The sequence below is a fragment of the Salmo trutta genome, chromosome 32 (assembly GCF_901001165.1).
Source record: "Salmo trutta chromosome 32, fSalTru1.1, whole genome shotgun sequence".
Lineage (NCBI taxonomy): Eukaryota > Metazoa > Chordata > Actinopteri > Salmoniformes > Salmonidae > Salmo > Salmo trutta.
This window is the reverse complement of record NC_042988.1, coordinates 928,253-1,216,610: the sequence shown is the minus strand read 5'-3', so window position 1 is coordinate 1,216,610 and position 288,358 is coordinate 928,253. Positions and strand designations below refer to the sequence as shown.

Here is a 288,358-nt window from a genome sequence, read left to right as displayed (position 1 = left end):
GAAACAATAAAGCATGTCAACCTTCCACTGACCTAATCAAGCTTCACACCACTACCAAGTCACAACAAGCTTAGCAATAAATACAGCCGTACCAATTGAAATATCAATAGGTTAGCCAATGTTAGTTTGGTATAAAATAAACTATAGTTTAAAGTCCTGTATCTCCGAGCAAAGAGATGTCTTTAACACAATGTCTCATGTTCTGAAAATGTCAATGCGTGACATCTGCATTAAGTACTGAGAATTTCTTGAGTTTATTTATCAACAGAAAGCAGCCCCATTAAAATAACCATTGCTATGTAATGGTGTGCTCTTATTACTACCGGACACGGTGATGCGTTGTGAGGTCTGCACAACGCATCACGGGGGAAAACTACCTGCCCTCCAGGACACCTACAGCACCCGATGTCACAGGAAAGCCAAAAAGATCATCAAGGACAACAACCACCCGAGCCACTGCCTGTTCACCCCGCTACCATCCAGTAGGCGAGGTCAGTACCGGTGCATCAAAGCTGGGACCGAGAGACTGAAAAACAGCTTCTATCTCAAGGCCATCAAGCTGCTAAACAGCCATCACTAACACTGAGAGGCTGCTGCCTACCTACAGATTAGAAATCATGGCCACTTTAATAAATGGATCACTAGTGACTTAAAAAAATGCCCCTTTAATAAAGTCTACATATCTTACATTACTCATCTCATATGTATATACTGTATTTTATACCATCTATTGCATCTTGCCTATGCCGCTCGGCCTTCACTCATCCATATATGTATATGTACATATTCTTATTCCATCCCTTTACATTTTGGTGCATTAGCTAGTTGTGAAATTGCTAGATATTACTGCACTGTCGGAACTAGAAGCCTAAGCAATTCGCTACACTCGCATTAACATCTGCTAACCATGTGTATGTGACCAATAAAATTTTATTTTGACTATTCATAACGTTCACCAAATTAACTTACCTCAAACACTGTGAGACTGTACATCATCACATACTCGTTACGAGTGTTGGAGAGGAAGTACAAGCAGTGGCGCCAAGCTCCCATCTGCTGAGCAAAGTTATTCAGCAGCTCTTCTGCAGAAAGGGCAGAAATAAAGGAAGCACATGATAAACATTTTTGAGTCATTTCAAGTCATTGCTTACATAAAAAAAATAATTATGACAACTTATCACAAATATAATAACATTTCTATAGTGCTTTTCATAAGAATGTCAAAGCGCTTAAAATGCAAAAAACAAACAAGCAATACATCATGAGTAGCTTAGCTAGTTAGGTCAACCAATAGAGGCCAAGTCTGAGTGCATGCATGCTCTAATGATGAAGAGAGAGAGTTCATGACATGACCAGAGGAAGATGGTCAGGGCGATGGTTGATGAGTCTAGTGCAGGACTACTTTGGGAACCAGTCTGTCGTGTAGCTACTGGACCTCTCCTCCTTCACAATGTGCAGCACCCACTTGGGTGATGCCTCAGCAGCTCTGGGCGCCAGAAAGCTCACCAAACACAGTTCAGAGTAGTAGCCCTTCGTCCTCACTACGAGCCTTTTGCCTCAGCACTGAATTATTTTACTTTACAAATATGAGGATATATCTGTAATTAAAAATGCATCCACACTCTATAGTCCATAGCAAATCAATATAAAAAGTTCCGCAAACTGGCCACCATTTCGCCACCAAATGTTCCATGACAATAGAGTTGAATGAATGCAATTATCATGGAACTTTGAGCCAACATAGCAGCACCCATTACAATTTTAAGATCACATATCAAGTGCACCACAGTACATGGCTCTGGTCCACCCTACTATAATGCCAAATTACATAAGTGTGACCAGACTTGCTCAGAAGGTTGCACAACAATACTTTTGAATATTCAGGTTTCTGCACCCATATCAAATTTAGGCACGGTACTACCACCAGTGCCACACTCACCAATCTCTCTCTTGCGCTCGTTGGTTGTACAGCTGTGGAAGAACTCTGTCATGAGACTCTCCAGAGCGCGCAGTGAGCTCTCCTCTGATGCCTGCCGGATCAAAGGAAGAAGGGAGCGAGGAATGATAGAAAGGCGGGGAATAGGAATTGGAAAATATGAGCGATAGATAGAGAGCTTTAAGAAAATATTGTTAGTTTATCAAAGTTAAGAATGTGACCTAAACTCATTCCACAGCTAGCTTACAATTTTGCCAATGGAGCTAGCGAATTGGATTTTCTTTAGCTCATTTGGTTGGTACGTTGTCAAGGGCGGTCCGAGTGTTTGCAATCAGAGGATCACTAGTTCGAGCCCGGTATGGGGACAGGGACAGTAGAGGAAAGTACCCTGTTAGCAGCACACCGACGACAGTTTCATTAATGCACTACACGATTTTGGCCACGATTTAGTTTGAGATCAGAGAATAAATCCCTATGTTGTTGCCTACTCGGGGCGTGCGGCTGTCACCGACGCTCATCGAATGCGAGTGGGTCAGAGAGACAATCTACGGGCTACGGATCCAGTCTTCGAGCTGTACGGATATTTTGAAACATGTTTGATTTTATCGGCACAAAATCCGCAATGCTGTTGTAGTGTAAGATATGCAACGAAAGATTTTGAACAGTGATCAGCAATAGCCAATGAGATGATGTTGTTTCGCATCACCCAGAATATGTAGACTCTCGAGCATGGGCGATGACTACTACTAGTATGCGTTTGTAGCCTTTAACCAAAGCATCAAATCGTTACAGCTCTGAAGTTCACAAGCAATGTTATTGAACTCAAAATATATAGGCTACACACACTACATCAAATCAAATGTATTTATATAGCCCTTCTTACGTCAGCTGATATCTCAAAGTGCTGTACAGAAACCCAGCCTAAAACCCCAAACAGCAAGCAATGCAGGTGTAGAAGCACGGTGGCTAGGAAAAACTCCCTAGAAAGGCCAAAACCTAGGAAGAAACCTAGAGAGGAACCAGGCTATGAGGGGTGGCCAGTCCTCTTCTGGCTGTGCCGGGTGGAGATTATAACAGCACATGGCCAAGATGTTCAAATGTTCATAAATGACCAGCATGGTCAAATAATAATAATCATAGTAGTTGTCGAGGGTGCAACAAGTCAGTAACACAAGAGTAAGTGTCAGTTGGCTTTTTCATAGCCGATCTTTGAGAGTATCTCTACCGCTCCTGCTGTCTCTAGAGAGTTGAAAACAGCAGGTCTGGGACAGGTAGCACATGACGAAAAGTATGTGGACACCTGCTCATCGAACATCTCATTCCAAAATCAGGGTCATTACTATGGAGTTGGTCCCCCCTTTGCTGCTATAACAGCCTCCACTCTTCTGGGAAGACTTTCCAGTCGATGATGGAACATTGCTGCAGGGACTTGTTTCCATTCAGCCACACAAGCATTAGTGAGGTTGGGCACTGATGTTGGGTGATTAGGCCTGGCTCGCAGTCATCCCAAAGGTGTTCATTAGGGATGATGTCAGAGCTCCGTGCAGGCCATTCAAGTTCTTCCACACTGATCTCGACAAACCATTTCTGTATGGACCTTGCTTTGTGCAAGTGGGCATTGTCATGCTGAAAAAGGAAAGGGCCTTCCCCTTTCCTAGTTGGAAGCACAAAATTGTAGAATGTCATTGTATGCTGTAGCATTAAGATTTCCCTTCACTAGAACCAAGGGGCCTAGCTCGAACCATGAAAAACAACCGCAGACCATTATCCTTCCTCCATTCAACTTTACAGTTGGCACTATGCATTGGGGCAGGTAGCGTTCTCCTGACATCCTCCAATCCCAGATTTGTCTGTCAGAATGCGTGATTCAGAGTGATTCATTACTCCAGAGACGGTGTTTCCATTGCTCCGGAGTCCAATAGCAGCAAGCGTTACACCACTCCAGCCGCAGCTTGGCATTGCGCTTGGTGATCTGGGGCTGCTCGGCCATGGAAACCCATTTCATGAAGCTGCTTCCAGAGGCAGTTTGAAACTCAGTAGTGAGTGTTGCAACCGAGGACAGACGGTTTTTACGCACTTCAGAACTCAGCCGTCCCATTCTGTGAGCTTGTGTGGCCTACCACTTTGCGGCTAAGCCGTTGTTGCTCCTAGACGTTTCCACTTCACAATAACTGGACTTACAGTTGACCGGGGCAGCTCTATTTAACCTTAATTTAACCTTAATTTAACTAGGCAATTTCTAGCAGGGCGAACTGACTTGTTGGAAAGGTGGCATCCTATGACAGTGCCATGTTGAAAGTCACTAAACTCTTCAGTAAGACCATTCTACTCCCAATGTTGGTCTATGGCGATTGCATGGCTGTGTGCTCGATTTTATACACCTGTCAGCAACAGGTGTGGCTGAAATAGTAGAATCCACTAATTTGAAGGGCTGTCCACATACTTCTGTATATATAGTGCATTTCAACTCTTTATGGCAGGTGTGAATGTCTGACTGAAAACATTTACGAGGCTGCTTTGAGCCACAGCTCATTCTAACTATGTTAAAATGTAATCTTATCAATGTTTTCGCAAGACAGCGTGGTATCGAGAATCCTCACGACCAAGTGAAAAATCTTGTGTGACCCCCGTCTGTGTCACATTGTTTAGTCTGCACACCACTACGTTGGGGGGGTGAAAAAAAGGACAGGAATGACAATGGTTTAATGTGAGAGGCGCAACAATGTTAGGATTTTTAAAGTCATGTAGTGTACACACAGCTTTAGGGGCAGTAAGGTCAAATGGGTGTCACAAATGTATCCAAATTGCATAGGGCCCTGGACAGATGTTTCACTGTGATGCATATGGAAAAAACTCACAAACTTCATCGCATTGGTAATTTCCACTCAACTGCCATTCATAATCATAGTATAATGGTATGCACTAAACTAGCAGCAAAGGGGTCTGTGATGACAACTAAAATGTCTATTCACTATTTAAGAGAGAATTGTGTTAAATTATTAGCATTTGAGTCAGGAAGGACAGTATAGCAAAAAGGAATATAGCGATTCCTCTGCATATCGTATAGCAAAAAGGAATATAGTGATTTCTCTGCATATCTGAAGCATCGTGCAGATCAAAAGGCCCGAATTCTTCAAATGGGCCGCAACATGCAAGGATTACTCAATGCAAATACTTGGTCTTGCAAGATGGGCGTCTTGTGTCGCAGACAGACGAATTCGACACACATCCCGGAAACCAGGTAGCCTAATCATGTGTGGAGCACAAACAAGAACCGTTATCTTGTGCGACAGGGTTTGAATGCTCTTTAAAATGTATCTTCTTCCAGAATTCTGGAATTATATACTGGGAAAATATCGTTGAATAGATCAGTTAGAAAGCTTTAAAGCTATGATACGCCACATTTGACTATACCGGTAACTAACACATACATGCAAATGATCAGCGCAATAAATGGATATGACTCAATACTAAGGGTTTCACATTTTCATAAAAATATTATACTCAGTAAAGGATAGACAATTTCTGTTCAGTTATCGCTTTGCTGAAGTCTACAGCATCTATTCTACATTGTCCGCTATGTATTGGATTTTTAATAGTATCCATTTCCTGACATGTTAGTTAATTAGCTAATTAACTGTAATAATGTGGCAAACTAAAACACATACTCACCATGTTCGGAGTTAATTTTGATAGCTCTCCTGGCGTCCAATAAATATTTGTAGCAAGCAGGCTACTTGAGGTGTTGGCTACACCGGCAGAGGCTCATGTTGTGGCAATGGGCCCACTCGCGACTACAAGACATTGCATCATAAAAATGCAGGTAAAGTCATTTATTAATCTAGATGTCGATACAATGTATGGCTTTTAAGAGACGACCCTTGCTATTGTTGATAATGTTGCTACACAGGGTTTAGTGGAAGTGAACCAGACATGTAGCTAACTCTGCCTAGCTGTTGCAGTGGGAACCCCGGTTAAAAATAAAGCACGCATTAAAGATTGTCTGTTTGAGGGGTTTCGTCGTAAGTCCTCCGGAAAATCGAATACAAACTGAATTTACAGCAGCGTGCTTTGTTCCTGTTTTCTGTGTTATTCTCCTCAAGCGGCTCTGCCCAGACCCAGTGTTAGCTTTGGCTAAGCTAACTGGTTGCTTTGGAGCTGCTGTACTGAGCCTGAGGCCTTGCAGTCGCAACTTCCTCCCTGCGAATCAGCCCCTCCCCACAGGAAGTAACATTATAATCTTGAGCCGGATGAGTCCGCCGGCCACAAACAAAATATAGCGTATTACATTAAATATTTTCACAAGTCTATCTATATTTGCAAATGCCCCACCAAGGGTGTCACATTTAGAATAGGAATTCTGTGTTATCAATTTACAGCACACACACATCAAGATCAACCCCACATGCTTCCCTCCACCCCATCAGAACCTTGGCCCCGTGCACTTTTTTCTTTCTTTGAAGATACTCAGCAATATAAGGCGTGTTAAATGCCCATTACCCACAGAAATGTCTGATTGATGCATCAGAGCAGTGACACCGGTGTACCAAAAATTAGATCTGAGATGCTGAGAGACACTAGTCTGAATCTCAGCCACCATCTGGCTCTGACTGCCATTGTCTGGAGTGGCCCGAGTGGGCTTTATAAACCCACATTAATCTTGCCAGTTAGATGCTGTTTCTGCCTGCAGAGGGCTAAATAAACACACGCCAATCTTAACTCAGAATCAGGCACACAAGGAGCCCCTGGGGAATGATGGCCTCACCATGATCATTTGTGCCTGATCAGGTGTGTTTCACCCTTAATCATCCTATGTCCTTTGCCTAGTGCTAAAAATGGTCTTCATGTTTTTGTGAAACTCACTCCAGATCTATATATTTTTGTATGTCACATACAACACCAAAACATTTTCTGAAAGGGAAAACAAAGGTTGACTTTTGATGATCTGGTGAAAACTCAATCTTATTAGTCTTAAAACTGTTGAAGCTACAATCTAGCTCTTAACTGAGGGCTAGAACGGTAGCGATGCGTGGGTTAAATCACTGTGGAAGCCATAAAAAAAAAACACGTTTTAGTATTTATTAGCGATCCCCATTAGCTATTGCCAAGGCAGCAGCTACTCTTTCTGAGGTCCAAACACATTAAGGAAATTTCATTACACATAAAACAAAATATAAAACAGTACATCATAACATTATTACACCAATACATATCTACAATACAAAATGGATAATACCGCCATACAACAATATTACAATGTACATGTGTGTAGAGTGCTTGTGCTAGCGCCTGTGTGCATACATATCACAACCTACGTATATTACATCCTATGTGTTTGCTCCATAACTTGTTACTTCATACGCCTTTATGACCGTGATATACAGTGCATTCGGAAAGTATTCAGACCCCTTGACTTTTTACATTTTTTGTTACATTAGCCTTCTAACATTTATTAATTTTTTTTTCTCCTCAATCTACACACAATACACTACACACAATACCCTACAAAGCAAAAACAGGTTTAGAATGTTTTGTAATAGTATTAAAAATAAATTGAAATATGACATTTACATAAGTATTCAGACCCTTTACTCAGTACTTTGTTGAAGCACCTTTGGCAGAGATTACAGCCTTGAGTCTTCTTGGGTATGACGCTACAAGCTTGGCACACCTGTATTTGGGGAGTTTCTCCCATTCTTCTCTGCAGATCCTCTCAAGCTGTCAGGTTGGATGGGGAGCGTCGCTGCACAGCTATTTTCAGGTCTCTCCAGAAATGTTCAAATCGGATTCAAGTCCGGGCTCCGGATGGGCCATTCATGGACATTCAGAGACTTGTCCCAAAGCCACTCCTGCGTTGTCTTGGCTGGTCGTTGTCCTTTTGGAAGGAAAACCTTCGGCCCAGTCTGAGGTCCTGAGCGCTCTGGAGCAGATTTTCATCAAGGATTTCTGTACTTTGCTCCGTTCATCTTTCCCCTTGGTCCAGACTAGTCTCACAGTCGCTGAAAAACATCCCAACAGCATGATTCTGCATTCACCATGCTTCACCATAGGGATGGTGCCAGGTTTCCTCCAGACATGACGCTTGGCATTCAGGTCAAAGAGTTAAATCTTAGTTTCATCAGACCAGATAATCTTGTTTCTCATGGTCTGAGAGTCTTTAGATGGCTTTTTGTAAACTCCAAGCAGGCTGTCGTGCCTTTTAATGAGGAGTGGCTCCTGTCTGACTACTCTACCATAAAGGCCTGATTGGTGGAGTGCTGCAGGGGTTGTCCTTCTGGAAGGTTCTCCCATCTCCACAGACGAACTCTGGACTTCTGTCAGCGTGACCATCGGGTTCTTGGTCACCTCCCTGACCAAGGCCCTTCTCCCCCGATGGCTCAGTTTGGCCGGGTGGCCAGCTCTAGGAAGAGTCTCGGTGGTTCCAAACTTCTTCTATTTAAGAATGATGGAGGCCACTGTGTTCTACGGGACTTTCAATGCTGCAGAAATGTTTTGGTACCCTTCCCCAGATCTGTACCTCGACACAATCCTGTCTCGGAGCACTACGGATAAGACATTAACAGCTTACAGACGGTAGTCAATTAAGGTCACAGTTACGAAAACTTAGGACACTAAAGAAGCCTTTCTACTGACTCTGAAAAACACCAAAAGAAAGATGCCCAGGGTCCCTGCTCATCTGCGTGAACGTGCCTAAGGCATGCTGCAAGGAGGCATGAGGACTGCAGATGTGGCCAAGGCAATAAATTGCAGACCACGTGTAACACCTGCACAGGATCGGTACATCCGAACATCACACCTGCGGGCAGGTACAGGATGGCAACGACAACTGCCCGAGTCACACCAGGAACGCACAATCCCTCCATCAGTGCTCAGACTGTCCGCAATATGGACTGAGGACTTGTAGGCCTGTTGTAAGACAGGTCCTCACCAGACATCACCGGCAACAACGTCCCCTATGGGCATAAACCCACTGCCGCTGGACCAGACAGGACTGGCAAAAAGTGCTATTTTTTGACATTTTATTTTACTAGGCAAGTCAGTTAAGAACAAATTCTTATTTTCAATGACGGTCTACGAACAGTGGGTTAACTGCCTTGTTCAGGGGCAAAACAACAGATTTTTACCTTGTCAGCTCGGGGATTCGATCTTGCAACCTTTCGGTTACTAGTCCAACGCTCTAACCACTAGGCTACCTGCCGCCCTCTTTGCTGACGAGTCATGGTTTTGTCTCACTAGGGGTGATGGTCGGATTTGCGTTTATCGTCGAAGGAATGAGCGTTACACCGAGGCCTATACTCTGGAGTGGGATCGATTTGGAGGTGGAGGGTCCGTCATGGTCTGGGGCGGTGTGTCACAGCATCGTCGGATTGAGCTTGTTGTCATTGCAGGCAATCTCCACGCTGTGCGTTACAGGGATGACATCCTCCTTCCTCATGTGGTACCCTTCCTGCAGGCTCATCCTGACATGACCCTCCAGCATGACAATGCCACCAGCCATACTGCTCGTTCTGTGCGTGATTTCCTGCAAGACAGGAATGTCAGTGTTCTGCCATGGCCAGCTAAGAGCCCGGATCTCAATCCCATTGAGCACGTCTGGGACCTGTTGGATCGGAGGGTGAGGGCTAGGGCCATTCCCCCCAGAAATGTCCGGGAACTTGCAGGTGCCTTAGTGTAAGAGTGGGGTAACATCTCACAGCAAGAACAGGCAAATCTGGTGCAGTCCATGAAGATGAGATGCACTGCAGTACTTAATGCAGTGCATTAAGTACTGGTGTGGACACAGTCAGTATCTGTGTCCACACCAGAAACTGACTGTTACTTTTGATTTTGACCCCCTTTGTTCAGGGACACATTATTCAATTTCTGTTAGTCACATGTCTGTGGAACTTGTTCAGTTTATGTCTCAGTTGTTGAATATTATGTTCATACAAATATTTTCACATACACATGTTAAGTTTGCTGAAAATAAACAGTTGACAGTGAGAGGATGTTTATTTTTTTGCTGAGTTCATTGACAGGTGTGTACCTTTACAAATCATGTCCAATCAATTGAATTTACCACAGGTAGACTCCAATCAAGATGTAGAAACATCTCAAGGATGATCAATGGACACAAGATGCACCTGAGCTCAATTTCAAGTTTCCTAGCAAAGGGACAGAATACTTATGTTAATAAGGTATCTGGTTTTTATTTTGAATAAATTTGCTAAAATGTCTAAAAACCTGTTTTTGCTTTGTCTTTATGGGGTATTGTGTGTAGATTGATGAGGACATGTTTTTATTTAATCAATTTTAGAATAAGGCTGTAACGTAACAATGTGGAAAAGGTATGGTTTTTAAAGATGTCTGGATTGTACTATGTGCTTGGTAGTTTCTGTTGACAGGTTCATATACTTAGACGGCATCTTCACTCCCTGGTCTTTTCTCAATTCCTACCACGGAGAGTTTTGAAATCAACCACACCCCCTTTGAAACAGCTGATGTTTTCAAAAGGCGAGGAGAGGACGGAGGCAAGGAATTGAGAAAATCCAATTGAGAAAAGGCCCCTAACTACCAACTCAACACTGTGAGGAGTGGGTCTCAGTCAGCTACTTGTGTCAACCCATGGAGATGAAAATGGTTTGTCCCTCCTCCTCAGACTACCAATGGTTTCTTCCATCAGACAAACGCTCATGCTCATGTCTTCCTGGTCCAGACAGTTCTCTTACTTTCAGTTCAAACTGGTGATTTCAACTCTTTTAGGTACAGGTAGCACAGCACTTCCTGCTGGCAGTCTTTGGGCCTGCATGGTATAGGCCCAAGCTCTGTCTACACCATCTCCTTCAATCCTGCAAGGAGTCCACTCAGTGAAGGGAAATCTACCGGCTACTACCAGGGCGTCATCTGGAAGCTCAGCCTCCATCTTCTCCTGCAGTAAAGAGAGCTAGGAAAACACATACACACATTCATCGAGCTGTCTGTTTTTCTAATCAGTTGACTAGCAGCTGTCTATTAATTTATTGCTAGCGAACAGGTGTTTTTGTTCCGGCAGTGAGAAGCCAGATGATATGGGAATTGAACCCTCAACCTCGTCACCAGTGGCACCATGCTCCAACTTATTGAGCAAATGGTTTGACCGCTATAGCTGAGTATCCATATCGTCTGCACACATTAATTAATAATGTGTGCCAATGCAAAAAAAGACTTACCACGCTGGGGGCCAAAAACACAGTAACATTCTTACACTCAGTAAGGTCCACCTGGAATGAGAAATGCAAATATCATAATCCAAAAATAAACCTATTAGCCACATTTTATTTTTATCATAATTGTATTTTTACAGTGTAAACATGTACTCTTTGAATGTAACTGAACAAAGCAATACAAACAGTGACCAAAAACAAATAAGAGTAACCAAGAAACTACAGTATGTAGGGTCCTGTGTTTTTCCTGAACTAATCTGGAAAACTCTGGGCCCTAACAATAAGGCTTGGTAAAACAACTAGTAGTAACTCTTTGTAGAACTAGTAATAGTGAAAAAGGTATAAAATATGTGGATGAGTTTTACCAACAACCAAACATGTGAACTCAACTCAAAACTTAATCAACCCCTAGCCCCTGCCCCCAGGACATGTATGTCGTTTTTAAATAATTGGATAGGTGTAAGCAATATGCTGAAAATTCCAACAAGCCTATCAGAGTGCAAGATTAAGCTATTGGCCATATTGTTTAACTATCCAATCCTCTTAGATCTGAAGAAGCTAGCAGTTGGTTTGGGGTTGAGAAAAAGACATAACATCTGCCCGTTTCACACCTTCCAGAGGTCTTCCTGCCGATACGACACCTTCCCATAATGGCCTGCTCTCCATGCGTGGAAGTTAGCTAGACGAACTAACCAGGGGTTGAGTTCGTATCCTACTGTGGGACCAAAGCCGTGTTTGTGTGCTTCCAGCACCTGAAAAGATAAAAACATGAACTTGGTTCTCAAAGGTACCGTTTCTCTCTCTTTCACACATGCACACACACACACCTTGTGGACACCAAAGTGCTGTTGCAGTTTACACCTTCAGCATACACTGATACCCATTCCATTTCTGCAGGAGCACGCCCAAACTTAAAATTAGAGCTGAACGATATATTAAATGAATTCGAATGTACAGTTGAAGTCAGAAGTTTACATACACCTCAGCCAAATACATTTAAACTCAGTGACCATTTGAAATATCAAAACCAGTGCAGCAGCACACCGCACAAAATGTCCCTCTGAGCCACCATAAATCACAACATTCTTCAACTGGTTGTTCAGTACAGCTTTATTTCCAATAAATTGAATGATGCACACCGTTATGTCCTGCTGAACACAGCCCAGTGTTTCCAATCCGTTCCTTTGGCTCCCATAGGACTACATGTTTTCTTCCAACATTAGCCAACCTGATTCGCAACCTTGGTGACCATTAGTTGACTAGTTGTATCAAGTGTGGTAGTGCTGGAAAGGAACAAAAACGTGCAAGCCTGCGTGATCCTAGAATAAAATATTGAGAAACACTGGCATCCATAAATACACATACAGTTGAAGTCAGAAGTTAACATACACCTCAGCCAAATTTAAACTCAGTTTTTCACAATTCCTGACATTTAATCCTAGTATAAATTCCCTGTCTTAGGTCAGTTAGGATCACCACTTTATTTTAAGAATGTGAAATGTCAGAATAATAGTAGAGAGAATTATTTATTTCAGCTTTTATTTATTTCATCACATTCCCAGTGGGTCAGAAGTTTACATACACTCAATTAGTATTTGGTAACATTGCCTTTAAATTGTGTAACTTGGGTCAAATGTTTTGGGTAGCCTTCCGCAAGCTTCCCACAATAAGTTGGGTGAATTCTGGCCCATTCCTCCTGACAGAGATGGTGTAACTGAGTAAGGTTTGTAGACCTCCTTGCATGCAAACGCTTTTTCAGTTCTGCCCACACATTTTCTATGGGATTGAGGTCAGGGCTTTGTGATAGCCACTCCAATACCTTGACTTTGTTGTCCTTAAGCCATTTTGCCACAACTTTGGAAGTATGCTTGGGGTCATTGTCCATTTGGAAGACCCATTTGCGACCAAGCTTTAACTTCCTGACTGACGTCTTGAGATGTTGCTTCAATATATCCACATAATGTTCCTTCCTCATGATACTGTCTATTTTGTGAAGTGCACCAGTCCCTCCTGCAGCAAAGCACCCCCACAACATGATGCTGCCACCCCCGTGCTTCACGGTTGGGATGGTGTTCTTCGGCTTGCAAGGCTCCCCCTTTTTGCCTCCAAACATAACGATGGTCATTATGGCCAAACAGTTCTATTTTTGTTTCACCAGACCAGAGGACATTTCTCCAAAAAGTACAATCTTTGTCCCCATGTGCAGTTGCAAACCGTAATCTGGCTTTTTCATGCTTCTTACTTGCTGAGCGGCCTTTCAGGTTATATCGATATAGGACTCGTTTTACTGTGGATATAGATACTTTTGTACCTGTTTCCTCCAGCATCTTCACAAGGTCCTTTGCTGTTGTTCTGGGATTGATTTGCACAAAGTACGTTCATCTCTAGGAGACAGAACGCGTCTCCTTCCTGAGCAGTATGACGGCTGCGTGGTCCCATGGTGTTTATACTTGCGTACTATTGTTTGTACAGATGAACGTGGTACCTTCAGGCGTTTGGAAATTGCTCCCAATGATGAACCAGACTTGTGGAGGTCTACAATTTTTTTTCTGAGGTCTTGGCTGATTTCTCAAATGATGCCAATTAGCCTATCAGAAGCTTTTAAAGCCATGACATAATTTTCTGGAATTTTCCAAGCTGTTTAAAGGCACATTCAACTTAGTGTATGTACACTTCTGACCCACTGGAATTGTGATACAGTTAATTGTAAGTGAAATAATCTGTCTAAACAATTGTTGGAAAAATTACTTGTGTCATGCACAAAGTAGATGTCCTAACCGACTTGCCAAAACTATAGTTTGTTAACAAGAAATTTGTGGAGTGGTTGAAAAATGAGTTTTAATGACTACAACCTAAGTGTATGTAAACTTCCGACTTCAACTGTATGTTTCTCAATTATCATGTTTTTATGAGCGTTTATGTCTGCTTGTTCTCATTTTGGTCTCGTCTCCTTCGCTCCTTCAGTGCTGCGTGAAGCTTACTATTTACACACACACACACACACACACACACACACACACACACACACACACACACACACACACACACACACACACACACACACACACACACACACACACACAGCCCTGTTAGGCACTGTTTTCCCACAGTTCTGTTAAAGATGGTAGGTGTTCAGCAGGCGTTAGCGAAGGACACTGGGTGCTAACTAGCTAGCTAGGAGGGCTCCGGTACATAGCAGGCGGGAGCGACACCAGTAGCTAGCTAGCTAGCCAGCCTTCACCCCCGAAAAACTGAGATAATACTTATATTTCCCTTTTGACCTACATAGACAATCAGGGGAAATCCAGAATATCAAAAGTGTCACACAAGCATGAAGACAGGGTACTTGAGGGGGGGGGGCATAGAACGCTCTGAATTACGGGCCACAATCACACACTATTGTTTCTACTTGCATTTCAGGTTTGGTCCAACAGAATCAGTCATATGGACACCGAAACACATTGAGACATTATTTTACTGTAATAAAGGAGAAGTGAACCTTTATAACGATATCCTATTTATTTCTCCACTCCACAGAGCAAACACTACTAAAACAAGAGTATAAATGAACATTCTGGAAAATATATTCTCAGTTTGTAGCGGGAGGCATAACATACCGCTAGTAGCATTTTTTGCCAAAGACTGTTATACTAGCGGTCTAGTCTGTGTTTTATAAGTGTACAATAAGCATAAAACACAATTATATAAGGAATTGTCAACTCGTTCTCATTCTGAGAAATAAGGTAGGCCACTTAATTCCACATCTGAACAAAGTGGACAGGCTAGCATTCTGTTCAAACAGTTGGAGACAGAACACTTGAATTGTATGCCCTTCTGTCTAACTTGTTAGCTAGCAAATAGATCCAAGTTGGCTAAACTTGAAATATAAAGATTAGCCGTCTACTCACTAGCATGTGGGCTTGTGCTTGAGAGATTGTTTATGAGACCTGTGTTCATTTTCTATAATGCCTGCTACAATAAGTTAGTCATTAGTGAATGTGCATTATGCATGGTTCTGGTTAAATTTGTAACAAAAAGGGCATTTTCATAGACAAACTTGAAAGCCAGATCAGTGATTATTGCAAAAAAGCAGGTTAAACTATTTTAATAAACAGTCGCACACTCCATATTTCAACTCCCAGTAATTTATTGGGTATTTACCAACATTTTGGCATCACTGTGCTTTCTTGGTAATGTCATGAATACTTGAACCAAGTTATGTAGACAAACAGTGTAATTAGTGCAACCAATGACAATAGTGAGGGGTGTGTCATAATGATTAAGTTAGTGAAACTTAAAAACAATAGTTTATGCCATATTAAATATATTAGGCTATTGTTATCATATAGAAACAATTGAATATTGCACATAATATTAGCATCAACATACATTATTGTTTAATTCAATTTCACATGACTATCCAGCAGCGTCTCACTTTGTTGAAGCTAACCATCCAATCTCCTCCCTCAAATACACAGGCATTGAGTCTGTTGCTCTACCAAGTAGAGGAGGTAACATCGAGATCCTACTACTACTACTACTACTACAAAGGGAGGCTTACTGGATATCCTATCTAAAACATTGATCCCTAGTGGTTTGAATATTGACTTTGATCTCAGGCCCTTCTTATGAACAATTTTTATTTTATGAACAAGTCTTATAAATTTATATATTCTTTCTACAGCCTATTAGCGTACACCTAATATGTTCCCCGGTTGATGATGCTTATTATGCATTAATAAGGTTGAACCAAAAGATTACATGTAACAAATATGAAATGAAATATGAAACAATTAAATATGTGAAATTGAATTAAACAATAATGCATGTTGATGCCAGTATTATGTACAATATTCAATTATGTTTCTATATGATAACAATAGCCTAATATATTTAATATGCCATAAACTATTGTTTTTTTAACAGTTTCACTAATTATCTTAATAATTATGACACTCCCCTCACTATTGTCATTGGTTGCACTATTTACAATGTTTGTCTACATAACCTGGTTCAAGTGTTCATGACATTACCCTGAAGAAGGCACAGTGGTGCCGAAACATTGGTAAATACCCAATAAATTACTGGGAGTTTATATAATGGAGTGTGCGACTCGCTTTATTTTGATAGTTTATAGTCAGCACCTCCACACAAACATATTTTTCAGGGTGTGCGCCAGCTCATGTTTTTTATTAAACTATTTTAAGAAAATAATAAAATTATTAGCGGGTCTTATGGTTGTGGAAGGCTTATATTTAGCGTACGTATAATTTTACTGTTTGAAATTAAGTGTATTTTACCTTTAATTGTACAACAAATCTTATTTAGAGTTGATATATTGTGAATCGGCCGTAAGTTTGAAAACAAAATCGAGATTTGATTTTTAAGCCACATCGCTCAGCCCTACTTACAATCCTGCCATCACCGGAGCCCAAGTCCACAAGGTTACCATGTCGACCACTCAGCAGTGCCATCACATTCCGCACTTGTTTCTTGCTGGCGGGGAGATAGGGCACCTGCAGAAAATAAAAAACACTTTACTTAAAAGCCTACAGATGCAATGTACTACGATGTGGTTATAATGCATTCTAAGAGTTGTCATGAGCATGTATAACGCCCTTGTCTTATAAAGGCGTCAGCATGCTTCTGTTCGGCTGGCGACTAGCTGACCTCAGCTAGTCGAACCCAACGAAGGTGCTCGCATACTCCCTTAAAATACCTTCACTTGAAAAACAAGAAAAAAGCATAAATGGTACCGCGTGGCTCAGTTGGTAGAGCATGGCGTTTCCAACGCCAGGGTTGTGGGTTTGATTCCCACGGGAGACGAGTACGAAAATGTATGCCCTCATTACTGTAAATTGGCCTGGATAAGAGTGTCTGCTAAATTAGTCCAGTCCTTGGGGCCTAATTGGTCTCACATTTTTCCCCCAGCCCCAGCGAACACACCTGACTCCAATAATCAACTAATGATGATCTTCAGTTTAGAATGCAATCAGTTTGACACCACTCCGGTACCCCAAGGACTGGAGTTGCTCATACCCGTCTTATAATCATCTCATAATGATTCTGATTTAATAAAAAAATGGCAATCCGTGAATAGTACACCCATTTTGGGACTTTTACATTTAATGATAAACCCATAGATTCTCAAAGAATATGACTTATAAAAGCCTCATGAGCTCAGTTCAACTGTTGTGCGTACCCCAGCAGAATCCAAAATATAAGCTTATTTTACTCCAGTGTTTGTAAACAATGTCATTGTAAACAAACACTGTATAGCGTCATGGTTAAAACTATCATTTTGGTATCATGGATGGTCAGGCCTTGCATCCATAGCTCTGCCTATGAATTTGAGAGTGGTTACTGATTACATTTCTCCAGCCCCATCCCACAGCTGTTAACCAAAACAGTGGCGGGTAGCCCTCTTTGTTATTGAACGGAGCTTGCCCATTTAGAAATGTGATATAAAGACAGGAATAGCATATTATAAGCCTTATTAAAAGACATTATAAAGGCTCATATTATAAAGCATTATTCCTGGATGCTTTAAAGTGAAGTGTAAACTACAGAGCCGACACAATTCCCCAATCCTCATGACAGAAAGACAAGACTGATCTACATAATATACACTGAACAAACATATAAAACGCAACATGTAAAGTGTTGGTCCCATGTTTCATGAGCTGAAATAAAATATAGCAGAAATGTTCCATATGCACAAAAAGCAAATTTCTCTCAAATTGTGCACAAATTTGTTCACATCCCTGTTAGTGAGCAGCTCTCCTTTGAGAAGATAATCCATCACTTGACAGGTGTGGCATATCAAGAAGCTGATTAAAACAGCATGATCATTACACAGGCGCACCTTGTGCTGGGGACAATAAAAGGCCACTAAAATGTGCAGTTTTGTCACACAACACAATGCCACAGATGTCTCAAGTTGAGGGAGCATGCAATTGGCATGCTGACTGCAGGAATGTCCACCAGAGCTGTTGCCAGATAATTTTAATGTTCATGTATCATAAGCCGACCTATAGCATTGTTTTAGAGAATTTGGCAGTATGTCCAACCAGCCTCAACCGCAGACCACGTGTATGCCATTGTGTGGGCGAGCGGTTTGCTGATATAAACGTTGTGAACAGAGTGCCACATGGTGGCTGTGGGGTTATGGTATAGGCAGGCATAAGCTACAGACAACGAACACAATTGCTTTTATCAAATGGCAATTTGAATACACAGAGATAACGTGATGAGATCCTGAGGCCCATTGTCATGCCATTCATCTGCTGCCATCACATGTAGACATGATAATGCACGGTCTCATGTCGCAAGGATCTGTACACAATTCCTGGAAGCTAAAATGTCCCAGTTCTTCCATGGCCTTCATACTCACCAGACATGTCACCCATTGAGCAGTCCACCTGGTCATGCTGCTGCTCCAGTTTCAACTGTTCTGCCTGCGGCTATGGAACCCTGACCTGTTCACCGGACGTGCTACCTTGTCCCGGACCTGCTGTTTTCAACTCTCTAGAGATAGCAGGAGCAGTAGAGATACTCTGATTGATCGGCTATGGAAAGCCAACTGACATTTACTCCTGAGGTGCTGACTTGTTGCACCCTCTACAACCACTGTGATTATTATTTATAATCTCCACCCGGCACAACCAGAAGAGGACTGGCCACCCATCATAGCCTGGTTTCTCTCTAGGTTTCCACCTAGTTTCCGGCCTTTCTAGGGAGTTTTCCCTAGCCACCATGCTTCTACACCTGCATTGCTTGCTGTTTTGGGGTTTTAGGCTGGGTTTCTGTACATCACTTTGTGACATCAGCTGATGTAAGAAGGGATTTATAAATACATTTGATTGATTGAGCAAGTTTGGGATGCTCTGGATATCCAGCAACTTCGCACAGCTATTGAAGATTAGTGGGACAACATTCCACAGCCCACAATCAACCGCCTGATCAACTCTACGCAAAAGAAATGAGGTATGAGGCAAATGGTGGTCATACCAGATACAGACTGGTTTTCTGATCCACGCCCCTGCATTTCTTTTTAAGGTATCTGTCACCAACAGATGCATGTCTGTATTCCCAGTCATGTTAAATCCATAGATTAGGGCCTAATGAATTTATTTATTGTGACTAATTTCCTTATATGAATAGTAACTCAGTAAAATCTTTGAAATTGTTATATGTTACATTTATATTTTTGTTCAGTATATTTATATCTGATGATTCTGTAATTTAATTGCACCCCAGTGAATACGACCCAGGTCTTACCTGTAACTTCAGAGGGACTTTTCGAAATCCCGGCATGAGAACCCCTGCCCACATGCCATAGACAGCTAGCCCTGTGCCAGCAGTTATCTGGACAATTCCCCAAGCACCTAGATGTTTCTCCTTGAACTCTGCAAGAAACTCTTCAGGACTGTCCTCTTCCATACTTGAAATAAAAAAATATATATTTTGGCAATAAAGAAATGTGTTATATTTAAGCAATAAGAAACGAGGGGGTGTGGTATATGAACAAAATACAATGGCTAAGGGCTGTTCATAAGCACGAAGCAGCGCATTATGCCTGGACACAGCCCTTAGCCGTAGTATATTGGCCAAATACCACAAACCCCCCGAGGTAACTTAATGCTATTATAAACTGGTTACCAACGTAATTTGAACAGTAAAATCATTGGTTTGTCATACCCGTGGTATACAGTCTGATATGCCACGGCTTTCAGCATCCAGGAGCCAAATTACCCAGTTTATAATATGCAGTTAGTATAGCCTAGTAGTCTCTAGTCCTGTTGCATCACATAATCTAATAAGTCTTTATCAGGGCTATCAATAAACCTGGAATATTGAAAGATGATAGCTAACGACACATTTCTGTTCTGGAAAAAAATAATTGAATGGTGTTTCATCTTTGTATGACTCAGTTTTTACTACGATATAGGCTAGTTTATTACAAATGACATTCATAAACTTTCAACATACAGTGCATTCGGAAAGTATTCAGACCCTTTGACTTTTTCCACATTTGGTTACGTTACCGCCTTATTTTAAAATTGATTGTAAAAATGTTTTTCCCTCATCAATCTACACACAATAACCCATAATGACAAAGCAAAAACAGGTTTAGAAATTTTAGCTAACTTATATAAAAAAAACAACAGAAATATGACATTTACATAACTATTCAGACCCTTTAACTCAGTACTTTGTTGAAGCACCTTTGGCAGTGATTACAGCTTTGACGCTACAATCTTGGCACACCTGTATTTGGGGAGTTTCTCCTATTCTTCTCTGCAGATCATCTCAAGCTCTGTCAGGTTGGATGGGGAGCGTCGCTGCACAGCTATTTTCAGGTCTCCAGAGATGTTCGATAGGGTCCAAGTCCGGACTCTGGCTGGGCCACTCTTGGACATTCAGAGTGTTGTCCTGAAGCCACTTCTGCGGTGTCTTGGCTGTGTGCTTAGGGTCGTTGTCCTGTTGGAAGGTGAACCTGAGCGCTCTGGAGCAGGTTTCATCAAGGATCTCTGTACTTTGCTCCGTTCATCTTCCCCCTTGATCCTGACTAGTCTCCCAGTCCCTGACGCTGAAAAACATCCCCACAGCATGATGCTGCCACCATTATGCTTCACCATAGGGATGGAATTGGCCAGGTGATGAGCGGAGCCTGGGTTCCTCCAGACGTGACGCTTGGCATTCAGGCCAAAGAGTTCATTCTTGGCTTCATTAGAAAAGAGAATCTTGTTTCAAATGGTCAGTGTCCTTTAGGTGCCTTTTGGCAAAGTTTTAGTCACCTCCCCGACCAAGGCCCTTCTCCCCTGATTGCTCAGTTTGGCCGGGCGGCCAGCTCTAAGAAGAGTCTTGGTGGTTTCAAACTTCTTTCAATTAAGAATGATGGAGGCCACTGTGTTCTTGGGGACCTTCAATGCTGCAGAAATGTTTTGGTAGCCTTCCTCAGATCTGTGTCTCGAAACAATCCTGTCTCAAAGCTCTACGGCAATTCCGTTGACCTCATGGCTTGTTTTTTTCTCTGAGATGCACCGTCAACTCTCTGACCTTATATAGACAGGTGTGTGCCTTTCCAAATCATGAGGGCTGAGGGGCTTACGTTGGCTAATCATTAGGACCAAAGAAAAATATGGCTGCAAGGATTCCCCCAAGTGCATAAGGCGATGGTAAGTGGACAAGGGCGTGTCTTTTATGAGTTTGAAATGCAGCCTATAATGCTCAGAGTAAATCATTGAATTTAGGGGGAAATACCCAACCTATATGCAATAAGGAAAATCAGGCAGACATTTCCTAAATTGCGTTATCGGAAGCCCCCATCTCCATACAGTTTTCGGTTTCCAAAACTAGAATCTGTAATGCTACGAACACACCGACAGCAAAATTGCATTTTTGTACACCAGAATTACATTCATTTCCAATGAAACACTGCGTTTGCCTTGCAGCATTGTTGCAGAGCGTTCGGTGTGGTGCATATGTTGGATTTATCAAACGTATGCATAGACGGCTTGACAGAAATGGTAGGTTAATGTTGAACTTTTGTTGCATTACATATCCAGATGATGCTGCGTACTATTTTGCGCAACAAAAATGTTTTATGATATAGCCAATTGTGACTTTGTGGCTATGGAATCTAGTTTAAACCGTTTATCATCTGCACACGGGCAGATCAAAATCAAGCCTTCGCCCAATCTTTGTCCAAATAATCAATAACAAAAACCAGGAACTACTGCTGCTCATAATCTGGTCATCGCTAGAAGGGATCCAGTTTTTGTCAAATTAACGTCAGATTTGACTTTTCGTAGCAGATAAGTAGAATTGTGTTCAGGTTAATTAAAGGTTTAGCTAAAATGCGCGTTAATTTGACAAAATCTGGATCCCTTCTAGCCATGACCCATACTATAATTAAACGTGAGCCTTCAGATTCTCGCGGTTTCATCTCCACGAGAGATGACCGACTGAGCTGATCCATTGTTTTGATGAGATCTTGCATTTCTGAGCTAACCTTTTATTACTTGTTATAACGAACAAGCAATGTGACATAACTCGCTTGAGGATTTACGAGGACATAAGTTATGCATTCATTTGTTCTAATACGTGATAAAATGTAGTTAAGAGAAAATAAAATAACCGTGTAGCAAATACAGACCTGTCAAATTGCAACCTTGGACGGATCTTACTCGTGACGGACCGGACGAATGAGTCCGTCTGCTAATGCGTTGTACCAGCATATAATCTATTGCGTTTCTGCGTTCCACTGCACTCCAGGTGGTTTCTGTATTTTGTTTAAATATTAACTAAACATATACAGTTAGCCTCAATGTTAAGCCTCTTAAAAATGTGTTATTTGGTTCTCTTAATCTTACACATTATCTCCATTCTCCAGTTTTTCAAAACTTTTAGGCTTGGTTTAAAGGGTTAGGCCACCCAAATAAAAATACATTTTGATTTCTTTACCCTGTAAGCAGGGGTAATGTCAATCTGCCAAGTCTGTTGCAAAACGTTTCTTGGACAAAAGCAAACGGTAACATGGTGGGACATAAATAAATCCAAGCAGAATCAGTGGAATCTAAACACCCCAGGTGTGAAAAATGCTAATATCGGTATGACATGAATGGTATTCTTGCCACAAATGCTAAAACATTAGCATTTGGAAACGGTGCCAGGGTATTGAAACCAAAGCATCAATTGCTGTCCAACCTTGCTTTGATGCTTTGGTTTCATTTCCCTGGCACCGTTTCCAAATGCTAATGTTTTAGCATTTGTGGCAAGAATACCATTCATGTCATACCGATATTAGCATTTTTCGCACATGTCCAAATAATAATCCAAAAGTATCTAAAATTGATTGTGAAGCAAAGTCACTGATTTGATTAAGGGATTTGAATATGGGAATTTAAGGGCAGGGTGGTGCTAGTGTCCTAAAATCTGAGAATGTTCAAATTGAAATGCAACCGGTGTCAACCTTATTTGATCAATGAAAAGGACAACACACTTACCATTTATACAAATTCAAAGCTTTATTGAATCTTGACTTAAATGGAACAGAACACAGCACTAATAGTAATAAATCACACACTTGACTCAACAGCTAACCTAACATGTCTCAAACTGTAAGGCAATAGAAGGAAAGTAGTCATATTTGCGTACCTATATACAAGAATATGCCTCTTTTCTTTGTACATGGCAACACTGAAGTAGTTAAGGCAAAAGCTTATATCGCAAAGGTTTGTTTAGCCTACATCTAAGTGTTTTAATGAGGGAAGAAACTGATTTAGGGCTCTATTCAATCAGATCTGCTTTAGCAAACAAGTGGTGTCAGAGGTCCAACTGTTTTAGAGCTGTCAAATCCACAAGTGGCTCCAAGCATTACACCTAATGCGGACTTTGCCATTGACTGCACGGAGTCGCTCATAACATTCAGCCTTGTTTACAAGTTCGAACACTGGAATGTGAGATGTAATCTACACCTCGATTAGGATGATAAAAATCGTAATTATTTTGTTAATGATTTTTCAATTTGAGTGTAATTATTTCTATATAGCCGACACTTCGTCATTGTGAACTTTAATACCAGTGGGGCAGGTGTGGCTTTGTGACAATGACCGCAACAGCAGCTGCTCACAGATTTGACGGCGCTAACACAGTTCCACCTCTGACACCACCAAAACATCTGCTATGCAAGTGTTTGCCATCGCTGGTCTGATTGAATCTAGGCCTTAGTCATGTGCATCAGAGAACCATACAGACAACATTAAGCTAAAATGGGCGGTAAACAACGTGCAACAAAACTTCCATAGTGTAGAGGAAAATGCAAAAGGTCTTCACAGACCCACCTGTACCCGGTCGGGTTCGTTTCCAGAATTAATAAAGTAGCTTAAAAAAAATACTTTTGTTGCTTTTCTCATTCGGATTGGGTGTGGAGCCGACCAGGAACGGGTCTAGAATGTTTTATGCATAACGGGTCCGGGTGGGACAGCCCCAGGTCCATTTCAGAACTGGTCCAACTTTTTGGACCTGTGAAGACCTCTAGTCTGGAGGCAACTTGATCCTCCTGACCAGAAGAGCAAAGCCTGTCAGTTGCTACTTGAGTCATCACTGATGATCCCCTGCAGATTACTCCAGTCTGTGGCTCTCTTGCACCCCCTGCCTGCGTGACTGTCCTCTTCACTGTCTGAGCTTGAGTTTACTACACGCTTATAAGCAGAGGATGGAGGGGAGGACTGTTGCTGCCATATGGACACCCCTCTCCGCTTTGGACGACCTGAGAGAGGGAGAACATTAGTAGTTTATTTATCAGTTAGTACATCCATCAATGTGAACATTCTTTGTTTTACCCTACCACTTTGTCTTCATAGGTCTTTATTAATAGACAAAGTGACACATTGATTTATGTTGAGTGAGTAGTTAGCAGCAGTGTCATTATAGCAGAGGTAATTTACCCTGTCTGGTAAGAGAGGCAGATACCACTGAGGTTTTTAAATCCTGTTTAGAGACCCATTTTTGCATGGCCTATAGCATCTGATTTTATTCGGGGCATCTGCAGGTTCCATGAAGTTGAATTTAAGAGACTTAAGATCTTTAATGCCATTTTGAATACAATTTAATAAAAATTGGCCTGCGTGCCACACCTGCTAATAGTGCCATATGTTTAGGGATGGCTCTTGCGTCAAAGGCTATAGCCTCAGGCAGGTGTGCTATTTTAGCAATGAGCATTCTCCTGTAGCCTAACGGATGTAATAGCATAGTGGCTAGGCTATAGATGGCTGAAGTATGAGGTTGACCATCTGCATTTGTTTAGGCTACTCCAATTGGCTAAATCATTAGCTAGATCATAAACTAAGAATTTTGGCTTCAATACCAATACCAGCTATAATGATAGTCAATACCATAACGATACCACTGAAAACAAAGCCTTAAAGTCAAATATACAGCACTGTTATAGTATAAAACAAGTGGTCAACTCTTCATCTGGAGAGCTAGGCTACTGGGTGTGCAGGCTTTTGATCCAGCACTGCTCAAACACACCCAAGTCAGCTTAACAAGGTCCGGTTGAGCAGTTGATTTGTAGAATCTGGTGTTTAGAGTAGGGCTGGAACAAAAGTCTACACGCCCAGTAGCTCTCCTGGAGGTATTATGCTATAACATTAACCTACAACCAAAAAGTACAATAAAATAATTCCCTTATTCAGTGAGCAAAGAACTAGGTATAGTCTGGGCTTTTCCTATTTTTATGGAATGGTCTGCCTATCCATGTGAAAGATGCAGATGACTCGGTCTTGACCATTAAGTCTTTACTGAAGACTCGTCTCTTCAGTAGGTCTTATGATTGTGAGCCGTCTGGCCCAGGGGTGCGAAGGTGAACAGCAAGGCACTGGAGTGACGAATCGCCTTTGCTGTCTCTGCCTGGCCGGCTCCCTTCTCTCCACTGGGATTCTCTGAACCTAATAAGAGGGACACGTCACTGGCTTACGAGTGCTCTCCCATGCCGTCTCTAGGAGGGGGTGTAACGTCAGGCTTTTTTCGTTATACTCGACTTGAGTGGATTAAGTTATTGGCGTGATCTTCCTGTCCTGTTTTAAGCCTCCTCATGCGGTGGGGAGATCTTCGTGGGCTGAACTCAGCCTTGTCTCAGGGTAGTAACTTGGTGGTCTTGATATCACTCTAGTGGTGTGGGGGCTGTACTTTGGCAAAGTTAAGGTGGGGTTATATCCTGCGTTGTTGGCCCAGGGGGCTAGGGTCATTCTGTCCTATCTGGTGTAATTGTCCTGTCTTATCCTGTGTGTATTTAAGTATTTTTTTTTATTTAACCAGGAAAAGCCCATTGATACCCAGAGTCACTTTTTCAAGGGAGACCTGGCCAAGAAGACAGCAACATTCATTACATAATTAAAACATGATACACTACTCTAACAGAGTCTCCCATCAATATTTTCAATTCATTCAGTGGCACTAACATATCTAGATGAAGCATGGATTGTAGATTATTCCATGCGATTGGTGCACAAGAAGAGAAGGCAGTCTTGCCTTATACTGTGAATATCCTGGGGACTTTAAGTAGCAACCACCTAGCAGACCGGGTATGGTAACTGCTGGTGGTGAAGGAGACCAGACTACAGAGGTAAAGAGGGAGTTTACCCAAAAGGGCTTTGTAAATGAACACAAATGTATCTTTCTGCAAATATAAAGTGAGGTCCAACCTACCATTTGGTACAATGGTGGGTGAGTGACTTGGCATTTGTAATAAAGCGCAAGGATGCATGAGAAACAGAGTCCAGTCTCTGTAAGACGGAGGTTGCATGCATATACAAGTCACCATAATCAATTACAGAGAGAAAAGTGTCCAGAACAAGCTTCTTTCTAGCCATAAGCAGGAAGCAAGCCTTATTACAAAAATAAAAACCCAATTTCAATTTAAGCTCTGTCACAAGACTATCCACATGAACTTTGAAGGACAACTTGTCATCCAACCAAATGCCTAGGTATTTGTAGGATGCCACTTTTTCAATGGATAAGTCACCAGATGTGACAATGCTAACGTTCTCTGGCAGAGTTCTAGCTCTGGTAAAGGTACATTTGTACATTCAACACCATAAAGGGAGGCCTGCAGTGACTGAAAAGCAGTCTGGAGCTTGTCAACAGCCTGAACCAGAGAAGGAGCACATTAATATATGACTGTATATAGATGTAACTTTGCTGGTTGCATCCCATTTCCCAAACCATTAATAAAAATCGATAACACAGAAGCTAAAATGGAACCCTGGGGCAGACCTCTATTAATCTCAAGAAAGCTAGACTTGTGATTGTCAGTATATACACATTGTTTTGTCAGAAAGATAGTTCCTAAACCAATTTACTGCCCCTTCACTGAGACCAATGTTTCCGAGTCTAGCTAACAACAATTCATGGTCAACTGAATCAAAGGCCTTTGATAAATCCAAACACAATGCACAATGTTGCTTTTTATCAAGTGCATTAATGATGTCATTTGCCACTGCCATAGCTGCAGTTGTGGTGCTGTGCCCCGATCTAAAGCCAGACTGAACCCCGCTCGGTATGTTCTTTTCAATTAAGAAGTTTAACTGAGTTCACTAGGGATTCATAGACTTTGGGCAGGATAGGGAGTTTAGAGATAGGACGATAGTTATTAGTATCTGAGGGATCTCCACCCTATAGCAGTGGGAGGACATAAGCTGATTTCCAAATGCTGGGTATGGAATTGGTTACATTAGAACCCTACACTGATTTGATAATCTTCCAGAACTTGGTAGGGTTGTTTAGGTTCTCTGTGACTGCACTTAAATAGTAATCTGATTTAGACTTCCTGATCAATCCTGTGCATTTGTTTCTTAGTGCTTTGAAGGAGGCCCAGTCAACAGGAGCATTTGTATGTCTAGCTTGAGCCCAAGAGATCTCTAATTAATTCTGCCAAGTAATCTGAAAACAAGGGATTGTCCCTTCCATTGATTCTAAATTTCTTCACAGGGGCATGCTTATCACAAATTTGATATAAAACTAGTCCCAGGCAGTGTCAACATCGGGAATCAGACTGAGGGGTATTCGTTAGAATGTCCAATAAGTGTTGATTTGTTAGATGCTCTGGGATTCGGTCTTGTAGGAGCATTAATTAATTGAGCAAGATTCAGAGTCACACAGTTCTTGAATTAAAAGAGTCCGATACAGATGTAAGCATGTCCCAGCTCAAATCTCCTAAAAGAATACATTCAGAGTCATTTAGCTTGTGCAGGACATCGTGATTTAAGTGTGTCTCCCGAAGCTAGTCTGTAGCAGCCGACTACAGTGATGTTGGAGTCATTATATTATGTTTTCTATAACCGCAAGCAATTCAAAATGTTTTGCTTTGGTAAATCGAGAGAATTTCAGAGGTGTTGCACTCACATTTCACAAATTGCAACCCCTCCACCTTTACTCATCCGATCCGTAGCTCTCAAAACTGTGTACCCATCAACAGGGGCGGCAGCGTAGCCTAGTGGTTAGAGCGTTAGGCTAGTAACCGAAAGGTTGCAAGTTCGAATCCCCGAGCTGACATGGTACAAATCTGTCGTTCTGCCCCTGAACAAGGCAGTTAACCCACTGTTCCTAGGCCGTCATTGAAATTAAGAATTTGTTCTTAACTGACTTGCCTAGTTAAATAAAGGTTAAAAAAATAAATAAATAGAAATCAAGTTATTTGACAGATTTCTTTAGATAAGTTTCTGATAAAATCATTACGTCTGCATTTGTTGTTTTGGCCCATATTCTAATCATGTCTATTTTTGGAAATAGACTTGACATTAACATGCAAGTGGTCAAAAAAAACCTACTCTGTATTAAAAATCGAAGGTGACTCAGTAGAGATTGCATGGTATCTCCCGCCCAGGGTTTGGTTGCACATTACCGAAGATCAACAATAAAAGCATAACAATATATCTCAGTTGCCCAATGTGTGCGGACTGGTGGAGCCAGCACCCTTGTCAATAAAACAAACTGCTCCCTGACCCGTTCACAGGATCTCTCCCTCCCGCACCTGCTGTCTCCACCTCTGAATGCTCAGCTATGAAAAGCCAACTGACATTTACTCCTGAGGTGTTGACATGTAGGGGCTCCCGAGTGGCGCAGCAGTCTAAGGCACTGCACCTCATTGCTAGAGGCATCACTACAGACCCTGGTTCGAATCCAGGCTATATCACAACCGGCCGTGATTGGGAGTCCTATAGGGCGGTGCACAATTGGCCCAGCGTCGTCCGGGTTAGGCCATCATTGTCAATAAGAATTTGTTCTTAACTGACTTGGCTAGTTAAATAAATTGCACCCTGGTAATCAATAAATAATTATTTATTGATTATTATTTGACCCTGCTGGTCATCTACACTGAACAAAAATATAACACGCAACATGCAAGGTGTCGGTCCCATGTTTCATTACGCACAAAACACTTCTCTCAATTTGTGCACAAATTTGTTTACATCCCTGTTTGTGAGCATTTCTCCTTTGCCAAGATAATCCATCGACTTGACAGGTGTGGCATATCAAGAAGCTGATTAAACAGCATGACATATAATAGCGCTGTAGGGGATGGCTGCCGTTTTACGGGCTCGTAACCAACTGTGCTATTGTGTGTGTTTTTCGCATTGTTTCTAACTTATTTTGTACATAATGTTGTTACTATTACGGTCTCTTACGACCGAAAATAGCTTCTGGACATCAGTACAGCGATTACTCACGTCAAACTGGACAAAGATTTTTTTCTTTAATGAGTCCGATGCAAAGTATATACTGCTTCTCCGAGACCCCGGCCCAAATCTGACCATAATTCTATCCTCCCGATTCCTGCTTACAAGTAAAAACCAAAGCAGGAAGCACCAGTGACTCGCTCAATACGGAAGTAGTCAGATGATGCGGACGCTACAGGACTGTTTTGCTAGCACAGTCTGGAATATGTCCCGGGATTCATCAAATATCATTGAGTATACCACCTCAGTCACCAACAATTGCGTCGACAACATTGTCCCCACAGTGGCTGTACATGCATATCCCTACCAGAAGCCATGGATTACGGGCAACATCCACACAGAGCAAAAAGGCTAGAGCTGCTGCTATCATTGAGCGGGACACTAATCCGGACGCTTATAAGAAATCCCGGTAAGCCCTCAAACGAACAATCAAACAGGCAAAGTGTCAATACAGGACTAGATTAAATCCTACTACACCGGCTCTGACACTCGTCAGATGTGGCAGGGCTTGCAAACTTTTACAGACTACAAAGGGAAAACCAGCCACGAGCTGCCCAGACCAGCTAAATGCCTTTTACCCTCGCTTCAAGGCAAGCAACACTGAAGCATGCACGAGAGCACCAGCTGTTCCGGATGACAGGGTGATCACGCCTTCCGTAGCCAATGTGAGCAAGACCTTTAAACAGGTCAACATTCACAAGGCCGCGGGGCCAGACGGATAACCAGGACGTGAACTCCTAGCATGTGTGGACCAACTGGCAAGTGTCTTCACTGACATTTCTTAACCTCTCCCTGACCGAGTCTGTAATACCTATTGTAAATGTTTTAAGCAGACCACCATAGTCCCTGTGCCCAAGAAGGCGAAGAACCTGCCTAAATGACTCCCGCCAGTAGCCATGAAGTGTTTTGAAAGGCTGGTCATGGCTCACATCAATACCATCCTCCCGGACACCCTAGACCCACTCCAATTCCAAACAGATCCACAGATGACGCAATCTCAATCGCACTCCACACCGCCCTTTCACACCTGGACAAAAGGAACACGTATGTGAGAATGCTGTTCATTGGCTACAGCTCAGCATTCAACACCATAGTGCCCACAAAGCTCATCACTAAGCTACGGACCCTGGGACTAAACACCTGCCTCTGCAACTGGATCCTGGACTTCCTGACAGGACACCCCCAGGTGTTAAGGGTATGCAACATCTGCCACGCTGATCCTCAACACGGGGGCCCCTTAGGGTTGTGTGCTTAGTCCCCTCCTGTACGCCGTTCACCCACAACTGCATGGGTAAGCATGACTACAACACTATCATCATTAAGTTTGCTGATGACAACGGTGGTAGGCCTGATGGGTGTGGTGCCAGGACAACAACCTCTCCCTCAACGTGAGCAAGACAAAGAAGCTGATCGTGAACTACAAGAAAAGGAGGGATGAACACGACCCTATTCACATCGAGGGGCTGTAGTGGAACGGGTCGAGAGTTAAGTTCCTTGGTGTCCACATCAACAAACTATCATGGTCCAAACACACCAAGACAGTCGTGAAGAGGGCATGACAACACCTTTCCCCCTCAGGAAACAGAAGATTTGGCATGGGTCCCCAGATCCTCAAAAGGTTGCACAGCTGCACCATCGAGAGCATATATATATTTTTTTTAAATTAAACCTTTATTTAAATTAGGCAAGTCAGTTAACAAATTCGTATTTACAATGACGGCCTACCCCGGCCAACGCTGGGCCAATTGTACGCCACCCTATGGGACTCCCAATCACGGCCGTATGTGATACAGGAATCAAACCAGGGACTGTAGTGATGACTCTTGCACTGAGATGCAGTGCCTTAGACTGCTGCACTACTCGGGAACCCTGACCGGTTGCATCACCGCCTGGTATGGCAACTGCTCGGCATCAGACTGCAAGGCACTAAAGAGGGTAGTGCATACGGCCCAGTACATCACTGGGGCCAAGCTTCTTGCCATCCAGTACCTATATACTAGGCTGTGTCCGAGGGAGGCCCAAAAAAAATTGTCGAAGACTCCAGCCACCCAGTCATAAACTGTTCTCTCTGCTTCCGCACAGCAAGCGGTACCGGAGCGCCAAGTCCAGTTCCAAAAAGCTCCTTAATAGCTTCTACCCCTAAGCCATGAGACTGCTGAACAATTAATCAAATGGCCAACCAGACTATTTACATTGACACCCCCCCCAACCCCTTGGTTTTTACACTGCTGCTACTCAGCGTTTATCATCTATGCATAGTCACTTCACCCCTACCTACATGTACAAATTACCTCAACTAACCTGTACCCACGTATATAGCCTTGTTACGGTGTTACTTTAATTTAGAAAAACATTTCTGAACTCTATTTCTTGAACTGCATTGTTGGTTAAGGACTTGTAAGTAAGCATTTCACAGTAAGGTCTACACCTGCTGTATTTAGCGCATGTGACAAAATTTGATAATTACACAGGTGCACCTCGTGCTGGGGACCCTAAGGCCACTAAAATATGCAGTTTTGACAATGCCACAGATGTCTCAAGTTTAGGGAGAACGCAATTAGCATGCTGACAGCAGAAATGTCCACCAAAGTTGTCAGAGAATTGAATGTTCATTTCTCTACCATAATCCGCCTCCAACGTAATTTTAGAGAATTTGGCGGTATGTCCAACCGGACACAAAACCGCATACCATGTGTATGGCATCATGCGAGCGAGAAGTTTGCAGATGTCAATGTTGTGAACAGAGTGCCCCATGGTGACCGTGGGGTTATGGTATGGGCAGGGATAAGCTACAGACAACGAACATTATTGCATTTTATCAATGGCAATTTGAATGCACAAAAATACCGTGACCAGATCCTGAAGCCCGTTGTGAGGCCCAATTTTTCACAAGGTGTTTGACCAACAGATGCATATCTGCATTCCCTGTCATGTAAAATCCATAGATTACGGCCTCATTTATTTACTTCAATTGACTGATTTTCTCATATGTAACTAAGCACAGTACATTCGGAAAGTATTCAAAGCCCTTGGCTTTTTACCAGTTACATTACAGCCTTATTCTAAAATGATCCAAAAAAAAAGTAAAAAATGTTTTAATCAATCTACACACAATATCCCATAACGACAAAATGAACAGTTTCTTAAATTTGGGGGCAAACAAAATACAGAAATACCTTATTTACATAAGTATTCATACCCTTTGCTATTAGACTCAAAATTGAGCTCAGGTGCATCCTGTTTCCATTGATCATCCTTGAGATGTTTTTACAACAACTTGGAGTCGACCTGTGGTAAACTCAAATAATTGGACATGATTTGGAAAGGCACACACCTGTCTATATAAAAAAGGTCCCATACTTGACAGTGCATGTCAGAGGAAAACACAGCCATGAGGTCGAAGGAATTGTCCGTACAGCTCCGAGACAGGATTGTATCGAAGCACAGATCTGGTGAAGGATACCAAAAACATGTATGCAGCATTGAAGGTCCCCAAGAACACAGTGTCCTCCATTCTTAAATGGAAGAAGTTTGGAACCGCCTAGACTCTTCCTAGAGCTGGCCGCCTGGCCAAACTGAGCAATCGGGGGAGAAGGGCCTTGGAGGTGACCAAGAACCTGATGGTCACTGACAGAGCTGCAGAGTTCCTCTGTGGAGATGGGAGACCCATCTCTGCAGCACTCCAATCAGACCTTTATGGTAGAGTGGCCAGACGGAAGCCACTCCTCAGTAAAAGGCACATGACAGCCCGCTTGGAGTTTACCAAAAGAATCTCAGACCATGAGAAACAAGATTCTCTGGTCTGATGAATCCAAGATGGAACTCTTTGGCCTGAATGCCAAGTGTCACGTCTGGAGGAAACATGGCACCATCTCTACGGTGAAGCATGTTAGTGGCAGCATCATGCCGTGATGTTTTTCAGCGGCAGGGAGACTAGTCAGTATCGAGGAAAAGATGAACGGAGAGATCCTTGATGAAAACCTGCTCCAGATTGCTCAGGACCTGACTGGGGCGAAGGTTCACCTTCCAACAGGACAACGACCCTAAGCACACAGCCAAGACAACGCAGGAGTGGCTTCGAGACAAGTCTCTGAGTGGCCCAGCCAGAGCTTGGACCCGATCTCTGGAGAGACCTGAAAATAGCTGTGCAGCGACACTCCCCATCCAACCGGACATAGCTTTAGAGGATCTGCAGAGAAGAATGGGAGAAACTCCCCAAATATGATATTGTTGCTAGATAGCTATGCAATAGATCGAACAGTAAATGCAATGTCCTAGAAAAACTTTCCATTGGTATGCCTATATAGGCTACTTGATGTAGTCATGGCAAATGTCGTGCTCCACTCCGTTGGCGCATCTTCTCAATTTAGGGCTTTCCCCCACCCCAAACAATATTTCAACCAATCGATTGGACTACATTTTCCCATGTATATTTTCTCATATACTGACACGTCCTATGCGTTCCAATCAAATCAACTATATCACTGAGCATGTCTGATGCTTTCAGCACATGGTTTGATTAAATAATTAAGTCATACAAATGACGAGCGAGTCCAACCAGCAATTGATTTGATTGTGCCGGGCTGACTTGATGCGCTTTCTTAAAAAAAAAGTAAAATAAAAAAGACAACGAGTGACTGACTAGCACCCGTTTCCTCTCTCCTCACCACAACAGAGCAAAGTGTTTATCGCTCTGTCCATGTTGCTGAAGCTGCAACATAAAGCCATTTGAAAAGTGTTAACAAAAAACATTCCCTATTCCCTCAACCTGTTCTCTTCACGTCACACATGTGTGCGTCGCATGCACGTGACCAAAGACCTATTTGCACAGGATTAGTTATTCCAGAGGACGAATCAGACGGGATTAGGTTTTTTCCTCAAACTGCCCCCTGTAATTGTACATGTATTTCCAATAAATTGACAATTATGACAGAAGCCTGAAGGTTTCTATTCTGTGTGAAGATACATTATTTCAACATGTCCAGGTGAAAGGGCCACACTGATAACTCGAGCTTGGTTGAGAAGTTTCTAAACCATCTTTCCTATAGTGTCACTATATTCATGTATAGCTTATGCGCAGGAATTAGTTCAATTTATCGAATTACGTATTGTTTTCCTTGCGCAAAATGCGAGCAACACCTGTCAAAGAATAAGTCTGAGCACTCACAGACTTACATGGTGACACTAAATAGGCCATAACCCAACTCAAAAATAATGCAAACAAAAATGATCACTGATGAAACACTATACCGGTCACAAAGACAACACACAATTGTATATTTAGGCACGCTCACTCCATTATTTGTTCGACTGAACTCAGAATTACATGGTGACACTAAATAGGCCAATTGGGGCCCATTAGTCAGTCTTTCTTACGGTCATGTGCACCGGGTGTAAATGCTGGTACGTTAACAGTTATGGTGGTAGTATTTACAACATTAACAAGAGTTGCAACTCTCCTTTTACTCTGTGTGCAATGGGGGAGCGGGAGTGCAAGAGAAGCGAAATAGGGGCAAATACTTTCATTACAGGAAGCAGGTTACTGCACCATACTGTTGACAAAATAATGGTTTAAAGAACCCCAAAAAAATCTGCAGGAACGTTGTGTAGCCTTATCACCGACGTAAGAAAAATATATTTGGTAAGAGGACAACTCGTTAATGTTGTGGTCTATCAAATTGTATAGGCTACCTTGATCTCTTCTCTCTCCCCCCTCTGGCAATGGCCAGACTCGCTAGATTGGCTAGCTTTTTGTCTTAATTTAAGGTTAGGCATAAGGTTAGCAGTGTGTAAATTTCAGGTCAGTGCTTGACTTGGACTGAAATAGTTGCAGGTACTCATTTTGGATGACGGTACTGTTTACATTCAGGTGAAGGAGCTCCATAATACTTTTGCTGAGATTCTATAATAGGAACAGAAGCTCAAGCAGTAGAAATGTTATGGTTCGAAAACTCTGCTCCTATGAGCTTCTGCCTAAATCATGCACTGGGTTAAGTTTAAAATAACATTTTAAGAAGATAAATTGTAGAGAGGTGGGGTTTAGCCATTCTTGTGGCTGTTAACTAGTGACGAAACTAACATAGCAGGCGTAAAAGAAAGACTTCCAACTTCAGTGCGTTAAAGACGACAGAACTTGCGAAAAATCTTTTGAACGGTCATCCAACTCGGAATTCCAGAGCTCCAACCTGGAGATCACTGACGTCACGATTTGCCCTCATTTTGTTTTTGCGAGTGTCCTAGACCTTTTGCAACGCCCACTTCCGCTCAACTTCCTACCCGATACATAGCTTCATTCCTGTACGCTTGATTGTAGCCATACTAGCCTCTAAGTCTTGTATCATTATTTCAGTATATTAATATTTCATTTCTATAGCTTTTTTTAAAAATCATTCTTATAAAAAAATTCTGCTTATCGGTTCAGTTAGAGATTTTTGTAATTCGGTTGTGTTCTTTGTCTCTTAGCTAGCCTCTCTTGGGTAGGGGGCAGTATTTTGACGTCCGGATGAAAAGCGTGCCTGTAGTAAACTGCCTGCTACTCAGGCCCAGAAGGTAGGATATGCATATTATTAGTAGATTTGGATAGAAAACACTGAAGTTTCTAAAACTGTTTGAAGGATGTCTGTGAGTATAACAACTCATATGGCAGGCAGAAACTTCAGAAAAAAAAGAACCAGGAAGTGTGGAAATCTGAGGTTTGTAGTTTTTCCAAGTGATTGCCTATACAGTGACTTAGGGTTCATTTTGCACTTCCTAAGGCTTCCACTAGATGTCAACAGTCTTTAGGACGTTGTTTCATGCTTCTACTGTGAATGGGAAAAGAATAAGAGGTCCTGGAGTCAGATGACAATGACATGAGCGCAGAGGCGCGCACTCACGTCAGAGTTAGCTGTGTTCCTTTTCATTTTTGAAGACCATGGAATTGTCCAGTTGGAATATTACTGAAGATTTATGATAAAAACATCCTAAAGATTGATGCTATACATCGTTTGACATGTTTCTACGAACGTAAATATAACTTTGACTTTTTGTCGTGACATTTTGCGTGCGCTTCCTGCATTTGGAGTAGTGGACTAAACGCACAAACATAAAGGAGGTATTTGGACATAAATTATGGACTTTATTGAACATAAAACATTTATTGTGTAACTGGGATTTCTGGGAGTGCATTCTGATGAAGATCAAAGGTAAGTGAATATTTATAATTCTATTTCTGATTTTAGTTGACTCAAATGGCGGGTATCTGTATTGCTTGTTGTTGGTGTCTGAGCGCTGTACTCAGATTATTGCAAAATTTGCTTTTGCCGTAAAGCTTTTTTGAAATCTGACACAGCAGTTGCATTAAGGAGAAGTGTAGCTATAATTCTTTGAATAACAGTTGTATATTTTATCAACGTTTATGATGAGTATTTCTGTAAATTGATGTGCTCATTCACCGGAAGTTTTGGGAGGCAAAACATTTCTGAACATTACACGCCAATGTAAAATGGGGGTTTTGGATATAAATATGAACTTTATCGAGCAACACATACATGTATTGTGTAACATGAAGTCCTATGAGTGCCATCTGATGAAGATCAAAGGTTAGTGATTCATTTTAGCTATATTTCTGGTTTTTGTGATGCCTCTCCTTGCTTGGAAAATGCCTGTAATTTTTCTTGCCTCGGTGCCGTCCTAACATAATCTAATGTTATGCTTTCGCCGTAAAGCCTTTTTGAAATCGGACAATGTGGTTGGATTAACGAGAAGTGTATCTTTAAAATGGGATATAATAGTTGTATGTTTGAGAAATTTGAATGATAAGATTTGTTGTTTTGAATTTGCCGCCCTGATATTTCACTGGCTGTTGAATAGTGTGTCCCACAGGTGGGACGCTAGCGTCCCACATACCCCAGAGAGGTTAAGGAGTGGGCGAAAATGTCACCTTGTGTTGTTATGATGTTGCCGACATCTAGGTCTGCCAACTCCTGAGCCTCCTCTCTCTTAAGTCTGGCTTTCTTACACTTCTCTATAGAAGGCTGGCCTGAGGGGGAGAGGGAGAGAAGCCATTAGACCCCAGCAAGTTTTCCACTGTCCAGCAATGCCACCATGGCTCACTCCACCTCACAGATATCAGCCCCGTTTATACCAGGGGCTAATGTGTCCTTTGTACTAATCTTGTCCACCTTCTGATTGTCCCCAATTTTTATATAGGTGTAGACGATTAAAAGACGCATTGTGATCTGATCACATTGAGGTAGTCAGGCACGCATCATGTCTGGATATACTTACAAGTGTAGACGCATCTGGACAGTGAAACCATTTAAATCATCGTCATCTCACCCTCAAATCATTGACAGGTGGCACCATTGACTTATGACATCAATAAGAGTCTTTAAATACATTTAACATTATTAAAACAATTACGCATACAGGCAGGGTTCTGGAAATCTGGTAACAATGTGGACGGATAGACATTTTTATACCATGTGTATGTCAAAATGTGTGCACAATCAGAATGTTGACAAGATCAGGCCAAAGGACACATATTAGCGCTAGGTATAAACATGACTTTAAGAGCATCACATAGGTGTAAACAATCAAGTGGATTCGCCCTTTAACCAATTGAAAGGCTACATGGAGCTGTTGCGTACAACCTATCCAGCTCATTGAAATATTTTCAATTTGGTGGAGTGAGCGAGGGCATACGGACCAAATTAGAGAATTCTAATTCATTTCCCCTGCCTCCCCAATTACCTTCGACACCCAGTTCTTCAAGCTCCCTCTTCAGCACAGCCACCTTTGACTTGATGGAGTGGCAGCCATCCAGGAGCTTCTTGTAGTTCCGTCTCACACCACAGAGGGCAATGTAACGCTTCAGCCTGGCTACCGCCTCGTTGTCCTTCATGTTACATGGATGGAGCACATTTTTCCAGGATTAGCCTAGGCTAATACCATGACTACACCGCTCACGTTGCATGCGTGAGCGTTGCAAAATAAATGTAGGAAAATATGTTATTCAATTATTGCGCACCCAATGAGCGTCTGTCTGCGTTGCCAAGGGCTAAAATAGAAGTAAATTCTATTTCTGATGCAGATCGTGCTGCAAGTCCTGCCTCTCCCATCTCCTCATTGGTTTATAGAAGCAGGTACCCACGTGCCTTCTCCTCATTGGTTATACCCACGTGGGTGATTGAAAGACGAACCGTTTTGCCGGTTGTCGTGGTAATACTATGAAAGTGTAGATGCCAATCACCATATAAGTTCAAAGATGAAAAAGCCTGGAAGGAGGAGAGATGACTAGAAACGATTCGGTTGACCGTTTTATGTGTGGATTAATTGTCGGAGTAGAGGACCTTGTGAATTTCAGGTAAAATAACTTAATGTTTATATCCCAGGACAAATTAGCTAGCAACAGCAAGCTAGCTAAATAGGACAAATTAGCTAGCAAGTGCAAGCTAACTAGCTAAATTGCCATACATGTTTAATGCTTTTCGACCTGTTCCCAAATTAATGCCATTGGTTCAGAGTTTGTTTTGTTATTTTAACCTGTGTGTCGTGATCGCGTTTGGTGTAGGGGGACAAAATAAATGTATGCACGATAGCGCACAATGGCACGTGCGCAGCCAGTTTGGGTTCGGTGTAAGGCCGACTCCAGAAAGAGCCCCTTGCCTCTACACTTTATAATGCCTAGAAACCAGACATAAAATTGTACAGAATTCTACGTAAGGTAGAAATTAGCGTTTGAGTCAGGAAAGTTTCCTCTTACAACCAGAATGTTGAATAAAATTATATTTTAACATACTTTACCGGTTGTCCATGCAGTAGGTCCTTTTGGTGGTAGGGAATGCGAGACAATATATCCACAGGAAAGTATAATTACATCAACGTTAAAATTCAATTTTATTAAACATTATGGCTTGTAGAGGTCAGGATGGGAAACTTTCCTGATTCAAAACGCTAACTTCTGCCCAACCTAGAATTATATGCAATTCAACGTTGGGTTTCCAGACAACACTTTGTATAGATCAGAAGGGATTTGGGGATGCATGGGCAATATAGCAGTAGCTCCACCTTGCCTTTGGCTTGTAATTTCACCATACTGCATATTATATTGATCCAATACCTTCAGAACTACTTCAGTATTTGAACCAGGTCTGAACCAGGTACATTGCGAATGTGAAAATGTGTTGGCAACTACCTGTGCCGGCAACTACCTGTGCCTACTGTGTGCTTGAGTTGGCATAGAAGCCGCTGGCCTCACCTTTCCACCTTTGGATCCACTCTCACTGCCCTTGCCCTTTATTGGCCGCTTCGCCACAGACTTCCTCTTTTTCACCTGTTCTGGCCTGACCTCACTTTCCTGTTCGTCCTCCAATGATGGGAGGGATGAGCCAGAGTCAGAGTATTGGGCTGGCTCATCCTTCGTCTTAGCCATCACTTCTTCGGTTTCATCTGAGAAAGAAGAATAATTACTTTAGGGAGGGGGAAATTGTACATTACTTGAACGCTTGTCATTAGGGCTACATAATGATATCCTATCCCTGGATTTTTCACTATGTTTGGGCCTTTACTAGGACACGTTATGCATGCTCATGAACACACCCACTTCATAACTCACCCGCTCCCCCGCTGGCTTCCTCTGAAGACGCACCGTCATTCTTTTCTCCCTCACTCTCTGACCTGGAGTCGTTGTCATTTCTTTGTATTTTTACCCTTTTCTGCTCCATTACTTCAGCCTCTCCAATGTGCTCCGAGTCACTCTCAACCTGCACACTCTCTCTTCTCTGCAATGGTTTTCCCCTTTCCTCATTTTCACTCTCCCTCCCTCTGTTCCTTTTCAAACACTTGCTCTGCACTTTCACATCCACGTTTTCTTTTCCTCCCGTTCTTTTCCTTTTTTTATCCTCTTCAGAGTCACTTTCTGAATTGAATTTGTCCTTTTCCTGTTTGTGGGTTTCATCTCGTTTCTTCTTTTTGTTCTCCTCAAAATCTTCTTCGACTTCAGAGTCTTGTTTTGTCTTCCTCCGATTCACCGTTTTGATCTCAACATCACTTTCTGAGCCAATTTCTGTCTTCCCACCATTTGGTACTCCTTTGTTTTTCTTGGTGTCGATTTGGGAAACTTGCTCATCATTTCCAATGTCCTTCCCCTCTTCTTCTGCTCTCTGCCTTTCTCCATTTCCCACTCTCTCGATTCCAGAATCTGGGGAATCTTAAAATAGTTAAAGGAAATAAAATGGCCAAATTAGATTGAGAAAGTATTGCTTCAAATACAGTGGCTATCACAGATATGGTAAGTCTTAATTCATTAAAACAAATCATGGGATGAGTCTCAAAACTACATAATAGGCATGGTTCACACAAATCTGAATAAATGTGTCTCTCAAGTTAATATTTGACCAGCAATATGAACCGCAGCACATACTGTGGGCTTTCACTATGACAAAGGGCAGCATTTTCATTGCACCGCTATAATTAAAAACTTAAATAGATGGGACTGCACATAATATAAGTTGAGCTGTGGACAAGTTGAAACACATTTTAACTCAAGTTATTGGATAATATACCCTTTCAGACATTTTAAACAAAAAGTTTAATATAAATAAATAGTACGGCAGACAGTATTTTTTTTTTAACAGTTCTGTGCCGTTTTAAGTGAGGAGAACTTCAATGAGCCACTACTATTGACAATGACCTGATTGGGCCGACTGACGCCGAGATCTCTTTGCCTTGGATCCATCTGCTTTGGTCCTGCCTGCTTTCTCTGTTTTGTCCTCCTCCTCACCCCTCTTCCGTTTGTTGTGGAGAGGCGTCGGGGTAACGACAATAATGGCTTCATTGTCACTGCCCTGAGAGAGGGGCAGAGGTCCCAGGTCAGATTATAATTGAAACCAGCTAAAATCGAGATAAATGCAACAGCTCGGGACTGTCGTGACAGCATGCACCTACCAGGAGCAATAACATGAATGTAATTGGGACTGGAAAACTGTAGTGAGTTCTCATCCGAAATAAAAATATAAAAACAACAATTAAAGATTTTACTGAGTTAGTTCATAAGGAAATCAGTCAATTGAAATGCAGAGCATTCAGAAAGTCAGACCCCTTGACATTTCACATTGTTACGTTAGTCTTGTTCAAAAATGGATTCAAAAAAATGTTCCCTCAATCTACACACAATACCGCATAATGGTAAAGGCAAAAACAGGTTGACAATTTTGCACATTTATAAAAAAATATATAACAGAAATAGCTTATTTACATAAGTATTCAGACCCTTTGCTATGAGACTAGAAATTGAGCTCAGATGCATCCTGTTTTCATTGATCATCCTTGATGTTTCTACAACTTGGAGTCGACATGTGGTAAATTCAATTGATTAGATATGATTTGGAAAGGCACACACCCGTCTATATAAAGGTCCCATAGTTGACAGTGTACAAACCAAGCCTCGAGGTCGAAGGAATTGTCCGTAGAGCTCCAAGACAGCATTGTGTCGAGGCACAGATCTGAGGAAGGGTACAAAAAAATGTCTGCTGCATTGAAGGTCTCCAAGAACACAGTGGCCTCCATCATTCTTAAAATGGAAGAAGTTTTGAACCACCAAGACTCTTCCTAGAGCTGGCTGCCCAGCCAAACTGAGCAATTGGGGGAGAAGGGCCTTGGTCAGGGAAGTGACCGAGAACCCAAATGGTCACTATGACAAAGCGCCAGAGTTGCTCTGTGGAGATGGGAGAACATTCCAGAAGGACAACCATCTCTGCAGCACTCCACCAATCAGGCCTTTATGGTAGGTAGAGTGGCCAGACGGAAACCACTCCTCAGTAAAAAGCACATGACAGCCCGCTTGGAGTTTGCTAAAAGGCACCCAAAGACTCTCAGACCATGAGAAACAAGGTTCTCTGGTCTGAAGAAACCAAGATGGAACTCTTAGGCCTGAATGCCAAGTGTCACATCTGGAGGAAACCTGGCACCATCCCTACGGTGAAGCATGGTGGGGGTAGTATCATGCTGTGGGGATTTTTTCAGTGGCAGCGAGTCTAGTCAGGATCGAGGGAAAGATGAACGTAGCAAAGTACAGAGATCCTTGATGAAAACATGCTCCAGAACGCTCAGAACAAGACTGGGGCGAAGGTTCACCTTCCAACGACCCTAAGCACACAGCCAAGACAAGTCTCTGAATGGCCATGAGTGGCCCATCCAGAGCCCGGACTTGAACATAATCGGGAGAGACCTGAAAATAGCTGTGGAGCGATGCTCCTCATCCAAACTGACAGGGCTTGAGAAGATCTGCAGAGAAGGGAAGAAACTCCACAAATACAAGTGTGCCAAGCTTGTACTGTCATACCCAAGAAGACTTGACGCTGTAATTGCTGCCAAAGGCATTTCAAAGTACTGAGTAAAGGGTTTGAATGCTAAAATGTGAGTTTATTTTTATAAATGTGCAAATATTTCTAAAAACCAGTTTTTGCTTTGTCAATATGGGGTATTGTGTGTAGATTGAGGGGGAAAAAAATGCAATCCCTTTTAGAATAAGGCTGTAACGTAACAAATTGTGGAACAAGTCAAGGGGAATACTTTCCGAATGCACTGTAAATTCTTTAGGCCCTAATCTATGGATTTCACATGGCTGGGAATAAAGATATGCATCTGTTGGTCACAGATACACTACAAATTTTAAAAATACAAATAGTTAGGTGCATGGATCAGAAAACCAGTCAGTATCTGGTGTGATCACCATTTGCCTCATGCAGCTCGACATCTTTGCATAGAGTTGATAAGGCTGTCGATTGTGGCCTGTGGAACGTCGTCCCACTCATCTTCATTGGCTGAGTGAAGTTGCTAGATATTGGCGGGAACTGGAACACGCTGTCGTACACGTCAATCCAGAGCATCCCAAACATGCTCAATGGGTGACATGTCTGGTGAGTATGCAGGCCATGGAAGAACTGGGACATTTTCAGCATCCAGAAATTGTGTACAGATCCTTGCGACATGGGGTTGCGTATTATCATGCTGAAACATGAAGTGATGAGGCGGATGAATGGCACGACAATGCATTAAAATTGCAATTCTGTTTGTTGTCCATAGTTTATGTCTGCCCATACCATAACACCACCATGGAGCACTCGGTTCACAACATTGACATCAGCAAACCGTCGCCCAAGCAACACTATAAAAATGCTGTCTGCCATCTGCCCGGTACAGTTGAAACCGGTATTCATCCGTGAAGAGCACACTTCGCCAGAGTGCCAATGGCCATCGAAGGTGAGCATTTGCCCACTGAAGTCGGTTACGACAACAAACTGCATGGTCTGCGGCTGTGAGGCCGGATGGACGTACTGCCAAATTCTCCAAAACGACTTGAGGCAGCTTATGACAGAGAAATTAATATTACATTCTCTGGCAACAGCTCTGGTGGACCTTCCTGCAGTCAGCATGCCAATTACACTCTCCCTCAAAACAGACATTTGTGGCGTTGTGTGACAAAACCACATATTTTAGAAGGCCCTTTTATTGTCCCCAGCACAAGGTGCACATGTGTAATGATCATACTGTTTAATGAGCTTCTTGATATGCCACACCTGTCAGGTGGAAGGATTATCTTGGAAAATGAGGAACGCTCACTAACAGGAATGTAAACAAATTTGTGCACAAAATTTAAGAGAAATACGCTTTTTGTGCGTCTGGAAAATTTCAGGGATCTTTTATTTCAGCTCATGAAACATGGGACCAACACTTTACATGTTGCGTTTATATTTTTGTTCAGTGCATTTAAGAACGAAATGTACTTAAAAAATATTCCTTCCACACAAGATATGTAGCGGTCATCTTTTCACTTCAGATCTGTGTGTACTCAACGGAGAAAGAAAATATTTTATCAAAGGTTATGGGGCATCAAACTGTGAAAGATTGTAGGACAGCAGCTCTGGGTCAAATACATGTCAAAATCTTTATTTACAAATACATACAGACATAGGCTACATGTGAAAGTAACTGCAATCAGCTTGATTTAGGTTGAGGGTTTGCACCTTTGAGACTGTTCCATAGTACTGGGCAAACTAAATTGAGTTTAATTCAAGTACTTACCTATTTGATCCAGGTCTGAGGGAGATATATTGATTGACAAAAATCGTATCTACTCACGAATGTCCTTACCTGCATCCTCATCAGTTCCTCCTCTACCACTCTCTTCATCAACTGTCTGTCCTCCTGGTTTAGTGAGTCCCGACCAACACATGTCAAATATCGCCCTCTTAAGATGCCAAGAGTCAATGTGCTAGGAGACAGAGTAAGGGGGGGGGGGGGGGGGGGGGGGGGGAGAGAATGAAATACATACATTTTCAATGAAACAGAGAATGGAAACTGACAGTATGACGAGAGGGTATATTCTTTGGAATGTTTCAAGAATCTTCCCCAAAACGAATATGACGTAGTGCTGAGGAAATCTTCTGGGGATGTAGTATTATATATTTAATTTCCTTAGAGAGACAAGATTATTGGGTAGGGTTTAGACCGGGGTAGGCCATCATTGTAAATAACAATTTGTTCTTAACTGACTTACCCAGTTAAATAAAAAAAATGCACCTTATTAACCTTAAAGTTGGTTGCCAACCACCATATAAAATCCACTGAAGGACAACTTTCTCCACAAGAGCTCTGCTCCGCAAAGTATGAATGCTCTGACTTCTGCAAAATGATTTTTTTTTTATTTAACTTGGCAAGTCAGTTAAGAACACATTCTTATTTACAATGAGGGCCTACCGCCGCCAAACCCAGACATCGCTGGGCCAATTGTGCGCAGCCCTATGGGACTCCCAATCACGGCCGGATGTGATACAGCCTGGATTCGAACCAGGGACTGCCTCTGGCACTGAGATGAGGTGCTTAGACCACAGCGCCCTTCGGGGGGCCTCAATACAGACATCTGAATGACCATGCATCGCCTTTTATGAACGAGTCATTAAGAAAAAATAACGACTTTCCAGTCAGTAAAAAGAGTCGTTCAAAAATAACGAATAGTTCGCGAACTGCATCACTAAACGAAGTGCTTATGTGTATTGTGAACGAGGCATTCGAGTGGTCTGAGGCAATCGGTAATTAATACGCGTTTATGGTTTAGGGAAACAGTTTGAGATTTAACTATGGTTCTAATGAGGAACTTAGCTTTTGGGAAACCGGGCACTGGGCGTTAGAGAGCAGACACGGCATACAGGGGAACATGCAAGCTTACCACGCAAGACCGGTTATGGTAAGTTAAACCTTTGCCACAAGCTAGCAGGAATTTCCATGCATGATTTGACTTCGTCTAAAGAAACTGCAAAAGGGAGTTTACCTTAGGTCAGGACAATCACGGAGTTGTCCAGAAACGAACCTCCGAATCTGTGTTTCCTCCGCTGACACCATTTCTTAGCTAGTTAAAACGTTTCTGCTTGCTTTTTTCCCTCCAGATTTGGCACATTGCGTAGCGTAATGACGCAACTAGCTACGTGTTACTTGCTGTTTGTGTCGTCATGTGGATTTCAAGACAACATAACTTTTGCACAACGTAGCAACGCCCACTTCCGTTCAACTTCCTACCCTATACATAGTTTCCTGTCAGCCTGATTATACCATACTAGCCTCGAAGTCGCTAGTTTTATCATTACCTCAGTATATAAATATAATCATATTTCTATAGCTTTTATTTTTTATATCATTCATGTTTTAAATTCTGTTTATCCGTTCAGGCCTCTTGTGAAGGCATGGGCCAAGGAGCAATCAGCTACTACTGCAATGCATCTTTACTTTTTTTGCTGTGATCATCCATTGTCTTACACCCTGTAGTCCATTTGTTATTTAACACCTCTGCTTATACTCTGAACAAAATGTTATAAAGAGTTTTTATTTACACAGACAAGAGGACAGAAACATGTAACTGAATTATTAAATTAATTTCAGAGATTGGTTTGTTTGTTTCTCTTTCATTAATTGAAAGATAAAGGAGCCTCTCCCTTGTTTAGTCTTTCCTGCCTAAGAACTTTTGCATGTACACATTAGTACCAGTCACCCTTCTCTCTAATTAGTGAGAACACCACTAGGTCTCTGTATTCTCTCACCTGAAGAGACTATGTGAAGCTGGTCTTCTTCACTGAGCACAAATGTGCAGCCTTGAAAGTTGCCATCCAGGGGCAGTGACGGGAATGGTGGTGTCTCCTTATGGTGAACTATGTCGCGTTGTGATTGGAGGCTGCTGGTAAGACAGGAGGCTCCCCACCTGTACCTTTCCAAACTGGGAGTCGACTAAATGCTTTTCAGCAGACATCCCCATGCTGCAGATCAATGGCTTGGATAGAGGGTCAAAGCTCTTGTATGCCTCTTCTATCTGGAAAACTGAGAGGTCAGGGAGTGTTCCAAGAAGGGCGCTGTAGTGTACAGCAGCCGCTGTGGTTAGCCAATCTAGACAATGTACTTAAAACCACCTGAAATTAAATAATTTTATATAGTCAAAGTGTGATAGGATATGACTATACTATATACTACTATATACTATACTGACTATTAGGTAATACTCACCTAATCCCCCCCCTCCTGCCATGCGCTTTTTGGTGATGGTCATTTTTCCTATGGGCCCAGGTTGCAGACCCTGTAAAAAGACAGTACAGGGGCACTATTCTAAATCTAATCACGAGACGATTTACGTTTTCATTAAATAATTTATTAGCATTATGACATTATTATAACCATATGTTATTTGGTATAGCTATTAAAACATGCCATAGTTATTGGCTTATGCCACTGCTGCTAGGACTGGTGTTCCCATCTCAGAATAGTGTGCAGACTGGAATAGTAATGCAACTGTGTGGTTGCATAATGCAGTGCCAGCAACATATGAACACTGATGTGTCATTGTTACTGGCTCTTAGGGCTTAAGTACAACCTACGTGGGGATATAAAAATACAATTTGACTATAAAAATCACTCAACATGTGTCACGACCAGCAAACAGAAGTGACTGGCGTAACATGCAACAGCCACTAAATTCATTACAGCAATACGGGTTTAAACTTTTCTATTAAGGGTAAATGCCCTTGTTTAAATTGAATCTAATGCGTCCAACATAAGAGCTTACATAAACAGCAAGGAAGACAACTTAACAATTACTACACTAAGAACGGTTGGGTTAAGCCTAGTCCTAGACTAAGCAATGCCTCTTAATGCAGATCTCCATTGACAGGAACTTCTTAGTCTAAGACTAGGCTTCATCTCTTGACTGTGTAACCGGCATGTAGTCTGTCACAAACAGCTGACTTTTCACCCTACACTCAAACTGTGGTTTCTCATGGACCTGTAGCAGCAAGCCCCTATGCTGACCTCTGTCACTTTGTCCCTGTTCGACAATTGTTTGGAATAAAAAGAATGAGCAATCATGTTACCTAGCTACTGTAAAATGCATGTCTTAAACTACGTTACAGCTTTGAGTAAACGTCCTTGTCTGGTCTGATAGGCAAATTGGCTATACTTACCTTCATAGTTGAAAAGGTAACTGGAGACTGTTTGAATCCTTGGTGCTTTGCTACTTGTCTTGGCGAGACGATGTACATCCGTCACTGTTATCTTTGGCAGCTCTTGCAAGCTCCTTGAGTAAAACAGTACCATGGTTGGTAAGGGACAGGGGCGTTGGCTAATTGCTAGCCACCTTACTAGTTAGCGCGATAATAAACTCAGCAAAAAAAAGAAACGTCCCTTTTTCAGGACCCTGTCTTTCAAAGATAACTTCACAGATCTTCATTGTAAAGGGTTTAAACACTGTTTCCCATGCTTGTTCAATGAACCACAAACAATTAATGAACATGCACCTGTGGAATGGTCGTTAAGACATTAACAGCTTACAGACGGTAGGCAATTAAGGTCACAGTTATGAAAACTTAGTAGAAAGGCCTCTTCAGTGTCCCGACTCTGAAAAACACCAAAAGAAAGATGCCCAGGGTCCCTGCTCATCTGCGTGAACGTGCCTTAGGCATGCTGCAAGGAGGCATGAGGACTGCAGACGTGGCCAGGGCAATAAATTGCAGTGTCCGTACTGTGAGACGCCTGAGACAGCGCTACAGGGAGACAGGACGGACAGCTAATCATCCTCGTAGTGGCAGACCATGTATAACAACACCTACACAGGATCGGTAAAATCGAACATCACACCTGCGGGACAAGTACAGGATGGCAACAACAGGAATGCACAATCCCTCCATCAGTGCTCAGACTGTCCGCAATAGGCTGAGAGAGGCTGGACTGAGGGCTTGTAGGCCTGTTGTAAGGCAGGTCCTCACCAGACATCACCGGCAACATTGTCGCCTATGGGCACAAACCCACCGTCACTGGACCAGACAGGACTGGCAAAAAGTGGTCTTCACTGACGAGTTGCGGTTTTGTCTCACCAGGGGTGATGGTCGGATTCGCGTTTATAGTCGAAGGAATGAGCGTCACACCGAGGCCTGTACTCTGGAGTGGGATCGATTTGGAGGTGGATGGTCCGTCATGGTCTGGGGCGGTGTGTCACAGCATCATCGGACTGCCTGCAATGACAACAAGCTCAATCTCAATGCTGTACGTTAACAGGGAAGACATCCTCCTCCCTCTTGTGGTACCCTTCCTGCAGGCTCATCCTGACATGACCCTCCAGCATGACAATGCCACCAGCCATACTGCTCGTTCTGTGTGTGATTTCCTGCAAGACAGGAATGTCAGTGTTCTGCCGTGGCCAGCAAAGAGCACGGATCTCAATCCCATTGAGCACGTCTGGGACCTGTTGGATCGGAGGGTGAGGGCTAGGGCCATTCCCCCCAGAAATGTCTGGGAACTTGCAGGTGCTTTGGTGGAAGAGTGGGGTTACACCTCACAGCAAGAACTGGCAAATCTGGTGCAGTCCATGAGGAGGAGATGCACTGCAGTACTTAATGCAGCTGGTGGCCACACCAGATACTGACTGTTTATTTTGACCGCCCCCCCCAGTTTATATCTCAGTTGTTGAATCTTATGTTCATACAAATATTTACACATGTTAAGTTTGGTGAGTTTAGCTAGCTTCTGTAGGGTGTGGGACGGTAGCGTCCCACCTCGCCAACAGCCAGTGAAATAGCAGAGCGCCAAATTCAAAACAACAAATCTCATAAATTTACATTTCTCACACATACAAGTATTATACACCATTTTAAAGATAATCTTATCGTTAATCCAACCACACTGTCCAATTTCAAAAAGGCTTTACGGCGAAAGCATAGCATTAGATTATGTTAGGACAGCACCTAGACAAGAAAAACCACACAGCCATTTTCCAAGCAAGGAGAGGCGTCACAAAAACCAGAAATATAGCTAAAATGAATCACTAACCTTTGATCTTCATCAGATGGCACTCATAGGACTTCATGTTACACAATACATGTATGTGTTGCTCGATAAAGTTCATATTTATATCCAAAACCCCCATTTTACATTGGCGTGTAATGTTCAGAAATGTTTTGCCTCCCAAAACTTCCGGTGAATGAGCACATCAATTTACAGAAATACTCATCATAAACGTTAATAAAATATACAACTGTTATTCAAAGAATTATAGATTATAGATCTCCTTAATGCAACCGCTGTGTCAGATTTCAAAAAAGCTTTACAGCGAAAGCACACTTTGCAATAATCTGAGTACAGCGCTCAGTCACAAAACCAAACCCGCCATTTTGTGGAGTCAACAAAACTCAGAAATAGCATAAATATTAACTTACCTTTGATCTTCATTGGAATGCACTCCCAGGAATCCCAGTTCCACAATAAATGTTCATTTGTTTCGATAAAGTCCATATTTATGTCCAAATACCTCCTTTTTGTTCGCGCGTTCAGTTGAATAACCCAAATGCACTGTGCTCGCGCAGTAAGTTCAGACAAAAGTCAAAAAAGTTATATTACAGTTCGTAGAAACATGTCACACAATGTATAGAATCAATCTTTAGGTTGTTTTTTATCATAAATCTTCCATAATATTCCAACTGGACAATTCCATGGTCTTCAAAAATGAAAAGGAACACAGCTAACTCTCACGAAAGTGCGTGCCACTGAGCTCATGTCATTTTCTGTCATCTGATTCCAAGACCTCTTATTCTTTTCCCATTCACAGTAGAAGCATGAAACAACGTCCTAAAGACTGTTGACATCTAGTGGAAGCCTTAGGAAGTGCAAAATGAACCCTAAGTCACTGTATAGGCAATCACTTGGAAAAACTACAAACCTCAGATTTCCACACTTCCTGGTTCTTTTTTTCCTGAAGTTTCTGCCTGCCATATGAGTTGTTATACTCACAGACATCCTTCAAACAGTTTTAGAAACTTCAGTGTTTTCTATCCAAATCTACTAATAATATGCATATCCTACCTTCTGGGCCTGAGTAGCAGGCAGTTTACTACAGGCACGCTTTTCATCCGGACGTCAAAATACTGCCCCCTACCCAAGAGAGGCTAGCTAAGAGACAAAGAACACAACCGAATTACAAAAATATCTAACTGAACCGATAAGCAGAATTTTTAATAAGAATGATTAAAAAAAAGCTATAGAAATATTAATATACTGAAATAATGATACGAGACTTAGAGGCTAGTATGGCTACAATCAAGCGTACAGGACATGAAGCTATGTATCGGGTAGGAAGTTGAGCGGAAGTGGGCGTTGCAAAAGGTCTAGGACACTCGCAAAAACAAAATGAGGGCAAATCTTGACGTCAGTGATCTCCAGGTTGGAGCTCTGGAATTCCGAGTTGGATGACCCGTTCAAAAGATTTTTCTCAAGTTCTGTCGTCTTTAACGCACTGAAGTTGGAAGTCTTTCTTTTACACCTGCTATGTTAGTTTCGTCACTAGTTAACAGCCACAAGAATAGCTAAACCCCGCCTCTCTACAATTTATCTTCTTAAAATGTTATTTTAAACTTAACCCAGTGCATGATTTAGGCAGAAGCTCATAGGAGCAGAGTATTCGAACAATAACATTTCTACTGCTTGAGCTTCTGTTCCTATTATAGAATCTCAGCAAAAGTATTATGGAGCTCCTTCACCTGAATGTAAACAGTACCGTCATCCAAAATGAGTACCTGCAACTATTTCAGTCCAAGTCAAGCACTGACCTGAAATTTACACATTGCTAACCTTATGCCTAACCTTAATTAAGACAAAAAGCTAGCCAATCTAGTGTAAACCGTATGTTTGGCTCTACCAGATACCTAGAGGGGCATCTTTTTAAATGTAACCTTTATTTAAACTAGGCAAGTCAGTTAAGAACAAATTCTTATTTACAATGACGGCCTACACCGGCCAAACCCGGACAACGCTGGGCCAAGTGTGTGCCGCCCTACGGGACTCCCAATCACAGCTGGTTGTGATACAGCCTGGATCTCAATAGTATAACGCGGCCTTCTCGTCATTCACCTGCATTAATGGAAAGGTGAATGCAAATTCCTCTGTCCATTCGAGAAGATTAAGAGGACAGGAAGAGTGGGATTTTCCACTCGATCCAACACACAAAACACCAAGATGCAGGTTTTAGACTTTTATTGAGAATGTTGATGGTCCATAAAATGTCTAAAACCCCAGATAGTTACAATATCATAAAGAACATTTGACGGGAAAAAATGGTTTCCGCATCTTGGCAGACATTATGGGACGGTTGACCCAGATTAAGCCCCTAGTCCTGTATTAAAAAACATTCTTTGCAAATGCGTTTTATTCCAGGACTGCCCCAAACATTTTTTTATAGGATTAGGATGTGAGATTTACCTGCCAGATTACATGCTTCAATGGGTTAACAAGTGTCCAATAACCACTGGGACATAAAAACACTTCCCAGGTTCAGATCACTTCCGACATTTCACCTGTTAAAAAAAATAAAATAAAAATCTTCGCTTTTTGTGATCAGACTTCAGTGTGAGGAAGGAATATGTACCAAATTGAATACAAAGACTTAAACATGATTTTTAGAGAGCCAAATAAAGCCTGATTTCACCATCAGACACAACATGAAATCCTGTTTCAACTGGGCACGGTAGCATCTTGGACCAAAAAATATTAAAACATGATTTAGCAAGTCAATGTGTAAACATGAACTCACATGGCAGTTAAACATGACATGGCCATACGTGACATTGCCTCAACATATTGGATGAGCATGGCATCAAGTCTCGGTTAGGAAAGTGATCAGTGCGTAAACTGGTCAAAACATCAAATCAGATCAGCACCCTCAACACACAATTCCCACCTCATCTATACAGAATAAATAATAAATAATGTATTTAAAGTTATATAAAAGGACAAATTAACAAAATAATAAATAGACAAATACATACAACAGTAATCAATTCAAAAGGAATAAACATCCAGCAATGCTCAGCAGTCTCATTTCCTCTAACCTACTACCACCACCCCACTCCACCATCCCGGTTCCCTTTAAGTGCAGTTAAAGTACCTTAGTTGAACCAGCGAACCCATCCATCTTCCAGTCACATAACCACCACCCAAACCTGGTCGGGATAGCCCAAACTAGCCCCTAGGTATTTGCAGACCTATGCTGTGGTCCAATTCTCTCTACCCTTCTCCCATAAGTGTGCACATTCATTAGTGTATTAGTACCACCTTTGGGTTAGGGGTTGTTTTCCCCAATCGGGCACCAAAAAATAATATCTATCCTTGATAATAAGCATCTTGAAGTCCCACATCTGCTTCCTTACATAAGAACCTGTCCCACCCCCCCCACTAAACAGCCGCCCTAACCTCTCCATGCAAACACCCCGCCGCCAAACAACCTGTATCTTTACCCTGCCGCTAACTCCCTCTCTTAATCCTCTCCTTATCCCCACAGTTCATTCCTTTTTCTCAGTCCTTATACACAGTCTGTTGGCCGTGTCCTCTCTCGTCGTGCATGATGTGCCTCCTCACGTGGATCCTCCTCACCCTTCGGTCCCCTGCGCTGGCCCCCTCCTCCTCTGATTGGCTGGCCCCAGGCGATGATGACTCCAAAAGGGCCACGCCTCCCGGACCAGAACCACGCCCATTCTCATAGATGAGGATGTTGAGGGTCTCCTCAAAGATACGGGCTTCAGGAAACTCCACCTGAAAAGGAAAAGGAAGAGCAGGACACAGCGAGGCAAAGAATGGGTAGCATACAGAATTCTATATTAAAGTGCCTTCGGAAAGTACTCAGAACCCTTGACTTTTTCCAACAATTTGTTACATTACAGCCTTATTCTAAAATGTCCTAAATTGTATTTTTTTACCTCAATCTACACACAATACACCATAATGACAAAGCAAAAACAGGTTTAGAAACTTTTGCTAATTAAAAAAAAAAAAAAAAAACGGAAAATATTTACATAGGTATTCAGACCCTTTACTCAGTACTTTGTTCAAGCACCTTTGGCAGTGATTAAAGCCTCGAGTCTTCTTGGGTATTACGCTACAAGCTTGGCACACCTGTATTTGGGGAGTTTCTCCCATTCTTCTCTGCAGATCCTCTTAAGCTCTGTCAGGTTGGATGGGGAGTGTCGCTGCACAGCTATTTTCAGGCCTCTCCAGAAATTGTTCGATCGGGTTCAAGTCCGGGCTCTGGCTGGGCCACTCATGGACATTCAGAGACATGTCCACTCCTGCGTTGTCTTGGCTCCGTGCTTAGGGTTGTTGTCCTGTTGGAAGGTGAACCTTCGCCCCAGTCTGAGGTACTGGGCGCTCTGGAGCAGGTTTTCGTCATGGATCTCTCAGTACTTTGCTCCGTTCATCTTTCCCTCGATCCTGACTAGTCTTCCAGTCCCTGCCGCTGAAAAACATCTCATCATGATGCTGCCACCGCCGTGCTTCACCGTAGGGATGGTGCCAGGTTTCCTCCAGACGTGACGCTTGGCATTCAGGCCAAATAGTTCCATCTTGGTTTCATCAGACCAGAGAATCTTGTTTCTCATGGTCTGAGAGTCTTTAGATGCCTTTTGGCAAACTCCAAGAGAGCTGGCATGTGCCTTTTACTGAGGAGTGGGTTGCTCAGTTTGGCCGGGCGGCCAGCTCTTGGAAGAGTCTTGGTGGTTCCAAACTTCTTCCAATTAAGAATGGTCTTGGGGACCTTCAATGCTACAGAAATGTTATGATAACCTTCCCCAGATCTGTGCCTTGACACATTGCTGTCTCACATTGCTGAGCTCAGCGGGCGATTCTGCCGAACTCATGGTTTGGTTTTTGCTCTGACATGCACTGTCAACTATAGGACCTTAAATAGACAGGTGTGTGCCTTTCCAAATCATATCCTATCAATTGAATTTACCACAAGTGGACTCCAATCAAGTTATAGAAACATCAAGGATGATCAATATAAACCGTATGCACCTGAGCTCAATTTCAAATCTCATAGCAAAGGGTCTGAATACTTATGTAAATAAGGTATCAGTTTACATTTTTAATACATTTACAACGTTTTCGCTTTGTCATTATGGGGTATTGTGTGTAGATCCATTTTGGAATAAAGCTGTAACATAACAAATCTGGAATAAAATTCAAGGGGTCTGAATACTTTCCGAAGGCACTGTACCAATTAAGTATTGAATACCATTATACAGTGTCTTCAAAAAGTGTTCACACCACTTTACTTTTTAGACATTAAATTGAGATGTTTTGGTCACTGGCATATATACAATGCTCCATAATGTGAAGTGGAATAGTTTTTTGGAAATTTTGAAGAATGAAAAAAAATAAAGCGTAAATGTCTTGAGTCAATAAGTGTTCAACCCCTTTGTTATGGCAAGCCTAAATAAGTTCAGGAGTAAAAATGTTCATAACAAGTCACATAATAAGTTGCATGGACTCACTGTGTGCAATAAGTGTTTAACATGATTTTTGAATGACTACCCCACACATCCGATTATCTGTAAGGTCCCTGAGTCGAGCACTGACTTTCCAATGCCTTGCAAAGAAGGGCACCTATTGGTAGATGGGGGGGAAGCAGACATTGAATATCCCTTTCAACATGGTGAAGTTAGTCATTTTATCAATACACCCAGTCACTACAAAGATACAGGCGTCCTTCCTAAATCAGTTGCCGGAGAGGAAGGAAACCGCTTAGGGATTTTGCCATGAGTCCAAAGATTACTTTAAAACAGTTAGAGTTTACTGGCTGTGATAGGAGAAAACTGAAGATGAATCAACATTGGAGTTACTCCACAATACTAACCTAATTGACAGAATAAAAATATTCCAAAACATGCATCCTGTTTGCAACAAGGCACTAAAGTGATACATCAAAACAATTGGTAAAACACTTTACTTTGTGTCCTGAATACAATACGTTTGGGGCAAATCCAATACAACACATTACAGACTACCACTCTCCATATTTTCAAGCATAGTGCTGTCTACATCATTTTATAAGTATTAGGGCTGGGCGATATGGCATAAAAATCATATCTACATTTTTTCGAACTTATGGCGAATTCACGATATAAACTACATGACCAAAAGTATGTGGACACCTGCTTGTCGAACATTCATTCCAAAATCATGGGCATTAATATGGAGTTGGTCCCCCTTCGCTGCTATAACAGCCTCCACTTTTGGGAAGGCTTTCCACTAGATGTTGGAACATTGCTGCAGGGACTTGCTTCCATTCAATCACAAAAGCATTAGTGAGGTCAGGCACTGATGTTGGGCAATTCGGCCTGGCTCGCAGTCAGCGTTCCAATTCATCCCATACGTGTTCGATGGGGTTGAAGTCAGAGCTCTGTGCAGGCCAGGAAAGATCTTTCAAAACGATCGACAAACCATTTCTGTATGGAGCTCGCTTTGTGCACGGGGGCATTGGGATGCTGAAACAGGAAAGGGCTATCCGCAAACTGTTGCCAAAAAGATGGAAGCACAGAATCATCTAGAATGTATGCTGTAGCATTAAGATTTCCCTTCACCGTAACTAAGGGGCCTTGCCTGAACCACGAAACACCCCCCCCCAGACCATTATACCTCCTCCACCAAGCTTTAAAGTTAGCACTATGCATCCAGGCAGGTAGCGTTCTCCTGGCATCCGCAAAACCCAGATTTCTCCGTCGGACAGGTAGCGTGATTCATCACTCCAGAGAACGGGTTTCCACTGCCCCAGAGTCCAATGGTGGCGAGCTTTACACCACTCCAGCCGACACTTGGCATTGCACATGGTGATCTTGGGCTTGTGTGCGGCTGCTTGGCCATGGAAATCTATTTCATGAAGCTCCCGACGAACAGTGCTGACGCTGCTTCCAGAGGCAGTATGGAACTCGGTAGTGAGTCTTGCATTAGATGACAGACAATTTTTACTCGCTGCATGCTTCAGCACTCGCCGGTCCCGTTCTGTGAGCTTGTGTGGCCTACCACTTCGTGTCTGAGCCGTTATTGTAAAGTGGTAACATCTAGGAGCAACATCACTTACAGTTGACTGGGGCAGCTCTAGCAGGGCCGATATTTGACGAATTGACTTGGTAAGGTGGCATCCTATGACGGTGCCACTTTCAAAGTCGCTGAGCTCTTCAGTAAGGCCATTCTACTGCCAATGTTTGTCTATGGCGATGTGCTCGATTGTATACACGTAAACGCAGCAAAAAAATGAACGTCCTGTCACCTGCGTTTATTTTCAGCAACTTAACATGTGTAAATATTTGTATGAAGATAGCAAGATTCAGACAAACTGAACAAGTTCCACAGACATGTGACTAACAAAAATTAAATAAATGTGTCCCTGAACAAAAGGGAAGGGGGTTCAAAATCCAAAGTCAGTCAGTATCTGGTGTGGCCACCAGATGCATTAAGTACCGCAGTGCATTTCCTGGGGGGAATGGCCCTAGCCCTCACCCGCCGATCCAACAGGTCTCAGACGTGCTCAATGGGATTGAGATCCGGGCTCGTCGCTGGCCATGGCAGAACACTGATATTCCGGTCTTGCAGGAAATCACTCACAGAACGAGCAGTATAGCTGGTGGCATTGTCATGCTGGAGGGTCATGTCAGGATGAGCCTGCAGGAAGGGTACCACATGAGTGAGGAGGATGTCTTCCCTGTAATGCACAGCGTTGAGATTGCCTGCAATGACAACAAGCTCAGTCCGATGATGCTGTGACACACCGCCCCAGACCATGACGGACCATCCACCTCCAGAGTACAGGCCTCGGTGCTCATTCCTTCGACGATAAACGCGAATCCGACCATCACCCCTGGTGAGACAAAACCACAACTCATCAGTGAAGACCACTTTTTGCCAGTCCTGTCTGGTCCAGCGGCGGTGGGTTTGTGCCCATAGGCGACGTTATTGCCGGTGATGTCTGGTGAGGACCTGCCTTTACAACAGGCCTACAAGCCCTCAGTCCAGCCTCTCTCAGCCTATTGCGGACAGTCTGAGCATTGGAGGGATTGTGCGTTCCTGGTGTAACTCGGGCAGTTGTTGTTGCCATCATGTACCTGTCCTGCAGGTGTGATGTTCGGATGTACTGATCCTTTGCAGGTGTTGTTACACGTGGTCTGCCACTGCGAGAACGATCAGCTGTCCATCCTGTCTCCCTGTAGCGCTGTCTTAGGCGTCTCACAGTATGGACATTGCAATTTATTGCCCTGGCCACATCTGCAGTCCCCATGCCTCCTTGCAGCATGCCTAAGGCACGTTCACGCAGATGAGCAGGGGCATCTTTCTTTTGGTGTTTTTCAGAGTCAGGACACTGAAGAGGCCTTTCTACTAAGTTTTCATAACTGTGACCTTAATTGGCTACCTTCTGTAAGCTGTTAGTGTCTTAACGACCATTCCACAGGTGTATGTTCATTAATTGTTCATGGTTCATTGAACAAATATGGGAAACAGTGTTTAAACCTTTTACAATGAAGATCTGTGAAGTTATTTGGATTTTTACAAATTATCTTTGAAAGACAGGGTCCTGAAAAAGGGACATTTCTTTTTTTGCTGAGTTTATTTGTGGCTGAAATAGCCAAAGCCACTAATTTGAAGGGGTGTCCACATGCTTTTGTATATATAGTGTATCTAGATTTTTTTTCATGTTTTTGTCTAATGCTTTGTTGTACAAATAATTGTCAAATACACTGCATTTCAAACAGTCAGCAATAGTCTGATGAATTCAGGGTTTGTGAAATTATACCTAGGCTAAATATAAGCCAGCAGCATTCCACCCTGCATCCCACTGCTGGCTTGCCTCTGAAGCAGGGTTGGTCCTGGTCAGTCCCTGGATGGGAGACCAGACGCTGCTGGAAGTGATGTTGGAGGGCCAGGAGGAGGCACTCTTTCCTCTTGTCCAAAACAATATATCCTAATGCCCCAGGGCAGTGAATGGGGACATTGCCCTGTGTAGGGTGCAGTCTTTCAGATTGGATGTTAAATGGGTGTCCTGACTTTCTGTGGTCACTAGAGATCCCATGGCATTTACCATAAGAGTAGGTGTGTTAACCCCGGTGTCCTGGCAAAATTCCCAAATCTGGCCCTCATACCATTATGGCCACCTAATCATCCCCAGCTTCCAATTGACTCATTCATACCCCCTCCTCTACCCTGTAACTATTCCCCAGGTTATTCCTGTATATGAGAATGTGTTCATTCAACTTACCTGCTAAAATAAGGGTAAAATAAAATAAGACCAACTAATAAATACAATTATTTTACCAAAATAATCACTGATCTGGCTTTCAAGTCTATGAAAATGCCCATTTTGTTACAAATTTAACCAGAACCATGCACATTCACTTCTTGTAGCAGGCATTATAGGAAATTAACACAAGTCTAATAATTAAACAATCTCATAAGCACAAGCCCATGTGCTAGTGAGTAGCCAGCTAATCTATATAGGAATCGTTATATTTCAAGTTTTGCGAACTTGGCTCTATTAGCTAGCTAACAGGGCATAACAGTTGAATTGTTATGAATACACCATTCTGTCCGCCTCCAACTGTTTGAACAGCATGCTAGCCTGTCCACTTTGTTCAGATGTTGAAATCACATAGCCTACCTTATTTCGCAGAATGAGAACGAGTTGCCAATTTCCTTATATATACACACACACACACACACACACACACACCAAACAAAAATATAAAAACGCAACATGAAGTGTTGGTCCTATGTTTCATGAGCTGAAATAAAAGATCCGAAATTTTCCAGACTGTCAAAAAGCTTTTCTCAAACAAGGTGTTCCAGTTCCTGCCAATATCCAGCACCTTCACACAGCCATTGAAGACGAGTGGGACAACATTCCACAGGTCTGATCAACTCTATGCGAAGGAGATCGTGCTGCATGAGGCAAATGGTGACTGGTTGAGGCAAACCCTGACTGGTTTTCTGATCCACGCATCTACTTTTTTTTTTAAAGGTATCTGTGACCAACAGATGCATATCTGTATTCCCAGTAATGTGAAATCCATAGATTAGGGCCTAATCAATTGACACATTTCCTTACTGGAACTGGAACTCAGTAAAATCTTTGAAATTGTTGTGTTTATATTTTTGTTCAGTATAATTTTGTTTAAAACAGTTTCGATTGCTCCTACAGTTTTGCGTCGGTGCTGCAGTGTAACTGACGCCCTGCCCAGAAAGACAATTTCCATAGACAGCCACAGAGGTCAGACTAATAAGAGACTTCAGTCATCACTTTTGTGCACAAAAGATACATGGAATTATTCAAATAATTGTCGCTGAAACAGATTTTTCTTCATCACTCACAGATATTAACATTTTATGTTCATCCAATGTCTGCCATTCTTCGTTGTTGCTGTTCACGCTGCTCCCTGTGTGCACCGAGTGCTAGTGCGCATGTGTATTATAGATATGTAGTGGTGTAATATGATGTACTGCTGTATCTTTTGTTTTATATGTAAGTGTTTTAATATGTTTGGGGATCCCTAATAAATACAAAAGTTGGTCCGAATGCAACCTGGATATAGAGGGTCCATGAGTCGGCGTATGCGAACATGAATAGATTACCAAGACAGTGAATGAGTGGCTGAGTTACAGTTTTGACTTAAATAGCTTGAAAATACAAGGCAAGACCTGAAAATGGTTGTCTAGCAATGACTGACAACCAACTTGCCAGAGCTTGAAGAATTTTGAAAATAATAATAAATGGGCAAATGTTGTACAATCCAGGTGTGGAAAGCTCTTATCCAGAAATACTCACAGCTGTAATAACTTCCAAAGGTGATTTTAACATGTATTGACTCATCTAGTCAAGATAATGTTCTTAAAAAAAAAGTATGAATTTTTGATCTACTTTGAAACAAGAGTACTTCACGTCGTTACAAAAATTGAAATGAAATCAATTTTAATCCCACTATGTAACAGCAAAATGTGGAAAAAGTCAAGGGGTGTAAATACTTTGAAGGCACTGTATACCCTAGCATTTACCTAAACCCTGATGTTGCTAGCCTGAATGTTAGTGTTTAAGCTGTGGAAGCTCAGAGTGAAATTGGTTTAATTGGGCTTACTTTGGTCTGTTTTTTCTCAGTGGCGTAGACAATGGATGTGCAGCACACCTCAGCGATCTTGCGGCCCTCACCGTAGAAGGACCAGCAGCAGATCTCGTCCCCGAGCACATCCTTGACAAACAGGACACGCCCGTTGAAGCGCAGCCCCAGTTTATCAAACAGCTCAATGTTTTTCAGCAGGTTGTCGTCCGAGTTACTGAAGGAGAGGGAAAAGCAAGGAGTTGGGTCAATCCCTAAGACAGCACCATTGTCAACATACACATGCAGAGAGCATGAGATCCTGACTTGCGATGCATCACCCCTTGGCAACAATGACTGACATACATGAAACACTGAAATCTCAAAGTGAAATATTTGGTTTTACATTTCTAAGAGTAGGCAGTAACTAATAACTTTTTTGTTGCTTAGCTTAATTGTGGCAGTGCTTGCTAAAATAGAGACTTTGGGCATGGAACCACCTATAAAGTCAACAGCAGCTATAACATGACTACCTATTGGATATACCTAAACTCCTGGGCAATGTTCCCTTTAAGTTGCGCGCACACAGCCACGCAACTCCCTCAGGACTTCTGCGCAGAAAAAAATGCTGGCCCGTGCGAGATTGAACTTTACTAGAGTTGCCCCTTTAGTTTACACATTTCCTTAAACAGATTGTTTCCTTCTAATGTGGGAATTGTGATCAAATCAACATAGTATCAGCCACTTTCAATGCAACAAACCTCAAGATTGATTCAGTGATTTTGATGTAGTAGGCGGTCTTTCAATCATCTGCTGTCGAATATGTGCTTTTGAGATCAAAGAGCAGATTTTGCGGCCCTCACCTTGCACATTTGTTGATATTCTTTGCTATTTAGCAAGTTATTTGCCCAGTTATAGCATTTTTTGGTCAGCAATGGGAGAGTGATTGCGTCCAATAAAAGCACAAAACCTGAACATTTCTTGCCATCTTTCAAAAGAGTCAGGTAAGAGCTTTGATTTTGTCTTAAAAAAACAGTTTGTATTTTGAGACGGGCTTGAATATGCAAAAGAAAAGCCAATAGGCAAAAGGTAGCCTACATTGTCTGATTATTGTATTAATAAATGAATTTAATTTTGTAAAATTAGTTTCTTGCATCATACATAAACGCAATAGCCTACAACACAATTTTCAGTCACCTATTACGCCCTGCATAATGTTTTTTAAACGTCTCATGGAATGTAGGCCTACGTTGAACACATAGGTTAAAATAGGCTACATATCTACCCCCCCAAATAAATGCTTCAGAGTAACAGTAACATCAACCGTTCAGAGGAGACTGCGTGAATCAGGCCTTCATGGTCAAAATGTTGCAAAGAAATCACTACCAAAGGACACCAATAAGAAGAAACTTGCTTGGGCCAAGAAACACGAGCAATGGACATTAGACCGGTGGAAATTTGTTCTTTGGTCTGATGAGTCCAAATGTGAGGTTTTGGTTCCAACCGCCGTGCCTTTGTGAAATGCAGAGTAGACGAACGGATGCTCTCTGCATGTGTGGTTCCCACCGTGAAGCGTGGCGGTGGTGTGATGGTGTGGGGAATTCAAGGCACACTTAGCCAGAATGGCTACCATAGCATTCTGCAGCTACACACCAGCACATCTGGTTTGTGCTTAGCGGGATTATCATATGTTTTTCAACAGGACAATGACCCAACACGCCTCCAGGCTGTGATGGAGTGCTGCATCAGATGACCTGGCCTCTACAATCACCCAACCTCAACACAATTGAGATGGTTTGGGATGAGTTGGACCGCAGAGTGAAGGAAAAGCAGCCAACAAGTGATCAGCATATGGGTGTACTCCTTCAAGACTGTTGGAAAAGTATTCCAGCTGAAGCTGGTTGAGAGAATGCCAAGAGTGTGCAAAGCTGTCATCAAGGCAAAGGGTGGCTACTTTGACCGGCAGTGTATGTATACTGTAGCTAAGAAAGAAATACTAAGTGTATGTTGTTTAGCTGTTAGTAGCCCATGTGCCTCACCCTAATAATTTGGTCAATTTCCCCCTCATAATTTAGCCTACTGTTCTGACTTGGTGGTGCACATGTAGCCTATAGCCTGTTTTGGCAAAATGTCATCATCGAATATTGTAATGGGTTTCATTGTCTGCTTATATGCCCCCTTTATTTATCCTATGGTTCTGACTTGGTGTACAGGGTGAAAATTGTAAGAACGGCCTGTGTTCTGAACTCTGTCGCAGTACATATAAAAAGCTGTGTTTTTTTGAAAGGCAGTAAATGAGGCTGAATGAACCATTTCACTGCCAGACAAGCCTCCGCTGATAGCCAGGTGTAGCGGTAAGGTGTTGGGACAGCTTTATGTAGGTCCTAACAGTTTGTTGGCACTGTAATAGTGCAATTAATGTATTGTTTAGTGTTGTATAGTGGCTTTGCTGGCATGTATCCCCATAAAATTTGTGGGGAGTTTGCCCTACCAATATTTACATGCTAAAATCACTACTGTGTTTGGCAGTGTGATAGACTTTTGTCAACATAAGAGAGGAAGATGGTATTTGTATTTATTATGGATCCCCATTAGCTGCTGCCAATACAAGTAGTGATGAAGTCAATCTCTCCTCCACTTTGAGCCAGGAGAAATTGACATGCATATTATTAATAGTAGCTCTCTGTGTATATCCAAGGGCCAACCGTGCTGCCCTGCCCTGTTCTGAGCCAATTGCAATTTTCCTAAGTGTAGGACATGCCTTGTTGATAGTGTTTTTAAGACACTCCTTCCGTGGCCTCCAACTGCTCTTACATGCTAGTAAAACGAAATGCATGCTCTTCAACCGATCGCTACCCGCACCCACCCGCCCGACTAGAATCACTACCCTGGACGATTCTGACCTAGAATATGTGGACAACTATAAATAATTAGGTGTCTGGCTAGACTGTAAACTCTCCTTCCAGACTCACATTAAGCATCTCCAATCCAAAATTAAATCTAGAATCGGCTTCCGATTTCGCAACAAAGCCTCCTTCACTCATGCTGCTAACATACCCTCGTATCCTACCGATCCTCGACTTTGGCGATGTCATTTACAAAATAGCCTCCAAAACTCTGCTCAGCTAATTGGATGTAGTCTATCACAGTGCCATCCGTTTTGTCACCAAATCCCCATATACTACTCACCACCGCGACCTGTATGCTCTCGTTGGCTGGTCCTCGCTACATATTCGTCGCCAAACCCACTGGCTCCAGGTCATCTATAAGTCTTTGCTATGTAAAGCTCCTCCTTATTTCAGCTCACTGGTCACCAGAGCAGCACCCACCCCTAGCTCCAGCAGGAATATTTCACTGGTCATCCCCAAAGCCAACACCCCCTTTGGCCGCCTTTCCATCCAGTTCTCTGCTGCCAATGACTGGAACGAATTGCAAAAAAAAAAAAAATCACTGAAGTTGGAGACACATCCCCCTCACTAACTTTAAGCTTCAGCTGTCAGAGCAGCTTACCGATCGCTGCAGCTGTAAATAGCCCATCCAACCAACTACCTACCTCATCCCAATATTTGTTTGTTTTGCACACCAGTATTTCTACTTGCACATCCTCATCTGGACATCCATCACTCCAGTGTAAATTGCTAAATTGTAAATTACTTCGCCACTATTGGCCTATTTATTGCCTTACCTCAATTTATTTTGTACACACTGTACACCGTTTTTTCTATTGTGTTATTGACTGTACAATTGTTTATCCCATCAGTAATTGTGTTGTTTTTGTCGCATTGCTTTGCTTTATCTTGGCCAGGTCACAGTTGTAAATGAGAACTTGTTCTCACCCGGCCTACCTGGTTAAATAAAGGTGAAATAAAATGTAAAAAAATTAAAGAACGCAGAGCAGCGGTTTATTATGGACATCCTTCTCCCCATCTTAGCTAATGTTGTATCAACATGTTTTGACCATGACATTTTACAATCCAGGGTAACTCCAAGCAGTTTAATCATCAACTTGCTCAATTTCCACATTATTTATTACAAGATTTAGTTGAGGTTTAAGGTTTAGTGAATGATTTGTCCCAAATACAATGCTTTAAGTTATAGAAATATTTAAGGCTAACTTATTCCTTGCCACCCACTAAAACTAACTGCAGTTCTTTGTTAAGAGTTGCAGTCATTTCAGTTGCTGTGGTAGCTGACTGGTGTAGTGGTGAAGCATCAGCATACATAGACACTGTGGCTTTACTCAAAGTTAGCTTCCCTCCAGGCCTGAGGGCACACACTTTCTAGTAGGCTTAAATTGAAGATGTGGCAAATCATTTTCTCACCTCATCCACACTGACTCTAAATCAATCGTTTAGTGGTGTTAGATTCTGGGTGAAACTTGGAACATTGTTAGATGCAGAAGCATAGTATATAAAGGAGTGAAAGAGGCAGGTTTTTACATCAGAAGTTAATCGTTATCGTTATCTGTAGAAGACAGATGGCTTTGGAATGTGTTGGGTGGATGGGAGGAAGTCACAAGACTGCTATAGGGGAAGCGGATGGACATCTACGGATTTGGTGAAGGAGGGGTTGAGATCAGGTCAGATCCCCTGAAGGGAGAAATTATGGTTTATTACCCTATTACCCTGTTCCAGTCGAACCAGAACATGTAAGGATTGGAGACAAGGAGGAGGTCCTAAATTGGAGTATATATACAGTTGAAGTCGGAAGTCTACATACACTTAGATTGGAGTCATTAAAACTCATTTTTCAATCACTCCACAAATTGCTTGTTAAACTATAGTTTTGGCAAGTCGGTTAGGACATCTACTTTGTGCATGACAAGTCATTTTTTCAACAATTGTTTACAGACAGATTATTTCACTTATAATTCACTGTATGACAATTTCAGTAAGTCAGAAGTTTACATACACTAAATTGACTGCCTTTAAAGCTTGGAAAATTCGAGAAAATTGTGTCATGGCTTTAGAAGCTTCTGATAGGTGAATTGACATCATCTGAGTCAATTGGAGGTGTACCTGTGGATGTATTTCAAGGCCTACCTTCAAACTCAGTGCCTCTTTGCTTGACATCATGGGAAAATCAAAAGAATTCAGCCAAGACCTCAGAAAAAAAGTGTAGACCTCCACAAGTCTGGTTCATCCTTGGGAGCAATTTCCAAACGGCTGAAGGTACCACGTTCATCTGTACAAACAATAGTACGCAAGTATAAACACCATGGGAGCACGCAGCCGTCATACTGCTCAGGAAGGAGATGTGTGTTGTCTCCTAGAGATGAACGTACTTTGGTGCGAGAAGTACAAAATCAACCTTGTGAAGATGCTGGAGGATAAAAGGTACAAAAGTATCTATATAGACAGTAAAACGAGTCCTATATCGACATAACCTGAAAGGCCGCTCAGCAAGGAAGAAGCCACTGCTCCAAAACCACCATAAAAAAGCCAGACTACGGTTTTCAACTGCACATGGGGACAAAGATCGTACTTTTTGGAGAAATGTCCTCTGGTCTGATGAAACAAAAATAGAACTGTTTGGCCATAATGACCATCGTTATGTTTGGAGGAAAAAGGGGGAGGCTTGCAAGCCGAAGAACACCATCCCAACCGTGAAGCATGGGGGTGGCAGCATCATGTTGTGCGGGTGCTTTGCTGCAGGAGGGACTGGTGCACTTCACAAAATAGATGGCATCACGAGGACAGAACATTATGTGGATATATTGAAGCAACATCTCAAGACATCAGTCAGGAAGTTAAAGCTTGGTCGCAAATGGGTCTTCCAAATGGACAATGACCCCAAGCATACTTCCAAAGTTGTGGCAAAATGGCTTAAGGACAACAAAGGCAAGGTATTGGAGTGGCCATCACAAAGCCCTGACCTCAGTCCTACAGAAGATTTGTGGGCAGAACTGAAAAAGCGTGTGCGAGCAAGGTCTACAAACCTGACTCAGTTACATCAGCGCTGTCAGGAGGAATGGGACAAAATTTGGGAAGCTTGTGGAAGGCTACCCGAAACGTTTGACCCAAGTTAAACAATTTAAAGGCAATGCTACCAAATACTAATTGAATGTATGTAAACTTCTGACCCACTGGGAATGTGATGAAAGAAAAAAAAAAAGCTGAAATAAATCATTCTACTATTATTCTGATATTTCACATTCTTAAAATAAAGTGGTGATTCTAACTGACCTAAGACAGAGAATTTTTACTAGGATTAAATGTTCAGGAATTGTGAAAAACTGAGTTTAAATGTGTTTATGTAAACTTCTGACTTCAACTGTACTTGTGGTGGTGGAAACATGTTTTTGTCTGAATACAGCTGTGTCGACCCTTTGGGAAGAATTCATCTTGTTTAAGCTTCTCTAGTGTCCATGAGTTATTTACTCTGAAAACTAGAACCAAACAGTGGACGTAAAATTTCTGAAACGTGAACCTGCTTTCCCAGTGATTTTACCCATGCACCACTACTGCGTATATGTAACATTGGGCTTAAAAGGGGTAAAACTGAAATTCTCAACCCCATGACAAAATGTGTAGAATTGCAGGAAACAAGAACTGTAAAAATGTCCACCCATGGCAAAATTAGTAGAATTGCAGGAAATATGCTTTAAACTGTTGGGGCTAGGGGGCAGTATTTGCACGGCCGGATAAAAAACGTACCCGATTTAAACTGGTTACTACTCTTTCCCAGAAATGAGAATATGCATATAATTAGTAGGTTTGGATAGAAAACACCCTAAAGTTTCTAAAACTGTTTGAATGGTGTCTAAGTATAACAGAACTCATATGGCAGGCCAAAACCTGAGAATATTCCATACAGGAAGTGCCCTGTCTGACAATTTGTTCTCCTTCTGTGGCATCTCTATCAAAAATACAGCATCTCTGCTGTAACGTGACATTTTCTAAGGCTTCCATTGGCTCTCAGAAGGCGCCAGAAAGTGTAATGGGGTGTCTGCAGTATCTGGGGTAAGTAAAGCAGCTCTGTTTGTTACTGGTCAGGCTGAGGACAGTGACACTGGAGATGCGCGTTCATGAGAATTCTCCATGTTTTTCTTTCAGCCTTTGAATGAATACGTCGTCGCCCGGTTGGAATATTATCGCTATTTTACGAGAAAAATAGCATAAAAATGTATTTTAAATAGCGTTTGACATGCTTCGAAGTACAGTAATGGAATATTTTGACATTTTTTGTCATGAAATGCGCTCGCGCGTCACCCTTCGGATAGTTACCTGAACGCATGAACAAAACAGCGGTATTTGGATATAACTATAGATTATTTGGAACCAAAACAACATTTGTTGTAGAAGTCCTGGGAGTGCATTCTGACGAAGAACAGCAAAGGTAATCTAATTTTTGTTATAGTAAATCAGTTTGGTGAGGGCCAAACTTGGTGGGTGTCAAATTAGCTAGCCGTGATGGCCGGGCTATCTACTCAGAATATTGCAAAATGTGCTTTCGCCGAAAAGCTATTTTAAAATATGACACCGCGATTGCGTAAAGGAGTTCTGTATCTATAATTCTTAAAATAATGTATGTATTTTGTGAACGTTAATCGTGAGTAATTTAGTAAATTCACCGGAAGTTTTCGGTGGGTATGCTAGTTCTGAACATCACATGCTAATGTAAAAAGCTGTTTTTTGATATAAATATGAACTTGATTGAACAAAACATGCATGTATTGTATAACATAATGTCCTAGGAGTGTCATCTGATGAAGATCAAAGGTTAGTGCTGCATTTAGCTGTGGTTTTGGTTTTTGTGACATATATGCTTGCTTTGAAAATGGCTGTGTGATTATTTTTGGCAGGGTACTCTCCTGACATAAACTAATGTTTTGCTTTCGCTGTAAAGCCTTTTTGAAATCGGACAATGTGGTTAGATTAACGAGAGTCTTGTCTTTAAAATGTTGTAAAATAGTCATATGTTTGAGAAATTGAAGTTGTAGCATTTATGAGGTATTTGTATTTCAACAGCCACGCGATTCCACTGGCTGTTGACTAGGGTGGGAGGTTAAAACAGCAACATTGTCTCTTCGGTCAAGAGTACAGCCTCTACAATTTTAGATCAGAGGCTTGGCCATTGGCCCCGCCCACCCTCCCCTTAACTTTGCCACTGCTGCTGAACAAAAATCCTAGGGGAGACAATGGACTCTGTAGTGGAATGGTAATTTTTCAGAAAACTGAGAAACAGATATATCACTTCGATTAAGAGAGCTAAATCAAGTTTAAAGCTCCATCTCTGACTGCTGGTGATCCTTCAAAATGTTGGAAAACAGTAAATGCACTGAAGAGTACAAATTCCTCTTATTTGCCTAACAAGTTCTGTCTGACTCTGGTATCATAACTGAGAATGGGATAAGTGATGATTTTAATCATAATTTTATCTCAGCAGGCTTTTTATTTGACTTTTTATTTGAGAGAAAGTGGTTTTATTGACCCTGGTCAGTCAATCGACTGCTCTACCCTCTACCAGCCTCTAGCCGAATGACCATTTAACACGTCTACTTCTAGTGAATTGGTTTTCATTTCAACAATTTACTAACTGGGGCTGATACGCTTGATCCATTTTTGCTGCAGCTCTACAACCAATTGTGGAATCATTAACCATGTGGTGACCCTTGTGACCTAAATAATTATTGTCCTCTTTTTAACCACTTACATCTGCTCCAATATCCAATGATGGGCGTGGCGCGAAATACAAATTCCTCTAAAATCCGAAAACTTCAATTTTTCAAACATATGACTATTTTACAGCATTTTAAAGACAAGACTCTCGTTAATCTAACCACACTGTCCGATTTCAAAAAGGCTTTACAGCGAAAGCAAAACATTAGATTATGTCAGCAGAGTACCCAGCCAGAAATAATCAGACACCCATTTTTCAAGCTAGCATATGTCACAAAAACCCAGAAGACAGCTAAATGCAGCACTAACCTTTGATGATCTTCATCAGATGACACACCTAGGACATTATGTTATACAATACATGCATGTTTTGTTCAATCAAGTTCATATTTATATAAAAAAACAGCTTTTTACATTAGCATGTGACGTTCAGAACTAGCATACCCCCCCGCAAACTTCCGGGGAATTTACTAACAATTTACTAAATTACTCACGATAAACGTTCACAAAAAGCATAACAATTATTTTAAGAATTATAGATACAGAACTCCTCTATGCACTCGATATGTCCGATTTTAAAATAGCTTTTTGGTGAAAGCACATTTTGCAATATTCTAAGTACATAGCCCAGCCATCACGGGCTAGCTATTTAGACACCCGGCAAGTTTAGCCTTCACCAAAATCAGATTTACTATAAGAAAAATGGTCTTACCTTTCCTGTTCTTCGTCAGAATGCACTCCCAGGACTTCTACTTCAATAACAAATGTAGGTTTGGTCCCAAATAATCCATCGTTATATCCAAACAGCGGCGTTTTGTTCGTGCGTTCTAGACACTATCCGAATGGTAAAGAAGGGTCGCGCGCATGGCGCATTTCGTGACAAAAAAATTCTAAATATTCCATTACCATTCTTCGAAGCATGTCAACCGCTGTTTAAAATCAATTTTTATGCAATTTATCTCGTAACAAAGCGATAATATTCCGACCGGGAATATGCGTTTCGCTAAAAAGAGGGAAAAACAGAAAGATGGGGGCGGCCAGTGCACGCTCCTAAGCCTTTTGTCTGCTGATAGACCACTTAGCAAAAGCGCTCGTGTGTTTCAGCCAGGGCTTTGAATTACGTCATTCAGGTTTTTCCCGGGCTCTGAGAGCCCATTGGAGCCGTAGGAAGTGTCACGTAACAGCAGAGATCCGTTGTAATGAATAGAGATGACAAAGAAGGGCAAGAAATGGTCAGACAGGGTACTTCCTGTACAGAATCTTCTCACGTTTTGGCCTGCCAAATGAGTTCTGTTATACTCAGACACCATTCAAACAGTTTCAGAAACTTTGGAGTGTTTTCTATCCAAAGCTAATAATTATATGCATATTCTAGTTTCTGGGCAGGACTAATAATCAGATTAAATCGGGTACGTTTTTTATCCAGCCGTGAAAATACTGCCCCCTAGCCATAAGAGGTTAAACTTTATTGCCTAGCTAAAAGATTAGAATCATTGATTCATTCTCAACTAAGATCTTTCTTATCTTTGAAATGTATTCTAAATGTACATCAGTCAGGTTTTAGACCAGGTCATAGCACTATCTCTGCTGCATCCCTAGTTACATGTATAAATGATGTGGGTAAAGGTATGGATAAAAGGCAACATTGTGCGGGCTCTTCATTGACCTGTCAAAGGCCTTCGATACTGTTGATCACTCACTGCTAATTGCAAAGCTTTCCTCAAATTGGCCTAGACAAGGCTGCATGTAACTGGTTTAAAAATTACTTGAAAGACAAGGGTCGATTCTGGGTCTGTACTTTGTAATATGTTTACATTAAGAATATCGACTTTTCTGTAAAAAAATAAAATGTACCTGCACTTGTATGCCGCACCAATGATACTGTCATGTATGCCATTGCCCCCACGGTTGACCAGGCGCTATCGGAACTACAGTATGCTTTCATTGTACTACAGAAAAACTGTCCTGAAATTAGTATTGAATACAGGTAAAACTAAGTACCGGTTGATCTCTAGAGTACTTAAAAATTATGATTTAAGCATATGTACTTTGGATGGTGCTTATATTGATCGTGTCCCTGCTTACAAATATCTGGGCATCTGGATAGGTGAAAAGCTGTCTTAAAAAGCATATTGATGACTTAGTTAAGAAGCTGAGAATACAAATGGGCTTCTTCAATAGAAAGCGGATTATTCAGTCGACGTTCCTATCGATCCTAGACTATGGCGACATCTATATGAATGCAGCTGCCACTTTACTAAAGCAGCTTATAATAGAGCACTGCACTTTGTTACCGGCGACAGTTTTAGTACTCATCACTGCCTTCTCTACCAGACAGTTGTTTGGCCCTCTGATGTGACGTAGTTTGAATCATTGCTATGTTTTCATCTATAAAGCTCTTTTACGAAAACTCCCTTGTACCAAACCTTAGACATGAGTTACCACACCTCGGTCTCAGGGATGCTTAACTCTGGAAATTCCTTTGGTCTCTACTGAGTTAGGTATATCAGCTTTTAATTTTCCTCCACCTTATTTGTGGAACAATTTTCAAAATGTTCTTAAATTTGAGGTTTTGGTGCCTCTAGGGGAATTAAGAAAGCTGATTGATGACCTTATTAATGAGTTTGTTTTTATGACCGTGTTTTCTTTCTGCTTGCATTTTGATGTGTGTATTTTCTATCATTTTTGTAATTCAAGGCCCATCTGTAAAAGACACATTGGTCTCAGAAAATGTTTAAAAAAAATACCTGGTGTACGAATACTTGTTGTTCCCTCTGTTGTTTTGTAGTTTTACTACAGGCTGTGGGAAACAGGAAACATTAGAACTAATTTAACAGAAGCAAACAGAGCATTTTTTATTACATTTATTTTGAAAAGTTCAGCTGCTGAAAAATGTTGGGGGTCCAATCTAATAATAACTTTTGTTTGTATAGTGCTTTTTGGACACAGACACTTTACAAAAGGCAATAAAAAAATCAAAACTCACATGGACTTAAAACTCAGTATGAGAGCTAAAGCTAAGCAATGATACCAGAGCTAAGGTCTGAGAATAAAGTAAGCATTTCAAGTCAAACCAGTATGCCATCTGTAATGAACAGCCTTCCTACCTATGCCCGTCTTTCCTCCCATCCACCCACCCTCTTTCTATCCCTCTCACCTTCCTGCAGGTGTTTATCATTCTCTGTTCTTCTTTGGTTGAGGTAATCATGGGAATGCGGCAAACCCCCTCATAGACGTCCCTTTGCTTCTGTGGGACATCAAAGGCATTTGATTCACATGAACATCTGACTCACACTATGGGAGGCTTCTGACACTTTGGGCTGGGTATTCAACACACAAACATTGGGATCCAATGTAAGCATTAGAGATTGTATGTGCATAATAGTTGTTTGACTAACATACAGTATATTGCACTTTGAAAGCCTTTTGATAAGACTTACAGATTTAGCTCAAAGACAAAAAGAGTGAAGGACATTTAATTTTACTGACACTCAGCTCAGTGCTTTACACTCAATGATAATTTGCTTTTGGTCAGTCTGGGTCTTACCTGCATGGCAGACGTGCAGTGCTGGACTAGTCCCTGGACCCTGTAGTACTGAGCTTCCTTCAGAACTTCCTCCAGCTCTCGGTGGGACTCCGGAAGCGGTACCGAGCCGTCCCTCATAAAGTTCAGTACCAAGCCAAAATGGCGACCACACCTGTCCAACACTACCCAGCCTAAGAAAAAGGAAAAATATTGAGGAGTGAGCACTGATAGGCAAGAATCAATCTCATCTAAATTTCACATTTTTCCATGTGTCGATTTCTTTAGGAATTCCTGAGGATATGGAGAAAACAAAAAGGTCAATAAGTCACATCCCGTCACACGCTGCAAACAGGAGTAAATGGTGAGCAACGTTATTCAGTCGTCGATATGGGTGTGACCATTTGAAATATCAAAACCAGTGCAGCAGCACACCACACAAAATTTCCCTCTGAGCCACCATAAATCACAACATTCTTCAACTGGTTGTTCAGTACAGCATTATTTCCAATAAATTGAATGATGCACACCGTTATGTCCTGCTGAACACAGCCCAGTGTTTCCAATCCGTTCCTTTGGCTCCCATAGGACTACATGTTTTCTTCCAGCATTAGCAAACCTGATTCGCAACCTTGGTGACCATTAGTTGACTAGTTGTATCAAGTGTGGTAGTGCTGGAAAGGAACAAAAACGTGCAAGCCTGCGTGATCCTAGAATAAAATATTGGGAAACACTGGCATCCATAAATACACATACAGTTGAAGTCAGAAGTTAACATACACCTCAGCCAAATTTAAACTCAGTTTTTCACAATTCCTGACATTTAATCCTAGTAAAAATGCCCTGTCTAAGGTCAGTTAAGATCACCACTTTATTTTAAGAATGTGAAATGTCAGAATAATAGTAGAGAGAATGATTTATTTCAGCTTTTATTTATTTCATCACATTCCCAGTGGGTCAGAAGTTTACATACACTCAATTAGTATTTGGTAGCATTGCCTTTAAATTGTTTAACTTGGGTCAAACGTTTTGGGTAGCCTTCCACAAGCTTCCCACAATAAGTTGGGTGAATTTTGGCCCATTCCTCCTGACAGAGCTGGTGTAACTGAGTCAGGTTTGTAGGCCTCCTTGCTCACACACGCTTTTTCAGTTCTGCCCACAAAGTTTCTATTAGATTGAGGTCAGGGCTTTGTGATGGCCACTCCAATACCTTGACTTTGTTGTCCTTAAGCCATTTTGCCACAACTTCGGAAGTATGCTTGGGGTCAATGTCCATTTGGAAGACCCATTTGCGACCAAGCTTTAACTTCCTGACTGATCTTGAGATGTTGCTTCAATATATCCACATAATGTTCTGTCCTCATGATGACATCTAGTTTGTGAAGTGCACCAGTCCCTCCTGCAGCAAAGCACCCCCACAACATGATGCTGCCACCCCCGTGCTTCACGGTTGGGATGGGGTTCTTCGGCTTGCAAGCCCCCCCCTTTTTCCTCCAAACATAACGATGGTCATTATGGCCAAACAGTTATATTTTTGTTTCTTCAGACCAGAGGACATTTCTCCAAAAAGTACGATCTTTGTCCCCATGTGCAGTTGCAAACCGTAGTCTGGCTTTTTTATGGCGGTTTGGAGCTGTGGCTTCTTCCTTGCTGAGCGGCCTTTCAGGTTATGTCGATATAGGACTCGTTTTACTGTGGATATAGATACTTTTGTACCTGTTTCTTGCAGCATCTTCACAAAGTCCTTTGCTGTTGTTCTGGGACTGATTTGCACTTTTCATACCAAAGTATTTTCTGGAATTTTCTAAGTTGACTGTGCCTTTAAACAACTTGGTGTATGTGGGGGGTTCTTGGGGGTGGGGAATGGAATTAATTGAATTTTTCTTCCTGGGGGGGACTGTGGGAGGGGTCTCGAATGGTTGAGGGACAGCTATTGGCGAACTGTGGGGGGGGATCTTGGAGGGTTTGGGTTCACATTTTTTGGCCTGGTGGTAGATCGGTCAACATGCCCACGAGCAGGGCATCGACCCTGGATGCTTCTGTGTGTCGCTCTGAATGGGAATCTGTTGGATGACTGGTATGATGTAGTTATTGAGCGGCTTCACTGCAAGTATATTGTATGTTTCAAATATTCAATAAAACACTTAAAACATTTAAAAAAATAAACTTCTGACCTACTGGAATTGTGATACAGTGAATTATAAGTGAAATAATCTGTCTGTAAACAATTGTTGGAAAAATTACTTGTGTCAGGCACAAACTAGATGTCCTAATCGACTTGCCAAAACTATAGTTTGTTAACAAGAAATTTGTGGAGTGGTTGAAAAACGACTTTTAATGACCCCAACCTAAGTGTATGTAACCTTCCAACTTCAACTGTAGGTCCATACTTACCCTCCGAATCTATGGTGACCTCTGCTCCTCCATTGCACATGCTCCTTAGTAAGCTGTCCTCTTTGCTCAGGGTCTGTACTGTGGTGTAATGCAGGGAGCCCCCAACATTCAGCTTCACATATTTACTCCCCGCCAGACCACCTCCAACCCCCTTCTCCTCGCTGCCCTGGCCAGAGGACTGGGTGGCGAGGATGGAGGCAGCTGCCACACTCCCTGCGGAAGCCTCGGCAGACATCAAGCGTGCTTGCAGTTACAGAAGTTTCTGATTTAAAAACAGGAGACCTCAGTTGGGGGATGTGATTTCAATTGAATTATCAAAAACAAATATCAGACAACAAACAAAAATTACGTGTATGTTAGGGGTGTAATGGTACACGGGGACCTCTGTTCAGACAGCACTGTGAAGCCGAATGAATACATAAATAGTTTTAATTCAAAATGAAAACACTAGGCCTACACTGCATTGTAGGCATATTGCCTCCTGAGTAAATCTAAGAAAAACATTTTTCGGACTATTCAGTTAAAACTAGAGCCTATGCGCACGTTGTAATCAAAATTCTAATCTTAATTGGTGCATTTCAAACTGTCCTTTTGTGAGGCGCAGCTGGGAACTAGCTCTGTATGGTGGCGAGTGGAATAGTTGATAAACCAGAATTGGAGGATCCTCCATCATTGTTTAAATCTCCAGTTTAGGAAAATGTTGGCTTCCCAGTAGATTAGATTGCAATGGCGGTGGACAATTGTGGATAAAACGTTAACAGTAATTCACCACACACAACGAGAACTGTCTATACAGCTGCCAACACCTGAAATATGTTGACAGATTTATGCTGACATCACCCCAGTAAACCAGAGCAAGACAGAAACTCAAAAAAACATCGTCATTCAAGCAGCGCTAGGCAGCTGATTCTGACCGGGCCAAAGAAATTGCAAGAGCGATAGGTAGGCTGTGTTTACATTTTTTACAGTCTTTGGTTTATAGCTGTTGATATGCGCCCATTCTCTGTGGTTGAGAATAGGTGGTTTCAGTATGGAGCAAGATATCTGCCAAAAGGTTGAAAGTACAGTCGTGGCCAAAAGTTGAGAATGACACAAATATTAATTTCCACAAAGTTTGCTGCTTCAGTGTCTTTAGATATTTTGGTCAGATGTTACTATGGAATACTGAAGTATAATTACAAGCATTTCATATGTTTCAAAGGCTTTTATTGACAATTACATGAAGTTGATGCAAAGAGTCAATGTTTGCAGTGTTGACCCTTCTTTTTCAAGACCTCTGCAATCCGCCCTGGCATGCTGTCAATTAACTTCTGGGCCACATCCTGACTGATGGCAGACCATTCTTGCATAATCAATGCTTGGAGTTTGTCAGAATTTGTGGGGTTTTGTTTGTCCACCCGCCTCTTTAGGATTGACCACAAGTTCTCAATGGGATTAAGATCTGGGGAGTTTCCTGACCATGGACCCAAAATATCGATGTTTTGTTCCCCAAGGCACTTAGTTCACTTTTGCCTTATGGCAAGGTGCTCCATCATGCTGGAAAAGGCATTATTCGTCACCAAACTGTTCGTGGATGGTTGGGAGAAGTTGCTCTTGGAGGATGTGTTGGTACCATTCTTTGTTCATGGCTGTGATCTTAGGCAAAATTGTGAGTGAGCCACTCCCTTGGCTGAGAAGCAACCCCACACATGAATGGTCTCAGGATGCTTTACTGTTGGCATGACACGGGACCGATGGTAGTGCTGACCTTGTCTTCTCCGGACAAGCTTTTTTCCAGATGCCCCAAACAATTAGAAAGGGGATTCAGCAGAGAAAATGACTTTACCCCAGTCATCAGCAGTCCAATCCCTGTACCTTTTGCAGAATATCAGTCTGTCCCTGATGTTTTTCCTGGAGAGAAGTGGCTTCGTTGCTGCCCTTCTTGACACCAGGCCATCCTCCAAAAGTCTATGCCTCATTGTGCGTGCAGATGCATTCACACCTGCCTACTGCCATTCCTGAGCAAGCTCTGTACTGGTGGTGCCCCGATCCCGAACTTTAGGAGACGGTCCTGGCGCTTGCTGGACTTTCTTGGGCACCCTGAAGCCTTCTTCACAACAATTGAACCACTCTCCTTGAACTTCTTGATTATCCGATTTAGGTGCAATCTAACTGGCAGCAATATCCTTGCCTTTGAAGCCCTTTTTGTGCAAAGCAATGACGACAGCACACGTTTCCTTGCAGGTAACCATGTTTGACAGAGGAACAATGACTCCAAGCACCACCCTCCTTTTGAAGCTTCCAGTCTGTTATTCAAACTCAATCAGCATGACAGAGTGATCTCCAGCCTTGTCCTCGTCAACACTCACACCCGTGTTAACGAGAGAGTCACTGACATGATGTCAGCTGGTCCTTTTGTGGCAGGGCTGAAATGCAGTGGAAATGTTTTTGGGGGATTCAGTTCATTTGCATGGCAAAGAGGGATTTTACAATTAATTGCAATTCATCTGATCACTCTTCATAACATTCTGGAGTATATGCAAATTGCCATCATACAAACTGAGGCAGCAGACTTTGTGAAAATGTAGATTTGTGTCATTCTCAAAACTTTTGGCCACGACTGTACGTATCGTTAGGATCGTAAGAAAAAAAACATACATAAATTGTATCGTAAGAAAAGCCAATGCTGAAACATGAAATGTAAACGTTAAATTAGATCTCTCCGTTATGACTATGAATTAATATTTACACATTCAATTACCTTGTGTCTCTCTTGACTGGGTTAGAGATCTTTTTTTATACGTACAAACTTTTGTCAGTTGTGGCATCTGCAAAAGACGAACGTAGCTAGTCAAATCAAGCAACTCTAGCCCAGACCAGTTAACGTTGCTTTAGAGCATCCAGTTTCATTTCCAAAATAAAAGTCTAAAGCTTGTTTTAGAACTTCATTCAATAATAACGTTATACCAGTAGATGGCGAAGTATAGGCTTGGGCCTTCAGCAAATTACTTGTGTGACACAGAAGAGCCTTGCCTAGAATAACTGCTTGAGCTGCAAGAGATAAAGTAGACAGTTCGCGCAAAACTGAAAGCGCAAACCATTGCATTTAACCATGGCAAGGTGCCTGGGAATATGGCCGAACACAAACAGTGTAGTTATACCCTCCGTAAGGCAATCAAAACAGGCAAAACGTCAGTATAAAGACAAAGTGGAGTCGCAATTCAACGGCTCAGACACGAGACGTATGTGGCAGTGTCTACAGACAATCACGGACTACAAATGGAAAACCAGCCACGACACGGATACCGACGTCTTGCTTCCGCACCAGCTAAACACCTTCGCCCGCATTGAGGATAACAGTGCCACAGACGTGGCCCGTTACCAAGGACTGTGGGCTCTCCTCTGCGGCCGACGGGAGTAAAACATTTAAGTGTGTTAACCCTCGCAAGGCTGCCGGCCCAGACGGCACCCCTAGCCGCTTCCTCAGAGCATGTGCAGACCAGCTGGCTGGAGTGTTTATGGACATACTCAATCTCTTCCTGTCCCAGTCGGTTGTGTTCATTAATTGTTTATGGTTCATTGAACAAGCATGGGAAACAGTGTTTAAACCCTTTACAATGAAGATCTGCGAAGTTATTTGGATTTTTACTAATCATCTTTTAAAGACAGGGTCCTGAAAAAGGGATTTCTTTTTTTGCTGAGTTCATATCAATCGGTCGACCTCTAATATAAATGTGCCATTTGGAGATCTGATAGTATTTCTGATTGGCTTAACGCACCACCACTAATGACCTGTGAAGTTTCTCAAAGTAATGTTTTATTCACCTCAAACAGAAAGCAAACAGTAGGTTTTTACATCCATTGAGAATTACAATAGTTCCTCAATGTATTTGAAAAATCTTTCCAGCTCTCTCCCTTTTGATAACCACTCAGCGTGAAAGGAAAGAAATGTCATGCTCTGATCCAGTGGAAAAGTCATGAAATAGGCTTCTTATCAGTGCTCGACTTGGACTGAAAACAGTTCCGGTACTCATATTGGGTGCTGGTACTGTTTATATTTAAGTGCAGGAGCTCCACAATACTTTTGAGCTAATAGGAGCTCAAGCAGTACAAAATGTGAATATTTTGATGCAAGTCAGCTAGCACAAGCTTTTGGCCAGATCCAAGTTAATAGTCGATACAATGTTTTCAAGTTCGTTGCAGACAGGCCATGTGCAGCCAACGTGAAATATCGGACATTTTTAATCTGTATATTTTCTACCTGCAGGCTACAATTTTTTGGGGGGGTGGGGGGGCTTTATGTTTTTACATAGATGGCAATACAAACCTAAAAAGTATCATTTTCATTTAATGTGGATAGAATTGATTAACCACATGACAATGATTTTTAAATATGAAAACGTTATTATAAATTAAATTAAACTGTTTCGCGAAAATGTGCATATGAAAACCATAACTGGATCGGTAGGATTTTTTAAAAATTTTACATCAGAAAGGTTGCAGACTCCTCATGTAGCCTTATTATTGGAAACTTCTGGAGAGTAATGGCAGAATATGTGAAAGCCAGCAGGGGCAGGAGGAGAATAGTTCGGTCAGGTTACATTTGTTTTCCTTCTGGTTACCTAGATCTCTAGAGCCCTCGAGGCATCAAACCGTAAGCGTAAAGCATCAGACAAGCTCAATGCACATAGTTGATGTTATTAAAACACATAGGGTATGTCTACATATGGAAAAATATAAGTTAAAAAATTGACATTCAGTCGACCACAATTTTGGTTTTCAGTTGGGGACAGCCCTTGTCCTCGGTTGCAACACTCACTACAGAGTTACAAACTGCCTCTGGAAGCAACGTCAGCACAATAACTGTTCGTCTGGAGCTTCATGAAATGGGTCTTCATTGGCCGAGCAGCCGCACACAAGCCTAAGATCACCATGCGCAATGCCAAGTGTCGGCTGGAGTGGGGACTCTGTGCTTCCAACTTTGTGGCAACAGTTATGTGAAGACCCTTTCCTGTTTCAGCATAATAATGCCCCCGTGCACATAGCGAGCTCCATACAGAAATGGTTTGTCGAGATCTGTGTGGAAGAACTTGACTGGCCTGCACAGAGCCCTGACCTCAACCCCATTAAAAACTTTGGGATGAACTGGAACGCCAACTGCGAGCTAGGCCTAATCGCCCAACATCAGTGCCCGACCTCACTAACACGTGTGGCTGAATTGGAAGCAAGTCCCCGCAGCAATGTTTCAACATCGAGTGGAAAGCCTTCCCAGAAGAGTGGAGGATGTCATAGAAGCAAAGTGGGGGGACCAACTCCATATTAGTGCCCATGATTTTGGAATGAGATGTTCGACGAGCAGGTGGCCACATTCTTTTGGTCATGTAGTGTATATAGAAAGCGCTTGCATTATATAAACAGATCAGACAAGTAGTTAGCTATCCTGGCTTTAGATACTTTAAGTTAGAGATACTGCACTCTAGCCGAGTAGGTAACGTTAGCTTGCGATCCCTCTACTTTCGTCAGAAACCTGCCTTCTAGTAGGGATGTCAAACGTTCAGCCTGCTGCACAAACCCAATGGACGCTCTAGTCTGGAGCGCCGGGTTAAATTGTGCTTAGTAGCCTTTTATCATCTCAAAATGATTAAACTAGTGAGAAGTATATCTGATTGAATTATTTTGCCATATCTAATGTACAAAAGACTGTACAAAACATTAGGAACACCTTTGTAATGTGTTGCATTTCAGAACAGCCTCAATCCGTCAGGCATGGACTCTACAAGGTGTCGAAAGCAATCCCAGGGATGCTGGCCCATGTTGTGATCATGCTCTCCGTAGCCGATGTGAGCAAGACATTTAAACAGGTAAACATTCACAAGGCAGCAGGGCCAGACAGATTACCAGGACGAGTACACAGAGCATGCGCAGACCAACTGGCAAGTGTCTTCACTGACATTTGCAACCTGTACATGATGGAGTCTGAAATAGCTACATGTTTCAAGCAGACCACCATAGTCCCTGTGCCCAGAAAGCGAAGGTAACCTGCCTAAATGGCTACCGCCCAGTAGCACTCACCTCAGTAGCCATTAAGTGCATTGAAAGGCTGGTCATGGCTCACATCAACACCATCATCCCAGAAACCCTAGACCCACTCCAATTCGCATACCGCCCTAACAGATCCACAGATGATGCAATCTCAATCGCACTCCACACTGCCCTTTCCCACCTGGACAAAAGGAACACCCATGTGAGAATCCTGTTCATTGACTGCAGCTCAGCATTCAACACCATAGTGCCCTCAAAGCTCATCACTAAGCTAAGGACCCTGGGACTAAACACCTCCCTCTGCAATTGGATCCTGGACTTCCTGACCGGCCGCCCCCAGGTGGTAAGAATAGGCAACTATATCTGCCACGCTTATAATTAACACAGGGGCCCCTAAGGGGTGCGTGCTTAGTCCCCTTCTGTACTCCATGTTCACCCACAACTGCATGACCAAGCACGACTCCAACACCATCATTAAGTTTGCTGACGACACAACGGTGGTAGGCCTGATCACTGACAACAATGAGACAGTGTGGTGCCAGGACAACAACCTCCCCCTCAACGTGAGCAAGACAAAGGAGACGATCATGGACTACAAGAAAAGGAGGGCTGAACAGGCCCCCATTCACATCGATGGGGCTGTAGTGGCGCGGGTCGAGCGTTTCAAGTTCCTTGGTGTCCACAACACCAACAAACTATCATGGGCCAAACATACCAAGAAAGTTGTGAAGAGGGCACGACAACTCCTTTTCCCCCTCAGGACACTGAAAATATTTGGCATGGGTCCCCAGATCTTCAAAAAGTTCTACAGCTGCACGATTGAGAGCATCCTGATCGGTTGCATCACCACCTGGTATGGCAACTGCTCGGCATCCGACCGTAAGGCGCTACAGAGGGTAGTGCGTATGGCCCAGTACATCACCGGGCCAAGCTTCCTGCAATCCAGGACCTATATACTAGGCGGTGTCAGAGGAAGGCCCAAAAAATTGTCAGACTTCAGTCACCCAAGTCATAGACTTTTCTCTGCTACAGCACAGGAAGCGGTACCAGAGCGCAAAGTCTAGGTCCAAAAGGCACCTTAAGTTTATGCCCCCAAGCCATAAGTCTGCTGAACAATTAATCAAATGGCCACCCTCCCTTTTTTCTTACAGTACTGCTACTCCCTGTTTATTATCTATGAATAGTCACTTTACCACTACCTACATGTACAAATTTCCTCGACTAACCTGTATCCCCACACATTGACTCGGTACCAGTTCCCTCTGCATACAGCCTCACTTTTTCTTTTTGTAACTATATTCTTAAAACTGCTTTGATGATTAAGGGCTTGTAAGTAAGCATTTCATGGCATGTGACAAATACAATTTGAATTGACTCCAATGCTTCCCAGAGTGGTGTCAAATTGGCTGGATGTCCTTTGGGTGGTGGACCATTCTTAATACACACAGGAAACTGTTGAGCGTGAAAAACCCAGCAGCGTTGCAGTTCTTCACACACTCAAACCGGTGCGCCTGGCACCTACCACACCCCGTTCAAAGGCACTTAAATATTTTGTCTTGTCAATTCACCCTCAGAATGGCACACATACCCAATCCATGTCTCAATTGTCTCAAGACTTAAAAATCTTTCTTTAACCTGTCTCCCCTTCATCTACACTGATTGAAGTGGATTTAACAGGTGACCTCAATAAAGGATCATAGCTTTCACATGGATTCAACTGGCCAGTCTAATGGAAAAAACAGGTGTCCCTAATGATTTGTACACTCCATTTAGATTGTAGAAGGCTTCTACAAATCCTCATCTAAACAACCATGTATATAGGGTATTCCAAGTTTCCCTGTGGCCTTTGAATAGTGTTAGTTTAAACAGCTCTACACCCCCTGTTCTATTGATTTCAGCGTGATATCGATGGAAGTGATTAACAAAAAAAGTGTTGCATTACACTTACCGCGTTGGTGACCCACTTGAATCAAAATGCAACACTTCAAAATGTAGCTAGCCGTCTTCTACAAATTGTCCTCTAACTAGTGATGTACACATTCACATAGTGATTTTTTTTAGCTGTATAAGTTTTAATAGGATGTGCATATTTCTGCATATTGGTTATTGATTCTGGACACAAACTGTTTTACATTGGGCTATTTATCAAAATGTCTAGTTAACAGGAAGCAGCGACACTGTCATTTTCAACTTAAGTTTTAGGAATGTAACTTTTGCCTCTCGAGTGTCACACCGGTCTAAGGCACTGCATCGCAGTGCTAGAGGCGTCACTACAGACCCGGGTTTGATCCCAGGCTGTGTCGTAGCCGGCCGCGACCGGGAGACCCATGAGGTGGTGCACAATTGGCCCAGCGCTGTCCAGGTTAGGGGAGGGTTTGGCCTGCCGGGATGTCCTTGTCCCATCGCGCTTTAGCAACTCCTTGTGGCGGGCTGGGCGCATGCACGCTGATTTCTGTCGCCAGTTGTACGGTGTTTCCGCCAACACATTGGTGCGGCTGGCTTCCAGGTTAAGCGAGCAGTGTGTCAAGAAGTAGTGCGGCTTGGCAGGGTTGTGTTTCGGAGGACGCATGGCTCTCGACCTTCGCCTCTCCCAAGTCCGTACGGGAGTTGCAACGTTGGGACAAGACTGTAACTACCAATTGGCTGTAACAAAATTGGGGAGAAAACCGGGTGAAAAGTAAAAAATAAAATAAATTTACATTAAACTTAATATTGCAATAATTCTTTCCGATTTGTTATTATTTTCAAGGCTACTCCTCTTACACCGTTTAAGCTAGAAATGTCTTTCTAACTTTAAAACGTGTAGACTGGTCTGGAATAGTGTGCTTGCATACAACTTTTTGATAGCTTTTATACCTCTAAAAGGTCCCATTGTGACATCACTCCCAACATTCCATTCACTACAAACAAATGTTACTTTTAACACAAATCAACTACTTTGACCACTTTCCCAACAAATTTGACAAAATGAGAGCATATGAAATCTTCCTCTACTCTGCTATTTAAATCTCAAATCAGAACAGAATTACTCTCTGGTACCGATCAAAAACTGGACAATTGAGGAGTGGCCACAAATTATTTCAAAAAGCTGAAGCAAATCACATTTTTTTCTTCATGTTAAATTATAATCTACAGTAGTTTCCAGTGGTAGTGTAGCTACTTAATCAGGTAAAACTACTGGATGAGTCCAAAAACGTGCTGTGATTTAATTCATTTTGACGATTTTGGGTGTTTGCCCTGCCTACTTCTAGGCCAGTATCATCATGTCCAGGTGAAATTTTAATGGGTAACGTTAACTGTTAGCTAGCTAGCTTTCCAGACACTGCAAGGCATCTTGCTAGACACATGGAAGACAGCAAAGTAGCTCGCTACAATCACACTAGTTAACTTGCTAATTAGTATTTGGCTTGTTACCTAGCTAGTTACATTTACTAACGTTAGTTTCAAGCTACCGTACCGTCTCTGGTTGGATGCTAAAGGCAAGCCGTTAGCTAGCTAACGTACTCACCAGGCTAGCCGAATTGCTAGCTAACATTAGCTGTTAACTTTTGTGGTGGTTCCAAATCTCCAATGCTATTAAAATGAGAATTTAAAACAACGGAAAAAGAAAACAAGGTTGCTAGCTAGTTGTACGAATTAGGTAAATACTGTGGTTAATTAGGACGAGGTCATTTTGACATGTTTAGCTTGCTTGACTAGCTAACACCATCGATAAGATTAGCTTATTCTTCGATGAGGTTTAACGACGTTTGGCCTCCAATAAATGTTGCATTACCGCCACCTAGTAGACTGGAGTACAACTCCCGTATACTTTGCTTTAAAGAAAATATGCATAAGTAAACAAATACCCTACCATCTAACACTACACTCACAAAAAGAATAACACCATCCTACTCCACTATTTAAATATATTTAGTCCTACCTCAGGCCAACAACCTGAAAGGATGGGACACCACCACTTAACACACCCTGTTACTCTTCTGTCTCACACACCCAAATACCTCTTCAGCTGCCTGCCACCACAACCTCAATTTTCTGCGACCTATGTTCCATCCCTGCAGTACAGTTGATAACCATTGCTATAAATGCTAAAAATCCAATCTTACTGAAACATATATCACTTGTTGACCTATCCCTCTGTACTGGTACAGACCTACTACTCACACCACTCCTCTCATGATCCCTCCCCCTTGACCCATCTTTCTCTACTTTCTTCACTGTCTCAGCATATGACAACTTCTGCATTACTCTAACCCTGGAAACCTCAACCTGCCTCTCTTACACAGGACATTTCTGATCAACAGCCCCATGGGCACCCCTACAATTAACACATACCACTACTTTTCCCAATGCTACACATTATTTTGTCTCATGCCCTTCTGCACACTTCTCACACCTAGGAACCTCCCTCCTACATACTGCTGTCACATGCCCATAAGCTTGACACCTGTAACAAGGTAAAGTATTCACCACAAAAGCTCGTACAGCATAACTTATATATCCTAACATTACTTTGTCGGGCAAAGACTCAACATCAAATGTCAAAAGAACAGACAATGACTCTTCTGTTCCACCACTCACGCCACCCTGTCTGCTTCGCACCAAACGACGAGCATCACAAACACCGGGAATCTTCCCCTTCTGTTGGTCAACTTTTACATTTACTGCTACCCCAGTAATCACTCCTTTCAATGGCACCCTTTTCTTGAAAGCAAAACAATTCAAATTTCTTGCCCCCATTCATTTAACGCAGAGCGCCTTCTCCCTCTGACCAGCAGAAACACAAACAATTATCACAAGACCACCTTTGGTTACCGAATCCACAGCACCCAACTCTGTTTTCACCCACCTTGAAACCACAAAGGGATCAGCCAAAAGGCAAGGGTCACTCCAACTGTCACAGACTCATCTTTATCCTGACCCTCGGTGCAAGCCTCCGCTCCGGGAACTTCACCACACCTACCACCTCCGATACCTTCTGTCTTCATCTCACCCTGCTTACACTTTCTACCATTCTTCCAAAACAAACCATCTCCCTTTTTTCCTCAATTTTTATCACTCGAGCTCACCCTCTTCCTCCCTCTCTCTCTCTCAGACCTCCTCTGCCTCTCCTTTTCCCCTCCATTCCTCCTACGTATTCCAAGTATATGTCTTCTTATCAGTGGCTGTCAGTGCTGTTTATGATGAGGGATGCAGCTTTTTTTCATGAGCATGGTCTTATTTCTATTACAGCATATTGGATTACTGTCATTCATATTCCATTCAATATAACATCGATAGGTTTAGGCTACTATATGATACTCAAATTTTCCCTATACCCATCATGAGGTTGCTACAACCTAGCCTGTGAATGAACGTAGGTGCATACAGGTCGAGATACATTTTTAAGGTGACAGACAGTGACACATTCAATACCGCCTTGTAATCATTAGTCCAACAGTTGCAAACAATAGTTTCTATAGGACAATTTTTGGCATTTGTATCCCCGTTTCGTTTGCTTCCGTTTAAGAAAAGTTTTTCCAACACAATAGGCGGAACTAATACACACCTGATCACGCGTAAACACCACATTGTATCGGTTCTCGACCGAGGTAAAGACAAATTCAGGTTAGACATTCAACGGATATTCGCCTGTAGTTTTCCTTACGTCCACCAACAGCAGTTAGGGACCGTCAACATAGTGACGAATCATATTTTTCTAATTTCAATATCTCTTTAACCATTACTCCTAAAACTTTAAAAATGGGTTCTAACTACCCCGATGGCAGAGACACATATTGCACACACTTTTTTGGGGCGATTTACACCTCGCACTATTTTTTATTATTTATTTTAAAAAAAAACAATTAATTGCGCTTTGGTCATGTGACCCACACACCTCAAACAAGGTTCATAATGTACACTCAGTGGGCCTACACATTGCACACCCTTCTGTTTGTCCATTTGCATCTCATGAGATTTTACAATAAAAGTTTCAAATTTCAATAGCTCCTTAGTCATATGACCTACAACCCTCAAGCTACTTTCAGAATATCCACTGAGTAACCGTATATGTAGCACACCCTTTTGTTTGTCTATTTTCATCTCACACGATTTTACATACATTTTTTAAACGTTCTAAATTCAATAGCTCCTTGGTCATGTGACTTACTGGACTCAACCAAGGTTCAGAATGTCCACTGACTACCCTTCTATATTGCACACCCTTTAGTTGTCCATTTTCATCTCACACGTTTTTACATAAATTTTTCTAACTTTTTAATTTAAACAACTCCTTGGTCATGTGACCTACAACCCTCAAACTACTTCCAGAATATCCACTGACTACCCTTCTATATTGTACACCCTTTAGTTTGTCCATTTTCATCTCAAATGATTTTACATGAATTTTGTAAACTTTCGAATTTCAATACCTCCTTGGTCATGTGACCTACTGACCTCAAACAAGGTTTAGAATGTACACTCAGTGGCACCTTTTGCAATGTGTAGGCCCACTGAATGTACATTCTGAACCTTGTTTGAGGTCAGTAGGTCACATGACCAAGGAGCTATTGAAATGTAAAATGTTGAAAAATTCATGCAAAATCACCTGAGATGAAAAGGGACAAACAAAAGGGTGTGCAATATAGAAGGGTAGTCAGTGGACATTCTGAACCTTGGTTGAGGTCAGTAGGTCACATGACTAAGGAGCTACAGAGAACCTGAAAAACTTAGCTAAAGTAATGCTCATTGTGTGAGATGCTGTTTTTGCAAGTTTCACAGCTATCAGTGTGCATAACACTGACCACTGTTTGATGCCCAAATTGTGTATTCAGTGGAGTAATTGATATATAAAATCTAGTGGGTCATTATGCTGACCTATTACCAGTGATAGAATGCTCTGGTTTATCTCTATCAAAACTTGCTCTAACTCACAATGCTTAAAGATGTGTCCAGGCCTCTGAACTGCGAACAAGAGAGCAGCAAAGTAAACTTTAATATCTGAACATTCTGTTCTGGATTGTGGGTCAAAATGTTTGAAGATACAGTAGTCATCACTATCCTGAGATGTAAGAAAGACTGCAAAGATGAGTTGAACAAACATTTTGCAGCTCTGTTTTCAAATGTACATATTGTTATTTCTCTATCATTCAGGAAATCCTGCTAAATGTTTTAACCTATTGACCGAATGTGGCTCACTACACAGCAAATTCTGATCATTGTTCATCCCTGTCTTTTTATTAAGACTGAAGGATTTAGAATTTTTTGAAAAATTTGTCCAACAGCCCTTTTGATGTTTTGATATGTGCATTGGACACTAACTAATACTATTGTATTTGATGCTTTGTGTCTGTATTTCAATGAAACGTGATTTTGCTTCTTTAAGAACTTCCTCATTGCCCAGTTGCTCAAATAATCTGCACTGCAGTTCATTAACTGAATTGCATGGTTCACTTTTAGAATGGCTGTTCAACTTTCCTGCTTGACTATTCACATTGACAGAATTAGTTCTGCTCCACAGGACTTAGCAAATGCTGCACTGTGCTTGGTCATATTAGTAAAACATGAATGAACCCCTTGATAACTGGCAGGCAGGTGCCTAGGGGGCGGCAGGTAGCCTAGTCGTTAGAGCGTTGGGCCTGTAAACGAAAGGTTGCTAGATTGAATCCCTGAGCTGACAAGGTAAAAATCTATTATTCTGCCCCTGAACAAGGCAATTAACCCACTGTTCCTAGGCTGTCATTATAAATAAGAATTTGTTCTTAACTGCCTTGCCTAGTTAAATATTTTTTGTTGTTGTCTGTAATGTATTTTTCGTTATGTGTCGGACCCCAGTAAGACTAGCTGCCGCCATTGGCGTCGGCTAATGGGGATCCTAATAAAATCTAAATAAAATCAAAAATCACTGACACTTTCTCATACAAACTCTTTGCTACATCAGGATGAAAAATAGAAGCAGGTACATTTTGCATAGTAAGTTGGCAGTCTGAGGGTCTTCTCTGAGCAATTGACATTCCCTCACTTGAACTCTCCACAGGAAAAAGGTTTTGAACATGAGCCTCATTTACATTCTCTGTTTGTACTATTTTGTTTAATTTCACTTTGTTGTCACTAGCAATAGAATGTATACATGTGTCACAGTGCCCTTTAAGACTAAATCCACTTTGCAATGACTGTACTTGAACTCGACATGATTCTGATTCCACATCCTTTTGACTATCTGGAAATAGGCCAACACAATGAAAGTGATACCAATTTGCACAGATATCACATGCTAGCATTGCTCATTTACTGTTATTTGGTGATTTACAGAAACAAAACAGTGTTTTGGGTTTATTTTGCTATGTGACCCATTCCTCAACATATTTATGTGTCACTGCATTTCTCTTTCCCACTCTGTGTTTGTTTGGTGTTTTTGTATCAGTTAGTTTACTGTCTTTGACTGTGTTGCACTGACTTAAGTTTGTGCTGTCACCCTTATCTCCTATGTCATTAAATATGGGTGACAGGCTTAAAGGGTTGGTCAACTCAACCTGTTCCTCAATCTATTTAACAGATTAACAGCAGTAAATTGGTGTGATTGTTCCTCCACAGAGCAGTTCCTCCATAGAGTATAACAGATCAAACTTTAAACAATGTACACATCTGATATTTTGTCTTGGGCATTCAGTCTTCTGTACATGCACAATAGATTTTAAAAGCTATAGGAAATGTTTAAAGAAAATAGCAGATGCTTTTATCCAGAGGGATTTACAGTAGTGAGTGCATTACTTTCATACTGGTACCCCGTGGGAATCAAACCTACAACATTGGTGTTGCAAAGACCATGCTCTACCAACTGAGCCACACGGGACTATATACATTTGGTATTTAATGAAGACAAGACCTCCTTTCACCATTCAGAGACTTTTATTTAATCTTACATTTCAGCAAATAAATAATGCCTTCATGACAAAATATAATGCAAATAATACATTTACAATGCAAAAGAGTCCCCTGGACCCCTATATTGGCACAGTGAATTAAAGTAGATTTACTGTTCAGACAATAAACTGGTAAGAAATTCAAAAAGCATATCAGTTAAATACTGCATCACAGCAAGCAGCCAAGTTAGCTTATTTTCTTCAACATAGTGCATATACAACATCTTCAAATTTGCACTGATAACAATGATAATCGTTGATAATCATAACATGATTCAGCAGAAGCGGTAAAATATACAATCATTGCGTGCTATAAGCGTGATGACATTCAGGTCTTCACCGTTTTCTCAGTCAAGTGGAAATACACTTCAGAAATGGCAAAGAACAATATGAAATGCTGGCTTTGTAATTTTACATTTTACTATGGCAACGGGAGTTGAAACATGAAGTTACATTACATTATGCAATGTTATATTTTGGCACTGAATTTTCTGTATATATGAGCCTCAATATTCCACCAAATATTTATATTCATTGTGTGTATGCATCTCTCTCTCTCGCTCTCTCTCTCTCTGTGTGTCTGTGTGTGTATACTGTGTGCAACTGAGCATGAGAGTGTGTCTGCTTTCCTGTCTCTCCCTTTTCTTTTTTTGTTTCTCTCTATGTGATTTTACCTCATAAATATATCTCAGCTCTCCCTCTTTCTGTCTCTCCTTCCATATTATCCATCGCTTAACCTCTGTAAGGCACCAATCCTAATTTTAGACAACAAGTTGGACTGTGGAAAACAGCACACCACTGGGAGACAGTCATCGCTGCACACAATGAACAGATGAAGACAAGGGCCTAGATTCAATCTGGGCCGTGGAAAATCCACGTTAAAGTCTGATTGACATTTAAAGGTAATTTCCAATTGAACCGACATATGCAGAGTTTACCGTGAATGTCGTCTCCACTAGCGCTGGAACATTGCCTTTAACATTGTTCTGCATAGCGGACAAAACACGATCGGATTGAATCTGGCCCAAGGAAACGCAAACCTACAATCACTGACAGAAAGAGCGACTGGGAAATTAGAGAGACACAAACAAAATAAAAATTAGGTGTAAAGATACAAACTCAAAGATAAAGAGAGAGAACGAAAGTGAGAGGCAAGGAAGAGGAAATAGCAGGATGGGAGATGAGGGAAGTGAAAGAAGTCATCTGAAAGACAAAGAAAATTGTTCCTCTTCCTCCAGATCTCTTTATCTATCTGTGGGTTTTAATTCTTCTCAAGACTTTTCTTCTTCAAATGGACACCTCATACTCCCGTGTGTCCTAGGAACCAGGTAGCAATACAACAGACCCAAATAACAATTAATTTGAAGAAGAAAATGCTACAGCAAAATATCCTCAGCAGTTTAGGACATGCAATCTCCAGGATTCTTAAGCAACGAACTAGAGTATACACTTTTCGTTAACTTACAGTCACTAGCATGGCAACTTCCAGCCAAATAAAAAGCAACGTTACAGATAACATTTTCCTAAATACTAGTCAAAAGGTGAAAAGTTGAAAAAATAAGTGGCAGTTTATTAAAGTTGATACAATATATCTGTACATGAGCTCTACATTAAACTCCAGCTCATTGGCATAGATAACTCCACAACAAAGTAAAATTCTGCTATAATAACAACCTAGGGTTTGATTCCCAGTTGGTTACACAGACAGGGCTAATCGTGTCCTGGTTAGGGGTTCAGGCTAGCTAGTTCCTACACAGCTATAGCTAAGGCCTCGATTCAATCAGATCGAGCGTTAACCCGCGTTGGTGGTGTTGGAGGTGTAACAGCGGTATGAAATGACAAATCGGTGAGCACCTGCTCTTGTGCCACCAACCACTCCTTTTCTTATTATCCCTACTACCTCATTAGAAGTTCAAAATGGCGATAGAAACTGTAGCTTCTATACATAATAGAAATAATGACAGGCTAATGCATGTTTTCATGTTAATTTGGAAGGGGGGGATTTCTATCAGTTTAATCGAGGTGTAGACAATAGAACATCACACAGAGTGTTTGAACTTGTAATGCGGCTGCTTGACTTGTCTGGTATAAAGTCGGGTGAGGTTTCGTTGCATGCAATTGCAGAGTCCGTGATAGGGTAACGCAAGGAACCACTTGTGTATTTTACAGCTCTAATGCAGTTCCACCTCAGACACTGCCAAAACAACCACTATGCGGATCTGATAGAATCTAGTCCCAAAGTGAGGGGGCTTGGGCAATACTCACCCATTATGTACCCTACGCGCTTGGTAGCCAATGCGAGCAAGACCTTTAAACAGGTCAACATTCACAAAGCCACGGGGCCAGATGGATTACCAGGACGTGTACTCAAAGCATGCGAGGACCAACTGGCAAGTGTCTTCACTGACATTTTCAACCTCTCCCTGACTGAGTCTGTAATACATACATGTTTCAAGCAGACCACCATAGTCCCTGTGCCCAAGGAAGCGAAGGTAACCTGCCTAAATGATTACCGCCCAGTAGCACTCACGTCGGTAGCCATGAAGTGCTTTGAAAGGCTGGTCATGGCTCACATCAACAGCATCCTCCCGGACACCCCAGACCCACTCCAATTCGCATATCGCCCCAACAGATCCACAGATGATGCATTCTCAATCGCACTCCACATTGCCCTTTCCCACCTGGACAAAAGGAACACCTATGTGAGAATGCTATTTATTGACTACAGCTCAGCGTTCAACACCATAATGCCCAAGAAGCTCATCACTAAGCTAAGGACCCTGGGACTAAACACCTCCCTCTGCAACTGGATCCTGGACTTCCTGACGGGCCGCCCTCATGTGGTAAGGGTAGGCAACAACACGTCTCCTACGCTGATCCTCAACACTGGGGCCCCTCAGGGGTGTGTACTTTGTCCCCTCCTGTGCTCCCTGTTCACCCACAACTGCGTGGCCAAACACAACAGTGGTAGGCCTGATCACCGACAACGATGAGACGGCCTATAGGGAAAAGGTCAGAGAACAACCTCTCCCTCAACGTCAGCAAGACAAAGGAGCTGATCGTGGACTACAGGAAAAGGCGGGCCGAACAGGCCCCCATTCACATCAATGGGGCTGTAGTGAAGCGGGTCGAGAGTTTCAAGTTCCTTGGTGTCCATCATCACCAACGATCTATCATGGTCCAAACACACCAAGACAGTTGTGAAGAGGGCACGACAACACTTTTTCCCCCTCAGGAGACTGAGAAGATTTGGCATGGGTCCCCAGATCCTCAAAAAGTTTTACCATCGAGAGCATCCTGCCCGGATGCATCATCGCCTGGTATGGCAACTGCTCGGCATCTGACCGTAAGAGGGTAGTGCAAACGGCCCCGTACATCACTGGGGCCAAGCTTCATGCAATCCAGGACCTATATAATAGGCGGTGTCAGAGGAAAGCCCATAAAATTGTCAGAGACTCCAGTCACCCAAGTCATAGACTGTTTTCTCTGCTACCGCATGGGAAGCGGTACCGGAGTCTAGAACCAAAAGGCTCCTTAACAGCTTCTACCACCAAGCCATAAAACTGCTTAACAATTATTCAAATGGCCACCGGACTATTACATTGATCCCCTCTCCATTTGCTTTGTACACTGCTGCTACTCGCTGTTTATTATCTATGCATAGTCACTTTACCCCTACCTACATGTACAAATTACCTCTAACCTGTACCCCTGCACACTGACTCGGTACCGATACCCCCTGTTTATAGCCTCGTAATTGTTATGTTATAGTGTTACTTTTTATAATTTTTTACTTTAGTTTACTTGGTAAATATTTTCTTAACTCTTCTTGAACTGCGCTGTTGGTTAAGGGCTTGTAAGTTTCAAGGTAAGGTCTACACTTGTTGTATTCTGCGCATGTGACAAATAAAGTTTGATTTGATTAGGCAAAAATAGAGAAAATACTCACCCCTGCCTCGTATAGAGGGTTGTTGAAGTCAGACTCCACAGTAATTGGGCTGTATGAGTGGGTGTGAGAGAGAGACTTCCAGAAAAGTGGCTTCCACTGCAACCTACATACACTGAGGGAGAGGGAAAGGGGAAATAAAGGTTAAAGGGAGAGAATACAGAATACAGTCAACTTCTGATATCTGATCTATGCAATGGCTCAGTACTATTGTGTGTGTGTGTTAGGTCAGACCATGCCAATATCTGGTGAAAGTAAGAAGAATGCATTTGAATTGTGACTACTGAACTGCGCAGCACTTACTTTGTGTAATACATGTAGATTCCACCAATCAGAAGGATGACCAGGATGATTGGCAGGATGATTGCCAAGGCAATGTTCTCACTTAGCATCTGGTGGGAGGGCTCAAATGACTGGGATACTAGGGAAATAATCCAAAATAATAAATTAAAGAAGAAGTTAAAGAAAGGCAATTAAAGGGGAATTCCACCACTTTTCAACCTAATTTTCATTATTTCTATTACCATCCCACTGAGCACACCACGTAATTTCAACGTGAGCAATTAGGTAATATTTGGTTGAGACATTGATCAATGAGATTACAACCTATATTCACCCACTCAAAAAGACAGCCAAAAGTTTGTTGAATTCCCAATGTGTTATCACTACGATTGAGACGGAATCTGCAGCATTTACCATGAATGCGGAAACATTGACCTTAAAATCCGCATTTTCCACAACCCGTGATCAGATTGAATCCAGCCCTATTCTTTAACTTACATTTTTTGGTTGAGATGGAGACGTGAATCCAACATAACAATTATTAACTTGTTGATAATGCCACGCCCTGACCATAGAGAGCCCTTGTTTCTCTATGGTGTAGTAGGTCAGGGCGTGACTAGGGGGTATTCTAGTTTAAAATTTCTATGTTGGTGTTTTGGTATGGTCTCAATTAGAGACAGCTGGTAATCGTTGCCTCTAATTGGGGATCATATTTAAGTAGCTATTTTTCCCACCTGTGTTTGTGGGATATTGTTTTGTGTTTGTGCACCACATAGTCACGTTTCGTTGTTCGGTTATTGATAAATTTTGTTTTGCGAATTTTCACTTTGGAATAAAGATGTGGAACTCTACACACGCTGCGCCTTGGTACCGTTCTTACGACAACCGTGACAGATAAACTGGATTTAAAAATAAATCTGATAGTGGAGATAAAGTTGAAGATCTGACGTTGTTTCTAAGTACAAATTCATCATACAAATTTGTCTATGTTGAAAATTGGTTACCATGACGTTTCTATGTTCTGTAGTTAGAAATAAGAAGAAAGGTTCTGACATGAAATTGCATTAAAAGTAAAAAACTGTGATTTTCAAAACCTACTACGAGTTTCTAGCCAGGGGGAGGCATTTTCCTCCTCCCTGTGTCACCATGAATCTCATAGTCTTTGTAAGTAATTGGAGAATGAATATGAGGTTGAAAAGTGCTGAAATTCCCCTAAAGAAGACGTAGAAGAAGAAAAAAAATCACCTTCTAATTTATGATCATCCAACAGCTCCTCATATGCCACTGATAGATGGAGAGATGCAGGTTATTATTATTATTCCTCATTCATTCTTTCCAAAATGTTCAAGTGTTTCAATTCTCATGCAGAATTTCTTGAAACCCCTCTAACCCCTCTTCCTCATTTCCAGCAGTCCAATGTAAATTGTCACCTTTGCAGAATGGTGGTGGACTGTTCCATTGAGATGGGTGGCCCGGGACACAGTTGATAATAACCTCCCCAATGAGTTCATAGCCCTCATAGCAGAAAAAACGTAGCGTCTCTCCTGCCTGGTAGCTATGCTTGTACAATGTCTGGTAACCATTGTCTGGCACACCTGGGTTTGGGCATGGGTCATACTTCACTGTTTAGGGAAAGGAAATAAAGATGGATGGAGAGAGAGAGCGAGAGAGAGCAATGCCATCAGAAAATATTAACAGCCCTTTTTCCACATTTTGTTGTGTTACAATCATAATTTAAGATTGATTAAATTGAGATTATTTGTCACTGGCCTACACATAATACCCGATAATGTGAAAGTGGAATTATGTTTTTTTAAATGTTCACAAATGAATTACAAATTAAAAGCTAAAATGTCTTGAGTCAATAAGTATTCAACCCAGTTGTTATGACAAGCCTAAATAAGTTCAGGAGTAAAAATGTGCTTAACAAGTCACATAAGTTGAATGGACTCACTCTGTGTGCAATAAAAGTTTTTAACATGATTTTTGAATGACTACCTTGTCTCTGTACCCCACACATACAATTATCTGTAAGGTCCATCAATCGAGCAGTGAATTTCAAACACAGTTTCAACAACAAAGATATATTGGTAGATGGGTAAAAATAAAAATAAAACAGACATTGAATATCCCTTTGAGCAAGGTGAAGTTATAAATTACACTTTGGGTGGCGTATCAATACACCCAGTCACTACAAAGATACAGGCAGGAGAGGAAGGAAACCACTCAGGGATTTCACCATGACCAAAGGTGTTAGAGTTTTATGGCTGTGATAGGAGACAACTGAGGATGGATTAACAACATTATAGTTACTCCACAATATTAACCTAATTGGCAGAGTGAAAAAAGGAAGCCTATACAGAATACAAATATTCTAAAACATGCATCCTGTTTGTAACAAGGCACTAAAGTAATACTGCAAAACATGTGGCAAAGAAATTTGGAGCAAATCCAATACAACACATTACCGAGTGCCACTCCATATTTTCAAGCATAGTGGTGGCAGCATCATGTTATGGGTATGCTTGTAATTGTTAAGGACTGGGGAGTTTTTAAGGATAAAAAAGGAATGTGATTAAGCTAAGCACAGGCAAACGCCTAGAGGAAAGGTTCAGTCTGCTTTTCACCAGACAGTGGGAGATGAATTCACCTTTCAGCAGGACAATAACATAAAACACAAGGCCAAATCTACACTGGAGTTGCTTACCAAGACAGTGAATGTTCCTGAGTGACCGAGTTACAGTTTAGACTTAAATCTGCTTGAAAATCTATGACAAGACCTGAAAATAGTTGTCTAGTATTGATCAACAACCAATTTGACTGAGCTTGAAGAATTTTGAAAATAATAATGGGCAAATGTTGCACAATCCAGGTGTGGAAAGCTCTTAGAGACTTATCTAGAAAGCTGTAATCGCTGCCAAAGCTGATGCAACATGTATTGACTCAGGGGGCTGAATACTTATGTAATCCAGATTCAGTATATTAGTGTTTTATTTTTCATACTTTTTTTGTTTTTTTTTGCAAATGTTAGAATTTTTCTTCCATTTTGACATTACAGTATTCGGTGTTGGTCGTTGGCAAAAAAAAAAAGACTTAAAAAAAATTAAATCAATTTTAATCCCACTTTGTAACACAACAAAATGTGGAAAAAGTCAAGGGGTGTGAATACTTTCTGAAGGCAGTGTATAGTCCCATAGAATTAGTGTTTGACATCAATCTCAACACACACAGACAAACACCCAGAGGAGTGACTCACAGACACATTTGGGGCTGCGGTCACTCCACTTGGGGGTGCCTGTATCTCGTCCGTGGCAGGAGATCTGGCCAGGGCCCTCCAGCTGGTAACCCTGGTTACAGGAGAAGCGCACCACTGTTCCAACAGCGAATCCAGACTCTGGGCGTACCGAACGCGCTCCGTTCACCACCTCCCCCGGATCAGGACACTGCTGGACTGTGGACGATAAGGGTAAACAAGACATGACGTAATATTTGTATACATTTTTTTTTTTATCTACGCTGGCACTACAGATGAAACAGAGCTAAATGAGTGAACTCCAGCACACCTATTTTCTGATATGTAGATGATTGATTTGTAAGGCTTGAAACAATTGAGACATGGATTGTGTATGGTGCCATTCATTGGGTGAATGGGCAAGACAAAATATTTAAGTGCCTTTGAACGGGGTATCTACTAGATGCACCGGTTTGAGCGTGTCAAGAACTGCAACGCTGCTGGGAAGAATTATCCACCACCCAAAGGACATCCAGCCAACTTGACACAACTGTGGGAAGCACAGGAGGTTGGTGGCACCTTAATTGGGGAGGGTGGACTTGTGGTAATGGCTGAAGTGGAATGAGTGGAATGGTATCAAAACATCAAACACATGGTTTTCATGTGTTTGACGCTATTCCATTTGCTCCGTTCCAGCCATTATTATGAGCTGTCCTCCCCTCAGCAGCCTCCTGTGGTGGGAAGCATTGGGGTGAACATGGGCCAACATCCCTGTGGAACGCTTTCGACACCTTGTAGAGTCCATGCCCCAACGAATTGAGGCTTCTGAGGGCAAAAAGGGGTGCAACTCAATATTAGGAAGGTGTTCCTAATGTCTTGCACACTCCGTGTATGTACATACAGTATATGCAGGATTTTTTTTTTTTACATATATTTCCAGAATATATTTATGAAATACATAATTTCAGAAAATCCTAACATATATATTTTTTAATTAAATATATTTTGGCACCACATGTATCATGCTGAATCCGTATGAACTTATGAACAATAGTACAATTAACTGTTTATTTTGAAAAGAGACACATGAAACTCCTGAGCTGTCAATCACAATTTGAAATATTCCCGAGCCCCGCCCCCAGCCCACCTCCAACTGACAGAGCAGCTGTTGCAATTTAGAATTTTCTTCAGATGCATGAGAAGATCAGCTGTCAGCGCCAAAAATCTTTCTCATGGATAATGGCATTTTATTTGAGTATATCATCACAACATTGATTTAAAATACACTACATGACAAAACGTATTTAAAAACCTACTCATCGAACATCTCATTCCAAAATCATGGGCATTAATATGGAGTTGGTCTCCCCTTTGCTGCTATAACAGCCTCCACTCTTCTGGGAAGACTTGGAACATTGCTTGGAACAAGATGTTGGAACATTGCTGCGAGGACTTGGTTGCATTCTGCCACAACAGCATAAGTGAGGTCGGGCACTGATGTTGGGCACTGATGTTGGGCGATTAGGCCTGGATCGCAGTCAGCGTTCTAATTCCCTTCAGCAGGAAAAACAGAACGAGACAATAATTTGTGCCAGGTGTGATATCCCTCCTAAATAGCTCGGGCTAATGTTCCTATCGACCCAGTAAGGCCAGCAGGCTTGTCTCTTTTTATTGGTATGTAACTGTTATGAAAGTTGTATTGTCAATTTGTTTTGTATTTAAACACCACTTTAAACACTGCAACAAAATTTCCCCATGGGGACAATAAAGTCAGTCAAGCAATTCATCCCAAAGGTGTTCGATGGAGTTGAGGTCAGGGCTCTGTGCAGGCCAGTCAAGTTCTTCCACACTGATCTTGACAAACCATTTCTGTACGGACCTCGCTTTGTACACAGGGACATTGTCATGCTGAAAAAGGAAAGGGCCTTTCCCAAACTTTGGCCACAAAGTTGGAAGCACAGAATAATCTAGAATATAACTTTATGCTGTAGTGTTAAGATTTACCTTCACTGGAACTAAGGGGCCTAGCCCGAAACATGAAAAATAGCCCTAGACCATTATTCCTCCTCCACCAAACTTTACAGTTGGCATAAATTAGAGCATGTAGCGTTCTCCTGGTATCCGCCAAACCCAGATTTGTCAGTCGGACTGCCAGATGGTGAAGTGTGATTCATCACTCCAGAGAACGCGTTTCCACTGCTCCAGAGTCCAATGGCGGCGAGCTTTACACCACTCTAGTGGACGCTTGGCATTGCGCATGATGATCTTAGGCTTGTGTGAGGCTGCTCGGCTATGGAAACCCATTTCATGAAGCTCCCGTTGCTTCCAGAGGCAGTTTGGAACTCGGTAGTGAGTGTTGCAACTGAGGACAGACGATTTTTACGCACTAGATGCTTCAGCACTCCTGTTCTGTGAGCTTGTGTGTCCTAACACTTTGCGGCTGAGCCGTTGTTGCTCCTCGACAATAACAGCACTTACAGTTGACCGGGGCAGCTCTATCAGGGCAGAAATTTGACGAACTGACTTAATGGAAAGTTGGCATCTTCTGACAGTGCCACGTTGAAAGTCACTGAGCTCTTCAGTAAGGCCATTCTACTGCCAATGTTTGTCTATGGAGACTGCATGGCAGTGTGCTTGATTTTATACACCGGTCAGCAACAGGTGTGGCTGAAATAGCCGAATCCACTAATTTGAAGGGGTGTCCACATACTTTTGTAAATATAGTGTATATTTTCTAGTTGACCTAGATATTGACCAGGGTCTCAATACCCCAGACAACCGAAGCCGCGAGACATGAGGCAGGGAGGATGGTTTCAGATTCAGAGGGTGTGGCAGCGGAACTGTACAGGTGAGAGAGGGCGTCCGGCTTCACATTTTTGGACCCTGGGTGGTAGGAGATGGTGAAATTGAACCTGGTGAATAACAGGGCCCAACGGCTTGCCTAGAGTTAAGGCATTTGGCAGTGCGGAGTATTCTAAATTCTTGTGGTCAGTCCATACCAAAAATGGATGTTACGCCCCGTTCCAGCCAGTGCCTCCACTCCTCCAGAGCCATCTTAACCACCAGGAATTCCCGGTTCCCAACATTATAGTTCCTTTCTGCAGAGTTGAGACGATGGGACATGAAAGCACAGGGATGAAGCTCCTGGACAGATCGCTGAGAAAGGACGGCCCCTACTCCCACGTCGGATGCGCCAACCTCAACCACAAACTGACGGGTCGGGTCCGGATGGATGAGGATGAGGGAAGTAGTGAATCGCAGGTTCAGATCCATAAAAACCCTGTCCGCTGCTGGGGACCATGTGAACGGTACCTTGGGGGAGGTGAGAGCAGAGAGGGGATCCGCCTGGGTGCTGTAGCCGCGAATGAAACGGCGGTAGAAATTAGCAAACCCCAGAAACCGTTGCGGCTGGACGTGGGTTGGGGACAATCCACCACCGCTCTCACCGTTTCTGGATCCACATGGACATTCCCTTCAGCAATGACGTATCCCAGAAAGGATATAGTGGAGCGGTGGATGTCGCACTTCTCAGCTTTTACAAACAACTGATTCTCCAGGAGGCGCTGAAGGACTTGTCAAACATGGAGAACGTGTTCTTGGGCAAAACGAGAGAAAACCAGGATGTCATCAAGGCAGACAAATACAGTTGAAGTCAGAAGTTTACATACACCTTAGCAAAATACATTTAAACTCAGTTTTTCACAATTCCTGACATTTAATCCTAGTAAAAGAGCCCTTAGGTGAGTTAGGATCACCACTTTATTTTAAGAATGTGAAATGTCAGAATAGTAGAATGATTTATTTCAGCTTTTATTTCTTCATCACATTCCCAGTGGGTCAGAAGTTTACATACACTCAATTAGTATTTGGTAGCATTGCCTTTAAATTGTTTAACTTGGGTCAAACGTTTCGGGTAGCCTTCCACAAGCTTCCCACAATAAGTTGGGTGAATTTTGGCCCATTCCTCCAGACAGAGCTGGTGTAACCGAGTCAAGTTTGTAGACCTTGCTCGCACATACTTTTTCAGTTCTGCCCACAAATGTTCTATTAGATTGAGGTCAGGGCTTTGTGATGGCCACTCCAATACCTTGACTTTGTTGTCCTTAAGCCATTTTGCCACAACTTTGGAAGTATGTTTGGGGTCAATGTCCATTTGGAAGACCCATTGGCGACCAAGCTTTAACTTTTTGAGAAGTTGCTTCAAGATATCCACATAATGTTCTGTCCTCATGATGCCATCTAGTTTGTGAAGTGCACCAGTCCCTCCTGCAGCAAAGCACCCCCACAACATGATGCTGCCACCCCCGTGCTTCACAGTTGGGATGGTGTTCTTCGGCTTGCAAGCATCCCCCTTTTTCCTCCAAAAATAACGATGGTCATTATGGCCAAACAGTTCTATTTTTGTTTCATCAGACCAGAGGACATTTCTCCAAAAAGTACGATCTTTGTCCCCATGTGCAGTTGAAAACCGTAGTCTGGCTTTTTTATGGCGGTTTTGGAGCAGTGGCTTCTTCCTTGCTGAGCAGACTTTCAGGTTATTTCGATATAGGACTCGTTTTACTGTGGATATTGATATTTTTGTACCTGTTTCCTCCAGCACGTGTCTCCTTCCTGAGCGGTATGCCGGCTGCATGGTCCGATGGTGTTTATACTTGCGTACTATTGTTTGTACAGATGAACGTGGTACCTCCAGGCATTTGGAAATTGCTCCCAAGGATGAACCAGACATGTGGAGGTCCACCAGTTTTTTTCTGAAGTCTTGGCTGATTTCTTTTGATTTTCCCATGATGTCAAGCAAAGAGGCACTACGTTTGAAGGTAGGCCTTGAAATACATCCACAGGTACACCTCCAATTGACTCAAATTATGTTTGAGCTTCTAAAGCCATTACATCATTTTCTCGATTTTCCCAAGCTGTTTAAAGGCACAGTCAACTTAGTGTACTGTAAACTTCTGACCCACTGGAATTGTGATGCAGTGAATTATAAGTGAAATAATTTGTCTGTAAACAATTGTTGGAAAAATTATTTGTGTCATGCACAAAGTAGATGTCCTAACCGACTTGCCACAACTATAGTTCTTTAACAAGAAATTTGTGGAGTGGTTGAAAAACGAGTTTAAATGACTCCAACCTAATTGTATGTAAATAAACTTCTGACTTCAACTGTACAAAATGATTCAACATGTCCTGGAGCACATCGTTGACCAGTGCCTGGGAGACAGCGGGATCGTTGGTGAGTCCAAACGGCATGGCCAGGTACTCATAGTGTACACTGGCAGTATTGAATACCATCTTCCACTCGTCTCCTTTGCGTTTCCGAACAAGGTGGTAGGCATTCCGAAGGTCCAGTTTGGGAAAGATGGGAGCCCCCTGGAGAGGTTCGAAAACCGAGGAGAGGAGTGGTAGCAGGTACCGATTCTTGATCGTGATGTCATTGAGGCCCCGGTTATAAATACATGGACGCAGGGCCTTGTCCTTCTTCCCCACAAAGAAGAACACTGCGCCGGCAAGAGAGGCAGAAGGACGAATGTTCCCAACAGCCAGAGAGTCCTCAATGTATTCCTCCATGGCCTTGGTCTCAGGGCCAGACAGGGAATATAGCCGGCCTCGAAGCGGTGTGGTGCCCGGGAGGAGGTCAATTGCACAATCGTAAGGATGATGTGAAGGGAGGTAGCACGAGCCTTGCTGAAAACCTCCAGGTCATGGTACTCTGCGGAAACGGTAGTGAAATCCGAGGCCGCACTTAACCCTGGAGAGGGACGTTCCGAGGAAGGCTGCGCCGCCTTCAGGCAGTGTGAATGGTACAACGGGCTCCAACCCAGGATTGAACCCGTGGTCCAGTCAATATCGGGGTTGTGCTTCTAGAGCCAAGAAAATCCCAAAACAACAGGGATGTGGGGAGACTCAATGAGGAGAAGCTGTATTGACTCACTGTGATTAGCAGATTCATGGGAACTGTGCTGTGCGTGACTCTTTCAATGAAGCGGCCGTCCACTACCCTGGCATCCATGGGAACGGAGAGGAGTTGAGTGGGGATACCTAGTTCCGATACCAGGATAGCGTCCATGAAACTTTCATCTGCCCCAGAGTCAATGAGCACCCGAAGAGACTTAGACTGGTCTCCCCACAGCAGGATAACAGAAAAAGGAGTACAGGTGATGGGAATTAGAGGGTTCCCAGTTTGGCTCACCAGTGTACTTCTACCTACTAATGATTCAGGTCTCTTCACTGGGCTGGTGGCTATGAAATGCCCCGCAGCACCACAATACAGACAACTGTTGGAGCTTAGCCTACGTGAACGTTCCCTAGGCGATAATCTAGCTCTGCCCAGTTGCATTGGTTCCGATGTATCTGACTCACCCGTTGCCGATGACTCTTGAGGGAACTCGGGTGGCTTCAGGTCTTTTCGGAAATACAGCCTTCGGGGACTTCCAGATTCCTTCGGAGTTGAGCAAGCAGCAGCGGATGAACGAGTGTGACCAAGACCAGACCTCCTCTCACGCCTGCATTCCCATAGACGCCCATCAATTCTAATAGTAAGGGCGATGAGGGAATTGAGGTCCAGCGGTAACTCCCAAGCTGCTACTGCGTAGTCTGCCACACTATGGGAGTTGTTTGACGTTTTCAGGCCGCCTCTTTCCAGGAGCCCGGAGAATCGAATACCTTCCTCAACTCTGCCATGAAGTCTTCCAGAGGACGACAAATGGTGGATTGTTGCTCCCAAACTGCCGTAGCCCAGGAGAGCGCCCTTCCCGACATTAGCGTAATAACATATGCTATCTTCGACCGATCCGAAGGGAACGAAGATGGCTGTAGCTCAAAAATGAGGAAGCACTCTGTAACTGTTCCTGTTCTCTTTGCTCCATTTACGCCGTTCCTCCCTCGCTGTCTCCAACTGTTTCCATGGCAGGCGATCCATTCCAGCTTGGATCTCCTCCCATGTGTAGGATCCTTTCCCCTCCAAGATGTCCTCCCAACTCCAGTACTCCTTGTAGTCCATCTGTTGCTGCTCCCTCCTCCACTGCTTGGTCCGTGTTTGGTGGGAGATTCTGTCACGAGTGTCGTGTGTGGAGGACCAAGACGCAGCGGGAAAATGTATACTCATCTTCTTTTATTAAAGGACAAAGAAGGAAAAACCAAAACAAACACGTATACAAAAACCACAAAATATTTGCACTATGGAACTAAATAAATAGTGCACTCTGAACCACAAAACGTACTTGCTAGATTCATAATAGTGTTGTTGGACAAAGCAAGGAAAGTAAACTTCGAAACGTGATACAGTTTTATTGGGATTTGCAGATGTAGCCTTCCCTGTGGCTCAGTTGGTAGAGCATGGTGTTTGCAATGCCAGCATGGTATGTGCAACGCCAGGGTTGTGGGTTCGATTCCCATGGGGGGCCAGTACAAAAACATAATTTTTTTTAAATGCATGAAATGAAATGTATTCACTACTGTAAGTCGCTCTGGATAAGAGCGTCTGTTAAATGACTAAAAATGTAAAAATGTTGTTGGTACAATAAATAATTACCCTTAAAGGGAAGGTTGCACAGGGCATTCAGAAAGTATTCAGACAACCTTGACTTTTTCCACATTTTGTTACGTTACAGCCTTATTCTAAAATGGATTAAATGTTTTTTTCCCCTCATCAATCTACACAAAATACCCCATAATGACAAAGCAAAAACAGGTTTTAGGAATTTTTTGTAAATGTATGAAAAATGAAATAATAAATTTACGTAAGTATTAAGACCCTTTACTTAGTACTTTGTTGAAGCACCTTTGACAGCGATTACAGCCTCGAGTCTACTTGGGTATGACGCTACAAGCTTGGCACACCTGCACTTGGGGAATTTCTCCCATTCTTCTCTGCAGATCCTCTCAAGCTCTGTCAGGTTGGATGGGGAACGTCGTTGCACAGCTCTTTTCAGGGCTCTCCAGAGATGTTCGATCGGATTCAAGTCCGGACTCTGGCTTGGTCACTCAAGGACATTAAGAGACTTGTCCCGAAGCCACTCCTGCTTTGTCTTGGCTCTTTGCTTAGGGCCGTTGTCCTGTTGGAAGGTGAACCTTCACCCCAGTCTGAGGTCGGAGCTCTTGAGCAGGTTTTCATCAAGGATCTCTGTACTTTTCTCCGTTCATCTTTCCCTCGATTCTGACAAGTCTCTTAGTCTGCTGCTGAAAAACAAACCCACATCATGATGCTGCCACCACCATGCTAAACCGTAGGGATAGTATTAGCCAGGTGATGAGCCAGACACTTGGCTATCAGACAAAACAGTTAAATATTTGTTTCATCAGACCAGAGAATCTCGTTTCTCATGGTCTGATTGTCCTTTAGGTGCCTTTTGGCAAACTCCAAGCAGGTTGTCATGTGCCTTTTAGTGAGGAGTGGCTTCCGTCTGGCCACTCTACCATAAAGGCCTGACTGGTGGAGTTTTTCAGAGATGGTTGCCCTTCTGGAAGGTTCTCCCATCTCCACAGAGGAACTCTGGAGCTCTGTCAGAGTGACCATTGTGTTCTTGGTCACCTCCCTGACCAAGGCTTTTCTCCCCCGAATGCTCAGTTTGGCCGGGCAGCAACTCTAGGAAGAGTCTTGGTGGTTCCAAACCTCTTCCATTTAAGAATGATGTAGACCACTGTGTTATTGGGGACCTTTAATGTTGCAGACATTTTTTGGTACCCTTTCCCAGATCTGTGCAGACAATTCCTCCGACCTCATGGCTTGGTTTTTGCTCTGACATGCATTGTCAATTGTGGGACCTTATATAGACAGGTGTGTGCCTTTCCAAATCATGTCCAATTATTGAATTTACCACACATCACACCCTGGTCTGTTTCATGTGTCTTTGTGATTGTCTCCACCCCACTCCAGGTGTCGCCCATCTTCCCCATTGTCCCCTGTGTATTTATACCTGTGTTTTCTGTCTGTCTGTGCCAGTTCGTCTTGTTTGTTCAAGCCAAGCAGCGTTTTGTCTCAGCTCCTGCTTTTCCCCCACTTCTCTGGACTATTGACCCCTGACTGCCTTGATCTGTCCATTTGCCTGTCCCTTTGGGATTATTAAAGTATTCGTTATCCGACGTGGTCTGCATCTCGGTCTTACCTTCATATCTGATACCACAGGTGGACTCCAATAAATTTGTAGAAACATCTCAAGGATGATCAATGGAAACAGGATGCACCTGAGCTCAATTTCGAGTCTCATGGCAAAGGTTCTGAATACTTACGTAAATAAGGTATTTCTGTTTTTTATTTGTAATACATTTGCAAAAAACACCAAAAAACTGGTTTTGCTTTGTCATTATGGGGTATTGTGTGTAGATTGATGAGGATTTAAAATATATATATATTAAAATAAGGCTGTAACGTAACAAAATATGGAAAAAGTGAAGGGGTCTGAATACTTTCCGAATGCACTGTATATTTCCACATATCGAACAAGGGAAATTGATTAAAACGTTTTTAAGAAGTATAATAATTATACACTTATACACATAGTGGTCTAGGGCACTGCATCACCATGTGCCACTAGAGATTCTGGGTTCGAGTCCAGGCTCTGTCGCAGCTAGCCGCGACTGGGAGACCCATGGTGCGGTGCACAATTGTCCCAGCGTAGTCCGGGTTAGGGTTAGGGTTTGGCCAGCAGGGATGTCCTTGTCCCATCGTGCACTAGCGACTCCTGTGGCGGGCCGGATGCAGTGCACATTGACATGGTTGCCAGGTGTACGGTATTTCCTCCGACACATTGGTGCGGCTGGCTTCCGGGTTAAGTGGGCATTGTGTCAAGAAGCAGTGCAGCTTGGTTGGGTTGTGTTTCGGAGGATGCACGGCTCTCGCCCTTCGCCTCTCCGGAGTCCGTACGGGAGTTGCAGCGATGAGACAAGACTAACTACCAATTGGATACCACAAAATTGGGGAGAAAAAGGGTAATAATTAAAAAATGCATGTAAAAGTACCAAAAAAATGAAACAGTAGGCATATTTGGTTTATTTGGGAAAAAGTCGGACCTCTTCAGAAAGAATAGTTCAGGGGAACCCCTGGCGCTTCAGTCCCACTCTGCCCCAAAGGACTACGATGGCTACCAACAGTGGAATAGTGTATTCACTATGAAGCTCGGGCTAGTAAAAACCAGTTCTCTGCCCACAATTAAATCCTGCCGGCTCCAAGTCCACTGACACCACCGGTGTTACAGCACGACGGCGGACGACTTCTGTGATGGAGGTGAATCGGGTAAGTAGTTACTAAAGTGCCCTAAAATGTTTTGTCATGTTATGTTGCTAGTAGATGATTAAAAACTAAGATAGCCAGCTATCTAAGTCCAACTGGCCATGCAAAACAAGCTGGCCCATTCAGATTTAGCATGGTGTTTGCTGATGGAATAAGCTAGCTAGATAGTTAGCAAGCAAGCTACAGCATCCAACACTGTATGTTTTGCAGAAATGAAAGGTGAAATATGAATCAGATTAATGTCATTATTTATTTCAAGGTATGTCTTTATTTTTGCTGAACTACCTGATCTTTATTGGGCGGATACAACTTGCAGGATATCATGATAGCCAATGTTTGTGTTTGCCATTATACCTGAATTTTGCTGTTACTGCTGCTAATAATTTTAGTAATGTTAGCACTCAGGTTAGCATTTGGCGAGCTATAGCTACAGTGGTTCTTCCTTTAAAAGTTTTGAGCTTATGCCGTGACTGTTTGTGGTAGATACAGTGAGGGAAAAAAGTGTTTGATCCCCTGCTGATTTTGTACGTTTGCCCACTGACAAAGAAATGGCCAAAAAATAGAAAACTTGCAATGTATTCAATGATTAAGTACTCTAAAGTTTTACATTTCAAACTCAATATCAAAGAATGTGTCTTTAACCCTGAATTATAATATAACTTATTTTGAACGAAAGCCAGGAATGAGTGAGTCACTCAGCCCTATGCTGTTCCTGCTTCTGTTGCCTATTTGAGTGTTTATTTAATATCCTACTGATTCTGTGATCACCAAATCTCATGCAACCACAAAATGTTGGATAAATCAATTTCACAAATCTGGCTGTTTTTAAACTTTGCCATGGGAGTGACATAATATATTTCAATTGAATTTCAATTAACTGAATGATGAGGATGAAGAAGAAGAGAGTGATTGAATTTAAAACTAGAGTGTAAGAACTGCTCTCCCTCTGTCTTGCGCACACACACATAAAAAAGACACTGTTTTTCTCTACTTGTCAGAAGAAGTTGTAATTGGACCATGTAACACGCACATAGATGCATTTACAGTATTTGTTCATCAACATCTTTGGGTATTGGTTAGCCTACAATTACGGTGTAGAAATGTTAGGATTAATTTGCTCTTCACTTGCAGTCATTTAGTATCCTAGGCCTACTCCCGACCGGTCATGTTTGCGAGGCATGTCACTTCTCCCATCTCTTTGCATAGCCCACCAAATGCACTGTTTTCTAACCACATCTGGATGGATCCATAATGAATTACTATGGGAATGAATATCACTGAATTACATAAATAATGGAATTAAGTAGGCTAATGAAGGCAACAAATTGTTGCTTACTGAAACACCCAAAGTCATCCAATTGTTATAATAGGATTTGAAGCAACTATTTCCGTTTCACGCAGCTTTGAGACAAGCATGGGGACTGGTCTTGATAAATCAATCAGATTATTATTTTCACATACTCCGTTTGGGTATTGGTTAGCCTACAATTAGGGTGTGGAAATGTTAAGATTATTTTGCTCTTCACTCGCAGTCACTTAGTAGCCTAGGTCTACACCCGACCGGTCACATGGTACAGCGCCATTCTTTTCTTACGGAAACCCTGAGGCTACTGTAAAATGCATTTCCGCTTTTCTTGGAATAGAAACACCATAATATTAATCAATTAAGCAACCTTTCTACAAAAAAAGGTTTTAAAGTCTCTAGTACAGCCAATATTCAAAACAGCCAAATGCATTTGTGAATTCAATTGCTTTAGCCGACATGTTGCGATTTTTTCATTGTTTAATTATTCAAGGCTCCCTTTGTTATTTCGTTTTATAACTAAAATGCTTGACTGTATTTAAAGACATGGATGACTTGTATGCTGTGTGATGACATGCACAAATGAATGAATGATATACTGTATATTGAAGTATGCCTGTATGCCAATAAGTAAGTTATGCTATAACAGCTACAGTAAACAGGACTCTTAGGCCTACAGCTCCATGTCATTTCAATAACTTCGCTTTTCAAAGATGCCCTCTGGTGGTCAAACTAGCATTAATGGCAACAACGGCTGACAGTAAAATAATATGACTTCATGCACTCTAACGTGCCATACAATTATGCAGCACAGCTTGCGTGCCACAACTTTTAAAGGAAGAACCACTGTACTATCAGCCAACAACAGAGTTTAGGTTATAAACGTTCAATGTCTACTATGATGGGAAAAGTTTCTGGATTTTGTGTAAAAGCATAAGAAATGCTGATGTGATGAACTGCTAATAAGTTATGTGTTTCAAGGCTGCTAGTGGTTAGCTAGTAGGGGTAAACCAGCAGGGGTGTAAAAAGGGCTATGTTAAAAGCCTGCACACCGTGTAAATGATAAACCAATTTTTTGCTGATACAGAATAAAGAAATCAGAGGATATGCTCAGATGATAAGTTGGTTTTAATCAGTGCCAATTATTCTTTAAAAAAAAGAGTATTCGGTATGATGTGGGTCTTTACCGTCTTATGTGGACAGTGGCTTTACTCCTGCTGTGTATTCACTCGTGTGTTATTCTCTCGACGTCACTTTTCCAACATGACTTGGGTCAAATTCTGATGAAATGTACATTTCTCCCAAAACGTATATATGTAAAGTGATATGTCAAATTGGGACTTTTAATTGGAAGGATGAAACCAATCATAATGTTTAACAGCAACCTAATTCTGCAATCTTCAAAGGCTCTATTCAATTTAGCCAACATCTGCATAGTGGTTGTTTTGGCGGTGTCGGAGGTGGAACTGCGTTAGAGCTGTCAAATCTACAAACGGCTCCTGGTATTCTACCTAAAGCGGACATTGCCATTGGCTGCTCAGAGTCGCATTAAGATAAATCCCATGTAGCCTTGCTTACAAGGTCGAACACTGGAATATGATATGTAATCTCCACCTTGATTAGGCTGAGAGAAATCCTCATTATTTAGTTCAATGATTTTTAATTTGAGCGTCATTATTTCTATATAGCCTAAACTTTCTCATTCTGAACTTCTAACGCGAGTGAGACGGGTGTGGCTTTGTGACAATGATCAAGAGCAGCTGCTCACTGATTTGAAAGCTCCAATGCAGTTCCACCTCCGACACCACCAAAACATCAGCTATGCGGGTGTTGGCTATTGCCAGTTAACGCTCGATCTGATTGAATCTAGGCCTTACTCAACTTCTAAGATGTAAAGTGATTTGTAAATCACCTAGTATGCTCAGTCGGTGATGTGCAACAGAGTAAAATCGATGATCTCAAACACATCCGAAGTGTTGTTGGAAGTATAGAGTTGTGTTCCCCTACTCAGGTGTTGCATTGCATCAACCAATGATTGCATGCCACATTGACTGTGCTGTTGGGCACCAGATTGCTATAATATATGATCTGGCATGCGTCAGCATGCCAGATCATGCCAACTTAGTCGGGCAGGAACGCACTTTAGCTCACCTTTGATGCAGGTGGGTGGGCTGTTGCTCCAGGAAAGATCCCATTGGCAAGTGATGATGTCAGAGCCACTGATGTCATACCCCGGCTGGCACTGATAGGTCAACACACTTCCCCTCACGGGAGAGGTGTGGGAGGAGCTAATCCAGCCAAATTCGATTTGAGGGAGGGCAGGGCAGGTGTCATTAGGCTCTACCTCTGGATAAAAAAGATGTCATTAGATGTAGGATAAACCAGGTACTTGTTCAGGAGGATATAATGTTTCAGAACATTCAGATTGAAATATATCATGTAGAACACACAATTGAGGTAGAATACGTAATCGTATTGTCTGGTCATATTATATCTACAAAGTTATTAACATTCTGCTTCACTGAATACACGTGTGATGTCATGTATGGGCAATCAAAATGCAAAACGCCAAAATGCAAACTCCTTCCGTTTGAGTTATGTTATAATTTCTTTTTTTTTAATAGTTTTGGTTTCTTAGTTTTGGACAATTTTCTGTGTAGGTTTGCTTCGGCCAAATGCCTGTGGGTGTTGGTGAGGCCAATAAGTCCTGTATGTGTACGTACCACGGTAGTGAATAAGGAACCCCTGGCTGAGAATAAAGGAGGAGTCGTCAGGGTCACTCTGGAACTGAATAGTGACCTCAGAACCACCTGACACGACCTGGAAACGCTCTCGTGACCCCAGGTACTGGCCAATCACATGGGACATGAGGTCGTGACCATCGAATATGGTGAGAACGTCGTTGTGGCGGATATTCAAACTTTGAGAGCGACAAAATACATGGAGAGGAAAACAACTTTCACGTTAAATCACAATGTCACTTTGAATGGAATCATAAAATGTCATCATAAAATGTAGCTTCTCACAAACATTGTCATTTCTAATCCTTACAATAAAAACTTCACTGGAAGCATCACATCAGTTTTTTTTATGTCTGTCAGTCACAGTTGAAATCCACCCATTATAATCAAAAAGATGCGCTACACCAGCCACGGAAGTAGCCATCAGTGAAGCAGCGAAACGCAAGGCTCACATTGTTCGACCTACATTTTATACCTCAAGTATATTCCTTACAAAACATGCACGTTTCTGAAACATAAACATGCTTATTTTGAGTTATACCTCCATCATATACCTCTTGTGTAGTGGGGGAAAAAAACTATGCAAAGGGAGCGCTCATGTTATGCAGTGAGGTTTTGGCAAATTAAAGGAGAACAATTCCTTCTCCCAAATGCCTCAACCACAGCTTCAAAGACCAAAATTATGCCTGTTGGATGTTGGTGAGGCCAAACTCACATCTGGATGTCCAGTTCGATGCGCTTCTCCTCATTGCCATGGATCTGCCACACACAGTCTTGCCCCTTGGAGTAGCTCTGTGGCCAATCGGGGGATAGAACAGTACTGGAGGGATCGGTCAACTCTCCCCCACACAAAGCTGAGAGGGGGTGGGAAGAGAGGGTGTGAGGTACTAGCACAGGAAAAAAAGTTATTGTAACATTACTTGTATTATTGTCTTTAGTTTTAGTTTAGTGAATGAAAGGGGCTTTATAAACAAATTATCATAATGTAGTGGTAATATTCAATAGTATTACCTTTACACACAGGCTCGCTCTCATTCCAGTGTGGATCGCTTTGGTCCACACACTCAATGACCCCAGTGCCCTGCTCCATGACAAAGCCTGGGGAGCAGGAGAAGGTGACTGTGGTGCCCAACGGAAAGGTGATGTCACTGCTGCTGAAATTCCCATGGGGCAAGTAGGGCTCATAACAGTGTTCCCCGTCAAAGGCTGAGAGAGAGCGAAAGAGATACAACAGTGTGCACGTGTGAATATGAGGAGAGAAAAGGAGAGAAGTAGGATAAGTGCATAATATAAGATTAATTAAAGTAGGGCTGACCCCATTTAGTCAAACGGTCGATTGTTTGGTTGATAGGCTGTTGGTCGACCGAGATTTCTTTAGTTGAGCAGTAGCAATGTTATTTTTTTTTCATGGTGCACATGATTCACGCCTGATTCACACCTGTCTCAGTGGACTAATCCATTGCGGAGACCACAGGGATGGCACAGTTCATCACTCTAAGACATGTGATACTGAAATTGTAAATGTTTATATTATGTACACTACCGTTCAAAAGTTTGGGGTCACTTAGAAATGTCCTTGTTTTTGAAAGAAAAGCACATTTTTTGGTCCATTAAAATAACATCAAATTGATCAGAAATATTTAGGGTATAATGGGTGGATTACTGACCCCTGCCTGCCTTTGACCTGTCATATGCCTGCCCCTGTATTATAAATAAGATAGCATAGCTCATCACGCTGATGTCCAGGAGGGCTCTGGCCAGATTCGATTTTGCCCACCCGTCCATGGATTCCACCTCGCCTCCGAGGTATCCCGGAAGTCCCCGACGGCTCCGTTGTCGAGAGAACCCGAGGCTACCCGTGTTCCCCCAAGGGTCTCCAAAGACTGCCAATTTACCTCTTCCTGAGCCCATGTAACTAGGCAGAGCTAGGCTGTCTCCAGCTGAACAGCCATACAGGCTTCACACTAAGAGCTGCCTGTATTGCGGGACTACTGGTAATTTCGTCTCCACCTGTCCACCTGTCCACTAAAAGACCAGGCTCACCGGTAGGAGTGAGTACTCTGGCAGGCCATACGGATAACTTTTCCTCTCCCCTTACTTGCACCCCCTTTCATGCCATGTTGCTGTGGGGGAACCAGTCGAAATCTCTCTGGGTACTCATCGACTCTGGGGCCGTTGAGAGCTTTATGGATGCTACCCTGGCTTCCGAGCTGGATATCCCCACTCAGCCCCTCTCCATTCCCATGGACGTTAGAGCACTGGACGGGCACTCTATAGGCCGGGTCACCCACAATTCCACCCCCATCAACCTAGGTGTGTCAGGGAACCACAGCAAAATTATCCAGTTCCTGCTCATTAAGTCTCCTCAGGTTCCCAGGGTATTGGGATTCTCCTAGCCCGTTCTGCCAAGCTCATTGCCTGAAGTCAGCGCAGCCTGCCCCGGGACGTCTTCCTGGGAGCTCGGAAGTTGCCCCAGACCTCTCCGCCATTCCCGCGGAGTACCAGGACCCCCGGGAGGTGTTCAGTAAGGCCCAGGCCACCTAGCTGCTGCCGCACCGACCATATGACTGCGGGATTGACCTTCTCCCAGGCAACACTCCGCCCTGGCGACGACTGTACTCTCTGTCGTGTCTGGAGACCAAGGCTATGGAGACCTACATTGAGGACTCCCTAGCTGCTAGGTTCATCTGTCTTTCTGCCTCCCCCACCGGCGCAGGGTTCTTTGCAATGCTGTAATAAAGGCTTTTCCCCCGTTAGAACAGACTGTTACTACTTAATTATTTAGTGTTGTTTACACTGTTCCAAACAGGCAGGAAAATCTTATTGTAATCTAACAGCACCTGTTTATCAAACAAGCAGCTCTTTCTCCTATACCTCCTTTTTATTTATCTCCTTCTTATTGTTATTATTACAATTATTATTATGATCATCATTATGATAAGTAATGTTGTTATCATTAGTAGGCCTTGTATAACCACTATTGAGCTGTAGGCCTAAGAGTGCATCCTATTTAGTCTTAATACCGTAACTTACTTAGGACTATATTTCAATATATAGGCTAATGTATCAATCAATAAATTGTTCATGCCATCACACAGTATATGATACATTTGTGCTTTGAAATGCAATCAAGCACTTTATTTTAAAAATTAAATAACAAAGGGAGCTTTGAATAATTTGCCTAAACAACAAATAAACCGCAATTCAAGAATGCATGCAACTATTTTTTGTCTGCTGTAATAAAGGCTGTATATGATTTATTTTGTGTTAGAACAGTCTTTGGTACATTTATTTATTTAGTGTTGTTTACACTGTTCCGAATGTTCAGAAAAATGATAATATTGTAATCTAACAGCAACTGTTTGGCACACACAATACTAACGTAACACTTGCTCCAATACACTCCTTTTTTTTGATCTTCAGTAGTTTCCACAGCTAAGTCAAATGTCTTCCAGAGATCTGACTTCCCCTTTCCCTCCTGAGCAACCAGTAAACATTCGCCCGTTTCGTGTTTTTTTTTACGTCCTCCGCCTCCATTTTGCTGTTAACATTACTGTGTTCAGAGTTTGTTATAACCAATTTATTGATGCGATTATGGTGGGCTATAGGTCAGGCCCTATTAGTCACATGCATGCGAAGAGAGCGAGACAACGTGCGCCAGTCACACAGACACTCGCTGTCAATTCTTTTAACAGTGTGACCATCGGGCTATTTCTTGAGTCATTTGTGTGACTTAATCAAACAGTGTGCTTAAACCATCAGACAAGCTCAGTGCATACGTAATTGGTTTTATTCAAACACATATATGGAAAAACAAGTTTAAACATTTTGACCAATCTATTGGTCGAAAGGACACAACGACTCTTGGTCGACCCCAAAAATGTTTTTGTCGGGGACAGCCCTAAACTAAAGCAAGCAGCAGTGTCTGTATTGCACAGTCATATCACAGTCAATTACAAATAAGAGTGAAAAAGAGACAAGAGAAACTGTGTGTACTGATGCTGGGAGCATTTTAAGGTCTCACCCTCATAGCGCAGAGCTAGCAGTAACGGGATGGAAGAGGAGTCGGCTGTGAGCTCCAGGTAGAGTATGGAGCCCTCGCTCACGATGCCACGCTCTGGAACATCATCCAGGTCTGAGTCAAAGAGCAGCGGAGACATGGAGTTGTTTCCGCTGCGCACAATCAGCCTGACAAAGAGGGAGAAGAAAGGATAAAGGGAAAGAAAGAAGAGTAGAGAGGCGGAAGATGAGGAGAAAGGGGGAATGGAGGGCAAAGGGAGGAAGAATAGCGGGCAGGAAGGAAGGACGATAGAAAGGAAAGAAAGTTAAAAGGAAGGAAAGAAGGGAGAAAAGAAGAGTGAAGGGAGAGAGGTTATTACATCAAGACGTTTAATAATTTTATTTGTATTTGTATTTATTATGGATCCCCATTAGCCGCTGCCAAGGACACTACTCTACTACCACATATCTACAACAGAAAATATGTGTACGTGTGTGTGTTGTGCGTATGTTATCGTGCGTGTATGCATGTGTCTGCCTGTGCAAGTGTCTCTTCACAGTCCCCACTGTTCCACAAGGTGTATTTTTATCTGTTTTTAAATCAGATTTTACTGCTTGCATGAGTTACACAATATGGAATAGAGTTCCATGTAGTCATCGCTCTTTGTAGTACTGTGCGCCTCCCATAGTCTGTTCTGGACTTGGGGACTGTGCGAGACCTCTGATGGCATGTCTTGTGGGGTATGCATGGGTGTCTGAGCTGTGTGCTAGTAGTTTGAACAGACAGCATTCAGTGCATTCAACATGTCAATACTTCTCACAAATACAAGTAGTGATGAAGTCAATCTCTCCTCTACTTTGAACCAGGAGAGATTGACATGCATATTATTACTGTTAGCTGTCCGTGTAAATTTAAGGGCCAGGCGTGCTGCCCTGTTCTGGGCCAGTTGTAATTTTCTGAGGTCCCTCTTTGTGGCGCCTGACTACATGACTGGACAGTAGTCAAGGTGCGACAGAACTAGGGCCTGTAGGACCTGCCTTGTTGATAGCGTTCTTAAGAAGGCAGAGTAGCGCTTTATTATGGACAGACCTCTCCCCAGCTTAGCTACTGTTGCATCAATATGTTTTGACCAGGTTTAGTGTTTAGTGAATGTGTCCCAAATACAATACTTTTTGAAATATTTAGGACTAACTTATTTCTTGCCACCCATTCTGAAACTGACAGCAGCTCTTTGTTAACTGTTGCAGTGATTTCACGTGCTGTGATAACTGATGTGTATAGTGTTGGGTCATCAGCATACATAGACACACATTCTTTACGCACAGCTAGTGGCAGGCCATTAGTAAAGATTTTAAAAAGTAAGGGTCCTAGACAGCTGCTCTGGGGAATGCCTGACTCTAACTGGATTATGTTGGGTAGGCTTCCATTAAAGAACACCCCCATGTTCTGTTAGACAGGTAACACTTGATCCACAATATAGCAGTGGATGTAAAGCCATAACATATATGTTTTTCCAGCAGCAGATTATGATCAATAATGTCAAAAGCTGCACTGAAGTCTAATAAAACAGATCCCACAAACGTTTTATTATCAATTTCTCTCAGCAAACCATCAGTCATTTGTGTAAGTCCCGCACATGTTGAATGCCCTTCCCTATAAACGTGCAGTTGTTAATTTGTTTACTGTGAAATAGCATTGTGGTAGCACATATATATTTTTTCCAACAGGCCCCTCCGTCGTGACGTCCCACCATTGCCCATCTGCTAGCCTGCTAGTCACAGCCCGCTAGCTGTCTAGAGCATATTGGACTGTTAGCTGAAGAGATCCATCGGCCAATTTATTGTGACACTATACCTATTTTGCCAATTGGACTGGACCCCCTTGCTACACGGAACCCTACTAATCCATCACGACTGGTCTATCGACGTAACCGCACAAGGAGGCTCCGCACGAGGAGGCTATAACAGACTTCTTCCGTCACGACGTCACTCTAAGGCCCTTCTGCTAGCTTGCTAGCCCCGGCCTGGAAGCTGTCTGAATCACCGTGTCTCCAGCCAGCCTAACTACTCACTGGACCCCTATGATCACTCGGCTACGCATGCCTCTCCCTAATGTCAATATGCCTTGTCCATTGCTGTTCTGATTAGTGATTATTGTCTTATTTCACTGTAGAGCCTCTAGCCCTGCTCAATATGCCTTAGCCAACCCTTTAGTTCCACCTCCCATACATGCGGTGACATCAGCTGGTTTAAATGTTTCTAGAGACAATATCTCTCTCATCATCACTCAATGCCTAGGTTTACCTCCTATGTATTCACATCCTACCATACCTTTGTCTGTACATTATGCCTTGAATCTATTCTATCGCGCCCAGAAACCTGCTCCTTTTACTCTCTGTTCCGAACGTACTAGACGACCAGTTCTTATAGCCTTTAGCCATACCCTTATCCTACTCCTCCTCTGTTCCTCTGGTGATGTAGAGGTTAATCCAGGCCCTGCAGTGCCTAGCTCCACTCCTATTCCCCAGGTGTTCTCATTTGTTGACTTCTGTAACCGTAAAAGCCATGGTAACATGCATGTTAACATTAGAAGCCTCCTCCCTAAGTTTGTTTAATTCACTGCTTTAGCACACTCTGCCAACCCGGATGTCCTTGCCGTGTCTTAATCCTGGTTTAGGGAGACCATCAAAAACCCTGAAAATTCCATCCCTAACTATAACATTTTCCGACAAGATAGAACTGCCAAAGGGGGCGGAGTTGCAATCTACTACAGAGATAGCCTGCAGAGTTCTGTCTTACTATCCAGGTCTGTACCCAAACAATTCGAGCTTCTACTTTTAAAAATCCACCTTTCCAGAAACAAGTCTCTCACCGTTGCCTCTTGTTATAGACCACCCTCTGCCCCCAGCTGTGCCCTGGACACCATATGAGAATTGATTGCCCCCATCTATCTTCAGAGCTCGTGCTGCTAGGTGACCTAAACTGGGACATGCTTAACGCCCCGGCCATCCTACAATCTAAGCTTGATGCCCTCAATCTCACACAAATTATCAATGAACCTACCAGGTACAACCCCAAATCCGTAAACACGGGCACCCTCACAGATATCATCCTAGCCAACTTGCCCTCCAAATACCCCTCTGCTGTTTTCCACCAAGATCTCAGCGATCACTGACTGCATCCGTAATGGGTGTACGGTCAAACGACCACCCCTCATCACTGTCAAACGCTCCCTGAAACACTTCAGCGAGCAGGCCTTTCTAATCGACCTGGCCCGGCTATCCTGGAAGGATATTGACCTCATCCTGTCAGTAGAGGATGCCTCGTTATTCTTTAAAAGTGCCTTCCTCACCATCTTAAATAAGCATGCCCCATTCAAAAAATGTGAACCAGTAACAGATATAGCCTTTGGTTCACTCCCGACCTGACTGCCCTTGACCAGCACAAAAATATCCTGTGGCGTACTGCATTAGCATCGAATAGCCCCCGTGATATGCAACTTTTTAGGGAAGTCAGGAACCAATATACACAGGCAGTTTGAAAAAGCTAGCCTTAGCTTTCCTAACAGAAATTTGCATCCTGTAGCACAAACTCAAAAAAGTTCTGGGACACTGTAAAGTTCATGGAGTAAAGAGCACCTTCTCCCAACTGCCTACTGCACTGAGGCTAGGAAACACTGTCACCACCGATAAATCCACTATAATTGAGAATTTCAATAAGCATTTTTCTATGGCTGGCCATGCTTTCCACCTGGCTACCCCTACCCCGGTCAACTGCCCTGAACCCCCCACAGCAACTCGCCCAAGCCTCCCCCATTTCTCCTTCACCCATATCCAGATAGCTGATGTTCTGAAAGAGCTGCAAAATCTGGACCCCTGCAAATCAGCCGTGCTCGACAATCTGGACCCTCTCTTTATGAAATTATCTGCCGAAATTGTTGCAACCCCTGTTACTAGCATGTTCAACCTCTCTTTTGTATCGTCTGAGATTCCTAAAGATTGGAAAGCTGCCGCGATCATCCCCCTCTTCAAAGGGGGAGACACTCTAGACCCAAACTGCTACAGACCTATATCTATCCTACCCTGCCTTTCTAAGGTCTTCGAAAGCCAAGTTAACAAACAGATTACCAACCATTTCGAATCCCACCGTACCTTCTCCGCTATGCAATCTGGTTTCAGAGCTGGTCATGGGTGCACCTCAGCCACGCTCAAGGTCCTAAACGATATCATAACCACCATCAATAAGAGACATTACTGTGCAGCCGTATTCAACGACCTGGCCAAGGCTTTCGACTCTGTCAATCACCACATTCTTATCGGCAGCCTCAACAGCCTTGGTTTCTCAAATTACTGCCTAGCCTGGTTCACCAACTACTTCTCTGATAGAGTTCAGTGTGTCAAATCAGAGGGCTTGTTGTCCGGACCTCTGGCAGTCTCTTTGGGAGTGCCACAGGAATCAATTCTTGGGCCGACTTCTCTGTATACATCAATGATGTCGCTCTTGCTGCTGGTGATTCTCTGATCCACCTCTACGCAGACGACACCATTCTGTATACTTCTGGCCCTTGTTTGGACACTGTGTTAACTGCACTCCAGACGAGCTTCAATGCCATACAACTCTCCTTCCGTAGACTCCAACTGCTCTTAAATGCAAGTAAAATTAAATGCATGCTCTTCAACCCGATCGCTGCCCGCAGGCGCCTGCCCGTCCAGCATCACTACTCCGGACGGTTCTGACTTAGAATATGTGGACAACTCCAAATACCTAGGTGTCTGGCTAGACTGTAAACTCTCCTTCCAGACTCACATTAAGCATCTCCAATCCAAAATTAAATCTAGAATCGACTTCCTATTTCACAACAAAGCATCCTTCACTCATGCTGCCAAACTGGCTATCCTACCGATCCTTGACTTTGGCGATGTCATTTACAAAATAGCCTCCAACACTCTACTCAACAAATTGGATGCAGTCTATCACAGTGCCATCTGTTTTGTCACCAAAGCCCCATATACTACCCACCACTGCGACCTGTACGCTCTTGTTGGCTGGCGCTCGCTTCATACTCGTCGCCAAACCCACTGGCTCCAGGTCATCTACAAGTCTTTGCTAGGTAAAGCCCCACCTTATCTCAGCTCACTGGTCACCATAGCAGCACCCACCCGTATCATGTGCTCCAGCAAGTATATCTCACTGGTCACCCCCAAAGCCAATTCCTCCTTTGGTTGCCTTTCCTTCCAGTTCTCTACTGCCAATGACTGGAACGAACTGCAAAAATCACTGAAGCTGGAGACTTATATCACTCTCACTAGCTTTAAGCAGCAGCTGTCAGAGCAGCTCACAGATCACTGCACCTGTACATAGCCCATCTGTAAATAGCCCATCCAACTACCTCATCCCCATATTGTATTTATTTATTTATCTTGCTCCTTTGCACCCTAGTATCTCTACTTGCACATTCATCTTCTGCACATTTATCACTCCAGTGTTTAATTGGGATATTGTAATTACCTTACCTCCCTTATCTTACCTCATTTGCACACACTGTATATAGACTTTTTCTCCTGTATTATTGACTGTATGTTTGTTTATTCCATGTGTAACTCTGTGTTGTTGTATGTGTCGAACTGCTTTGCTTTATCTTGGCCAGGTCACAGTTGTAAATGAGAACTTGTTCTCAACTAGCCTACTTGGTTAAATAAAGGTGAAATAAAAAAAAATAATAATAATAATTGTATCTAGTCAAACACCATTTTTTCAAAAAATGTACTAAGGGTGGGTAACAAGCTGATTAGTCGGCTGTTTGAGCCAGTAAAGGGTGCTTTGCTATTATTGGGTAGGAGAATGCTAATTCGCATAATAAAATGTTTTATGTAGCATCCGAATGGTTTGGCCTCTTTCTATTCTGGTTAGAGCCAGTTTGCGCTGTTCTGTGAAGGGAGTAGTACACAGCGTTGTACGAGATTTTCAGTTTCTTGGCAATTTCTCACATGGAATAGCCTTCATTTCTCAGAACAAGAATAGACTGACGAGTTTCAGAAGAAAGTTCTTTGTTTCTGGCCATTTTGAGCCTGTAATCGAACCCACATATGCTCCAGATACTCAACTAGTCTAAAGAAGGCAAGTTTTATTGCTTCTTTAATCAGTACAACAGTTTTCAGCTGTGCTAACATAATTACAAAAGGATTTTCTAATGATCAATTAGCCTTTTAAAATTATAAACTTGGATTAGCAAACACAACGTGCCATTGGAACACAGGAGTGATGGTTGCTTATAATGGGCCTCTGTACACCTATGTAGATATTCCATTAAAAATCAGCCGTTTCCAGCTACAATAGTCATTTACAACATTAAAAATGTTATGTTATTTTAATGGACAAAAAATGTGCTTTTCTTTCAAAAACAAGTGACCCCTAACTTTTGAAAAGAAGTGTACTTGACGGTTGTGTTGCCCTTGGATGCCCATAAACCTCACAAGACTAGTCTGAAGGTACCAGTTTAATGTGGGCTATTTTTAGCACTTTTCTGGAATTCTTGATTGTTTTAAATTACGGACTCCTCTTTAAATCTGGGTATTCCTCCAAAGCTCCATTGTCCTGAGTCTGTACAACTCTGCCAGGACCTAGGATCAAGGGAGATACTAAAGTGTTTTAGTACTATATCTCTTGACACAATGATGAAAATAATCATGGCCTCCAAACCCTCAAGCTGCATACTGGACCCTATTCCAACTAAACTACTGAAAGAGCTGCTTCCTGTGCTTGGCTCTCCTATGTTGAACATAATAAACGGCTCTCTATCCACCGGATGTGTACCAAGCTCACTAAAAGTGGCAGTAATAAAGCCTCTCTTGAAAAAGCCGAATCTTGACCCAGAAATTATAAAAAAAATTATATTGAATCTTCCATTCCTCTCAAAAATGTTAGAAAAAGCTGTTGCACAGCAACTCACTGCCTTCCTGAAGACAAACAATGTATACGAAACGCTTCAGTCTGGTTTTAGACCCCATCATAGCACTGAGACGGCACTTGTGAAGGTGGTAAATGACCTTTTAATGACGTCAGACCGAGGCTCTGCATCTGTCCTCGTGCTCCTAGATCTTAGTGCCGCTTTTGATACCATCGATCACCACATTCTTTTGGAGAGATTGGAAACCCAAATTGGTCTACATGGACAAGTTCTGGCCTGGTTTAGATCTTATCTGTCGGAAAGATATCAGTTTGTCTCTGTGAATGGTTTGTCCTCTGACAAATCAATTGTACATTTTGGTGTTCCTCAAGGTTCCGTTTTAGGACCACTATTGTTTTCACTATATATTTTACCTCTTGGGGATGTCATTCGAAAACATAATGTTCAATTTCACTGCTATGCGGACGACACACAGCTGTACATTTCAATGAAACATGGTGAAGCCCCAAAATTGCCCTCGCTAGAAGCCTGTGTTTCAGACATAAGGAAGTGGATGGCTGCAAACTTTCTACTTTTAAACTCGGACAAAACAGAGATGCTTGTTCTAGGTCCCAAGAAACAAAGAGATCTTCTGTTGAATCTGACAATTAATCTGGATGGTTGGTCAGTCGTCTCAAATAAAACTGTGAAGGACCTCGGCGTTACTCTGGACCCTGATCTCTCTTTTGAAGAACATATCAAGACTGTTTCAAGGACAGCTTTTTCCATCTACGTAACATTGCAAAAATCAGAAACTTTCTGTCCAAAAATGACGCAGAAAAATGTATCCATGCTTTTGTTACTTCTAGGCTGGACTACTGCAATGCTCTACTTTCCGGCTACCCGGATAAAGCACTAAACAAACTTCAGTTAGTGCTAAATACGGCTGCTAGAATCCTGACTAGAACCAAAACATTTGATCATATTACTCCAGTGCTAGCCTCCCTACACTGGCTTCCTGTTAAGGCAAGGGCTGATTTCAAGGTTTTACTGCTAACCTACAAAGCATTACATGGGCTTGCTCCTACCTATCTTTCCGATTTGGTCCTGCCGTACATACCTACACGTACGCTACGGTCACAAGACGCAGGCCTCCTAATTGTCCCTAGAATTTCTAAGCAAACGGCTAGAGGTAGGGCTTTCTCCTATAGAGCTCCATTTTTATGGAATGGTCTGCCTACCCATGTGAGAGACGCAGACTCAGTCTCAACCTTTAAGTCTTTACTGAAGACTTATCTCTTCAGTAGGTCCTATGATTAAGTATAGTCTGGCCCAGGAGTGTGAAGGTGAACGGAAAGGCTGGAGCAACGAACCGCCCTTGCTGTCTCTGTCTGCCGGTTCCCCTCTTTCCACTGGGATTCTCTGCCTCTAACCCTATTACAGGGGCTGAGTCATGGGAGGGGTGCGTCCCTTGAGTGGGTTGAGTCACTGACGTGGTCTTCCTGTCCGGGTTGGCGCCCCCCCTCCCTTGGGTTGTGCCATGGCAGAGATCTTTGTGGGCTATACTCGGCCTTGTCTTAGGATGGTAAGTTGGTGGTTGTAGACATCCCTCTAGTGGTGTGGGGGCTGTTCTTTGGCAAAGTGGGTGGGGTTATATCCTGCCTGTTTGGCCCTGTCCGGGGGTATCATCGGATGGGGCCACAGTGTCTTCTGATCCCTCCTGTCTCAGCCTCCAGTATTTATGCTGCAGTAGTTTATGTGTCGGGGGGCTAGGGTCAGTCTGTTACATCTGGAGTATTTCTCTTGTCTTATCCGGTGTCCTGTGTGAATTTAAATATGCTCTCTCTTTCTCTCTTTCTTTCTTTCTCTCGGAGGACCTGAGCCCTAGGACCATGCCTCAGGACTACCTGGCATGATGACTCCTTGCTGTCCCCAGTCCACCTGGCCATGCTGCTGCTCTAGTTTCAACTGTTCTGCCTGCGGCTACGGAACCCTGACCTGTTCACCGGACGTGCTTGTTGCACCCTCGACAACTACTATGATTATTATTATTTGACCATGCTGGTCATTTATGAACATTTTAACATCTTGACCATGTTCTGTTATAATATCCACCCGGCACAGCCAGAAGAGGACTGGCCACCCCTCATAGCCTGGTTCCTCTCTAGGTTTCTTCCTAGGTTTTTGGCCTTTCTAGGGAGTTTTTCCTAGGGAGTTTTTCCTAGCCACCGTGCTTCTTTCACATGCATTGCTTGCCGTTTGGGGTTTTAGGCTGGGTTTCTGTACAGCACTTTGAGATTTCAGCTGATGTACGAAGGGCTATATAAATAAATTTGATTTGATTTTATTGCTTTACTGGGAGGCTTATCAGTGGTAGATATGACAGTGATATTTATGTTTGAGCTGATAATGCAAGGTGAGCTGCACCAAGTGGACTTGTTACTAGTGCAATCCGCCTCAGTGCTAACAGTATAACTCAGGTTCATAGGCGCATGATTACTGCATACAATAGCTGTAGGGTTGACAGAGGCATTGAGCGGAGTTAGAAGGACATACATTAGGTTATTCATATTATGATTGCCAACGCCCCTGGGACAATGCACATTTGCAGGAGCACTACGACAACTCAGCAACACAATGGTAGGGATTATCTGAGCAGGGCTTAGTTACTGATATGTCATTGTCTCAATGCAGCCTTGAAATCCGTGGGCAGGGTCCAGGAGCCAAGATGATTTGGATGGACTCTGTCATTCCTGTAGAGCATCTTCTGTTTCCAAAAGGTGTCAAAGTTATCTATAAAAGCTATGCAACAGATCTACAGTAGTATTTTAGCCAGATGTGTAATACCAGTAGCCTGCTGAATCTTTCACAGCCGTGGCCCTGTGATGGCACCAGGCCTGAAATAACTGGCCGCTTTTTGGAATCTTTCAGAGCCAGAATCAGTTCTTCAAAATCCATTTTTAGCAGTTCCCGAGCTAGCCCTCCTAATGTAATTTAACCCAACATGGACTACGACAGCATCAGCCCCCAACAGCTGTCGGAGAATGGTAGGAGAGAGTCTCGTAATGTCCTGTACGCATGCTCTGGGATAGCACAGGGTTTTTTCCCCGGGAACCGAGATGTTTCTCACCATAGAGCTACCGATGATGAAAGCTGGTGAAATGGCTGAGGAGGTCCGGACTTTCTTTCGCCCAGACATCCTCATGGCCCAATGAAGGTGGGAGCTCTGAAGATCTGAAATTGAGGTAGACACCACCAGAGAGGGAGACAGAACATGGGACGAAGATGCAGGTACCTCCGCATCTGATCTCGAAGTGGAAGTCCCCAGGGACGAAGGCGCCCGAACCTTTTGATCCAGGGTGATGAAGCTGTTTGAAGTATGTATCTGGTCCGGGCTTACCACTGCCAAGGAGGCCCCTATTGCCAAATGCTGCTGCTTTCAACTTCCACGGCGAGTGACGTGCCTCCATGGCTGCTTAGTAGGGTCAAGAATAGGAACATCCACTAAGTCATCCAAAAGCATCCTACTATTTCTATTCTCCAGGGAAGGTGGAAACCCCTTCAGGGAGGAATCACTGCAGGGCACCGGCCAGTCGGCTGTGGAGAGACAACACGGCGGCAACACTCCCACCAACACAGTTCCTGCAGCGTTGAAAACGTTTGTTAGCGACCTCCATTTGAAACAGGCTAGCTGGGCTTCAGTGTCTCTCTTCTTGAAAATAATTTACAAGTTTGCTATGAGCTTCAGGTTCGCAAATACAGCCCTAACCCCGCCTCCCGAAACAAGCACACACCAGTACGGCAAACAAAGAGAAAGCAGAGGCCTTGCTCTCTGTATGGATCCTGGCTACACATACACTGTACGAGCAGGAGATGACCAACTCGCAAGTTGGTGCTGTAGAAACAAGCAGTAAATTGCAGGCAGTGAGCCAAAAAAAAAACGGTCAACAAGGTCTTGACTCTCTGTGATCACTAAATAAACTGTGGCATTCTCATAGTTGGACTGTTAACTTGAATATAATCTCTTAACCCAGAACTAACTTCTTGGTCAGATGCTTGATTAAGTTCTGGGTCCATACAGTAAGAGAAGAGGTAGAATGAGGATCGGAACTAGAACGAAGAGCTCCATCCTCAGTCTATGCAAGTTACAGGCATGTCCAAACCACTGGAACTAATGCTGCTCATTATCTCACTCATCCTGTTGTATCATGACAGATCTATGGTACAATTTATGTTTATGTAGTCTGTCCACGAGAGAGTAACTCTCATAGAGCTTATTTACACAGGGTATTTTAACATATTTTATACATCTTGCACCGTTTTCAAACAACCCTGCTGAGAAAAAACAGCATAGACCAGTATACATTTCAAGCAGGTCCATGCTGTTTTATGCTGGTCCATGTTGGTCTTTAACTGGTCAGGGCTGGTCAGAGGCTGGTCAAGCTGGTCTGACCAGCATGGTCTAGGTGGTCAAGCTGGTCTGACCAGCATGGTCTAGCTCAGGAATGGACAACTTTGATGGGGGCCACAAAATAAGTGGCGTACCCACATCTATACCCACACATGCAGTCAACTGATTTGTGCAATCAATCTATCTGTGCAGTTAGACTACTTAACTCTCTTAACTAAATGCAATATACCAGAAGCAAGGGCCCTAGCTTTTTGGGGACCCTAAGCGAGATTTGCTTGGGTGGCCCCACCACCTCGCAGACAAAACATTTTACTGGCCCCGTCTTGACGGTGGAGTGAAACATTTTAAAGTATATTTCTGGCAATTCTACACATTTTGTCATGGGGCTTAGAGAAATGCTGCAGTGTTAAAGCAGTTTTTGTTGCACTTCTACACATTTTGCCACGGGGCAGAGAGAAAATGTTCACTTTTTATAACTAATTTCCTGCAATTCTACAAAATTTTCCATGACTTATGCCATGTTAATATGATATCTGAATGAGAGCTACTAATACAATCAATGGGCCCCCCCCTGCAGGTCAGGGCCCCTGGGCACGTGCCCTGCATGCCTGGTCAGCATTCAACAAGTTTAGATAGCTGGCTAGACAAACTTAACAATCAAAAAATTGTTAGCTGACATGGCTAATTGAGTGAATGTCAGTGACTGACATATTTATTTATTTTATTTAACCTTTATTGAACTAGGCAAGTCAGTTAAGAACAACAGTTTACAGAGTATAGAGTGCAGTGATGTGTCCTATAAGGAGCATTGGTGGAAAATCTGATGGCCGAATGGTAAAGAACATCTAGCCGCTCGAGAGCACCCTTACCTGCCAATCTGTAAATTATGTCTCCGTAATCTAGCATGGGTAGGATGGTCATCTGAATCAGGGTTAGTTTGGCAGGTGGAGTGAAAGAGGAGTGATTACGATAGAGGAAACCAAGTCTAGATTTAACATTAGCCTGCAGCTTTGATAAGTGCTGAAGAAGGACAGCGTACCGTCTAGAGAAGGACAGCGTACCGTCTAGGATTTTGTGTTAAATGCTAAGATTGTATAAGTAGAAGATTGTATCATCTGCAAATAAATGGATGAGAGAGCTTCCTACTGCCTGAGCTATGTTGTTGATGTAAATTGAGAATAGTGTGGGGCCTAGGATCAAGCCTTGGGGTACTCCCTTGGTTACAGGCAGTAGCTGAGACAGCAGATTTTCTGACTTTATACACTGCACTCTTTGAGAGAGGTAGTTAGCAAACCAGGCCAAAAACTCTCAGAGACACCAACACTCCTTAGCCAGCCCACAAGAATGGAATGGCCTACCGTATCAAAAGCCGTGGCCAAGTCAATAAAAATAGCAGCACAATATTGCTTAGAATCAAGGGCAATGGTAACATCATTGAGAACCTTTAAGGTTGCAGTGGTGCATTCATAACCTGAGTGGAAACCAGATTGCATACCAGAGATAATACTATAGACATCAAGAAAGCCAATCAGTTGATTATTGACAAGTTTTCCAACACTTTTGATAAACAGGGCAAAATAGAAATAAGCCTATAACAGTTAGGATCAGCTTGATCTCCCCCATTAAATAAAGGATGAACCGTGGCTGCCTTCCAAGCAATGGGAACCTCCTCAGAAAGGAGAAACAGGTTAAAGAGGTTGGAGATAGGCTTGGCGATGATAGGGGCAGCAACCTTAAAGAAGGGTCTAAACCATCTGACCCAGATGTTTTTTTGGGGTCAAGTTTCGGGAGTGTTGGGAACAGTGGTATTTTATGTTGAGAAATTGGACTAAAACCCAATCACATGCTAAGTTGTTACTACTTAACAGATTGGGGGGTGACACCGAGTCAATAATTGTCACAGATGCCCTGGTAATTCTGCTCATTCCGTTCACCAGCTCCGAAGGTCTACGTCACCGGCCTTCTAGACGTCACTAAACTGGATTCATTACCACCAACCGCAGACTGTCTTGTCTGATTACGCACACCTGGATCCCATTCCCCCTGATTAGTATGTGTATATATGTGCCCTCTGTTCCCCATTGTCCTTGTCCATTGTCCCATGTCCATTGGTCTTGTGAGTACCTGTGCTCTGTTGTATCGGCTTTCATGCTAGGTGTTTGTGCACTAGAGGTTTTAGGTTAGAGGTTTACACCTCACTCTTTTATTTGGGTTACATCCCTGTGTTATATATATATATATATATATATATACAGTACGTGTTTGTTTTAGGCTTCGTCCCCATCATTTTCATGACGTACTTTATTTTGGGTGGAGAAATAAAAAACCCTATTACGTATTCCTGCGCCTGTCTCCTATCATTATACAGCGTGACAAAAATAACATGTGGCTTCTAGAGTCCAGGAGACTCCCGGAGTGGGAGGGGTAGAAGGGGACAATGTTACCAAAGCATTAGATACACTAAAAAAGGCATATGACCAGCACCAATAACCAAATAGATGGTGGGAAAAATATTCCAAATTGGACAAAATTGGCACACATTATCTCGTAGATGGGAAGTTTAAAACCAGTCAAGAGTGTGTGGATGCAATCGTAGTGTGGAATACTGGAAAGGTCCAGACCACAAGATGCAGGCATCCTAACAATGGCATTTTATCAGCAGTGGGTGAATATGGAAAAAGAGAAAAATAGAGACCTGCGATATAAAATGCAGTAGACAAGAACGAGGCAATTAATTAAAAACTGGGGATATCCGAAGGGTGTGCACATAGATTAGATGAACAGAAGCAGGAATTGGCTATTGCGCTAGAAAATAGTCAAAACCTAAATCAGGAATTAGAGGGAGCCCTTGAGGATAGACAAAAACACATAAAACAACTCATGGTTGCACTTGAACAGTATCAAAATACGTGTGGAGGAGTACAGTGCCTTTGGAAAGTATACAGACTTTTTCCACATTTTGTTAGGTTGCAGTCTTATTCTAAAATTGATTAAATAGTTTTTTCCCTCATCAATCTATTTATTTATTTTCATATTTTTTTACCCCTTTTTCTCCCCAATTTTGTAGTATCCAATTGGTAGCAACAGTCTTGTCTCATCGCTGCAACTCCCGTACGGACTCAGGAGAGGTGAAGGTCGAGAGCCGTGTGTGCTCCGAAACACAACCGAACCAAGCCGCACTGCTTCTTGACACAATGCCCACTTAACCCAGAAGCCAGCTGAACCAATGTGTCGGAGGAAACACTGTACACCTGGCGACCGTGTCAGCGTGCACTGTGCCTGACCTGCCACAGAAGTCGCTAGTGCGCAATGGGACAAGGACATCCCTGCCGGCCAAACCCTACCCTAACTGATATTAAATGTGCATAAGTATTCAGACCCTTTAATCAGCAATTTTATTGAATCACCTTTGCCAGTGATTACAGCCTCGAGTCTTCTTGGGTATGACGCTACAAGCTTGGCACACCTGTATTTGGGGAGTTTCTCCCATTCTTCACTGCAGATCCTCTCAAGTTCTGTCAGGTTGGATGGGGAGAGTTGCTGCACAGCTATGTTCAGGTCTCTCCAGAGATGTTTGATCGGGTTTAAGTTTGGCCTCTGGCTGGGACACTCAAGGACATTTAGACTTGTCCCAAAGCCAATCCTGCGTTGTCTTGGCTGTGTACTTAGAGTCGTTGTCCTGTTGGAAGGTGAACCTTCACCCCAGTCTCAGATCCTAAGAGGTCTACAGCAGGTTTTCATTAAGGATCTCTCTGTACTTTGCTCCATTTGTCTTTGCCTCGATCCTGGTAGTCTCACAGTCCCTGCCACTGAAAAACATCCCCACAGCATGATTCTGCCACCACCACGCTTCACCGTAGGGATGGTGCCATGTTTCTTCCAGATGTGACGCTTGGCCTTCAGGCCAAAAAGTTCAATCTTGGTTTCATCAGACCAGAAAATCTTGTTTCTCATGGTCTGAGAGTCTTTAGGTGCCTTTTGGCAAACTCCAAGTGGGCTGTCATGCGCCTTTTACTGAGGAGTGGCTTCCGCCTGTCCACTCTACCATAAAGTCCTGATTGATGGAGTGCTGCTGAGATGATTTCTGGAAGGTTCTCCCATCTCCACAGAGGAACTCTGGAGCTCTGTCAGAGTGACCATCAGGTTCTAAGTCACCTCCCTGGCCAAGGCCCTTTTTCCCCAATTGCTCAGTGTGGCCGGGTGGCCAGCTCTAGGAAGAGTCTTGGTGGATCCAAACTTCTTCCATTTAAGAATGATGGAGGCCACCGTTTTCTTGGGGACCTTCAATACTGCAGACATTTTTTGGTACCCTTCCCCAGATCTGTGCCTCGACACAATCCGCTCTATGGATAATTCCTTCGACCTCATGGCCTGGTATTTACTCTGATATGCACTGTCAACAGTGGGACCTTACATAGACAAGTGTGTGCCTTTCCAAATCATGTCTAATCAATTGAATTTACCACAGGTGGACTCCAATGAAGTTGTAGAAACATCTCAAGGATGATCAAAGGAAACAGGAAGCACCTCAGCTCAATTTCGAGTCTCATAGTAAAGGGTCTGAATACTTACAGTACAGGTCAAATGTTTTAGAACACCTACTCATTCAAGGGTTTTTCTTTATTTTTTACTAATTTCTACATTGTAGAATAATAGTGAAGACATCAAAACTATGAAATAACACATATGGAATCATGTAGTAACAAATAAAGAGTTAAACAAATCAAAATATATTTTATATTTGAGATTCCTCCAATAGCCACCCTTTGCCTTGATGACAGCTTTGCACACTCTTGGTAATCTCTCAACCAGCTTCATGAGGTATTCACCTGGAATGCATTTCAATTAACAGGTGTACCTTCTTAAAAGTTCATTTGTGTAATTTATTTCCTTATAAAAGCGTTCGAGCCAAACAGTTGTGTTGTGACAAGATAGTGGGGGTATACAGAAGATAGCCCTATTTAGTAAAAGACCAAGTCCATAGTATGGCAAGAACAGCTCAAATAAGCAAAAAGAAATCACAGTCCATCATTACTTTGAGACATGAAGGTCAGTCAAAATGGAACATTTCAAGAACTTTCTTCAAGTGCAGTTGCAAAAACAATCAAGTGCTTTGATGGAACTGGCTCTCATGAGGACCGCCACAGGAATGGAAGACCCAGAGTTACCTCTGCTGCAGAGGATAAGGGATATCCCCCTTTTTTTCAATTTTCGCCTAAAATGTCATACCCAAATCTGACTGCCTATAGCTCAGGCCCTGAAGCAAGGATATGCATATTCTTGGTACCATTTGAAAGGAAACACTTTGAAGTTTGTGGAAATGTGAATTGAATGTATGAGAATACAACACAATCGATCTGGTAGAAGAAAACACAAAGAAAAAAACATCCATCTTGGAAATGCAAATGAAAGGTCCCAAATCTAGCCATCACTCTGGTTGTAATTCCGATGGTGTCCGCAAGATGGCAGCAGTGTATGTGTAAGGTTTCAGACGGATAACTTGAAGTATGAGCAAACTACATGACATTTAGTGTGAAGTCACCCAGGTATATTTGGGCAAATCGTGAAGGAGACATTTATATTCACATTACATTTTTCTGCAAGAATATCGTCAAATCTGTATACTTGGACTTTGATTTAGCTTTTCCAGTATTATTAGCCATATTATAAGTTCAACATTTGCAAAACACCCAGTTTTCATAACTTCATAACTCTCCATATTTTTATAATTTTTGTCCAAAAGGAAAAGGCTTGCTGTTGCACAAGGTTAGCAGCAACATTTTGCGATTGGTGCTTATTTGACAAAGTTACAGTCAATCAAGTGAAGACCGCCCACGTCATCGGCGTGACATGAAGGCATCGCTCTCTGACCAAATTTGGTGTCCTATAGGATATACTACACTCCTAATGATATAGTGAAGTCTGGTTACATTCTAGGATTTCTGAGGAATAAATACGAACGTGATTTGACTGGTTGAAACAACATTTAGGGTTAGCCTTTCACAGATTCCTTTCTTTGCAAATACAACGAGTGGAAATACAAAATTGATCGTGCATGCTATATGGACCTTTTTAGGATATGAAAAAGGATTTTATCTAACAAAACGACACTTCATGTTATCTCGGGGACCCTTTGGATAATAAATCAGAGCAAGATTTCAGAATGTAAGTACACATTTCACCTTCAGAGATGAATTTATCAAACCGCGGTGAAAAAATAGTTTTGTTGTTGTCACGTCCTGACCAGTAGAGGGGGTAGTTGGGTCAGGACGTGGCAGCAGGGAGTGTGTGTTTTTTATTGTTTCATTGATTTTGGCCGTGTGACTTCCAATCAAGCACAGCTGTAGAAGGTTGTGGTTGATTGGGAGTCACACATAAGTTGCCTACTTTGCCTTGTGGGGTTGTGGGTGGTTGTTTTTTACACTGCTTGTATAGCCTGTAGAACTGTCACTGTTGTCACCCTTTTTGTTGTTAAGTGAATGCTCTACTCCTTTTTTGGTAATAAATGACCATGAGTATTCACATACCTGCTGCGCCTTGGTTCATTTCAGAAGACAGCCGTTACAGAACCACCCACCTAACCAGGACCAAGCAGCAGAAGAGGAGGAAGCCACAGGAGAGAAAAAAGGAGGAATGGACATGGGAGGACGTCCTGGATGGCAAGGGAGCCTACACCTGGGAAGAGATCCTGGCCGGAAGGGATCGCCTCCCATGGGAACAGGTGGAGGCACTCAGGAGAGTGGAGGCAGCTGGACAGAGGAACCAACGGGAATGTTTTGCTGGAACACGGTTGGGTAGGAAACCCGAGAGGCAGCCCCAAGATTTTTTTTGGGGGGGGCACACGGGTAGTTTGGCCAGGCCAGGGAAGAGCCGTAAGCCAGCTACCCGTGACTACAGGGAGGTGCGTATGAGGTGGAGGGCGCCATGTTACGCTGTGGTACGCACCATCTCGCCTATACGGACGCACAGCCCAGTTCGCCCAGTACCAGCGCCCCGCAGGTGCCAGGGCAAGGGGAGCATCGGGCCGGAAGGGGTGATGCCAACCCTGCACTCAAGACCGCCAGTGTGCCCTTTCGGTCCGGTGTTTCCCGCTAGACGCACTAGCATGGAGGTGCGTGTCTCCAGGCTGGAAAGTCCAATACCAGCCCCACGCATCAGGAGTCTAGTGTGTCAGCCCAGCCTCGCCAGTCAACAGTCACCAGAGCTGCCCGCCAGTCAACAATCACCAGAGCTGCCCGCCAGTCAACCATCACCAGAGCTGCCCGCCAGTCAACAGTCGTCAGAGCTGTCCGCCAGTCAACAGTCGTCAGAGCTGTCCGCCAGTCAACAGTCGTCCGAGCTGCCCGCCAGTCAACAGTCGTCAGAGCTGCCCGCCAGTCAACAGTCGCCAGAGAGGTCAGACTGCGCTGAACTGCTGGAGTGGCCAGACTGCGCTGAACTGCCGGAGTGGCCAGACTGCCCAGAACTGCCGGAGTGGCCAGACTGCCCTGAACTGCCGGAGTGGCCAGACTGCCCTGAACTGCCGGAGTGGCCAGACTGCCCTGAACTGCCGGAGTGGCCAGACTGCCCTGAACTGCCGGAGTGGCCAGACTGCCCTGTTCTGCCGGAGTGGCCCTCTTGTCCTCCGGCCCAGCCCGAGTGGCCCTCCTGCCCTCCGGCCCAGCCCGAGTGGCCCTCCTGCCCTCCGGCCCAGCCCGAGTGGCCCTCCTGCCCGCCGGTCCAGCCCGAGTGGCCCTCCTGCCCTCCGGTCCAGCCCGAGTGGTCCTCCTGCCTTCCGGCCCAGCCCGAGTGGCCCTCCTGCCTTCCGGCCCAGCCCGAGTGGTTCTCCTGCCCTCCGGTCCAGCCCGAGTGGCCCTCCTGTCTTCCGGCCCAGCCCGAGTGGCCCTCCTGCCTTTCGGCCCAGCCCGAGTGGCCCTCCTGCCTTCCGGCCCAGCCCGAGTGGCCCGCATGCCTTCCGGCCCAGCCCGAGTGGCCCGCATGCTTTCCGGCCCAGCCCGAGTGGCCCGCATGTCTTCCGACCCAGCCAGAGTGGTCCGTCTGCCAGGGTCAGCCCGAGTGGCCCGTCTGCCCGGCGCAGCTATCGGCGCCAACAAAGTGGTCGACGCCGAAGGTGGAGCGAGGTCCACGTCCTGCACCTGAGCCACCTCCAGGATAGGTGGGTTGGGGAGGGAGGGTGTAGCACAGTGCCGTCGGTGACGGCAGCCACCCTCCCTTCCCTCCCTTATTGTTTAGGTTTTAAATTTTGTTGGGGATTTTCTTGTTTTCCTTTTTTTAGGTGCATCCCGGCGTCTGCACCTTGAGGGGGGGGTACTGTCACGTCCTGACCAGTAGAGGGGGTAGTTGGGTCAGGACGTGGCAGCAGGGAGTGTGTGTTTTTTATTGTTTCATTGATTTTGGCCGTGTGACTTCCAATCAAGCACAGCTGTAGAGGGTTGTGGTTGATTGGGAGTCACACATAAGTTGCCTACTTTGCCTTGTGGGGTTGTGGGTGGTTGTTTTTTACACTGCTTGTATAGCCTGTAGAACTGTCACTGTTGTCACCCTTTTTGTTGTTAAGTGAATGCTCTACTCCTTTTTTGGTAATAAATGACCATGAGTATTCACATACCTGCTGCTCCTTGGTTCATTTCAGAAGACAGCCATTACAGTTGTTAAGAGCTCTCCTCAAACAATAGCATGGCATTTTTTCGCAGTAATAGCTACTGTAAATTGGACAATGCAGTTATATTAACAATAATTTAAGCTTGCAGCCGATATAAGACACTATATGTACTGACATTTGTTGTTTCTCTACAATCTGCAATCGTGACGCACGGCGCTGCATGATTTACAACTGTCCTGTTGACGGGACGCCTATCCCTAATTAGAGTTACCAGCTTCAGAAATTGCAGCCCAAATAAATGCTTCACAGAGTTCAAGTAACAGACACATCTCAACATCAACTGTTCAGAGGAGACTGTGTGAATCAGGCCTTAATGTTTGAATTGCTACAAAGAAAACATTACTAAAGGACACCAATAAGAAGAAGAGACTTGCTTGGGCCAAGAAACACGAGCAATGGACATTAGACCGGTGGAAATTTGTCCTTTGGTCTGGAGTTCAAATTTTGTATTTTTGGCTCCAACTGCTGTGTCTTTGTGAGACGTGGTGTGGGTGTATGGATGATGTGTATTTCCCACCGTAAAGCATGGAGGAGGAGGTGTTATGGTGTGGGAGTGCTTTTCTGGTGACACTGTCTGTGATTTATTTAGAATTCAAGGCACACTTAACCAGCATGGCTACCACAGCATTCTGCAGCGATACGCCATCCCATCTGGTTAGAGATTAGTAGGACTATGACCCAACACACTTCCAGGCTGCGTAAGGGCTATTTTACCGAGAAGGAGAGTGATGGAGTGCTGCATCAGTTGACCTGGACCTCCACAATCCCCCAACCTCAACCAAATTGAGATGGTTTGGGATGAGTCAGACCGCAGAGTGAAGGAAAAGCAGCCAACAAGTGTTCAGCATATATGGAACCTCCTTCAAAACTTTTGGAAAAGCATTCCAGGTGAAGCTGGTTGAGAGAATGCCAAGAGTGTACAAAGCTGTCATCAAGGCAATGGTGGCTATTTGAAGAATCTCAAATATAAAACACATTTTGATTTGTTTAACACTTTTTTGGTTACTACATGATTCCATATGTGTTATTTCATAGTTTTGATGTCTTCACTATTATTCTACAATGTAGAAATTAGTAAAAATAAAGAAAAGCCCTTGAATAAGTAGGTGTTCTAAAACTTTTGACCAGTAGTGTATGTAAATAAAGTATTTATGTTTTTAATTTAAATTATTTTGCAACATTTTCAAAACCTGTTTTTGCTTTGTCATTATTGAGTATTGTGCGTAGATTGCTGTGGATTTAAAAAAAATCCATTTCAGAGTAAGGCTGTAACATAACAAAATGTGGAAAAAGTCAAGGGGTCTGAATACTTTCTGAAGGCACTGTATATGCAATTGCCACTCCTCCACCGTTCGACCCATGCTACAAGGTGAAACAGGTCACATCTAGTGGGCCACCATTATACCCCTTCCTTTAAGGTGGAGTGGATGCTGAGGGGTGAAGCCAACGACGGGTACTCCGTTCGTTTTTCACTCTGTTTGTCAGAACACCAGTGTCCAAAACACAGTGAAAGCAGGTCACCAGCAAAAACACAGTGAAGGCTCAGCGAAGGCTGGTCACCAGCAAAACCAGCATCTATACTGGACCAGCCTATGATGGTCTATGCTGTATTTTTTTTTAGCAGGGAACTCACAATACAATGCAGCCAGATTATTGTTGTACTTTTGCAACTTCACTTTTTCAAAGACCATGAGAAGGAATTTATTATCTAACCAATACACAGTACTGGGTTAGAAAATAGAATTGTACTAAGATGGGTTTTACATGATTTTTGTAGAATTGAGCAGCTGAATCTGCAGTTTAAACAATAACACCGCTGTCACCCTGTCACTGATTTGGTAAATAGCTGAGGGATGGGGCTGGAGAAATGTAACCACTCTCAAATTCATAGACTGACCATCCATGAGACTTCTACATGTTTTGATGTTATACAGTGTTTGTTTACATAGAAGTAAAAACAAGGTTATATTTTGGGTACTGATGGGGTAAAACAGTTGAAGCTCATGAGGCATTTATAAATTATATTCTTCAAGGATTAAAATATATATATCGTGAATTTAAAAGTAAAGAAATTGATGTAGCAATCGCAGATTGCCCATTTAACATCTTAACTTACTTATCATCATCCTCGTCCAGAGCAACCCTCTCAAAGTGGAGGTGAAGCCTGTGTCCCTCCCTGGCCTCCAGTAGCCAATGGCAGCTCAGATTATTGCCGTTGCTGTGGTTACTCGCAGATGGAGGAGGCGGCGAGAAGATTCTACCCACGGTCGCATTTCGGATCCACCCTCCACATGACACAGCTGACAGTTGGGAAGAACAATCAAGAGTTATACACACTGTGTATGGACACTGGCATTGGGGCCAGCCACAGAAACATCAACACTTCCCTCAACTGTGTGAGATGTGGGGCCTTCCGTGGACAAACATAATTTCTCATGAGCTTACAGTACCCATGCTGGCCACAACAAAGCTGCATTGTACGTTTCAGATACACATTTTCTGTGCAGGCCAGACAATTGTTGAATCATATTGACATGGTCAAAGATTCTACTGTCAGAAGATAGCGGACACTGACCCACACACTGAGGTTCAGGAGAGCTCCAATGAGGTTGAGTCATGTTCAAGCAAGTGGCTACCTCGTGGCCCCTGACCTGGAAGCCAGGGTCACAGTGGAAGTGGGCCTGGCCTCCGGGGTGGATGTCCGTTACTGTCACACCCCCTCCCTCAGGAGAAAGAGGGAATGAGCAGGAGAGGAGGAAGGCTGTTGCATGTAGAACATATTAAGGGAGTGAGAAATATGGAGGAAAGAGAGAGAGCTACAGATTAATTGCACAAAACAAGGCAGAATGACATGTAAACAAACAGTAACACTCAAACCGCTCACTGGGATGGAATACCTTGATAATTCATGCGAAAAATGACGTCTTTGTTTCATTTTTTTTTATTAAACTAAAATAATAACCTCCTTGTTGTGGACTGCACCCTTATAAGAACATTTTATTGACTAAAAAATATTTTATTGGAAAAAGAAAAGACGCCACTCTGAATTTACCTTGATAGTGTAGGCTGAACATGCCATGATCGGTCTGCCGGAGACTGCGGTAGTAAATCTGCACCTGATTGGTTGAGCTTCGAATCACCTGACCGTCACTCATTAGGGTCTCATTGGCTAAGAGTTCTGGTCCCGTCCCTCCATAGCCAAGGATAGTCAGGGACTCGTCCTTGGACAGTTTCACTTTCTTCACCTGGGGAGAGGGGAGATGGTGGACATCTAGTGACTCATTTAGGAATCATTGAGGAGTAAAAATGCCTAACACTGGTTGCCAACCACCATGTTTACTTATTCAAAACTGGTTCTCCCCAATGTCAAATGGATTTCACATGATGTATACTGCAACTGTTTGCTTGCAGAGGACTACTCTGAGCAAACAGGTAGCTGGGAAATCCAAGCCCGCCTACTTTTTATTTCTCCTCTACCCCAGTAGAAGACGCTTGGACCTTCTTTTTTTATATTTTCAATGGTAATGGTATTGTTAAAAATGAGAATTAAAAACAGGTTCAGCCCCTTGTTCGACCGTGATCTTGCAGAGTTACTCCACCTCAAGAGTTACATTTGGAGAAAGGCTCGGCACACGCATACTCAGGCTGACTGGCTATTGTACAGGCAAATGAGAAATAAGTGCACTCAGGTTACCCGGGAAGGCCAAAATTAGTTATTTTAAGGAGCAGTTCTCTCTCTGCGGGTCTAACCCCAAGAAGATCTGGAAAACGGTTAAAGACCTGGAGAATAAACCCTCCTCCTCACAGCTGCCCATGTCCCTTAATGTTGATGATGTGGTTGTTACTGACAAGAAGCACATGGCTGAGCTCTTTAATCACCACTTCATTAAGTCAGGATTCCTATTTGACTCAGCCATGCCTCCCTGCGCGTCCAACATTTCCTCATCTCCCACCCCTTCTAATGTGACTATCCCCGATGTTTCTTCCTCTTTTCCCCCTACCCTGCTACAAGGTTTCTCCCTGCAGGCAGTCACTGAGTCCAAGGTGATAAAGGAGCTTCTTAAACTTCACCCCAAAAAAACATCTGAGTCAGATTGTTTAGACCCTTTCTTCTTTAATGTTGTTGCCCCTATCATCGCCAAGCCTTTCTCCAAACATTTTAACCTGTCTCTCCTTTCTGGGGAGGTTCCCATTGCTTGGAAGGCAGCCATAGTTCCTCCTTCATTTAAAGGGGGAGATCAAGCTGATCCTAACTGTTATAGGCCTATTTCTATTTTGCCCTGTTTATCAAAAGTGTTGAAAAACTTGTCAATAATCAACTGATTGGCTTTCTTGATGTCTATAGTATTATCTCTGGTAAGCAATCTGGTTTCCGCTCAGGTTATGGATGTGTCACTGCAACCTAAATGGTCTTCAATGATGCCACCATTGCCCTTGATTCTAAGCAATATTTTGCTGCTATTTTTATTGACTTGGCCAAAGCTTTTGATACGGTAGACCATTCCATTATTGTGTCGAGTGTTGGTGTCTCTGAGGGGTCTTTGGCCTGGTTTGCTAACTACCTCTCACAAAGAGTTCAGTGTAAAAAGTCAGAAAATCTGCTGTCTCAGCCACTGCCTGTAACCAAGGGAGTACCCCAAGGTTCAATCCTAGGCCCCACGCTCTTCTCAATTTACATCAACAACATAGCTCAGGCATCAGGAAGCTCTCTCATCCATTTATATGCAGATGATAGTCGTATACTCAGCTGGCCCCTCCCTGGATTTTGTGTTAAATACTCTACAACAAAGCTTTCTTAGTGTCCAATAAGCTTTCTCTACCCTTAACCTTGTTCTGAACACCTCCAAAACAAAGGTCATGTGATTTGGTAAGAAGAACGCCCCTCTTACCACAGGTGTCATTACTACCTCTGAGGGTTTAGAGCTTTTGGTAGTCCCCTCATACAAGTACTTGGGAGTATGGCTAGATGGTGCACTGTCCTTCTCTCAGCACATACAGTTGAAGTAGGAACTTTACATACACTTAGGTTGGAGTCATTAAAGTAGTTTTTCAACCACTCCACAAATTTCTTGTTAACAAACTATAGTTTTGGCAAGTCGGTTAGGACATCTACTTTGTGCATGACACAACTCATTTTTCCAACAATTGTTTACAGACAGATTATTTCACTGTATCACAATTCCAGTGGGTCAGAAGTTTACATACACTAAGTTGACTGTGCCTTTAAACAGCTTGGAAAATTCCAGAAAATTATGTCATGGCTTTAGAAGCTTCTGATAGGCTAATTGACATAATTTGAGTCAATTGGAGGTGTACCTGTGGATATATTTCAAGGCCTACCTTCAAACTCAGTGCCTCTTTGCTTGACATCAAAGGAAAATCAAAGGAAATCAGCCATTACCTCAGAAAAAACATTGTGGACCTCCACAAGTCTGGTTAATCCTTGGGAGCAATTTCCAAATGCATGTTCATCTGTACAATTAATAGTATGCAAGTATGAAGACCATGGGACCACGCAGCCGTCATACCGCTCAGGAAGGAGACGTGTTCTGTCTCCTAGAGATGAACGTACTTTGGTGTGAAATGTGCAAATCAATCCCAGAACAACAGCAAAGGACCTTGTGAAGATGCTGGAGGAAACAGGTACAAAAGTATCTATATCCACAGTAAAACGAGTCTTATATCGACATAACCTGAAAGGCCGCTCAGCAAGGAAAAAGCCACTGCTCCAAACCGCCATAAAAAAGCCAGACTACGGTTTGCAACTGCACATGGGGACAAAGATCGTACTTTTTGGAGAAATGTCCTCTGGTCTGATGAAACAAAAATAGAACTGTTTGGCCATAATGACCATTGTTTTGTTTGGAGGAAAAAGGGTGAGGCTTGCAAGCCGAAGACACCATCCCAACCGTGAAGCACGGGGTTGGCAGCATCATGTTGTGGGGGTGCTTTGCTGCAGGAGGGACTGGTGCACTTCACAAAATAGATGGCATCATGAGGACAGAACATTATGTGGATATATTGAAGCAACATCTCAAGACATCAGTCAGGAAGTTAAAGCTTGGTCGCAAATGGGTCTTCCAAATGGACATTGACTCCAAGCATACTTCCAAAGTTGTGGCAAAATGGCTTAAGGACAACAAAGTCAAGGTATTGGAGTGGCCATCACAAAGCCCTGACCTCAATCTAATAGAAAATTTGTGGGCAGAACTGAAAAACATGTGCGAGCAAGGTCTGACTCAGTTACAACAGCTCTGTCAGGAGGAATGGGTGAAAATTCACCCAACTTATTGCGGGAAGCTTGTGGAAGGCTACCTGAAACCTTTGACCCAAGTTAAACAATTTAAAGGCAATGCTACCAAATACTAATTGAGTATATGTAAACTTCTGACCCACTGGGAATGTGATGAAATAAATAAAAGCTGAAATAAATCATTCTCTCTACTATTATTCTGACATTTCACATTCTTAAAATAAAGTGGTGATCCTAACTGGCCTAAAACAGGGAATTTTTATTAGGATTAAATGTCAGGAATTGTGAAGAACTGAGTTTAAATGTACTTGGCTAAAGTGTATGTAAACTTCTGACTTCAACTGTACATACAGTACCAGTCAAAAGTTTTAGAACACTTACTCATTCAAGGGTTTTTCTTTATTTTGACTATTTTGTACATTGTAGAATAATAGTGAATACATCGAAACTATGAAATAACACACATGGAATCATTTAGTAACCGAAAAAGTGTTAAACAAATCAAAATATATATTTTTTTCAGCTTTGCACACTCTTGGCATTCTCTCAACCAGCTTCATGAGGTAGTCACCTGGAATGCATTTACATGAATAGGGTTGCCTTGTTAAATGTTAATTTGTGGAATTTCTTTCCTTCTTAATGCATTTGAGCCAATCAGTTGTGTTGTGACAAGGTAGGGATGGTATACAGAAGACAGCCCTATTTGGTAAAAGACCAAGTCCATATTATGGCAAGAACAGCTCAAATAAGGAAAGAGAAATGACAGTCCATCATTACCAAGCAGTAAAATTAGATTTAAAAAACAGATAAAAATACACCATATGGAACAGCGGGGACTGTGAAGCAACACATACATAGGCACAGACACATGCTATACACACACATACACATGGATTTTGTACTGTAGATATGTGGTAGTGGTGGACCCCCTTGCTCCTTCGCAAGGGGGTCCTGATAGCAACAATACAACAACCAACACAATGTCAAACAAAACAGCAATCAATACAAAACTCAACATTTATGAAAAACAGTTACAGTACTCCGTTACTAGGTCATCAGTTAATTCAGGGAAAACCCATTGAGACCATGGTCTCCTTCGACCATGGTCTCAATGTGTTTTCCCTGAATAGATAAATACAAAAATAAAAAATGGATTAGTGGAAAACGATGTCCGAACTCTGAAAGTTTGTGCAAGCTAGCCACTGTGTGTGTTTGCTTATCCTGGAAGCGGAAGTGCTTAAGCGGTCCTATGTAAAACAATAGATCATGATTAAATTCAAAACGGGGATATCCTACCAGCGTAGGATGCTGCTTTGAAGTCTGAGGGCACACAGCCCCTTCATTATGGTCGCTTCTTGCCGACACATCAAAGTAGCCGTTCCAGACTCTCACATCAAGGACGTAGAGAGGCTGGTATAAGCAAGACTAGCTAAATGCTATCAAAACCATAGAATCCCTCAGTGTCCAACTCCCTGAAGGCAGCCCGCAAAATGACTGTATTTCTTGCTTGAATCTTTTACCACTAAAAGTTGTTGGAGGGGTCTGAAAACTCACTAAATATACTGACAAGGTTGCTAAATTGGCAACACTGGAGTAGTTCCTGATTCTGGGTTTTCTTCATTGATTATTTTGACAAATCAGTATTGGGAGAAGGTGGTGCTTAAACTGGTGCTGTGATTTTCAAGCCTATGTGCTTGATAAACGTTTTCCACTAGAGTTCACAGCCACAAAGTCAAAATTGGCTATATCGTAAAAATTTATGAAAACCAAAATGTGATTTTTGGCTGTCCAAGTGGTTGTTTGAGTGAGAAAGACACAAGAGAACCAATCAGTATAAAAGCATAGCCCCCTTCATTAGATGCTTTGTGCCTACAACATCAAGGAGCCTTTCCAGACCCTTTCCCATACATGCACTTTTCACTTGCTTCTTAAACTCTCATCCCATTGCTTTGTATTTTTGTTGTGTGCAAAAAATAAAAAACAAACAATAGTGGTATGATGATGATGACTAACGGTAACTTACCTGAATTTCCACTCCATAACCCGGATACACTGTGATGCTGTAGGTGCACTCCAGAGGAGAGTAAGGGGATGAAGAGAGAGGATCTGGAGACTCCACAATGCCCTCCATCCCAGAGAGACTGGCATTGCACTGCACTGGAGAGAGAAAGTCAGGACACTTGACTGAAAATGCACAAATATCTCAACCTTATGAAAGTAATGCCTATGAAACACTACCATCATCCTAACATGTTAGGCTTGCAATCACACAATGCATTTACCCGGCATGTGCACCGTGGTGATGGTTGTTGTGGTGATCAAAGTGGTTGTCGTCTCCTCCTCTGTGGGTGATGATGTTACAGTTTTCCCTGCTCCTGATAGGCTAACTGGAGGCGATGAGGTCAGGGCCGTGGTTAGCACCCCTGGTAGCATCACAGTGGCTGCAGGCTCAGTCTGCCCAAGCTGTGGTACAGCCTGAGTAGGGTTGGTGGTTGTACCTGCAATCAGGGAAGAGTGTTTAAACCAGAGATTGGCAACTTGCGGCCCGCGGAACCCCTCTTTTGTAGGTGGATCAATTTCCAGAAAGTATTCACACCTCTTTACTTTTTCCACATTTTGTTGTGCTACAGTCTGAAATTAAAATTGAATACATTGAGATCTTCACTGGCCTATACACAATACTCCATAATGTCAAAATGGAGGGGGGATTCTACTAAGCTAACATATGGAATTGTTTTAAGATGGTCATACCAAAATCTAAATACTACTACTATGGCCCATTACTACTATAGCCCATAGAAACACTATTTGAATTCTGTACAGGCTTCCTTCTTTTTACTCTGTCACTTAGATGATTATTGCGGAGTAAGTACAAAACATATTCCAAAACATGCATCCTGTTTGCAATAAGGCACTAAAGTAAATATGCCTAAAATGTGACAAAGAAATACATTTTATGTCCTCAATACAAAGTATTATGTTTAGGGAAAATCCAACACATCACTGAGTACCACCCTTCATATTGTTGATGTTAAATCTTGTTAAATCCACCTCAAATCAGTGCAGATGAAGGAGAGGACACCGGTTAAAGAAGGATTTTTAAGCCTTGAGACAATTGAGACATGGATTGTGTACAGTATGTGTGCTGTTCAGAGGGTGAATGGGCTAGATTCAAGATTTAAGTGCCTTTGAACTGGGTATGGTAGTAGGTTCCAGGCACACTGGTTTGCATTTGTAATTATTAAGGATCTCCATTAGCCAAGGCAGCAGCTATTCTTCCTGAGGTCCAGCAACATAAGGCATTTACTTACAGTTTAAAATATTACATGACATTTCATAACACTTCACCATTTACATTTAGTGTGTTCCCTTAGGCCACTACTCCACATTCCCATATATTACAAAAAACATCCATGTGTATGTGTGTAAAGTGTGTGTCTTATCATGTGTACTGTATCAGGAATCAAGGTAAGACCCAAGTGCAGACTGTGTGAAGTAACAATGTTTATTGTAACCACAGTGGCAGGCAAACGACAGGGCAAGGCAGGCAAAGCAGGCAGGTGTCGATAATCCAGAGTAGGAGCAAAGGTACAGGACAGCAGGCAGGCTCAAGGTCAGAGACAGGCAGAGGTGGAGCAAAGGTACAGGACGGCAGGCAGGCTCAGGGACGGGCAGAGTGGTCAGGCGGGCGGGTACTGGGTCGTCCTCCTGGTTTTTGACCCTCTAGACACAGAAAAGGTAGGACAGGTACGGAGGGTACACAAAATGACCGGCAATACTGCAATACAGACGACTCTGGGTCTCAAGTCTGGTATGCGTTCGGCTGGAGACAGCCTAAACCTGCCGAGCTGCATCGGCTCGGGAAGAGGTGAATCGGCAGACTCCGGAGGCTCTTGGAGGGACTCGGGTAAGCTCGGATCCTCTCGGGGACGTAGACGTCGGGATCTTCCGGAGTTCATCAGCTGCAAGGTGGGATCCCTGAGTGAGCGATTGGGACCACAATCGGACCTCTTCTCCCTCCTACGTGCCCATAGCTGACCATCGATCCGGATGGTTAAAGCGATGAGTGAGTCGAGATCCATCGGTAGTTCTCAGGCTGCCAGCTCATCCTTTACCTCCTCCGATAATCCGTGCAGGAACGTGTTGAACAGCGCTTCTGTGTTCCAGGTACCCTCTGCTAGCGAGCGGAACTCCACTGCATAGTCTGCCACACTGAGGGTGTCCTGCCGAAGCTGGAGTAACTTCCGGGCATCCTCTCTCCCGGACACAGGAGCCTCGAAAACTTCTCTACTCAGCCACGAATACCTGACTGAGGCAGGATCAGGAACGGGCAGAGTGGTCAGGGGGGCGGGTACAAGGTCAGGGCAGGCAAGGGTCAAAAACCATGAGGACGAGAAAAAAGAGTCTAGGAAAAGACAGGAGCTGACAGGACGAACGCTGGTAAGCTTGACAAACGAGACAAATTGGCACAGACAAACAGAAACCACAGGTATAAATACCTATGGAGGATAAGTGGGGAAGATGGGCGACACCTGGAGGGGATGGAGATAAGCACAAGGACAGGTGAAACAGATCAGGGCGTGACAGTACTGTATGTGTGTCTCTTCACAGTCTCCGACGTTCCATAAGGTGTATTTGTATCTGTTGTATAAATCTGATTTTACTGCTTGCATCAGTTGCCTGATGTGGAATAGAGTTCCACATAGCCAGGGCTCTATGTAGTACTGTGCACCTCCCATAGTCTGTTATTGACTTGGGGATTGTGAAGAGACCTTTGGTAGCATGTCTTGTGGGGTATACATGGGCGTCCGAGCTATGTGCTAGTAGTTTAAACAGACACCTTGGTGCATTCAGCCAGTCAACACTTCTTACAAAAACAGGTAATGATGAAGTCAATCTCTCCTCCACTTTGAGCTATGAGAGATTAACATGCATATTATTAATGTTAGCTCTCCATGTACATTTAAGGGCCAGCCGTGCTGCCCTATTCTGTGCCAATTGTAATTTTCCGAGGTCCCTCTTTGTGGCACCCGATCACACGACTGAACAGTAGTCCAGGTGTGACAAAACTAGGGCCTGTAGGACCTGCCTTGTTGATAGTTTTGTTAACAAGGCAGAGCAGGGCTTTATTATGGACAGACTTCTCCCCATTTTAGCTATTGTTGTATCAACATGTTTTGACTATGACAGTTTACAATCCAGGGTTACTCCAAGCAGTTTAGTCACCTCAACTTGCTCAATTTCAAGGTTTAGGGTTTAGTGAATGATTTGTCCCAAATACAATACTTTTAGTTTTTGAAATATTTAGGACTGACTTATTCCTTGCCACCCATCCTAAAACTAACTGCAGCTCTTTGTTAGGTGTTGCAGCTGATGTTGACCCACCCAACCAGCCATGGAGGTACGTCACTCGCCGTGTAAGTCGAAGAAGATGTCCTCTGAAAACGGGGGTCTCCATGGAGATGTTGAGCCCGGAACTGACACAGACCAGAAACAGCTTTGCCGCTCTGGATCCAGAGGTATCGGCGCCTTCGTCAGTGGTGGCTTCCCAATCAAGATCGGATTCGGAGGTACCTGCGTCTTCGTCCTCGGCTCTGTCTCCATCTCCGGTGGCTTCTACCTCGGGTTCAGATCCTAACCAGACCGTGAGGCTGCCTGAGAGACTGGCCCATTCAACATCACCAGCTGTCATCATAGGCAGCTCTATGGTGAGAAACATCTCGGTCCCCAAGGCAAAAACCCTGTGCTACACAGGAGCACGAGTACAGGACATAACGAGGCTGCTTCCGACTGTTCTACCACAGATGCCGGGAGCTGACACTGTCGTAATCCATGTGGGGTCAAACGACAACATGAGGGCTAGCTCAGAACATTTGAAAATGGATCTTAAAGAACTGATTTTAGCACTAAAAGACTCCAAAACACGGCCAATAATTTCAGGTCCAGTACCATCGTTGGGCCGCAGGTGTGAAAGATTCAGCAGACTGCTGGCATTACACATCTGGCGAAAAGACTACTGTAGCTCTGCTGGAGTCACTTTTATTGATAACTTTTGACACCTTCTGGAAACAGCAGATACTCTACAGGAATGACGGAGTCAATCCAAATCATCTTGGCTCCTGGACTCTGTCCACGCATTTCAAGGCTGCGTTGAAACAATGACTGGTAAATGATCCAAGACCAGCTCAGTTAATCCCTACCATTGTGACAATGAGTCGTCATAATGCTGCATCAAATGTACATGATCTTAGGGGCATTGGCAAACACAATGTAAGTAATTTAATTTATGTACCCCTAATTGCACCGAATACATCTGTTTATCCTACAGCTATTGTAAGCAGTAATCATGAGCCTATAAACCAGAGTTACACTGTTAGCACTTAGGTGGTGTGCAATAGTAGGAAGACCACTTTATCCAGCTCACCCTGCACCATCAGCTCCAATGTAAATAACACGAGAAAGTCTACCTCTGATAAGCTTCCCAGTAAAGCATTAAAAACAATCAAGCAACCCAGAAAAGTGCTAAAAATAGCCCATATTAACATATGCATCCTGAGAAACAAGGTCCATTAAGTTAATAACTTGCTTGTAACAGATGAAATTCATATTCTGACTATCTCTGAAACTCACTTAGATAATACCTTTGATGATACAGTGGTAGCAATACATGGTTATAACATCTACCAAAAAGACAGAAATGCCAACGAAGGTGGTGTTGCGGTCTGTATTCAGAACCACATTCCTGTAAAGCTTAGAGACGATCTAATGTTAAATACTGTTGAAGTAATATGGCTACAGGTTCATCTGCCTCACCTAAAGCCCATTCTTGTTGGAAGCTGCTATAGACCACCAAGTGCTAACAGTCAGTATCTGTATAATATGTGTGAAATGCTTGATAATGTATGTGATATCAACAGAGAAGTATATTTTCTGGGTGATTTAAATATTGCCTGGCTATCATCAAGCTGCCCACTCAGGAAAAAACTTCAAACTGTAACCAGTGCCTGTAACCTGAATCAGGTTGTCAGTCAACCTACCAGGGTAGTTACAAACAGCACAGGAATTAAATCATCATGTATTAATCACATTTTTACTGACGTTGCAGGTATTTGCTTTAAAGTAGTATCTAAATCCATAGGATGTAGTGATCACAATATAATAGCCATATCTAGGAAAACCAAAGTTCCAAAGGCTTGGCCTAATATAGTGTATAAGAAGTCATACAATAAGTTTTGTAGTGATTCATATGTTGATGATGTAAAGAATATTTGCTGGTCTGTGGTGTTTATCTGAGGAGAGACCAGACGCTGCACTTGACGCATTTATGAAACCACTTATTCCACTTACTAATAAGCACGCACCCACTAAGAAAATGACTGTAAAAACTGTTAAATCCCCTTGGATTGATGAGGAATTGAAAAATGTTACGGTTGAGAGGGATGAGGCAAAAGGTATGGCAATTAAGTCTGGCAGCCCAACTGATTGGCAAACGTACTGCAAAATAAGAAATCCTATGACTAAACTAAATAAAAATAAAAATAACCTACACTATGAAACAAAGATAAATTATATAAAGAATGATAGTAAAAAGCTTTGGGGTACCTTAAATGAAATTTTTGGGAAAAAAAGCCAACTCGGCTCTTTCATTTATTGAATCAGATGGTTCATTCATCACAAAGCCCACTGATATTGCCAACTACTTTAATGACTTTTTCATTGACAAGATAAGCAAACTTAGGTATATCATGCCAGCAACAAACGCTGACACTACACATCCAAGTATATAGAGCCAAATTATGAAAGACAAGAATTGTACTTTTGAATTCCGTAAAGTTAGTGTGGAAGACGTGAAAAAATTATTGTTGCCTATCAACAATGACAAGCCACCAGGGTCCGACAATCTAGATGGAAAATTGCTGAGGATAATAGCATACGATATTGCCACTCCTATTTGCCACATCTTCAATTTAAGCCTACGAGAGAGTGTGTGCCCTCAGGCCTGGAGGGAAGCTAAAGTTGTTCCGCTACCCAAGAATAGTAAAGTCCCCTTTACTGGCTCAAATAGCCGACCAATCAGTCTGTTACCAACCCTTAGTAAACTTCTGGAAAAATAGTGTTTGACTAGATACAATGCTATTTCACAGTAAACAAATTGACAACAGAATTTCAGCATGCTTATATGGACGGACACACAGCACTTACACAAATTACTGATGATTGGCTGAGAGAAATTGATGATAAAATGATTGTGGGGGCTGTCTTGTTAGACTTCAGTGCAGCTTTTGACATTATCGATCATAGTCTGCTGCTGGAAAAACATATGTGTTATGGCTTTACGCTATATCATGCAAATCATGCAAATAAGCTAAATCATACAAAGATAACTTGTCTGCAGTATATAAGAGGACTAACGGGACTTCACTTCAGACTGGTACTTTATGCATCAAAATTTGACTATGTCCTCTCCAGCATGCTGATAATTAACAACGATTCATTTAAGATTGACTTTGAATATCCCTGTGTAGAATTTCCATGAAAGTTGGTAACAGGCTGATTGGTTTCTTTTGGAGCCAGTAAAGGGGGCTTTACTATTCTTAGGTAGCGGAATTACTTTTGCTTCCCTCCAGGCCTGAGTGCGCACACTTTCTAGTAGGCTTAGATTGAAAATATGGCAAATAGGAGTGGCAATATCGTCCGCTATTATCCTCAGTAATTTTCCATTCAAGTTGTCAGACCCCGTTGGCTTGTCATGGTTGATAGACAATTATTTTTTCACTTGTTCCACACTCGGATCTTCCACCTAGCTAGCTGCTATCCGAGTGACTATTGGCTAACGTCGGTCCCAGAGCAAACACCAATTATTCCGGAGCTAGCCAGCTGAAGAGTTACATCAGCCACTCCTGGGCTATAATCACCTATCCAGCCCAGTTTTACTGCCGATGCGGAGCCCCACCGGGCCTTCACGACTGGACTACCGACGTTATCTGCCCGAGGGAGTTATCCAACTGGCTCCGTCGCGATGTAACCTGAACGCCCATCTGCTAACTGCGGCCCGCTAATCGTTAGCTGTCTTACCGGCTGCTATCTGAATAGGTCTATCGGACAATTTTCTTGGGCCACTATAACTATAACTATTTTGCCAATTGGATTGGTCCCCTCTACCACAAAGAACCCCACTAATCTACCGATGGAAACGCACAAGGTGGCTAAAAACAGACCTCAATCTTCTGCCAGCTTGCTACCCATGGCCCGGCTAGCTGAATAACCGTGACCCCAACCAACGTCACTACTCACTGGACCCTTATGATCACTCGGCTAAGCATGCCTCTCCTTAATGTCAATATGCCTTGTCCATTGCTGTTCTGGTTAGTGTTTATTGGCTTATTTCACAGTAGAGCCTCTAGCCCTGCTCATTATACCTTATCCAAACTTTCAGTTCCACCACCCACACATGCGATGACAGCACCTGGTTTCAATGATGTTTCTAGAGACAATATCTCTCTCATCATCACTCAATGCCTAGGTTTACATCCACTGTATTCACATCCTACCATACCGTTATCTGCACATTATGCCTTGAAGCTATTTTATCGCCCCCAGAAACCTGTTCCTTTTACTCTCTGTTCCAGACGTCCTAGACGACCAATTCTCATAGCTTTTAGCCGTACCCTTATCCTACTCCTCTTCTGTTCCTCTGGCGATGTAGAGGTGAATCCAGGCCCTGCAGTGCCTAGCTCCACTCCTATTCCCAGGCGCTCTCTTTTGATGACTTCTGTAACCGTAATAGCCTTGGTTTTATGCATGTTAACATTAGAAGCCTCCTCCCTAAGTTTGTTTTATTCACTTCTTTAGCACACTCTGCCAACCCGGATGTCCTAGCCGTGTCTGAATCCTGGCTTAGGAAGACCACCAAAAACCCAGAAATGTCCATCCCTAACTACAACATTTTCAGACAAGATAGAACGGCCAAAGGGGGCGGTGTTGCAATCTACTGCAGAGATAGCCTGCAGAGTTCTGTCCTACTATCCAGGTCTGTACCCAAACAATTTGAACTTCTACTTTTAAAAATCCACCTCTCTAAAAACAAGTCTCTCACCGTTGCCGCTTGCTATAGACCACCCTCTGCCCCCAGCTGTGCTCTGGACACCATATGTGGACTGATTGCCCCCATCTATCTTCAGAGCTCATGCTGCTAGGTGACCAAAACTGGGACATGCTTAACACCCCAGCCATCCTACAATCTAAGCTTGATGCCCTCAATCTCACCCAAATTATCAATGAACCTACCAGGTACAACCCCAAATCCGTAAACATGGGTACCCTCACAGATATCATCCTAACCAACTTGCCCTCCAAATACACCTCTGCTGTTTTACACCAAGATCTCAGCAATCACTGCCTCATTGCCTGCATCCATAATGGGTCAGCGGTCAAACGACCTCCACACATCACTGTCAAACGCTCCCTGAAACACTTCAGCGAGCAGGCCTTTCTAATCGACCTGGCCCGGTTATCCTGGAAGGATATTGACCTCATCCCGTCAGTAGAGGATGCCTGGTTATTTTTTTTGAATGCCTTCCTCACCATCTTAAATAAGCACAACCTATTCTAGAAATTTAGAACCAGGAACAGATATAGCCCTTGGTTCTCTCCAGACCTGACTGCCCTTAACCAACACAAAACCATCCTGTGGCGTTCTGCATTAGCATCGAACAGCTCCCGTGATATGCAACTTTTTAGGGAAGTTAGAAACCAATATACACAGGCAGTTAGAAAAGCCAAGGCTAGCTTTTTCAAGCAGAAATTTGCTTCCTGTAACACAAACTCAAAAAAGTTCTGGGACACTAAAGTCCATGGAGAATAAAAGCACCTCCTCCCAGCTGCCAAACACACTGAGGATAGGAAACTCTGTCACCACCGATAAATCCACTATAATTGAGAATTTCAATAAGCATTTTTCTACGGCTAGCCTTGCTTTCCACCTGGCTACCCCTATCCCGTTCAACAGCACTGCACCCCCCACAGCATCTCGCCCAAGCCTTCCCCATTTCTCCTTCTCCCAAATCCAGTCAGCTGATGTTCTGAAAGAGCTGCAAAATCTGGACCCCTTTCAAATCAGCCGGGCTAGACAATCTGGACCCTTTCTTTCTAAAATGATCTGCCAAATTGTTGCAACCCCTATTACTAGCCTGTTCAAACTCTCCTTCGTGTCGTCTGAGATTCCCAAAGATTGGAAAGCAGCTGCGGTCATCCCCCTCTTCAAAGGGGGGGGACACTCTTGACCCAAACTGCTACAGACCTATATCTATCCTACCCTGCCTTTCTAAGGTCTTCGAAAGCCAAGTCAACAAACAGATTACCGACCATTTCGAATCCCACCGTACCTTCTCCGCTATGCAATCTGGTTTCAGAGCTGGTCATGGGTGCCCCTCAGCCACGCTCAAGGTCCTAAACGATATCTTAACCGCCATCGATAAGAAACAAAACTGTGCAGCCAGATTCAATGACCTGTCAATCACCACATCCTCATCGGCAGACTCAACAGCCTTGGTTTCTCAAATTATTGCCTCGCCTGGTTCACCAACTACTTCTCTGATAGAGTTCAGTGTGTTATTACTACTGCCCAGAAACTAGAATATGCATATAATTATTGGCTTTGGATAGAAAACACCCTAAAGTTTCTAAAACTGTTTGAATGGTGTCTGTGAGTATAACATAACTCATATGGCAGGCAAAAACCTGAGAAGATTCTGTACAGGAAGTGCCCTCTCTGACCATTCCTTGGGCTTCTTGACTCTCTTTATTGAAAACTTAGGATCTTTGCTGTAACGTGACACTTCCTACGGCTCCCATAGGCTCTCAGAACCCGGGAAAAAGCTGAATGATGTCTTTGCAGCCCCTGGCTGAAAAACATTAGCGCCTTTGGTAAGTGGTCTATCAGAGGACAATGAGACTGAGGTGCGTGCACGAGGCGACCCCATGTTTTATTTTCTCTCTCTTTGAACTAAAACACGGTTTCCCGGTCGGAATATTATCGCTTTTTTACGAGAAAAATGGCATAAATATTGATTTTAAACAGCGGTTGACATGCTTCGAAGTACGGTAATGGAATATTTAGAATTTTTTTGTCACGAAGCGCGTCGGGCCCGTCACCCTTCTTTACCCTTTCGGATAGTGTCTTGAATGCACGAACAAAACAGAGGATATTCAAACATAACTATGGATTATTTTGAACCAAACCAACATTTGTTATTGAAGTAGAAGTCCTGGGAGGGCATTCTGACGAAGAACAGCAAAGGTAATAACATTTTTCTTATAGTAAATCTGACTTTGGTGAGGGCTAAACTTGGTGGGTGTCTAAATAGCTAGCCCTGTGATGCCGGGCTATCTACTCAGAATATTGCAAAATGTGCTTTCACCGAAAAGCTATTTTAAAATCGGACATAGCGAGTGCATAAAGGAGTTCTGTATCTATAATTCTTAAAGTAATTGTTATGTTTTTTGTGAACGTTTATCGTGAGTAATTTAGTAAATTCACCGGAAGTTTGCGGGGGGTATGCTAGTTCTGAACGTCACATGCTAATGTAAAAAGCTGGTTTTGATATAAATATGAACTTGATTGAACAAAACATGCATGTATTGTATAACATAATGTCCTAGGAGTGTCATCTGATGAAGATCATCAAAGGTTAGTGCTGCATTTAGCTGTGGTTTTGTTTTTTGTGACATTATATGCTAGCTTGAAAAATGGGTGTCTGATTATTTCTGGCTGGGTACTCTGCTGACATAATCTAATGTTTTGCTTTCGTTGTAAAGCCTTTTTGAAATTGGACAGTATGCGGTTGGAGACCGCAAAACACAAAGGGAGGGTAGGGTGGGCGACTAATGTCTATGGCAGCTCATATGCAGTACCCAGAACCTTCTTATCTAGCGCCTCCCCCACTCCACCTACTGATCCCTCTGCTTCTTTACCACCTGTCCGTGGATCGTCGTCGAAAGAACCGGACTGTAGATCATTGCTAGAGGCTCTGGGCTGCAGACCGCCGCTGAAGGCTCTGGGCTGCGGACCGCCGCTGAAGGCTCTGGGCTGAGGACCGCCGCTGAAGACTCTGGGCTGCGGACCGTCGCTGAAGACTCTGGGCTGCGGACCGTCGCTGAAGACTCTGGGCTGCGGACCGCCGCTGAAGACTCTGGGCTGCGGACCGCCGCTGAAGACTCTGGGCTGCGGACCGCCGTTGAAGACTCTGGGCTGCGGACCTTCGCTGGAGGCTCCGGACTGGGGAGCGTCGCTGGAGGCTCCGGATGGGGAGCGTCGCTGGAGGCTCCGGACTGGGGAGCGTCGCTGGAGGCTCCGTACTGATGAGCGTCGCTGGAGACTCTGGACTGAGGAGCGTCACTGGAGGCTCCGGGTTGAGGAGCATCGCTGGAGGCTCTGGATTAAGGAGCTTTGTTTGAGGCTCCGTACTTGTGAGCGTCACTGGAGGCTCTGGACTGAGGAGGGTCGCTGGAGGCTCCGGACTGAGGAGCGTTGCTGGAGGCTCCGGGCTGGGGATGCGCACTGGAGGCCTGATGCGTGGGGCTGGCTTTGGAAGCGCCAGACTAGTAACACGCACCTCAGGGCGAGTGCGGGGAGCAGGAACAGGACACCCCGGACTGGGCAGGCGCACTGGAGGCCTGATGCGTGGGGCTGGCTTTGGAAGCGCCAGACTAGTAACACGCACCTCAGGGCAAGTGCGGGGAGCAGGAACAGGATTTACTGGGCCGTGCAGGTGCACTGGAGATCTCGAGCGTAGAGCTGGCACAACCCGTTCTGGCTGGATGCTCAACCTAGCTCGACTAATGCAGGGCGCAGGCACAGATCGCACCGGCCTGTGAGTGCGCCCTGACGACACAGTGCGCATCACCGCATAACACGGTGCTTTCCCCGTCACTCGCTCCCCACGGTAAACACAGGGAGTTGGCTCAGGTCTCCATCCTGACTCTGCCAAACTTCCCGTGTGCCCCCCCCAAAAAAATTATTGGGGGGGATGCCTCTCGTGCTTCCTTCGTTGGGCTAGCTCCTCGTAATATCGCCGTTCCTCCCTCGCTGTTCCTCCCTCGCTGTCTCCACCTGCTTCCATGGCAGGGTCTTGTCCCCTGCCATTACCTCCTCCCATGTCCAGGACGTCCTCCATTCTCTCCTTTCCTTGGCCCAGGATCCCTGCTCCTCCTGGGCACTCTGCTTGGTCCTTTTTTGGTGGGCGATTCTGTCACGCGGGTCGTATAAAGGAGACCAAGGTGCGGCGTGTGAAGTGTTCATATTTACTTTTAATGAATATACTTAAACAAAAACAACAAAATGACCGACAACAGTTCCGTCAGGTGACATACACTAAACAGAAAACAACTACCCACAAAACCCAGGAAGAAAAACCCCTACTTAAATATGATCTCTAATCAGAGGCAACGAGGATCAGCTGCCTCCAATTAGAGATCAACCCAAACAATCCCAACATAGAAATAGAAAACATAGAACAACCCAAAACACCCCCTGTCACGCCCTGACCTAGTCTACTATAGAAAATGACATCTTACTAGGATCAGGACGTGACACATAGCCCATCTATAATTAGCCCAAACAACTACCTCTTTCCCTACTGTATTTATTTATTTATTTTGCTCCTTTGCACCCCAGTATTTCTACTTTGCACATTAATCCACTGCAAATCTACCATTCCAGTGTTTAACTTGGTATATTGTATTTACTTCGCCACCAGGGCCTATTTATTGCCCTTATCTCACCTCATTTGCTCACATTGTATATAGACTTATTTTTCTACTGTATTATTGACTGTATGTTTGTTTTACTCCATGTGTAACTCTGTGTTGTTGTATGTGTCGACCTGCTTTGCTTTATCTTGGCCAGGTTGCAGTTGTAAATGAGAACTTGTTCTCAACTTGCCTACCTGGTTAAATAAAGGTGAAATAAAAAATCCATTAAAAAAACTCACTTCACCGAATTCCAAATAAAAATGGTTCTCTTTCATAATTTAATCAGTTATCCTCTTACATCTAGACGTTCCGCTAGCGGAACACCTGCTCCAATATCCAATGATAGGCGTGGCGCGAATTACAAATTCCTCAAAAATCCAAAAACTTCAATTTTTCAAACATATGACTATTTTACAACATTTTAAAGACAAGACTCTCCTTTATCTAACCACACTGTCCGATTTCAAACAGGCTTTACAGCGAAAGCAAAACATTAGATTATGTCAGCAGAGAACCCAGCCTGAAAAAATCTGACACCCATTTTTCAAGCTAGCATATAATGTCACAAAAAACAAAACCACAGCTAAATGCAGCACTAACCTTTGATGATCTTCATCAGATGACACGCCTAGGACATTATGTTATACAATACATGCATGTTTTGTTCAATCAAGTTCATATTTATATCAAAAACCAGCTTTTTACATTAGCATGTGACATTCAGAACTAGCATACCCCCCGCAAACTTCCGGTGAATTTACTAAATTACTCACGATAAACGTTCACAAAAAACATAACAATTATTTTAAGAATTATAGATACAGAACTCCTTTATGCACTTGCTATGTCCGATTTTAAAATAGCTTTTCGGTGAAAGCACATTTTGCAATATTCTGAGTAGATAACCCAGCCATCACGGCTAGCTATTTAGACACCCACCAAGTTTAGCCCTCACCAAAGTCAGATTTACTATAAGAAAAATGTTATTACCTTTGCTGTTCTTCGTCAGAATGCACTCCCAGGACCGCTACTTCAATAACAAATGTTGGTTTGGTTCAAAATAATCCATAGTTATATCCAAATAGCGGCGTTTTGTTCGTGCGTTCAAGACACTATCCAAGGGTGACGAAGGGTTACGCGCCCGACGCGTTTCGTGACAAAAACATTCTAAATATTCCATTACCGTACTTCGAAGCATGTCAACCGCTGTTTAAAATCAATTTTTATGCTATTTTTCTCGTAAAAAAGCGATAATATTCCGACCGGGAGTCGTTGTTTACGTTCAAAGATGAAAGAATAAAAACATGGGGTCGCCTCGTGCACGCGCCTCAGTCTCATTGTACTCTGATCGACCACTATCAAAATGCGCTAATGTTTTTCAGCCAGGGGCTGCAAAGCCACCATTCAGCTTTTTCCCGGTTTCTGAGAGCCTATGGGAGCCGTAGGAAGTGTCACGTTACAGCAGAGATCCCCTGTTTTGGTTAGAGATGATCAAGAAGGCCAAGAAATGGTCGGACAGGGCGCTTCCTGTTTGAATCTTCTCAGGTTTTGGCCTGCCAAATGAGTTCTGTTATACTCACAGACACCATTCAAACAGTTTTAGAAACTTTGGAGTGTTTTCTATCCAAAGCTAATAATTATATGCATATTCTAGTTTCTGGGCAGGAGTAATAATCAGATTAAATCGGGTACGTTTTTTATCCGGCCATGAAAATACTGCCCCCTATCCATAACAGGTTATACTTGGATGTGTAGTGTCAGCATTTGTTGCTGGCATGTCAATGCCTAAATGTACTAATCTTGTCAATGACAAAAATCATTAAAGTAATTGGCAATATCTTTGGGTTTTGTGATGAATGTGATGTGACATTATATCCTGCCTGTTTGGCCCTGTCCGGGGGTATCATCGGATGGGGCCACAGTGTCTTCTGATCCCTCCTGTCTCAGCCTCCAGTATTTATGCTGCAGTAGTTTATGTGTCGGGGGGCTAGGGTCAGTCTGTTACATCTGGAGTATTCTCTTGTCTTATCCAGTGTCCTGTGTGAATGTAAATATGCTCTCTCTAATTCTCTCTTTCTTTCTCTCTTTCTCTCGGAGGACCTGAGCCCTAGGACTACCTGGCATGATGACTCCTTGCTGTCCCCAGTCCACCTGGCCATGCTGCTGCTCCAGTTTCAACTGTTCTGCCTGCGGCTACGGAACCCTGACCTGTTCACCGGACGTGCTTGTTGCACCCTCGACAATTACTATGATTATTATTATTTGACCATGCTGGTCATTTACGAACATTTTAACATCTTGACCATGTTCTGTTATAATATCCACCCGGCACAGCCAGAAGAGGACTGGCCACCCCTCATAGCCTGGTTCCTCTCTAGGTTTCTTCCTAGGTTTTTGGCCTTTCTCAGGAGTTTTTCCTAGGGAGTTTTTCCCAGCCACCGTGCTTCTTTCACATGCATTGCTTGCTGTTTGGGGTTTTAGGCTGGGTTTCTGTACAGCACTTTGAGATTTCAGCTGATGTACGAAGGGCTATATAAATAAATTTGATTTGATTTGATTTGATGATGTGATGAATCTGATTCAATGAATGATGGAGCCGAGTTTGCCTTTTTGTCTAAAATTTTATTGAAGATGCTCCAAAGCTTTTTACTATCATTATATCATTTATCTTTGTTTCATAGTATAGTTTCTTCTTTTTATTTGGTTTAGTCACATGATTTCTCAATTTACAGTACATTTGTCAATCGGTTGTACAGCCAGACTTATTGGCCATTCCTTTTGCCTCATCCCTCTCAACCATACAATTTTTCAATTCCTCGTCAATCCAAGGGTATTTAACAGTCTGTACTGTCATTTTCTTAATGGGTGCGTGCTTATTAGTAACTGGAATAAGCAATTTCATAAATGTGTCAAGTGCAGTGTCTGGTTGCTCCTCATGACACACCACAGACGAACAAATATTCTTTACATCAACAACATAAGAATCACTACAAAAGTTATTGTATGACCTCTTATACACTATCTTAGGCCCAGCCTTTGGAACTTTGGTTCCTAGATATGGTTACTATATTGTGATTACTACATCCAATGGATTTGGATAATTCTTTAAAGCTAATTTCTGCAGCATTAGTAAAAAGATGTGATTAACACATGTGTCCAAATAGATTCTAGGGATATACTACAGACACCCGACCAGGTCCAGATCCCCTTGATTCCCTGGAAAAGGAAACGTAGGTTTCATGGAAAGAGATCAGGATGCCTTGTGAGGATTAGGCGATGAGTCGCTAATCTGTCCTTGTCTTCCATTCTGCTAGCTAACGTTCAATCGCTGGAAAATAAATGGGACGAACTGAAAGCACGTATATCCTACCAACAGCACATTAAAAAATGTAATATCTTATGTTTCACCGAGTCGTGGCTGAACGACGACATTAAGAACATACAGCTGGCGGGTTATACACTCTATCGGCAGGAGAGAACAGCAGCCTCTGGTAAGACACGGGGCTGGGGCCTATGCATATATGTAAACAGCTAGTGCACGATATCTAAGGAAGTCTCAAGATTTGCTCACCTGAGGTAAAGTATCTCATGATAAGCTGTAGACCACACTATCTATCTAGAGTTTTCATCTGTATTTTTCATAGCTGTCTACATACCACCACAGACCGAGGCTGGCACTAAAACTGCACTCAATGAGCTGTATTCCGCCATAAGCAAACAGGAAAACGCTCATCCAGAGGCGGCGCTCCTAGCGGCCGGGGACTTTAAATGCAGGGAAACTTAAATTAGTTTTACCTCATTTCTATCAGCATGTTAAATGTGCAACCAGAGGGAAAAAATTCTAGACCACCTTTACTCCACACACAGATACGCGTACAAAGCTCTCCCTCGCCCTCCATTTGGTAAATATGACTATAGTTATATTCTCCTGATTCCTGCTTACAAGCAAATATTTAAGCAGGAAGCACCAGTGACTCAGTCTATAGTGGTCAGATGAAGCAGATGCTAAACTACAGGACTGTTTTGCTAGCACAGACTGGAATATGTTCCGGGATGCTTCCGATGGCATTGAGGAGTACACCACATCAGTCACTGGCTTTATCAATAAGTGCATCGAGGACGTCGTCCCCACAGTGACTGTACGTACATACCCCAACCAGAAGCCATGGATTACAGGTAACATTCACACTGAGCTAAAGGGTAGAGCTGCCACTTTCAAGGAGTGGGACTCTAACCCGCTATGCCCTAAGACAAACCATCAAACAGGCAAAGCATCAATACAGGACTAAGCTCGAATCGTACTACACCGGCTCCGACGTTCGTCAGATGTTGCAGGGCTTGCAAACTATTACAAACTACAAAGGGAAGCACAGCCGAGAGCTGCCCAGTGATACGAGCCTACCAGACGAGCTAAATATCTTCTATGCTCGCTTTGAGGCAAGTAACCCTTAAACATGCATGAGAGCATCAGCTGTTCCAGACGACTGTGCGATCACGCTCTCCGCAGCCGATGTGAATAAGACACAGAAACAGGTAAACATTCACAAGGCCGCTGGGCCATACGGATTACCAGGACGTGTACTCCCGAGCATGCGCTGACTAACAGGCAAGTGTCTGTAATACCAACATATTTCAAGCAGACCACCATAGTCCCTGTGCCCAAGAACACTAAGGTAACCTGCCTAAATGACTACCGACCCGTAGCACTCACGTCTGTAGCCATGAAATGCTTTGAAAGGCTGGTCATGGCTCACATCAACGTCATTATCCCAGAAACCCTAGACCCACTCCAATTTGCATACCGCACCAACAGATCCACAGATGATGCAATCTCTACTGCACTCAACACTGCCCTTTCCCACCTGGACAAAAGGAACACCAATGTGAGAATGCTATTCATTAACTAGAAGCTCAGCTTTCAACACCATAGTACCCTCAAAGCTCATCACTAAGCTAAGGACCCTTGGACTAAACACCTCCCTCTGCAACTGGATCCTGGACTTCCTGATGGGCCGCCCCCAGGTGGTAAGGGTAGGTAACAACACATCCACCACGCTGATCCTCAACATGCGGGCCCCTCAGGGGTGCGTGCTTTGTCCCCTTGTGTACTCGCTGTTCACTAATGACTGCACGGCCAGGCACGACTCCAACACCATCATTAAGTTTGCTGATGACACAATAGTTGTAGGCCTGATCACCGACAATGATGAGACAGCCTATAGGGAGGAGGTCAGAGACCTGACCGTGTGGTGCAAGGACAACAACCTATCCTTCAACGTGATCAAGACAAAGGAGATGATTCAGGAAAAGGAGGACCGAGCATGCCCCCATTCTCATTGACAGGGCTGTAATGGAGCAGGTTGAGAGCTTCAAGTTCCTTGGCGTCCACATCACCAACAAACTAACATTGCCCAAGCACACCAAGAAAGTCGTGAAGAGGACACGACAAAACCTATGCCTCCTCAGGAGACTGAAACGATTTGGCATGGATCCTCAGATCCTCACAAGGTTTACCACCATCGAGAGCATCCTGACGGGTTGCATCACTGCCTGGTATGGCAACTGTTCGACCTCCGACTGCAAGGCACTACAGAGGGTAGTGTGTACGGCCCAGTACATCACTGGGGCCAAGCTTCCTGCCATCCAGGACATCTTTACCAGGCGGTGTCAGAGGAAGTCCCTAAAAATTGTCAAAGACTCCAGCCACTCTAGTCATAGACTGTCCTCTCTGCTACCGCACTGCAAGCAGTACCGGAGTGCCAAGTCTAGGTCCAAGAGGCTTCTAAACAGCTTCTATCCCCAAGTCATAAGACTCCTGAACAGCTAATCAAATGGCTACCCAGACTATTTGCATTTCCCCCTTCCCCCCACCTGTCACGGCCGTCGTAATAGATGGACCAAGGCGCAGCGGGAACGTGAATGCTCGTTTTTATTTATCCAAAACAAACACGAAAAACGATAAACTGATGACAAAACAGTCTTGTAGGCAACACACAGCAATACAAGAAACAATCTCCCACAATCCCCAAAACAAACAAACTCCTAATTATAGGACCTTCAATCAGAGGCAACGATAACCAGCTGCCTCCAATTGAAATAAACATAGAAATAAACACCCTAGAAACAGACATAGAACTGTACAACATAGAACTAAACCAAAAACCCCGGAAACATAAATAAAACGCCCCTCTACATAAACACACACTCAAAACCATATAAAACAAATACACCCTGCCACGTCCTGACCAAACTATAATAACCACTTTACTGGTCAGGACGTGACAGTACCCCCCCCCCCCACCAAAGGTGCAGACCCCAGATGCACCTGACAACAAAAGACCCACAAAATAAACCCCTAAACTAAAGGGAGGGAAGGGAGGGTGGCTGCCGTCACCGACGGCTCCCGTGCTACACCCCCCCCTCCCCAAACCTCCTACAGTGGAGGTGGCTTAGGCTTAGGCCTTAGTCCCCTACCTGACCAGTCCACCCCCACTAAATACCTCGGCCTGAAGCCTGTCACTGTAGACCCTGGACTGGACTCTGGGAGTTCCGGACTGTAGGGCGACTCTGGGAGCTCCGGACTGTAGGACGACTCTGGGAGCTCCGGACTGTAGGACGACTCTGGGAGCTCCGGACTGTAGGACGACTCTAGGAGCTCCGGACTGTAGGACGACTCTGGGAGCTCCGGACTGTAGGACGACTCTGGGAGCTCCGGACTGTAGGACGACTCTGGGAGCTCCGGACTGTAGGCCGTCTCTCCTGGTTCCGGACAGTGGGCCGTCTCTCCTGGTTCCGGACAGTGGGCCGTCTCTCCTGGTTCCGGACAGTGGGCCGTCTCTCTTGGTTCCGGACAGTCTGGATGAGGCACTGTTGCCGGACACTCTGGACGAGGCACTGTTGCCGGAAGTTCTGGACGAGGCATTGTTGCCGGAAGTTCTGGACGAGGCATTGTTGCCGGAAGTTCTGGACGAGGCACTGTTGCCGGAAGTTCTGGATGAGGCACTGTTGCCGGAAGTTCTGGACGAGGCACTGTTGCCGGAAGTTCTGGACGAGGCACTGTTACCGGACACTCTGGACGAGGCACTGTCGTCGGAAGCTCGGGACTGGGCTGACGCACTGGAAGCCTGATGCGTGGGGCTGGTAGTGGAGGTACCAGACAGGGGACACGCACCTCAAGGCTAGTGCGAGGAGCGGGAACAGGATGTACTGGACTGGGCTGACGCACTGAAAGCCTGGTGCGTGGGGCTGGCTTAGGGCGCACCAGACTAAGCACACGCACCACAGGGCTAGGACGAGAAGCAGGAACTGGATACACCAGGCCATGGGTAAGCACTGGAGGTCTGGAGCGCACCTGTAGCACAACCAGTCCTGGCTGGATGGAAATAGCAGCCCTGCACGAGCAGAGTGCTGGTACGGGCGAACTGGGCTGTGCAGAGGCCTGATGGTTGCCGTGCGTAGAGCAGGCGTCAGGTAGCCTGGGCCTAGGAGGTGCACTGGTGGCCAGATGCGCTGTGCAGGCATCCTCCTTCCAGGCTGGATTCCAACTCTAGCACGCCACTTGCGAGGGGCTGGGATAGCTCGCACCGGACTGTGTGTGCGCATGGGCGAGATCGTGCGCACTACCGCATACTCCGGCGCTCTCCACTCCAAATGCTTCCCACAATAAGCACGGGGAGCTGGCTTAGGGCTCAACCTTGGCCCAGCCAAACTACCCGTGTGTCCCCCCCCCAAAAGATTCTTGGGGGTGCCTCTCGTGCTTCCCCTTCGGCGCGTACAAAGCCTCATTCCGGCGCCGCTTCGCCTTCATTGCCTCTATCTCCTCCGGTGGGTGACGGTATTCCCCAGCCTGGTGCCATGGTCCAGCCCCGTCCAGAATTTCCTCCCATGTCCATGATTCCACAAAGCTCTGCTGCTGCTCCTTCCTCCGCTGCTTGGTCCGTTTGTGGTGGGAGATTCTGTCACGGCCGTCGTAATAGATGGACCAAGGCGCAGCGGGTACATGAATGCTCATTTTTATTTATCCAAAACAAACACGAAAAACGATAAACTGACGACAAAACAGTCTTGTAGGCAACCTACAGCAATACAAGGAACAATCTCCCACAATCCCCAAAACAAACAAACTCCTAATTATAGGACCTTCAATCAGAGGCAACGATAACCAGCTGCCTCCAATTGAAGGCCCCAATCCCAAATACTAAACATAGAAATAAACACCCTAGAAACAGACATAGAACTGTACAACATAGAACTAAACCAAAAACCCCGGAAACATAAATAAAACGCCCCTCTAGATAAACATACACTCAAAACCATATAAAACAAATACCCCCTGCCACGTCCTGACCAAGCTATAATAACAAATAACCCCTTTACTGGTCAGGACGTGACACCACCCCACTATGTTGCTGCTACTCTGTTATTATCTATGCATAGCCAATTTAATAACTCTATCTACATGCACATAATTACCTAAATTGCCTCGACACCGGTGCCCCCGCAAATTGACACATTGACTCTGTACCGGTACCCCCTGTATATAGCCCCGCTATTGTTATTTACTGCTGCTCTTTAATAATTTGTTATTCTTATCTCTTACTTTTTTTCATGTATTTTCTTAAAACTGCTTTGTTAGTTAAGGGCTTGTAAGTAAGCATATCACTCATTTGATGATTTCATTCCTGTGCTGTTTGTAACAACCCCGGTAGGTTGACTGATAACCTGAACGAGGTTACAGGCACTAGTTACAGTTTGAAGCTTTTTACTGAGTGGGCAGCTTGATGAAAGCCAGACAATATTTAAAATCACCCAGAAAATATACCTCTGTTTATAACTCATACGTTATCCAGATACTGACTGTTAGCACTTGGTGATCTATAGCAGCTTCCCACCCAAATGGGCTTTAGGTGAGGCAGACGAACCTGTAGCCATCATAGTTGAACTGTATTTAAGGGGCACTCAGATCAAAACTGCCATCGACGCTGCTCTGGCCCCATTCTCCGCCGTCCTGGATGGTGTCCGAGCCGTTGCGGATGAACATGGGCGCCGACTTGACGGCTTTGAACTTGACCTGTATAACTACAGTGACCGCAGAGTAGCCCTTGAGAAAACGGTCGCCCGTCTGAGCTCCGAAAACCAAAAGCTGATTGACAAGACAGATGACCTGGAATCCTATTCTCACCATTGCAATCTTTGGGTTGTTGGTATACCAGAGAAACTTTAAGGAGTGGACTCAGTTAAGTTCATGTCAGACTTCTTCGCGGAGGTGCTAGGTCCTGCCATCATTCCATCACCCCCGAAGCTGGACCGAGCCCACCGCATTGGCCCCTCCCCAGCGGGAGGAGACGACAACTCCAAGCCTACAGTGTTTATCGTCCGTTTTCAGTACTACTGTGACAAGGAACGCATCCTCCAGAGGCAAGGCAGAGACCAACTACACTTCTATAAATGTCTCTACTACTAATGCTATTTTAGACAGTAATGGTAGATATTTAATCATAACTGGCAACATTTGGCACACACCTGTAGTATTGGTCAATGTACACTACTGTTCAAATGTTTGGGGTCACTTAGAAATGTCCTTGTTTTTGAAAGAAAAACATATTTTTTTTGTCCATTAAAATAACATCAAATTGATCAGGAATACAGTGTAGACATTGTTAATGTTGTAAATTAATATTGTAGCTGGAAACGGTTGATTTTTAAAGGAATATCTACATAGGCGTACAGAGGCCCATTATCAGCAACCATCACTCCTGTGTTCCAATGGCAAGTTGTGTTAGCTAATCCAAGTTTATCATTTTAAAAGGCTAATTGATCATTAGAAAACCCTTTTGCAATTATGTTAGCACAGCTGAAAACTGTTGTCCTGATTAAAGAAGCAATAAAACTGGCCTGGAGCATCTGGAGCATCAGCATTTGTGGGTTCGATTACAGGCTCAAAATGGCCAGAAACAAAGACTTTCTTCTGAAACTCAGTCTATTCTTGTTCTAAGAAATGAAGGCAATTCCATGTGAGAAATTTCCAAGAAACTGAAGATCTCGTACAATGCTGTGTACTACTCCCTTCACAGAACAGCGCAAACTGGCTCTAAGCAGAATAGAAAGAGGAGTGGGAGGTCCCGGTGCACAACTGAGCAAGAGGACAAGTACATTAGTGTCTAGTTTGAGAAACAGACGTCTCACAAGTCCTCAACTGGTAGCTTCATTAAATAGTACCCGCAAAACACGAGTCTCAACGTCAACAGTGAAGAGGCGACTCCGGGATGCTGGCCTTCTAGGCAGTTCCTCTGTCCAGTGTCTGTGTTCTTTTGCCAATCTTAATCTTTTATTTTTATTGGCCAGTCTGTGATATGACTTTTTCTTTGCAACTCTGCCTAGAAGGCCAGCATCCCGGAGTCGCCCCTTCACTGTTGACATAATTCTTCTCATTTAAACAAAACTCGGGAAGCTAAACTTGAAGAACTCTCTAAAGCCATCCTTGACTTAGATCACCAATATGCCTTGACGCCATCACCAGGGATATATAAGCAACATTTCAATTTACAATCTGAAATCAATCTCTTGTCCACTACAGATAAAGAATGTTTACTATTGCATTCCCGTGGTAGCTACTGTGAACATGGCGACAGGGCAAGTCGTCTGCTCGCACGCCAATTAAAACGCAGTGCTGCAACCGTCTGATTCCCCAAATGAAAGATTCCTCTCATAGCTTGATTTCTGACCCTACGGGGATCAATGACACCTTCAAGTCTTTCTATTCCTCCCTGTATACATCTGCATTTCCATCAGATACTGCCAATATGACTACATTTTTGGGTGAACTGGAGACGCCCACAGTTGAGGCTGAAACTACAGATGATTTTCATTCTCCTCCCATCCTTGAAGAAGTAATCAATTCAGCAGCGCTACAGCTCCAGCAGACAGACTTGGATTTTCAGCTCTGGTTTCAAATATCTTGGAGTGAATGTAACTCGTTCATTACATGCTCTTTTTTCTGCATACTTTGCTCCTCTCCTTTATGCAAATTAAAACTGATTTTCAGAGATGGGGTAGCTTACCACTATCACTTATAGGAAGGATTAATGATGTAAATATGAACAGTTTACCCAAGTTCCATTATCTATTTTCAATCTAGGCCGTCATTGTAAATAAGAATTTGTTCTTAACTGACATTTTAACAAGATTAACCCATTGTTTTTACCAAAGTGCTTTTTAAAGTCAATCAATCAGGCTGTTACCACATTTGTCTGTGGAGGAAAGGTACCCAGAGTCAGTAGATCTTTACTTCAGAGATGCAAGTTTAGTGGAGGGCTTGCAATACCCAACTTTTTATACTATTACTGGGCAGACAACTTTCAGAAATTGCCATTCTGGTTACATACTCCAGGTGCCACCTAGAGGCACATTCTTGTATTTCTGCTTCTCTTCCTGCTTTACTCTGCTCTTCTCTCCCAGCATCCCCCTCTTGCTATACTGGCAATCCTGTAGTGCTTTCCACACTTTCCACACCAGTTTTGAAGGCATTTTAAATTCTCCTCTGCATCTACTATGGGTCCTATTGATAAGAATCACTTATTCCCCGCTTCCCTAATAGATAATGCTTTCTCTTACTGGACAAGGAAAGACTTATATGTAGAATATATGGATTTTTTTCTAGTTTTCCCAATTTGCCCTCTAAATACTCTTTGCATCCATCACACTTTTTCTGTTACCTTCAAATTAGGCATTGTGTCTCCTCCCAATTGTCTGGCTTCCCTGCTCCACCCCCTTGCTAACCCTGGGATGGCATATTGACTATATTACCTCGACAGAAAGCAGTCATTTATCTGATCTATCTGTGTATTATGTCATTGGACAAACACTCCACCAAAACAAAATCTGCTTGGGAACGGGAAATGGGTGTTGAATATACACGAGTGGTGGGATGAGGCGATTGATACAATCCAGATTGTCTGAAATATATACAAATGTAAATGATGAGTGTGATAGATGTCATGTCTCACCATGTGACCTTAGTCACATATTCATTTAATGCTCTAAACTACAAAATTACTGGGATTCTATTTTTAAAATGGTGTTTGAAATTAATCTGCAGCCATGTCCCTTGATAGCTGTTTTTGGTATTCCAGAATACTTGTTCTACTTGGACCCGAAACATGCTGATGTTGTTGCTTTTACATCCTTATTAGCTCGACATAGATTTATTTTCCAGTGGAAGTCTGCTCAGCAGCCCCCCTCTACTTCTCAATTGCTAAATGATGTAATGTTCTTCCTAAAGCTTGAGAAGATGAAGTATTCTCTTAGGAGTTCCACTGATACATTTGTTAGAAAATGGCAACCATTTATATCATACTTCAATAGCTAGCAGAGGCTCCCCTCTGATGAGATGCTTTAAGGTTTCCCAGTAGGTATTTCCAGTAGTCATTACATAATAGGTACAGTCATCAATATAATGCTATCCAGTCCAAGCAAGTTTGTCTAAGGTTTACTATTAATTAATTTACTTATTTATTTCTGTTGCTCCACTTTTTGGGATGTGTTGTGTGGAGGGAGGAAGGTTGGGATATGGTGAAATCTTTGTACTTACATTGACAGTGTAGGCCGTCATTGAAAATAAGAATTTGCTCTTAACTGACTTGTCAAGTTAAATAAAGGTTGAATAAATAAAAATACATTGATGTACATTTTGTAAAATTAAAAAAATATATATACAAAAAAAGTATTAATGTACACACGATACCCCATAATGACAAAGCGAAAACAGGTGTTTAGAAATTTTTGCAAATTGATTAAAAATAAAAAACTGAAATAACACATTTACATAAGTATTCTGACCCTTTGCTATGAAACTCGAAATTGAGCTCAGGTGCATCCTGTTTCCATTTATCATCCGTGAGATGTTTCTCCAACTTGATTAGAGTCCACCTGCAGTCAATTCAATTGATTGGACATGATCTGGAAAGGCACACACCTGTCTATATAAGGTTGACAGTGGATATCAGAGAAAAAAAAACAAGCCATGAGGTTGAAGGAATTGTCCGTAGAGCTCTGAGACAGGACTGTGTCGAGGCACAGATCTGGAGAAGGGTACCAAAAAATGTTTGAAGCATTAAAGGCCCCCAAGATCACAGTGGCCTCCATCATTCTTAAATGGAAGAAGTTTGGAACCACCAAGACTCTTCCTAGAGCTGGCCGCCCGGCCAAACTGAGCAATTGGGGCGGCAGATAGCCTAGTGGTTAGAGCATTGGACTAGTAACTGATAGGTTGCTAGATTGAATCCCCGAGCTGACAAGGTACAAATCTGTCGTTCAGCCCCTGAACAAGTTAACCCACTGTCCCCAGTTAGTCATTGTAAATAAGAATTTGTTTTTAACTGACTTGCCTAGTAAAATAAAGGGTACATTTAAAAAAATCATTTAGGGAGAAGGGCCTTGGTCTGGGAGGTGACGAAGTACCTGATGGTCACTCTGACAGAGCTCTAGACTTCCTCTGTGGAGATGGGACAAACATCTCTGCAGCACTCCACTAATTAGGCCTTTCACTCCACCAATCAGTGGCCAGATGGAAGCCACTCCTCAGTAAAAGCACATGACAGCCCGCTTGGAGTTTGCCAAAAGGCGCCTAAAGAATCTCAGACCATGAGAAACAAGATTCTCTGGTCTGATGAAACCAAGATTGAATGCTTTGGCCTGAATGCCAAGAGTCACATCTGGAGGAAACCTGGCACCATCCCTACAGTGAAGCATAGTGGTGGCAGCATCATGCTGTGGAGATGTTTTTCAGTGGCAGGGGCTGGGAGACTAGTCAGGATCGAGGGAAAGATGAACGGAGCAAAGTACAGAGAGATCCTTGATGAAAACCTGCTTCACAGCGCTCAGGACCTCAGACTGGGTCGCAGGTTCACCTTCGAACAGGGCAACAACCCTTAGCACACAGCTAAGACAATGCAGGAGTGGCTTCGGGACAAGTCTCTGAATGTCCTTGAGTGGCCCAGCCAGAGCCCGGACTTGAACCCAATCGAACAACTCTGGAGACCTGAAAATAGCTGTGCAGCAATGCTCCCCATCCAACCTGACAGAGTTTGAGAGGATCTGCAGAGAAGAATGGGAGAAACTCCAAATACAGGTGTGCCAAACTTGCTGCATCATACCCAAGAAGGCTCGAGGCTATAACAGCTGCCAAAAGTGCTGCAACAAAGTACTGAGTAAAGGGTCTAAATACTTATGTAAATATGATATCAGTTTTTTATTTATAATACATTTGCAAACATTTCTAGAAACCTGTTTTTGCTTTGTCATTACGGGGTATTGTGTGTAGATAATGGAAAAAAACAATTTAATACATTTTAGAATAAGGCTGTAACGTAACAAAATGTGTAAATGGCAAGGGGTCTGAATACTTTCTGAATGCACTGTACATACACTGACCAAAATATAAACACAACATGCAACAATTTGAATGATTTTACTGAGTTACAGTTCATTTAAGGAACTCAGTCAATTGAAATAAATTCTTTAGGCCCTAATCTATGTATAACACATGACTGGGATTACAGATAGACATCTGTTGGTCACAAATACCTTAAAAAAAGGTAGGGGTGGAGATCTGAAAACCAGTTAGTATCTAATGTGACCACCATTTGCCTCATGCAGTCTCCTTCGCATTGAGTTGATCAGGCGGTTGATTGTGGCTTGTAGAATGTTGTCCCACTCATCTTCAATGACTGTGCGAAGTTGCTGGATATTGTCGGGAACTGGAACACACGTCGTACACATCGATCCAGAGCATCCCAAACATGCTCAATGGGTGACATGTTTAGTGAGTATGCAGGCCATGGAAGATCTGGAACATTTTTAGCTTGCAGGAATTATGTACAGATCCTTGCGACATGGGGCCTTGCATTATCATGCTGAAATATGAGGTTGTGGCGGCGGATGAATGGCACGACAATAGGCCTCAGGATCTTGTCACAGTATCTCTGTGCATTCAAATTGCCAATCGATAAAATGCAATTGTGTTCGTTGGCCGTAGCTTATGCCTGCCCATACCATAACCCCACCGCCACCATGGGGCACTCTGTTCACAACATTGACATCAGCAAACCACTCGCCCACACGGCGCCATACACGTGGTCTGCGGTTGTGAGGCCGCAGACCACGTGTATGTAAATTCTCTTAAATGACGTTGGGGGCGGCTTATGGTGCAGAAATTAACATTATATTCTCTGCCAACAGCTCTGGTGGACATTCCTACAGTCAGCATGCCAATTGCACACTCCTTCAGAACTTGAGACATCTGTAGCATTGTGTTGTGTGGCAAACTGCACATTTTAGAGTGGCATTTTATTGTCCCCAGCACAAGGTGCACAGCGTTGCTGCGCAGCTATTTTCGGGTCTCTCCAGAAATGTTCGATCGGGTTCAAGTCCAAATTTACATACACATGGTCTGCGGCACCTTGTGCTGTATAATCAGCTTCTTGACATGTCACACCTTTCACGTGAATGGGTTATCTTGGCAAAGGAGAAATGCTCAACAACAGGGATGTCAACAAATTTGTACACACAATTTGAGAGAAAGAAGCTTTTTGTGCATATGGAACATTTCTGGTATTTTTCATTTCTGCTCATGAAACATGGGACCAACACTTTACATGTTTCGTTTATATTTTTGGCAGGGGTGGACTCACTAGAGGTCTCAACTTACTGTTGAGAGTTAGAATTGTGGAATACACAAGGTGCAATTTCAAAATATGGTTTTGCATCAGCAGTTTTCTCTTGTTATGTCAGTCACTGAAAGTCACTCATGTCAGCTAACATTTTTTTGATTGTAAGTTAGTTTTGTGGTCAGGTATCTAAACTTCTAGCAATAATGGTTGAAATACCAACCGGGGGGCCCACGTTGATAACAAATCACTCAGTCAGTTATCATATTTAAAAAATGCTAACATTTCTCTACAACCTATGGCAAAATGAGTAGAATTGCATGAAATTATTTATAAGATGTATACATTTTCTCACCACCCCATGGCAAATGTGTAGAATTGCAGGAAATTAACTGTAAAACTTAATTTCACTTAGGGCCCCAAAAGGACTGCATGTGTGGGTATTTTGTGGCCCCCACCCCCATCAAAGTTGCCCATCCCTGGTTTAAACACGCACAGTTTTGTCATGAGTGTGCTGATTGGTTCGCATCATGGCCCCCGCCTACCCTACACCACTGATGCCATCTTGATTCTATTTAAGCAGTTTGTTTTGGTGTATTTGAAAAAGGTTTTACAAATAAAAATACAGTATTACTGTTATTGTTATTATTAATTAGTAGTAGCATATGAATGAATATCAGTATTGATATAATAATCTAAAACTGCTACTGGTGAGCTATGCTACCTGTATCATCTGGGGCATGGCCCAGGTACTCCTTACTCAGAAGGGCTGCATGGATCAGCTTGCCCAATGGATGGGGACCAGGACTTGCTGTGGGAGGAGCCTCAGGGTCAGGGGTCACAAAGTTCAAGCCTAAGAGGAAAGAGATATATAATGACTTGTGAAAAAAATTAACTTCAGAGGAAATGGAGGAATTTAAACTATGATTGGCAAATTATATATATTTTTTTAATTCAAGAAACATCTGTCACAAGAAACATTTCTGCCTCTTTCTCTCTCTCTCACACGCTTGTGCTGAGCGATTGGAGCTTTGAGGTCAGTTGATTACTAAAAATTAATCACCATTTTCGATTTTGATAATTTTTTTAAACATTAAATGCACTATGCATTATGTGGGTTGAATGCTGTAACAGAGTAAATCAATTAATAAAAGTCCCATGATGGTAGGGACTGCCCATGACTGTTCATCACTTATATATTAACCATCAGTTATTCACATTACTTTAATAAAATATTTAAGTTGTTGTGTATATTACATTTGATTTAGTTGATGACTTATTTAATTCCAAATCATCATCTCATCTCTATAGAGCTGCTGGCCATGCTGTCTGACAAAGTCACTATTTTAGTAGTTTTTCAAAGTAAATTAGCCATACTTTTATGACTGCTGAATGCCAACTATCAATCACTTAGATCATATACGGTATTTTCAGGTAGAGATACCTCGCAAATAAACTGCTCTCTATGTATCCCATCTTGATTGCGTATTCTTCTCTCTTAGCAGGCGTAAAAGATACAAATATCGGACAAGTTTAGCCGCACAATGGATTATGATCATTGTAGTAAATGATTACATTTTCTACAGTAAACTACAGTATATAGAACATTGGCCTGTTGGAAACTACAACTCCCAACTACTAAGCACAGTTCGGGCATATGATCTGATTTATCTCTAGAGAAACTGCAGAAAAATAACCAACATTAATCGCTCAGCACTCTCACACACACACACACACACACACACACACACACACACACACACACACACACACACACACACACACACACACACACACACACACACACACACACACACACACACACACACACACGTTACCTGTAGTTAGGTGGAGGATGGTGACAGATAGTGTCACAGCAAGAACTGTAGACGCCATGGTTTAGTATCAGAACAGCCTGACAGAGAGGGGAGGGAAACAGAAGTGGGGAGGGAAAGAGATTGTAAGGAAGAAGAGCAGATACAACCTAAATGATTCCTTACTGCAGTATTGTACTTTATCAATAAGAACAACAGCACTAGCAACTACTACTACTATATTAAAAATCTAAGCTTTAGAGCAGGGGTGTCAACATACGGAGGGAGTCCAATCCGGCTCGCAGGTGGAGTAAAAATATTTCAACAGGCAAGAAATATAACCAATTTCAGTGCAGCCCTTCGGACCTCATCGAAGACCGAATGAGGCCCCCAGAGCAAAATGAGTTTGACGCCCCTGTTTTAGAGAGACAGATATTACGATGTGCAGTCTTGGACCTGGGAATCTGTTCAATGGTCATTTACATTTTGATTCCTAAAGAATATCGCATACACATGAGCTTAGCCCAACTGTCTTACTCCATCATAAGCCAAAGGTAATATTGCTCCCTCCATTGTTTACAAACAATAAACAAACAAGGTATAGCCTCAAAATGTTTAAACATGTTGTTTATTTATTTTATTTCACTTTATTTAACCAGGGAAGTAAATTAACAACAAATTCTACATTTACAAAATGTGTATTAGGGATGGTTACATTTCCCCAACCCATCCAACCCTAATGTACAACCCCCTCTCAAATTCAAAGACAAATTAATGTAATCCAGGTGATAGTTTAAAACATGTATTTACATTTGTACATGCTATTGTTATTTGTAAACAATGGGGTAAAGAAACCTTATTTTAGGTTATGATAGCTTGCTCCCGAGTGGTGCAGCGGTCTAAGGTACTGCATCTCAATGCTAGAGGTGTCACTACAGACACCCTGGTTCGAATCCAGGCTGTATCACAACCGGCCGTGATTGGCAGTCCCATAGGACAGCGCACAATTGGCCCATCATCGTCCGAGTTTGGCCGGTGTAGGCCGTCACTGTAAATAAGAATTGTGCTAAGCTTAAGAGACATAAATTCTATCAATGGGTATATCAAGCATTTCAATGTCATTGAACATATCGCCATATTGCATTTTGTATCTTTAAACCTACAATAAAAGTGCCTTGGTAAAGGTAAAATTGCTCCAAACGTGATATTATCAGCAGTGCAGCATTATCATTGGTGTTTTTCAGTGTTGCCTTCCATCAATGTCTCATCATGTAAATCTATCTCACAATATAAGATAAAGAGGAAAAGGCTATCACATTTCAGATTGTGAGCACGTATTTACATTATGCGGGTCCTAAGGCCCAAGGGGGTTTAGATCCGTGGTCGTATGACATGCCTTCTGTGCTGTCACGGTCACTCAGATCTAAAATACTGTAATAGAGATCATATATCTGTATAGCTACATTAAACTAAACATGATAGGCCTCATAGAATAGACCTATAATGTTAAGTTATGCATCGCAGGAGAATGTTTAATTCCTTCATGCTTTCAATGGCGTTCCGTTTTCTTTTTCAAAATATCCACCAAATCATTCTATTTGCCCGATAACCACTCTCACCGGACGGCTATCAAAAATGAATAGGCCTAATTTGTATTTGCGTCAGAGAAAATCCGGAGTATTTTTTGTTTGGTTTAATTTTCAATGCAGGTAGCGTTTGTTGTGCAATGTGATGGATTAGAAAAAGAGACCTGCGCTTATTATTAGGCCTATGCGTAATAGTTAGCAGCGAGGGAAGCATACGTACCTGGAAAATCACGTCCTGATCTATTCCCTTATTATTATGCGCTTCTCTTACACACCGGTATTCGCGTTTCAGTCAAAAATCGGGCTATTGTTGGTTGAGCTACGTTTTCTTTTACTGCGTTCCTTCGAGTCCCTTACGTAAAATACCAGCGCTGATGCTGCACATAAAATTTGTTTAAATTATAATTTGCTCCCACACGGCCCTGCTCTTTGTGTGAGTATGCAGGGGGCTTTGTGACTACACCCCTCTAATATCCTAATCACTACCATTGATCTTCCCAAATATGTGTAAAGGTATCCTGCTGTCTTCTGACTCCGCTCCCCCCCTTTCTCGTTGATGGTATGTCTATGCGCCTCTCTCTTATTTCTAGGCCCCGGAGCGAGCGGGTGTGGGTGGAACGCTGGTAGCTGGTTCTACCTGTATGGTTGAAGCGTTGGTGTGTGAGGGCATTTAAGTCGGGAGTCATAGCTCACAGATGCGCCCTGGTGGATGTTCGCAGATTTGCATGGTTGTCTTGGCGAAGAGCTGTACACCAACAGTGCTGAAACAGCAACACACATCTAAAAGCCCAGGCTAGAGATGGGATAGCATGCAACATTTAAACTAAGATTGCCTATACCAAGCTAATTAGAATACAAAAATATATTTCACTTCAATTGACCAGACGATAAATAAATAAGTCTAAAATCATATACCCTTCGGTATTTTCCGTAAAGGAGGACATTATACTCTGGCGCTTTGCCGAAACATCGAATGCGGAACAAATTGTATCGAGTTGCATCGGCGCAGCCCATCAAGACAGATAGACAGTGAAGCACAGAAAAAAGAGGGACAGTGGTGAGTCATTAGGCTACAATTAAAATGTATTAGGAACCATGCATGCACGCATACCAGATATCTTTTAAATGGTAGCCTAGAAATTAACTTATATATTTAGATGTCGACTATTGTCAGAATAAATAGCCTAGGCTACTCAATGCTTTGTCCACCCCCTCTCTATATTTGGACATTATCCCGGGAACGCTTACAGTGATTGTCATCGACAAAACTACAAGTGAAAGGCTGTGATGGAAGTATCTGCGCAGTTGTGCTATGTTGTCAATATGTTTACTGAAATGTGCGCTGACGATGATACCTTATTAATGCACGGGAGGGGACAGTTCTAGGGGGTGCTTTTTGTGTAAGCCAAAAAAGACCTTCGCTCATACAGTAAATCCTTTAAACGCGGGATACTGAATCTAATAGGCCTATGTATTAGGATGTGTGCAAGATTGTAAACTCATTTCAGACAAATTATAATATGATTCCTCAACTGCTATTTTCCCCCTTTATTTTATCAGGGCGTCATGCTGAGACCAAGGTCTATTTTACAGATGAGCCCTAATTTACAGAAATTGTAGAAAATACACACATCAAACTATAAATACGAAATGCAAGCAGAAAGTAAAAAACTGTCATTAAAAACAAACACATTCATAAGTAACATAAGTCCTCAATCAGCTTTATGAATTGTCATAGAGGCACCAGAACATCAAATTTAAGAATATTATGAAGATTTGTGGAACAATAAGGTGCAAGAACACTAAAATCTGATTTACCTAACTCAGTAGAGACCAAAGGAACTTCCAGAGTTCTCCATCCCTGAGACCACTTATTAGATGGCCTGCTATGGTGGAAGATTGAGAGGAAGACATATTCTGAGCTAAACTGACCAAGACACACCCCCAACAACACATAAAAACTATGGGCTTTTTAGGTGAGCGCTGATGCCATCCTGTGAGAAACAGTGCTCACTTTGTCAAAGGCAGGGGCGCAACATATTTTGCTTGTACATTCCCAGCAAATGTTTGGACACACCTACTCATTCCATGGTTTTTCTTTATTTTTTACTATTTTCTACATTAGCCACCCTTTGCCTTGATGACAGCTTTGCACACGCTTGGCATTCTCTCAACCAGCTTCATGAGAAAGTCACCTGGAATGCATTTCAATTAACAGGTGTGTTGTTAAAAGTTCATTTGTCGAATTTCTTTCATTCTGAATTTGTTTGAGGCAATCAGTTGAGTTGTGACAAGGTAGGGGTGGTATACAGTCTTTTACCAAATAGAGCTATCTTTACAACACAACTGATTTGCTCAAACGCATTAAGAAGGAAAGAAATTCCACAAATTAACTTTTAACCAGGCACACCTATTAATTGAAATGCATTCCAGGTGACTTCCGACTATCCAGATGACGAGCCAGCACAGGTGTAACCCATACTTACTAGCAAGGTGACAACAAATCGGTTCACCCTACGTGCTACATCAAAATATAAATGGAAAAACCAAAACCGGTAACACCTTCCCCCTTAAGACAACAAATATATCCCATATTTTTGTTGGACAAATTTGCTCACAACCAACAGAAAATAACTTCCATCAACTTATATGCATCGCTACTTAAATGTGTCGCCTTTTACAATACAAACATGGTGTCTACTGACTGTCAACAATTAAATACAAGACAAAAACAGCCACCTTTTTATTTTTTTCTCTATAAATATATTTCTATATATACACTGCTCAAAAAAATAAAGGGAACATGTAAACAACACAATGTAACTCCAAGTCAATCACACTTCTGTGAAATTAAACTTTCCACTTAGGAAGCAACACTGATTGACAATAAATTTCACATGCTGTTGTGCAAATAGAATAGACAACAGGTGGAAATTATAGGCAATTAGCAAGACACCCCCAATAAAGGAGTGGTTCTGCAGGTGGGGACCACAGACCACTTCTCAGTTCCTATGCTTCCTGGCTGATGTTTTGGTCACTTTTGAATGCTGGCGGTGCTTTCACTCTAGTGGTAGCATGAGACGGAGTGTACAACCCACACAAGTGGCTCAGGTAGTGCAGCTCATCCAGGATGGCACATCAATGCGAGCTGTGGCAAGAAGGTTTGCTGTGTCTGTCAGCGTAGTGTCCAGAGCATGGAGGCGCTACCAGGAGACAAGCCAGTACATCAGGAGACGTAGAGGAGGCCGTAGGAGGGCAACAACCCAGCAGCAGGACCGCTACCTCCGCCTTTGTGCAAGGAGGAGCAGGAGGAGCACTGCCAGAGCCCTGCAAAATGACCTCCAGCAGGCCACAAATGTGCATGTGTCTGCTCAAACGGTCAGAAACAGACTCCATGAGGGTGGTATGAGGGCCCAACGTCCACAGGTGGGGGTTGTGCTTACAGCCCTTCACCGTGCAGGACGTTTGACATTTGCCAGAGAACACCAAGATTGGCAAATTCGCCACTGGCGCCCTGTGCTCTTCACAGATGAAAGCAGGTTCACACTGAGCACGTGACAGACGTGACAGAGTCTGGAGACGCCGTGGAGAACGTTCTGCTGCCTGCAACATCCTCCAGCATGACCGGTTTGGTGGTGGGTCAGTCATGGTGTGGCATTTCTTTGGGGGGCTGCACAGCCCTCCATGTGCTCGCCAGAGGTAGCCTGACTGCCATTAGGTACCGAGATGAGATCCTCAGACGCCTTGAGACCATATGCTGGTGCGGTTGGCCCTGGGTTCCTCCTAATGCAAGACAATGCTAGACCTCATGTGGCTGGAGTGTGTCAGCAGTTCCTGCAAGAGGAAGGCATTGATGCTATGGACTGGCCCGCCCGTTCCCCAGACCTGAATCCAATTGAGCACATCTGGGACATCATGTCTCGCTCCATCCACCAACGCCACGTTGCACCACAGACTGTCCAGGAGTTGGCGGATGCTTTAGTCCAGGTCTGGGAGGAGATCCCTCAGGAGACCATCCGCCACCTCATCAGGAGCATGCCCAGGCATTGTAGGGAGGTCATACAGGCACGTGGAGGCCACACACACTACTGAGCCTCATTTTGACTTGTTTTAAGGACATTACATCAAAGTTGGATCAGCCTGTAGTGTGGCTTTCCACTTTAATTGTGAGTGTGACTCCAAATCCAGACCTCCATGGGTTGATAAATTGGATTTCCATTGATTATTTTTGCGTGATTTTGTTGTCAGCACATTCAACTATGTAAAGAAAAAAGTATTTAATAAGATTATTTATTTCATTCAGATCTAGGATGTGTTGTTTAAGTGTTCCCTTTATTTTTTTGAGCAGTATAGTTGCCTAAAACACAGAAGTTTTGAAAATATTGTAAAATCATGTATGTTCTCTCATCTCTTTGGACGAGCACACCAAAATCTCCAATATGGCAGAACGTGCTTTCAAAATAAATTGTAAGCCTGGGCTACATACTGGCTAAACACAAAAACATATTGACTGCCCACCCTTGAAAGACAAAATCAGAAACCAAGTTGTCCTTACTACGGACTTGTAATATGAGACTCCAGTGAAGGAGTCGGTGGTTCGTGGAACTTGTCTTTTGCAGGGAAATGAGAGGGTTATAATCGGTGTAGACCACCAGAGGTGTAGAGACCGATACATAAACCTCGAAGTGCTAAAGAGCCAGTACCAAGCGTCTCCTTCGAGTTGTGTTTTTGATATGAGGCCAATTTCTTGGAAAAATACCCCACAGGGTGCTCAACATTTGTATCGTCTTTCTGTAGGTGCACAGCCCCTGCTCCTACATTGCTGGCATCGGTGTAAAAAGCAAATGGACAACGGAAATCCAGAGCAGCTAGCACCGGTGCAGAGACCAAAAGAGTCTTTGTCTTCTCAAATGCCTCCTGACTGTCGATGCTCCAACAGAAAATGACTTTCAGACTGGTCAATCTGTAAGTGGTGCATCAACCTGGGCAAAGTTCTTGCAAAAAGCCAAGTAGTAGCCAGCCTTTCCCAAGAATCAGCACAGAAGCTTGCACTGGAAGGTTATTGATGGCCTCCACTTTTTCGGACTCTCCCTTGCCCCACCACCTTCCCGAGATATTTCACTGTTGCTTGGGCAATTTCACTCTTTGACAGGTTAATTGTCAGGTTGGCAGCTGCGAAACGCCGAACAGACTCCTAATATACTGAAGGTGTTGGGATCAGGTGGTGCTAAATATGACCACATCCAAATATGCTTCAGCATTTTCTAGGCCACATAGCACAATGTGCACGAGCCTTTGAAACATGTCTCTGGCGTTTCCTAACCTGAACGGGAGACAAAGGTAGGCACGCTCAGTTAGAGGGACCTGCCAATATCTCTTCAGCAGATCAAACTTGCTAACGTACTTAGTAGCACCAACAAGGTCCACACAATCATTGACCCTGTGCAAAGGGTACGAGTCTGACTTAGTAATGGCATTGAGTTTCCGAAAATCGGAACAAAACCGCAGAGACCTATCCGCCTTAGGTACTAAAATACAGGGCGAACTCCACTGACCGTTGTCATGTTGTGCAATGCTGTGTTCAAGCATGAACTCCACCTCACTGCGGAGCTTCTCTCTCTTTTCAGGATTCACTCGATAGGTATGTTGTTTGATTGGGTCAGAGTCCCCAAATGTCATGCTCTAGTACATTTGCCTGAGTTGGCACATCTGAGAATAAACCCTGATATTCTAAAAGCAGTGAAACATTGTTTCCTTTTTCCTTCGGAGACGAGTGTGCCAAAATACATCAAGGTTTTCTAGAATCTCTGAGTTACTCAACCGTCCAATATGCACAGGGTGTATTGGGCTTTCCTTGTGCTCTTGAGGAAGACTATAGTCAACAGTGACAGCAGCAAAACATCACTATCGGTTTCCACCGACTTGTCCGCCTGATTGTAGCGGGTGAAGTATGGTTTCAACATGTTGACATGACACAGGCATTTTTTTTGTTCTTGAGCTCCGGCGTGGCGTTGATGTAATCCAGATGACACATGTTTTTCAGTATGGGGTAAGGGCCTGAAAAGCGAGCTTGCAATGGTGACCTCAGAACGGGAAACAAAACCAGGATTTGGTCACCAACATCGAAAGTGTGGTTTCAGGCGTTTTGATCGTACCGAACTTTCATTTTCGTTTGCGCCTTCTCCAGATTCTCACTGGCAGACTCGCTGGCGTGGTGAGATCTGTATCAAAAAGCACTAACGTTCGCCAACAGATTTGTTTTTAAGGTTGCCTTGAAACAACCACTCTCTCAGCAAACTCAAAGGATCTCTGACATGATATTCAAACGAGCTCATTTGGACTAAAACCGAGAGATTCCTGAACAACCTCCCATGCTGCAAACAGCAGAAGAGGGACACCTTCATTCCAGTCATTCTCAAACTCAAAACAGTTAGCTCTCAACATGGACTTCAAAGTCTGATGAAGTTTCTCAAGAGCACCTTGAGACTCTGGGTGGTAGGCACTAGAGAGGCAATGGGTAACATTGAAGACATTTGATATGAAATTCAAACCTTGGTCCAACTACACTACCTGCTGAAGTCCAAATGTTGAAAATCATTTCATCAGGGCCTTAACAATATTGGGAGACATGATTTTCCTCAGAGGATTGACCTCAGGGAAACGAGTGACAGCGCACGTAATGGTCAAGAGAAACTGATTACCACTCTTTGCTTTGTACAAAGGACCAACACAATTCACCAGAACCCTGTTGAAAGGCTTTCAAAAGCAGGAATAGGCTGCAAAGGTGCAACCAGTACAGCTTGGTTCGGTTTACCCGTCTGCTGGCAAACACAACATGATTTACAGTAAGCCACAACATCCTGTTTCAGACCAGGCCAGAAGAAGTTACGCAAGATCCGGTCATATGTCTTGATGGCCTGCCATAATACCATCTTGAGCCAACCTCAGCATCTCTTGTCGAAGCGTAACTGGAACGACAATTTGAGAGGCACTCAGGAGGTTTAGGGAAATCAGGATCACCCTTAAACATCGGAGAGATCGACCATGGTGGGATCTCTGACATCCTCCTCAACATTAGACTTGCTCCCGGCAACTTTCACGCTGGGAACACAGTGTTCCTTTACTCTGGGTTCCTTACAAATGACAGGATTTGGCACGACCTTCCCTCCAGCCAAATAATTTCCCAAAATTAATAAGACCCCTTCACCGGTAGGCTAGGCCTCACTCCAACGACAACGGTACCAGAAATAAGATCAGACTCGAGTTCCACATTACTGTATACAAAGGAACTTCCATGAAACAAATCTCCCCACCTTGTACTACCAGACTATCAGTTGCTGAGTTGTCAGACAAAGAAAAACACCCTCCAAAATGAAGGATTGGGCTGCCCAAATGTCTCAAAGTATCTTTTCCAGCTGCTTAAAAGTATCTCCACTCTGCAGAGACATGAACCTGTCTGAAACAAAGGGTTCATACACATCTTTTCCAAAATCTTGTTTAGGAGATACGTACACCAATCCCAACCAGACTTAAAGGCTCCCACAAGAATAAACATATTTTTCTCTCTCTGTTTTCTGTTTTAACCTAGGACAATGTGTCCTTTCTCACGGCAGTAATGAAAAACTAGCGGATACAAAAAAACAGTTTTCTGCCGATCTTTATCTTTGGGCACTGTAGAAAAAGACTGAAACCTAGTAGTATGAGGTGAATTCACTAGTTTGCTATTTGTGAAAGGACTAACTACTGGGTGCTTTGTTTGTGAAGGTAATTTTGTGTCAACACAAACTCATCTGCAAGGACTGCAGCTTTCTCAAGAGTGAGATCCTTGTGCTCATAAATGTAGGTCTTAACCCTTTCGTGAAGGCAATTCTTGAACTGTTCGAAAAGTATGAGTGTGTTTTAATCCTCCAGGTCCTTGACCTCTTGAGAACCACACCACTGATCAAAAAGACATACTTGTTCCCTTGCAAACTCAACATGGCTTTGTGATTCTGTCTTTCTTAATTTGTGTAACTGTTGTCTGTATGCCTCTGGGACCAACTCGTAAACCCGAAGGATAGCAGCTTTAACAGTGTCATAATCTGAACTCTGGTCAAGAGATAAAGTGGCATATACATTGAGCCCTTCTCACAACAACACTTTGGAGGAGCAGTGACTAAATATCTCACGGCCATTTTAGGGATGTGGCAATCCGCTCAAACAGAGTAAAATATACATCCACCTATTTTTTGTTGAAAGGCGGTACAAGCCGGCTGTTCCGACCAAGATCAAACTCTGAGGGTGCAGGATAGCCTGACTGGATTCTGAGGGCTTCCAGATCCATCTCTTAATCTAATGGAATGCTCACATTCCTGAGCTTGTGGTTTGGCTCCACCCTCATCTTGTCTTTCCCTGTGCTCCAACTAATTTATGTGGCTCCAATCTCTCCTTAGGTTCTATTTCCTTGTGCTCAAGGTTAATTTCTGTTGCTCCAACTTTGCCTTTAGTTCTAACTCCCTCAGTTGCACGTCTATGGGACTCCCCCCACCACCCGTAGCACCCTTCACATCAGCCTCGCCAAAACAGTACCAATCAACTCTTTGACTACTGTTTTTTGGATTGCCAGATGCCACTTTGATGTCATAATGCTTTGCAACGATGAGCAGATTTGCCTTAGTACATTTATCTAGCATCCCCCATGTAGGGTTTTCCACAAATGCTTCCAACTTAAAGTCCATGGCTTTTTTTTATAAACCTGTGTGTTTGTAACTTTCAAAATTATTGGACCAATCTTATAATCATTTTGGGTGGATGTCAGTGACAAACTCTACCACAAAACTGAATTTTGAACACTCAAATATCTGGGCACAGCAGAGCTTCAAAGTAGATGATTAGAGCCTCTATCATACTCATGGGAACCAAGATCCTGGACGGGGCCCCATTTTGTAACGTTCCCAACTGACAAACTGAAAATGTCGCTGACAACAAAGGGATCTAACAAAGAAAAATAACTTTGACAACCAAAAGAAAGGAAAGGGGTTTAAAAGGGGTTCTGAAAGGCACCCATGTGGGTTCCCACTGAAAGCTGGCAAAGCCACTAGTAAGGGGTTCCTAAAGACAGACACCAAGGATGCCCACTAGGTCTGCCTCCGAAAAGAAAAAAAACACAACTTACGACAGAGAGTAAAAAGAATATGGAGCAAAACAAACAGGAGTAACACCAAAAATCAGGCTTCTTTCAAATTTAAAATTGGTTGAGTTCGAAATTGCACCTCAGCTGCCGTGAAGTATAGCTTTCCCAACATCTCTTAAGCTCAATTGGAGCACTGGACCAGCCACTCTTAAATATCACCTGGGCTAGGTGAACCACCTTCTGACTAACAAGGTGGACTAGCCAACACAGGTGTAACACATACTTACTAAATGTGTCGAAACAAATTGGTGCGCCCTATGTGCTAACATGCTAACGCGCTACCTCTAAATATAAATGGAATAAACCAAAACCGGTAGCAATGTCCATCATCCATTTCGTATGATATATTATGAATTACAATTCATATGATATGTTACGAATTTGCAAACGTACAATATGTAACGAATTTGCAAAATGTATAATATGTTACGAATTCTAATTTGTTGTGGCTAAAGTTATCTAGGTGGCTAAGGTTAAGGTTAAGAGTTAGGTTAAAGGGTTAAAGTTAGGGGAAGGGTTAGCTAAAAGGGTTACAGTTAGCATGTTAGCTAACCTACCCCTAACCCTAAGTAGTTGCTAAGTAGCTAAAATGCTAAAGTTGTCCGTGATGAGATTCAAACACGCAATCTTTGGGTTGCTAGACGTTCAAATTATTTGCCTACCCTCCTTTTGTTTTTGCGTTAACCTCTACGGGCTAGGGGGCAGTATTGAGAATTTTGGAAAAAATATGTTCCCATTTTTAACTGCCTCCTACACCAACTCAGAAGCTAGAATATGCATATTATTGTTCAGGTTTGGATAGAAAACACTCTGAATTTTCTAAAACTGTTTGAATGGTGTCTATGAGTATAACAGAACTCCTATGGCAGGCAAAAACCTGACAAGGTTTCAAGCAGGAAGTACCCTGTCTGACAAGGAGTCGTGCGTCTTGCATATTTTTATTGAAAAGTAAGGATCTTAGCTGTAACGTGACAATTCCCAGGGCTCCAATAGGCTCTCAGAGCCCGGGAAATAACTGAAGGTTTACGAGGGAGCCTCAGGCTGAAACATATTATCACCTTTTGTAAGTGGCTGCTCAGAGGACCTTTGAATGAGGCGCGTGCACGATTCGCTCCTGAGGAGAAATTTTATTCGGCTGTTTAGGCTCAATGCATATTCCCGGTCGGAATATTATCACTTATCTACGAGATAAATGGCATAAAAATTGGTTTTAAACAGCGGTTGACATGCTTCGAAGTACGGTAATGGAATATTTAGACATTTTTGACACGCCAATGCGCCATGCGCGACACCGTGAAGAAGCATTCTGATAGTGTCTAGAACTCACAAACAAAACGTCGCTGTTTGGATATAATGATGGATTATTTGGGACCAAACCAACATTTGTTATTGAAGTAGAAGTCCTGGCAGTGTATTCTGACGAAGAACAAGCAAGGTAAGAACATTTTTCTTATAGGAAATGTGATTTTGGTGGAGGCTGACCTGGGTAGGTATCTAAATAGCTAGCCCTGTGATGCCGGGCTATGTACTTAGATTATTGCAAAATGTGCTTCATCCGAAAAGCTATTTTAAAATCGGACATATCGAGTGCATAGAGGAGTAATGTATCTATAATTCTTAAAATAATTGTTATGCTTTTTGTGAACGTTTATCGTGAGTAATTTAGCAAACTGTTAGTAAATTCCCCGGAAGTTTGCGGGGGTTATGCTTTTTCTGAACGTCACATGCTAATGTAAAAAGCTGTTTTTTGATATAAATATGAACTTGATTGAACAGACATGCATGTATTGTATAACACAATGTCCTAGGTGTGTCATCTGATGAAGATTATCAAAGGTTAGTGCTGCATTTAGCTGTGGTTTGGGTTTTTGTGACATTATATGCTAGCTTGAAAAATGGGTGTCTGATTTTTTCTGGCTGGGCACTCTGCTGACATAATCTAATGTTTTGCTTTCGTTGTAAAGCCTTTTTGAAATCGGACAGTGGGGTTAGATTAACGAGATTCTTGTCTTTAAATAGCTGTAAAATAGTCATATGTTTGAGAAATTGAAGTAATAGTATTTCTAACGATTCAAAAATCGCGCCACTGGATTTCAGTGGCTGTTACGTAGGTGGGACGAGTTCGTCCCACATACCCTAGAGAGGTTAAGTAACCTTCTGTCTTATGTACCATAGCAAATGGAACATATCATACTAATTTGAGTGTCTTAGATTTACTTGTACTATGTTACGTCTGTCTCTGAGACCAGGCTTTACATCCAGCTATTTATCCTGTAAGAATCCAGCAATAGTGAACACAGAATTAACACAATTGAGTAGCCTACACAATTGAGTATAGTTATAGTTTTTTTCAATTACTTCTCATTGAAAACCGAGAAAGCACTCTTGACCCAAACTGAGACCTATAGACCTATATCCATCCTGCCCTGCCTTTCTAAAATCTTCGAAAGGCAAGTTAATAAACAGATCACCGACCATTTCGAATCCCACCGTACCTTCTCCACTATGCAATCTGGTTTCCGAGCTGGTCATGGGTGCACCTCAGCCACGCTCAAAGTCCTAAACGATATCATAACTGCCATCGATAAATGACAGTATTGTGCAGCCGTCTTCATCGACCTGGCCAAGGCTTTCGACTCTGTCAATCATCGCATTCTTATCGGCAGACTCAACAGCCTTGGCTTCTAAAATGACTGCCTCGCCTGGTTCACCAACTACTTGTCAGATAGAGTTCAGTGTGTCAAATCGGAGGGCCTGTTGTCCGGACCTCTGGCAGTCTCTATGGGAGTGCCACGGGGTTCAATTCTCGGGCCGACTCTCTTCTCTGTATACATCAATTATGTCGCTCTTACTGCTGGTGATTCTCTGATCCACCTCTACGCAGATGACACCATTCTGTATACATCTGGCCCTTCTTTGGACACTGTGTTAACAAACTTCAAAACGAGCTTCAACACCATACAACACTCCTTCCGTGGCCTCCAACTGCTTTTAAATGCTAGTAAAACTAAGTGCATGCTCTTCAACCGATTGCTGCCCGCACCCTCCCGCCCGACTAGCATCACTACTCTGGACGGTTCGAAACTGGACGACTGTAAACTCTCCTTCCAGACTCACATTAAGCATCTCCAATCCAAAATGAAATCTAGAATTGGCTTCCTATTTCGCAACAAAGCCTCCTTCACTCATGCCACCAAACATACCCTCGTAAAACTGACTATCCTACCGATCCTTGACTTTGGCGATGTCATTTACAAAGTAGCCCCCAACAATCTCACTACAATCTCGCCAAACCCACTGGCTCCAGGTCATCTATAAGTCTTTGCTTGGTAAAGCCCCGCCTTATCTCAGCTCACTGGTCACCATAGCAACACCCACCCGTAGCACGCACTCCAGCAGGTATATTGCACTGGTCATCCCCAAAGCCAACACTTACTTTGGCCACCTTTCCTTCCAGTTCTCTGCTGCCAATGACTGGAACGAATTGCAAAAATCTCTGAAGCTGTAGTCTTATATCTCCCTCTCTAACTTCAAGCATCAGCTGTCAGAGTAGCTTACCGATCACTGTACCTGTACACAGCCAATCTGTAAATAGCACACGCAATTACCTCACCCCCATATTATTACTTACCCTCTTGCTCTTTTGCACCCCAGTATCTCTACTTGCACATCATCATCTGCACATCTATCACTCCAGTATTAATGCTAAATTGTAATTATTTCCGCCTCTATGGCCTATTTATTGCCTACCTCCCTACTCTTCTACATTTGCACACACGCTGCATATATTTTTCTATTTTTCTTTCTTTTGTGTTATTGACTGTACGTTTGTTTATGTGTAACTCTGTGTTGTTGTTTTTGTCACACTGCTTTGCTTTATCTTGGCCAGGTCGCAGTTGTAAATGAGAACTTGTTCTCAACTGACCTACCTGGTTAAATAAAAGGTGAAAATAATGAAAAAAAGCATCCTGATAAAAATAAACTTAGTAACACGACTAAAAGCATGATCTGAAAGAACTGCAGGTAAAATCCCGCCTACTGATGAGCTTACACCACATTGTTTTAACCTGTCGTCTTTTCCAATAATTGTAACTTGTTAAGCTACTCTGATCCCAATACCCAAGGCAAACATTACAGAGCATATATTTTGAATGAATATACTATGCATTCGGAAAGTATTCAGACCCATTGACCTTTTCCACATTTTGTTATGTTACAACCTTACCCTAAAAATGATTGAATTGTTTTTTTCTCTCATCAATCTACACACAATACCCCATAATGACAAAGAAAAAACAGGTTTTTAGAAATGTTTGCAAATGTATTAAAAACAAAAAACTGATATCACATTTGCATAAGTATTCAGACCATTTACCCAGTTCTTCGTTGAAGAACCTTTGGTAGCGATTACAGCCTCGAGTCTTCTCTGCAGATCCTCTCAAGGTTTCCTACAGACGTGACGCTTGGCATTCAGGCCAAAGAGTTAAATCTTGGTTTCATCAGACCAGAGAATCTTGTTTCTCATGGTCTGAGAGTCCTTTAGGTGCCTTTTAGCAAACTCCAAGCGGGCTTTCATGCCTTTTACTGAGGAGTGGCTTCTGTCTGGCCACTCTACCATAAAGGCCTGATTGGTGGAGTGCTGCAGAGATGGTTGTGGTTCTGGAAGGTTCTACCATCACCACAGAGGAACTATGGAGCTCTGTCAGAGTGACCATCGGGTTCTTGATCACCTCCCAGACCAAGGCCCCTCTCCCCCAATTGCTCAGTTTGGCCGGGCGGCCAGCTCTAGGAAGAGTCATGGTGGTTCCAAACTTCTTCCATTTAAGAATGATGGAGGCCACTGTGTTCTTGGGGACCTAAATGCTGCAGAAATGTTTTGGTACCCTTCCCCAGATCTGTGCCTCGACACAATCCTGACTCTGAGCTCTATGGACAATTCCTTCGACCTCATGGCTTGTTTTTTTCTCTGACATGCACTGTCAACTGTGGTAACTACATAGCCAGGTTTGTGCCTTTCCAAATCATGTCCAATCAAATGATTTACCACAGGTGGACTCCAATCAAGATCTAGAAACATCTCAAGGATGATCAATGGAAACAGGACGCACCTGGGTTTAATTTTGAGTCTCATTGCAAAGGGTCTAAATATTTACAGTACCAGTCAAAAGTTTGGACACACCTACAGTGACAGAAAAAAGTATTTGATCCCCTGCTGATTTTGTACGTTTGCCCAGTGACAAAGAAATGATCAGTCTATAATTTTAATGGTAGGTTTATTTGAACAGTGAGAGACAGAATAACAACAAAAAAATCCAGAAAAACGCATGTGAAAAATGTTATAAATTGATTTGCATTTTAATGACGGAAATAAGTATTTGACCCCCTCTCAATCAGAAAGATTTCTGTCTCCCAGGTGTCTTTTATACAGGTAACTCTTAAAGGGAGTGCTCCTAATCTCAGTTTGTTACCTGTATACAAGACACCTGTCCACAGAAGCAATCAAGCAATCAGATTCCAAACTCTCCACCATGGCCAAGACCAAAGAGCTCTCTAAGGATGTCAGTGACAAGATTGTAGACCTACACAAGGCTGGAATGGGCTACAAGGCCATCGCCAAGCAGCTTGGTGAGAAGGTGACAACAGTTGGTGCGATTATTCGCAAATGGAAGAAACACAAAAGAACTGTCAATCTCCCTCGGCCTGGGGCTCCATGCAAGATCTCACCTCGTGGAGTTGCAATGATCATGAGAACGGTGAGGAATCAGCCCAGAACTACACGGGAGGATCTTGTCAATGATCTCAAGGCAGCTGGGACCATAGTCACCAAGAAAACAATTGGTAACGCACTATGCCGTGAAGGTCTGAAATCCTGCAGCGCCCGCAAGGTCCCCCTGCTCAAGAAAGCACATATACATGCCCGTCTGAAGTTTGCCAATGAACATCTGAATGATTCAGAGGACAACTGGGTGAAAGTGTTGTGGTCAGATGAGACCAAAATGGAGCTCTTTGGCATCAACTCAACTCGCCGTGTTTGGAGGAGGAGGAATGCTGCCTATGACCCCAAGAATACCATCCCCAACGTCAAACATGGAGGTGAAAACATTATGCTTTGGGGGTGTTTTTCTGCTAAGGAGACAGGACAACTTCACCGCATCAAAGGGACAATGGACAGGGCCATGTACCGTCAAATCTTGGGTGAGAACCTCCTTCCCTCAGCCAGGGCATTGAAAATGGGTCGTGGATGGGTATTCCAGCATGACAATGACCCAAAACACACGGCCAAGGCAACAAAGGAGTGGCTCAAAAAGAAGCACATTAACCTGTTTGGGATAGGGGGCAGTATTTTCACGGCTAGATAAAAAACGTACCCGATTTAATCTGGTTACTACTCCTGCCCAGAAACTAGAATATGCATATAATTAGTAGATTTGGATAGAAAACACTCTAAAGTTTCTAAAACTGTTTGAATGGTGTCTGTGAGTATAACATAACTCATATGGCAGGCCAAAACCTGAGAAGATTCTATATGGGAAGTGCCCTGTCTGACCATTTCATGGCCGTCTGTAGCCTCTTTATCGAAAATACAGGATCTCTGCTGTAACGTGACATTTTCTAAGGCTTTCATTGGCTCTCAGAATGCGCCAGAACGTTGAATGATAACTCTGCAGTCTCTGGGCGAAAAACAGTAGGGGTTTTGGAGAGTGGTACTTCTGAGAACAATGACACTGGTGCGCGCTTGTATGTGATGACTCCATTTTCTTCTTTCAGTGTTTGAACGGATACAACGTCTCCTGGTTGGAATATTATCGCTATTTTACGAGAAAAATCGGAATAAAAATTGATTTTAAACAGCGTTTGACATGCTTCGAAGTACGGTAATGGAATATTTTGACATTTTTTGTCACGAAACGCACCGGCGCGTCACCCTTCGGATAGTGATTTGAACGCACGAACAAAACGGAGCTATTTGGATATAACTATGGATTATTTGGAACCAAAACAACATTGGGTGTTGAAGTAGAAGTCCTGGGAGTGCATTCTGACGAAGAACAGCAAAGGTAATCCAATTTTTCTTATAGTAAATCTGAGTTTGGTGAGTGCCAAACTTGGTGGGTGTCAAAATAGCTAGCCGTGATGGCTGGGCTATCTACTCAGAATATTGCCAAATGTGCTTTCACCGAAAAGCTATTTTAAAATCGGACACCGCGATTGCATAAAGGAGTTCTGTATCTATAATTCTTAAAATAATTGTTATGTTTTTTGTGAACGTTTATCGTGAGTAATTTTGTAAATTCACCGGAAGTTTTCGGTGGGTATGCTAGTTCTGAACAAAACATGCTAATGTAAAAAGCTGGTTTTTGATATAAATATGAACTTGATTGAACAAAACATGCATGTATTGTATAACATAATGTCCTAGGAGTGTCATCTGATGAAGATCATCAAAGGTTAGTGCTGCATTTAGCTGTGGTTTTGGTTTTTGTGACATATATGCTAGCTTGAAAAATGGGTATGTGATTATTTCTGGCTGGGTACTCTCCTGACATAATCTAATGTTTTGCTTTCGTTGTAAAGCCTTTTTGAAATCGGACAATGTGGTTAGATAAAGGAGAGTCTTGTCTTTAAAATGGTGTAAAATAGTCATATGTTTGAAAAATTGAAGTTTTTGCATTTTTGAGGTATTTGTAATTCGCGCCACGCTCTATACCATTGGATATTGGTGAGGCGTTCCGCTAGCGGAACGTCTGTCCTTAAGGTCCTGGAGTGGCCTAGCCAGTCTCCAGACCTTAATCCCATAGAAAATCTGTGGAGGGAGCTGAAGGTTCGAGTTGCCAAACGTCAGCCTCAAAACCTTAATGACTTGGAGAAGATCTGCAAAGAGGAGTGGGACAAAATCCCTCCTGAGATGTGTGCAAACCTGGTGGCCAACTACAAGAAACGTCTGACCTCTGTGATTGCCAACAAGGGTTTTGCCACCAAGTACTAAGTCATGTTTTGTAGAGGGGTCAAATACTTATTTCCCTCATTAAAATGCAAATCAATTTATAACATTTTTTACATGCGTTTTTCTGGATTATTTTGTTGTTTTTCTGTCTCTCACTGTTCAAATAAACCTACCATTAAAATTATAGACTGATCATTTCTTTGTCAGTGGGCAAACGTACAAAATCAGCAGGGGATCAAATACTTTTTTCCCTCACTGTACTCATTCCTGGGTTTTTCTTTATTTGTACTATTTTCTACATTGTAGAATAATAGTGAAGACATCAAAACTATCAAACAACACATAAGGAATCATGTAGTAACCAAAAAAGTGTTAACCTCTCTGGGGTATGTGGGACGATTTCGTCCCACCTACGTAACAGCTACTGAAATTCCAGTGGCGCGATTTTTGAATCGTTAGAAATACTATTACTTCAATTTCTCAAACATATGACTATTTTACAGCTATTTAAAGACAAGAATCTCGTTAATCTAACCCCACTGTCCGATTTCAAAAAGGCTTTACAACGAAAGCAAAACATTAGATTATGTCAGCAGAGTGCCCAGCCAGAAAAAATCAGACAGCCATTTTTCAAGCTAGCATATAATGTCACACAAACCCAAAACCACAGCTAAATGCAGCACTAACCTTTGATGATCTTCATCAGATGACACACCTAGGACATTGTGTTATACAATACATGCATGTCTGTTCAATCAAGTTCATATTTATATCAAAAAACAGCTTTTTGCATTAGCATGTGACGTTCAGAAAACGCATAACCCCCGGCAAACTTCCGTTGAATTTACTAACAGTTTGCTAAATTACTCACGATAAACGTTCACAAAAAGCATAACAATTATTTTAAGAATTATAGATACATTACTCCTCTATGCACTCGATATGTCCGATTTTAAAATAGCTTTTCGGATGAAGCACATTTTGCAATAACCTAAGTACATAGCCCGGCATTACAGGGCTAGCTATTTAGATACCCACCCAGGTCAGCCTCCACCAAAATCACATTTCCTATAAGAAAAATGTTCTTACCTTGCTTGTTCTTCATCAGAATACACTGCCAGGACTTCTACTTCAATAACAAATGTTGGTTTGGTCCCAAATAATCCATCGTTATATCCAAACAGCGACGTTTTGTTCGTGAGTTCTAGAATGCTTCTTCACGGTCCCGCGCATGGCGCATTGGCGTGTCAAAAATGTCTAAATATTCCATTACCGTACTTCGAAGCATGTCAACCGCTGTTTAAAACCAATTTTTATGCCATTTATGTCGTAGAGAAGTGATAATATTCCGACCGGGAGTATGCATTGAGCCTAAACAGCCGAATAAAATTTCTCCTCGGGAGCGACTCATGCACGCGCCTCATTCAAAGGTCCTCTGAGCATCCACTTACAAAAGGCGATAATCTGTTTCAACCTGAGGCTCCCTCGTAAACCTTCAGGTTTTTCGCGGGCTCTGAGAGCCTATTGGAGCCCTGGGAATTGTCACGTTACAGCTAAGATCCTTACTTTTCAATAAAAAGATGCAAGACGCACGACTCCTTGTCAGACAGGGTACTTCCTGCTTGAAACCTTGTCAGGTTTTTGCCTGCCATAGGAGTTCTGTTATACTCACAGACACCATTCAAACAGTTTTAGAAAATTCAGAGTGTTTTCTATCCAAACCTGAACAATAATATGCATATTCTAGCTTCTGAGTTGGTGTAGGAGGCAGTTAAAAATGGGAACATATTTTTTCCAAAATTCTCAATACTGCCCCCTAGCCCAGACAGGTTAAACAAATCAAAATATATTTTATATTTGAGATTCTTCAAAGTAGCTACCCTTAGCCTTGATGACAGCTTTGCAAACTCTTGGCATTCTCTCAACCAGCTTCACGAGGTAGTCACCCGGAATGCAGAAGATGGCCCTATTTAGTTATAGTCCAGGGCTTTATTTGTGTCTGGAAAACGGCATCTATTGATATCTCTCTCGATTCCTCCTTCTATAGCATACTTATCTCCTGCTCTTTCTCCTTTACTTCCCCTCTGTTATTTCAGTTCATCACTGTAGGATGGACTGGCCAATGGATCTGCTCCCATTGCCCCCCTGTGCTGTGCTGGGGGTCCGTCCTCTGAATGGGCTCCTGTGGACCCTGCTGCTCCTCTTCCTATGGTATTGTTACAGGGTGGGCTCTGACCCGCCAGCTCCAGGCCGAGCCATCCCAGGTAAGCACAAGTCCGGCTCCAGGCGCTCTGTGTTGTCCCGCGCCAGCAGCTGTGCTGGAGCAGTGTGCAGTGCCACATCAAATGTGGCCACTGGCGATCGGGGGACTCCCTGCATCACCATGGAGACGGGAGAGGAGGAGCAGGAGCAAGGCTACCTGACCCCTGTGCTGAGCCATGCCCTGTTCCCAGCCCAGGCCACAGCGAGTGGCAGGAAGCTGTATGCAGCACTGCAGGAGTATGCAAAGCGCTACAGCTGGGCTGGCATGGGACGCATTCATAAAGGACTCCGGGAGCAGGTAATGTGAAATCTGAAATTTACAGTCATTTCAATGAATGAATGAATGATATAACCATTGATTTTTGAATAATATGAAATGCCTCATGAGCTTAATACAACTGTCTAGCCCCATCATTACCCAAAAGATGATGGTTGGTTGGTCACACTTTATTTGGATAGTACGGATATACTATCAACAAACTATATTTTCATAAGCAACTGGAAAGGGAAATGGGGATACCTAGTCAGTTGTACAACTGAATGCATTGAACTGAAATGTGTCTTCCGCATTTAACCCAACCCCTTCTAAGTTTTGCGATTAGGGATAGGTATAGAATAAAGGTAAGGGTTAAGGGTTAGGGCAAGGGTTAAATTTAGGGTTAAAGCTTAGGGTTAATAGAAATGTTACTAATAGTCTGTAGAGCATCTACAGATGGACTATCCAAATAAGGTGTTAGTGGTTGATTTACTCCATTGTTTGTAAACCAAGTGTTTGTGTATCTGTGCCAATAGTGGAAAGAATTGCCTGCATTTTTAAAAGACACCAGATGAAACCGATATTAAAGGTGAATCAGAATCTCAGGTTCCACCTACACACTTAAAAGGCCCAATGCTGCTGTTTTTATCTCAATATCAAATCATTTCTGTGTAACCTTTTGTTCTGCCCTCACAATGTGTAAGCTACAAAGCTTGGCAGACAGCTTACACTCTTCCAATAAAGAATCAGGGAGGCACTGGTATCGTTAAGAATCTTTAGTAGAAGATATTTAGTTTGTAAAACTGTAACAGATACAGAAAGGAGAAAATGTATTAAAAAAATCACTATAAACATTCACACATCTGGATACAAATAAAGAACAGCATTTTTATCACGAACTAGCAACAAAAAAATAAGCCTAGCTAGCCAACATGACCACGCAGAACTGATGACAGTTTACATCACAAACATATACACACAATCTAAGTGTCCATATAGCTTAATAACTATAATTTAGCTCTGTCACGAGATATCTGAACACTTAAAATAGTTATATACATCCAAAACCCAAAGAAGCTAAATTCTGTCACGAAACGTTAGCTAGCATGCTAACACACAATGTTAATTGAATGGGTGATAGTTAGCGCAATTAGCTTAGCATCATCGGAACTTAGAAAACTAGAATAAACATGTAAAAAACATAAATATTCTAGAAACACAATTTGAATTAGCGAAAGTATGTCATAATAACTCAAAGTTCTTACAAATGTATCTTTAACCAAATCCTAGTAAAATGGAAAAATAGAGCTAGTCTGTCTGTTGTTCTTGCTCGGATTGTTCTGACAGGAAATAGCGTTGCACCGAGAGTTAGCAAATTAAAAGCTACAGTACCCAACTTCGCCACTAGATGACAACATAGGATACTTTGTACATTAGTACAGCTATCAGAACACTCCCCGCTATGTCACTATGTTTACTTTTGGAGGAGTAGGACGACTTCGGAGACAGGTCTGAAGAACACCTTAGGGGTGCCCTGTCTCGTGATTCTCACTTCCACTGCCCTGACTTTGTTATCACCGCTTGGTACAGTTTTGACGACGAGTCCAGCAGGCCAATCGTTTCGGTGGACTTGCGTGTCTTTTAGTAAGAGGTTTGTCAACTTGCCATCTGCATGAGTGGAGTGTCACCAGGTATTCTTGCCTCCATCTTTTCCAGAATGTGTCTGCGAGGCTCTGAACATGTTTCCATTGCTTGCTGTAGAGATCTTTGAGGTTGAAGTCTCCTGGAGGTGCTGTTGTAGTTTAAAAAAATGTTGTGTCAGAAGCATTGCAGGTGTAAGAACTGCTGTCATCTCTGGATCCATGGACACTGGAACTATGGGTTGAGCGTTCATGATGGCCAAGACTTCAGCCATGAGTGTAGTGAGGGCTTCATGTGTTAGACGAGTAGAACTAACTTCCAGAAGCATGGCATCCAGAATGCGACGAGCGATTCCAATCATTCTCTCGCAAGCTCCTCCCACATGTGACGCATCAGGGTGATTGAAAGACCATGTGCATCTTTGGTCTTGAAGGTAAGTACTCATCTCAGAGTCAGCTGTTCTGATCTTCAGCTCTTTGCAGGCTGAAGTTTGTGCCACGATCCAAGCGTAGTTGCTTTGCAGGTCCTCGGATAGAGAAGAATATTCTCAAACCATTGATGAAGCTGGGGGTAGACATAAACTCTATCCCTTTGTTGTGTACCGCTCTTGTACTCATGCGAGGAGAAGAGGACGGCCCAGCGTTTACTTTCAGTGCTGCCTCCTCTGGTCCGATGAGAGGTGATGCTCCAGGGCCCTAAGATGTCCAGTCCAATATGAGTGAACGGAGGATCAGAGGCAAGTCTGTCTGCAGGTAAGTCTGACATATTTTGCTTTTCCAGTTTTCCTCTAACTTTTCTGCAGATCACACACTTATAGATTATGCTGGATACCAGTCTTTCACTTCCAATGATCCACACTCCAACTGACCGACTGCGTCTTCAGTGAAGTGATGACCCTGATGTGCAACTTGCTCGTGGTATTGCCTCGTCAACAGAGTGGTGACGTGGTGGTTCTTGGGCATGATGAGAGGGTGTTTCTTTTCCCATGACATATCTGCTGCCACTGTCAGACCTCTGATTCTTATCAACCCGTCCTTATCGATGATAGGGTCCAGCTTCTTTAGTGGAAAGTGTTTGGAGACCTCTTCTCTTTTGGTGAGGCACTTGATTTCTTCTTTGAAGACTTCTTGCTGTACGCATCTGATGAAGGTGGTTTTGGCCTGTTTAAGATGGTTGCCCTTGTCACTGTCTGGAGCCCTGGAGAATGCTTTGGCTATTTGGAGTAGTTTTGCCATTGCTCGGGTGAGTGACTTCCAGCTGGAGAAACGTTCAATCTGTGTGAGCCAAGTTGGACTTCAGTAGCTACGGTAGTGAAGGTTGTGACTTGTGGCCAGATCTCTGTGTCAGTATCGGATCCCACGAGTTCGAAGGTTTCTAAGTGAGTAGTCTCTTCTATCTCTATCTTTGTCAGGAAGAGTGGGCCTGAGAACCATGTGTTGTGTTTGAGGATGGCTGCTGGCTTGTCGTAGTTTTGTGTTCTTTCAAACACTTTGCATCCGAAGTCATCCGTATCTCCAGCTGGGACAGCGGCCTGTATGCAACTCTGAGCTTCCGAAAGTTGTGTTGTGTTATTCAGTCTCTCTTTGATCTGAATGATGTGCGTCCATTTTGCAGCACATTTGTTCTGTAAACGCTAACTTTAGCTGGCTTGTGAGATCCGTTCAGACATACGTCACCGATAATGACCCATCCGAGGTCAAGGCGTTGTGCATATAGGGTGCGTTGTATTGCTCTCTGACTTTGTGCACTCTTAGTATGTCTCTTCCCGAGCAGGAGAAGGATTGCTGCGCCCGCGTCGAGTGCTGGAATCTTGTCTGAAACAGGCATCAGATGCAGGAGATGACGTGCAATTTCAGGTGAGGGAATCTCTGATCTATCGTCAGGCATCATGTCACATTCTATGAGAGTGGGAAGAGTAAGCTGTGTTTTTCCTTCCAGTGACTCCACAATGTAGTTGCTGAACCTCCTCTGACAGAGAAGAGATCGAAGAACTCAGTTCTGTCTAACGACCTGTTGCTCTGTTCATCTAAGACGGTATACATTCTTACTGCCTTCTTTCTGTGACCTGCGGGATACACTTTGACTAAGCATATCTTGGAACACAATCTAGAGCTGACTGCCTCTCCACAGATCTCAGTGCACTCTGAGGTTACTGCAGGTGTTGCCCTTTCCCTATGCTCCCCGTCATGATCTTCCTTGGCTGCGGAGTTCTCGGTTTTCCATGGGGCTTGCCCCGGATGTAACGCAGACGGGTGTCTATCACTGTTGCACTCTTTGCACTACGCCGCTGTCTCACAGTCTTTTGCGAGATGTTTGGTTGAAGCACAGCATCTGAAACAGATGTGGTTGTCTTTGAGATAAGACTTGCGTTCATCCAGTGTCTTGCTCCTGAAGGTGCGGCATTTTCTCAGCGGGTGAGGCTTGTTGTGTAATGGACACTGTTTGTTTGGGTCCTCAACTGTCTTTCTTGAGGGATGAGCCTGGTTAGCTTCAGACTGAGATGAAACTTCTGTCTTCCTTACGGACACTGGAGTTCTGTGTTCTCTGTTGTGCTTCTCTGATGGTTTTTCAGTCTATGTGAAGCTTGAACCTCCTGTGTTTAGGAAGATGAAGCTTGGATCATTGTAGATTTCTCTTTTTACATTAATCTTCTAGCTTGAAAAAGTGGTAGCATTTGCTAAATAAGTTATCCTACAATGAGTCTTGACGGCTTTTTCTCAAAAATGTTCAACAACATGCCCTACAGAACTACTAAGAACTCGACCAAAACCACCATCCCTGTAGATGTGCAGGAGGAGCTAGCTAATGTTAGCGATGCTAACGGCACTACGGATCCAGGGACAATGGACCTGGTGATTCAAAGGATGATGGATAACATTACTAAAGTGATCGATGTTAAGGTAGGAATGGTCTTGGAAGCAATAGCAGGCCATTCAGCTGAACGACAGAGGGTTGTCAAGCGTGTGGATGAGGCGTAAGGAAGAATTGCTACTGTGGAAACTTCAACTACATCAATGGACACTAAGATAAAGGCACTTGAGAAACAGGTGCGTGAAATGGCAGAGCACATTGACGACTTGGATAATCGAGGACGCAGATGCAATATCCGTGTTGTGGGACTCACGGCAAATTCTGAAGGGACACGTTCAGTAAAATTTGAGGAATGGATCCCTGGCTACCTACAAATGGACACTAAGGCTGGTCATGTGAAGCTGGACAGAGCCCATCGCTCTCAAGCACCGATACCCGGCCCCAACCAGCGCCCACAGCCAGTGGTTATAAAGTTCCACAACTTCACCGACAAGCAGCGCGTCATGGATGTGCCTAGAAGCATCAGTTCTGACGGTAGTCAACGTCAAGGTCCAAGGGTCTCATTTTTCAATGATTATTCCACAGCGGTTGTACAAAGACGCAAAGCGTTTGATGAGGTGAAGGCTCGACTCAAGAGAATGAAGATGGGCTACGCACTGCTGTACCCAGCCACATTGAAGATTATGGTCAACGGATCGCCTAAAAAACTCTACACACCTGAAGAGGCTGCTGTGTTTGACTCTCTCGGGTAAATAACTTTAAGCTGCACCTCCGCAGCATTTGATAACTTTTTTATTTGAATCTGATCATGAAGCAGTAGTGTGAGTTCTCATGTGCTCCTGTTCAGTAATATGCGTATCTTTATTATTTTTCTTGCTAAAGTAACTGCCACTATAGCTCAGACTGAAATATGTCTGAATCTATATTGGTGCCCAGGCTTGGTTTTAGGTGGAAGAACCTCAATCTTCTTCTATTGATTTTAATTTCCATATATATAAAGGATGAGGCTAGTGAGTGGCAATGTGGACAAGTCTACATTGGAGAGTTGAAATCCCCTGCATGTTAGCTAGTGGGAAAAACCCCTTTTGAATCTTTACATGTTTAATTTTCGGGTTTAGTATAGTTCGGGTTCAGGGTTCATATCGTTTGTTTATGCTCGGTGAGATTGATGAGAGTGGGAAAAGGTACCACCCCATCTTTACAGTAGGATTCAGTCTGGATATTGTTTGGTCAAAGTGCAATGGCAGGTAACAGACTGCGTGTATGTACATGGAACATTAGAGGGAGCAATAACCCCATTAAAAGGAAGAAGGCACTGTCTTTTTTGAAAAAATAAAATATTGATATTGCTCTGTTGCAAGAAACTCATTTGGATGATAAGGAGCATCTGAAGTTGCAGCAAGGGGGGTTTGGTCAAGTGTTTTTCTCATAATTTACATCCAGAAGTAGAGGTGTAGCAATTCTTGTGAAAAATAACCTACCACTTAAGGTGTTGAATTGTGTGAAAGATACATTTGGTAATTTTGTTATAATTAATGGTACTTTACAAGGGCAGAACATTTCCATAATGAATATTTACTTCCCCCCCTCCCCACCCCCCTGATTTCCTCACTAAGGTATTTCTAGACTTTTCAGAATTAAACTCAGACACTGCAGTGGTTGGAGGTGATTTTAATTGTTTGTTGAACCCCCTTATTGACAAGTTTCCCAGCGGTATAGCTTCACTCTCTCCTCAAGCTATGTCACTTAAAGCTATTTGTGATGATCTGGGGTATGCTGATGTTTGGAGAACCTTTCATACATCCAACAGAGTTCACTTTTTTCTCTGCACCTCATGGATGTCAGACTAGAATAGATTACTTTTTTATACCCAGGACAACTTTGCAGTCTGTTTTATCTGCTAGGATAGGAAGCATAGTCATATCTGATCATATGGAGGTGATCCTGGACATAAAACTCAGCGGGGCATCCAATCTGTCAAGACATTGGAGGTTGAATACAACCATTCTTAAAGACCATACATTTACATCATATTGTATTACAGAGTTTAAAGCATTTTTCTCTATCAACTCTCCATCAACAGATAACCCCTCGCTCTTTTGGGAAACCTGTAAAGCGTACGCCAGGCGTTTGATTATGTCATACACAGCCACTAAGAGGCGGAAAAAGCGTGAAAAGCAAAAAACGCTAGAGGGTGAATTAGGTACTAAAGAGAAGGACTACATTAAAACTCCTACTCCTGCCCTATTATAGGAAATATCAGTCCTTAGATCAGGGGTCACCAACCTTTTTGAAACTGAGAGCTACTTCATGGGTACTGAGTCATACGAAGGGCTACCAGTTTGATACGCTCTTCTGAAATAACAAATTTGCTCAGTTTGCCTTTAGTTATACGTTATTAATAATGATTAATGATACTCATCTATGTGAAGACACTGATCACGTTAATAATTTCTCACAATAATTATCAACAATGACAATAATGTGGGAAACAGATATCAATATTCATCACTTTAATCTCAGTAATTGTTAAATTTTCAGATGATCACTTATATCACTACATTTCATAGGAAAAATGTCCCATTTTCACTAGCCACTGACAAACCCTTTTAACAAATTATGAACTATGTTGCACTGTTTCAAAAAGTTATCAATTATGTAATGGTAAAAAAATCAACTTATTTTTAAATAAATCTTGTCACATTTTGAACTAATGACCAAATGTGCTGCATTTTTAAACACACTTTTAAATTGAACACAATTCTTCAATATTTTAATTCAACTTCGCCATGGCACTGCCATGTTGCCACTGACAACATCTGGTATCTGTTTCTTTGTTAGTGGGAAGACTGGCATTGCATGCTGTTCACCAGTGTATTGTAATCTGGTGTGTAACTTGACACTGCAATTGTGAGTGAGTCTTTCAGATGTGCATCAGTGAGGCATGTTCTGTGTTTGTTCTTGATGAAGTTCATGTCAGAAAAGGCTGATTCACAGAGATAGGTTGAACCAAACTGGCTAGCAACCTTCATAGCTGCTGTGCATACTCCACTGTACTTCTCTGTGTCAACAAGGCACCAAAGGTTTGGTGCAGCCTGGTAGGCTTTGAGGTGGAGGTCATTTTGCAATGTTATGATTTCAATCTCCACCTGTCCAGCATCCAAGTTGAATGTTGCACTTAGTTGCTCAGCAAAGAATGTTGTGTCCACATTCATGAAAGGATTGGAAATGAACGACACACATGGCTCAAGCTGATTGAAGGTCACAAAACCTATTCTCAAACTCTTGCCCAAGTCCGTTTATGACTTCACAGTACTTTTCTACAACTTTGTCAAATGTCTCAGATGCAGAAGAATTGTCTTTCAGCACCGACTGCGCAGAGGGAAAGTGCACCACCTTTTTTTTCTGTAAATCCACAGAGAAAATGTTCATCTTGGCTTTAAATGCATTTAAAGCACTTATCAGATCAACAACAGTCTTACCTTTGCCTTGCAGCTTGCAGTTCAAGTCGTTTCCCAGTTTCCCAGTTTCCCAGTAATGTCCGTCAAAAATGAAAGGTCAAGTGTCCACTCTGTGTCCTCTAGCAGTGAGACGTCTGCACCTTTGGACTGCTTGAACTCTTTGATTTCACCCAAAAGTGACAAAAAACGAAGTAAAACTCGTCCTCTGCTGAGCCATCGGATTTCTGTGTGTAGCAGCAGGTCACCATATTCAGCTGACATCTCCTCCAATAGCACCTTGAAAATCCTGTGCTGTTTTGCTTTGGAGCGGATGTTGTTTATGATTTTTACAACGGGAGTCATCACGTGCTCAAAGCCAATCACTTTTGCACATAACGCCTGCTGGTGAATGATGCCGTGGTAATGCAGAAATTTTGGGAAGTCTGGGTCACTTTTACAGTGAGCGATGAAACCTGTATGTCGGCCGATCATAGCAGGAGCCCCGTCTGTAGTCACCGCTACCAGCTTTTCCAATGGTACCTTTTTTCTGCGCGAAAAACTCCTTCACCGTGTTATAAATGTCAACTCTCCTCATAGTTGTCTTTAAGGGCAGTGGTGCCAGGAGTTCTTCTCTTGGGGAGAAATCTTCAAACACCATCCGGATAAAAACTAACAGCTGCACTATACTGCTGCTGTCCACGTACTCGTCGCACTGGATGCTAAACCAGCTGCACTTCGCCAGATCCCGGTCCAGCTGATCGGCCAAGTTACCAGACACTCATCTAACCATCGTAGATGCACCCAGTTGGACGACGGAGAGAGTGGAGATTAGATCGGTTCCATTTTTCTCGTCTTTAAGTACAGTGTTAGCAATTATCATCATTGCTTCTTTGACAACTTCTCCGTCTGAAAATGCCTTCTTCTTCTTGATCAGAAAATGTGTAGCTCTAAACGAGGCTTCGGTTGCTTTTTGTGACTTTTTCGCTGTCCTCGTGAAAAAAGACTGTTGCTTACCCAAAGCAACCTTTAACTCACAGGCTTTTTCTGCCCGTAGTGCACTACCCGGTGGGTAGTTAGCATGGTAGCTTTTGTGACACGTAGTGAAGTGTCTCTCCACATTGTGCCGCTTTGCCGTCGCCCCGCAAATGAGACACTCGCAGGTTTCTTTCACAATCGTAAAAAATAATTCCTCCTCCCAATCGTTGTGAAAGTGATACGTTTTCTTCCTTTTTTCTGCCATGTTTTTGGGGAAAGAAACTGCATTCAGCTACCATCTTCGCTGCGCCCGCTAGCTTACTCTCCACGAGCACTGTTTTTTTCACATGCACAATTCTGACCTTTGAACTAGAGTAGGTCAGAGTTCACCTAAACTTATCTAAACTCATGTATAATGAAAATATTTTTAAGATATTGTCATTTTTAAATATATACAAATGCAAGTGTGATTAAAAAGAATAGCAACAGAATACAATTACATTTCAGACGCAGCTCACTAGTGAGTTGTGCTATTTTTAGACCAGGCCTGCGGGCGACTCATGTGGTCCCTGGGGGCGACCTGGTGCCCGCGGGCAATGTGTTGGTGACCCCTGCCTTAGATCAACGTTAGACTCTCTCCTAACACAGGACGCTGAAAAGAAAATTAGATGTGTCAGGCAAAAGCTTTATGACCATGGAGATAAACCAGGAAAGTATTTGGCGTACCTAGCTAAATAGAGAGCTGACTCACAGTCAATTGCTACTATTACTGATTCTGACGGCAATCATTTATATGAAACATTTTTTTGATAAATGACTCATTTAAGAAATGTTATGCAAATCTTTATGCCTCAAAACTGACAAATGACGCACCCAAATTAATGGAGGACTTCTTTTCTAAGATTGAGCTCCCTACTATCTCCGAAGAACAGAGGTCTCTCCTTAATGCCCCTATTACCGAGGAAGAGATAATGTTCGCGATTAAGAATCTGCAAAATGGTAAGGCCCCAGGACCTGATGGGTTTTGTAGTGAGTTCTATAAGGAGTTCCATGGCCTGATCCTTGAGCCATTGCGTGATATGTTTAACCACTCATTTTCAAATTACCACCTCACTCAAAAGCTGAGAGAAGCCAACATATCACTTATTCACAAAAAGGGAAAATGCCCAGAGTCTTGTTCCTAGTACAGACCCATTTCCCTTCTGAATGTGGATAGAAAATTGCTTTCTAAAATTCCAGCCACAAGATTAGAGGACTCACTGCCACTTATTGTGAAAGGAGACCAAACTGGCTTCATTAAGGGCCGTAAGTCATGTAACAATGTCAGGCGGCTTCTTAATGTAATTCAAGCCTACCAACGAAGTGCTATGGATGGCCTTGTGCTCTCCCTAGATGCTGAGAAAGCATTTGACCATGTGGAGTGGTCTTACCTATTCTTTGCTCTGACTAAATTTGGTCTAGGGGACAACTTTATAAATGGGTGAAAGTTTTATATGATGATCCTCAGGCTGCTGTCCTCACTAATGGGCTAAGGTCAAATAGCTTCTCTATTCTCCTGCTCGCCTCCCTACCTCTGAGGAAGCACAGTTCCCGCTCAGCCCAGTCAAAACTGTTCGCCGCTCTGGCACCCCAATGGTGGAACAAGCTCCCTCACGATGCTAGGACAGCGGAGTCAATCACCACCTTCCGGAGACACCTGAAACCCCACCTCTTTAAGGAATACCTGGGATAGGATAAAGTAATCCTTCTACCCCCCCCCTTTAAAAGATTTAGATGCACTATTGTAAAGTGGTTGTTCTACTGGATATTATAGGTGAATGCACCAATTTGTAAGTCGCTCTGGATAAGAGCGTCTGCTAAATGACTTAAATGTAAATGTAAATGTATACACAGAGGTACCAGACAGGGCTGTCCTCTGTCTCCTCTGTTATTTGCACTTGCTATGGAACCACTGGCCAAGGCCATCAGGGTAACGCCTGCTATACAGGGGCTGCTCATTGGTGTTCACCATAAAATAAGCTTGTATGCTGATGATGTCCTGATATTCATCTCTAGCCCCGAGACTTCAATTACATCTCTTGTTAATATTATTGAATTATTCAGCGAATTCTCAGTCTACAAGATTAACTTAAGTAAATCAGAGGCTATGCCACTTGGTAACCTTCATTCTGTACCTAATACTTCTCCCCCGTATCTGGGTATATTTGTAACTCCTAAATTCCAGCAAATGTACAAAGCCAATTTTGTTCCCTTGTTAAATACAATAAGACAGGATCTGGAGCGCTGGAACTCACTTCTGATTTCATGGTTGGGTAGAATATCCCTCTTGAAAATGAACATTTTACCTAGACTACTCTACCCAATCCAAATGATCCCAGTATTACTCTCCAATAAGGTAATAAAGGATGTAAATGGATGGCTAAGTTCCTTTATATGGAGTAAACACAAGCCAAGACTTAAGATGGCAATATTGCAGCTGCCAAGTTCTATGGGTGACTTGGATCAGCCTAATATTAGGTTCTATCAGTGGTGTGCCCACCTATGTTATATTTCTGACTGGATCACAAATGATGACTCCTCTATTTGGTTAAACATTGAGACTTCTTTTTCAAAATACCCCTTACAGGATCTTTTATTTTTCAGAAGTTTCACATCTGTAAAAGATCACTGCAATAATCCCATTACACTTAACACACTCAAAGTATGGAGGTCAGTTCAATGTTTTTTGGGAAGGTCCAAACTAACCTCTGCTCTTACCCCAATTCTTAACAACCCAGATTTTGGTCCAGGATTGCTGGATGCTGGTAACTTTTGGCTTAATAAGGGCATAGGCAGACTAAATTATTTATTTGCTTATAAGATTTTATTGTCATTTGAGCAGATGGTTGAGAAATACCGACTCCCAAAGCAGGACTTCTTCCGCTTTCTACATTATATTTTGAAGAGCACCATCTTAATTGGCAACCCTGATGTGTCTGTCATTGAAAGAATGCTTTTTTTCCCACAAAGGAAAATGTCTATAAGTTTGTTTTATGATAATTTAAGGTCCTTTTCTGCTGTTGACACACAGAGGGTGAAACAAGTGTGGGAGAAAGAATTGTCTGTTACTATTGATGAAGAGATGTGGGAGGACATTTGGAGATATGCAAAAACAATATCTATATGTACTAGAGCTATCCAGTTAAGAATAATACACAGATTGCATATATCCCCAAATCGCAGACATGCTTTTAGCCCCTCTTCCTCTTCTCCTCTGTGTCTTAAATATAAAATTGATACAGGCACCCTAACACATTGTTTATGGTCATGTTCCAAATTACAAAGGTTCTGGTCTGGTGTTCTGCAAGAAATTGAAAAGATCCTAGGTCTAGAATTGGTCTACAATTGGACCCAGTTTCTTTACTGTTAGGTCTCCCTAGTAGGCATGTTACTTCTGTGGGTAAGACGAGGCTTTTCAACATCCTTACTTTCGCAGTGAGGAAAAACATCCTCTTACAGTGGATTAGTGATAAGGTTCCTTCTATTAAAGATTGGCATAAGATACTATTTGAATGGGTGCCACTGGAATATCTGACATGTACATTGCATTCCAAAAAAGATCAGTTCTACAAAGTATGGGAACCTTATCTAAATTATCTTGAACCTGAGGTATCAGCTATTATGCTGCAAGGATTCTCTTAGAATGGTGGTGATCTATTTATTTTAGAATTACACTGTACGTTCCATGTGTTGAAGCTAACTTCTTGGTTTATACTGAGCTTTTTTGTTTAATTTCTGTTTGTATGTTTGTTTAAAATGTATGTATTGAGAGACGCAATGATGGGGATGGGGTGAGAGAAGCGCTGAGTGGGGAGAGGAAGATGGTGTATGTATGTATGTATGTATGTATAAGTGAGTGCAGTTTTTTGCTTTGTCTTTGTTGTTTTATCTCTTAATATGGGTGAAAATTGTGAAATGGCAATAAAAATACTGTTACAAAAGAATCTTTAGTAGAAGATATTTAGTTTGTAAAACTGTAACAGATACAGAAACGAAAAAATGTATTAGAAAAATCACTATATACATTCACACAAATGGATACAAATACAGAACAGCATTTCTATCACGAGCTAGCAACAACAAAATAAGCCTAGCTAGCCAACATGACCGTGCAGAAATTATGACAATTTACATCACAAACATAGATTGTGTGTATAAGTGTCCATATAGCATAATAACTATACTTTAGCTCTGTCACAAGAGATATCTGAACACTTAAAATAGTTATATACATCCAAAACCCAAAGAAGCTAAATTACATCACAAAACGTTAGCTAGCATGCTAACGCACAATGTTAAGTGAATAGGCGCAATTAACTTAGCATCATCGGAATTTAGAAAACTAGAATAAATTAAAAAAACAAATATTCTAGAAACACAATTTGAAATAGCAAAAGCATGTCCTAATAACTCAAAGTACTTACAGATTTATCTTTAACCAAAGATAGAAAAATAAAGCTAGTGTAAGGGTCCTGTGTGTAGCTGGTGTAGAGAGCCAGGCGCAGGACAGCAGATATGAGTAATCAACGTACTTTACTCAAAAAAAACAAATTTACAAAGTAACATCACGAGCCCACAAAGACGGACCGAATTACAATAAACAATCACTCACAAACACAACATGGGGAACAGAGGGTGTAAGACAAAGACAGAACAAATGGAAAATAAAAAGTGGATCGGCGGTGGCTAGAAAGCTGGTGACGTCGACCGCCGAACGCCGCCCGAACAAGGAGAGCGACCGACTTCGGTGGAAGTTGTGACAGCTAGTCTGTCTGTTGTTGTTGCTCGGATTGTTCTGACAGGAAATAGCTCTGCACCGAGAGTTAGCAAATTATAAGCTACAGTAACGTTACCCAACTTCGCCACTAGATATAATACTTTGTACAGGAGTACAGCTATCAGAACAACCTTACTGTAATATGTTTTCCATTAAAATATTCAAAACGAAACAAAAATAGCTTTTTAGAAAATATAACTTTTCTCATGGAAGAATTTTGCTAGGATTGTCTGGGAGTGGTCTGAATGAAGGACTTAATGGGAGGAATATGTAACCTGAAAACGAGCTGTTATTGGAAGAGAGGTTTGTAACTCTGTTTCTTATTGGTCTATTCATTTATACCGTCTGGTGATGTCACCAGGCAGGCCAAAAAGGTCCTGTGTAGATTGTATTTTCAGCTAGCAACTATCAGCAATAACACTGATCACATTTAAAAAACACTTTTACAGTATTAGTTTCACCAGCTGTTGTACAAATATGACACAAAACAGAATTTTTACCTCACTGGGCCTTTCACAAAAATGATTCTATATAGTACCAGAAAAGGGTTATTTGGCTTGTAACGATAGCAGAACCCTTTTTGGTGCTATATTAGAACCCCTTTTGAAAGGTTCTATAAACAACCATGTTCAAAAGGTTCTTTATAGAACTTTTATGGTGCTGTGAAAAGCCCTTTCTTAAAGGTAGACTCCGCTAAATTACTTTACCACGAGCAACACTAAAGATTTTAACATGGTGATATTTGCAACACTTCGCTCTCACACAGTCACACACTTTCTATGCATGTGCACCAAAACAGCAGAGGAGTGAGCCTCGCACTTCAATGCTCTTACTTGTTGCAGAAATTGACCCACGATGCCATAGAGTCTACCTTTAACGCTAGAACTGCTAAAGCAGTCATTCTGACTGTATTTATTCATTACTCTGCATTTTTTAAAGTCATGCCACCCTCCGTCCTTGACTTTTTCTAAATAAGTCTGTATAACATACTGTCTGTGTTAGAATCTTAATATCTCAAACAGAACTAGAGTTTTAGGAGGGCCTGTCATTTTTTGAATGGTTTTCCCCCGTTGCATCTCCTCCCGACAGTAGGGCCTGCTCCACTCCTTCTTCCGACAGTGGAAAGTGCAGTGCCCAACAGATAATCACTCCGATAATTTCCTTGAAACTGAACCTAAACTAATTTCACACTTATAACAGATTAAAAAGATTAAGTAAAGTATAATGGGGAGAAAGGGGTAGAATGGGTGAGTTGATAAGCGAGGAGAAACAGTGATGCATAATTATGTAATCACCACTTATGAATGAAGAACAGGAGAGCATTGTATTGATCCATTCTAATTATAATATTAAAGATGCAATATGCAGAAATCGCTCTGACATTTTTTGTTCGATAAAATTCTAACAGTTGACAAAACAAGCAAGTATAGTGTAGTAGAGAATCATTATACCATGTAAACCGTTGTGAAAAATATTTTCCATAACCAAAAATATTGTATTTCAGCTGTTTGAACCTGGTGTACGAAACTGAAAGTAAAAGATGCTAAAACGAAACTTAAGAATGGGAAGCTTAGAAATAGTGCACACAGAACAGATATACTGCTTCTTTGACTTGCTTTCAGTGAGAATGACTCACATTTCCATATGAAATTGGTAAGGTCACCCAAAAAGTTACATAGCTTTAAAATGGTATATACCCTATATCAGTCCACCTAATCAAAGCAGTCTTATCAGTCTACTTGGAGTAGGCTACACAGTGTGAGTGTGCATAATTGTACATGCTGAATGGCTTTCAATATCTGGGAAAATATCCATACCGGGTAGCAGGTGAGCGAGTGATGGAGAATGTGGTGATAAGGCTCATGAAACCTTAAGTTTGCAAGGGGAGAAATGTCACCATGGACAATTTAATCACTTCACTCTCATTGACAAACCAGTTGCTTGCAAAGAAAACATGTCTGCCCGGCAACATGAACAAAGTGAGATAGGAGCTGCCTCCCTCTGCACAAAATAAGGCACCTGCACAGCCGTTGTACTCCGCAACAGTGCTGAAGAATGACAAGATGATGGGGGGACAATAAAGAGAAAACTGGAGATTATTACGCACTACAAACAAACAAAGCTATGTCAAAGTGTGTCAAGCAAGTGAAAGTTACGAAAATTGTGTCAATTGTTAGGACAAGAGATAACAGCTAAATTAAATCAAACTGAGGCCATTGCATGAAGATGCACACAAGCATAAGCTGACAATAATTTATTATTTTTTATTGTTGTCTTATTGACACATTCATTATACTTCCATTATTGCTTTTGTGCTGAGTTTCACTATTTGTCAAGGCCAGTTGGCGGATGTTTAGTCTACTAATGTTTTTGTCATTTGACCGCGCGTCTTGACCGTGTGTCTTGGTGGTTGGGGTATTTTTTTTCTGGGAATAAACAGAAAGTCATTCATTGCATGTCAATTCAGGAGCTGATAATATACATGTTTTAATTGAAATAATGTAAAGGTTGGGCTAGATTGTTGTCATTACAACTCATGCACCAGCTAGAGCCAGAGCCATATATTTATATTCATGGCTCTGGCTAGGGCTGTGTCCTACTCATGCATCTTAACTAGGGTAAGTCATTTTATGCAATCAATAGCTCTTCAGAAAACTGTGATGCCTAGTAGAAAAGAATACACTATTTCTGATCAGTAACGTTATAATGAAAAAGGGACTTGCATCACAAAGCAAAATAAACAAACCAGTCAGTAGGACAGCGTAACATTACCTTTAACAGTAGTAGCTAAGTTAAAAACACCACAAACTAGTAAAAGGAATGGCAAACAAATAACAATATAAATTACTTTGTGGTGACGAGCTATGAGTGTTAGCAACTTAGCTAGCTAGCAACATATCTTGAATGGTTGGAGCTTTCCCGTCAATGGTGGAAAGACGGTGGGAACAGAACAAGGTTTCAACCGGTCCCCATTGTAGTCAGTGTCCACAAAGTGATCACTGGCCACAGTCAAACACAGCCGGTGAATGACTTCAGGCGTCATATCGACACCATAAGCAGGATGTCGGATGGCCTGCAGCCAGAGTACAAAGCTCAATCGTGGTCAGGAAACGAGTGGAAATGAGTAGTGTATTTGTAGCTGACTGGAACATTAATGCACCCGGGTACAATGCAATTAATTTTGGCCAACGTCACTCAGCTACTCGACTACTAACGTTGTTCGCCTTACTTTACTTCAGAGATTACTAACCGCTACCATACCTAGCTACCATCTCTCTGTTTACTTCTTTCATCCTGATTTCCTTTCTTGAAGACTTATAGTAAGATGCTCCTTCATCCCACCTCTGTAATTATTCATTTTAAAACCACGAAGAAGAGTTTCTACAGGATTACAGAGTATATTGAAGACCTTTGCGATAGCACAAAGTAGCTCCTTGTTTCTTATATTTTTTACATAAAAAAAACATTTATTTGGCAATTCAATGCCGAGACAACAATCATTGTTTATTTAATAATAAATACACTGTTTTTAATGCATTTTAGGTACTTTAGGAAATTCAGCATTTTGAAATAAAAATCTAAATCTAATCTAAATACTCCCTTGTTGACAGGCAGTGGCTGAGACAGATGTTCTGACTGTATATACTGCACTCTTTGAGAGAGGTAGTTAGCAAACCAGGCCAAAGACCCCTCAGACACGAATACTCCAATACTCCATAAGAAAGGAATGGTCTACCGTATCAAAAGCTTTGGCCAAGTCAATACAAATAGCAGCACAACATTGCTTAGAATCAAGGGCAATGGTGATATAATTTAGGACCTTCAAGGTTGCAGTGACACATCCATAACCTGAGCAGAAACCAGATTGCATACCTGAGAGAATAGTATAGACATCAAGAAAGCCAGTCAGTCGATTGACAAGTTTTCCCAACACTTTTGATAAACAGGGCAAAATAGTAATTGGCCTATAACAGTTAGCATCAGATTGATCTCCCTGTTTAAATAAAGGATGCACCGTGGCTGCCTTCCAAGCAATGGAAACCTCCCCAGAGAGGAGAGACAGGCTTGGCGAGGATGGGGGCAGCAGCCTGTCACGTTCGTTGGAATAGACGGACCAAGCCGCAGCGTGAGTAGTGTTCCACATCTTTTATTAGAAAGTGAAACTTAACAATATACAAAAAACAATAAAGAATAAATGAAACGTGACGACAATACATTACACATAAACAAACAATACCCCATAACCCACAGGTGGAAAAAATGCTACTTAAGTATGATCCCCAATTAGAGACAACGATAACCAGCTGCCTCTAATTGGGAATCATACAAATCACCAACATAGAAAATAAACCTAGAACCCCACATAGAAAATATGAACTAGAACAACCCCCAGTCACGCCCCGACCTACTCTACCATAGAAAATAAGAGCTCTCTATGGTCAGGACGTGACAAAACCTTAAAGAAGAAAGGGTCTGAACCAGATGTTTTTTGGAGGTCAAGTTTAAGGAGTTCCTTTAGCACCTCGGACTCAGTGACCACCTGCAGGGAGAAACTTTGTAGCAGGGCAGGGGAAGAATATGGAGGAGCATCGAGGATACTCACATTAGAAGGGCTGGGAGATGAGAAATGTTGGACGGGCAAGGAGGCATGGCAGAGTCAAATAGGAATCCTGACTTAATGAAGTGGCGATTAAAGAGCTCAGCCATGTTCTCCTTGTCAGAAACAACCACAACATTAAGGGACATGGGCAGCTGTGAGGAGGAGGATTTATTCTCTAGCTCTTTATCCGTTTTCCAGAACTTCTTTGGGTTAGACCCACATGGAGAGAACTGCTCCTTAAAGTAACAAACTTTGGGCGTGTATTTGTTAACGATACCACAAAAAAATATTTAAAAAAGGTCCAAGTGTATTCGACAGAGGGGATCAAGCTGATTCTATACCAATTTACAGAGGCCAGATCATGAAGGAATGCTTGCTCATTAAAGTTTTTTAGCAAGCGTCTATGACAAGTCAGGACAGGTTGTTTCACTGAGCAGCCATTTGTAACACAGGCTGTAAAACAGTGATCACAAAGGTCATTACAGCAAACACCTGACTGATACCTATCAGGATTATTTTTAAGGAAAACATCAAGGAGAGTAGCCTTTTCTGGGTGTTTTGAAGTCATACCTTGTAGGATTGGTAATCTGAGAAAGGCTTAAGGAGTCCCATTGCTTTAGTACTTGGTCTGGTGATTTTAAGCATGTCCCAATTTAGGTCCCCTGTCAGGACAAATTCAGACTTAGTGTAAGGGGCCAGGAGAGCGCTTAGGGCATTCAGGGTACAAGCCGGTGCTGATGGTGGCTGATTACACCTAGCAACAGTCAACAATGAGCCATTTGAAAGTTTAATGCGTAAAACCAGCCAAATCAAATTGTTTGGGGACAGAGTTGGTGGAGACAACCAAGCACTGAAGGTGTTCCTTGGTAAAGATTGCCACTCCACCACCTTTGGAAGATCTGTCTTGCCGAAAAAGGTTATAACCAGAAAGGTTAACATCAGTGTTCAAAACACTTTTTCTTAACCACGTCTCAGTAATGACCAACACATCTGGATTGGAGCTGTGCAACCCACACTTTCAATTGATACATTTTAGGTAATACGCTGCTGGTGTTAACGTGCAGAAAACACAGGCTTTTACGAGAGTAGATATCAGAATTGGGGCTCGCAACAGTAGATGGGCCAGAGTGTACATGCACATTTCCATATATAATCAGCAGTAATATAATCAGGTTAAGGCAGAGGACAGGGAGAGCTCTGTAGTGTTCATTTATAACATTTGAATGTGCATTAGATGGCAACAAGATCATATTGTACAGAAATTTCATCAGGTAACATGAGGTGGTTAGAATAGGATGGAAGGCCAAGAGTCCGTGTAACCAATAGAGTCAGAGTCCCGAGTGTGGAAACAAACAGACTGTCCCACGGTTGGGTAAACAAGCAAGTTCATAGTCAACAAAGCACGCAGGACTCAGGAGGCAAATAGCATAAAGCATAAGCAAAAAATATAACAACTTGGGTCTAGCCATTGTAAGTTCAGTCACTCGCCTCAACTGTGCATATTTGCTGGAGAGCGAAACTCGGAAGAGAGGGGGTACCTGTACCAGACGGGGAGACAGGCCAGCTCTTCCTGGGGTCCAAACACACCACAGCACCCACATTACATATAAATAAAACGTATAAAAGGTAAATGTTTGTACTGAATGAGCTAAAGATAAAACTGTACATTTAACATCCCTACACAAAATGTTCAATACCACCATACAACAATATCATAATGTGTGAGTATGCATGTGTGTGTCTCTTCACAGTCCCCGTTGTTCCATAAGGTGTATTCTTACCTGCTTGTTAAATCTGATTCTACTGCTTGCATCAGTTACCTGATGTGGAATAGAGTTCCATGTAGTCATGGCTCTATGTAGTACTGTGCGCCTCCCATAATCTGTTCTGGACTTGGGGACTGTGAAGAGACCTCTGGTGGCATGTCTTGTGGGGTATGCATGGGTGTCCGAGCTGTGCGCTAGTATTTTAAACAGACAGCTTGCTACCTTCAGCTTGTCAACACCTCTTACAAAAACAAGTAATGAGGAAGTCAATCTGTCTTCCACTTTGAGCCATGAGAGATTGACATGCATGCCATTAATGTTAGCTCTCTGTGTACTTTTAAGGGCCAGCTATGCTGCCCTGTTCTGAGCCAACTGCAATTTTCCCAAGTCCCTCTTTGTGGCACCTGACCACACGACTGAACAGTAGTCTAGGTGCGACAAAACTAGAACCTGTAGGACCTGCCTTGTTGATAGTGTTGATAAGAAGGCAGAGCAATGCTTTATTATGGACAGACTTCTCCCAATTTTAGCTACTGTTGTATCATTATGTTTTGACCATGACAGTTTACAATCCAGCGTTATTCCAAGCAGTTTAGTCACTTCAACTTGCTCACTCTCCACATTATTCATTACGAAATATAGTTGAGGTTCAGGGTTTAGTGAATGATTTGTCCCAAATACAATGCTTTTAGTTTAAAAAAAGATATATTTAGGACTAACTTATTCCTTGCTACCCATTCCAAAACTAATTGCAGCTCTTTATTAAGTGTTGCAGTCATTTCAGTCACTGTAGTAGCTGACATGTATAGTGTTGAGTCATCCGAATACATAGACATACTGGCCTTACTAATAGCCAGTGGCATGTCTTTAGTAAAATTTGAAATTCCTGCTTCTACCTGGATTATATTTGAGAGGCTTCCATTAAAGAACACCCTCTGTTTTATGTTAGACAAGTAATTCTTTATCCACATTATAGCAGTTGATGTAATGCCATAACACAAAAGTTATTTCAGCAGCAGACTGATCGACAATGTCAAAAGCTGCACTGAAGTCTAACAAGACAGCCCCCACAATGATTTTATCATCAATTTCTCTCAGCCAATCATCAATCATTTGTGTAAGTACCGTGCTTGTTGAGTGTCCTTCCCTATATGCGTGCTGAAAGTCTGTTGTCAATTTGTTTACTGTGAAATAGCATTATCAAACACATTTTTTTTCCAGAAGTTTACTAAGGGTTGGTAACAGGCTGATTGGTCGGCTATTTGAGCCAGTAAAGGGGGCTTTACTATTCTTGGCTAGCGGAATGACTTTAGCTTCCCTCCAGGTCTGAGGGCACACACTTTCTAGTAGGCTTAAATTGAAGATGTGGGAAATAGAAGTGGCAAAATCGTCCGCTATTATCCTCAGTGATTTTCCATCCAGATTGTCAGACCCCAGTGACTTGTCATTGTTGATAGGCAACAATTCTTTCACCTCTTCCACACTGACTTTTTGGAATTCAAAAGTACAATTCTTGTCTTTCATAATTTGGTAAGATATACGTACTTGGATGTGTAGTGTCAGTGTTTGTTGCTGGCATGTCATCCCTAACTTTGCTTATCTTGCCAATGAAAAAGTCATTAAAGTAGTTTGCAATATCAGTGGCTTTTGCGATGAATGAGCCATCTGATTCAATGAATGATGGAGCCGAGTTGGCTTTTTTTTCCAAAATGTCATTTAAGGTGCTCCAAAGCGTTTTACTATCATTCTTTATATAATTTATCTTCGTTTCATGGTGCAGTTTCTTTTTTATTTAGTTTAGTCACAGGATTTCTTAATTTGCAGTACGTTTACCAATCAGTTGTGCTGCCAGACATAATTGCCATACCTTTTGCCTCATCCCTCTCAACCTTACAATTTTAAATTCCTCATCAATCCAATGAGATTTAACAGTTTTTACAAATGTTCTTAATTGGTGTGTGCTTATTAATAGCTGGAATAAGCAATATCATAAATGTGTCAAGTGCAGCGTCTGGTTGCTCCTCATTACACACCACAGACCGGCAAATATTCTTTACATCATCAACATATGAATCACTACAAAACTTCTTGTATGACCTCTTATATACTATATTAGGCCCAGACTTTGGAACTTTGGTTTTCCTAGATATCGCTATTATATTGTGATCATTACATCCTATGGATTTGGATACTGCTTTAAAGCAAATTTCTGCAGCATTAGTAAAGATGTGATCAATACATGTTGATGATTTCATTCCTGTGCTGTTTGTAAATACCCTGTTAGGTTAACTGACAACCTGAACCAGGTTGCAGGCACTGGTTACAGTTTTAAGTTTTTTTCTTTAGTGGGCCAGTCAATGTTTATATCGCCCAGAAAATATACTTCTCTGTTGATATCACATTATCAAGCATTTCACACATATTATCCAGATACTGACTGTTAGCACTTGGTGGTCTATAGCAGCTTCCCACAAGAATGGGCTTTAGGTGAGGCAGATGAACCTGTAGCCATATTCCTTCAACAGTATTTAACATTAGATCATCTCTAAGCTTTACAGGAATGTGGTTCTGAATATAGGCCGCAACACTGCCCTCGTTGTGTCAGAGATTCCTAGGAGTGGTGGCTGGAGTCAGGGGCAGAGAGCAGAGGGTAAGTACAAACGTCTTTATTTCTCCTGCACAAAATGGACACGCCAAAAACAGAGGGCGCGTAACAAGGAGGACCAGCCCAAACACACAGGGCAAAACAGTCCTGGAGAGAAATAAGACGTAGCCAGCACATCCAAACACAAACAGTGAAAATAATCCCGCACAAACCTGGGTGGGCCTAACAGGCTTAAATAAACTCAAATCAAGAAACAAAACAGGGAACAGGTGCAACCAATAAGACCGAACAAACAGAAAAGGAAAAAGGGATCAGCGGCGGCTAGTAGACTGGCGACGATGACTGCCAAGCGCCACCCGAACAGGCAGGGGAGCCACCTAAGGTGTGATTCGTGACAGTACCCCCCCCCCCCGATGCGCGGTTCCCGCAGCGCGCCGCCACCGGACACGAGGGCGACCCGGAGGACGCGGGCAGGGCAACCCGGAGGTGCAGGGCAATCCGTATGGAGGCGGTGGAAGTCCCTCAGAAGTGAAGGGTCCAAAATGTCCTTCACCGGTACCCAGCACCTCTCCTCCGGGCCGTACCCCTCCCAGTCCACGAGGTACTGTAGGCCCCCCACCCGGCGTCTGGAGTCCAGAATGGCACATATAGTATACGCTGGGGACCCCCCAATGTCCAGAGGGGGTGGAGGGACCTCCGGCACCTCACCTTCCTACAGGGGACCAGCCACCACCAGCCTGAGGAGAGACACATGAAACGAGGGGTTAATACGGTAGTAAGAAGGAAGCTGTAACCAGTAACACACCTCGTTTATCCTCCTCAGGACTTTAAACGGCCCCACACACTGCGGCCCCAGCTTCCGGCAGGGCAGGCGGAGGGGCAGGTTTCGGGCCGAGAGCCAGACCCGGTCCCCTGGTGCAAACACAGGGGCCTCACTGCGGTGCTGGTCAGCGCTCCTCTTCTGCCATCCACTCGCTTTCCTTAATGATTCCTGGACGGCTCTCCAAGTGTCCTTCGGGCGCTGTACCCACTCCTCCACCGCAGGAGCCTCGGTCTGGCTCTGGTGCCATGGAGCCAGGACCGGCTGGTAGCCCAACACGCACTGGAACGGTGATATGTTGGTAGAAGAGTGACGGAGGTAGTTTTGGGCTACCTCTGCCCATGGGACGTACCTCACCCATTCCCTGGGCCGGTCCCGGCAATACGACCGCAGAAACCTACCCACATCTTGGTTCATTCTCTCCACCTGCCCATTACTTTCGGGGTTGAAACCCGAGGTCAGGCTGACCCCGATCAGAAACGATATCCTCGGGCACCCCGTAGTGCCGGAAGACATGGGTAAACAGGGCCTCCGCAGTCTGTAGAGCTGTAGGGAGACCAGGCAATGGGATGAGACGGCAGGACTTAGAAAACCGATCCACAACGACCAGGATCGTGGTGTTCCCCTGAGATGGGGGGAGGTCGGTGAGAAAGTCCACAGACAAGTGCGACCACGGCCGTTGTGGAACGGGGAGGGGCTGTAATTTCCCTCTAGGCAGGTGTCGAGGAGCCTTGCTCTGAGCGCACACCGAGCAGGAGGAGACATAAAGCCTCACGTCCTTAGCTAACGTGGGCCACCAGTACTTTCCCCTAAGACTCCGCACTGTCCTCTCGATCCCAGGGTGACCCGAAGAGGGAAGTGTATGGGCCCATCGAATCAATCGATCACGGACACCAAGCGGCACATACTGAGCACCTGCTGGACACTGAGGGGGTGCAGGTTCCAACCGTAACGCCCGCTCGATCTCCGCGTCCACCTCCCACACCACCGGTGCTACCAAGCATGAAGCTGGGAGGATGGGAGTTGGATTGATGGCCCGCTCCTCGGTGTCATATAGGCGGGACAGCACGTTGACCTTTGTGTTAAGGGAGCCTGGCCGATAGGAGATCGTAAAACGAAATCGGGTAAAGAACATGGCTCACCTGGCCTGACGCGAATTCAATCTCCTAGCTGCCCGGATGTACTCGAGATTACGGTGGTCAGTCCAGATGAGGAAAGGGTGCTTAGCCCCCTCAAGCCAGTGTCTCCACACTTTCAGAGCTTTGACTACAGCTAACAACTCTCGGTCCCCCACGTCTTAGTTCTGCTCCGCCGGACCGAGCTTCCTTGAGAAGAAAGCGCAAGGGTGAAGTTTTGGTGGCGCGCTGTGATAGCACGGCTCCCACCCCAGTCTTGGACGCGTCCACCTCCACTATAAATGCCAAAGAGGGAGCGTCATTAAACAGCTCCTTCAGGCGACTGAAAGCTCTGTTCGCCTCTGCTGACCAGCGCAAGCGCGCCAACCCCCCCTTCAGCAGTGAGGTAATGGGAGCAGCCACCTGACCAAAGCCCCGGATAAACCTCCGGTAGTAATTGGCAAACCCTAAGAACCGCTGCACCTCCTTTACCGTGGTCAGAGTCTGCCAATTACGCACGGCCTTAATGCGGTCACACTCCATCACCACCCCCGAGGTGGAAATGCGATAACCCAGGAAGGAAACGGCTTGTTTGGAAAACACACATTTCTCAGCCTTAACGTACACGTCATGCTCCTGTAGTCGCCCAAGCACCTTGCGCACCAGGGACACATGCGCGGCGCATGTGGCGGAATAGATCAGGATATCATCAATATAAACCACCACACCCTGCCCATGCAGGTCCCTGAGAATCTCGTCTACAAAGGATTGAAAAACGGCTGGAGCATTCTTTAACTCGTACGGCATGACAAGGTACTCATAGTGGCCCGATGTGGTACTAAACGCGGTTTTCCACTCGTCTCCCCCCCAAATATGCACCAGATTGTACGTGCTCCTGAGGTCCAGTTTCGTGAAAATACGCGCTCCGTGAAATGATTCCACCGCCATAGCGATGAGAGGTAGCGGGTAACTAAACCCCACTGTGATGGAATTTAGACCTCGATAATCAATGCACGGACGCAGACCTCCCTCCTTTTTCTTCACGAAAAAGAAACTCGAGGAGATGGGTGACATGGAGGGCCGAATGTACCCCTGTCTCAGAGATTCCGTGTCATATGTCTCCATAGCCAGCGTCTCCTCTTGTGACAATGGGTACACGTGACTCCTGGGAAGTGCAGCGTTTACCTGGAGGTTTATCGCGCAATCCCCTTGTCGATGAGGTGGTAATCGGGTCGCCCTCTTTTTACAGAAGGCGATAGCCAAATCGGCATATTCAGAGGGAATGCGCACCGTGGAAACCTGGTCTGGACTCTCCACCGTCGTCGCACCGATGGAAACTCCTATGCACCTGCCTGAACACTCCTCTGACCACCCTCTGAGAGCCCCCTGTCTCCATGCAATATCAGGATTGTGATGGGCCTGCCAGGGAATCCCCAGCACCACCGGAAACACAGGCGAATCAATGCGGAAGAGACTAATCCGTTCCCCATGATCCCCCTGCGTTACCATGTCCAGTGGAACCGTGGCCTCCCTGACCAGCCCTGACCCTAATGGTCGGCTATCTAAGGAGTGCACGGGGAAAGGTTGGTCCAACGACACCAGGGGAATCCCTAGCCTAAATGCAAGCCCATGATCCATAAAGTTTCCTTATGCTGAAAAGATGGTGAAAACTCAGGAAAACATATTAGCACAAACATATGGCCAACAGGGAGCTCTGGGTGAGGTTGGTGCATACTCACCTGGGGTGAACGAGGAGTGCTCTGCCTGCCATCCCGACTCCCAGATGAGCTCCTCCAGCACCGGTCGGCAGTGTGTCCTCTCCAATCACACCTGGTGCAGGAGGAGCCTCCTCCTCCGGTCCCCCTCGATGCGGCCCCCCCTAGCTCCATGGGGATGGGAGCTGGAGGGCCTGGAGGTGGAACCAACAGGGCCCGTTCTGGACGCCCGCGGGCAGCCAGCAGATTGTCCAGACGGATGGACATATCGATGAATTCGTCGAGGGAGAGGGTAGTGGCCTCCCGAAGGCTACAACGATAATGGTCCATCAGGGCCCTGTCGTTCCAACCCGCCCCAGCAGCCAAGGTCCAGAACTCCAGATCAAAGTCCTGCGCGCTCCTCGTCTCCTGCCGCAGGTGGAACAGCTGTTCACCCGCCGCCCGGCCTTCTGGGAGGTGGTCGAACACGGCCCGGAACCGGCGGGTGAACTAGTGATCCCTCACCGAGTCTGGGCCATACCACACTGCGTTGGCCCACTCCAGGGCTCGACCCGTTAAGCAGGAGACGAGGACGCTCACGCTCTCCTCTCCCGAGGGAGTCGAACGAACGGTAGCCAGGTACAACTCCAGCTGCAGCAGGAACCCCTGGCACCCAGCCACCGCTCCATCGTACTCCCTGGGGAGAGCCAGACGTAGGGCCCCGGATCCGGACGCCGGAGGAGGGGTAGTAGGTGAGGGGGGAAGAGGAGCTGGAGATGAGGTAAGGAGGCCACTCCTCTCCCATCGGTCCATCCTCTCCATCATCTGATCCATGGCTGAACCGATCCGGTGGAGAATGGTTGTGTGATGAAGGACCTGTTCCTCCAGCGATGGGAGAGGAGGCGCGGCTGCTCCTGCTGACTCCATACGGGGTGCGGGATTCTGTCAGAGATTCCTAGGAGTGGTGGCTGGAGTCAGGCACAGAGAGCAGAGGGTAAGTACAAACGTCTTTATTTCTACGGCACAAAACGGACACGCCAAAAACAGAGGGCGCGTAACAAGGAGGACCAGCCTAAACACACAGGGCAAAACAGTCCTGGAGAGAAATAAGACGTAGCCAGCACATCCAAACACAAACAGTGAAAATAATCCCGCACAAACCTAGGCGGGCCTAACAGGCTTAAATAAACACAAATCAAGAAACAAAACAGGGAACAGGTGAAACCAATAAGACCGAACAAACAGAAAAGGAAAAAGGGATCAGCGGCGGCTAGTAGACCGGCAACGACGACCGCCGAGCGCCGCCCGAACAGGCAGGGGAGCCACCTTCGGTGGGATTTGTGACACGTTGACATTTCTGTCTTTTTGGTAGATGTTATAACCATGTATTGCTACCACTGTATCAAAGGTATTATCTAAGTGAGTTTCAGAGATAGTCAGAATATGAATGACATCTGTTACAACCTGTTATTGACTTCATGTACCTTGTTTCTCAGGCTGAATATGTTAATATGGGCTATTTTTAGCACTTTTCTGGAATTCTTGATTGTTTTTAATGCTTTACGGGGAAGCTTATCAGAAGTATACTTGCTCATGTTATTTATGTTGGAGCTGATAGTGCAGGATGAGCTGCACAAAGTGGTCTTCCTACTAGGGCACACCGCCTCAGTGCTAACAGTGTATCTCTGGTTCATTGGCTCATGATTACTGCATACAATAGCTGTAGGATCAGAGGTATTCAGGGAATTAGTGGGACATAATTTTTAAGTTACTTACATTGTCTGCTAATGCCCCTGGGATAATGTACATTTGATGCAGCATTATGATTGTCACAATGGTAGGGATTAACTGAGCTGGTCTTGGTCATTGATAAGTCATTGTTTCAATGCAGCCTTGAAATGCGTGGACAGAGTCCAGGAGCCAAGATGGTTTGGATGGACTCCATCATTCCTGTAGAGTATCTTCTGTTTCCAGAAGGTATCAAAGTTATCTATAAAAGTGAGTTTTCACACCTCACACTTCAGTGTTGATTTCAGTCAGATTCTTTCCTAGCAGCTTGGTAGCCTTAATAAATAAACATAATATAAAAAAATTACCTAGAGTTTGTCTTTTACTTTTTGGCTTCGGAAAGTAGGTTCAGACTGAACATTGCTCACTCAACTTTGTGTTGGATGGTATTTCCAGGTTCCGCTTTGTTTCTCCTGCAGGTTTTGGCTTGTTAGAAGTTTTTTTCTTCATTGTCGTGGGTAGTAATAGTCCAATCCAGGTAATTTTGTCCAAAATCAAGGTTTTAGGTATGGAATTAGAATGAAGATTTTGATGTTGAGGTTAATATCCTGTATAAATCCTTGCACATTGTTTGAATATACTTTCATCCAACTCTAATTCTATATTTAATTCTATATTGCAGAAGAACTCAGGAGCCCTTGCTCTCTGTCTATTCGCTCTCTTGTCTGATAGCCCATCAAGGGTGGATGGCTTCTTTTGTATTCCAATTTATTGGAAAGGTTGACAAACCATTTACACCTGGCTCACAGATTTGTAGTGCACTTTCACTCCATTCTCTGCCTACCTCTCTACCAATGCCACTAGATGCTATTATCTATTTGGTAACATTCCACATTTCTGTGTGGTTACAGGGTTAATTTTGTGTGGTTACATGGTTAAAACAGAAATAACTCAATGTTAATAATTTCAAGTGGTAAAGGTTAGGGTTATGGTTTGGGGAAGGTCTAATACAAAATAAATAAAGGACACGCTATTACTATCAGGTATCAGTGCTCTCGCAGCTTGCATTGTGAACTGTGGTGGCACAAATTGAAATCGAAGTCTATTTCTAGTGATCAGTCTGCGCTCCCACCCTCACTCAGATGACTGACCACAGCATTCACATCTAGCCAAGTAGACCATCGGTCTAATGCCCAAAGCCAAGAGTGGTAGCCAGTTTCCCTTAAACATAATGTGTGCTGCCACTCGTTTTCCTGAGGCCATTCCACTGAGGAAAATCACGGCTCCCAATATTAAGGTCCTGGTGAAATTATTTTCAACGTTTGGGCTTTAGCAGGTAGTGCATTTGGACCAAGGATTGAATTTCATGTCAACGTTCTTCCAAGAAGTGCTACAGCCAATTGTAATTTTTGTAAGTCCCTCTTTGTGGCACCTGACCACATGACTGAACAGTAGTCAAGGTGCGACAAAACTAGGGTCTGTAGGACCTGCTTTGTTGATAGCAATGCTTTATTATGGATAGGCTTCTCCCCGTCTTTTCTAAAAATACACCTTATGGAACAGCAGGGACTGAGAAGAGACACAAAGGTACAGATACACGCATAGGCGCACTAGCACACACACTCTACACACACGTACAGTACATTGTAATATTGTTGTATGGTGGTTTTATACATTTTGTATTGTAGCTATGTAGTGGTGTAATGTTATGATGTACTGTTTTATCTTTTCTTTTACTTGTAATGTAAGTGCCTTAATATGCTTGGACCCCAGGAAGAGAAGCTGCTGCCTTGGCAACAGCTAATGGGGATCCCTAATAAATACAAATAGCGTACGCCCGCTGCTCCTGGTGATAGGTCTAGACCTCCCACAGCAGCCAGTGCCCCGTCAGATCCAGAGAGGGGGAAAGGAGCTAAACTTGACAACGTAGTTGGAGTCAGCATCGCCGCCGCAGACACAGGCAGTTCCAGCGATGAAGGCGCAGGTAGATCAGGCACCAGTGCAGCGAACCTATTCCTTATGTCAATCTGCTCCGAACCTCTCGCAGTTACTCCCGTCCGCTTAGCTAGCAGCATGCCACTGCCTTCGTTTTCCACTACTTGTGAAATTGGACCAGCGCTGATTGGAACATTCTTCTTGCTGTTCTCAGTCTACTTCACTACAGGATGGAGGAGGAGAAGCAGATGGAAATAATTTCGTAGGCAGGCAAGTTCCAGGTAGCACAAGCCATTTGGATAGGGACAGATGACAAGGCGGGGAAACATCCATCTGGCCCGAGCGGCGTCCAGCCATAGGACTTAAGAAGGTTCCAATTAGAGTTTTCCCCATATGTTTGCATAGAATTGAGATTTGTTTGCTAAGCATAGCCACCTCATTCCTGTAATCCTCCGCCAGCAAACAATTGCTACATTGGAGCTCTGGATTGTCAATATTGTACCGGACAAGAACGTAACAAACTAGGCTTCTACAGCGCTGGAAACATTTGTTAGCTATTCCAGGCGGCGCAAGCTCCATTGCAAGCTGGCTAGTTGGTAGCAGGTGTTGACACAGGTATCCAAGTTCTTGAGTGTCCCCCGACATCAGCCCAGTCAACTTTCTCTCAAGTCATTGGGCCAAAGAGGGAGGAATAGGATAAGCGACTGGAGTAGTTACCCTCCTTCTCCTCCTCCCTCGCCAAACTGAATGAATGGGCTCTTTTGGACTCTGAAAAGCAGGAGACACACTCATGTAGCCTGGGCATTGATTTAATATAATATATAATATTTCTGTCAACCCACAAGACGGTTATCACAACTGGCTACACATGGAGTGAGACAAACACGTGTACCACACAGACAGACGGACAATATTGCTGGAAATTAATTGGCAGATATTGTTAGGCTTGGCTTTTTAAGCCAATAGTGGCTAAACAGGGGTGGGATAATGTCAATGTTGCATTGATTAAATAGTAGCTGGGAGATTGCGGTGTCTGATCCTTGTGAGACTTTTTTGACAGTTAACGGTGGAATTGCATGTACTATCAGAATTGTTTGGTGAGCTACTCAGATGGGCTGCGAGCTACTGGTAGCTCACGATCGACCTGTTGGAGACCCCTTAATTAGACTATCCTTTTGTAAACTAATGGAGGTGTGGATGTTTCTGTCTGAGAGTCTCTCCTCTCGCACTAGTTCTGCATCAAGCAAAAAATATCGCCTGGCCGGTGGTCCCGATGTAATGATGGGACGGTGAGTCGGAAGCAGGTACAACATTTTAATAAAACAACCAAACCAAGAACACGACACTAACATTAGGCAAACCGCCGATACACAAGAACAATACCAACTGGTGAGTGAACATGGGACACTGACATATAAAGGGGAGGAGATGATGAAGCTAATGGAGTCCAGGTGTGAATCATAATGATTAACAGGTGCGCATAATGATGAGTGCCAGGTGTGCGTAATGATGAATCCCAGGACCAGTGGTTAGTACTCTGGCAACGTCGTACGCCGGAGGGGAGGAGCAGCAGCAGACGTGACACCCGAAGTTGAGAGAACATCGGTTAATAAAATGGTGCAATTTTGATTTTTGAAAAGAGGATACTTATTATGCCTTACATCAAAAAAATCTGATTTTCATATGTGCATTTTTGTGGAACAGTTTAATTTCAATTATCTTTTTTGTTTCTCAAAATCATTGTCACGTGGTTAATCATAAAAATCGGAATTAAAATGATAATCTCTATGTTAAGTCAACTAATGCGAGATTACCAGATTACCAACACGTTGATACACCGTGAGTCACTGGTGGCTAAAGAAATGATCGTTTGGAATGCATAGCCTATAGTCCAAAGCAGCAGTAAGCCTATAAATTCCATTGCTATTTCACACCGAGGATTGGTGATTATCAAGGGGGAGATTTTTTTTTCTCCCACTCCTCTTTAATGCTGTATGAAGTTGCTGGATATTGGCGGGAACTGGAACACGCTATCGTGCACGTCGATCCAGAACATCCCAAACTTGCTGAATCCGCATGCCATGGAAGAACTGGGACATTTTGTACAGATCCTTGTGTGCCTTATCATGCTGAAATGTGATGGCGGCAGATGAATGGCACGACAATGGGCCTCAGGATCTTTGTGCATTCAAATTGCCTTTCATAAAAAATGTAATTGTGTTTGTTGTCCGTCGCATATGCCTGCCCATACCATAACCCCACTGCCACCATGGGGCAGAGTGCCCCATGGTGTCCGGTACAGTTGAAACTGGGATTCATCTGTGAAGAGCACACTTCTCCAGTGTGCCAGTGTCCATCGAAGGTGAGCATTTGCCCACTGAAGTTGTTTACGACTCCGAACTGCAGTCAGGTCAAGACCCTGGTGAGGACGAGGAGCACGCAGATGAGCTTCCCTGAGACAGGTTATGCTTAGCCAGTTTCATCAGCTGTCCGAGTGGCTGGTCTCAGACAATCCCCCACGTGAAGAAGATGGATTTGGAGGTCTTGGGCTGGTGTGGTTACACGTGAGGCCGGTTGGATGTACTGCCAATCTAAAATGACGGAGACGGCTTATGGTAAAGAAATTAACATTTAAATTCTCTGACAACAGCTCTGGTGGACATTCCTGCAGTCAGCATGCCAAGTGCACACTCCCTCAAAACGTAAGACATCTGTGGCATTGTATTGTGACAAAACTGCACATTTCATTGGCCTTTTATTGTCCCCAGCACAAGGTGGACCTGTGTAATTATCCTGCTGTTTAATCAGCTTCTTAATATGCTACACCTGTCAAGTGGATGGATTATCTTGGCAAAGGAGAAATGCTCACTAACAGGGATGTAAACAAATTTGTGCATAACATTTTTGAAACAATATTTTTGTTTGTATGGAACATTTCTGGTATCTTTTATTTCAGCTCATAAAACATGGGACTAACACGTTTTTGTTCAGTGTAATTTTGGCAAATGTATTTCCATGTACTCACCTATTGGCCCACCACTATGCCATTTCTCTCCTGATTTATTGGTTTTCATATCAACTTGTATAAATTCCATTCCTGAAGCTTTTTCCGTTTCTCTTACAATAAAACATGAGTTTATAGTCAGAAATAGGTTACAGTCCAGGTAGCTTCTTCTGACAATGTAGAAACAACAAAAAAGTTGTCTTTTCCTGGGTGTGAGCTGTTCTGCACACTGGATAGAGGAAGAGAAATTAGTACGCTATTGTTCTAAATTCAATCACCCTCTTCTTCATCCTTGCCATTCAGTTCATTCAAATTCAATGTTGAAGACATGAACAATTATCAGTTTATATCGCCCAGTCATTCAGCGTGGAGAGAAACACTTTACATTACAGCCTTATTCTAAAATGATTTCCCCCTCAATCTCAATTTCCCCCTCAATCTACACACAACACCCCATAATGACAAAGCAAAAACAGGTTTTAAGAAATATTTGCAAATGTATTAACAATAAACACCTTATTTACATAAGTATTCAGACCATTTGCTATTTACATTTACATTTTAGTCATTTAGCAGACGCTCTTATCCAGAGCGACTTACAGTAGTGAATGCATACATTTCATACAATTTCATACATTTTTTTCTGTGCTGGCCCCCCGTGGGAATCGAACCCACAACCCTGGTGTTGCAAACACCATGATCTACCAACTGAGCTACTGAGCTCAGGTCCATCCTGTTTCCATTGAGCATCCTTGATGTTTCTACAACTTGTTTGGAGTCCCCCTGTGGTAAATTCAATTGATTGGACATGATTTGGAAAGGCGCAAACCTGTCTATATAAGGTCCCACAGTTGACAGTGCATGTCAGAGGAAAAACCAAGCCATGGTCTGTAGAGCTCCAAGACAGGATTGTGTCGAGGCACAGATCTCGGGAAGGGTTCCAAAAATGTTTTGCAGCACTGAAGGTCCCCAAGAACAGAGTTGCTTACATCATTCTTAAATGGAAGGGCCTTGGTCAGGGAGGTGACCAAGAACCAGGTTCACTTTCCAACAGGACAACATGACTTGAACCCGAATGAACATCTCTGGAGAAACCTGAAAATAGCTGTGCAGCGACACTCCCCATCCAACCTGACAGAGCTTGAGAGGATCTGCAGAGAAGAATGGGATAAACTCCCAAAAATACAGGTGTGCCAAGCTTGTAGCATCATACCCAAAAAGACTTGAGTCTGTAATCGCTGCCAAAGGTGCTTCAACAAAGCACCGAGTAAAGGGTCTGAATATTTATGTAATATTTCTGTTTTTATTTTCATAAGTTTGCAAACATTTCTTAACCTGTTTTTGTTTTGTTGTGGGGTAGTGTGTGTGTGTTCGTGTGTGTGTTCGTGTGTGTGTGTGTGTGTGTGTGTGTGTGTGTGTGTGTGTGTGTGTGTGTGGATGAGGGGAAAAAAAATGATTTAATCAATTTTAGAATAAGGCTGTTACGTAACAAAATGTGGAAAAAGTCAAGGGTTCTGAATACTTTCCGAATGCAGTCTATTTCACTGGTTTAGGACAACTTGTAGAAGACAGCCAGCTACATTTTGGATTTCTACATTTTGTTTCAAGTGAGTTGCCAACTTGGAAAGGTGAGCACAACACTATTTTCTTAATCAATCATAATGATATAACGTTGAAATCAACAGAACAGGGTAAAAAAATGTGGGTTGTATACACTGTACATTATACAAAGACCACATGGAAACTTGGAATCCTATATATGGTTGGTGAGATGAGGAATTGTAAGGCTGCTATCTATATTTTGGAATGCCGGATGTTGGTTTCGGGGGGCTGCCAATATGAAAATGGAAACAAACTTTTTCTGTTATTTAACTTCAACAAATCATGATCCCTACAAGTGTTGGCTGTTATTTCAGTGATTGTTTTACTCTCAAATCCATGTATTGGTGTGCGGTCAGTGACTTTTATAGTGAATGCCCAGAATTATCCGTGCCATTTGAGAAAGAACACAGCTATAATTTTCTAAGTCCTGCATGTGTGTGTGTATGACAAAATCAACAGTACAAAACCAAAGATATTGATCTGTTTTAACACTAGAACCGTTGGGCCTTGAGGGACCCCCCTTCAAGCTCATGAGCAGTCATTCTGACTGCAACATTCTAACAGTGTAATTAATAAATGTAATATGCTATTGCAAGAATAATAATTTGTGTGTATAAAGGCCTTGGATAGCATTAGAATAGGATTTGTTTTATTTATTTCAGATAAGACAATAGCATTTTCATTAGTTTGTTACTGTCACGGTTGTCTTCGTCCTCTGACGATATAACGAAATCGTCATCGGAAAATGTGGACCAATACGCAGCAGGTTCGTGAATGCTCATCTTGATTTTTATTCACTACAAAAATGAACATACAAAAATAACAAAATACGAACAACTAACAGTCTGTCAAAGCATAGTGCTTACACAGAACAATCACCCACAAAACACAAACACAAACACACCCTCATTTATGAGACTCTCAATCAAAGGCAGATAGAAAACACCTGCCTTCAACTGAGAGTCCCAACACCAATTCACCAGACATAGAAACAGACATACTAGACTCCACATAGAAATACCTAAACAAACCAACACCCGGAATTACTAAAACAAACACCCTTAAACCAAACACACCACCCTGAACCACATAAAACAAATACCCTCTGTCACGCCCTGACCAAACTACAAACAATTAACCTTATATACTGGCCAGGACGTGACAGTACCCCCCCCTTAAAGGTGCTACCCCAGAAGCACCTTAAAAACAAAAACAAACAAAAAAAATACCCCCAAACAATACCTAAAAGAAAAATTCCCCCTTACTAAAGGGAGGGAAGGGAGGGTGGCTGCCGTCAACGACGGCACTGTGCTACACCCCCCCTCCCCAACCCACCTATATTGGAGGCGGCTCAGGTTCTGGCCGTTCCAGGCAGTCTGTCGGCTCGGGGCGGTCTGGGCAGTCTGTCGGCTCGGGGCGGTCTGGGCAGTCTGTCGGCTCGGGGCGGTCTGGGCAGTCTGTCGGCTCGGGGCGGTCTGGGCAGTCTGTCGGCTCGGGGCGGTCTGGGCAGTCTGTCGGCTCGGGGCGGTCTGGGCAGTCTGTCGGCTCGGGGCGGTCTGGGCAGTCTGTCGGCTCGGGGCGGTCTGGGCAGTCTGTCGGCTCGGGGCGGTCTGGGCAGTCTGTCGGCTCGGGGCGGTCTGGGCAGTCTGTCGGCTCGGGGCGGTCTGGGCAGTCTGGCCCCTCCGGCAGGTCAGGGCAGTCTGGCCCCTCCGGCAGGTCAGGGCAGTCTGGCCCCTCCGGCAGGTCAGGGCAGTCTGGCCCCTCCGGCAGGTCAGCGCAGTCTGGCCACTCCGGCAGGTCAGCGCAGTCTGGCCACTCCGGCAGTTCAGCGCAGTCTGGCCACTCCGGCAGTTCAGCGCAGTCTGGCCACTCCGGCAGTTCAGCGCAGTCTGGCCACTCCGGCAGTTCAGCGCAGTCTGGCCACTCCGGCAGTTCAGCGCAGTCTGGCCACTCCGGCAGTTCAGCGCAGTCTGGCCACTCCGGCAGTTCAGCGCAGTCTGGCCACTCCGGCAGTTCAGCGCAGTCTGACCACTCCGGCGACTGTTGACTGACGGGCAGCTCCGACGACTGTTGACTGGCGGGCAGCTCCGACGACTGTTGACTGGCGGGCAGCTCCGACGACTGTTGACTGGCGGGCAGCTCCGACGACTGTTGACTGGCGGGAAGCTCCGACGACTGTTGACTGGCGGGCAGCTCCGACGACTGTTGACTGGCGGGCAGCTCCGACGACTGTTGACTGGCGGGAAGCTCCGGCGACTGTTGACTGGCGAGGCTGGGTTTACGCACTTGCCGTTTAGTGCGGGGAGCGGGAACAGGACGAGTCGGACTGGGTGGCCGCACTTCCGGGTCCGCACGAGAGACAGGAGCTGGAAACCTAGGGCTATGGAGGCGCACAGCCGGTCTAGATCTTACCTCCTGCACAACCCGCCTTGGCTCGATGGAACTAGTAGCCCTGCACGAGCGGAGTGCTCGTACAGGGCAGACTGGGCTGTGCAGGGGCTTGATGGTAGCCGTGCGTAGAGCGGGAGTTGGGTAGCCTGGTCCTCGGAGGCTTACCGGCGACCAGATGCGCTGCGCAGGCATCCTCCTACCAGGCTGGATGCCCGCTCTAGCACGGCACCTGCGAGGGGCTGGAATAACTCGCACCGGACTGTGCGTGCGTATGGGTGAGATATTGCGCTTCTCAGCGAAACATGGCGCTCCCCACCTCATACGCTCCTCCATATAACCACGGGTAGCTGGCTTCCGGCTCTTCCCTCGCCTAGCCAAACTACCCGTGTGCCCCCCCCCAAAATTTTCTTGGGGGTGCCTCTCGTGCATCTCCTTCAGCGCGTCCACTCTGGCCTCGTACCACCGCCTCTCTGCCTTGGCTGCTTCTATTTCCCACTGCGGGCGGCGATACTCCCCAGCCTGATGCCAAGGTCCGGCCCCGTTCAGAACTTCCTCCCAAGTCCACTTCTCCCGCCAGTCCAACTCGAACGCCGTCTGCTCCTTCCACTGCTGCTTGGTCCTTTTGAGGTGGGTGATTCTGTCACGGTTGTCTTCGTCCTCTGACGATATAACGAAATCGTCATCGGAAAATGTGGACCAATACGCAGCAGGTTCGTGAATGCTCATCTTGATTTTTATTCACTACAAAAATGAACATACAAAAATAACAAAATACGAACAACTAACAGTCTGTCAAAGCATAGTGCTTACACAGAACAATCACCCACAAAACACAAACACACCCTCATTTATGAGACTCTCAATCAAAGGCAGATAGAAAACACCTGCCTTCAACTGAGAGTCCCAACACCAATTCACCAGACATAGAAACAGACATACTAGACTCCACATAGAAATACCTAAACAAACCAACACCCGGAATTACTAAAACAAACACCCTTAAACCAAACACACCACCCTGAACCACATAAAACAAATACCCTCTGTCACGCCCTGACCAAACTACAAACAATTAACCTTATATACTGGCCAGGACGTGACAGTTACTGTAGGCTATATGTAAAAACAAACACATTCAAGGGTTCAATAGATTTTATTCGTGGAGTGCCTTTGTTACAACTATGAAAAGAAAGAATAATGACAAAATCAAAAAAATACCCCAACCACCGAGACCAGTGGTCAAATTATGAAAATATCAGCAGCCTAAATATCATTGTAAGCGCTAAGTGGCCTTGATAAATAGTGAAAATCAGCACAAAAGCAATAATGGTATTGTAATTAATATAAGTGTCATATAGTAGTCAATTATTGTCAGCTCGTGCTTACATTGTGTGCGTCTTCAGTTGGATTTAATTTAGCTGTTAACCCTTGTCCTAGCAGTTGACACTGCTTGACACACTTTGACATAACTTTGTTTGGTTGTAGTGCATAATAGTCTCAGTTGTTCTCTTTATTGTGTCCAGTTGTCTTGTCATTCTTCAGCACTGTTGTGACTGTGAAGTACAACAGTGCCTTTTTCTCACTTTTTTCATGGTGCCAGCCAGGCTTGTTTTCTTTCTAAGCAAAGTGATATTTATCCCCATGCCAATGTAAGATTCCACAAGCCTCATCACCATATTCTCCGACACTTGCTCACCTGCTGCCTGATGTGCATATTTTCCCAAATATTAAAAGCATGTACAATTACGCACGCTCTCACTGTGTAGCCTACTGTCACGATCGTCAAAATGAGTAGACCAAGGCGCAGGGTGCGTAGAGTTCCACATGTTTTAATAAATTAAACTCTCCAAAACAAATACAGAAGCAAACTAAACGTGAAGTAATCGTGTGCTCACAGGCACAACACAAAAACAAGATCCCACAACTAAAGGTGGAAAAAAGGGCTGCCTAAGTATGATTCCTAATCAGAGACAACGATAGATAGCTGCCTCTGATTAGGAACCATACTCGGCTCAACACAAAGAAATAGACCAACTAGATAGCCCACCCCACATCACACCCTGACCTAACCAAACTAGAGGAAAATAAATGTCTCTCTAAGGTCAGGGCGTGACACCTACACCAAGTAGGCAAGAGTAGACTGATATGACTGCTTGGATTCGGTGGACTGATATAGGGTACATACCATTTTGAGATTATAATTAGAATAGATCAATACAATTTAATGGCCCGCCCTGTTCATTCACAATTGGTGATTACATAGTTATGTATAGTTCGCTTCCCTTCGCTCATCAACTCATCCCCTTTATCCCCATCATACTTTACTTCCTTTATTTTATCTGTTATATGTGTGCAATTAGTTTAGGTTAAGTTTCAAGGCAATTATCATCTGAGCACTGCACATTCAATTGTCAGGAGAAGGAGCGGAGCAGATCCTACTGTCTGGAGAAGTAGGGGAAAAGGGTGAAAACCATAAAAAAATGACATGACCTCCTAAAACAGGTTATAACTCCAGTTCTGTTTGTGATATTACAATTCTAACAACAACAGTGTGTTATATAGACTTATTTACAAAAAGTCAAGGACGGAGGGGGGCATGACTTAAAAAATGGCAAAGTAATACTTTTTTACAATTCATGAGCAGTCAAAATGACTGCTTTAGCAGTTCTAGTGTTAAGCAATTGATCTTGCATCATCATGTTTTACGCTACACTAACATCACCAAACTCAGGTAAAAAAAAGTGTAATTCCCCCCAATTCAATGTGTTCAAAATGTAATCTTGTGTCATGTAGTAACACATACTGTCGGAAAGTAGCGTAATACACATTAATTAGATATGGCAAGTGTAACGCCCTGGCCATAGAGAGGGGTTTTTGTTCTTTATTTTGGTTAGGCCAGGGTGTTACATTGGGTGGGCGTTCTATGTTCCTTTTTCTATGTTTTTGTATTTCTTTGTTTTGGGCCGTGTGTGTGTGTGTGTGTGGCTCCCAATCAGGCACAGCTGAAGCTCGTTGCTGCTGATTGGGAGTCACACATAAGGAGCATGTTTTTCCTTTGGGTTTGTGGGTAATTGTTTCTGTCAGTGTTTTGTACCAGACAGGACTGTTTGCTGTCGGTTTACTCGTTTCTTGTTTTGTATAGTGTTCATGTTGTTTATATTAAATTCTGATAATGAACACTAACTCCGCTGCACCTTGGTCCACTTCTTCAGACGACAGCCGTTACAGAATTACCCACCACCAAGGGACCAAGCAGCGGAAGAGGGAGGTCCGGTCAATGGAGGAGACGCCGGCCAGCAGACGGGGTCGCTGGCGTCGGTCGAGGAAGCCGGGAAGACACCCCCAAGAGAATTTTTTGGGGGGGCTGATGGGGTGGTCCGGAAGGGCAGAGGAGGAGCCCAGACCACTGCTCTCGTGGGGGATGACGGCAGAGGAGGAGACGCAGATGAGGTGGTTTATTGAGGACCTGCTGAAGGAAGATCTGGAGGAGGAGCCATGGGAGGCGGAGTTGCGCGCTGTGTTGCCAGTGCGTCCGCACAGCCCGGTGCGTCCGGTGGACATGCCCAGCACATGCCGTGCTAGGAAGGGCATCCAGCCAGGACGAGTGGCAAAACCGGCTCCACGCTTCAGTTCACCAGTGCGTGTTCACAGTCCTGTCTGGCCCGTCCCTGCTCCCCGCACCAAGTCCACAGTGCATGTCCCCAGTCCTGTCCGGCCCGTCCCTGCTCCCCGCACCAAGCCCAAGGTGCGTGTCCCCAGCCCTGCCAGTCAGCAGTCGTCAGAGCTGCCCGCCAGTCAACAGTCGTCAGAGCTGCCCGCCAGTCAACAGTCGTCAGAGCTGCCCGCCAGTCAACAGTCGTCAGAGCTGCCCGCCAGTCAACAGTCGCCAGAGAGGTCAGACTGCGCTGAACTGCCGGAGTGGCCAGACTGCGCTGAACTGCCGGAGTGGCCAGACTGCGCCGAACTGCCGGAGTGGCCAGACTGCGCCGAACTGCCGGAGTGGCCAGACTGCGCCGAACTGCCGGAGTGGCCAGACTGCGCCGAACTGCCGGAGTGGCCAGACTGCGCCGAACTGCCGGAGTGGCCAGACTGCGCCGAACTGCCGGAGTGGCCAGACTGCGCCGAACTGCCGGAGTGGCCAGACTGCGCCGAACTGCCGGAGTGGCCAGACTGCGCCGAACTGCCGGAGTGGCCAGACTGCGCCGAACTGCCGGAGTGGCCAGACTGCGCCGAACTGCCGGAGTGGCCAGACTGCGCCGAACTGCCGGAGTGGCCAGACTGCCCCGACCTGCCGGAGTGGCCAGACTGCCCCGACCTGCCGGAGTGGCCAGACTGCCCCGAACTGCCAGAGTGGCCAGGGAGGCCCGCCAGCCCGGTGAGTCCTGTGCCTACGCCTAGGGCCAGGCCTCTGTCATGTCTCCCCAGCCTGGTGAATCCTGGGTCAGTGCCGTTAGAGCAGCCAGGGTCGCCCGCCAGCCAGGCGCAACCATCGCCGCCCGCCAGCCGGGCGCAGCCAGGGTCGCCCGCCAGCCGGGCGCAACAAGGGTCGCCCGCCAGCCAGGCGCAACCATCGCCGCCCGCCAGCCGGGCGCAACCATCGCCGCCCGCCAGCCGGGCGCAACCATCGCCGGCCGCCAGCCGGGCGCAGTCAGTGTCGCCCACCAGACCTTCGGCGCGGCCAGGTGCGCCACCGAAGAGGGCGACGTCAAGGGTGGAGCAGAGGCCACGTCCCGCACCTGAGCCGCCGCCGTAAGAAGGCCCACCCGGACCCTCCCCTTCAGAGTCAGGTTTTGCGGCCGGAGTCCGCACCTTTGGGGGGGGGGTACTGTAACGCCCTGGCCATAGAGAGGGGTTTTTGTTCTTTATTTTGGTTAGGCCAGGGTGTTACATTGGGTGGGCGTTCTATGTTCCTTTTTCTATGTTTTTGTATTTCTTTGTTTTGGGCCGTGTGTGTGGCTCCCAATCAGGCACAGCTGAAGCTCGTTGCTGCTGATTGGGAGTCACACATAAGGAGCATGTTTTTCCTTTGGGTTTGTGGGTAATTGTTTCTGTCAGTGTTTTGTACCAGACAGGACTGTTTGCTGTCGGTTTACTCGTTTCTTGTTTTGTATAGTGTTCATGTTGTTTATATTAAATTCTGATAATGAACACTAACTCCGCTGCACCTTGGTCCACTTCTTCAGACGACAGCCGTTACAGCAAGATAATTCACTATGTTCATTTAGGACTATAGTAAATGAAGCGTAGTCTTTTTTTTTCTCAAAATATTTCTCACAAATTTTGCCAATTTGAGATTTTACAAAAATGAATTGTTGCTGCAAACCAACCTCCTGTGGCAAATTTGCATCAAACTAAACAATGTGCCACAAGATGTTGCCAGAAGTTTGCCAATGTTTGCCACTAGTGTTGTATCTGAGGTAAATCTTTGCCACTAGTGGCAATAAATATTATTGTTGTTAAACAGTTCGCCTGATGTTTATTTTCTGGCAACCTATGGCAACAATATTTGTTGCCACTAGTGGCAAACATTTTACCAGAAGCCTTTCTGGTGAACACGTGAGTTCCAAGACCAGTAACCGTCGATGACCAATCAGGGGGATTAGAAAAATCTTATGGAAAATGGAAACCAAGCTATCTAGCTATCGACAGTTGAAGTCGGAAGTTTACATACACTTAGGTTGGAGTCATTAAAACTTGTTTTTCAACCACTCCACAAAGTTCTTGTGAAAAAACTAAGGTTTTGGCAAGTCGGTTAGGACATCTACTTTGTGCATGACACAAGTAATTTTTCAGACAGATTATTTCACTTATAATTTACTGTATCACAATTCCAGTGGGTCAGAAGTTTACATACACTAAGTTGACTGTGCCTTTAAACAGCTTGGAAAATTCCAGAAAATTATGTCATAGCTTTAGAAGCTTCTGATAGGCTTATTGACATAATTTGAGTCAATTGGAGGTGTACCTGTGGATGTATTTCAAGGCCTACCTTCAAACTCAGTGCCTCTTTGCTTGACATCATGGGAAAATCAAAAGAAATTAGCCAAGACCTCAGAAAAAAATGGTAGACCTCCACAAGTCTGGTTCATTCTTGGGAGCAATTTCCAAACACCTGAAGGTACCTCGTTCATCTGTACTTACAATAGTACGCAAGTATAAACACCATGGGACCACGCAGCCGTCATACCGCTCAGGAAGGAGACGCATTCTGTCTCCTAGATATGAAAGTACATTGGTGCGAAAGTGGAAATCAATCCCAGAACAACAGCAAAGGACCTTGTGAAGATGCTGGAGGAAACAGGTACAAAAGTTTCTATATCCACAGTAAAACGTGTTCTATATTGACATAACCTGAAAGGCCGCTCAGCAAGGAAGAAGCCACTGCTCCAAAACCGTCATAAAAAAGCCAGACTACGGTTTGCAACTGCACATGGGGACAAAGATCGTACTTTTTGGAGAAATGTCCTCTGGTCTGATGAAACAAAAATAGAACTGCTTGGCCATAATGACCATTGTTATGTTTGGAGGAAAAAGGGGGAGGCTTACAAGCCGAAGAACACCATCCCAACCGTGAAGCACGAAGATGGCAGCATCATGTTGTGGGTGTGCTTTGCTGCAGGAGGGACTGGTGCACTTTACAAAATAGATGGCATCATGAGGCAGGTAAATTATGTGGATATATTGAAACAACATCTAAAGACATCAGTCAGGAAGTTAAAGCTTGGTCGCAAATGGGTCTTCCAAATGGACAATGACCCCAAGCATACTTCCAAAGTTGTGGCAAAATGGCTTAAGGACAACAAAGTCAAGGTATTGGAGTGGCCATCACAAAGCCCTGACCTCAATCCTATGGAAAATTTGTGGGCAGAGCTGAAAAAGCGTGTGCGATCAAGGAGGCCTATAAACCTGACTCAGTTAAACCAGCTCTGTCAGTAGAAATGGGCCAAAATTCATCCAACTTATTGTGGGAAGCTTGTGTAAGGCTACATGAAACGTTTGACCCAAGGTAAGCAATTTAAAGGCAATGCTACTAAATACTAATTGAGTGTATGTAAACTTCTGACCCACTGGGAATGTGATGAAATAAATCATTCTCTCTACTGTTATTCTGACATTTCACATTCTTAAAATAAAGTGGAGATCCTAACTGACCTAAGACAGGGAATTTTTACTCAGATTAAATGTCAGGTATTGTGAGAACTGAGTTTAAATGTATTTGGATAAGGTGTATGTAAACTTCCGACTTCAACTGTACCAAAATTGTCTGGTGAGTGTCTAACTTATTAATTCAACTTCATAAAACTTTAAAAATTGTTTTAGCTATTTGATGCCTAGTTAGCAATGTTACTTTTTATGGGATAGAGTGAAACACATTTTGTTGATACCAGTTTCAATCTCAGTGCCCCTGACAGGCTAGTGCTTAGCTAGCTAATGTTAGCTATCATATTTTTGCACAATTAATGTGATAGCTAGCTAGCTAGCTAGCTAGCTAGCTAATGATTTGCCTAAACACTTACTGTATATAAATACTTACATTTCTTACAAAATGAAGGAGAAGCAAGGGAGGGATAGAGAGATTTTCACTTTTCACTTTCACTTACTTACGTAGCTAGCAAATACAGCCAGCTAGTCTAGCCTACTCAAACAGTCTACCGTTTAAGATGCCAAAATAGAAAATGTTTTTAGTATCCTAATTTTGCTTTTGGGCCAAGTTTGGGGTCACGTAGAAATGTCTTTGTTTTTGAAAGAAAATCAAATGTTTTGTCTATTAAAATAACATAAAATTGATCAGAAATACAGTGTAGACATTGTTAATGTTGTAAATGACTATTGAAGCTGAAATGGCAGATTTTTAATAGAATATCTACATAGGCGTACAGAGGCCCATTATCAGCAACCATCACTCCTTTGTTCCAATGACACGTTGTGTTAGCTAATCCAAGTTGATCATTTTAAAAGGCTAATTGATCATTAGAAAACCCTTTTGCAATTATGTTAGCACTGCTGAAAAATGTTGTACTGATTAAAGAAGCAATAAAACTGGCCTTCTTTAGACTAGTTGAGTATCTGGATCATCAGCATTTGTGGGTTCGATTACAGGCTCAAAATGGCCAGAAACAATGAACTTTCTTCTGAAACTCGTTAGTCTATTCTTGTTCTGAGAAATGAAGGCTATTGCATGCGAGAAATTGCCAAGAAACTGAAGATCTCGTACAATGCTGTGCACTACTCCCTTCACAGAACTGCGCAAACTGTCTCTAACCAGAATAGAAAGAGGAGTGGGAGGCCCCGGTGCACATCTGAGCAAGAGGACAAGTACATTAGAGTGTATAGTTTGAGAAACAGATGCCTCACAAGTCCTCAACTGGCAGCTTCATTCAATAGTACCCGCAAAACAACAGTCTCAATGTCAACAGTGAAGAGGCGACTCCAGCATGCTGGCTTTCTAGGCAGAGTTGCAAAGAAAAAGCCATATCTCAGACTGGCCAATAAAAATAAAAATATTAAGATGGGCAAAAGAACACAGACACTGGACAGAGGAACTCTGCCTAGAAGGCCAGCATCCCGGAGTCGCCACTGTTGACATTGAGATTGCTGTTTTACACAACATGCCATTGGAACACAGGAGTGATGGTTGCTGATAATGGGCCTCTGTACGCCTATGTAGATATTCCATTAAAAAATCAGCCGTTTCCAGCTACAATAGTCATTTACAACATTAACAATGTCTACACTGATCAATGTTATGTTATTTTAAAGGACAAAATGTTTGCTTTTCTTTCAAAAACAAAGACATTTCTACGTGACCCCAAACTTTTGAACATACGTATCTATCCAGTGCAGTTGGGGCAGCGGTCAGTTGAGTGATTGTATCAATGTCCTCTGTTTTTAGTTTATTCGATATGATGGACTGACTGGTTTAAATGTGTATGATGTGAGAATGTATGTGTTTGTGATCCTTTTAATGTAAGGTGATGCCAAAGAATAATGTCCATCCTGGATGGACAAAGTTTTATTCTGTTCTAGTTTTCATCTGGATTCACCTGGTCAGTCTATGTAATGGAAAGAGCAAGTGTTCTTAATGTTTTGTATACTCAGTGTATATAAATAAAAACATATTCCTTCAAGTATTTATTTTTAGAGTCCTGATGTTACTGTCCCCACTACAACAAGAAATACTTAAGGGATAATCAAACAGGGGCTATGTGTTCTCTGGAAAATAAATCACGACGAGGAAGGTGTGTGCCACGATTGGCAGTAACCTTCCGTGGGGTTGCATTCTTTTCAGAGAACGCATTGAGCCCTGAGTTTATTATCCAGCTTATACCACTGCTATAATTTAACACATTTGCTGCTAGAAATGTTTTCAACATCCACTGAAGTAGCTACCAAGTTTACTTGATAGCTACAGTAGTTAGCTAACCAAACCATCAGTCCTCATAAATATTAGCTTGCTATTATGAAAATGTAATTGAACAATGCCAATGTTTTCAATTTGACTTTTGCTTGCAAAAACAGCTCAAACATGTAACTGTTAGTTATTGCCGTGCATTACAGAGAATTATACAACGGGTGGGTGTAATCCTGAATGCTGATTGGTTAAAATAATTAGAGAAAAAAGTATGAAATGAATGCACTCACTACTGTAAGTCGCTCTCGATAAGAGCGTCTGCTAAATGACTAAGATGTAAGATGTTAAAACCACATTCCAGCCGGTGTCTATTCCACAAGTTACCACCAGCTAAATCTATTATGTTAAAATGCTAATTTACTATGTTCCATCAGACTGTGCAATCCACTGTCTCATCAGCCAAGCCAGGCAATTTGTAAACCTGATTTCCACTATAAAAAGCATCTAGACATTATCTCACATTAGACTAACATTTCGTTTTCAACAACAGAGATAATGCCGGTGTTTGGAGGATATATTGGCACGGACCTAACAACACCCGTGCCAATATCTCCTCCAAACACCGGCTTCAAGGGCATTATCACTTAAATAATGCACACTCTAGAATGCCCTTCAAACTAATCAGAAAAAAGTGTTCAATAATGCTGTGGTTTAAATACATTTTATTGAAATACAGTAGAATTCCATTTATTCCTATGGAGGACTGCTCCTTCTGAGGTGTACCAATATGGCGGCCGGTGGCTTCCAGGGTTTATATACATCATTGACATTGTTTACAAACAGTAGAGTAAAAACAAACACTGTATATGAAAGTGTTATGAAAGATGGCGCCGGAGGGGATGGCTGCAGTCTTATCGGCTCTTAACTAACCATGCTATTTTGTTTGTTTTTTCACGTTGTTTGTAACTTATTTTGTACATAATGTTACTGCTACGGTCTCTCATGACCGAAAAGAGCTTCTGGACATCAGAACTGCAATTACTCACCTCCAGATTTGACAAAGAGTTTTTCTTCAATGAGTCGGACAGGAGGTTATACTACAGACACCCCACCAGGCCCAGACCTCCGTCATTCGCTGGAGAGGGAAACTGAGATTTTGCAGAATCAGTGAGGATCAGGCGACGAGTGGCTAATCTGTATTTGCCTTCTGTCCTGCTATCTAACGTTCAATCGCTGGAAAATAATATGAACTTGAAGCACGTATATCCTACCAACAGGACATTAACAACTGTAATATCTTATGTTTCACCGAGTCGTAGCTGAACGACGACATTAAGAACATACAGCTGGCGGGTTATACACTCTATCGGCAGGATAGAACAGCAGCCTCTGGTAAGACACGGGGCAGGGGCCTATGCATATATGTAAACAGCTGGTGCACAATATCTAAGGAAGTCTCAAGGTTTTGCTCGCCTGAGGTAGAGTATCTCACAATAAGCCGTAGATCACACTATCTACCTAGAGTTTTCATCTGTATTTTTCATAGCTGTCTACATACCACCACAGACCGATGCAGGCACTAAAACCTCACTCAATGAGCTGTATACCGCCATAAGCAAACAGGAAAATGCTCATCCAAGTGGCAGCGCTCCTAGTGACCGGGGTCTTTAATGCAGAGAAACTTAAATCAGTTTTACCTAATTTCTATCAGCATGTTAAATGTGCAACCAGAGGGGAAATTTTTTTAGACCACCTTTACTCCACACACAGAGACGCGTACAAAGCTCTCCCTCACCCTCCATTTGGCAAATCTGACCATAATTCTATCCTCCTGATTCCTGCTTACAAGCAAAAATTAAAGCAGGAAGCACCAGTGAATCGGTCTATATGCCAGATGCTAAACTACAGGACTGTTTTGCTAGCACAGACTGGAATATGTTCCCGGGATTCTTCCGATGGCATTGGAGTACACCACATCAGTAACTGGCTTTATCAATAAGTGCATCGAGGACGTCGTCCCCACAGTAACTGTACATACATACCCCAACCAGAAGCCATGGATTACAGGCAACATTCGCACTGAGCTAAAGGGTAGAGCTGCCGCTTTCAAGGAGTGGGACTCTAACCCGGAAGCTTATAAGAAATTCCGCTATGCCCTTTGACAAAACATCAAACAGGCAAAGCATCAATACATGACTGAGAGTGAATCGTACTACACCGGCTCCAACACTCGTCGGATGTGGCAGGGCTCGCAAACTATTACAGACTACAAAGGGAAGTACAGCCGAGAGCTGCCCAGTGACATGAGCCTACCAGACGAGCTAAATTACTTCTATGCTCGCTTCGAGGAAAGTAACACTGAAACAGCTGTTCCGGGTGACTGTGTGATCACGCTCTCCGTAGCCGATGTGAGTAATACCTTTAAACAGGTCAACATTCACAAGGCCGCAGGGCCAGACGGATTACCAGGACGTGTACTCTGAGCATGCGCTGAGCAACTGGCAAGTATCTTTGCTGACATTTTCAACCTCTCCATGTCTGAGTCTGTAATACCAACATGTTTCAAGCAGACCACCATAGTCCCTGTGCCCAAGAACACTAAGGTAACCCTGCCTAAATGACTACTGACCCATAGCACTCCGCATTAAGCGAGTGGGTTTTAAGAAGCGCGGCTTGGTGTATCATGTTTTGGCGGTCACGTGACATTTCTCCTATGACATCCCTCAACTTTTTACCAAAACAATGGCGGGGTGACAAATTTGTTATTGTTTGAAGTAAAGATTGCCCCTTTAAGGCCTCAAATGGCTCTTGAGTCATTATGGTTTCACATAGAACCATCACCCTTACCAAAGAACCCTTCAAGAACTACTGTTTTGCCCTTGAGCAAGACAATCCCTAACCTGCTTCAGGGGTGCTGCTATATGTTGTTCCCAGCCTCCCTGTGTGTGTTTGGTGTCCTGGTGGTTGGGATTTAAAGAACAGAAAGCAAAAAGGAAAATATTTCCAAAACATCCCTTTGCATGTTTTTGTTTGTTTTCATCCTAAGTGTAAAACAATTACAATATATATGTATTAACCAATGTCTAATGTTTAGTTCTTTCTCTAGAATGTATGACTCTTTCTCTGTGATTTGTCTTTCTCAGGCCACATTAAATGATCGCTCCTCCATCCAAAAGCCTCATCTCTTCTTCCTCCCAGATGTCCCCAGCATTCCTTTTTTTCCACGTGATGCCCATCGACATGACATTGAGGTCTTGGAGGCCAACTATCCCATAATCCTCGCAGAGTTTCAGGCGGTCTACCAGAGAGGCATTGATCCAAAGATTGGCTGGACCGGCCTGGGACCTAAGGTACACAAACCTACAACTCCCAATGAGCATGTACCTGTTCAGTCACTGATCTAACCTGATTGGACAATTAGGTGAAAGCAAGGGTTCTCTTACATAGCTTTCACAGATCCAGTCATGTCACATCAGTGAGTCCTTCCAAAGCCTCTGAGCCTGTCATTTACTTCAAATGGAGGCAGTCTGCACCGTTGCAGTCAAGCTGCCACTAAGCTTTGGTGCCACAAGTTTGCACTTCTAACTCTTGCTATGCCACAATCCACCGGAAGTTGATTTAAAGGGGGGCTGAACTGACTAGCTACCCAATTTCTTTAGCCAATTCGCTTCGGCCGGCTGAACTGGTGTGCGACCTTGACAAAGCTGGTTGGACATCTATGGGGCTAGTTAGTAGTGATGGGGAAAAATCGATACAGTTACATGTTGGGATATTATTTTTGAAGATATATCATATCGAATTGTTTTGACATTATTTTTGCGCTAGTTTGCTTTACCTGCACCAAAACTCCAGTATTTTTCCATCATAGCTTGTTCTCCATCTACTTTTTAAATAGGGAGCCAATTTGTTTTCAGCACTTTAATTTACATGACTGATCAACACTCATTATCTCATGACTCTCACTTTTCCCTCTGCAGCAGACATATGGTGAGCAATAAGTTTGGAACATTGAATCAATATAAAATTACAGTTTCGAATCGCAATACATATAGAATCAAGAGAATCGCAATACATATCGTATCAGCACCTAAGTGGTTGTTCCACTAAAAGTTTTATGTTGCGGTACTTAGAGGTAATTTGTGGTTTAGTACGGTACCCTGCGTCACCACTTCATTGCTCCAGACCAGCGCAGGGGGGAGTTAGAGCACTGATTATGCATTTGGGTCCTACTGTGTCTCTGACAATGAATGGGCGACATAAACCTAAATAGAAACTGATAATTGTGTACGACTTCAGTATTACTTACTAAAACTGTTAGGATTATTTTGCTCTTACTGTAGTACTGTAGCCCACTCCCGAACAGTCATGTTATACAGAGCCTGAGTGACGCAACGGTCTAAGACACTGCATATGTAACAATGCCTCTCGATGGAGGGGGGTGTGTGGAATCAGGAGCAGGAGAGCAGAAAGGTTCCAGGAAAATCAACAGTTTATTAGGCGGTTCCGAAAATGCACCAACGACACACACAGGGGAGAAACCTCAACTCCACTAGCCACAAGCAATATGTCGACGGTAAACACATACCGTACTTAAAACAAACCATGCCCGTGGTGCAGGCACGCACCCCTCACATGTACCATACAGCAAATAATCCCGCACACAGCCTAACCTGCAGCGGGGAAATATAAACCCACCAAAATCAGAAAAACAAGACACAGGTGTGTAAAACCAGACAGAAATAAATGAAAAGGAAAATGGGATCGGTGGCAGCTAGTAGGCCGGCGACGACGACCGCCGAGCACCGCCGGAACAGGAAGAGGAGCCACCTTCGGTGGAAGTCGTAACAGCATAGCAGTGCAAGCTGTGTTGCTACAGATGCTGGTTCAATACACGTACTGGCCTCTACTGGGAGACCCATGAGATGACTGTAGGTTTTTGGTTTCTCTCCCTCTAAAAACAGAAATAAATAATTCTAAATAACAAACTGGCTTGATTTACAAATTAGTAACAATGTCTCATCCCATGTTCAAGAATGGCCTTTTTCTCGCTAATTTTATGTTATTTGAAAATGAAATCATCTCCAAAATATTGTTATTTTTTAAACAGAGCGATTCATATTATTATTATTATTAATTTAGAATTATATAAAAGCCCCTTGGATACTCTCACAGACAAATTATTAACCCTGTTATTAGCAGGACAATATATATTGGTCATGGCTCCCGAGTGGCGCACAATGGGACTGCAGTTCTCCAGCTGTATCCACTGAAAGCGCGCAAGGTTCAAAGCATGAGGGCAGGGGATACGGGATGGGCCACAGAGCCATGCACAGAAGACAGACTTAGCCCAAGGGGAACGGAGGAGGAGGGAGGGGGGGTGGACCCCCACCCCGCCACACTGGGTAGCACAGAGCAACACTTTAAGGGGCATTACACTGATAATGGCGCTGACTAGGGAAACGTTCCCGCTGTTCTAGCAGGTAGCTGGACAATAGACTTGCCTAGATGGAGGGTAGTGGGAGCATTCTATCGTCAAATGTATTTCTAAGTTAGGTTCTCAGTTAAGTATTATTATTATTATTATTATGTATCAGATCCGACCGTGATTGGGAGTCCCATAGGGTAGATCACAATTGGCCCAGTGTTTCTCTCCCTCTAAAAACAGAAATAAATGTTTTGGCCTTTACAAATATTATTTTGGCATAAAGCTGAGTGACTCACTCATTCATGGCTTTGGATCAAAATAAATAAGTACCAACATTCTTTCTGATAGTCTTTAATAAATAAATGTTTTGGTTATCCTGACCTGGACACCATGTACAGTATTAGAATAGCAAATGATGGGCTATTAGCAGGACAATATACCTTTACCAACACCTCTCTGTATTTTGATACTTTGTGGGTGGGGCCTCCCCAGTTGCTCAGCTGTCTAAGTCACCGCATCGCAATACAAAATGCGTTGCTACAGATACCCGTGCCGGCCGCCAGCGAGAGATCCATGAGGCGGCTTTTGGTTTTAATATAGAATCCTCCAATCCTCTTTATGTAATTATTGGCAGAGAGTCACGTCATATTTTTCGATATACTGTAGGCCTACCGTAGGCAACATGAGTCTCACTAGTGTTGAGTAATGTGCTGTTAAAGTGGTGTAGGTCTTATTTATTTAAAGAGCATATTGAAATTAGAAGCATAGCCTACAACTATTTTAGCACCGTTTCCCGCCGCTCTGAGACAAGCATGGGGACTGGTCTTGATAAATCAATGAGATTTTTATTTTCACTGAATCTCCATTTGGGTATTGGTTAGACTAGAATTAGAAAGTGGAAATGTTATTTTCTTAGTGTAACCTTTATTTAACTAGGCAAGTCAGTTAAGAACAAATTCTTATTTACAAGGACAGCCTACTCCTTCCTCCCCGTCGGGAATTGAACCCTGGTCTCCCACATGGCCTGCCTGCATGACACGGGGATTCTTTAGCTAAGTAGCCCAGCACTGTAGCCTACTCCCGAACGTCACGTTGTACAGCGCCATATTTTCCATTTGTTTTTCTTGTAATAGAAACACCATAATATTAATCAAATGAATAAAGCAACATTTCTTAAAATCTGTCCCATATACTATTTTCTTACATAAAAGGTTTTAAATTCTCTAGTTCAGCCAATGTTGAAGGCTATCAAAGGCTTCTCAAAGATGCCCTCTGGTGGTCAAACTAGCACTAACTAGCATTAATGGTACCAGTGATTGGCACTTAAATAACGTACCATAGAATTCTGCGGCACCTTGCAAGCTGTGCTGCAGTACACTGCAACTTTTAAAGGACAAACCACTGTAAGTATTGTGATATCATATCGTAAGGTCCATGGCAATCCCAGCCCTACAAGTTAAGGTCCAGCCAACCTTCTGATACGGGATTCAGTGATTAGTATTAAACCTGTCAGCTGTGGTAAAGTAAAGAGCACTGTGGTAAATTGCACCAAGGGTTTTAGAGTAGTGGCTGCATTCTGAGTATGTCACTAGCAGGACTGGCAGGAAGGTTGACTGTACAATCTGTACAATCTGCTTCCTGCTGTTTAGGGAGAGGTATGGTCTGTTAAAAAACACTTTAAATATCAGCTTCTTAACTTCTATGGGCTACGCTAGCGTCCCACCTGCGGGACACAGCCAGTGAAATATCAGGGCGGCAAATTCAAAAACAACAAAATGTCATAATTCAACTTTCTCAAACATACAACTATTTTACACCATTTTAAAGATACACTTCTCCTTGATGTAACCACATTGTCCGATTTCAAAAAGCCTTTACAGCGAAAGCAAAACATTAGATTATGTTAGGAGAGTACATAGACAAAAATAACCACACAGCCATTTTCCAAGCAAGGACATGTGTCAATAAAACCCAAAACACAGCTAAATGAAGCACTAACCTTTGACGATCTTCATCAGATGACACTCCTAGGACATTATGTTACACAATACATGTATGTTTTGTTCGATAAAGTTCATATTTATATCCAAAAACAGCATTTTACATTGGCGCGCGATGTTCAGAAAATGTATTCCCTACAAAAACTTCCGGTGAATGTGCACATCAATTTACAAAAATACTCATCATAAACATTGACAAAATATATAACAATTATTTAAAGAATTATAGATAGACTACACCTGGATGCAACCGCTGTGTCAGATTTTAAAATAGCTTTACGGAGAAAGCACATTTTTCAAAATTCTGAGTACATAGCTCAGCAATCACAGCGAGCTATACAGACACCCGTCAAGTTCGGGGCAACCTAAACTCAGAATTAGTATTAGAAATATTGTCTTACCTTTGCTGATCTTCGTCAGAATGCACTCCCAGGACTGCTACTTCCACAAGAAATGTTGTTTTTGTTCGAAATACTCCATATTTATGTCCAAATACCTCCGTTTTGTTCGTGCGTTCAGGTCACTATCCAAAGGCATACCGCGCGAGCGTGGTACCAGAGACGAAAAGTCAAAATGTTCCATTACCATACTTAGAAGCATGTCAAACACTGTTTAAAATCAATCTTTATGGTATTGCTAACGTAAAATTGCGATAATATTCCAACCGGACAATAGCATATTCATTCAAGAAGAAAAAGAAGAAACGGCGAGCTCGTGTGACCGCGCATATCCAATCCCTTTGTTGCCAGGCAGTCCACTCAGTAACTGAGCTCCTATTATCTGCCCAGTGACAGGAGAATGCTCAAACCACTTTTCTCAAACATACAATTATTTTACACCATTTTAAAGATACACTTCTCCTTGATGTAACCACATTGTCCGATTTAAAAATGGCTTTACAGCGTGTTGTTGTGTTGACAGCCAATGGAAGCCTTAGGAAGTGCAACGTCACCCCACAGACACTGTAGTTTCGATAGATAACCAAAAGAAGAACTACAATTCTTAGACTTTCCACTTCCTGCTTGGATTTTTCTCAGGTTTTTGCCTGCCATATGAGTTCTGTTATACTCACAGACACCATTCAAACAGTTTTAGAAACTTCAGAGTGTTTTCTATCCAAATCCACTAATAATATGCATATTCTCGTTTCTGGGCCAGAGTAGTAACCTGTTTAAATTGGGTACGTTTTTTCATCCGGCCGTGAAAATACTGCCCCCTACACCCCAACAGGTTTTAACTATCTCATCCTTATGGGGTTTTTTTGCATTAAATGTTTGTCAAACCAAATGCCCAGATATTTATAAGCGCAAACTCGATGGATGAGAGAACAACCAATGAATAAATGTTTTATCCATCCGAGACATTTTTGCATGAATTAGAAAACAACATATTTAGTTTTGCCTGCATTAAGTACAAGTTTTAAGCCAACACGGGCTTTTTGTATGGCAACAGTCAGTTTGCAGCTCTTACAAAGCTTGGTCAACAGTTGAGGAAAGGGCATACGTAACCGTTTCGCCTGCATACGGATGAATGTTACAGGTTTTAACAGATATACCAATATTATTTATATAAACAGTAAAAAGAACAGGTCCCAGTATTGACCCGTGCAGTACACCTTTCATAATATCAAGGAAACTAGACTTGACACCATCAGAAAATACACATTGTGTTCTGTCTGTCAAGAAATTCTTAAACCACTTGCAAGAAACCTTTGCATTAGTAGGTAGTGGTGGACAGGTGTATAAATAAGGAAGCACAATATTTTTTATGATCTAAGCAATTTAACATATCATCTAAGACAAGCGTAGCAGTTGAAATGACGCTATGTCCAGGTCTAAAACCAGATTGCTGCACATTAAGAATAGAATGATAAGTTAAAAGTTCTTAGCTGAGAGTTGGCCAGGGATTCTAATACTTTGACAAGGCAAGATAGATAACTACCATCTGATTTCCAAGCTAAGTCAAAATGGTCTCCGCCTTTGTGTAGGGGGAGGACGTGCCACTTTCCAGATCTTAAGGATAATACCAGAAACAATTGTTAAGTTTCAAATATAGGTTCATGTTTCTGCAATAAGTGGGGCAGAGATTTTTTTACATGGATTTTTAGCAAGGCACTTAGTACATCAGAGACAACAAACGGTTGAAAATAAAGAATGTGTGCCTAGGAGTGGATCATTCTCTGCAAGCTGTTTTTTTTAATTATTATTATTTTAATAAAGGTGGAATTAAAGGAATTTTCAGAAACTATTCTTTCAAATAGGTGGCCTGCTGAGGCAAAATAGCTATTAAAAGCATCAAAAATGTTCATTTGATCTATTATAGGACCAGGGACTGTCATTACCTGCTGGGGCAATAAGGGGGTGGAATTTAGCTTCAAGGACTTGACCACTTTCCAGAAGTTAGCTGGATTTCCACCACTCTCAGAGAATGTAAGATGTCAATTTTGCCTTTCTAATCAGAGTTAGAGTTAGACATCTATTTCTCAAATGTCTGAAGGACTGCCAATCAGATGCAGAATCAGTCAACCTAGCCTTAGACCAGGCTAAATTTCTTTCCTGTACTTTTTCAGACAATTCAGGGGTGATTCATGGATTAGATCTGTCTTTTACCCTTAGTATTTTAAATGGAGCATGCTTATCTGCAACAGAGTTGAACAGAGAGGTAAAACAATTAAGTGCCAGATCCGACTCAGAGATGGATGACACCCCCCCACCCCCAGTCACACAACCTCAGGTAAGACAAATGTTACTCATTTAAATAAATAAAAATCGATCTTTAATAATGAATGGCAGAGATTTAGGTAGTTTAACATCTTTTATTCAGGCAATTGGACAATGGTCACTGAGCTCATTAGCAAATATTCCATTGGCTATATACTTATGAGGGACATTGTTCAGAGTAATATCTAAAAGAGTAGATTCATCAGGGTGTTTAAAGTTGAAGTAGGTTGGTTTAGGTTGGTTTATCAGCGGAGTAGGTAGGTTGGTTTATCAGCGGAGTTAAGTTTAGCTCAGTACAAATATCTTTCAGCCTATCTGTTTGCGTTGGTTGGAGAAGCCAGAATTACTATAAAATCCATTTTCGAAATCAAACTTGTTGTATTTACATGAATCAGGCCAAGCCTACAGCTGCAGGATTTCAGATCAGATGGTCAGTCTCTAGCACAAACATGCTATGTTCAGTAGGTAACCCCTTGTTTAAAAATACTGTAGGTCTGGCTTGAAATGGTGTAAGATACAAGAATAAATGAGGGTTAGCTGTTGAGAACCAGGACTGAAATCCCATAGTGTTTAGTATATTTGCAATATTAGAACTCAGCATTCTAGCTCCTCTTCTATTCAGGCCTTCCGTTTTTGAGAACTGAGGTTGCTCACAAAATAAATCAAAGTTGTTGATAAAATCCAACACTTTTTCAGGTCAGAGTTCGATTTCATCCATGAGTCCAGTGCAAATAGCCGGGAGAAGCGATCAACTCCATGATCGTATGTTGGGATAGGGCTGGAAAGGACAATCTGCTTGCCAGTAGCCATTAGCCTGTCCCTCTGGTATTCGAAGTCCCATCTCAACTCCTCTGATTGCCACAACTTGCCCGAAGACAAACATTTTGACTATATTAGCCCACTGAGCTAGAATGATGCACTTTCATGCTAGGTTTAGGACCTCATATTGAAACTTATAGAGACCCCAACTGATGTATAGAACATTCTTAAAATGAACTACTTTGGCTTAAAGACAAGTATCATGAAACCTCTACCACAATACATTAATTTGACTTAATGAAAATATGTTTTTTGGACCTAACTTCCTTACCACTTTTCCATGTGGTTTCTTCCTTCATAGACTCAATGAAATGATGACCTCTTCTTAAATATTTGGTAAAATCTTTCAGAAACATACCCCTTTGGCTCAACTTACACCACTCTCCCCTACGCTCTATCGATGATATGACACTCAAATGTAATTATTAAACTAAATACCAGCCTACAAAAGCCACATGGCTACGTTCTCCTTATTTGTATAGTGGAAAAGCATTGAGGCAACATTATCAGAAATATAAAATTGTCATACATAAAAAAATAAGTGCTAACGTGCTTGCAGTGCAGCAGTTCAAAACACATACAATACAAACACGTGTGGGTACACGGGTTTGAAAAAGATGTGTTTGTATGGTGCATTGGTGTGTGTAACATTTATTTAACACAGTTGTTTGTGTGACAAGGCAGGTTTATGTGTAACAGGTTTATGTGTCTCTCTCAGGGCCAAGCCGTGTTCCCCTTGTACAGCGCAGGTGTGTGTGTAGCAGGGAACTGCCGCTCCTGTCCCTGCACCTACCGCACTCTTCTCTCCTTGCGCACCTTCATAAGTAGCAACTCCCTGGGGGCCGCCGGGTTCTGGCTGCTAGGGCCTGGGGCCACACTAGGGGGAGTGTATGGCCCCACCAATACTCGCCTATGCTGCCACCTCGGTGAGTGAGACTGACATATTCCAGCCCACATATCATTGGGTCTCAGTATGGTTCTTGACAAAGTTTTGCTTACATGCTCTCTGTGCATGATTTTGTCCATTAAATGTGCAGTCTAATATTAACGATCATTGAAATGAATGATATATCGTTTGATAAATGCCTCATGAGTTTAGTACAACTATCTAACTCCATCATAACCCAAATAATGAATTTTTTTTACTCCACTGTTTGTTAACAAAGTGTTAGTATGTAAGTCAGGTCTGCTGTATACAATGCAAATCAGTGTAATTATATAATTCCATTAATCTATCCTTTTGACACCACCACTTTTTAGGAGTGCAGACCCCACCTCAGTGTGAGCTGGTAGTGGGAGGAGAGCCTCAGTGCTGGTCAGAGGGACACTGCCTCCTGGTGGATGACTCCTTCCTGCACACTGTCTCCCATAATGGTCAGTCAACTCCACCTCCCACAACAAGGCAGTCACTCTCCAAACAAACGCAAGCTGTGCTCAGATTCCAGTTCCCTTTCAGTCAGTCAACTTAGGTACAACATACTATGGGGAGTTGCACTCTCGCGACTTGGGTCGAAGGATTTAAAATCACGCCTGGCAAAGCCAATGAAATCCGCGCCTCGCTGGAAACCCCGCTTTCCACAGTTGATAAGCTTGAGGATCGGATTCATTCCTTCAATTATTCCGCTCTTAACCTCAGTGTGAACAGGAACGATTCATGCTACTAAAACAAACAATTTGCAACAATTTGTCTTACATTGCGCCAACTGAACTGTCCTTTAGTGGTAGAGCGTGCTCACCCTTTGGACGCTAGGTGCGGAAAACTTCTCATAAGTTTCCTAATGATGAACAATGAATTATTCGTCAGATAGCTTGACCTGGCTATAGCAATAAGTAAAATGGCTAACGCGACCAAAACAATGAAGTCTAAGAAGCCAGGTTCGCGACCAAGCCCCAATGAGTTAAAAGATACTCAGGTTTGTTGTTTTGTATATTTCGGGCTCAGTGCATGCTCACGCTGCCCTCACTTGAATCTGTTCCCCTATTAGTCCACGGCACAGGTTCTCTTGACAATTGCTCTGTTGTCGGTTACGGTCCAAAGTAAACTTTCAAAACCAATCTAGCTAACAAGCGCAGATTAGGGCTAGCTATTCAGGCTTCCTAACGGTGGAATTGCTTGGGTAGATCTCTTGTTTAGTATACATAGCTAGCATTAAGTCGCTTGGTTATTATAAATATCAACGGACCGTGCTGCAGTCAAAGAGGCTAGCTAGCCTAGTTTAGACTAGAAGCCTCATCATGGCTAATGTTGACTAGCATGAATAACTTCCGGCAAATTAAGCTTGCTAAATTTCCTTTGGCGTTATGGCAATCGCATTCCAATTTCCAATTTCTGGAATTGAAGGGAATGGAGGAAGCGGGGCTTGCGGGCACCTCCAATGAGGAAGCAGCTTCTGACCTCCGGAGTGAGGGGCCTTAGCACCGGTGGGCCCCTCCACAAAAACATCACTGTGACGTCAGTGCCCCCATGTTAGGTTATGGACAAACTGGGTGATACGTCAGCCATTGCCAGAGCCCCCTGTGTCTATAAGGGGCTGGGCTTCATACAGTCTCAAAACTAAGCACAACTTAGTTTGGAAGCTTGTCCATGTTTAATGCGCCCTCTGTTAACCCCCGTTCCATGGTGTTCAAGGGGTGCAGTGCCTTAAGAAATTATTCACACCCCTTGACTTTTTCCACATTTTGTTGTGTTTTTTTTAAATGGATTACATTGGAAATATTTGTCACTGGCCTACACACTATACCCCATGTCAAAGTGAAAATAAAATGAAAATGAAAAGCTGAAATGTCTTGAGTAAATAAGTATTCGGGGGTCTACTAAGCTAACATATGGAATTGTTTTAAGATGGTCATACCATGGATCATTTAGCTAATTGATTTTGAATTGTAGGACACCTTTACGTATTAATTCTTTTAATTATTTGATAAAACATTGAATTTGTCCTTTACTACTTTAGCCCATAGAAACACATTGAATAACACATCGATGATGTCATCCCCACAGTGACTGTACGTACATACCCCAAACAGAAGCCATGGATTACAGGCAACATCCGCACTGAGCTAAAGGATAGAGCTGTCGCTTTCAAGGAGCAGGACTCTAACCCGGAAATCTCGCTATGGCATCCAACGAACCATCAAACAGAGAAAGCGTCAATACAGGACTAAGATTGAATTGTACTACACTGGCTCCGACGCTCATCGGATGTGGCAGGGCTTGCATAATATTATAGGTACAAAGGGAAGCACAGCCACGAGCTGCTGTCGTGACGTGACTATCATTAATCTGCTGACTTATTTATTTTACCAACTAACTATGTTCAATTGTTACTCGATTTAAATTAGTCATGTAACAATTAACTCATTAGGAATTTGGGGCACCAACGACTTAAACTCTAAAAATATATAGATACAGTCGAAGTCGGAAGTTTACAAACACTTAGGTTGGAGTCACTCAAACTCGTTTTTCAACCACTTCACACATTTCTTGTTAACAAACTATAATTTCGGATGCATGAGGATGCATAATTTGGTTAGTATTGTGGAGTAACTACAATGTTATTGATCCATCCTCAGTTTTTTCCTATCACAGCCATTAAACTCTATAACTGTTTTAAAGTCACCATTGGCCTCATGGTAAAATCCCTGAGCTGTTTCCTTCCTCTCATTCCATGTCTGCTTTAAAAAATTTTTTTTTTACAGTCTATCAATAGATGCCCTTCTTTGCGAGGCATTGAAAAACCTCCCTGGTCTTTATGGTTGAATCTGCATATGAAATTCACTGCTCGACTGAGGGACCTTACAGAGATGAGGTAATCATGCAAAAACCTGGATAATCCTTAAGAGTCTTGACGCACCTGTGAAATAATAAAAATATTCCCCATCTAAATCTGTCAGTTTAAGCTAGAGATATCAGTTTTTGCATGGAATGAGTCTCTGTTGGCCTTCCACATCTGTGGTGGAGGGTGGCCGAGCTACAGCGGTGTTTCTCAGACCATGAGACAATACAAAAATCAGTTCTCACAAAAACTAATATGTGACTCGTTTCAGAAACTAGGCGTATGTCGCACGTCAATACAATTTAAAAGTAAACTTTATTTTTTAAATCAAAATGCATTTCTGGAACATGTGAACTTTCATGTGCCTTAATAACAAACCTGTATGCCATCTGTAAATACGAATACAATTGTTATATTACGAGCCTAGTTGGTTCAGCAACGGAAAAAGACGGCAACCTAATGAGTGAGCTGGAAATGCCGAGAGATGAGTTCGGATTGGTCTGCCATGTAGCACGTTTCTGTCTATAACATGAGCTGGTCAGTATGTGTAGGTAATCCTTTCTAAAGCCGCTTTTTGAAAGATATCACGCTATCAAGCTCACGATATCACAATATCAAGCTCTCCACTTACTGGAGGACCGAGTTTTGAAAATCAGTGGTATGATAGCTAAAGAGATGGAGACAAGTCTGCCGTTTGATTGCAAATATGCAGACAGAGTCGAACAGAGAACACACAGAAGGCTGTTGTATGAAACACCTGTCTCCGGATTACATCTTCCAACTAAGGGCAACCATTGCATCTGTGACAGAGAGGGAGAAGCGTCGATCCATGTATGCGGGTAAGATAGTCTAGCAAGCTACATTTTCAGATATTACACGATACTAAATTGTCAGAAAGTAGTTTTCTTTTCAAGTTAAAGTGTACTGTTAGCTAGCAAGCAAACGTTATGCGTATGATCTGTGTAGTAATATTATTCGTGTCTCAGAGCCATTTGCATTCTAGTTATAGCCTAATGTTAGCTGGCTAACATTGAACCTGGTTGGTTAGCTACCTGCAGATTCATGCAGGGTAGTAATATTATGAGTTGCGATTATGGTTTATTGTTTAGCTAGCTAGCTACATGTCTGCACAACTATGCAAGTAACCACTTCAATAGAATGTTCATGATATCACTACGACAACTGTGGATAGACGTACAGTTGAAGTTGGAAGTTTAAATACACTTAGGTTGGAGTCATTAAAATTCGTTCAACAACTCCACAAATTTCTTGTTAACAAACTATAGTTTTGGCAAGTCGGTTAGGACATCTCCTTAATGCATGACACAAGTCATTTTTCCAACAATTGTTTACAGACAGATCACAATTCCAGTTGGTCAGAAGTTTATATACACTATCTTGACTGTGTCACGTCCTGACCAGCAGAGGGCGTAATTGTATTCGTTTTGGTCAGGACGTGGCAGAGTTTTTGTTTTTCTAGGTTTAGTTAATTGAGGTTGGACTCCCAATTGAAGGCAGGTGTGTTGAGTTGCCTTTGATTGGGAGTCCTATATAGTAGTGTGTGTTTTTCTTTGGGGTTGTGGGTAATTGTTTCTTGTTTAGTGTGTTTGCACCTGACAGGACTGTTGGCTGTCAGTTTCCTTGTTTTGTTTGTTATAGTGTTCTTTCTAATTAAATTGAAAGATGAATACTAACTCCGCTGCATTTTGGTCCATTCCTGAAGACAGCCCTTACAGACTGTGCCTTTAAACAGCTTAGAAAATTCCAGAAAATGATGGCATGGCTTTAGAAGCTTCTGATATGCTAATAGGAGGTGTACCTATGGATGTATTTCAAGGCATACCTTTAAACTCAATGCCTCTTTGTTTGACATCATAGGAAAATCAAAAGAAATCAGCCAAGACATCAGAAAAAAGATTGTAGACCTTCACAAGTCTGGTTCATCCTTGGGAGCAATTTCCAAATGCCTGAAGGTACCACGTTCATCTGTACAAACAATAGTACGCAAGTTTAAACACCATGGGACCATGCAGCCATCATTCCGCTCAGGAAGGAGACGCATTCTGTCACCTAGAGATGAACGTACTTTGGTGCGAAAAGTGCAAATCAATCCCAGAACAACAGCAAAGGACCTTGTGAAGATAATGGAGGAAACAGGTACAAAAATATCTATATCCACAGTAAAACGAGTCCTATATCGACATAACCTGAAAGGCCACTCAGCAAGGAAGAAGCCACTGCTCTAAAACCGCCATAAAAAAACAGACTACAGTTTGCAACTGCACATGGGGACAAAGATTGTACTTTTTGGAGAAATGTCCTCTGGTCTGATGAAACAAAAATAGAACTATTTGGCCATAATGACCATCGTTATGTTTGGAGGAAAGTGGGGGAGGCTTGCAAGCCGAAGAACACCATCCCAACCGTGAAGCACGGGGGTGGCAGCATCATTTTGTGCGTGTGCTTTGCTGCAGGAGGGACTGGTGCACTTCACAAAATAGATGGCATCATGAGGCAGGAAAATTATGTGGATGTATTGAAGCAACATCTCAAGACATCAGTCAGGAAGTTAAAGCTTGTCCATTTGGGTCTTCCAAATGGACATTGACCCCAAGCATACTTCCAAAGTTGTGGTAAAATGGCTTAAGGACAACAAAGTCAAGGTATTGGAGTGGCCATCACAAAGCCCTGACCTCAATACTATAGAAAATTTGTGGGCAGAACTGAAAACGTGTGCGAGCAAGGAGGCCTACAAACCTGACTCAGTTACACCAACTCTGTCAGGAAGAATGGGCCAAAATTCACCCAACTTATTGTGGGAAGCTTGTGGAAGGCTACCCGAAACGTTTGACCCAAGTTAAACAATTTAAAGGCAATGCTACCAAATACAAATTGAGTTTATGTAAACTTCTGACCTACTGGGAATGTGATGAAAGAAAAAAAAGCTGAAATAAATAATTCTCTCTACTATTATTCTGACATCTCACATTCTTAAATAAAGTGGTGATCCTAACTAACCTAAGACAGGGAATTTTTACTAGGATTAAATGTCAGGAATTGAGAAAAACTGAGTTTAAATGTATTTGGCTAAGGTGACTTCAACTGTATCTACAGTACTAAATCCATGTGTATGTATAGTGCGTATGTTATCGTGTGTGTGTGTGTGTGTGTGTGTGTCTATGTTTGTGTTGCTTCACAGTCCCCGCTGTTCCATAAGGTGTTTTTTTTAATCTAATTTTACTGCTTGCTTCAGGTACTTGATGTGGAATAGAGTTCCATGTAGTCATGGCTCTATGTAGTACTGTGTGCCTCCCATAGTCTGTTCTGAACTTGGGGACTGTGAAGAGACACCTTGTGGCATGTCTTGTGGGGTATGCATGGGTGTCCAAGCTGTGTGCCAGTAGTTTAGACAGGCAGCTTGGTGCATTCAACATGTCAATACCGCTCATAAATAAAAGTGGTGATGAAGTCAATTTCTCCTCCACTTTCAGCCAGGAGAGATTGACATGCATATTATTAATATTAGCTCTCTGTGTACATACAAGGCCCAGCCGTGCTGCCTTGTTCTGAGCCAATTGCAATTTTCCTAAGTCCTTTTTTGTGGCACCTGACCACAAGACTGAACAGTAGTCAAGGTGCGACAAAACTAGGACCTGTAGGACCTGCCTTGTTGATAGTGTTGTTAAGAATGCAGAGCATCTCTTTATTATAGACAGACTTCTCCCCATCTTATCTACTGCTCTATCAATATGATTTGACCATGACAGTTTACAATCTAGGGTTTCTCCAAGCCGTTTAGTCATCTCAACTTGCTCAATCTCCACAATATTTATTACAATATTTAGTTGAGGTTTAGGGTTTAGTCAGTGTTTTGTTCCAGATACAATGCTTTTAGTTTTAGAAATATTTAGGGCTATCTTATTCCTTGCCACCCACTCTGAAACTAACTGCAGCTCTTTGTTGAGTGTTACAGTTATTTCAGTCGCTGTAGTAGTTGACGTGTATAGTGTTGAGTCATCTGCATACATAGACACTCAGGCTTTACTCAAAGTCCGTGGCATGTCGTTAGTAAAATTTGAAAAAAGCAAGGGGACTAAACAGCTACCCTGGGGAATTTCTGATTCTAACTGGATTATATTTGAGAGGCTTCCATTTTAAAGAACACCCACTGTGTTATGTTAGACAAGTAACTCTTTATCCACATTATAGCAGGGGGTGTAAAGCCATAACACATACGTTTTTCCAGCAGCAGACTATGATCGATAATGTCAAGAGCTGCACTGAAGTCTAACAAGACCCCACAATCACTTTATCATCAATTTCTCTCAGCCAATCATCAGTAATTTGTGTAAGTGGTGTGCTTGTTGAGTGTCCTTCCCTACATAATAATGCTGAAATTCTGTTGTCAATTTGTTTACTGTGAAATAGCATTGTATCTGGTCAAACACCATTTTTTCCAGAAGTTTACTAAGGGTTGGTAACAGGCTGATTGGTCGGCTATTTGAGCCAGTAAAGGGGGCTTTACTATTCTTGGCTAGCGGAATGACTTTAGCTTCCCTCCAGGCCTGAGGGCACACGCTCTCTAGTAAGCTTAAATTGAAGATGTGGCAAATAGGAGTGGCAAAATTGTCTGCTATTATCCTCAGTAATTTTCCATCCAGATTGTCAGACCCCGGTGGCTTGTCATTGTTGATAGACAACAATTATTTTTTCACCTCTTCCACACTGACTTTACGGAATTCAAAAGTACAATTCTTGTCTTTCATAATTTGGTCCGATATGCTTGGATGTGTAGTGTCAGCGTTTGTTGCGGGCATGTCATCCCTAAGTTTGCTTATCTTGCCAATGAAAAAGTAATTAAAGTAGTTTGCAATATCAGTGGGCTTTGTGATGAATGAGCCACCTGATTCAATGAATGAAGGAGGCGAGTTGGCTTTTTTCCCCCAAAATGTAATTTAAGGTGCCCCAAAGCTTTTTACTATCATTCTTTATATCATTTATCTTTATTTCCTGGTGTAGTTTCTTTTTATTTTTATTTAGTTTAGTCACATGATTTCTTAATATATGCAGTGCGTTTGCCAATCAGTTGGGCTGCCAGACTTAATTGCAATACCTTTTGCTTGATCCCTCTCAACCATAACATTTTTCAATTCCTCATCAATCCAAGGGGATTTAACAGTTTTTACAGTCATTTTCTTAATGGGTGCGTGCTTATTAGTAACTGGAATAAGTAGTTTCATAAATGCGTCAAGTGCAGCGTCTGATTGCTCCTCATTACACACCACAGACCAGCAAATATTCTTTACATCATCAACATATGAATCACTATTAGAAATGCAAGATATATTTACGCGTAGCTGTCCCTGATCATCGTCTATCTGTTGAGACCATTCGATCCGTCTATGGGTAGTGGCTCGATGTAAGACTCTGGTTGTCCACCAAAGGTCACTATGTCCTTCTTCTTTTTAGAGCTTCTATGGTAGTGGTGTGTTTGTTAGACAGATACTTCAGATGTACCAATGGTTGTCGGTGGGGATTCTCATTCAGCTCGCGCTGTACGTCGGCTGGTCAGTAGTTTAAACCATTTTGTAACGTTCAGCTCACGATGTCTGTCAGGCTGGCCTATAGAGTTTAAACCATTTCGTAACCCTCAGCTCACGCCATCCGTCAGGCTTGTCTGATATGTTAATTCTTAGCGAGTCCTTTTAAACACTTGTTGTGGAAAATATTTAATCAAATATTTCACCAAAGCGGAACTTGTGAATTCAATTAGACTTTATTACAAACAGTAACAAAGCCAAGCAATTCCATGGAAGAACTGACTATTCATTCTTTGTACTTGTCTTTTATACAGTCTTACCCTTACATAACATCGTCACTCCACTTTACGAATCTTGTTGTCTTGCTTATTTTCCATTCTCTTATTGGCTCAGACATTGGGGCATAGATTCTGTTGGTGGCGTGACATGCACACTCCTGCTGGTGCTTATGGCTGATTATCTAATGTTCCTGTCCAAAGGTCTTCACAAGTTCAGGCCGATGTTGTCTATGTATGATTAATAACTTCTTCAGCCTACCATCCCGTTAGCGGGATCATTTTCCAGCGAAAACTCCTAGCGACATTAGCATAACGAAATTCAATATTTTTTTTTTTTCAAATATAGGGCTGTCTCATATCGTTTTATAGATACACCTCTCTTGAATCGACCCTCGTTGTCCGATTTCAAAAAGGTTTTACAGGAAAAGCACAATATTAGATTATGTTAGAGGAGTACATGGTAAAAGTCGCATCATATGAATTTTCCGAGCAAGCACACCCATCACATATAAACAAAAAACAGCTAAATGCAGCACTAACCTTTTACAAACTTCATCAGATGACACACCTAGGACATCATGTTACACACAGCATGCAATCTTTTGTTCAATAAAGGTCATATTTCTATATAAAAACAGCATTTTACATCGGCACCTGAGGTTGACTAACATTTTCCCATAAAATGCGTCCCGGGAAACTGTGCTACAATTTTATAAATAACTATTCGAAAACGATTTTTTTTATACATATTGTCAATCTAAGATTTATAGATGAATATCTCTTGAAAACACCAGTCAAAACAGATTTTAAATTAACTTTACAGGGTAATCACACTTTGAGATCAAATGGGATGCGATACCCAGAAATTGAGCTCGAAAACCTAGCTCGGCGCCACCTGTGAACAATAGCACGTAACATCTTATATTGTATAATATCGCCAATAATCCCTCACCTTTAGTTGTCTTCATCAGAAATCACTTCCCGATGTCCCAGGTCCATGACAAATGTATTTTCGGTCGAAAAAGTCCATGCTTTATGTTCCATTAGCTTCCTCTTGTTAGCGCGTCCTAAGGCTGTAATCAAATGTCGATCCGTGGGCGGCAGCTGTCTAACGCAAAATGACTGTTTACGGTAAGTTAGGGTCGTTCAAACATGTCAAACGTTGTATCAAGTAATCGTCAGGGCTTGTTTCAACAAGAGAACCAATCAGATTCGAGTGGGACGATTTCATTGTGTTTCAAAAAACTTCCAAAGGTGGGGGCAGACACGGCCGCCAACGTCACAATGCTCATGGCCCTCCGACTGTGACCAATTGCCACATCGTCTCTTTCACTGAGTTTCCACCGTAGAACCCTCAAAACACTTTGTAAAGACTGGGGACATCTAGTGGAAGCACTGGAAAGTGCTCAATTTTCATTTTTTCACGTTGTGAATTATAGGTAAGGCTGTGAAGTCGAGTCGACAATTCAGATTTCCACTTCCTGGTTCAATCGGTCTCGGGGTTTTGACTGCCATACGAGTTCTGTTATACTCACAGACACCATTCAAACAGTTTTAGAAAATTTAGGGTGTTTTCTATCCATATAAAATAAGTATATGCATGTCCTAGCTTCTGACTTTGATTAGTAGGCCGTTGAAAATGGGAACGATTTTTTTCCAAAATGCGCTGTGGCGCCCCCTATCCTAGGGTAAATCGAACAGGTTTTAACCCATGTGCATGTCCAGTAGCCTTCACAAGATCAGATATGGCACAGACCAGTCACGTCTTGTTGGTCTACCTTGCCTCATCCACACAGATTCTGCTTACGTTCTGTTTTTTACATGTCTAATAGCTGACTCGATGTTGATCCAGCTTTGTACACTCACATGGGCTCAGCCTTCATTCTGCTTACACATGTCTAATATTTAAACTTATATCGATTCTTCTTTCTACTTCAAAGAGAACAGTATAGGCTACTGAAAATCACCAAATGACTGTAAACTCTCCTACGCACTCTGGCCAAAGTGGGCGTTCCATCATGCTGACACAAACTCTGAGTTTACTTGGGCGTGGCTACTGACTGTGCAAAGCTTATATGAAAAACAATTATCTCATTAGAAAACTAAATCTTTTCAAAAATACTCTCATACTTAATGTAACGGTCGTCTGTGGAAGAAGGAGTAGACCAAAGCGCAGCGTGGTACGTGTTCATGATGTTTATTATAACTTGAACACTGAAACAAAAAACCAAAGTGGAACAAAACGCAACAGCTCTGTCAGGTGAACACACCAAACAGAAAACAACTACCCACACCAACCCCGTGGGAAAAGGCTACCTAAGTATGGTTCCCAATCAGAGACAACGATAGACAGCTGTCCCTGATTGAGAACCATACCTGGCCAAAACAAAGAAATACCGAAACATAGAAAAAAGGACATAGAATGCCCACCCTAGTCACACCCTGGCCTAACCAAAATAGAGAACAAAACCCTCTCTATGGCCAGGGTGTGACACTTAATCATTTATTTTATTCAACATTTAGATGTAAACTTGACAGATGTTTCCTTCCTAACTTCTTTCTTTCCTAACTTAGTTACTTTGTTATACCATCCTTAATCACATCACAAAATAATAAACAATGTCACAGGATTATTCTTTAGATCCCCCGGACCATTCTTAACATTCCTATTTTATGACTACTGATCCAAAGTTCATTCTCTTTGAGAGAAACGGTTTTGGCGGCAAAAGTCTCTCTGTAACAAAGAGATTTTAGTCTTCCCACTCTAGGGAGCCAGAAGGAGAGTCTCTACAAACTATTTATGACCGGCTGTTAAGTCATAAAACCGTCCCAACTCCCTCCTCTTCTGTGCTTGCTTCGAGGCAAGCAACACTGAAGCATGCATGAGAGCATCAGTCCCTCAGGGGTGCGTGCTCAGTCCCCTCCTGTACTCCCTGTTCACTCATGACTGCATGGCCAGGCACGACTCCAACACCATCATTAAGTTTGCTGATGACACCGACACAGATGAGACCGCCTATAGGGAGGAGGTCAGAGACCTGGCTGTGTCGTGCCAGGATAACTTCCTCTCCCTCAATGTGATCAAGACAAAGGAGATGATTGTGAACTACAGTGAAAGGAGGCCTGGGCACGCCCCCATTCTCATCGACAGGGCTGTACTGGAGCAGTTTGAGAGCATCATGTTCCTTGGTGTGCACATCACCAGCAAACTATCATGGTCCAAACACACTAAGACAGTCGTTAAGAGGACACGACAAAGCCTATTTGCCTCAGGAGACTGAAAAGATTTGGCATGGGTCCTTAGCTCCTCAGCTGCACCATCGAGAGCATCCTGACTGGTTGCATCACTGCCTGGTATGGCAACTGCTCGGCCTCCGACCGCAAGGCACTACAGAGGGTAGTGCGTACGGCCAAGGTTCCTTCCATTCAGGACCTCTATACCAGGCGGTGTCAAAGGAAGGCCCTAAAAATTGTCAGACTCCAGCCACCCTAGTCATAGACTGTAGTCACAGCCACCCTAGTCATAGACTCTCTGCTACTGCACAGCAAGCGGTACCGGAGCGCCAAGTCTAGGTCCATAAGGCTTCTACCCCCAAGCCATAAGACTAACCAAACGGCTGCCCCCCCCCCCTCTTATACGCTGCTGCTACTCTTTGTTTATTATCTATGCATAGTCACTTTAACTCTACCTACATGGGCGGCAGGTAGCCTGGCGGGTAGGAGTGTTGGGCCAGTAACCAGATCGAATCCCTGAGCTGACAAGGCAAAAATCTGTCGTTCTGCCCCTGAGCAAGGCAGTTAACCCACCGTTCCCTGGGCGCTGTGGATGTCAATTAAGGCAGCCCCCCGCACCTCTCTTATTCAGAGGGGTTGGGTTAAATGCGGAAGACACATTTAATTTGAATGCATTCAGTTGTACAACTGACTAGGTATCCCCTTTGTGGTGCCAGGATAACTACCTCTCCCTCAATGTGATCAAGACAAAGGAAATGATTGTGGACAAGGCAAAAATCTGTCGTTCTGCCCCTGAGCAAGGCAGTTAACCCACTGTTCTTCGGGCGCCGTGGATGTCGATTAAGGCAACCCCCCAGACCTCTCTTATTGAGAGGGGTTGGGTTAAATGAGGAAGACACATTTCATTTGAATGCATTCAGTTGTACAACTGACTAGGTATCCCCCTTTCCCTGTACATATTACCTCAACTAACCTGTGCCCCCAAACATTGACTCTGTACCAGTACCCCCTGTATATAGCCTCGCAACTGTTATTTTACTGCTGCTCTTTAATAATTTTTTATTTTTATTTTTTACTTAACACTTATTTAAGGGCTTGTAAGTAAGCATTTCACTGTAAGGTCTACCTACACCTGTTGTATTCAGTGCATGTGACAAATAACATTTGATTGAATTCATACATGGCAAAAAAGACCAGTCAAAAAATTAATTATAAGGAATACAGTTTTGAAGTGTCTGTCCTATATCTAGGAAATGTTTTAGATTTTTGGACACATATTGAACACCTTTATTTTTGTTGGCACAAAACTACCTCCATACTGGGTTACCTTCAGACGAGTCACAAAATGGAGAACACCGTCGTGTTTGTGAGAGTTTCCCCTTTCCACAGTAGGGTTATATTAGTTAATATCCCTATTAGTTCGTATTCGTTCGTATTGTGCGCTACAGAAAGAAGTTGGCACATCGGTGTTATCGACTTCAGAAGAGTCCCCTGGGTCTTATGAGGGCCATAGAGCAAAACGGAGAACACCATCGTGTTCGTGAGCATCTCATCTTTCCACAAAGTGGTCACATGTGAACAACCGGCTCCACTCGGTCTTACGTAGCAACATTTTAAATGTTTTTTTTACATTGGATAAATGTAGAGACTCAGAGCTAGAAAAGTATAAATCGTACACTACAGTTGAGGAACAATGGGAAAGTAGTTCTGCTTTGAAAGTTGATAAACTTGTAACTTCACTTTTGAGAAAATTACCCTTGAATATTTTTGGTACCTACTGGAGAGCTCTTCTTTGTCTACACTCATTCAGCATCTTTCACACCCTCTTAAGCTTTAGCTCCACCCATCTCTTTAAGGATTCACATGTGAGGCTATGTACTAAACAACCAAAGATTTCAAGACTAAAGGCTGGTTGATAACTACGGGTCTGTTCGTAAATTTAATGTGGAGTGCCAGAGTGAGCTCTGGGCTTTCGTAAAGTCCTTGTCAGATTGTCCGTTCGTAAATTCAGAACATTTCACTCTCTAAGCGTTCAGAGCGCACACTGGATGCTCTGGCCGAGGAATAAAGTCATGGCCAAAGGTTTTGAGAATGACACAAATATTAATTTTTAAAGTCTGCTGCCTCAGTTTGTATGATGGCAATTTGCATATACTCCAGAATGTTATGAAGAATGATCAGATGAATTGCAATTAATTGCAAGTCCCTTTTTGCCATGCAAATGAACTGAATCCCAAAAAAGGTGTGAGTGTTGATGAGGACAAGGTTGGAGATCACTCTGTCATGCTGATTGAGTTCGATTAACAGACTGGAAGCTTCAAAAGGAGGGTGGTGCTTGGAATCATTGTTCTTCCTCTGTCAAATATGGTTTGCACAAAAAGGGCTTCACAGGCAAGGATATTGCTGCCAGTAAGAATGCACCTAAATCAATAATTTATTGTATCATCAAGAACTTCAAGGAGAGCGGTTCAATTGTTGTAAAGAAGGCTTCAGGATGCCCAAGAAAGTCCTGCAAACGCCAGGACCTTCTCCTAAAGTTGATTCAGCTGCGGGATCGGGGCACCACCAGTACAGAGCTTGCTCAGGAATGGCAGCAGGCAGGTGTGAGTGCATCTGTACGCACAGTGAGGTGAAGACTTTTGAAGGATGGCCCAGTGTCAAGAAGGGCAGCAAAGAAGCCAATTCTCTCCAGGAAAAACATCAGAGGCAGACTGATAATCTGCAAAAGGTACAGGGATTGGACTGCTGAGGACTGGGGTAAAGTCATTTTCTCTGATGAATCCCCTTTCCGATTGTTTGGGGCACACAGAAAAAAGCTTGTCCGGAGAAGACAAGGTGAGCACTACCATCAGTCCTGTGTCATGCCAACAGTAAAGCATCCTGAGACCATTCATGTGTGAGGTTGCTTCTCTGCCAAGGGAGTGGGCTCACTCAGAATTTTGCCTAAGAACACAGCCATGAATAAAGAATGGTACCAACTCATCCTCCAAGAGCAACTTCTCCCAACGATCCAGGAACAGTTTGGTGAAGAACAATACCTTTTCCAGCATGATGGAGCACCTTGCCATAAGGCAAAAGTGATAACTAAGTGGCTCGGGGAACAAAACATCGATATTTTGGGTCCATGGCCAGGAAACAATCCTCAAAAGGCGGGTGGACAAACAAAAACTCACAAATTCTGACAAACTCCAAGCATTGATTATGCAAGAATGGTCTGCCATCAGTCAGGATGTGGCCCAGAAGTTAATTGACAGCATGCCAGTGCGGATTGCAGAGGTCTTGATAAAAAAGGGTCAACACTGCAAATATTGACTCTGCATCAACTTAACCTGTTTGGGGATAGGGGGCAGTATTTGCACGGCCGGATAAAAAACGTACCCGATTTAATCTGGTTACTACTCCTGCCCAGTAACTAGAATATGCATATAATTGTTTGATTTGGATAGAAAACACCCTAAAGTTTCTAAAACTGTTTGAATGATGTCTGTGAGTATAACAGAACTCATTTGGCAGGCCAAAACCTGAGAAGATTCTAAACAGGAAGCGCTCTCTCTGACCATTTCATGGCCTTCTTGATCATCTCTAACCAAAACAGGGGATCTCTGGCATGACGTGACATTTTCTAACGCTCCCATAGGCTCTCAGAAGGCGCCAGAAAGATGAATGGTGGCTTTGCAGGCCCTGGCTGAAAAACATTAGCGCATTTTGTAAGTGGTCGATCTGAGGACAATGAGACTGGAGGCGCGTGCACGAGCCGACACCATGTTTACTTTCTCTCTCTTTGAACGAAACAACGACTCCCGGTCGGAATATTATCGCTTTTTTACGAGAAAAATAGCATCAAAATTGATTTTAAACAGCGGTTGACATGCTTCGAAGTACGGTAATGGAATATTTTGAATTTTTTTTGTCACGAAATGCGCTCGCGTGTCACCCTTCGGATAGTTACCTGAACGCATGAACAAAACGACGGTATTTGGATATAACTATGGATTATTTGGAACCAAAACAACATTTGTGGTTGAAGTAGAAGTCCTGGGAGTGCATTCTGACGAAGAACAGCAAAGGTAATCCAATTTTTCTTATGGTAAATCTGAGTTTGGTGAGGGCCAAACTTGGTGGGTGTCAAATTAGCTAGCCATGATGGCCGGGCTATCTACTCAGAATATTGCAAAATGTGCTTTCGGCGAAAAGCTATTTTAAAATCTGACACTGCGATTGTGTAACGACTGCCGTGAGAGAGATTGGACCAAAACGCAGCGGAGTTAGTGTTCATCATATTTAATTAAGAAAGAACACTATACAAACAAAACAAGAAACTGACAGCCAAACAGTCCTGTCAGGTGAAACACAATGACAGAAACAATTACCCACAAAACCCCAACGGAAAAACATGCACTTATGTGTGACTCCCAATCAACAACAACGAACTTCAGCTGTGCCTGATTGGGAGCCACACACGGCCCAAAACAAAGAAATACAAAAACATGGAAACAGAACATAGAACGCCCACCCAATGTAACACCCTGGCCTAACCAAAATAAAGAACAAAAAACCCCTCTCTATGGCCAGGGCGTTACAGTACCCCCCCCCCCCCCCCAAGGTGCGGACTCCGGCCGCAAAACCTGACACTGAAGGGGAGGGTTTGGGTGGGCCTTCTTACGGCGGCGGCTCAGGTGCGGGACGTGGCCTCTGCCCCACCCTTGGCGTAGTTCTCTTAGGTGGCGCACCTGGCCGCGCCAAAGGTCTGGTGGGCGACCCTGACTTCGCCCGGCTGGCGGGCGACCCTTGTTGCGCCCGGCTGGCGGACGACCCTGGCTGCGCCCGGCTGGCGGGCGGCAATGGCTGCGCCCGGCTGGTGGGTGTCCCTTGCTGTGCCTGGCTGGCGGGCGGTGATGGCTGCGCCCGGCTGGCGGGCGACCCTTGCTGCGCCCGACTGGCGGATGACCCTGGCTGCGCCCGGCGGGCGGGCAGCGATGGCAGATCCGGACAGGCGGGCCACTCTGGCAAATCCGGACAGGCGGGCCATTCTGGCAGATCCTGCACGGTGGGCCACTCTGGCAGATCCGGCACGGCGGGCCACTCTGGCAGATCCGGCACGGCGGGCCACTCTGGCAGATCCGGCACGGCGGGCCACTCTGGCAGCTCCGAACAGGCGGGCCACTCTGGCAGCTCCAAACAGGCGGGCGGCTCTGGCAGCTCCGGACAGGCGGGCCGCTCTGGCAGCTCCGAACAGGCGGGCCACTCTGGCAGCTCCGAACAGGCGGGCCACTCTGGCAGCTCCGAACAGGCGGGCCACTCTGGCAGCTCCGAACAGGCGGGCCACTCTTGCAGCTCCGAACAGGCGGGCCACTCTGGCAGCTCCGAACAGGCGGGCCACTCTGGCAGCTCCGAACAGGCGGGGCACTCTGGCAGCTCCGAACAGACGGGCCTCTCTGGCAGCTCCGAACAGGCGGGCGGCTCTGGCAGCTCCGGACAGGCGGGCGGCTCTGGCAGCTCCTGACTGGCGGGCGGCTCTGGCAGCTCCTGACTGGCGGGCGGCTCTGGCAGCTCCTGACTGGCGGGTGGCTCTGGACTGGCGGGCAGCTCTGGCGGCTCCGAACTGGCGAGACCCACTGGAGGCCTAGTCCTGGGAGGTGGCACAGGACGGACCAGAATGGGGAGACCCACTGGAGGCCTGGTCCGTGGAGCAGGCACAGGACAGACCAGGATGGGGAGACCCACTGGAGGCCTGGTCCGAGGAGGAGGCACAGGCTTAACCAGGATGGGGAGACCCACTGGAGGCCTGGTCCGAGGAGGAGGCATAGGCTTAACCAGGATGGGGAGACCCACTGGAGGCCTGGTCCGTGGAGCAGGCACAGGACAGACCAGGATGGGGAGACCCACTGGTGGCCTGGTCCTAGGAGGAGGCACAGAACTGACCAGGATGGGAAGACTTGAAGGAGGCCTGGTTCTGGGCGTAGGCACAGGACGTGCAGGGCTGGGAAGACATGCAGGAAGCCTGGTTCTGGGCATAGGCACAGGACGTGCAGGGCTGGGAAGACATGCAGGAGGCCTGGTTCTGGGCGTAGGCACAGGACGTGCAGGGCTGGGAAGACATGCAGGAGGCCTGTTTCTGGGCACAGGCACAGTCTTCAACAAACGGCCAGCACGCACCTCAGGACGAGTATGGAGATCTGACTCAGGTGACGCAAGCGTCCCACCTTGCCCAGGGAGGTTAACCCTCTGTTCCCCCCCATGTCCTTGTCCGTAATTGTTTGTTGTAGTGCTTGTGCACGGTATGCTGTTATTTTACCGGGTTTTGTTTGACCCATTTATTGTATTATTCTGTTGACGGTGGTTTATGGTTATTAAACACAACCGTTGTAAATCAGTTTCCTCTCTCCTGTGCCTGACTTCTCTGCCGCCAGTAGCATTGCATTACTCTTATGAAATGCTTGTAATTATACTGCAGTATTCCATAGTAACATCTGACATAAATATCTTAAGACACTGAAGCAGCAAATTTTGAGGAAATTAATATTTGTCATTCTCAAAACTTTTGGCCACGACTGTAGGGTTTATCCGAGCATTCTGACCGAACAACAATAGTCAAGCACCCAAGCTAATGTTGGCTAGCTACTTCCTGACACAAATGAGAGAAGAGCTCACTCTGACTGTAACGTTCGTCGCCTGGTGACGAGGAAGCGGACCAAAACGCAGCTGGGAGCGAACACATGTTTATTCAACACACTGGAATTAAACATGTACTCAAAAATCAAGGAAAATGCCGATACGTTACGTGCTCAAACAAAGAGACAACACCCCACAAACAGCGTGGGGAAAACAGCAACTTAAATGTGATCCCAATCAGAGACAATTAGCGACAGCTGTCTCTGATTGGGAATCGACAGAACCCAACATAGACATAACCCACCTAGAGCCTACACAAGGCTAAAACATAAACATAAAACAAACCAAGGAAAAATACCCAACATGACACACCCTGACCCAAAATACCCGAGTTCACCTGGTCAGGGCGTGACACTGACCATTTTACTCGCCCTAGCAGCGCTGGTTAGATAGTTTTTTTAAAATGATATCCAGAGCATTGGTGACTGAATTATTAATTAATTAATTCAATATTTAATGTTTACTGACACCGGCCATTTTCAACGGGTGTTGAGCGTTTGTAAATTTGTCAGTTATTCCGCGCTCTGGCACACCTGAAGAGAGTGCATTGTAATCGGAGTAGATAGCCAGATCGACTTTACCAGCTACAGTACGTCTATCGACAGTTGTTGTAGTGACATCATGCACATTCTATTTAAGTGGTTACTTGCATAGTTGTTTAGACATGTAGCTAGCTAGCTAAGCAATAAACCATAATCCCAACTCATAGTAGTACTACCCTGTATCAATCTGCAGGTAGCTAACCAACCAGGTTCAATGTTAGCTAGCTAACATTAGGCTATAACTAGGAATGCAAATGGCTCTGAGATACGAATAATATTACTACACAGATCATACGTGTAACGTTAGCTAGCTAGCCAGCCAGCTAACATTAGCTAGCTAGCTAACAGTACACTTTAACTTGAAAAGAAAACTACTTTCTGACAATTTAGTATCGTGTAATATCTGAAAATGTAGCTTGCTAGACTATCTTACCCATATACATGGATCAACGCTTCTCCCTCTCTGTCACGGATGCCATGGTTACCCTTAGTTTGAAGATGTAATCCGGAGACAGGTGTTTCATACAACAGCCTTCTGTGTGTTCTCTGTTCGACTCTGTCTGCATATTTGCTAATCAAATGGCAGACTTTTCTCCATCTCTTTAGCTATCATACCACTGATTTTCAAACTGACCAGCTCATGTTTTAGACAGAAACGTGCTACATGGCAGACCAATCCGAACTCATCTCTTGGCATGTCCAGCCCACTCATTATCTCAGCCAGTCATGCCGTATTTTTCCGTGGCTGAACCAACTAGGCTCGTAATATTACAATTGTATTTGCATTTACAGATGGCATACAGGTTTGTTATTAAGGCACATGAAAGTTCACATGTTCCGGAAATGCATTTCTGCCAAGAAATGCATTTGGATTTAAAAAAAAAGTTTGTTTAAATGGCGCTTCTGTGAAGTAGTGACGAGCGACATACGCCTAGTTTCTGAAACGAGTCACATATTACTTTGGACACTACAGACGTTTTTGTGAGAACTGATTTTTGTATTGTCTCATGGTCTGAGAAACATTGCTGTAGCTCGGCCACCCTCCACCACAGATGTGGAAGGCCAACAGAGACGGATGCCATGGATTGAGACTCATTCCATGCAAGAACTGATATCTCTAGCTTAAACTGACAGATTTAGATGGGGAATATTTTTATTATTTCACAGGTGCGTCAAGACTCTTAAGGATTAACCAGGTTTTTGCATGTTTACCTCATCTCTGTAAGGTCCCTCAGTCGGACAGTGAATTTCACACGTAGATTCAACCATAAAGACCAGGGAGGTTTTCCAATGCCTCGCAAAGAAGGGCACCTATTGATAGACCTAAAAAAAGACATTGAATATGGAAAAAAGCCAACATTGAATATCCCTTTGAACATGGTGAAGTTATTCATTACAATTTGGATGGTGTATCAATACACCCAGTCACTACAAAGATACAGGCATCCTTCCTAACTCAGTTGCCGGAGAGGAAGGAAACAGCTCAGGGATTTCACCATGAGGCCAATGGTGACTTTAAAACAGTTATAGAGTTTAAAGGCTGTGATAGGAAAAAACTGAGGATGGATCAACAACTTTGTATACTAACCAAACTTTGTAATACTAACCAAATCATGCATTCTGTTTGCAAAAGGCACTTAAATAATACTGCAAAAAATGTGGCAAAGCAATGAACTCTTTGTCCTGAATACAAAGTGTTATGTTTGGGGCATATCCAATACAACACATTACTGAGTACCACTCCCCATATTTTCAATTATAGTGGTGGCTGCATCATGATATGGGTATGATTGTAATCATAATGGACCGGGGAGTTTTTCAAGATAAAAAAAGAAAAAGAATGGAGCTAAGCACAGGCAAAATCCTAGAGTAAAACCTGGTTCAGTCTGCTGTCCAACAGACACTGGGAGATGAATTCACCTTTCAGCAGGACAATAACCTAAAACACAAGGCCAAATCTACACTGGAGTTGCTTACCAAAGAAGACAGTGAATGCCGAGTTAGTTTTGACTTACATTTGCTTGAAAATCTATGGCAAGGTAAATCTAACATGTATTGACTCAGGGGGTTGAATAATTATGTAAATTCTTCCACTTTGACAGAATATTTTGCCAGCTGGAAAATGGACAGACAGCACCTTGTAAGGTTCTGTGGCACCGGCACCCATGACTGGTGGGTATAAAAACAGTTTTTCACTGGGTCTACTGGGTGCCAGCCTATTACCGGGACACATCTTACCAGCTTAACCGAGTGAGGCTTGTTGTCACAGAAGGGTTGACTGTAGGAGACATTTGTGCTGAGAGGAGTTGGGCATCACCACACACTTTTGTGAGTTTTTATCACTTTGATGTCACTGCTCCCAGTGTGCTTACAGCTGGGACAGGGGAAAGTCACTAGGCAGAGCAATACCCAGACTGCCGCATCTTGCAGGGCTTAGTATCCTTTTGGGTCGGCATGGGGCCAGATTCTATTTCACCATAATATGTTGTACTGGAGTTGACTGACTGAAAGGGAATGTCATATTATGACTAGGGCTGTGGCAGTCATGACATTTTGTCAACTGGTTATTGCCATGCAAAAGACTGTTTGTCTCATGGTAATTGACCGTTAGTCAACAATCATGTTTAGCGTCTCCAGGCCTCCACACGGCTGATGGGTGCCTTTGGAACATCCTACATTGACAAAAATGATAATAAATCAATTTAATGTACACCATCACAATAGAGCCATTATTTATTTTAGTCAGGCCGATGGAAACGTGATATGAAGAAAATGTATTTCAGAATATGAGTTTGTCTACTGTAGGCCTACAGTATGTTCTTTTGCTATGCTCCATGACATATGCTGTAGGCTTGTTCATTTAGCTGACAAAATATGCTTCTAAGTCCTGTGCCATTATTTTATTTTATGTGATTTTATAAACTCAGCAAAAAAATAAATGTCCTCTCACTGTCAACTGCGCTTATTTCCAGCAAACTTAACATGTGTAAATATTTGTATGAACATAACAAAATTCAACAACTGAGACATAAACTGAACAAGTTCCACAGACATGTGACTAACATAAATGGAATAATGTGTCCCTGAACAAAGGGAGGGTCAAAATTGGGTCAGAACTGGTCTTTGCTGCTTTAAACTGCACACGTGCATTCACACACACATTTGGACAGCACTATCTTAATAGCAAAACAGACAAATTACATTGCGGGACGATCACAGCTTTTTGATAGGTGACCTCATGATGCAAATGAATCCTCCAATAAAACAAGTAAATATTTCTTATTTTCTAGAACTGTATCATCACAGTTTTTGCTCAACATATGTAGACATGGTTTTCATAAGTAACTGCAGAAACTGTGAGGGAAAAAAGTCAATTAACCACTGTTTTATCTATTTATTTTTGTTATTTTGTTGTGCCTGTTTTCTATCTATTCTTTCCTCAATTGTGCCTGATGGTTATTTAAGGTGACCCCTTTTGGCATATACTGTGATATAGATATTTAATTTTGTTTGACTCAATAGATTTTATGTGAGCATGCATATATATATATATATATATATATATAAACTCAGCAAAAAAAGAAACATCCTCTCACTGTCAACAGTCCGTCCTGTCTCCCTGTAGCGCTGTCTTAGGCGTCTCACAGTACGTACATTGCAATTTATTGCCCTGGCTACATCTGCAGTCCTCATGCCTCCTTGCAGCACGCCTAAGGCACGTTCACGCAGATGAGCAGGGACCCTGGGCATCTTTCTTTTGGTGTTTTTCAGAGTCAGTAAAGAGGCCTCTTTAGTGTCCTAAGTTTTTATAACTGCGACCTTAATTGCCTACCGTCTGTAAGCTGTCTGTAAAGGGAACACTTAAACAACACATCCTAGATCTGAATGAAAGAAATAATCTTATTAAATACTTTTTTCTTTACATAGTTGAATGTGCTGACAACAAAATCACACCCAAAATAATCTATGGAAATCCAATTTATCAACCCATGGAGGTCTGGATGTCACGGGCTGGCTCGAAGAACAACAGGAGAGGTAGAGTCAGGCGCAGGAGACAGAGAGTTCGTGACCACACTTCTTTATTTGAAGTAACTGGATGTGGTCGTCAAAGTATAGGGGCGCAGCCCTTAAATATTCTGCGATGGTGTACACAAATAAAATAAACCACTGGCAGAAGGAAAACTCAGTACACGTTCTTTTCGCACACAAAAAACCCGGACAAGCAACACAATCACGTACAACCACATACATCCTACGCTAACCTAAATAACCCCCCCTTACTAATGACTAACCCAAAACAGGTGCGTGCCTACTTAGACCTAACCAAACGAAAGTGAAACAAAAAGGGATCGATGGCAGCTAGTAGGTCGGTGACGACGACCACCGAGCTCCGCCCGGCCGAGGAGGGGCGCCACCATCCGTCACTGTCGTGACACTGGATTTGGAGTCACACTCAAAATTAAAGTGGAAAACCACACTACAGGCTGATCCAACTTTGATGTAATGTCCGTAAAACAAGTCAAAATGAGGCTCAGTAGTGTGTGTGGCCTCCACGTGCCTGGATGACCTCCCTGCAATGCCTGGGCATGCTCCTGATGAGGTGGCGGAGGGTCTCCTGAGGGATCTCCTCCCAGACCTGGACTAAAGCATCCGCCAACTCCTGGACAGTCTGTGGTGCAACGTGGCGTTGGTGGATGGAGCGAGACATGATGTCCCAGATGTGCTCAATTGGATTCAGGTCTGGGGAACGGGCGGGCCAGTCCATAGCATCAATGCCTTCCTCTTGCAGGAACTGCTGACACACTCCAGCCACATGAGGTCTAGCATTGTCTTGCATTAGGAGGAACCCAGGGCCAACCGCACCAGCATATGGTCTCACACGGGGTCTGAGGATCTCATCTTGGTACCTAATGCAGTCAGGCTACCTCTGGCGAGCACATGGAGGGCTGTGCGGCCCCCCAAAGAAATGCCACCCCACACCATGACTGACCCACCGCCAAACCGGTCATGCTGGAGGATGTTGCAGGCAGCAGAACGTTCTCTACGGCGTCTCCGGACTCTGTCACGTCTGTCACATGTGCTCAGTGTGAACCTGCTTTCATCTGTGAAGAGCACAGGGCGCCAGTGGTGAATTTGCCAATCTTGGTGTTCTCTGGCAAATGCCAAATGTCCTGCACAGTGTTGGGCTGTAAGCACAACCCCCACCTGTGGACGTCGGGCCCTCATACCACCCTCATAGAGTCTGTTTCTGACCGTTTCAGCAGACACATGCACATTTGTGGCCTGCTGGAGGTCATTTTGCAGGGCTCTGGCAGTGCTTCTCCTGCTCCTCCTTGCACAAAGGCGGAGGTAGCGGTCCTGCTGCTGGGTTGTTGCCCTCCTACGGCCTCCTCCACATCTCCTGATGTACTGGCCTGTCTCCTGGTAGCGCCTCCATGCTCTGGACACTACGCTGACAGACATAGCAAACCTTCTTGCCACAGCTCGCATTGATGTGCCATCCTGGATGAGCTGCACTACCTGAGCCACTTGTGTGGGTTGTAGACTCCGTCTCATGCTACCACTAGAGTGAAAGCACCGCCAGCATTCAAAAGTGACCAAAACATCAGCCAGGAAGCATAGGAACTGAGAAGTGGTCTGTGGTCCCCACCTGCAGAACCACTCCTTTATTGGCGGTGTCTTGCTAATTGCCTATAATTTCCACCTGTTGTCTATTCCATTTGCACAACAGCATGTGACATTTATTGTCAATCAGTGTTGCTTCCTAAGTGGACAGTTTGATTTCACAGAAGTGTGATTGACTTGGAGTTACATTGTGTTGTTTAAGTGTTCCTTTTATTTTTTTTAGCAGTGTATTTAAAAAAATTGCCGGTTCCAATTTATATTACTAGCAATATCAACCTTCATAAATTGGTCAATGGCTTTCGAGGTTAGTGTTCTCAGAAATGGCTAGGCATACACTACCGGTCAAAGGTTTTAGAACACCTACTCATTCAAGGGTTTTTATTTATTTTTACTATTTTCTAACATTGAAGAATAATAGTGAAGACATCAAAACTATTAAATAACATATAATAACATATATAACAATCATGTAGTAACCAAAAAAGTGTTCAACAAATCAAAATATATTTTAGATTTTAGATTCTTCAAAGTAGCCACCCTTGCCTTGATGACAGCTTTGCACACTCTTGGCATTCTCTCAACCAGCTTCACCTGGAATGCTTTTCCAACAGTCTTGAAGGAGTTCCCACATATGTTGAGCACTCGTTAGCTGCTTTTCCTTCGTTCTGCTGTCCGACTCACCCCAATCCATCTCAATTGGGTTGACGTCGGGGGATTGTGGAGGCCAGATCATCTTATGCAGCACTCCATCACTCAACTTCTTGGTAAAATAGTCCTTACACTGCCTGGAGGTGTGTTGGGTCATTGTCCTGTTGAAAAACAAATGATAGTCCCACTAAGCGCAAACCAGATGGGATGGCATATCACTGCTGAATGCTGTGGTAGCAATGCTCGTTAAGTGTGCCTTGAATTCTAAATAAATCACAGACACTGTCACCAGCAAAGCACCCCCACACCATAACACCTCCTCCTCCATGCTTAACGGAAATACACATGCAGAAATCATCCGTTCACCCACACCGCGTCTCACGAAGACACAGCGGTTGGAACCAAAAACTCAAATTTGGACTCCAGAGCAAGGGACAAATTTCCACCAGTCTAATGTCCATTGCTCGTGTTTCTTGGCACAAGCAAGTCTCTTCTTCTTAATGGTGTCCTTCAGTAGTGGTTTCCTTGCAGCAATTTGACCATGAAGGCCTGATTCACACAGTCTCCTCTGAACAGTTGATGTTGAGATGTGTCTGTTACTTGAAATCTATGAAGCATTTATTTGGGCTGCCATTTCTGAGGCTGGTTACTCTAATGAACTTGCCCTCTGCAGCAGAGGTAACTCTGGGTCTTCCATTCCTGTGGCAGTCTTCATGAGAGCCAGTTTCATCATAGAGCTTGATGGTTTTTGCGACTGCAATTGAAGAAACTTTCAAAGTTCTTGAAATGTTCCATATTGACTGACCTTCATGACTTAAAGTAATGATGGACTGTCGTTTCTCTTTGCTTATTTGAGCTCGCTTGCCATAACATGAACTTGGTCTTTTACCAAATAGGGCTATCATCTGTATACCCCCTACCTTCTGATTGGCTCAAACGCATTAAGAAGGAAAGAAATTAAACTTCACAAATTAACTTCTGAGAAGGCACACCTGTAAATGTAAATGCATTCCAGGTGACTACCTCATGAATCTGGTTGAGAGAATGCCAAGAGTGTGCAAATCTGTCATCAAGGCAAAGGGTGGCTATTTGAAGAATCTCAAATATAAAATACATTTTGATTTATTTAACACTTTGTTTTGGTTACTACATGATTCCATATGTGTTATTTCATAGTTTTGCTGTCTTCACTATTATTCTACAATGTAGAAAATAGTAAAAATAGAGAAATCCCTTGAATGAGTAGGTGTTGTAAAACCTTTGACCAGTGGTGTACATTATTTATTTTTTAAGATATAAACTTAGGCCAGGATTCAATCAGATCAGCAGGAACCTGCGTTAGCCATCAAGCGCATTGCTTTCGTTTAGGCTGTGTCAGAGGTGTAACTGCGTTAGAGCTGCCAAAACCACAAATGGCTTCTATTGCGGACATTACCATTAGATGCACGAAATGTATGATGTAATCTTCACCTCGATTAGGCTGATATACAGTACACTCCGTACAAAACATTAGGAACAACTTTGTTGGTTCCACTTTTCTGGGCTCTGTTATTTACTTAACAAATAAGGAATACTCAAAATGTGCACTTATAAATCATAACAATTTTAATCAAAATACAGCTGTAGACAGAAGTCAAAGATCAAAGATCAAACATACAACTGATGTCTCTCCTGAGTTCTGCAAAATAGGAAAAGTCCAAATTGCTTTTAATATGCTTGCAGTCAACCCCTAGTGATGTAACTGCCTATGTCAACACCTTCTACTACTTCTACTCATGAGACCAAGCCCATGCATATACAGTTTTACAAACTTGCAGGAGAGAACAATAGTTCCAGTGTTTTCTAAGGGCTCAGTAGTAATTTTCCACTCCCCAAGTTGCTTTATAGTGGTATGTCTGACTTGTCTCTTATTTCTTTCACTCCCTTGCAGGGTTCTGTGTCTATTCATCTCTTTTAGCCTTGAGGCGCTTTCTCACAGACACCCTGTTTTGACTGCAATAACTCACACATCTCTCAGACCGTTTCTTATAAGAGGCAGAGACTAGAAAAGAACTGTGGAACAATATTAAACCTTATAATCTGTAGTCCAGGACCCTATAGATGTAGTGAGGGAGGGTCCTTATAGCCCTTCACCTTCTAATAATACAACATAAGCAAAATCAATTATTATAATACATCAATCAATTGGTGCAGCCCCTAGCATGACCCCAAAGTTGACCCCATCACCTTCCTGATATTGAGTTGCACCCCATTTTGCCCTCAGATCAGCCTCAATTCATCAGGGCATGAACTCTACAAGGTGTCGAAAGCGTTCCACAGGGTTACTGGCCCATGTTGACTAATGCTTGTGTCAAGTTGGCTGGATGTTCTTTGGGTGGTGGACCATTCTTGATACACACGGGAAACTGTTGAGTGTGAAAAACCCAGCAACGTTGCAGTTCTTGACACACTCAAACCAGTGCGCTTGGCACCTACTGCCATACCCCGTTCAAAGGCTCTTAAATCTTGTGTCTTGCCCATTCACGCTCTGAATGACACACATACACAAGCCATGTCAAGGCTTAAAAATCCTTCTTTAAGGTGACATCAATAAGGGATCATAGCTTTCACCTGGATTCACCTGGTCAGTCTGTCATGGAAAGAGCAGGTGTTCTTAATGTTTTGTACACCCCCATTATTTAGTTTAATAATGTTTAATTTGAGTGTTATTGTTTCTATATAGCCAACACTCTCATTCTGAACGTAAAAAAAACTGACCATAAAACAAGACTTAGTCTTTTTAGAGCACTAGATGGTACCGTAAGTAGTAGTTTCGCAGACAACAGTTCTGAGAATTCTGACTGTGTGTGAGCATTGGTTACAGTCCCATCCACTCTGTTCAATTTTGGAAGCTAATTCCATAATCACAAGTGCATTATCTGTACAAAGACTGGCATTCAATCTGAACTGGGTTATGGAGCAGCACACTATAACAGACTTTTAAAGGTAATTTCTTTTTGAGACAACATTCTTACCATGAATGCAATCTCTGTGAACGTCGGGGAAAATGTCTTTAAAAAGCGCATTGTTGGCTGTATAGTGTGCTGCTCTATAACACATCTTGGATTGAATCTCAGCCTTAGTGTATGTTTTCTTGTTTTTGTTTTTCGTTAAGGGGTGGCAGAGGACGGGCCACGGGTGATTTTCAGTGTGGACCTCTGGCATCCAAATGTGGCTGCAGCAGAAAGACAGGCCCTGGACTACATTTTCTGCCCTGACCAATGAACTACAACTTCCACTGTGCACATGTTCTAGTTGTGCTCCACCCTTCTTTGATATGAGGGAAAGGTGCCCAAACCTAGTCTCGAGGGCTGTGCTCTTCAACCTCAATGTTCATCCAGTCCGAGTATCACTGTGTGTGTTACTAGTGAATCCACTGAAACAGTCCAAATGTCTAGTTTAGATTATTATTATTTTTATTATATATTTTTTTTTACACCTTAATTTAAAGGAAAGTCAGTTAAGAACAAATTCTTATTTACAACGACGGCCTACCCCGGCCAAACCCAGACAACGCTGGGTCAATTGTGCGCCGCCCTATGGGTCTCCCAATCACGGCCGGATGTAATACAGCCTGGATTTGGTTGAGTTGTCAACTAAGCTGAATTCAATGTGAAAATAAAGAAATAAATCCCCATGTCATTGCATTTTGGTAAAACGGTGGGTGAAAAAAAGACTACAATTTCCTTATGTTGATGACTACTTTAAAATCCATGTTGATTCAACATCATGACATATCATTTTGGTGGGGGAAATGACATATAAACAACATTGATTCAACCAGTTTTGCCCAGTGGGTAGAAACAGAATGAACGTACAGTCATCTAAGATCAGAACTGGTCTTTGCTGCTTTAAACTGCACACGTGCACTCACACACACATTTGGACGGCACTATCTTAATAGCAAAACAGACAAATGACATTGCGGGACGATCACAGCTTTTTGATAGGTGACCTCATAATGCAAATGAATCCTCCAATAAAACAAGTAAATATTTCTTATTTTGTAGAACTGTATCATCACAGTTTTTTCTCAACATATGTAGACATGTTTTTCATAAGTAACTGCAGAAACTGTGAGGGAAAAAAGTCAATTAACCACTGTTTTATCTATTCATTTTTGTTATTTTGTTGTGCCTGTTTTCTATCTATTCTTTTCTCAATTGTGCCTGATGTTTATTTAAGGTGACCCCTTTTGGCATATACTGTGATATAGATATTTAATTTTGTTTGACTCAATAGATTTTATGTGAGCATGCATATATATATATATATATATATATAAACTCAGCAAAAAAAGACACGTCCTCTCACTGTCAACTGCGTTTATTTCTTGCAAACCTAACATGTGTAACTATTTCTATGAACATAACAAGATTCAACAACTGAGACATAAACTGAACAAGTTCCACAGACATGTGACTAACAGAAATTGAATAATGTGTCCATGAACAAAGGGGGGGTCAAAATTGGGTCAGAACTGGTCTTTGCTGCTTTAAACTGCACACGTGCACTCACACACACATTTGGACGGCACTATCTTAATAGCAAAACAGACAAATTACATTGCGGGACGATCACAGGGGGGGGGGGGGTCAAAATCAAAAGTAACAGTCAGTATCTGGTGAGGCCACCAGCTGCATTAAGTACTACAGTGCATCTCCTCCTCATGGACTGCACCAGGTTTGCCAGTTCTTTCTGTGAGATGTTACCCCACTCTTCCACCAAGGCACCTGCAAGTTCCCGTACATTTCTGGGGGGAATGGCCCTAGCCACCCTCCGATCCAACAGGTCCCAGACGTGCTCAATGGGATTGAGATCCGGGCTCTTCGCTGGCCATGGCAGAACACTGACATTCCTGTCTTGCAGGAAATCACGCACAGAACGAGCAGTATGGCTGGTGGCATTGTCATGCTGGAGGGTCATGTCAGGATGAGTCAGGAAGGGTACCACATGAGGGAGGAGGATGTCTTCCCTGTAACACACAGCGTTGAGATTGCCTGCAATGACAACAATCTCAGTCCGATGATGCTGTGACACACCGCCCCAGACCATGACAGACCCTCCACCTACAAATCAATCCCGCTCCAGAGTTCAGGCCTCAGTTTAACGCTCCTTCCTTCGACGATAAACGCGAATCCAACCATCACCCCTGGTGAGACAAAACCGCGACTCGTCAGTGAAGAGCACTTTTTGCCAGTCCTGTCTGGTCCAGCAACGGTTGGTTTGTGCTCATAGGCGACGTTGTTGCCGGTGATGTCTGGTGAGGACCTACCTTACAACAGGCCTACAAGCCCTCAGTCCAGCCTCTCTCAGCCTATTGCGGACAGTCTGAGCACTGATGGAGAGATTGTGCTTTCCTGGTGTAACTCGGGCAGTTGTTTTTGCTTTCCTGTCCCGCAGGTGTGATGTTCAGATGTACCGATCCTGTGCAGGTGTTGTTACACGTGGTCTGCCACTGCGAGGACGATCAGCTGTCCGTTCTGTCTCCCTGTAGCGCTGTCTTTTGCGCCTCACAGCACAGACATTGCAATTTATTGCCTTGGCCACATCTGCAGTCCTCATGCCTCCTTGCAGCATGCCCAAGGCACAATCACGCAGATGAGCAGGGACCCTGGACATCTTTCTTTTTGTTTTTTTCAGAGTCAGTAGAAAGGCCACTTTAGTGTCCTAAGTTTTCATAACTGTGACCGTAATTGCCTAATGTCTGTAAGCTGTTAGTGTCTTAACGACCGTTCCACAGTCGCATGTTCATTAATTGTTTATGGGTCATCGAACAAACATGGGAAACAGTGTTTAAACCCTTTGCAATGAAGATCTGTGAAGTTATTTGGATTTTTACGAATTATCTTTGAAAGACAGGGTCCTGAAAAAGGGATATATCTTTTTTTGCTGGGTTAATATATATACAGTACCAGTAAAAAGTTTGGACACACATACTCATTCAAGGGTTTTTCTTTATTTTTACTATTTTCTACATTGTAGAATAATAGTGAAGACAAACTTTTAAATAACACATATGGAATCGGGTAGTAACTAAAAAGTGTTAAACAAATCATAATATATTTTAGATTATTCAAAGTAGCCACCTTTTGCCTTGACAGCTTTGCACACTCTTGGCATTCTCTCTGCCATCTTCACCTGGAATGTTTAACCAAGAGCCTTGAACGAGTTCCCACCTATGCTGAGCACTTGTTGGCTGCTTTTCCTTCACTCTGTGGTCCAACTCATCTCAATTGTGTTCAGGCTCGGGTGATTGTGGAGGCCAAGTCATCTTATGCAGCACTCCATCACTCTCCTTCTTGGTAAAATAGCCCTTACACAGCCTGGAGATGTGTTGGGTCATTGTGCCGTTGAAAAACAAATGATTGTCCCACTAAGTGCAAACCAGATGGGATGGCTGTCATGGGGGTCGCTGAATGGAGACCAAGACGCAGCGTGTATAGTGCTCATTCTGTTTCTTTAATGAATACACTTAAACAACAAAATAACAAAACAACCAACAACAGTCCCGTCAGGTACTCTTGACTAAACGGAAACAACCACCCACAAAACCCCATGAAAAACAGGCTGCCTAAGTATGGCTTCCAATCAGAGACAACAATAGACAGCTGCCTCTGATTGGAAACCATACCTGGCCACAACATATAAAATGACAACATAGACAACCCACATAGAAAACAGAAAACCCAAAACACATAGACGAAACACCCCCCTGTCACGCCCTGACCAATCTACTAGGGAAAAATGACCTCATACCAGGGTCAGGACGTGACAATGGCATATCGCTGCAGAATGCTGTGGTAGCCATGCTGGTTAAGTGTGCCTTGAATTCTAAATATATCACTGACAGTGTCACCAGCAAAGCACCCCCACACCATCACACCTCCTCCTCCATGCTTTACGGTGGGAACCACACGTGACGATTATCCATCCACCGACTCTGCATCTCACAAAGACACGGCAGTTGGAACCAAACATCGCACATTTGAACTCATCAGACCAAAGGGCAGATTTCCACCGGTCTAATGTCCATTGCTCCTGTTTCTTTGCCCAAGCAGGTCTCTTCTTCTTAATGGTGTCCTTTAGTAGTGGTTTCTTTGCAGCAATTTGACCATGAAGGCCTGATTCACGTAGTCTCCTCTGAACAGTTGATGTTGCTGTGTCTGTTACTGCATTTATTTGGGCTGCAATTTCTGAGGCTGGTAACTCTAATGTACTTATCCTCTGCAGCAGAGGTAACTTCCTGTGGCGGTCCTTGTGAGAGCCAGTTTCATCATAGCTCTTGATGGTTTTTGCAACTGCACTTGAAGAAACGTTCAAAGTTCTTGAAATTTTCCAGGTTTTGACTGACCATCATGTCTTAAAGTAACGATGGACTGTCGTTTCTCCTTGCTTATTTGAGCTGTTCTTGCCATAACATGGTCTTGGTCTTTTACTAAATAGGGCTATCTTCTGTATACCATCCCTACCTTGTCACAACACAACTGATTGGCTCAATGCATTACGAAGGAAATAAATTCCACAAATTAACTTTTAACAAGGCACACCTGTTAATTCAAATACATTCCAGGTGATTACCTCATGAAGCTGGTTGAGATAATGCCAAGAGTGTGCAAAGCTGTCATCAAGGCAAGGGTGGCTACTTTGAAGAATCTAAAATCTAAAATATATTTAGATTTGTTTAACACTTTTGGTTACTACATGATTCCATATGTGTTATTTCATACTTTTGATGTATTCACTATTCTACAATGTAGAAAATAGTAAAGTATAGAAAAACCCTTGAATGAGTAGGTGTGCCCAAACTTTTGACTGGTACTGTATATACACAATCATGTGGAATTGAAAAGCATAGTCTGAAAGAACAAATCATAGCACTGATGAAGCATGTTCTGCACTGTATGTGAATATGCAGCTAATAAAAGTGTCCAAATATCCTCTCATTCAATATTTACATTACATTTAAGTCATTTAGAAGACTGTCTAATCCAAAGTGATTTTACAGTCAGTGCATTAGTTCCACCACTGAGGTGCCAGGACAGAGAAGAACTGAAATTGGGATGAGTGGGAGTTGGCCCCTTGCAGGGATGGTGGTTCCAAGTGGCCAGAGGTGGCAGAATGGAGTGCTCATGCTGGAGTGTAGGGCTTGACCATTTAGTTGAGGTAGGGAGAAACGGTTCCCTGTGCTACTCTGTAGGCAAGCCAGGATCTTGAATTTAATGCGAGGTGCTACTGCACAGTAATGTCACAAGAAGTCAAATGTAACACTATTTTGGGATTTATGTGGTCCCACCCCCATTTTGTGTTAAAACTACTCTTGTCATGGTGTTAATAACATTCTCTCTTGCTCGCTCAAACGCTAGGCCTAGGTCCTATTACTGCAGCATTCAAATGTACAAAACTTTATCTGAAATGTAGCCATACAGATCAACAATCATTGTTTTATATAGCTTAATAACACAAGATAGATATTGGTCTCCTCTAGGCAACGACATACAAGTGTGGAGTATATCCTAAGGTTACGAAGGAACTGTCAAAATTGAGTTCAATCATGGCCTGGGGTGGTCAAGTACAGGGTGTCCCAAACTCGGGCCTGGGGCCTCCCCTGTGTACACATTTTGGTTTTGCCCTAGCACTGCACAGCTGATTAAAATAATCAAAGCTTGATGATGAGTTGGTTATTTGTATCAGCTGTGCAGTGCTAGGGCAAAACCAAAATGTGCACACAGGAGAGGCCCCAGGCCCGAGTTTGAGAAACCCTGGTTTAGTTGTTAAGGCCGCTGCCTTCAGCGCACATATAGACCTAGCGTGTCGACGTGGGTTTGATTCCGGCCTACACCCTTCAGGTACAGATAACTCAACGCCCACGATTTGACTTGATTTAGTTACACATTTCAAATATGGACAGTCCAGGGATATTTTACCCCCGATCTTGATAAGAAATAATCATACCAGACACTTTTGGATAACATAAATAGGAAACAAATAACATAACAGTAGGCTACAACAACATTAGTTTCCATTCCTACAGTGTCGGGTGAATTGCCACAGTAGATTTGCTGTGGTAAATGAGGAAATACTTTATTTATAGTGTATGGAATGATTGTCAAA

The 288,358-nt window shown here is 43.2% G+C and overlaps 6 protein-coding genes across 12 annotated transcripts in view; 1 reads left to right on the top strand and 5 right to left on the bottom strand.

Moving 5' to 3' along the window:
- xpo6 (exportin 6) overlaps positions 1 to 6,174 on the bottom strand; it is a 64,388-nt gene extending 58,214 nt beyond the window's left edge. Inside the window, exons 1-3 of one of the 2 annotated variants that reach the window (XM_029726973.1) lie at positions 5,609 to 6,174; positions 1,940 to 2,030; positions 970 to 1,082 (exon numbers count right to left, since the gene is read on the bottom strand). In XM_029726973.1, the coding sequence (XP_029582833.1) occupies positions 970 to 1,082; positions 1,940 to 2,030; positions 5,609 to 5,611 (207 nt within the window). In that variant the 5' untranslated portion in view covers positions 5,612 to 6,174. The remainder of the gene's footprint in view (positions 1 to 969; positions 1,083 to 1,939; positions 2,031 to 5,608) is intronic. The other variant, XM_029726974.1, reaches the window with a different exon arrangement.
- Positions 6,175 to 10,226: 4,052 nt separating this feature from the next.
- antkmt (adenine nucleotide translocase lysine methyltransferase) lies at positions 10,227 to 22,368 on the bottom strand. The gene is made up of 6 exons (XM_029726972.1): positions 22,280 to 22,368; positions 19,399 to 19,561; positions 16,530 to 16,634; positions 11,730 to 11,870; positions 11,125 to 11,175; positions 10,227 to 10,859 (listed from the first exon to the last, which is right to left on the bottom strand). Exons 2-6 carry the CDS (start codon positions 19,558 to 19,560, stop codon positions 10,647 to 10,649), a joined length of 672 nt encoding a protein of 223 aa, XP_029582832.1. The 5' UTR covers position 19,561; positions 22,280 to 22,368; the 3' UTR covers positions 10,227 to 10,646.
- Positions 22,369 to 23,130: 762 nt separating this feature from the next.
- Positions 23,131 to 45,900, bottom strand: hirip3 (HIRA interacting protein 3). 2 transcript variants are annotated; one of them, XM_029726970.1, is made up of 8 exons: positions 45,676 to 45,900; positions 44,499 to 44,619; positions 41,038 to 41,191; positions 39,961 to 40,554; positions 39,604 to 39,794; positions 38,097 to 38,241; positions 37,285 to 37,383; positions 23,131 to 24,394 (listed from the first exon to the last, which is right to left on the bottom strand). In XM_029726970.1, the coding sequence occupies exons 1-8, from the start codon at positions 45,744 to 45,746 to the stop codon at positions 24,207 to 24,209; spliced, it is 1,563 nt and encodes a 520-aa protein (XP_029582830.1). In that variant the 5' UTR covers positions 45,747 to 45,900; the 3' UTR covers positions 23,131 to 24,206. The 2 variants fall into 2 exon arrangements, with proteins under 2 accessions (XP_029582830.1, XP_029582831.1); XM_029726971.1 differs by lacking the exon at positions 41,038 to 41,191.
- Positions 45,901 to 51,887: 5,987 nt separating this feature from the next.
- On the bottom strand, positions 51,888 to 85,070 carry kctd13 (potassium channel tetramerization domain containing 13). Of its 3 annotated transcripts, none has more exons than XM_029726967.1 (7): positions 84,843 to 85,070; positions 75,314 to 75,575; positions 72,944 to 73,113; positions 72,554 to 72,643; positions 72,144 to 72,196; positions 60,818 to 61,013; positions 51,888 to 53,456 (listed from the first exon to the last, which is right to left on the bottom strand). In XM_029726967.1, the coding sequence occupies exons 2-7, from the start codon at positions 75,546 to 75,548 to the stop codon at positions 53,220 to 53,222; spliced, it is 981 nt and encodes a 326-aa protein (XP_029582827.1). In that variant the 5' UTR covers positions 75,549 to 75,575; positions 84,843 to 85,070; the 3' UTR covers positions 51,888 to 53,219. The 3 variants fall into 3 exon arrangements, with proteins under 3 accessions (XP_029582827.1, XP_029582829.1, XP_029582828.1); XM_029726969.1 differs by having other exon boundaries at positions 72,554 to 72,640; XM_029726968.1 differs by lacking the exon at positions 84,843 to 85,070 and having other exon boundaries at positions 75,314 to 76,449.
- Positions 85,071 to 90,209: 5,139 nt separating this feature from the next.
- Positions 90,210 to 262,473, bottom strand: sez6l2 (seizure related 6 homolog (mouse)-like 2). 3 transcript variants are annotated; one of them, XM_029726963.1, is made up of 19 exons: positions 262,018 to 262,473; positions 174,435 to 174,511; positions 173,321 to 173,449; positions 144,463 to 144,678; positions 144,204 to 144,337; positions 138,980 to 139,172; positions 138,503 to 138,688; positions 138,044 to 138,227; positions 115,994 to 116,157; positions 112,981 to 113,175; positions 112,685 to 112,823; positions 111,952 to 112,148; positions 111,380 to 111,574; positions 97,722 to 97,916; positions 95,896 to 96,087; positions 95,711 to 95,749; positions 94,487 to 94,604; positions 94,187 to 94,298; positions 90,210 to 91,554 (listed from the first exon to the last, which is right to left on the bottom strand). In XM_029726963.1, exons 2-19 carry the CDS (start codon positions 174,490 to 174,492, stop codon positions 91,525 to 91,527), a joined length of 2,676 nt encoding a protein of 891 aa, XP_029582823.1. In that variant the 5' UTR covers positions 174,493 to 174,511; positions 262,018 to 262,473; the 3' UTR covers positions 90,210 to 91,524. The 3 variants fall into 3 exon arrangements, with proteins under 3 accessions (XP_029582823.1, XP_029582824.1, XP_029582822.1); XM_029726964.1 differs by lacking the exon at positions 262,018 to 262,473 and adding an exon at positions 176,634 to 176,654; XM_029726962.1 differs by lacking the exon at positions 262,018 to 262,473 and adding an exon at positions 176,217 to 176,621.
- On the top strand, positions 176,751 to 282,686 carry LOC115170725 (aspartate beta-hydroxylase domain-containing protein 2). Its single transcript, XM_029726965.1, has 6 exons — positions 176,751 to 177,053; positions 195,210 to 195,673; positions 245,070 to 245,276; positions 253,609 to 253,816; positions 254,151 to 254,264; positions 282,360 to 282,686. Exons 2-6 carry the CDS (start codon positions 195,224 to 195,226, stop codon positions 282,467 to 282,469), a joined length of 1,089 nt encoding a protein of 362 aa, XP_029582825.1. The 5' UTR covers positions 176,751 to 177,053; positions 195,210 to 195,223; the 3' UTR covers positions 282,470 to 282,686.
- Positions 282,687 to 288,358: the final 5,672 nt, after the last annotated feature.

Excerpts from the sequence above, each read along its gene's own strand:
- hirip3 (XM_029726970.1), bottom strand. The coding sequence starts at position 45,746 with ATGGTGTCAGCGGAGGAAACACAGATTCGGAGGTTCGTTTCTGGACAA. Across the intron at positions 44,620-45,675 it reads CGTGATTGTCCTGACCTAAG|CACATTGACTCTTGGCATCT; the intron begins GTAAACTCCCTT and ends TCTGTCTCCTAG. Across the intron at positions 41,192-44,498 it reads AGGAACTGATGAGGATGCAG|GGCAGTGACAATGAAGCCAT; the intron begins GTAAGGACATTC and ends CCCCTCTCTCAG.
- LOC115170725 (XM_029726965.1), top strand. The coding sequence starts at position 195,224 with ATGGACTGGCCAATGGATCTGCTCCCATTGCCCCCCTGTGCTGTGCTG. Across the intron at positions 195,674-245,069 it reads ATAAAGGACTCCGGGAGCAG|GCCACATTAAATGATCGCTC; the intron begins GTAATGTGAAAT and ends TGTCTTTCTCAG. Across the intron at positions 245,277-253,608 it reads GGACCGGCCTGGGACCTAAG|GGCCAAGCCGTGTTCCCCTT; the intron begins GTACACAAACCT and ends TGTCTCTCTCAG.
- antkmt (XM_029726972.1), bottom strand. The coding sequence starts at position 19,560 with ATGGAAGAGGACAGTCCTGAAGAGTTTCTTGCAGAGTTCAAGGAGAAA. Across the intron at positions 16,635-19,398 it reads AAGTCCCTCTGAAGTTACAG|GTGCCCTATCTCCCCGCCAG; the intron begins GTAAGACCTGGG and ends TATTTTCTGCAG. Across the intron at positions 10,860-11,124 it reads TGTTTTTGGCCCCCAGCGTG|CTCTCTTTACTGCAGGAGAA; the intron begins GTAAGTCTTTTT and ends GTGTTTTCCTAG.
- kctd13 (XM_029726967.1), bottom strand. The coding sequence starts at position 75,548 with ATGTCTGCCGAGGCTTCCGCAGGGAGTGTGGCAGCTGCCTCCATCCTC. Across the intron at positions 72,197-72,553 it reads TGATAAACACCTGCAGGAAG|CCTGTAGTAAAACTACAAAA; the intron begins GTGAGAGGGATA and ends TGTTTCCCACAG. Across the intron at positions 61,014-72,143 it reads AACAAGTATTCGTACACCAG|TAACTCGGACGACAACCTGC; the intron begins GTATTTTTTTTA and ends CCTCTCCTTCAG.
- sez6l2 (XM_029726963.1), bottom strand. The coding sequence starts at position 174,492 with ATGGCGTCTACAGTTCTTGCTGTGACACTATCTGTCACCATCCTCCAC. Across the intron at positions 144,338-144,462 it reads CACCACGGTGCACATGCCGG|TGCAGTGCAATGCCAGTCTC; the intron begins GTAAATGCATTG and ends TTCTCTCTCCAG. Across the intron at positions 91,555-94,186 it reads ACCCTCTATACGAGGCAGGG|GACACACGGGAGTATGAGGT; the intron begins GTGAGTATTTTC and ends CCTGGTTCCTAG.